Below are 254,049 nucleotides of genomic sequence, written 5' to 3'. Positions count from 1 at the left end.
GCAGGGTGAATTACTTTAGAGTAATGACGTCACCGTCATTTTTTTTCAAATGGAACACCCCCATTTTGTCTCAATTCTCTCTAGCTGAACTGATTCCAAAAATGTATCACATGTTGATTCCAATTGGTACAGGGTGGACAAAAATAATAAATTAAATCTAAGCAATAATTAAAACATTTACGAATACCAAACATATTGTAGTACTAAACTGTCGTTGAACACCAATAAATTACTAAACAAATATGTTTTTTTTTGTATAATTGTATTTTTGATAATATTGTTAATTTAACTAATAAAGAATGTTACGCGTTATTTTATGAGCACACACAAAACTATTGTATTTTTGTCCACCCTGTACCAATTGAAATCAACATGTGATACATTTTTGGAATCAGCTCAGCTAGAGTAATCGGAAAATTGAGACAAAATGGGGTGTTCCATTTAAAAAAAATGACGGTGACGTTATATTACTCTGAAGTAATTCACCCTGCATATAAGATTGTTATTTTAAAATACGGTAAATTAAAATAAAAATCGACGTGTTTCAGGATTATTTCTTAAAATGGTCTGTTTAGCTAAAAATTAATTTGTTCCATACTTTACGGACACAGTGTATAACTTATAGTTGTAGCCCATATATCCCGTCCGAGCTACTGTTTTGGCGTCACTGCCTCTTGGAGAATTGTGTCCCCCAACTCACATCATGTTGATTGCTTCACAAGAACCAGAAAAAATACAAACCGAATATAGTAAATGAATACCCTATATTTCCAAACAACAGATTCGATCAAGTTTAAAATATTTGTGTAGATGTAGAAAAAAAAGTTTAATTTTGCGTTAATCGATTCACTATAGATAGAATCATAGGAAATCCAAGTAGAATATCGTAAAAAATCTATACTTAGCAGATCCGATAAGATTGAAATTCAATTTGTATTTATGTGAAATTCAATTTGTATTTATGTGAAATCACTTGAACGTTCATGAAGAATTTCAGGATTGAATCTTCAGAACCCGTCTTGGTACACCCGAGAATGGAATAAAAAAAATGCATCTAATCGTTTATTACCGTTTATAATTTTCTGGATGATAAGAGTTATTTGCATAAACTTTGGTACAATTATAAAATGATAATTTATTGGAATATATCTGTAATTTTCAGTTTCTAAAACATATAAAAATTAGAAGCCCAGTGTCGGACTAGGTACCAAGGCCTACGCCAGGCAAATTTTTCTTGGGATAGGCCACATATTTTTTCTCCATAATTTCGGCTCATAATGGAGGATATGTTTTCTAATTGATATATTTGCTTAGAAATTGATTAAAAATAACAATTATGGCATAATAAGATTAAAGGAATAATAGATAACGAATAAAAAACATAGTCATTATAAAAAATGAATACACAAGAAAAAATGGAGTATAATAACTCATCATCGTTCGAATAAAAGATACTAATATTGTCAATCTAAATTGAAAGAATATATATTAAAAATTGAACTATTGTTTACTTATCGTTAGTTTTTATATTTCTATGTTTTCGCTTACAAAAATATGATGTTAACAATTTTGGAATTATATTGCGCAACCGCACAGTTTCGAAATGATTTCATCATCAGACACTGAAGATTTTTTTTGATAAAGCAGTAGAAAATGAATACCGAAAAATGTGGAACCTTCTCAATGTTTTATCGTTCGTTTCAATTTCAATATTTTTCTCAGCTTTCCAATATAAATTTTAATGAAAAAAAATGAGAACTTACCGAGAATGAATACTGAATGAAACTAATACTTAATTCGCGTTTTAAGCAAGGTATAAAATAGAACAAACATTATAATTCACATCATTGCCGCCGAAGTAAACAAAAATTACCCAAATTGTGCAAATGAATAACGGCAAAAATAACAATAGATTATTTCCGGAGAATTCTCATCTACACCTCTGCCCATCTTCAAGATAGATAAAAGAGGGTAAAATAAAATGAATGAAGCTCATAGAACAGTGTGTCAACTGAAATTACAGTACGGCTGTCGGCATGTTTGATGATTTTATTACACTTCTCTATTATTGGTTGACGAAGAAGCGCAAATTTTTTCAGAGATTCGAATCGGGTTTAGCTTACTTATTTTCTAGGGGAGACACTATAGAAATCATATATGTCTGTTTTTCTGTCTATACACGTTAGGTAATCGGAAATCGGATAGAAGTGAAAAAAGTTATGATGTCAAGATTGTTACAAACTGAATAGAATGTTTTGTTCAACCTGGAACCTGCAGAACGAAAACTGTTACAATTCTATGCAATAATACGCATCAAGAATTATACCTCGATTTTTTTGGTACAGCCCTGCATTCGAAATATCTACTTGAGTCATTTCAATAAATCCGGAAATAGAAAGAGATGATTCTAACGGTTCCGCTTCCCCAAAGTTCTGTATTATTGAGTATGTGGGTCACAACCCTTTTCAATACCCTTCCCTTATATCACATTGAACAGTAATTCCCCATTTTCTGACGGTCAATATAATTCATTGAAGCATCGCGAAGAGAAGACTTTCAGTTTCGAAGCAAAGCGTCACTATATGAAAATACCACTCTAAGCATCCGTAGAGAACTTAATTACTTGGAATTAGTAGTGAAATTCAAGTCAGTACATAACAATAATTCGAATATAAAGAATGACTAGACTAATTTAGCATTCAACATTTTTGAATAACATTTAACTCCCCTAAATCAGAACTGTGAATAGAGGAACTGTTCCATATTTTTCGATTCTATTTTCTTATTCGTGTTAAGTATAAAAAAATACAATCAATCAAAAAATTCGGGTGAAATTTTATTTTCGCTGTACAGGGTGAGCAAATTTCGATGTTTTGGCACTAAGTACACCTTTTAAACCAAAGGAGACAACCTTCAGGAATAATTCTGCATGAGAAAATAAAGAAATGACAATTTGCTATATTTGCAAACGATTCATGTTCGGGATGTTAGAGTTTTGAGTATTTATTTTTGCTCTGAACCCGATCGAGATATTGAAATAAAATTTATTGGGCATCAAGAGGTAGTTATTGAGTAATTATTAACATGCAATTAAGAATATTTATGTTCATCAATAGTGCGTGAATTAAAATTAAGATGTTTTTTGCAAAAAAAACAGCATGAAAAATTTTTTGGTCACAAATTGAACGATCAATTCAAAAATGATTTTTAATTTTAAATATCTCAATGACCTAGCATATTTTCTTTACAGAGTCACCCACTGAAGTTTGTCACCCTGCGCGATGTGTAAAGGAGTGAAAATAGTTGACAGTTTTGAAAATTGATGCTATCTTTTGCTGATTTAAGTACTTATTAATTTGCTATTTTCTATTCTCTTATATTTGTGCAAGTTTATATATTGGTTTATATTTCATGAGTCGTGAAGGTTTATCCTCGTCACTAATTGTATTTAAATGAAAAGATATGAATAGGAATCCTTCTTCATTCAAATAACAAAAATAACAATAACAAAACAATTTCCGAAGTAAAATTCGAGAAAATAGCAAAAAGTTGAATAACTGAATGTTCACGCACAAACCGAGTTCCTATATTAACTCAAATACCTATTAACAAACAACTGAGGTAGTCTAATTCTAAAAAAAACTAACGCTATAACCGAAAGCGACAGAAGGTAAATAAACCAAATATCGGACTGGTAAAAGTCTAGATCAATATCTTCCTCCATTGACAGCACTTTTTCCAGAGGTAATCTGGTAATCTATTGATCTAGACTTTTGCCATTCCGATATTTGGTTTAAACTTAACCAAGACTCAATATTGGGTACCTGGTTAACATTCATATTTGTATAGAACATAACAGGTAATTGCGTGACATTTGCGGTACATTTTTTTGCAGACTTTTCCTTCCCAAAGGCTTCCGCAGAAGCTCTTTTTGTCGTAAGTCACAACTATTGACAACTCAAATTGTTTTATTACATGTTATAAATGAACCTAAGAAGAATATCATCTGAAAGTATTGTTGACAAGTTCTTTGGTAGTAGGTACGGGGATTAGAAGTGGTAGGCTAAAGGATTATATCACAATGGTTTTAAAGTAGAAAGTGCAATAAACGAAGATAAACATAAATCAAATATATAGAGTGTTTTATTTTATGCCGGACAAACCTGTATAATCATGTAGATGATACCGGAAGAATCATTTTTGCCTTATGACATATACCTCATTTTCGAAGCATAAGCGAGATACAGGGTGAGCAATATTCTATTGAGAGTGGTCAGTTATGTATAACCTAAGAAGTTACGATTATTGGTCAAATCATAGTATTTTTGAGTGCTCAATTGAGATAAGGTAAAGAACCATGGAAAAAAAATTCAAAATGGCGGAAAAGCTGCAATGTTTGAAATTTTTTTCCTCGATTGAATTGAATTTCATTTTTTGAATCAACTCATCGAAGAATTTCTGTGAAAAACGTTTTTCAAAAATCGAACAGAAATTCCTTTTTTATGTCTACAGCGAAAAGAAATTTCACCCGAAATTGATTAAATTTCTCACGATTATACTTTTTTTTAACACGAATATGAAAACAGAATCGAAAAATATCAAACGGTTGGGCTCTGAGGGGCAAAATTTTGAAATTCTTTTTTTAATTTATTAATCAATTTATGTGATCATTTTACGTTATCTACTTTATTCTTTGGTTTTATTTCGAATAAGTTCACTTTCTTTTTTTTATTTTTGCTTCCATCTTGATTTTCTTACAATATATTATACAGGGTGTTTCCTAAACATGCGGCAAAAATTCAGGGGGTTGTTCCTTGGACTATTTTAAGCATGTTTTGTCCTTGGATGATTTTTGAAAAACCTCTTTGTTTCGAAGATACAGGGCGAACAACATTTTTCATATTTTTAAAATTAATAATAGTTTAAATAAAAATGCGTACCACACTGTGTTTACTAAGTAGGTACAATTTATTTTTAAATTTGTTCAACAACATTCCAATTACTAAAAACGGCCAGTTTTTTGACTAAAAATTGATAAGTGCAGATGGTAAAGGAATACAGATTAAACACGGTTTTCATTTGAATTCGTTTTGTGATGTATTCTTATTATTATTTGTTTTTGAAAGGGTTCGGCAGTCAATGAGGAGAAGATTGGATGCTTGTATGCTGGCTAGAGGTGGTCATTTTCAACAGTTTTAGTAGGTTGAGTTGAATTTTCATGTAATTTTTCATAATAAAATGTTATTATCTGAAATTTTGTTTCCCCTATATCCTCGAAACAAATAGGTTTTTCAAAAATCATCAAAGGACAAAATATTCTTAGAATAGTCCAAGGAACGACCCCCTGAATTTTTGCCGCATGTTTAGGAAACACCCTGTATATTTCAATCAATCAGGCTCAGACCTATTCTTGAAATTTGTTTGGAAATTATTTTCCAATTCAATTTAATGATTAGATGCTCTCCTATTTAAAGTTCACATTTGATATGATTATTATTTTAATGAAGTTCGTTCGATACAATGTTGGTGAAAAAATTATATTTACCGGAAAATACATATAGAAGGCCATTACCACTTCTTGGCTTGTATGACCTATTACGAGGCGTGTATTTAAAGTAAGGTCTCCATTTATTTTTTTCACATTAAATAACATTTATTTACCAAGTTTTGTACATTGCTGTAAAGCTTGAAATCTAAGCTATTTTTTTACGTAATCGCCATTCACTTCGATGAGCTTCCTCATTCGTACGACAAACTTTTGTATCCCCTCCTCGAACCACGATCCCGCCGCCTCGCGCAAGAACGAAATTATCGCTTCATGAACCTCTTCATCGTTCGCAAATTTCATTCCTCCTAGATGATTTTTAAGAGCAGGAAACATGTGACGATTGAATCAAGAAATTCTTCCCCTTCCTCTTCAAAACTGGCGAGAAAGTCTTGGGCACATTGGACACGTTTGACTTTGTGCTCCGGGGTAAGCATTTTCGGGACCCACCTGGCTGACAATTTTCGGTATTGCAGGTTATTCATCAAAATTGAATGAATAGAGTCTCTACTGCACACATCTTGGAGTTTTTCGGCCAACTCATTGAGAGTCAACCTGCGATCTTTCAGCATAAGGGCCTCAACTTTCCGCACTGTTTCGTCGAGTTTGACGGCCTGCCGCTGCGCTCCTCGTCGTGAACGTTTAGTCGGCCAGCAGAAAATACTCTACACCATTTTCGAACGTTTTTCATGTCCATACATTTCTCATCATACACTTCTTCCAATTGACGATGAATTTCTATACGTGGAGTTTTTTTGAGTGCAAAAACTTAATACTGAACTCGCACCTAGCGGGAGCGACAACCGGCACTTCCATCACAAATGACTGCTACGTCAAGACTGAGCGTCCTAATGAGCCCCACCAGGTGTCGATTGGTGGAGGGGGGCCTAACGTATACAACAGTGTTGCCGGATTTCATCTACCGCTACTTGCGGCGATACAATGGCCTTGGAGACCTTACTTTAAATACACGCCTCGTACTATGGGTATTCTGCATGCTGGCGTACGTCTTGAGCTTCTTCCAATTTTGGTTTTCGGTTCTGTTGTTCCATCATCTTGATTTGCATTTCATATCAGCAACAATAGTGTTTGGGAAATTTCCTTTCAGCATCTTTTTCAAATCTTCTTTACATCTTTTTTAGTGAGATCATTTTGAGGTGGTTGTATGCTGATGTAATTTTCCTGTTTCCTCGATTGGTGTTTATTACAATCGAGTCAGCTATGCATACATAAATTATATACGTGACAGAAACCGTGAAAACTGGACTCTATATACCCAAGTGCGAAATCGAGTGATTGCAAAAATAAGATAGGTACATCTAGGAAGATTATTGGGAAGGATTCACGAAGGGAATGGAAAGGTACTTATACCGGAGCCAGAGAAATATTTGGGGAATGTTGAAGAGAAACAAACTGGAGATAAAGGACACTGTTGGAACAAACAAAATATCGATGACAGAATGGGAAGAATACTTCAAAACATCCTATAGTGGAGAAGAGAATCTCTTTCAAGCAAAAGACAATGAGGAAACTCATGAGATCAACATCGAAACAGAGGCCATCGCAAATATTTTGAAGTCTTTAAAAAATCGAAAAAATCCCGGTCCCGACGGAATAACTAACGAAATTCTAAAATCCGGAGGAAGAAAGCTGCAAAATGAGATAACAAATCTTTTCGAACACATTCTAGAGCAGAGAAGAATCCCGAAATAGTAGAGCATCACAATTCCTATTTTCAAGAAAGGGAGAAAAACATCACCAGAAAACTATCGCGGTATCACCCTACTTAATAGCGTGCTCAAGGCGTTCATCAAATTAAAAATCAGAAGAACTCTGCAAAACCATACAACTGAGAGAGGAACAACAAGAATTTCGCAAAAACAGCTAGAGCATTGAGGCGATATTCATCATCAGGCAAATAGCCGGGAAATCTAGAGAATTCAACAAGCCAGCTTATATGTGTTTTGTGGATATGACCAGGAAGTTCGACCGGGTTCGACTCTGTGATGTCGTCGATATACTAAGGGAGAAAAGAGTTAATTCCTTACTAATCGAAATTACCTTGACATAAACCCAAACTGCACAACGAACATCAGAACAGGTGGACTTCTATCCAGTGATATAAAGATGAATAAAGGTGTAAGACAAGATGACTCACTAAGCCCTCTCATATTTAATTTGATTATGGACAAAATAACAGAAAAACTGCCAAGAACAGCGGGATACAAGATTGGGAATGTGTATTTTCATGTTGTCTCCTATGCCGATGACGCAGTATTGATTTCTGACTCAGAAAACGATTTACAGAGAATACTTCACGCTTTCACCAGGACGCCAAATCATTGAATATGCTCATAAACACAACCAAAACAAAATGTATGGTAAAATCTAAAGAACCCGTAAGATGTAAACTGGAGATTGATGGAAAGATGGTGGAACAGGTGAAAGAGTTCACATACTTAGGAGCAGACATCACTAGCTACGGAGATCTAAAGCGGGTAGTAAGAAATCAGACAATGAAAGCGTCGACGATATCAGGTTGTCTTCAGGATATTGTATGGTGCAATAAATATCTCAACATAGACAGCAAAATAAGAATATACAAGACAGCCATCCGACCCATCATGACTTATGCTGCGGAGACAAGACCAGATACGGCATGGACATGAGAACGACAGAAATGAGGATAATAAGAAGAATACATGGAAAGACTTTACTGGACAGGGTGAGAAACGAGGAACTAAGGGAACGAAACGTGATTCAAGACGTGGAAAAGTTTGTGAGGCAGAGGAGAAAATACTGGAATAAGCACATAGAGATGATGCCGGACAACAGACTGGTAAAAGGCGCAAGGCAGAACAAACCCACGGGGAAGAGAACCCAGGGAAAACCACCGAAACGTTGGAAAGAATGCTACGTCTACGTCGGAAGAGGCTGACTAATTATCAACAGGCAGACGCCTACCTATATAAATTACCAGCGCATATAAGAAAGAAGAAAAAGAAGAAGAAGAAAGAGTCAGCTCCTCTTTGCCGATTACTTAGTACATCGTAAAAGAAGTGGTCTATGTTCCTTTAGCTTATTAGGGCCATGCCACTTCCTGTTTGACCTGTCAATATTATCTACCTCAGAGATGGGGAATGAAATCATATATCTGGTTAATAATATCGTCTCTTCTATGGTTATGATGTCTGGTTGCTTTTCGAATAGTATCTCTTATAGTTCAGATCTGCGCGATAGTGAATTGTTCATATGTTCCATATCAACAGATTATTTCGTGTTCTTTTTGTACTAAATCCAGTAATTAGTCTCAGTCAATTGGCATACATTATTTTCCATCTCTATGGGAAGGTACATTAATTATGCGCATGGCCATAGTATTGACATATGTAACATTGGAGGCACAATGTTCTTGTTTTTCGGTTCCCGGTTCTGGGGGTAACTACCCCCCCAAGATTTTCAAATTATAAATTTTATAAATCTCGCAAAGACGAAGAACAAAAATTTCTCCATAAAATGAACTAATAATTAGCATTTTACTTTCTCTGAATTTGACATGTCAGTAAAAAACGGACCCCTTTACGGTTTATGAGTTTATTATCGCTCTCAAGATGATTACTTTTAATGCACTACGAGCTCGTCTTTGTCCGAGGTTTATTATTTTCCTTCATCTATCCGTTTTCTCGGCATCGCCCCTTATTGCCATCTATGAATTTTGCATTCGTCATCGGTATATACCGATGACGAATGCAAAATTCACAGATGGATAAGTGTATATACACTTATCCATTGTTTTCGGTTTTTTGTATCTTTCCCGTCACAAAATTTCAATACTATATTTATCAAAGAACTGAACTGAGTAATTCGCAACGAAAAATTGTCTGGGCTGTGTTGTACAATTTATTGTGTTTCATTCAAATTGCAATTTATTTGTAAGGACGTCAGTTTTGAATTGACTATATCTACAGGGTGTTACTAAATTGACAAATGAAAATGACAGATTTCTCGGATCATTTGACGAAAAAAAAGTCCTATAACATGAGTCTGCAAACTCTTTGTTTGTATCTGTAATCGATTTCTAGAAAAAAATTCAAACAGCTCTTTATACAGGGTGTCCCGTAAAGACCACGTCAAACCGTATAGTTATTCTAAGGAAAATCCAAATGATCATAAATATCCAGTTAGGTAGCTGTGATAAAGAAATTTATTATAAGTTTTGGTACTTATTTTCCAAATCTGTAGCGAAGATCAATTAATATTCGATAAACTGGTTAAGCATTACAAAAAAGTAGGACTACAAGAAACACCCTGTATCTCGAAAACAAATCATGTGCGAGCTCATATTTATGGACCATTTTATTTTTAAAATTATCCAAGGAATCTCTCATTTTCCTTCATATCTCCAATTCAGGAACACCCAGCATAAGATAAGAACAATCGAATTTGTAATCGAGTTAATACTCGAAATAATTTTTCAAACTGCGTTATCAAACCTCTTTTTCTAACATTATAAATATGATAAACAATGTCGTCAAAAAAAAATTTTTCGATTACCCCCCCCCCCAAGAACTCTCTTGAAAAAATGAGGAAAGCAATGGCAGGATCTCAAGAGCTTTTGAGAGCTCGGCATGCATGCACTAATTGTACCCTTGCAGATTATATAACGTTGTGTGGTCTTCAATGCTGCAATTGGCACATGAATGACGAACGCTCAAAAGCTCCTGACGTTATTTCTGCATTTTTTATATACATACTCTGTCAAAAGTTGGGAATAAGGAATAACCAATAATAATGAAATAAATAAGTAAAACTCTTATAGGAATGACCAAACAAGAATGACTACATTGGAACAATTTCCTAGCTATGAAACGAAAAAAGTAATTCTTTCTATCTGAATCCAATATTCTTTACATTGAAATAATTATTCAGACTTTAAACTCAATCACCATATTTCAAATATCTTAACATCGAAGTACTAAAAATATTTTCAACTTTTTTCGTTTGCACAATACGTGCGCCTCGAAAAAATGACAACCATAAATCATCTAAGCCTTATCTGTAGTTGCAAAATTCTAAGGATCTTTACGCACATCATCTATTCAATACATAACAAAGGATTGTACAGTTAGTTCTGCAAGTTTCACACAACCCTTCAATACTTCAACATTGAGGACAACGGACAGCTGGCCCGACAACTCAATATAGGTCAAAACGCTTTGAGCCTATTTGCAATAGGGATTAAATTTCGGGCAAATATATATACAGTTACTATTTTGCCGGACATCAATCATATTCCACAAATCCCACACAAAGGGCTGTAAGTGGGAGGCTGAAGCGGTAAAACGGGACACCAGGGTTGAGCAAGGTGAGGAAAGAGTAGGTACCGCTAGGATTAACCGTGATTTGATGTTTGTGACCTAAAAATTCAGGATGGATATATTATGGAATTTTTCACAAACAGGTATGAATGTGTGGGATCCAAAAACCGAATAACAATAATGCCTATTCTATTTTTTTATTTTATAATCGAGCATTGTGCCACGAATCATTATTGCGATTTGATTGAATTAAATTTAAAATGAGGATATTACCATGATACAAAAAATAGAGTACTCTAGAACGGAAAATCTATAAACTTAAAATTCTCACGGTAGCTAATTAATGATAATAATTTTGTCCAAAAATTAAATTTATAAACCAGAATAATACAGAATATTATAGCCGATTTGAGAATGTTTGTATGCAAAATCGATTTCAAAACGTCTTGAAGCGTGATCTGATGCAGATTTTTTATGTTCGATCATTTCGCTGTTCATCTTTGAGATTCTTGAATAATTATACGAATAAAAGGTAAATTCAAATACAGACAAATGATAATAAATTGAACCATTAACATAATGAATATGAAACCAAATTAATTATTTTCAACATTTTGCAATATTGTCAGAAGACAAGGACAAGAGCAAATTTTCTAATATCAACAAATATACAATACAACCATAAGGTATTATACTCAAATTACAACCTATATATTCTTCAGGAATAGAAATGTGTATTACTAATAAATAAATAACCTCATAAATAGTAGCAAGGTGAGGAAAGAGTAGGTACCGTTGGATTAACCGTGATTTGATGTTTGTGACCTAAAAATTTTGGATGGATATATTATGGAATTTTTCTCAAACAGGTATGAATGTGTGGGATCCAAAAACCGAATAACAATAATGCCTATTCTATTTTTTCATTTTATAATCGAGCATTGTGCCTCGAATCATTATTGCGATTTGATTGAATTAAATTTAAAATAAGAGTATTACCATGATACAAAAAATAAAGTACTCAAGAACGGAAAATCTATAAACTTAAAATTCTCACGGTAGGTTATTAATGATAATAATTTTGTCCAATAATTAAATTTATAAACCAGAATAATACGGAATATTATAGCCTATTTGAGAATGTTTGTATGCAAAATCGATTTCAAAACGTCTTGGAGCGTGATCTGATGCAGATCTTTTACGTTCGATCATTTCGCTGTTCATCTTTGAGATTCTTGAATAATTATACGAATAAAAGGTAAATTCAAATACAGACAAATGATAATAAATTGAACCATAAACATAATGAATATAAAACCAAATTAATTATTTTCAACATTTTGCAATATCGTCAGAAGACAACGTGTATAAGACAAGGACAAGAGCAAATTTTCTAATATCAACAAATATACAATACAACCATAAGGTATTATACTCAAATTACACCCTATATATTCTTCAGGAATAGAAATGTGTATTACTAATAAATAAATAACCTCATAAATAGTAACAAACACCATTAACTTTGATTTTTTTAAAAATCGGCAATGCAACTGAAAGGACTGCTTCATAATTAAACGCCAATCAGAGAAACTAAGAAGGCAAAAATTTTTACTGGTGTTCAAAATTCACACTTAATTGTATCAATAAACAAAATGAGTACCTAATTACAACTGGAATTTGTATAGCATTGTTATAGGTAACTATTAAGGCTTGTCAATAAAGTTCTTTCTCTGTACTTGTTTCTTAGTATTTCCAATGATGCGCTTGATTCCGTTCATGGACAAAATCCTACTAGAGTTTCTACTATAGCCTTCAGAAATTTAGAAACTATTAATTCAGTCGGACTAGCACTCAGATGTGAAATAACAATTACCAAAATATTTCGTTATTATATCTAAAAAGCAATTGAAATTCTATAAAAATGTAAAATTTTAATTAAGTTTATTCCAAATATATACTAGACCAGCGTTTGTAGATCTTTTTTTTTTCAGAAGTGGGTCACTATACAGGGTGTTCCGGGAGTAACTGTACATACTCTTACCAGAGGTAGAGTAGGACTAGCTGAGTTCGGATTGAGTGCAAAAAATTAATTTCTACCTTTCCTCAGAAACCTACAGGGTGAGTTTGCATATTCATGGAAATAATGAAACCATCATCAGAACCAAAATAATAGCCGGAATTTATTGAAACTTTGGATGTAATTGACACATGCCGAGGTCGAGTCAGAGAGATATTAATTATTTCAATATTCCAGGACCGGGCTCATTATTTCTCATTTAAAGTGTTCAGGTTAAAATATCACTTTATATTTCGCATTTGAAATCATTGTTTATGTTTATATTTCCAAACTATCACACATTCACAAACAATCCGGACAGTTGTTGAATATAACATCCCGATACATCTAGCCTTTGTCGATTACCATGAAGCCTTTGACAGTGTCGAGAAGTGGGCATTCTTAACAGCTTTAGACGATGCTAGAATTGACTCTAGATACTCCGCTCTCATAAGAAATATATACGATGAAGCGACTTTCCACGTAAAAATAGATGAATACCTAACGATCGAGAAAATAAATCTAGGTAGAGGTGTTAGACAAGGTGATACCATCTCACCTAAACTTTTCACTCTAGCCTTGGAAAATATGATAAAAAAAGCTAGCTTGGGATCGGAAAGGACTGAAAATCTATGGGGCGTATCTCAATCATTTGAAATTTGCGGACGACATAGTACTGATAAGCACAGACATCCACGAATTGAAATCGATGCTACACTACCTGAATGAAAAGTCAAAGGAAATAGGACTAAAAATGAATCTTGACAAAACGAAAATAATGAGCCATAGTCAGGAAGATATCACTATAGATAGCATAAGCATAGAGAAGGTGGAACAATATGGGTATTTGGGGCATATGATTAAAAATGAAAAATAAAATCGAATATTAGAAATTGGGAGAAGAATACGCTTAGCATGGGCAGCCTTCGGCAAACTGAGTTTCATCTTTAAGGGCAAAAATTTTCCTCTACACTTAAAACGCAAAACCTACGACAGCTATATATTACCAGTGGCAACTTATGATCTAGAAACTATGGGAATAACGAAAAAAGTGGCAGAATAACTGAGAGTAACTAAAAGGGCCATGGGAAGGATTATGCTGGGTATAAGCTTAAGGGACAGAATTCCGATTACCGAAATACGAAAAAAGACCAGGGTTACTGACATCATGAGCAGAATATCGAGACTTAGGTGGCATATATTACAAGGCAGAGTGTGGAGATGGTCACACAAAGTGACGTTTCGGAGACCTCGAGAAACAAAAAGAAGCTTAGGAAGACCGAGAAAAAGATGGATAGTGGACATAGTCGCTGTAGCCGGTAAGCAATGGATGAGAACAGCAAAGGACAGAGAAGCATGGAAAAAACTGGAAGAGGCCTATGTCCGACACTGGATGAAATAGGGCTGAGGAAAAAGAAGATATTCCCAAAAATAAAATAAATTCAGCTTCCATACGCGATATGTTTTAAAGTTGTCACAACTAACATTTTTTTTTATGTATTTTTGAAATTGAACAAAGTTCAAAAAATTTGATTTATTCACATAAACAGGACTGAGATATCTCGTGATTAAACATAAAAGGGATAATCCTTCCTGAAATAGTATATTGTGCAACAAGTGGGGAAAGTCTAACTTTTCTCGCAAGTGTGGAAACACACGAGCGAGAAAAGGACTTTCTCCACATATTCCACACTATATTTTTTCTATAAATGCACAAATTTCAATAATTCAAATAATGGACTTGATTCAAATCAAAATGGCCTTCGTTGACAGTATGTGCTAATTTATTGTGTTTCCATAGAAACAACTCAAAAGCCCAATTGCATTGGTCTACCAAGCGAGGTGTCGGCAAAGTGCCGTGAGAAATATTTCCCACAGTATGAGCAATACATAGTTTTAAAACTGAGTAAGCTATGAAGAATACGCTACTTTTCATAGCAGTTGTAGAAAAAATCATTTAGAAGGTCAGGAGCTTCAATAAACCCATTCAATTATGAAACAACAATAAAATGAAAAACATCAAGTTTCAGTTATCAGTCATAAAAATACAAAAAAAAAAACGAATGAATTCTTCATATTGAAATTCGGTAAAAGTTACTTGCAGAGTTGTTCGAATTGAAAACCATTTGCTTATTTCTCAATACCTATATCGCAACAGTTAGGTTATTATTTTATTCAACTAGTCTCTTGGCTGAATGTGTTCAGTATTAGCCATATCCTTCATTCTCCCCATAAGAAATAATCAAGTTGGCTTAGATCTGGAGATCGAGAAGACCGAGAAACGGGTCTTCCTCGACATATCCATCTATGTATTTGGGTAAATATTATCAAGGTAATTTCTCACTTCTAAACCAAATATTCATCAGGAGTCAATCCGTCAAACAAAATTTGGAATGGCTATAACGTATAGAAACCTCTAGTCGAATTTTTGACATCAACAAACTTAATCGGGGTATTTAATAAACGAACCTATCCATCTCTTTCCAGGTTTTTTGGTTTTTCCGTTCGAGATATATCAACCAGCTAGCTGGACAGACAGATATGAGTTTCATCACAGGTTTTTCTTAGTGAATCAAATTTTATCGTTAGAGAGCATTCCCGGCTCAAAATTCAGAAATTACAAAAATCTAGACGAAATGCTCAAGACAAGGGCGTAGAAATGGGGGGGGGAGTACTGGGGGTAATAACCACTCTCCCCCAAAGATTTTCAAAATATAAAATTTTAGAAACCTCTCAAAGACCAAGAAAGAAAATTTCTCAATAAAATGAACCGATAATAATCATTTTACTTCCTTTGAAATCGACACGTCAGTAAAAAATCAGACCCCTTTACGGTTTCTGAGTTTATTATCGCTTTCAAGATGAGTACCTACTTTTATTGCACTACGAGCTCGTCTTTGTCCGAGGTTTATCATTTTCATTTATATATCAGCTTTCTCAGCATCGCCCCTTAATTTCCATCTGTTCCCCGTTGTTTTCGGTTTTCTGTATGTCCAATAATATGAATCAGCAAACGCTTTGTTTTTGAGATACAGGTGATTAAGTTCAAGTTTTTCTCTCATAGCACCTCCCCTTCACAAGATATTCAACTTGAATTGGCATAGATATTCCAATTTAAAGCTTTCATCATGCGATATCCTAATTTTGAATGCAAATCTACAGGGTGAATTTTTCTGGAAGGGTGCTCGTTTCTTTCCTCCAGAATTATTTTTTTGTGAACACTGGTAGTATAGAAAAATTCGAAAGGAAACTGTGGTTCAGTACTACACTTTTTGTGCAGGTGGGTAACTGTAATAAACAAATTAATTATAAGTTTTGGTATTTATTTACCAACTATGTAGCGAAGATTAATAAAGATTCGATAAACTGGTTAAGCATCACAAAAAAGTAGGACTACAAGAAACACCCTGCATCTCCAAAACAAAGCGTTTGCGGGGTCATGTTTATGGGCTATTTTATTGTCCATGGAATCTCTCATTTTCCTTCGAAACTCCAATTCAGTATAAGAAGAGAACAATCGAATTGGTAATAAAAAAATATTTCGAGTATTTTGGTTCAAACTTCGTCATCAAACCTCAATTTCTCACATTATGGATATGAAACCCCCCCCCCAAGAAAAAAAAGATCTACGCCCTTGCCTATCCATCGATTTCCAGGTTTTTGGGTTTTTCCGAGGGTTTTTCCGTTCGAGAGATATCAACCAGCTAGCCGGACAAACAGATATGAGTTTCACTACAGGTTTTTCTTAGTGAATCAAATTTTATCGTTAGAGAGCATTCCCGGCTCAAAATTTTGAAAATTACAAAAATCTGGACGGAATGCTCTATTCGATAATTAAACGAGAGCCCAAAAGCAAAATTTGCAAAAACGCGTTTTTAATGTTGGATAATTAAAGTGAATTGGGCCTTGACCTCATTTATATTTCAAAACACAATTTCATAAAACTCAAAAATCATTTCATTTGTAAAATATAATAATGTATTAGAAAATAATCTGCTTAGATTGTTATTTTCTATACTGTTCCAGTATTGACAACAGTATAAGTCGAAATAAAATGTACAGATCTCTTCATCACAAATCTATAACGTAACGGTCATGACATAGGTATGAGGAACCGCAAAGTGAAGCAAGACAACAATGAGTTTGCCCCACATTGCGGTGACAAAGCGTGGGAGAACAACCCTTCACTCTTGTCACCTGGACCTGGGTGGCAAGGATTCTATTTCCGTTGTGTTTATGGACTGTTATCGACAGTTAAATTTGAGAAAGCCTATCTCAGGCTTCCGGATAAGCAGAAAATATTTTAGAAAATCCATTCCATCCAATGCAGGAAATGAAAAATAAAAGTCCTATACCCAACTGGAATTTAATAACCGAGATTATCGAGGTGATATCGTCACTTGTGCCCGTAAAAACTGTTTTCTATTAAACATTCTTCAAATTATAGAAGAATATACAGGGAGATTCAAAATTCAGTATTAAGATCACATGGACGTATTTTTCAGGTCAAAATAAGACTTTTTTCCATAAACACATGTCCGCAAACGCTTTTTTACCGAACTACAAAACGTTTGGGTATCAAGATTTTTTTTAGTGTTTTCTTCATAGTTCTTTCAATTTTTGAGATCAAATTTGAAACACAAGGGGACCAAGATTTTTCGTCGAGTTATGTATAGGTCGTCATAGGCGTAGTTCGAGTTATACAGGTCATTCTTGATTAAATTTGACTTACAGAGGTAATGAGATATAAAAGTAAACAAAATGAAAATTCGAGTTATAGAGGTAGAGGATAGCGATATTTAATATTTATTCCCTTTGGTAAGGAGTATATCGTGCATATTTGATGAATTTACTGAAAAATGAATTGACAATAAAAAAATTCATAATGAAATAGACCAACGTCTCTTTGTGTTGACAAATTGCTATTAAAAAGTCTGAATATTTTAAGAGTCTGATTTAGACTTCAAAAGAGTTAATCAGTTCAAAGTGTTATTGTTCGTTTCTTTTTAGGCATTTTTTTTCAACCTTACAACTCCTGACAAATTATTGCAATTATATGGGCAGGAACATTTTTCAAATTTTTTAAGCTTGTTTCAGCAATTGAGAGTGAAAACACTAAATAAGTTTTTCGTAAAAATTCCAATCTTCTGAGAGGTCTCTCAGAGGTTTAGGAGAGTCGGAATAAAAAACATTAAACAAAACTTGTATTTCCTTCAGCCTTTACAAAACAAAACAACGAACAAAACTCTATAAAACCTTACGATCATTAAATATGCTCGATTCACCGACACATATCGACTTGCTGGCGGCGGGGTTTGTAATCAACTCCTGACTTCGAATAATAGAGGAAATTTTTGTGTGTCTTCGACTTATAGAGATAAAAATGGTAAAATATATCCGTAAAATCATTTCCAGTTATGCTTGGTAATTTTTTCGGCTTAGACAGGTTTTTCCAAGGGGATTGAAAATAATACGAGTTATCAAGGATTTCGAGTTAACGAAAGTCCACTGTACATACATAGTTTTGTGTTTTCATCGTGATAATAGGTTCCTATATTCTGTTAAAAATATTATTTAAACCTAAGGAATTACAAAAAATGATTTTAAACGCATCTGCAATCGGTATCTAGAAAAAGTTCTAGATACAGATCGCAGATGCGAAAACTGAAGCATATATCTACTTTTATTAACAAGTTGATTAAGTAAATTAACATAAATAAAGAATTTAGTTACTCAATTTGTTAACAGTTTACTCAATTTGTACAGTTTTAGTTAAGTTAGTTAGTTTTAATTTAGTTTTAGTTATTGGCTATTAATTTTGTCAGTTTTAGAATTTGAATTATATTCCAAGACAAAAATGAACCAAATATATCGTAAAGATATATTATTGTGAAGGAATAGACACAAAGTTGTCAATTTCCTGATATTTAGGTATATTGGATACCCTTCATCAAGTATACTCATTAAACCTTTATAAAAATATCATTCAATCAGAAAACATTGAGGATTGCGCATCTAAACCAAAACTCATATCTTTATTTACCCTAGACGTGAGTTATATGAGTGATGTGTTACCTAGTACACTTCTAGCTGTCTTCCTCTGACACCAGTTGACACTTCACTTAATAATGACGCCAGTACCGTAGTGAATACTTTCCATCCCAAAAATGTGGACCAAGTGAAACGGAATATTCTATCAACACCGAAGCTAATATGTCTCTGAATCTGAATTTCCCATGTCGTTCCCTATACTGCAACTCGAAGAAAAAAGGAACATATTCATATAAATCCGATAAATGGATTCAATAGCATGTTGCCGAAAAAATACAATGAATGTCACATGAAGAATGAAAAATACAAAGCTTCAGGTGTATTAATACACAGATGACAGCTTTCTACAAGACTGAAAAGCCTTGTATAAAAGTATATTGTAAGTATATTGTGCAACAAGTGGGGAAAGTCCAACTTTTCTCGCGAGTGTGGAAGTTTGTGGCACGAGCCTGAAAGGCGAGTGCCGCAAACACACGAGCGAGAAAAGGACTTTATCCACAGGTTGCACACTATACTTTTCCTACAACTGCTATGAAAAGTAGCACATTCTTCATAACTTACTCAATTTCAAAACTATGTATTGCTCATACTGTGCGAAATATTATTTCCCACGGCAGTTTACCCACACCTCGCTTGGTGGACCAATGAAATTGGGCTTTTGAGTCGTTTTTATGGAAACGCAATAAATTAGCACATACTGTAAACGAGGTCCATTTTGATTCGAATCAAGCACATTACTGGAATCATTGAAATTTGTGCAGTTGTAGGAAAAATATAGTGTGCAACATGTGGAGAAAGTCCTTTTCTCGCTCGTGTGTTTGCGGCACCCGCTTTTCAGGCTCGTGCCACAAACTTCCACACTCGCGAGAAAAGTTGGACTTTTTCCACTTGTTGCACAATATATTATTTCCTACAACTGCACAAATTTTAATATTTCAAGTAATGGACTTGATTCAAATCAAAATGGCCTTCGTTGACAGTATGTGCTAATTTATTGCTTTTCCATAGAAACGACTCAAAAGCCCAATTTCATTGGTCTACCAAGCGAGGTGTGGGTAAACTGCCGTGGGAAATAATATTTCGCACAGTATGAGCAATACATAGTTTTGAAATTGAGTAACTTTGTATTGCTCATACTGTGGGAAATATTATTCCTCACACCTCGCTTGGTAGACCAACGAAATTGGGCGTTTGAGTTGTTTCTATGAAAACGCAATAAATTAGCACATACTGTCAACGAAGGCCCTTTTGATGTGAATCAAGTCCATTACTTGAATTATTGAAATTTGTGCAGTTGTAGGAAAATTATAGTGTGCATTCGCCTTTCAGGCTCGTGCCTCAAACTTCCACACTCGCGAGAAAAGTTGGACTTTCCCCACTTGTTGCACAATATACTAATTCCACTAAAATTGGAACTAATACATTAAGAAAACTCCCCCACCCCATAATAGAAAAACATGCATGAAAGATGAACATGGTTTTCCCTGGAAGAGTGGTGAATTTTGTAAATCGATATATTAAAATTCAAAAATTCAAATGAGCATTGGAAATAATTTTGTAACTTCAAAGATTCATTGCGAATGATCGACATGATTCGCTTTTTGTCGAACAACTTTTTTAAGATAAACTCAATGAAAAAGTACTCAAATAGATCTTAAGTGGATTCTCTATCCCTGATATATATAACGTATCATAGAAAAAATTACAAAAACACAGAGAGTGAGGCGCCACAATGAGGTGAAATTACGTGAACATGAAAATATTAAAAAGATTTGAAATTCTAAAAGTGTTATAACACATTCAATGAATCTATACTTATTATCAAATACACTTACTTACAAGCAAACAAATCTTATCGTACTGAAATGAAAACCGTGAACACTAAGAAATTTGTTTTATAGGTAAGTACTTTGAAGTTCATGATGATCCCTCGCTCTCTATATTTTTGTCATTCCTCTTATAATATGTCTTAAATGAACGTCTTTACTCCATGTTTCAGTGCACTGGGGATGGAAAAATATAAGTTTGATCCTTATACCACATAACCAACTGAAATCGTTCTACTACCAAATATATTGGATCATTATTTCAAACTCTCTTGATATTCATTATATTTCTATTTGAATATCCATAATAAATTTTTTATCAAACGCATTGAGATATTTTTCGAAAAAAGATGCAATAATGAACAACGTTGATCAGTGTATTCTTCTGTGTTAATTATCTGTACCTACTACAGACAAAATCTACTACTTCGTTGGTAAAATTTGTTTGAAATAAAAATTGAAATAAAATTCCTTCTTTATTGAATACAAGATGATATATCTTCTTTAATCAAAATTTATCTACAATATTTAAATCTATTTTCTATTTATTATTACATGTCCTAAATCAAACTTTCCTCTGACACACTTCAGTTTAACACCAGGACAATCTTGTACCCTTCCTACTCTCACCAAAACGATGTTGTGTTCTTGCAAATTATGACCTATACCAGGAATGTAAGCTACCATTTCTTTTCCGTTTGACAGTCTTACAAGTACGCACTTCCTATTAGCCGAATTTGGTTTTTTTGGTTTTTTTATTACCGTTCTTAATACAACACCCTTCATGAATGGATTACCATCAAGGGGCTTGTTAGATCTGTCTTTCTTGATATGGGGTCCTGTCCTATGCATCTGGTTCAGGGATGCCATAGTGCGTCCTGGAAAGAAAAATGCCATTTGAGAAGAATAATAATTGTTTTCGAGTCTACCGAAATGGAATCTTTGTGATAACTTTTGGGATTAATTTTTTTTTTCCAATTTCAAACCATCCTGAAAAACTTTAGTTTCTTGTCTGTTTGTCGGTCTGAGTTTGTATATCCTTGCAATAACCTCAACTTCTGAAATTCTTATCAGATTTTGATGAAATTTGGTACTGGTTCTCATATTGGACTGTAGATTGTCCCAAACACAATTCAGTTTCTCGATGTTTGCATAACTCGCGTTTCATTATTAGTCCCAATGTTGATGAAAATTGATATATAAGTTCGGATTGGGATTCATAAAAATTTCGGGATGTATACTCATGAGCAAACATAAGATATCTGGGATCTCAATATTTCGAGTTCTACTAGCCCATTTTATAGTAAATTTAATATGGACACATTACAAACTGGAACTCGTACATATTTTGTATATTTAACTAACACCATACTCATATTGAAACCATGATGGTCTATTCTTTTTTGATTTTTATAATACTCTAAATTTTTGTAGAATTCCCTAGTAAACAAGCGTCAAGAGTGCAGTTAACTAGGTTAACTGAAAATAATTTTTCGTTGATGTTGAATTTTGACAATATTTTTGTGCTAAACAAGAAAGTTTTTATTTTCAATTTCAAACTCAATGAGTTCATTGCTGATATTTTTAGTTTACCTAGTCTACTGAGAGTGAAAAAAACTTTTTTCGGCAACCTCTCTTTTTCTCTGAGAAAGTAGCATTTCCCGGCCTAGTCCGGAAAGTACGTAATGCCCGGACTAGGCCGGAAAAGAATCACGTCGTTTGTGTCATTGTGAATATGAAAATCTTGGTAGATATAATTTTAATAAATGCAGTTGATCATTACCATAGCAACCGAGAAAACGGCTAACAGTTCATATGTGGTATTTTCTGTTATGTTTAATTTAAATAAGAATTAAAATGTATATCGGGTGTCCCAAGGTGAGTGGCCTATTAGATTATTATGGAAACTATTGATGGTAAAGATTTCAAATTTTGTGGATAGATATTTGGCCATGTAAGGTACATTTTTGAAATAATTTCACATTTCCAGTGTTGCCGGATGTACGACAATTTGGCAACAACTTTGTTATTTTGAATGGGACATCCGGTATTTCAATTTTTTTTATGATACTCCATAAAATATTGAATCTATTCACTCTTACTTTTCCATCCCTATCTTTGACGGTTTTTGAGTTATTAATTATTTTTCGAAATTTTAGGTCAAATTGGCGTATTACGAAAATGACTCTAGCTCGCTCAATATTTGAGATTTAAGTCAGAAATTTTGCAAGTCGTTAGATATTGATCTGATCTGTGTCACTGCTTTTGAATTATGGTTGTCAATAATACAGGACGCACCAAAAAAAATCATCAATTGCCAAGTTACAAAATTGTAAAAAAGTCTATTTTTTCAAATTAGACCCCTAGTATATTTTTCAATTTTTGGAATCAGTTCAACACATTCTACAATTCTTCTATTCACTTACACAGACTTTTTTACAATTTTGTGACTTGGCAAATGATGATTTTTTTTGGTCCGTCCTGTATTATTGACAACCATAATTCAGAAGCAGTGACACAAATCAGATCAATATTTAACGACTTGCAAAATTTCTGACTCAAATCTCAAATATTGAGCGAACTAGAGTCATTTTCGTAATACGCCAATTTGATCTAAAATTTCGAAAAATAATTAATAACTCAAAAACCGTCGAAGATAGGGATGGAAAAGTAAGAGTGAATAGATTCAATATTTTATGGAGTATCATAAAAAAAATAGAAATACCGGATGTCCCATTCAAAATAACAAAGTTGTTGCCAAATTGTCGTACATCCGGCAACACTGAAAATGTGAAATTATTTTAAAAATGTACCTTACATGGCCAAATATCTATCCACAAAATTTGAAATCTTTACCATCAATAGTTTCCATAATAATCTAATAGGCCACTCACCTTGGGACACCCGATATAGAAGAAATGTGCCGTCTCATTGATTTGTTATTCTAAACGGTTGCCGAAAAAATATTGTGCGGAACACGCCCGAAAATGGTTTTTTTGGACTCACAGACTTCCAGGACTCGCTTACGTTCGTCCTTTGTCTATTCGTCCAAAAAAAACCCTATTTTCCGGACTTGTTACGTAAATTACTATTTTGTCTTCTATGTCAAAATTTCTGATCGCTTTGTCGGATTTGTTGTCGCAGAAATATTGTGGATTTTTTTAAAATTCTTCTTAAATTTTTTATGGTTCTGGTTATGCGATCAATAAGAAAACTTGAACGAGGTTTCGAATTGTCATTCTGCATCTAACAGCAATTTTGAAATTAACAAAACACATGCATAAATCGAAATGATTTTAGGGATATATTTTACCATATTTACCTCTATAAGTCGAAGACACACAAAAATTACCTCTATAACTCGAAGTCATCGGTCAATCGAGCGTATTTAATGATGCAATAATTGCATCGTGAGGTTTTATGAGTTAAATTTTGTTGGTTTGTTTTGTAAAAGCTGTAGGACATACATTTTTTGTTTAATGTTTTTTATCTCGAATCTATTTAGTCTCTGAAAGACCTCTCACAGAAGATAGGAATTTTTACGAAAAACTTATTTAGAATTATCACTCTCAATTGCTGAAACAAGCTCAAATAATTTGAATAAAATGCTCCTGCGCATATAATTGCAATAATGTATCAGAAGTTGTCAGGTTGAAAAAAAAGTTGCCTAAAAATAAACGAACAATTGAACACTTTGAAAATTAACTTTTTTTGCATTTTGTAATCTGAATCTTCACCATCAGAGAAACACTTAAAATATTCAGAATTTGTCAATTGGCATTTGTCAACACAGAGAGTCGTTGGTCTATTACATTATGAAATTTTCTAGTGTCAATTCATTTTTCAGTAAATTCATCAAATATGTATACGATCTACTCCTAATATAGGGAACATATTCACTATTCTTCACCCCTATAACTTGAATCCTTATTTGGTTTACCTCTATATCTCATTATCTCTGTAAGTCGAATTTAATGGCAATGTTTGCTTCGTTATTATTATAATATATGTTATATAAATTCTAGTCTAAAGAAAGGTTGATGTAACCTTACTTGTACATTATATGAATCAAGAATGACCTGAACAACTCGAACTACGCCTATTTTGAACTATACGTAACTCGACGAAAAATCTTGGTCCCCTGGTGTTTCTAGTTAACGAGAGTCCACTATATTATATTCATATATTTTTTTTGTTTTTTTTTTCAGTGAGCAGCACGCGAGTTAAGTGGAGGGCGAAAGCTAGTATACTTGTGACTCAACCATCAACGTTTTGGCTTTAGGCTGAAGCAAGGTGGTCTGTCCCTATCCTCCAGATTTAATCCCCAGGGTTTCCTAGATATTATTCCGTCAAATCCCAAGTCCGAGCAATATAGCGTGAATGCAGAATAGGGGTCGTATTGTTGTTCGTCGTAATGGTCAACGTCTGACGTCCGAGATGCGTCACCTGCTCTTGTCACGGTCTCAAAGGGGTAGATAAATCAGAGACGGATCAGTCGATTTGACGTTCTTGAAAGGAACATTACAGCTCTTTGCGTCATATGAATATTCGTAATATTTTGAAAATTTCCAATTTTAATTTCCACATAAATGTGCATTTATGCAACAAAATGAAGAATAACATGTAATAGAGTAACGACTAATACGTTCATGCAGACCAAGTACCAATGGACTAGTTTTCATTTTTTTGTTAAGGATTAATTCTGAAAATTTAAGTAAAATGAAACAAAAATGTGGAAGAATCATTGAAATATCTGTAGAAATGAAAAAGTTATGGGACTTTTGAAATCACCTGTACCGTTCGTGTCGTGTTTTGTTCGTTACACGATGGCTGAAATTTAAAAAAATCGTACAAACATTGTATTGTGCATATGTGTGCAAGCACGACAATTCAAAACCCCAATAAATTGTTTTTTCATGTACCAAATGACATGAATCAAAGGAAGAAGTGGTGCAAATTAATGAGGCGTGACTAAATTGGACCTAAAACTACTTCATATGTGTGTGAAGATCATTTTGATGTAAGTACCAGTCAGTACTAGCTGTCTATTTCTGATAATAAAAATACTAAGGTGTAAGTTGGTTTGAAATAAGTTATTGGGTAAAAATAACTTTGTCCTTTCACGAAGCTTTCTTCCATTATGGTGACATAAAAACAAACTCGAGTTAAAACTACACTGTACAACTACAAACGGCGCGAAAGCCTTGGCGCAGCTAAGTATTTAAACGTAACTTATGGTGTAGCGATCACAGGCAAGTGACGTGACGTCACAGAAACCAAAAGACGTTCCGCGCTAAAATACGTAAATTTAAATAATCTATTTCTCAGTCATTTCTCGATGGATTTTCAAATTTTTTTCACTGATTTATCAGTTTTGCTCTATATTTTAATTCTATCGTGTCAAATATAGTATTATCAACATCACTAAACTAGTCCATTAGAGAAAGTGTGCCTTTATTCAGTATCAAATAACGATAAATGTAAATATCGAAATTCAATTAAATAATAATAATAAAGGATTTTATTCTGCAAAAAAAAATACATTCTCTTGTATTGTGAGAAATAAAATTCTCACTTGTACCTTAGAATATAGATAGAAGGAACGGAAAGTAAACATTTGTGATCGATCCCGAATACAAGAGAGATGGAAGTTTAGTGTCGCCAATCACAATCAAGCTCGCCGATTATGTGTGCGAGCCATAGGCGTGGAGAATCCTGATCTTATTGTTGAATGCTTTATCAAGAATCCTTTTCTCATAACTTCACAATAGCTAAATCATTGAACTGAGAAAAACATTGACCCTTTTGAAACACGAAAGAATTTTTATGAATAAATCACATTGTAAACTATCTTATGAATGTTCTATGTAGGTCATAATATTATGGTATGACCAAAATGATCTCCATACTCATCAATATCAAGTTAAGGTTTCCAATCTTCTTCACAAGTGAAAAATAAAGTAAACTTTTTCGAATCCGTCCCTGTCGTGTCCATCTAAACGATTGATGTAGTGCACGCAAAGATAGGGATCTCGAAGTTTCAGTTATTGCATTTCTACTATTGTTCGGACATCCCTGTCACTTCTGGTTCTCTGAGATGGAAGAGGTGGTTATGTTCATTTTTCATAATTTTCAGATTTGAATGGAACCAACAACTTCCGTTCATTTGTCCGACATTGGGTGCACAATTGAACGGTCAGTTTTCACGAATAATGGCTAAAGGATTAAGGCGTAACAGTTCTAGCAGATTCATTAATAATGGGACGAAAAACATTCATGCCAAACTGTCAATCGCAAAGGACAATTCTGGTGTCCAACACGTCTCTACTGATATTTCAGGATTAAAAAACTATTCAGTACCATTCGATGAATATTTGAAACCCAAAATAACCTGCCAGATGAATGTTATAAAATCGCATTTTCCAATTTTTGAAATATTATTTCATGTATATACAGGGTGTTCTGATTTGTTTCCGACAAACTGAAATGGGTGATAGATCACATCATTTTAAGCAAAAAAGTTCCTATGAACATGGGTCCGGAAATGCTTCGTTTCCGAGATACAGGGTGTTAAAGTTGAAAAAATAATTCGCGTTTTCTTTAATATGTTTTGACTGCTTCGAAATCCTTTCATGAAATTATTCCTATTCAAATATTAAATTTAAATTCATTTTGAAAATTTCTAAGGCGAAATGCATGCGGATTTTCTATTGCCCACTAATAAGTAGAAGTGGTATGCTATGTAATTGTTGTTTTTAAGTGTTCTGAATATTCTGTTTCCTGAAATATTGCGTTGTTGGGATGCTTTACGAATACTGAGTTTTTATTTTCTTCGAAGGTCTGTAAAATCCTATTTCTCTGTAGATGATTTCTTCTTTGTATGCTTCGTTCGGGCCTTTGGTAACCAATACCATTTTCCTGTATTTGTTGATAAGCTATTAACTTAGTTAACTATAATTATAATTAATGGCATCTGAACCTAACACACTCTAAATCTGTCATTGTGTATAGCCATTTTAAATCTATTGCCGCAACAATTGTTGAATGTAAAACAATCAATCATTCGAAGATGTCATTTGTGCATTCAACAGAACGGTGGACATTTCGAACACCTTCTTTAAAAATTATTATGTTATTTTGTTTTGTTCTAAATTGTTACTTCTAAATAATATTTCATTTAAAATTATTACAAATTTGTTTCTACATGTTTTAGAGATTACAAAAATATGGATTTGGCTTTAAATGCGTTTTTCTCTGAAACGGTTGCCCCTAGCAACTTGAATGAGTTATACCTTTTTTAACTAGAAAAGTCAGGGGAATCGATTTTTTTAGTCCAGAATGACGTACAGGGTAGCACAGAAAAGTTGCTACGGTTAAAAGGGGACGAAATGATTGCCAGTGACGCCCTCTAGAAAGTACAACCAAATCGACCACAAATTTGAATTTCTCACCTCAAAAAACCCTATGTACCAACTTTCATGCAATTATTTGGAATCAGTCGAAAGATATTTAAGAAAACGCGAATTATTTTTTCAACTTCAACACCCTGTATCTCGGAAACGAAGCATTTCCGGACACATGTTCATAGGAACTTTTTTGCTTAAAATGATGTGATCTCTCACCCGTTTCAGTTTGTCGGAAACAAATCAGAACACCCTGTATGTTAACTTTTGGATCAATGCTCAAATCTCCGATAAATCATGAAATAAATCGAGTTCTCTGCGAGATCGGTACTTACAGGGGCAACGCCAGACATTTTGACGCCCCGGCAAAATAAAATTTTACTGCCCTACTTCCCTAATTGTCTAATCGTACTTTCATTGACTGCTATTAAATTGATATATTTTGTATTCGCCAGAAAAAAAATTGTTTTTGGCATATAGGCACTTGTAGAACATTTATTACTAAATATTTTTCGATTTAATGAATTGCATATACAGGGTGTTTCATCATTGACGAGAAGCCTTATTACGCGCTGAAATTTTCGATTTTTTTTTCGACACAGTAACATTAGGCTCCATTAGAGCTACATTCTCATTTACACACGCATGGACGTTTCACGTTTGGAAAGATAGTACTTTTCCAAATTCGTGCGGAAAAAAGCCTTGCTATTAACTTTCCGCACGCATAAGTGAATAGCGATTCGAATGTTGGCAATCAGAATTTTGTTGGTAGCATGATATTCTTTTTCTTCCGGGTACTCTATTACCTACTACTTTTCCTTGAATTATATTCCCAGATAAACTGTATAAATGATTCCTTCAAATACGTGGTTCGTTTTTGAAATTGAACTCATGGAAGAATATCTAAGCCTTCTGCACTTGTATTATAAATAACTATTCTCTAATTGTGTCGCAAATTAATTCATTCTGTCATATCTTCTAGAACAAAATTATGCGAGAATACCTATCTCAGATTCACACAGATGTCATGGTTATATTTTTCTCTAATTCTGCCGCATCTTGTAGAACAAAATCGTGCGAGAATATAGCAGATTTGCACAGGATTCATGGTTATATTTTATCATTATAATGATGATACCAGGAATTCTTCGTCACGGATTCATCTATTATGTATCAAATTTTGTGATTCTGTTCTGCAACTGTTCTGCCAACTCGCATTTTTCAATTCAAAAATCACTAAATGATATTTATGGAAATATTCTATTAATTTCAATAAAAATTCAGTGAATTAGAGAACATCATGTTAAATTTTCGTACAGGGGTTATTTGAACATTAATTCATTAAAAAACTCGCCACGGTAAAAAATAGGACGTCCAAAATGAGTGTGTTTAAAATTACACTTAGAAATCTACTACTATCGTTGCAAGACTATTCTTGAAAATGGTAAATATCAAAAAGGTTGACAGATATGACAGGAAAGATGTTATGTTATCATAATGTAGTATATAACATTACTAGCAAGGTAAGAGGGTTTTTACTGGCGAATGGAGGATATAATTGACGAGCCGCAGGCGAGTCAGTTACCTCCTTGAGCCAGTAAAACCCGTTACCTTGCGTGTATTGTTTTATATTTTATTTGTTTCTCATTTGTGAAAAGATTAGATAAATTCCAAAAAAATCTCAATAATTTGTCTCAAATGTCGTAAGCTATCATAGACATGTCTATGTAAGCTATGGAAGCGTTGCCATGAACATGTCTGTTTATTTTTCTTTACATTTTTTTTGGCGAAAGCGAGAATGAATGTACCAAAAGAAATTATTGAGGCAGCCAGTAGTGTAGCTTCAAGTTTATTACCTGCAAAATCAGCTTCAAGGTACGAGCGAGAATACGACGACTTCAAAGAGTGGCAAAACAAAAATAGTGTGATTGGGGTAACTGAAGATGTTTTGTTGGTCTACTTGAATCAACTATCAGCTAGATTCAGCCCTAATACTTTATGGGCAAAATGGTCTATGCTGAAAAGCTGCTTGGAAATGAAAGAAAATGCCCCTGTTCGCAGGTTTGTTTTCCTCAAAAAATTTATTGAAAAATATGACGTTTAGCTGTCATTTGCAGATTTCAAAAGGTAATAGCGTTTCTGAAACGAAAAAATGATCGTTATACGCCACAAAAGGCCAAGGTATTAAGTAAAGAAGAGGCTGAACAATTTCTTTTACATGCTCCTGATGACCAGTGGTTGCTGGCGAAAATTGTAACAATATTTGGGATTTTTGGATGTTGTCGATGTGACGGAATTCTCTCCTTGAACGTGAATGATGTAGAAGATATGGGAAAATACGTTATTGTGACATTGCGGCAAACAAAAAATTTAACAACAAGAAGATTCACCATAACCGATGATGGCTGCAGCTTCAAGCCTTGCATGTTATACAGAAAATATGTAAATCTTCGGCCTCCTGGAACAGAAAGTCTAAGATTTTTTTTGACATACTTACCGACATGGAAAGTGCAACATATATGACGATAAAATAAAATTTTCTAATGTAAATAATACTACTAACTTGTAAAAATTTTGCAAGTTAACTGTCAGTTTTACAAGTTAGTGACTTGATAAAATAAACTTTCTTGATTAATATTGTGTTTTTGGAAACTGACGTTTACAAATGAGAAACAAATAAAATAAGTTCTGCACAAAACAAATGTTAAATCACTTAGGTGCATATTTATAGCAATTTTTATAGTGGTAGGGAAGTGATATTGTATTAGATATAGTATGAAAAACATATAAATTTGTTGTTAATCTTAGCAAGAACCGACGCATGAAATATGTATTTGTTATTGTATGAAACTGTTTATAAACTTGAGCTTGATAAATAAATGAATAAGTTAAATCCCACAGAGTATTTCAAATAACAAACCACCAGAAATTTTCTGATGTGACTGCAAGGAGAAGAAGCAGGAAATTGAAGGTGTAAACAATAAAAACTGGAAAATTATTAGAATGAGCCATATCATTTTGCAGAAAATAATGAATGGTCAGCCTACACAAGAGTTTTCACACATACGAATAATAATAAACATAATAAGATATACTTTATTACTTATGGGTCATTCTCTTCTCCAAAAAAACCATTACCAAGTTGGAAATGGATCAGTTAGATTATGAACTACAAGAAACTTACCGTGTATAGAAAGAGATGTTAATTTTCCACAGAGAACATTTGTTAAGTCGGGAATTGCATACTGACACAAAACAGGAAAAAAAGTCTGCTTCAATTTTCCTGTAGTGTAATTTGTAGATGCTCTCTGGATAAGACTAGACAAAAAATTCATTCTGAAAAACAACCATTTCATCATAACAATACCACTGTTAATTATTGTATAAAAGCATACATCGTATTCAACTGGCTGCACTTGTGCGAATTAATTCAAAATTTTGTAGTGCTAAATGACATAATTAGATCGAATTAATTCGAACTGGTGCAGCCAGTCGAATACGCTATTAATGAACATATTCTCACTTTATTTTGTTCTTTTTCGATCTACACCTTCATTATAACCTATAAATTTGATGAACTTAACCTTAAAATCATAGATAAATACAAACCATAGACCTAATATCAATTAATTAATTATTTCAATTAATTAATTAATATGGATATTAGGTCTATGATACAAACGCATCTATGCTTAAAATATTCGTTGTCAGAAATCAACGACCAGTCAGAAGTTGGCTGCTTGCAACTCTTGCAAGTCAGGAATATCTACTTATCTATGGTCAGGAACAAGAGAGAGTTGTCATAAGTAAAAGAGAGACAACGCTTTGATCCTTGTTTATAATTCAGATTTGAGATTAATTGTTATATTAAATTAGTAATCTCATGTATAATATAAATTACATATTTTTGTTGGTTAATGTATAGCTGAAGAGGTAGACATGAACCGTGTCAAGTATGCTAGTCCAATATTAATTGAAAATGAATACACCCTAGTGTCTGAAAAAAATGTAAGACTATACGATGGAGATCAAAAGGTTAATGAAATCAAAATAATCATTGAAACACATAATAAACTTATGATTGTAGACTTCCTTTGAAGGAGGAGAACTTATAATTACATCTCATAGAATATTATGGGGAAGACCAGGAACTATAGCTACTGGTCAAACATGCTTAGCATTAAGTTTGAGTTTGGTTGTTTATGTAGAAGAAGAATCTTTGAGTACATTCAGTTTCAGCAGATCCAGAAAAATTATCTTGTTTCTTTCAGAAAATTCAAATGGTGAAAAATAATTTATAAGTTTGTAATAATAATGAATCATCAAACTCTTTTCAGATCAGTCCTCTGGTCCTCAGTCAACAAGTGCCTACAATTTCATTAAGTTGTCTTTCAGAGATGGTTACCAACACAATGTCATTGACACTCTCAAACATGCACTCCAACAAAGAGCATGGGAATTGAAAATTCTACAAAAACCCTTAGGTTCTTCATCGCCTAATAAAGCTGCACCTGTGATCAAATTACGAACAGGTATCGTAGGAATAGAAAGAACTCTGCAAGAAAAGCAAAAAGCAGCTGATGACAGTATTAATGTGGCATTCCAAGATTTGAATAAGCTGATGATAATGGCTAAAGATATGGTTAAACTGTCCCAAATGATTTCCACTAAAATTAAGGTAAACATACTCCTACTTCAATTTTAGAAATTCATAATGCTGTAATAGAGTTTGTATTGGAAACAGGAATATACATGTTTGTATGAATCACAGCAGATATTTGAGAAAGTGGAAAATATTAACCAGAAACATCTGGTAATGTTATCATTGTGTAATTCCCAATTTTTTATTCCTCTCTGCCTCTATAGCATTCCAACTCTAGATTTACAGAACAAACAAATTCAATAAATGAGGAGCCTGATGAACCCATCGTCAATCACATTTATTGATTGCTTTCCTGTGCCCCCACTATTTGTTTACAACAAAGACTTAATAATTTTTGAATCCCTCCTTAGATAAATTCATTTTGAAAGACTTGAATTAACATTGTATATTGGACTCAGTCAAATGCAAACACATCTTTATTATTCAGAAAAGCTGAATCGACTCCTGCCCACCATAGATGCCAGGTGCTTTTTGTCCCAGAAAGCTGAAACCTGTCAATAATCAAGTGATGATTTCACATACCAACTCTTCAAATTTGCATACATAGGCTCGATATTTTTGTAGAGTGTGATACATTGTTAAATTGGTAATTTTTTTTTATCACCTCATAAGGAAAACCAATATGGCATCCATAAGAAAAAAATTAGAATCTCTATATTGTGGATAATGACTACAAACCGAATTTTGTGAAGTTATCTCCAGAAACAAATGAGTTATACAGAAAAAAAGAAAATCTCGATTTTCAGTTTTTTCAAGATATCTCGGGAACCATTGAAGATATTTTAAATCTGTTCACACCAACACACTCATCCCTAAATAATGCAAAATAATTAAAGCCACTCTGTATCTTTAATGGCTTTCAATATCCCTGTAGTGCCCCTCTAAAAAGTTCTAACCCTGTATAATGTGGTCGAAGAATATAACAGTTTGCCAACACCTTTGCGGCAACTTTCTGTGCCTCGGTTTATATCAATATTGGTTTACATTTATATAGTTTTTATAATTTTTTTATTGTATGAAATTAAATGAATTTTTTTTTTACATTTTAGAATAGAATTTAGGATCGCTTGGATGATTAAGCTGAATAGATTGATATGATCTGTTTATTATTAATGGTTATTTTCAATGCAATACTAATTTATTTCTTGAATATTCATTATAATTCGCATATTATGGAGATTGGCATAGGTCATTTAGTCACCCTATATATTAATTAATGAGTCATTGAATCCCTTAATTAAGAAAGATTTAAATTCGCCTTTTCTTGTTTAATTCAAATATATCAACATACATATAGTGATGAGAAGAGACCTGCAAACATGATATACCAATAAACTAGATTGTCTTTGTATTTAGTAGTATGAATATCTTCTCATTTTTTCTTCAATGTAATGATCAATATTCATATTAATAAAAGTACAATTTTAACTATGTAATAATTTCAGTTTTTTTAATTTTATTAGAAACGTACTTGATACCTAAAGAATGCCTGAGGATTCAGTAAAAAATTAAGACTACTGATATATTCTATAAAAATATGAATTGAAGATGCTGTGCTGTAAAATTGCTCTAGTTGAATCTATTGAATAAACTTCTTTCAGGAAAAACAAGGAGATATCACTGATGATGATACTGTTAAATTCAAATCATACCTATTGAGTTTAGGTATCGACGATCCAGTAACCAGAGACTCCTACAAATCAAACACTCGTTTTTATCAAGACCTTGCAAGAGAAATTTGCAACTTCTTTATAGAGCCTATTGATAAAATGGGGGGCATGATGGGTGTGACGGATGTTTTTTGTCGTATCAATAGAGCTAGAGGTGGATGAATATTACTGTTGCACATAACTTATCAATTTTAAAATTGTAAATTTTCAGGTTTAGAGTTGGTATCTCCAGAAGATGTCTTGAATGCTTGCAAAGCTATGGAAAATTTGAATTTGCCATTGAAATTGTATCAATTTAGTTCAGGGGTGATGGTATTACAACTAAGCTTCTTGGACGATGAGACTGTAACGGATGCTACGGCACAACTAGTAAGACAAAATTTATTATGTTAACTCAACTGTGTTTTTATGTCACTAGGGTGAAATTATTAATTGATGAAAAAAAGTTTTTCTCTTTCTATATTTTTTTTCTCAGATAAAATTATGAACAAAATAATTGTGATGTTATTAAAATTTTAGTAGTATTTGAAAATTAACTTAACTTTTGTTTCAGATCGAAGAAAAGAATTCTCTAACATGTGAAGAATTGGCTACTCATTTGGGAATCTCTATCGTTTTAGCGAAAGAAAGATTGCTTTCAGCAGAAAAAGTAGCTAAATGTTGCAGAGATGACTCCATAGAAGGATTACGTTTTTACCCCAACCTGTTCTTAACTAATGAAGATTAAGTATTTGTATGATTAATATAATTACCTATTTATTAAAGAAGAAATTTATTTCAATGTTTCAATATACAATTTACCATTTACTGTAATAATGTATTGACCCCTTTGAATCTTCCATTAAGTTCCCATTTTCTGGAGGTAAAATGTCATAATTTGGTTTTTATAGGAAACAGCACTGTTAAGCTTCTTGTTCAACTTGATTCATTGAATTTATGAAGGCCGTCAAATATCCCCGCTTTGATTTTTTTATGCTCAACTGAAGCATTTTTACCCCTATGCAAAACATAACCCATTCTTATCAAGAGCCATTACAAATTGCTCCATTAAGCCCAACTTTATATTTAACGGAGGAGGTATGTTTTTTTCTCTTACGCGAGTTAGGGGATTAAAAAGGTCAGTTCAGGTACCTGATAGGCAATGGTTCCACTATTTATAGATTTACCTGAAATTTACTCTATTACAAACTGACAATAAATGAATATATAATAATTTTAAACTCTCATAAATGAATAAACTGAATGTAACCCACATTGCTAGATAACTTGATGTATCTAAAGAAATAGAGCTGATAGAGAAAAACGGATTACATTTACAAATTGAGCGTCCCAAATAAAGTTAAAATCAGCTTTAAAACCTCAGGCACCAAAAAAATTTTGTTGTGTTATTAGAAAGGCGTAAGAATCAAATTTTTTTTAAGATGAATCCAATCGCAATTCATTTTATTAAAAAAGGTCACAAATTGTGAAGTATAAAAGAAAAAACTGTCAGAAGCCCAAATTTTGATCTTTGTTGGGTGAGGGCTCTTCAGTGTCACTCCCCCTCGCACCACGTGGTCTACTGCTTTTCTGGTTCACATTTGTTAGTGAATTAAAATTGTGATTTTCAGAAATGATTATTTCATACTTATTAGGGTGCTTTCATCACTTATCCATCTTTAAGAGATAGAAAGTATCTAACTACACTGCTCAACAATTGATAGGGATCACTTACTTGTTCTAAATTTATTTCTGAAATATTCGCTCCGAGATTATAAATTTAGTCAGATATCAGAGTATTTTCAGTTGATAATATGGTTCACTTGAGAAAAGAATGAAAAAATGGAAAGTTGGAGAGAAAAAAAGACTTTATTAGGAACACACAAAATTCTGTGTTTGAATAACATACAAATTTTATGATGAAACCACAAGAAGGCTGAAGTTTCGGTTAAGCTAGTACCTAGTTGGTCCCCCACGAGCTCGTCTCAAGCATTCTACCCTACGAGGCATACTTTCGATCAAACGATTTATAAAATTTTGGGGCAAATTCGTCCAAATATCCCGTAAAGCGTTAGAAAGGTCCTCCAGGTTATTGATCGGTTGTTCTAAGGTTGGCAATTGTCTAGACATCTCAGACCAGACATGTTCGATGTCTGGAGAGCGAGCTGGCCAGTCCATCCTATCAATAGCATGAGTTTCTAGCGCTTCATTAACCAGACGACTACGGTGTGGACGGGCATTATCGTGAATTAAAATGAAATTCTCGCCCACGGCAGCCGCAAACGGAACAATTATGGGTTCAATAATCATATCGTGATATCTCTGGCTGGTCATGGTGGTGTTCTGCAGAACAACCAACTCTGTGCGTTGGTTCAAACAAATGCCTCCCCATACACATATAGAACCTCCGCCAAAAGCTGTTGTGGGTACCATAAACTGTTCTGCATACCTTCGACCTCTTTCCCTCCAAGCAAGAATACGTTCATCGGAGTTGACCAAACGAAATCTAGACTCATCCGTAAATAAACATCGGCTCCAATCTTCAAGTGTCCAATTGCGGTGCTCCTCAGCCCATTGCCGTCGATGAACCTGGAGTTCCCTATTCAAACGGGGATGTTGTACCCTCCTACGTGCTCTCAAACCACGAACATGTAGTCGTCGTCTTACAGTCTGGTTCGAAATTAGAACTCCTGTTGCAACTCTCAGTGATCTATTGAGCCGCGACGACGGGTAAGTGGGATTTCTCCTAGCATTGAGGATCAAAAGACGATCTTGGGCAGCTGTTGTACTGCGCTGCCGACCTCCCCCATGAACATAAGCTACTGAGTCGTTTTGGATGAACCTATTTCAAGCCCGACTCACGACACTTTGCGAAATATTCAACCGCCGGGACACTTCTCGCTGGGACAAACCTTCCTGTATCCACCGTATGATTTGGTCCAGTTGCACAGGAGCCAAACGTCTTCTCAGCATGGCTGATAAGCTGATATTGTTCTCATTTCTTCAATTATTGTCACCTTATGTGTTTGAACGAGAGAAAAAAAACAGATGTAATAACAAATACCACATTATTGCTTTTCACTCCACCTGTAACAGCCTACAGATAATAATCGATTTTGTGAACAAGAGCCGATGAAGTGAGGAAGACTTTGATATAATCAACTCAAAACATCTTACTTTTTCCTTAGAGAACATATAATGTACAGATATTCACGAGATAACTTGAAAAAAAATACAAATGAAGAGAAGTTCATAAGTGATCCCTAGCAATTGTTGATCAGTGTATCAAGAGAGAGCATTATCCAGGGTTAGGGATTCATCAAATCAAGTAGCTTAATTGATATTTTTAACCAACTCCTTGACTTGAGAATCAAGCTCGTGAAAAATTACATACTTGAACGACTTAATTTCAGATATTTATTGCTTGACTTGAGCTTGAATCGCACGGCATATATTTCTACAAGCTCGTGCGCGCTTAAACAAAATAAGGGGGTTCCCCGAGCTCCGAGATGACTGAAACGATTGCCAGCAGTGGCGTAACTTCGAAAAAGCAAAACATTTTTTTTTAATTGTTACTCCATAATTTTGAAGAAGTTTTTCTAATCAATTGATGTCATTGATGTCACCATCAATCCTGCTACAAGATGAGCACTTTTATTGCACTACGAGTACGAGGTTTATTATTTTTCTTTATCTATCCTCTTATTTGCCACCTCGTCACTCGTTCATTACTGTAGTTATCAAAGCACTGAACTGAGTAATTCGCATAGAAAAATTGTGATGTGTTGTACCATTTATTGTATTTCATTGAAATTACGATTTATTTGTGAAGACATCAATCTGCACACATCAATCAATATATCATATATCTACACGGTATATTCTTCAATTGGAGGTATAAATGAAAATGACAGATTTCTCGGATAATTTCAAGACAAAAACACTTTGTTTTTGAGGTACAGGTGTTAATTAGTTTAAGATTTTTTCTCATAGAACCTTCCATTCACAAGATATTTGAATTGGTCATAGATATTCCAATTTAAAGTTTTCATCATGTAATATGCTAATTTCAAATGCAAATCCACAGGGTGATATTTTTTCTGGAAGGGTGCTGAGCTGATGATTCTTTCCTCCAGAACTATTTTTTGGTGAACCGCCTCTGGTGGTTCAGAAAAATGTAGAAGAAACTCTGGTCCAGTACCTACTACACTTTTTGGTTTGTTATAGTTTTATCGTATCTGCTATCGATTTCGAGAAAAAATCTAATTAGCTCCCTATAGTAATCCTCGAGAAAATCCAAATTATTATAACGATCCAGATAGTAAACTGTAATGAATGAATTTATTTTAAGTTTTGGTACTTATTTACTCACTTCGTAGCGAAGATTAACAAAGATTTGAGAAACTGATATAACTACTATCACTAAAAAGTGCGACACACTAGAAACACTCTGTATCTCGAAAACAAAGCGTTTGCAAGCTTATATTCATGGAACTTTTCATTCTCAAAATCACCCAAGGAATCTATCATTTTCCTCCGTAACTCTAATTTTGGAACATCCAGTATAGGTAAGGTAAGAACAACGGAATTGGGTAATAAAAAAAATTTGTTCGAGTAATTTGGTTTAAACTTCGTCATCAAACTTCTTTTTCTCACATAACAGATATGAGTGTACGTTGTCGTCAAAAAAATTTTGTTCGATTACACCCCTCCCCCCCCAAAAAAAAAAAGATCTAGGGCCTAGGCCCTTGTGCGATATTGGATGAACTTGTTTTTATGATTTTGGTATAAACATTGAACTCCAAATTGCAGTTATTTGAAAAAATTAACTAATGTTAAGTGGTCCTGCTAGGTATACGAAGCAGGTCATTTGAAATATTGGAAAAGGATAAAACCCGATTTGAATTTATCTGCGATATACCCATTGAAATCAAAAATATTTACGAAGAAATCTTATCGGAATTGGCCGAAGCTCCTCGAACACGCAGATCACCAATTACAGAGCACCCGCATATAATTGACAGAAGAGGAAAGGGGAACAGCTGAGAGACCAGACAACCTAAACACAGACATCTTAGCATTTCTAAACGATAATTTGACAAAAACACAATAACTTTAGACAGAAGTTGAATAGGGCCCATGATTAGAAATTTTGAATTTCAATTGAAGATTAAATGTGAGGTGTTTTTTCAATTCGCGAACGAAACAGTTTTTAATTTGTATCTCAACAACACAGTGACGTCATGTGATATTCAATGCATTTTCATGAGTATTATGATTGAAGGTAAGTTTTCTCAGTAAAATATGAATTATTGTATATACTCTGAATGAAACAATCTAAGATTCACCCATTAACATATATTTTATTAGAAAATGAATATTGTCAATTGATTTTGACCGATATATAGCAATTGTGAATATTTCGAACGTCCTTGACAAGAATGTAAAAATAATGGTTACCCACTAAAACATATCGCTTCGTAACATTCTTTGATTGATCCTCGCAAACACCTTCATTGATGAGCATTTATGTGTTCAAGTTCTTTTGTGAAGAAATTTTTAAGTAGGCCATACACGATTTTGAACTTTTTTGAGTTTTTAAATGTAGGTAAGAACTTAATTTATTCAAAAGTTGCTCATTTTATGTCAACAATGTTCCATTGAATTTCATCTCATAGTAATGCCTATTGATACAATTCAATTGCTTTTTTTTTCTGATGAAGTGGCTCTTCCTAATATGATGCATAGGTACCTTTATTAAGTATTCCTATCTGCATTCTCTATCATTGCAATTTATTGATATGGGATTCTAAATATTTTTGGTCATTTTGTTCAATAGTTCATAATTTTTGTACACATATGTCTAATAATATTCCAATATTGAATTTAAGATTTTAATAATTAATTAGTCATAGGTACTTTTGATAACAATTGATGTGGGCGTTCATTGAACAATGAAGTAGGTACCTTAGCACCAAATTGATAACTACGTGATTAGTTTAAACGCTGAATAAACACATGCTTATTTGAAGAACTAAGAGATGTGGAAGTTACCAAGTAATTAAGCTACTTACCTCTGATAAGTCTACTTATTGATAGATAAATGCGAGGGTCTTATACCTATTTTAAGTTTTAAACACAACCTGCTACGGTGCCAATGGTATTGTAACATATTTGACCTTGATTAGTGAAACAATATTTCGCTGATATGAGTAGCATTAGGTATATCTTCTTTCTTCAATCTATGAAGTCTGAGCTTCTTCGTTTCAGAATTATGTTTTCTTATAGTCTCTATCTCTATCTCTATCATTACTTAGAACAGTTTTCTTATAAAATCGGATAAATTTTCCATCTTCATAAAAAATCCGATAAATTTTCCATCTTGGGAGAAACTGTTTCGAACAAATTGATTTGTTTTTATCAACTGAAATTCATTGTAGCTTTTATAACCTGAAGTTCATTTATCAATATTATAATCCTAATGCTGTGTTAGGTAGGTATCGTTTTCAATTCAATTTTCTTCACTTTAAACATTTTTGTATAATTCTCAATTAAACCATGAAGTATTTCCGAGTAAATTTCGGATATTTTTTCTGGACGTAAAAATGATAAGAAATTGATACAATTTGTACTTTAAATCTAATTTTGTTTTATTGAAAACTTAGCAAACAATTCACAAAGGTAATGTTATTTATATTGTTTTTTTGACTTTTCAGATTTGTCTTGACCCTTTTGATTTCAAATTTACATTTTCAAATGTAGATGATATTAAAATCGAAAAAAATAACTACTTAGTATCTATAATTCGTCAACCTGTTCTTGATATTTGATAAAATGAAAAACGTTTAATTGAATTCATCGATCATATTCAACGGAAACAATAAAATATTTTTGGTTTAAGCAATATAATCTGTTCGTATGCGATATGAACGAACTAAAATTATTTACTGATTAGGAATCGTGAGTCAATTCTTATCTGAATAAATAGGTACACAAAGTAGGTACTAATAGATCATTTACCAAGTACAAAATTCTTTCTATTCTCAATTTTGATTCAAGATTTTCAATAATAAAACTTCAACTCGTTTGGTTATAATCGTACAATATATATCAGGAGAGTTAAAAGTAACTATCTTCTAGTTAGATCGATGCTATAATTAATTCCAGAAAAGCCTCGACTACATGTTTGGAGCTTTTGGGCGCTCGCTCATTCATGTGTCTATTGCGCCTTTAGAGGTCCGATAAAAAAAGCTCTTATGATTTTATTCTTGTTCGGAAGAAAATTCCAGAGACTATGTGTCTGTTGATGAAAAACAAAGAATTTATAGGTTGGTACTTAAGAACCCGAACGATGTTCAGTTACTACATAAATACAAAGCATATAAGAATAAACTCAACAATCTGATTAGAACAGCGAAGAAAGACTACTACTCTGAACAGATAGGGAAGAATAAGGATAATTCAAGAGCTCTTTGGTCTAATATCAGAGATCTGACTGGAAGTGAGAAGACCCAATCTGGAATACATAAGATTAATAACGAAGGTACCGGCATTAAAGATACAGATGAAATTGCTCGGATGTTCAATTCATATTTTGTGAATTTGGGTGGAGAGATCTGACTGACCAGTCAGATCAGGAGATTAGTGACCCCTGTTGTGAGGAGAAACAGAAAGAGCAAAACAATGTTTCTTGAGGCCAACAGATGAAAGACAAGTGCTTGAAATAATAAATGTACTAAAAAATCATAAATACCCTGGCTTCGATGAAATAACCGGAAAACATCTGAAAATTATTGGTGAACACATAAAGGAACCTCTAGCGTGCCTGGTGAATGTTATTTTTGAAAAGGGAAAGTTTCCAGACAACCTCAAGAAGGCTATGATAAAACCTCTGTTCAAGAAAGGTGATCGAGAAAGTCTCCAACTATAGGCCAATCTCACTGATTAGTACTGTTGCAAAAGTTGTAGAAAAGGTGATCAGGGTACGACTGGTCGAGTTTCTGGAGAGAAACAATTTGCTTTCCACAAAACAATTTGGTTTCAGACCGGAGAGATCAACGGATGATGCTGTTGTTTGTTTAATGAATGGTATCTATCGAGCACTCGATGGGGGAAAATGTACGATGGGACTCTTCTTAGACTTGGCCAGAGCCTTTGAAACTGTCAACCATCGCAAACTATTGGACGTCATGGAGGAAGGCGGAAAATTATGGGAGGTTAATGGAGAGGTGGCAAAGGAGTTGGGATAATGGAAGTAAAGGAAGAGAACTGTACGAACACTGCAGACAAGTGGGCAACGAGATAATACAGCTCAACTTCAAGGCATCGCAGTTGATGACGGGTCATGGAAACATGGAGTCATACAAGAAAAGGTTCAAGTTGAAGGAGACAACGGGAAAATGTGGTTGAGACAGAAACGAGGAAGAGGACGCTACACATATAAGACAACATTGTACATTTGATTTCAGACAAACAGCAAGAGAAAATATAGAAAAGAAATATGGAGACCTAATGGTTCAATTGAGGAAGGATGGAAGAAAAAAAAATGACACAGACATACAGAAGGCTAATGAGTGGGCAAATGAAGTAATACTGGACTCGCAAATTTAGAAACTGGAAGTTGGCGCGAAAGGTTGATGAACTAGATAGTAGGTAGCTAAGAGCGAAAGACAAAAGAGCTAAAACCGAAAGGTGGGAAGCAACAAAACCGACAAAGGACCTTGGTATAAAAGGAGTAGCGGGTGATTTGTTCCAGTGGTATCTTGAGGATAGAAAACAATGCGTGGAGGTTAATGGGGTCGTGAGTGAAGGGCAGGAGGTTTTGACGGTCCTAGGACCTGTGCTATTTATGATCTATATAAATGGATTCCTGTCTCTTGAGGTGGATGCAGAGATATCGTCCTTTGCGGATGACACTGTGATCCTGTTTACTGACTCTACCTGGGAGGAAGTTGTGGATAACGCCGGGAATGGCATGGAAAAGCCCAAATGCATGGTATTCTCTAACAGAATATCTGGCTTACCCAGGATTCAGAATTTGGTATTGAGAAATGGCATTGTAATTGAGTGCATAAAATCGAAAACTTACTGTTGCGTCAAGTGAATTTCACGCAAACTTTACTGGCAGTTGAATATTCAGAAAGACGCATTTAGGTCGAGAAACCAACCCCAGCAGGTACAGCGAGGGCTAAAAATAGAACAGGAACATCCTTGGCGCCACATTGGCGCTACATATGGTCATCCTGAAGTCACATCGTAGGGCAAGGAATGAAGGCGTAGACCAATCAGGTACTTGGATTGCGCTTTGGTATGCAAAATCCAAAGCGACACTTACTCAAAAAAAAAACCTTCCTCAAAATGTAATAAACAAAATGTATAACAATGAACGGACTTATCCCACCCAATTGGAAAATTGGAAAAACTTTATTATTTTAGGGTTCTTTGCCAGCAGTACAAGAGGAAAACTGAATTGCCGTCTATAAGCCATACTCACGACACTAGACACAAAAAAAGATCACAATATGTCACCGAATGAGCAACAAGTCAGAGATCATTTTATTATATGACTCCAAGAGTCTTCTCCCTGGTTCCGCTTCATATCAGAAATGTGAATAGTCCAACTTTATACAAAAAGTGGTTGAAGATTTGGTTGAGAAGTGTGTCCGCGGATGAGATTGGCAGGATTACCGTGAATTCTGGTTGATGGCACTCTTAGGACATTGAGAGCGGTCTGTTTTTTGCATTTTTTTTTGTGAATTACCTAGGAATATGATTTTTCATGACTGATCGTATGTATATTGATTTCTGGGAAATAAATCTTATTATTATTATATTCATTAAAATTGTAAACTCATTGATTGTAGAATATTATGAATGAATAAACATTATTATTATTATTATATGTGGGATGATACAAGGCGTGACGGGCTATAATCCTGACTTAGATGTCTTGAATGACAGGTTCGTTGGTAGGGGGTCGCTATAGGGTATGCGCTCTCCTGGTTTGGAGCTGATAACCGTCCGTCCTTGCCTCATTGGTGGTAGCTTCTGCAGTAGCGACCTGACAACTTCGAGTTTTTCTGAGTCAGGTGGCTTTCTGCTGTGGTATAGTTCAGTAAGCGTCAAGGATGTCGAGCCTGGACCTGAAGACTCGGAGGTTGCTTAACGTTTTACTTTTGCGTCGTTATTGAATGTGCATTGTTGTTCTTCGTGATACGCTCTATTGGACATGAAAAGTGTTTGTGGTCTTGAAGAGAAATTTATAGGTAAATTTCTTGAAGTGAAGGAGGAATGGTTACGTTGTAAATGTGACTTAGATTCACTATTATGAGATGGATAGCAGTTCGTAGTTGTCGGTAGGGTATCTCAGTTAGGTGGGTTTTAGGACCTGACGATTTGAGTCATAGCGCCCTCTTTTGAAGTTATGTTGACAGATGAACGATGGTTGGTAGCCGTTATTTTTTATCAATCTATGCCTAGGTTATGGTTAAGATGTCTAAAAACCTGGTGTATGGACTGCTTAGCTTTTGTTTTGCCAATTTTGAGAATATTAGTTTGAGCTTCTGATTGGCTAGGATCGGGTTTTGATTGATGTATCCTGTCAAAATCAAAGGAAAAAAGATCGAAATGAAAGGTATGACATTGCGGCGCCGCCACGAAATAAAACTAATATTTTCAATTTGGTCGAATGTCATTACATTCAAAAATTGACGAGTGCATTCACCATGTTTTTAGACATCTTAGTTATGGTGACAGAAAATACCTTTAGTTGTCAACACCAAATCGCTATCTTATAAGGATCAATTGAGGTTATTGTCCCCACACCTCAAGGTTCAGAATAGCATAAAGACCCTTTGTCACTTGTACGATCTGACAGACAGCTGAAACACCTCATATCTTTGAAATTCTCTTGGCCAACAGGGTTTTCTTTTATTTTCCTTTTGGGTTGGGATGGTTAACTCGAACCCTGACATTGATGAACCACTGCTTGCCGAGATGTTCATCGTGGAGTTCCAAGCAGTTGTAGATGCCTATGGAAAGTTGTGATGTTATATTGATTGATCTCGTGGGCTGTTTAGTCATCGTGGAGTTCCAAGCCAGTTGTGAATGTCTTTAGATGGTTACTGGTATTTATTTAATTATTGATTGTACTGATTATTGACAATGTGGAATTCCAGATTCAGTCATAAGAGCATATAGAGAGTTATGATATTTCATCATTGATTTTCTTGAACTGGTTAGTTAATCCTAGTGGAATTTAGTTATTGATTACCTATTGATATTGTTTTATTTGTTTTGTCTGAACTGATTATTAAACATCGTTGAATTTAATTATTGATTGGTTATTGATAATGCTTTATTTAATTCTCAAGAATTGACTAGTTATTGATATTGCATTATTTTACTTTTTTGAACTGTTTAGTTGAACATCGTTTGATTCCCAGCCTGCTATGAATACCTTTAGTTAGTTATTGATTTTCCTACTTTGAATAGCTGGTATATGATTAATTTGTGAGACATTTTGGTGAAATGGTGGTGCCGATATTAATCGCGATTATTTTGTTGTTGTTTTAGTTCACATCTGCGCATGCCTGAGCTCACGCGATGCAACAAGACTACGCTATTTCTGCCTTTTGTTAAGGGCTTCGTGGTTCTGTTCACTTCATTGGACCACATACTGGTTATTGATTACATGCTGTCACTATTTCATGAGAATATAAGAGAGAAGAAAAACTTTATTGAAACAATGTTTCAAAGGGCTAGCGACCTAGGTCTTCCTGCCCCATGAGAATATATTTTTACTTGAGTTACCTATTTATTACCTTCAATTATTCAATTATTGACAACATTATTGAACTATTGATTTTAGTTGCAACGTAGTAGTTGTTGAGTATTGTTTTGCTCTCTCAATTTTCTAGCTAATTTATAGAGGTTTATAGACGTTGTATTATGTGGTACATCTGGGAGAATAAACAGTTCAAAGTCTCGATCCTTTTTTTTTATTGCAACATAACTTGGTGATGTTGAAAAGCAGTCTCCTAGGGTATCTGGCGAAAATTTGAATCTACCTGGTGCCCATTGAATATCTCTTATTAGCTAACAGTCATTCTTCCTCTTATAGACGAGTCGATATAAAGTATATTTGGGATATATATTTTCATCGTTTTATATATTAATACACCAAGAACTAATTTGCTTTTGCAGTCGCCACTGAGATTCGCCTATTCCGTTGTTAATTCTATAGCAGATAGATGTGACCTGCATTTTCAATCTCTGGATTATATCTGTGATTTGTATTTAAATTAAAACATTTGAAGTTAAGATAATCACGCATGACGATAAAGTGTATTTGCTTTATATTTCTTTCTTGTATTTTGTTTTTCTCTTCCGGGGCCTGAATACTGTCAGTGGGCTGGTTATCTCTCAATTTTTATTGTTTTATTGGATTTTTTTCTTCATAAATTATTATTGATTTTATATTGTTTGTTGTTTTTGATTACCTGCAATTGGGTACCATTACCTGTTGGTAATGAAGGCTTATTATTATTATATTATTATCGCTTTGAGATACACGGCGATTGAATATCTTATGAGGGTAGTTCTTTCGATTTAAGCATTAATGAGAAATTACTTTTTTCAGAAACCCGAATTCGGTGGGCATCAACCAACGTCCTTCGATCAATTAAATTCCATCAAAAGTGGTTTGCTCAATGATGAATTATTCAGTAGGGAACAGTCTTCTGGCCCCTACTCCGAACGCTTTCAGGGTGCTGCCAAGAGACAACAATATTTCTCATATACTCAATGAGAATAACAATGATCGCATGATGATGAACGAAAATAATAAAATTCAGGAAATATGGAATCAGCATATATTCAAGCCTGAAAAGGTGGAACAAGCTCTCAATCAAAACGATATAAGGGTAAGATTTTAAATTGCAATCCTTTAAAAAATAATTTTTTGATTTTTATAGATATATCGGTAGTAGGTATATTGAAGTATTTTAGTATCATTACATTAAATATAAATATAGCTTGCTGAATTATGTTTGATACTGTCACGAATAACTCCTATAGTAAAAATGTTTTTGAGAGTTTTTAATTTAGTTGAGTCAATTGATTGAAATAATATTATACTCGTCTGTGGTTCATTAAACGTTCATTTAAATTTGAAAACTCAAAATATCATAATATCAACATAAAATATTGGATTTTTTTCGATATTATTGAATATTTCATGGTTTTGGTTATGTGATAAACATTAAATTCTGCACGAAGCTTGAAATTGTTATTTTACATCCGAATTATTATTATTATCCCCGAATTAAGCCTATACGCTTATAAGAGAAAATTAATCTCGCAATGAGGTTTCTTACTCTCCGCTAAGGGAGTGATTCACTCAATCCCGGATATTTAACCCGTAACCACAGACGAGGAGTCAAATTGACCCCGTCCAGGTTTCAAATTTTGTGTTTTTTGCTAACTGTCATGAGTAGGCGTATGTCAGTGTAGGTACCTGTCAGTCGTTCAGTAAAAAGACAAATTCAAATTCAAAAAGTGTTTTACGGAGATCTGATATCAAAATATCACGTCCTAAAAATTTTAAGGGGTCAAAAAGACCACACGTCCGTGTTTACGTAATTATTTCGTATTTTGAATCAAATCGATTTTCGTATCACAAATTCAATTTGGAATGGCTGATAACGCGGAATGTGGCCCATCTAAAAGGGTGAAATTGAGTGATGAAAATTTTGAAGAAACCGTACTGAAATGGGCGGCAGAAATTGGTAGTGATGTAAGTGACTTGGACTCTGACGATGATTTCATTCCCAGTGAACATGATACAGAGTCTGAAATTGACGGAGATGAAAATGAGTCTATTGAAAAAGTGGAAATTCTTGCGAACGAGAATGATGAAGTTGAAAATGAAGAAAAACAGAATTTTCCACATAGTTCAAATTATTTCTATGGCAAAAATCGCTTGAAAAATGGGTGTAAATACCCCTTGCAGTTATCTATAATTTTAAGAATTTTGTTGATTTGTTTTTTGTTATTTGTTCATTCATACCTATATTTTGATATTTTGAAAGAAATAAAACAAAAATTCCATGAGTTTTTTTTATGTGCCCGATAAATGAGACCGTTGTCAAATATCGTGGATAAGGGACCTCTTTCTATGAATATTTGTTTATTGCAAAAATTCATTGATTTGAATCTATTAAAACAAGAGGATACTGATTATAATATAGTAAGGTAATGTGAAATGCTGATGGAGATGAAAAATTCGATGTTTTTGGGATAATTTGGACGTTTCTACTGAAGGGGTCAAAATGACCACACGTCTGTTGCTGCGTGACAATATTTTCACGTCTGTGGTTAAGGGTTAAAATATCATAATATAGCTCGGTCGTTTCCTATCCTTGTGGTCCCTCTGGTCTTCGTCGAGTTTCTGGTCCTCTTCCACGCTAACCGGAAGATCCTGCCGTTCCTGCTCTACCTGTGAAAGAACAGATTTTTGCATTCTTCTTCTTCTTCTTGGCGTGCCCTATCCGTTCCGGACGTTGGCAATCAGCATGGCAAGTTTTATCTTGTTCGCTGCATTTTGGATAAATAGTTATAAACGAAAAAACAATTGGTAATTCGTTTCCAATGTCCTTTGAAAATCCCCCTCCCCCTTGGGTACCTACGCCACTGCAGTTGTTGAGATCATAATTGGAATAGTTCTTGTTGATATGATTCCCCACTGACACTCTATCTGAAACTAAAGATCCCTATACTTTTTTTTGATCTCTTTTTGTCGCATGTTTTTGTTATTTGGTATCGTTACGTCGATGAGTATTGACTCATCATTGACCGAGTCTTCTGACGTTTATCAACTAGATATTTATCTGGTCTGTTGTGAGGAACTGTCAAAACCGTACGATTCCATTATAGTTTATAGTGTATGTTTTCCAGGATGGTCTCTGGCCGGTACTTGTATTATAGTACTTTTTTAAAATGAATCAGTCTCAATATAGTTTCTTATTCTTGGTGGAGTATCTTCTTTACTTCATCATGTCTTTCCTTATATTCATTTCTTGTAAACATTTTACATCTACGTTAAATGTTAAATGTTGAATGTTTTTTTTTTTTTTTGTTGAATACCCATATCTGTATCGATCGTCACTGATAGTTCGGTCATTCGTGATATGCTTACAGTACTTTCTCATTGAGATCACTTCACAAAATACGGTACAAGGTATAACTCCAGGTCGTTAGATCGTGCCTCAATATGGGACCAGGCTAGAAATGGGCGATATTTCACGAACTGTGATCACTGATATCAGAATTTCACAGGTAGTCACAGTTCCACAAAACGAATACAGAGCGTGACGTGATCACAGTTGGAACAGATCCCAGATCGTTTCAGGGCATATCACCGTTCGTATATACCAGCGTTGTATTCCTTGTTGCAATCGAAAATTTTGAAGCCTAATGTTTTTATTGTTTCGGAACCTTTTTTCAGTTGCCTTATTGCATATTTTTATGACAATCCCAGCATCCGTCGGCAACGTGTGTGTATTATTTTTTATTTGATGTCCAAAATCATTCATATAATATAAGGATTTCACAAATCTGTTAGCTCTGAAGAATTGGCTATTTGCCTAGCTTATTTACAGAATTAACAGAAAATGTTACCTAATCGATCTAAGATTTTGGTCATTCATACAAATATTGATAACAAACACATCAAGGAACGAATCCGATACCAAAGCAGTGATCACGTCACGCTTTAATTTCACTGATATCATAAAGTAACGATCACGTTTCACAACGTGATTTTGAAATCACGGTTTCGCTCATCTCTAGACCAGGCTAATAAACATAACCGAGGTATTAGAAATCAGAACCCATCCTGAAAATTCAAGTTCCTAGCTATTTTTGTTGGGTAATTATCGTATTTACGATCGACCGGACAAACTTATTCATGTAGAACCTTATCGTTTAAGATCATTCCTTGTTCAAAATTAAAAAATTGCATACATTGTGACGAAATGACTGAGGAATCTGTTCATTGAACAATCGTTCTAAAAACACAGAATCTTGAATCGTGAGTCAGGCAGAGTGACTGCGGTTATTTCGCAACTGCGTGAGATGTGAAAAGTAGGAAGATACAAGGGGTGTTGAGTTTGCATGATTTTTTTTTGAATGTCTAAAATCAAAAAAAAGATCGATTACATCCAGAAGGAAAGAATTTTAATGCGGAATGTTCTTACATTGCGTTTCCCCAAAAAAAATTGTATTACACAATTCCATGTTTTCATGGCATGTCACTTTTTAGATATGATAAAGCAGAAATCTACTACTTGGTTGTACTTGGTGTATAGTTAGAAGGTTCATACGTAATTTTGTGGAAATATTTGAGAATCGTATTTATATTATTATGAATTTGAACAAGCGCGCAAAAGCTCCTCACTTATATGATTTTCTCATTTTCAAATAATGAAATATATGAATTTATTGATTTTTCAGCGCTCCTTCCACGAACAGAGCGCAATATCATTTCGTCACGATGGCATTTCTATCAAGATGCCGATGCCGTAAACACGATAACTATCGAACGGAAAAACCTAGGAAATTGAAATTATCAAGGTAGGTTTGGATCTTGAATGTTTCGGTTATTTTGGACAATGGGTTCGCAATTTTGTTTTTCTTATAATTTCAAAACTACAGATTCGATAAAATGATGAAATTCTGTATTTATATTCAAAATATCAGTTTGCAGTTTTATACAAAGTTTCATGTTACTCGAGACAACCGAACCATAAAAAATTCAAATGAATATCGAAAAAATAATTTAGAAAATGTTCCATTAATTCCTTTAAAAATTCAGTGAATTAGAGAAAATAATGTATAATACTCGTAAAGAAGGCTCATTCTACCACTCTTCATTCAAAAACTCATCACCTCGTGGCTCGTTATTGAATTTTAAACTTGTAGAAAAATATTAATACCTTCTGCATTTATTTGTATTATAAATAACTAATCCTACATTTTCGTGACAGAAGATCGGACCTTGTTGACATTTTGCATGCAGAAATAATATAAAAGTTTCAATCTTAATGCAACTTTCCTTATTTACCGCGTTCCAGAGAATATTCGAGCAGAATATGGAAAAAATAATATTTCTGTATCAACATATTCGTTTTAAATGTGATATTGCGTTCTGATTTCATAATTCATGCAACTGACTATAAATGAAATATAACCTCCAGACTGAAAAACTGATGGACTCCCGAAGAACATATACTGGCAAAGATGACAACAAACACAGGGAAATACATGACTCTAAAAAAAGAAAAAAATAATCGAGGTAAAAGAGGATTGGAGATGTGCGGTGAGTTTGAGGTACTACAGGAGAAGTATGATGACAGGTTGATTCATAGAAATATTGAGATATATCGGGAATATTATTATTTGAACCGGGGTCGTTGTGGCTCGGTAAGCTTTCCGGAAACTGCGACCATATTGATCTTTTGCTCTCTACCCTACTCATTCATGGAAACCCAAGGATGTCGTCAATGACGTTAATAAAACTGACAACCTCCTTGGCCTTGGCCGTTACCTCTCTGGTATCCAGGACCAGCTTTCCCATATGAATGGTTCTTAGGCCAGCCAGCTCTGGACATTTGCATACCATCTGTTCGGCTGTTTCTGCTTCTGATCCACAGAGCCTGCAAATCTCATCTGCTGACTTTTCCATACGGTACAAATTATGTTTGTACCGACAATGCCCCGTCTGCAGTCCCACCATCATCCGAAGCTCGGATCGTGACAGCTTCAAGAGCTTTTTGGCGTAGGTAGGTGAAATCGTCACGAATTTCTTGGCCTGAGTAAGTCCAGGAATCAACTCCCATTGCTGGACCGAAGCTTTATATTGGTCTTTTCCTAGCCGACAGAAAGGCTCAGGTCCAGCAGGTGTTAATCTTGATGCACTTTTTGCAAGTTCATCTGCTTTTTCATTCCCTCCAACACCACAGTGGCCTGGTACCCATAGTAGAGTCACTTTATTGCCTCTGGCCAGTTGCATTATGGTGTTACGGCACTCCCAAGTCCACAGAGACCCCTGGCAGTACGATTCCAGATATCTCAGCGTGGTCTGGCTCTCCGATATCGGGAATAGAGAACGATAAAAGTATCAATGCATTAACGAGCACGGAAAACAAAATTTTAACAACGACCGAAGAAAAAAAGAAAGAATAAGAGAAATACATAATAGACCTTTTTATGGATGATAGAACGGAATCTCCCAAAATAAGCTACATGAAAATGTTTGTCCCATCTTGAAATTCGAGATGAAATATGCAATACGAAATATGAAAACTTGTAAAGCTCCTGGACCCGATGGAGTGAATGCATAAAGAAATTATAAAACTTATTGTAGAGGACAATCTGCATCTGATCACTACCATTTTCAACAACATATATAGAATGGGCAAAATTCCTTAAGAATGGTTGAAGTCTGCTTATGTTCCCCTGTCTAAAACTAAAAACGACAACAAATGCTCGGACTTGCGACTTGTATGTCTTATGAGGGATTCACGGCTTGGCTTGATATTCAAGCTACTTGGCTCAAGCTCAAGTAGCTTGAACTTGACTTGAAATCAACTCGAGTTCAAGTCAAGTCGTAGTTTTTCAATGCCAAGTCAAGTATTTATTTAGTACTTAACTTAACATTGAACAATTACTTCTTGACTTGAACTTCAGTTGATTTCAAGTCAAGTTCAAGCTACTTGAGCTTGAGCCAAGTAGCTTGACTATCAAGTCGAGCCGTGAATTCCTATTTATGTAATATGTACTGAAATTGAACCTAAAAGTAATACATAACCCAATATATAAAAAATGTGAGGAAGCCATTGGAACTGAACATTTTGGTTAAAGAAAAGGCCTTGGTACCCGTGAGGTATTATTTGGTTCAATCGTGCTATTGCAGAAGTGTCAAGATCAGCAAAAAGATGTCTACATGTGCTTCATCGATTATGAGAAAGCTTCCGACAGAGAAAATCCTGATACATTATTGGATTGCTTATAGGGGAAATGTATGGATCCAAATGACATTAGAACAATAAAGAATTTTACTGGAACCAAGATGCTTTTGCGCGAACACGTCGATATTGAAGTCATGAAAATCCAGAAAGGCGTAAGACATGGTTATGTTCTATCTCCATTGTTTAACCTGCTTATTCCGAAGAAATTTTTGCAAATGTTTCCTAGGACGCAAAGAAAGGCATCAAGGTCAATGGAGAGAGAATGAATAACATAAAATATGCCGATGGTACCGTAATAATTGCTTATAGTGAACAAGATCTACAAAACTTATTGAACACAATCGTAAGTGAAGGGGAGATATACGGTTTTGAATGCAAAGAAAAACTCGATAATGGTGGTCTCCAGAACGAATACATCCATTGAACGCAGCATATTGAACAAGTTGAAAAAAATTCAGGTACCTTGGATGCCATCAAGGTAACTAAAGGTGCTCAGATAAACTAGGAAATGAACAAAAGAAACAAATAAAAGTCAAACAAAAATTATGAAAAAAATAATGAAAGGTTTTAAAGAACTAAAAAGTATTAATAGGATGGTGAACAGGCATCGCAAGAAATACACAATTTAACTCCAAAGTGAAGTTAAGGGATATTTCCCAAATCGCGAGCTAAGACATGTAGCACAATCATGTATCCAAAATTTTCTTGGTGACATAGGCAATTCTTCAATTTTATTCAGTGAACAAGCGTTGTCAAAAATGATCATTCAAAATATTTGGTGAAATGGTTATGGTGTTTTATGACTCAAATTATGAAGATCTATTCTGAAGGTGATCTTATTGTAGATATAAGGTGGGGATTGATTCTGGAAAATCGCATGAAACAGACTGAATGTATGAACATGTCTTGTCAACTGCATGTCAACCAACCTGTGAGGTCACTTATGTAGAATGGGCTCGAATTTTCTAATGCCGTATATCATCCGCAAGCACCAGTTTTACACCCTCTGAACTCTGCCATTGTCCATAACATTCAGGCAGGGATCGTAAGCGCTGTCAGAAAAATTAAAATGGGAATTTACGAGAGCATCACAAAACCTAATTTTGAGTGACGTTCGCAGAATATGGCGATTCTGGTATAGTATTTTCAAATTTTGGAAACCTTTTTGTACACTGCGGCCCATATGGGAAGAGAACCGTAGATCTTGATCAATAATCGCTCCAAGATTCCTTACCTCATGCTTAAATTTATATCAGGAATAGTTTTAGGACCTAAACGGATCCCTGTGCGACACCATTCGCTATATCCAGAAATGGAAAGATTTCATCTTCCCAGCAAACTTCCTGTGATCTACCAGACAGGTAGTACTCGAGTTACTTCCCAGTCTCCACCGAAAACCCAATGTTCTCTAAAATAGAAAGCAACATTTGATGATTTGAAGGCTTTCGAAGGCTATAAAGAACAAAAATAACTGGTACCAGGAATTAAAGACCCATTTAATATGAGATCGATGTTGCATTATGCAAGGTACCGAAATGTGTTACAGAAGTTAAAAGAGGATCACATGAATAATTCTGTTACACAAAATATGTTGAAGGCGAGATCCTTTTGATCTTATGTTGTTGATCTCTGCGGAACATCTAGGCCGGAAACAGAAAAATTCTGATGGGCAAGTATTAATATCGAAAGAAAAAAAACATTCAAGTGGAAAAAAACTGGTGAATATGGAGTACCACAAGGGACAATATTAGGCCAGTTTTTTCACAATAGATGAACAGTCTATTACTAAAGAGAAAAAAGGGGATATTATCAGCTTGGCGATAATACTGTCATACTGTATTAAAGTAGTACTAAGGAAAAGCTAAAACAGGAAACAGAGGGAAATCTTATTATTATAAAACAATGGTTCAGACAGAATAAACTAGCAAATAATTTCGAAAAAAAAACTAAGTACTTACCATTTGCTACTAACGGATCAGGATTTCCACATATGGACTATCTAGAGGTTGACAACAGAACATCTATCCCTGAAGCTGAGCATATTGAAATGGGATGAACATATGGATATTTTAGTGGCCAAACTGGGGTTTTTACTTCTTCTTCTTCTGGTACCATGACCGTTCAACGATCATTGGTCATCATGTTGGCTATTATTGCTTATTGACAGCTCCTCGAAAAAGTTGTACTGTAGATTTTCCGTACCACTCCTTCAGATTCTTCAACCACGATGTTCTCCTTCTTCCTGGACCACTCCTGCCTGGTATTTACTTACCAAGTTTAAATGTAACTACCTAGATTTAACAAACTTAAGATGATATACTACTAATATAGAAAAACGCAAACTAAAATAAAGTGAATTGAAAAATTGAGTTATTGAAAAAGGAAAAAATATTTCAATTAGATAATAAATCTTCAATTACTTAAATCATACTCATTCATTCAATGAACAATGCCTAAAAAATGTTCTGCATCCAAACTAAATGGTTACTCTATTTATAAATATGATTTAACGCCTTTTTTGGGTAATGAGCGCTTACTGAATGATAAAAATAGCATTTTTTTTTCTTAAAGTAAAAAAATTCATTTGTGTTCACTATTTTTACCACCACCATAAAACACGTAAATTATTGACGTAGTGTACAACAGTAAACACTTCATTGCACCGAAATGAGCTTAACTTGGGAAATTTTATCAAAATATTATAATAATAATCATGGAGAAAATGGTTTTCTTAGGTATTTTCACGTCAGATAGTCTTCAATTATTACTCGTAGCCATTAAGATGTTCTTTGATGATTATTTCTGGGTTGCACACACCACACTATATTGAGTAAGCAGAACCACTCCCTGAAAACTAACTATGATAGAACCGCGAAATTTTGTTTTTCTTTTTCACTTCAAATACATACTCTGGAATTATTGGAATAGGCTTCTCTGATTTTTTGGAGAATCTACTAGCTAACTTTAAAATGGTCTCATAATTAGGAGTTTGCTACTAATATTCGATTCAGAATTCGGAATGAATAACCCTGGCCCCAGACCTTACGATATTATTTCAATCAGTTAGTACATTCTTTGACACACGAGGAAATAACCGACACTTGATTGAAATTTGCAGTTCCCATTTATCATTATTCATCATGTAAAAAGAAAACTATTACTTATTAGGTCAGCAGTTGGATAAACGAAAACATATCTGAACCCCAAGAGAATCAATTCGAAGAAAGGTTGATTGAAATGAGAGTCAATGAAGAACATTCAACAGAACCATTGGAATCTCCCAAGGAAGATCAGAACGGTTCGCCTTCGCATCATGCCCGCAGACCAATGAATGCCTTTTTAATATTTTGTAAGAAGCACAGACCAATAGTGAGGGGAAGGTTTCCGAATCTTGAAAACCGTGGTGTTACTAAAATTTTGGGGGAATGGTGGTCCCTGTTGGAGGAAGGAGACAAAACTCCTTTCACTAATTTAGCAAATGAGGTAAGTTCGGGAAAAATTTGGAAATAGGAAAAATCTGATAAAACTTGATACTTACAATTATTAGAATTGATAAAAAGGAATGTAGATCTAAATCATTGACAGTTATAAGGCTCCCAGAAACCAACGCGGCAAATGCGAGTATTCGCACCGCATTTAATTCTGGATCCTACTAATTTATTATTATCGATTGATAGTTTGATAATCACTAGGACCGATTATTGATTGATACATTTTACAAAATTGTTAATAAAAAATGTATGTTTAACATTTACCAGTCCATTTATGTCAGAGTGAAATTTAAGGACTTCGCTCAAACGTTTAGCAATATTTAATAACTGAAAATGAAAATTTCAACCTTGATTATGAGTTCTTGAAATTGTCGGTTCAAAGTGTCTCAAACCTCCCTATACATGGGAGGCTTGATACAAAAGGGAGTAATGATACAATAAGAAATAAAAGGAACAAGCCATACTGAGAAATTCATATTTTATTATCATAACACTATCTAATTCCTACATAATTCGCAAGTAAACATTTTTATTTTACTACTGACACTTGCACAGGCTGAATAGCACTCCATTTTCTGAAGATGACGATCCAGCTTGCATCTACTGCAATTAATTATTTTCAGTGTTCATCAGAAGATGGATTTTTTCATTTTCCCCCTCAGGATTCAAGTCATGAAATACGTTTTCTTTGTTTTTGCATTTGTGTTTGGAACTTTTCTTTTGAAATGAGATTTACTGTATCAGAATTTATACAGGGTGGCCATTTGAAAACGAAACAGACGAGATTGCAGACGAAATAAAGTTTTTCGATAGAAATGCTCGGACAGGTCGATTTCTGTTTCGAGGGGGACAACTTAAGATGTAGGTTACGGACGCATAGCGCTTCAACCCTTGCTGCTACAACCTCCACCCTCAATTTTTGAATAGGGAAGATGGGGTGAGTGATACCTCAATTTAAAGGTATTTTTATACTGATTTCAGCACAGTAATTGTTTTTTCATTTTATGCATTAGTTCTCGAAATATTCATGCGTTAGTTAGTTAGGAAGGAAGCCACAGTCATGGTTGTTTTGAAGCTCAAAATGTCGATTTTTCACAAAACACTACAAGTGCCATGAAAACACTACTTCATTTTCAAATACTTAGTTAAGAATATTTCGAGAACTAATGCATAAAATGAAAAAACAATTACTGTGCTGAAATCAGTATAAAAATACCTTTCAAATGAGGTATCACTCACCCCATCTTCCCTATTCAAAATTTGGGGGTGAGGGTTGTAGTAGCAAGGGTTGAAGCGCTATGCGTCCGTAACCTACATCTTAAGTTGTCCCCCTCGAAACAGAAATCGACCTGTCCGAGCATTTCTATCGAAAAACTTTATTTCGTCTGTAATCTCGTCTGTTTCGTTTTCAAATGGCCACCCTGTATATAGGACGCGAACATATTATGATATTCCATTGAAGATCTGTACTACTGGCGTATATGTTTTCAATGAGATGCGCATCAAGAATAAAGTAATGAATTTCCTTAGTTTTGGTTGATGAAGTGATAAAGCCTTACGTTTGTTATGTAAACTCTTATAAGGAATATGTAGGAAGCACATTTTAAGCTAAAAAAAATCTTGTTTGTGAAGCGATCGTTTTTTAGATTTTAACTGACACGATTTCCACACTCATAGAGGCACTGCACGGGATTACGCCTTCTTTGAAGAACCTAGGCGAGAAATTTGAACCTGTATCAAACCTCCCCATTCCCCCCTACTGATTATCGAAGGATAGTTTGATAATCGGTAGTTCCAATTATTAATATATCAATAGATAATAAATTCGTAGGATCCAGGCTCAGATGCGGTACGAATATTCGAATTTGCCTCCTATACTCTAAATTTGTGGTTATTTAGAGTTAAATAACCACACATTTACGATTATCAATTAAAAATTAAACTAATTCAGTTGCTTCTGCGATTCTGAGATATTTAAACTCGCATGTATACATCTGGATAAATTGAAGTTTTTTATTTTTCAGTATAAAGATGCCTTTTTGACTGCAAACCCCGACTTCAAATGGTATAAGTTACCTGCTCCGCCGCTCAGAACTCTATCAGTCAGACCACCAACTTCAATTACAAAGTTACCTTCGCCTCAGTCAAGTCCTAGTCACGCTAGTCTCCAAAATTTTAATGAATTCAACCCCGGTAAGTTGGCAGACGAGTCTCAGCTGGGAAGCCTGACCACACTTATGAACAATAATTTCTCGTCTGCTAGCACCACAGTTCATTGCTGCGAAAACAGAAAGAATACAAGGTAAATTATAAATTTAGCACAGTTTATTTCATGCCAACTTTGAGTTCAATGAATCAATGATCCACTGTAAAATAACCTTTTATTTATTTCTTCCAACATGCAATGTTAACCTTTTTATCACTCTTATGAACTGATGTTTTTTGAAGTGGAAGGCATTGAAGTAGTTTTCCTTAATGGAAAGCTCATAGGTTTTTGGAAATCAAACATTTTGCATTTTGTCCATATTTGTTCATGTTATAGCAAATATAATTTTTTCATAGTAAACAAGTCAGTTAAATATTGTCCTTAAGATAAGGCTACAATACCATAGCTAGTGGTTCTTCAAATCGCAACATATACTTGATGTAGCACCAAGGAAGCTAATGCAGTTAATTGATAATTTGCGATCCTTTGCTCAAAAAGCTAACACTAAGGCTGGTTTTAGAGTCACGCTGACCGTCGGCGCTGACAGGCCAATATGTATGATTACTTATGAAGTGTTTTAGAATAACGCCGACGGCTCAGCACTGATCACCGTCATCGCTGAGGCAACGAGCGATCCTTTGCTCAAAAAGCTAACACTAAGGCTGGTTTTAGAGTCACGCTGACCGTCGGCGCTGACAGGCCAATATGTATGATTACTTATGAAGTGTTTTAGAATAACGCCGACGGCTCAGCACTGATCACCGTCATCGCTGAGGCAACGAGCGCGTACGCGCAACGCGTCGGCGCCGCTGACCACGCCGCGCCGACGCGCTACCGAGCTCAGTTATCGTTACTGTGTTACGTAAAACGCACGCGCTGACGGGGACAGTCAACGCAACAATGAATCGCGATATTGATACTGGTCGTGTGATTGAAGTTGTGGTTGGGCATGACTGTACCTCACGACGTTCAGCGTGACTCTGAAACGAGTTGCTAGTTGCTACGCGCTGAGAGCTACGCGCGTAGGCTTCAGCGTGACTCTAAAACCAGCCTAACGCTGTTAACATGGCCTTATCGCCTCTCATTCAATCTAAAATCAAAATATTTATTATCAAATATATGATATGTTTCATTATTTGCTGAAACAAAAGGAGAGGACTCTGTAGAACATTTATTACTAAATGTTTTTCGATTTAATGAATTACATATACAGGGTCTTCAACCATTGACACGAAGCCTTATTACGATTAAGCGCTAAAATTTTCGCATTTTTTTTTCCACACTGTAACATGAAATCTAAATTTTCAAATTATTTGGATATACATAGATTGTACGAAACACCATGTTTTTATTGAATTTCAGATTGTATGAAATAAATAAACCCAATTTTGTTCGAAGTTTCGTTAACATATTTTAGCGCTTTCGAATTTCGGATTCCTGAAGGATCCTCTGTTATTCCCCTCAAGTATTTTTTCAGTTTCATATGAAAACGTATTTTTGAACTCAAATTTATCCAAGAACGTTTTGTCGATTTCATCAAAAACTGCAGTGATTGTTTGAAAATAGGACGCTCTATAGTAAAAAGACGACGAAGTTCTTGAAGGTGTATTTTAGTAACTTTGTATTTTCATAACTTGAGAGAGCCTATTCGATTTCTCCAATAAAGCCTTCACATAAGCCTTAAAAACAATAAATATTTTCCAATTTAAATATTAAATATAACCATTTTGCTTATTGTTCCTTTTTAGTGTTGATTCAACACTTGAGCTGGAAAAGAACAACAATGAAATAGAACGATGTGATACTTCTCTACAAAGTCCTGTCAATTTAATAAAAGCAGCCATTCTACCTCCAAAGCCGATTAAAAAGCGGATATTCCAACAAAATAGCAATACCAAAGAAATTTCTAGAAATGTTATACAAACTGAAGACAACGAAAACTATAATAATATCCAACCACAACTCCAAAATGAACAGGAGAATAGTATGACTAATCAGGATATAGTCAATAAAGTTGTAGATAAAATGCTTGTCTATGCCGAATCTAATATTTTTGATATGGAGAGAGAGAACACCAGAAAATCAGGAAGACAATGCAAAGGAAAAAGATACGAAAAATTTATGGTCGAAGGAAAATTATTAGGTGAGTTAGTTAATGCTTAATCCCAGTGATCCTGCCAATTCTTGTTGCGTTTGACACGAGCCTTGATCAAGTTTCCAATTCTGCATCTTTGAATACCTTCTCTCTTCCACCGCCATGCTGATTTTCGACGTCAAAATCGCCGTTCTTGACGCGTTGAAACTACTCTCGGCACGTTTTTTCACTAACAGCGGCCTGACCATAGGTATTTGAGAGCATTCGATGAGCCTAAGTCGCATTCCTACTAAAGCAGAAAATTAAAATCTCCCGCAAATGACAAGAATTTGGCTGGTAAGTTGACATGTTTAATCGAGATAACAATGATGGAGATACAAATCGACTAATATTTCGAAGGCGTTATGTTTACAGATACCTTATTGTATGACATCTACGATCTATTTATTTCGACTACCACTTACCGCTACAGCCATGCATTGCAAAACGACGGAAGCAAAGTTGCACACCAAATAGTTATAAAAATAAACTAAATTTGAACTTAACTCACGTACATTTGAATCAATTTGAAATAATAAATGCCACTATAATTCTTAAAGTAAAATTTCAGAAAAGTTATCAACATTTATTTCAGGTAACAAAAAGGGACCCAAATTGACTCAAAACAAATTGTTGGACATATCTCTCTCAGAAAAAACCGTGCCTGAATGTAAAACAGAAACACCAAATCTCGAGAACACCATTAGGCGTTTAGCAGAACGTACAAAACTATCCATTGTACAAAACGAAGAAGAAGATGTGCTACTTTTTGCACAAAAAGAGGACCGCTGTGGTTTCGGATCATCGGAACTGCCTTCGAGTTCAAATTTTAATCTCGACTCAAAAATCGAACATCTTCCATGTCTTAGTTACGATGCCTTTGTTCATAAGAAGCGCGAAAGCAAGAAAAGAAAATTACGTAAATTTTGTGGCGACACTCAGAGGAATGGAGAGAAAAAAGTTAAAAAGGAGGAACCTATAGTGGGTTCCAAGAAGAGGAAGAACAAACACAGCATTACCCATCTGGAGAAAAAACATAGTACAGATTTCGTTATTGACCTTGCAGGACTGGCCACGCTGGCCGAGGTTGCGTCCAATACTCAGAAAATTGACGAAACTTGAAAATCTCATTTAGTATTATGCCATTATGTTATTTCGTACTTTCAGTATTTTAGCAGATGTTCTGATTTTCAATTGAAATATCTGTTTTCAGCGTTTTCTTCTCTGAGAACTCCATTTATGCTTGTGAAAAATAACACAACATCACATTGATATATAAGGCTACAATTGTTGCAATTCATATTTACGGTAAAAAGACTTGAAAGATTGCGAGTAGTTAGCGGCGTGTAAAAATCGGTAATTTTTTTATTTTTCAATTCGTGAAATATTTTCCTGAAAATATTCATTACACACTTATCTTCGAGAGCATATTTTGAGAATATTTTTTTAAGTTTCACACTTGATTCGTGTATAATAAGAGCCCTCAATTAATTCTAGAATTCGTTGACGACTAATGAAAACCTAAAAAATCTATTTTTGAAAATCTTCCATAAAAATGGACAAAAGCATTCAAGCTGAGTCATAATTCGATGTGAATTTCAGTTAAGCTCAACCTAATTAGAAATAAAATAATTTCTTGCGCATTTTTCCAAATTGTCTCCAAAAATATACAAAAGTGAAAAGCTTGAATACCTATACCTTAAAAACTGGCTATAGAAACTATTGTTTATAAGAATAATTTTCAGTTCGGATGGGATGTTGCACGGAAGTTATTATATAAAATTATTCATTCTTGATTATTAGTAGAATGTTTTTATTTTTGAAGAAAATTTAATAGATCAATAAATATTTTCAGTACTCTTCATGTTTGCAATATTTAATACACAAAACTATGAATTTATCCAAGAAGTTTTTGACGAGCAAGCATTAATCATTATTGTATTGAATATTAGCGCAAACTTTTCTTCGATAACTAAAGCTGAGATAATTTAATTGTATTATTTTCATTTTCGAGTGTTCTAAAAAATGCTCAGAATTATTTTCATTTCCACACTCAGTAAAAGTAATGTGAATACTTCATTCAGAACAAGATTCGTGAAGTTTTCTTATATACATATTTAAAATGCATATCTGAAGAAATATCTCATCAGAAAAACCTAAAGTTTAATCATGTTTTGCGATATTGATAATTCAATTGAGGAACATCGGTAAGCCAAAATATTTCTTTGCAGAATACTAGGATAACTTGAAATATATAAAAGTAAAAAGATTTTGTTACAAAAAATCCCTTACACTTTGAGGGAGTAGGTATTCATTAAGTTTATGAAAAAAATGTAGAGTTGAAAATTCCTGCTTATAGTCTAACAAATGTTTTCCATCAGAGATATATGAAAATCAACAAAAAAATTGAATTTTGAAATTAGAATTAATTTTTTAATTCAGTTACGTCCTGAAATATATATGATAGTTTTAATATTGATTTTTTTAATTCTTTAGATATTAATTGTTGTGTCCATGGCAAGTTTAATATGATACAAAATGAAATTGAATTATTAGTTTCAAAAATTAACTTGCCAAGATACTTGAGCCTATATTGTTACATGTTAAAGTTTTAATATTTTAACTTATATTAAACCAAATGTTATTTTTATTAAGTGTTGTGTATAGTTTTAAGAAATGCAATATATTCCCAAAAAACATATATGATTGATTATTGACTAGTTTTAAGGAAGCATACTTCTTCCGTTAGTTTAACAGTTATGAAGAAACAATTGCTTTTTTCTTATCTTAGCATTAGAGGTGAACGAAATATTTTTGAAATTTTAAAATGTTCTAAGGAGCAAATTTTTCCATACTTACAAATGTAGGTACTAAAAATGACCAAAAAAATTATATTAAGCCTTATAGTTGTAGCAATTATCATGAATCATTATAAATATTGCATGAAACAAGAATCATATTGACCAATGGGTTGAGAATAGTCAAAAAAGTGGAATTGCTAGAGTCTTGTGGTGATTATAAGGATGTGATACTATTTTTCTATAGAATGCAAAGAGGAAGAGTTGAAGATTTATTTATGAAATGTTTGTATAGATTGTGCCTTTTATTTATTTATATGAAATTATACTGAAAATATATGCCTTGTAGAGGTTATCTGTATGAATTTTAATAAAAATTTATTATCTACTACATATTACCTAGTTTTCATTACGAGTTTTGATATTTGAATAGTCCTCATTTCCAGTAAAAAAAGCATTTTTCGATATATTCAATGCTCACTTTGGGGGAGATTAATATATGTGAATTTTTTGATTCAGTCTATAACTGCTACGAGCTTTAACGTCCAGGCTTACGCCGACGACATAGTGGTGACTGTTAGAGGCAAGCATGGGGGCTCATTAAGTAGCCAAATGCAACTTGCTCTCAGAATGATTGAAAATTGGTGCAAGGAAGAGGGGCTTACTGTCAACCCCTCGTATAAAACATCAATAATTCCGTTCACTAGAACAAGGAATCTCGACCTCAGAGCTCTGGTCTTAAATGGTCCGACTTTGAACTTCTCTAGTGAGTGCAAATATTTAGGTGGGGGAAACATATAGATAAGACTTTCCAGAGCCACGGCGGCTATGCGGGCCTGCAAAAGACTCTTTGGAAAGACATGGGGAGTGAAACCGAAAATGGTACTGTGGTTATACACAGCAGTGGTACGCCCTATTGTCACCTATGTTTCTCTAGCATGGTGGACAAAAACCGAGGCCACCACACGTAGCCGATTGCAGAAACTGCAAAGGCTGGCGTGCATTAGTGTCACAGGAGCTATGCGCACAGCAGCGCTGGAGGTCATACTAGACTTGCCTCTCTTACATCTACATGTGAGGAAATGTAGCCTGCTGGAAGCAATAAGAATTTCCCTTAATGGAAAGCTCCTTCCTGGAAACTGGGTTGGACATATGAGGATACTGAATCAATCAGATTGAAACCTCGCAAAACCATAGGATGTTATGCCAATCACCTACGAATTTGAAACGTCCTTTGAAACGGTTATAAATGACCGTCCTAGTGCAATAAGTCTCGTAAATCGTCTGGACAAAAAGTCATCCATATGGTTCACAGATGGATCAAAAACAGAAAAGGGCACCGGCATTAAGATATATGGACTTAAACTGAGGATCTCTAAAGCCCTGGGAAGTGAGCCCTCGATTCTACAGACCGATATAATGGCTGTTTATGTATGCGCTCAGGAGTGTAGTACAAACCCTAAACCTGCAAGAGCGCAGACTTGTATTTTAGCCGGGTGGCAGAAATGCTTTTGGCGAGTCTTTCTCGAGCCAAGTTACGAGGTGCGTCCTCTCCCAGGGGATTCTCGTGTTTGGTCCCAAGATAGCTGGTGTACTCCTTAGTAAGGCAATCCAGCGATCTTTGCCTAAAAAAGAACTGTACTGGGTGTTCGTAATGAGACAATTCATTGATAACTTGAGGAGCACATTTGCAAAACGCGGTTTGTCCAAAATTGTAAATTAATATAATAGTAATCGAGTTGCGATTTGTACCATAAAACAAGAAAAAATAGCATGAGTAATTACTCAATTTGTAGACTGGAAAAAAAAACTAAAAATAAAGCTGGTCAAAATGCATTTTGCATGTCTCCAGTGGACAAACAGCGTTTTGATAGTCGCTTAAACAGGTTTTTGGGTAAATAATTATAAAAAAAAACAAACAAAATATGTTCTTTAAACATTGCATTTTATTTTTTATACTTTTCAAATGAAATTTAACGACCGCTTCTCCATCTTCGCGTTTTGCAAGTCTGCTCCTCACTTATTCAACCGTTAATACTGGGCATACTTCAAATGGCACACCCTATATCTTTCATATGATGGAGACCTAGTTTAGATTGCCTATTCGATTTCTTCAATAAAATTGGCAATTTTTTAATTTTACTCAAAGTATGTCTTGTCTTTTTAACTGACTGCGCCCCGGCAAAATGGGTATGCCGCTCCTGACAACGTATTTCTTAGTTTTTCGATTCAATAAGTTATTTGTATATATTTGAGCCCAATTATTCGCTTTCGAACTAGGGTTCTTGAAATTTAGTGTGGAATGCTCCACACTTTTTTTATAAAAAGTATTTTAGTGAAGAAAAATTTTTTATGGATTCAAATCGAATAGATGATTTAGAAAAGGGGGGAATGTAATGAATAAACGTGCTCAACTGAATTCTAATGATGATAAAATATATGAATTAAATTCAGATTCTTCTGCTGAGTTTCGACTTCATAAAACGCTCGAACATTCCGTCTTTTTTTCTTCAGAATAATTGAATAAAAAAACCAGATGAATCATTATTTCAAATTTGAATGCGCCCACGCCCAACACTAGTTATTTTGATTCAAAAATTTTATTTGAAATTCGTTTAAATACAAAAAATTTTCACTACATTTTTCGAGGAATCCAGATTTCCCGGAAAAAGTAGACAATGCCGCCCCTGTAGAGCGGGACCTGATATTTCTGCTTCTTCTGCTCAGTTTCGACTGAAAAACTTACACATTTTGGTTTTCTTTAAGATCATTGGTAAAACAATCGGGTGATCCATTATTTCAAATTCGAATGCGCTCACGCCCAACATCTATTACTTTGATATAAAAAATGAAAGCTATTATAATATAATGGAATATGGTATGAAATAAGAAACTTCTAATATTTTTTGAGAAGGATAAGTTGGAAATGGAATCGTTATTCAGTGAATGACGGCTCTTAGTATAATGATCGCTTCATATATAGTGTTAATAGAAGGTTGATAAAATCCTGATTTTAAATACAATACTTTAATATTTTTATGTGATATTACAATGAGTAAAATAGAGGTTAACCCAATTAAAACATAGAATATATCAAAATTTTCAATAAAATTATGTACAAAAATAAGACTATAAACAATCTTAGACCTAAAAAAAATATATGGACTGGGAGAAAAAATTATTCGCCAGAAAATTGTGAAAGAATAGTTGAATAACATTTTAGCATATATATTCCCTTTATCCAATTTTTGCAACTTTAAAGACACATTGAGTAACACTTGTGAAGTCGTATACAAATATTTTACTAAACATTTGTTGTTCAAACTGAATAATAAATCTTGAGTTTGCACTTAAGAAGGTGAGTTAGTAATCTATACAAAGAGCTGAATAGTATTTATATATTAGTGTTGTTTGTGAAATACATATATGTTAAAAGTGAACAAGAGAGACAATTGTTCACTAGCAAAATGAAAATACAGAGGTCATATGCATACATTGAATAGAAAATCCCATCTGAGAGAGAATGAAGAAACACCAGAAAGGGGGTATACAGACCCAGAAGTACTGCAACAATCTGTAAACCTACTATCCAGATGAAAACAGAAAAGATTGTTTGAAAATTAAATCACTATTTAACATTGGAAAAAAATCATATGGAAGTGGCGAGACACCCAGTCCAGTTATTTCAGGTCTATGTATAACACTTATCAAAAATAATAATTCGAAATACATAACAAAATGCTTCATGGAATATAATTATATCACAATTTACTGGAAAAAACGCAAAGCAATTCTAGATGAAATCAAAACTTCTCATAAGCAATAATTTTTCAATAGGTGGTTTCCAAGTGCATGTAACTCTGTCTTGACGCACTGAAGCTTCAATCCATGCTATCAATGGACCATGCCAGAACAAAACTGTCAAATTAAACAACAAACTGGAAATATGACAGTTGGCGTTTCACAGCTGGAAAGGGGAGTGTCTGACGCTCCGAGTGATGAAACTGACATGCATCCTCTAGCCAGAGACAGGAAAGCACCTAATCTAATTTGGATTATCTTTTAGATTAGGTGCTTTCCCGTCTCAGATTTTTATTCAGAATTTCTTTAAAGATATCTTAAACCATTTTTATGAATTTTATTCAACAGTATTTGAATGAATAAATTGATATTCAACAATTGTATGATTATATGTACAGCTTTTTTGGTAACTACACAATCTTATTTTTCATTATTACCTTTTCTAGGCACTAATATTGATATGATAAAAATTGGTGTTAATGGTTTATAGGCTTTGACCGAAATCATTTCATAAATATCAACTTCTAAATTAAAAATCGATTATATTGCCAAAGAATAATTTCTTTCAAGCATACATTTTTTTTTCAAATATCTAGAAATGGTAACATTATCCTTGAAAAATCTGAAATGAAATATCTTGTTCAATAACGGTTATGTTATCTTCTTTATCAAAGATAACTCCTGCAAGATAAATCAACATAAACAAGTTTATATTACAAAATTATAAATGAATGAAATAAAATTCTTCAAAGTGATAATAATACAAAAAAACACTTTCTATTTAAACATTTCTAGCCTGTGGCTTCGGTTGATGAAATATATTATTTAATTGTGCCAGTCTGATTCTATCACAGAATATTATTATTTTAATACTAAATGCAAAGTATTCACAATATATACTATGTGCAAGTCATATACTTTCTATGAATACATGAGCCAATTGGAAAGAGGTTTATACAAACATTTATGGAGTTGCAAGAGGTTTTTGAAAGCCTTCCACTCTCAGTTAGAGTGCTAACCTGTGGTTGAAATTAGCTCCCAACACATTCAAGTTGATGTGAGGAAATAGTGATTAGTAATTTGAGAATAATCTTGATTGGGTCAACAAGATGAAATATTTTTTTTTTAATCAAATCAAACCAAAGGAATAAAGATCTATTCAAATATAAGCTTTGAAGCACCGTGTAGTGATTTTTTTTATAAAATCAATAATATATTTTGAAGCCATGCTGGAGTCAGAACAGACGGTCAGGATGTATAAGACTCAAGTCAGTTTGAGACTGAGATATGATGAAGTGACTAGAGCAGTATTTTGAACTAAAATATTTCTTTTGTGTTAGATTATCTTTATTTTTGATAACTGTGTTGCACTGTATTGAATAATCAGATACATCTTCTTTATAGTTATAGATAATGTATAGATATTTGCCATACTCTGGTGCGATATGTAAAATAAATTATTACATTATCAAAATTGTAAATGCTGCGATCATATATAAAAATTAGCTAATCTTTTTCATTGGAAGAAGTGAACATTTTGAAAATATTTTTCAGTGGTGATATTCAGAAAAATAATTACTTTACTGATTTATGGAAATTCCATCTTAATTGGTAGTTTTACTGTACCAGTTTTATGTTAATCTTCATAAATTTGAATTGAATAAACCTCTCCCCAAATATGATTTTATATACTTACTAACAATACTTCAAAATTATTTCAATTATACTGTTTTTGAAACAAATGAACATTTCACATAAATTCCTTTTCTGTTCTATTTAAAGCATTATAGAAATTATATTTTCCAGTAACGAATACATTCCTGAACTATTATATCAAAGCTAAAATTTCAACAAACAATATGTATAAGATACGAATGTTGGATGTCCAATAAAATTTAAAGATTATATGGGCAAGTTAATGGCTCGTAAGTTCATTACAATAACATAAGAAACTATATTAATAAAAAATATTTTTGAGGTTTTTTGAAACATTTTGTAATGGTAGATGAGAAATATTAATGAATTTTTTCTCAGTTCAAAATCAAAAAATAATGGTATTGATATTTCTTGACTTGTTTTCTGACATTCATAATTCAAATTGCAATCGAGTACACATTCAAATTTTATCTCATGAGATAAAATAAAATTGCTCTTGTAATGGATATTAAAATTATTAAGGAAATACATACAGGCTTATCATCTTTACTGTAATTTTTTAATCAATTTGTGATTGACTTAATTTTTCGTTGTTCTAAAATGGAACATTTTGGAGTTGAAACCCAAATGTAAATAATACTTCTGATATGAATATCTTAGAAATTTTACCAGAATAAACACTGCAAACACTGATCGAAATGTGTGCAATAAGAAAATGCTCAGATATTTTGAGCTGCCTCAAAGACAATCAATAATATTAGATCTATAATAGAACAAAAACAGATATGTCCCGTTTAAGTATATTATCAGCTCTTATAGAATTTCTTAAAATGTTTTCACGTGGAAAATTTTCTTTCCATGTTATGTTCTTCAAGTGCTGTTCTACCATTATCTAAACTCTGACGTTGTAGAAAAAACCTGGAAGTACTCTCAAGAGATGATTCAGATGGTTCAATGTGAAGAGCCCTTCTTATACCATGTCTTAACGTTGAAGATATTTTCGTTAGAGATCCAGGGCTACTACTTTGTCAGGGCAAAAATTCGACATAGTTCTCTGGTATCAAACCAGTTTTACCATTCAAAGTCCCCTCCAACCAGCCAGGTTCTTGAGAAGCTCTCACTGGAATATTAAATAGATAATGTATTCCTATATTTCGTTCTTTTTTGAGCGCTCCATCCTCAAACTTATCATTTCGTGGATTTATAAATCAAATAATCACGTGACCATGAAGGAGTGAATACAGAAGTTTAAATTTTGACCAATGATGTAATAATATTGATAAGTTTAATATGTATATAAAACCAGTCAAAACTATGTTGTACCTCCAGTAAGCTGATACGTCCATCTCTTCTATGATGCAGTGCCATTCTCTCTCTTTATTTACTAACGAGCGTTCATTTAAATTCGTGGTCAAGAGTGCTGTGGAGGAATAAGAGTTGATTGGCATTGATTACAAGTAGCGTTCAGCTTTTACCAAATTCAAAGTATGTCAACAAATGTTACTGATATGGTATAAGCTAAACGCTACTTGTAATCAATGCCAATCAACTCTTATTCCTCCACAGCACTCTTGACCACGAATTTAAATGAACGCATGTTATCTATAAATTATTAATCAAATAACATGCATAGAATACACAGTGTTGACTAAAGTACAAGTTACAGATTTCAATTAATCAGGAAAAAATATCTCGGAAATGTGCCATCTGTTTTCTTCTAGCTCCTTTATAGTCTCCAAGATACCCTTACTAGATAACGAATTTTGCCGACCGTCTATCGTGTTTCACAGGAATCCTACTAAGGTAAGTTTCCTCCTACTATGGTAGGATTTTGCGTGTGTTAAGACACACCCGTTATAGAAAAAGGGTCCATTCAATTCCAGTGTAGCAGTTATCGTTAGGTGCTCAAGGACACTCACTGGCTCCTAACGCTTCAGACCCACCTTTAATGAGGCACTGACATTTTTCTCAAAGCATAACCCCTAATTGGTTAGTTCAGTTATTTTTGTACGAAAAACTGCTTCATAGTTGATTTGCCTATTATTACTGAGAAATTTTTGATTGTATTTTGAATGTTGATTATATTGAAATATTACAAAACTTACCGTTTGTGATTATTTGATTTGGCTCAAATGAAAGCTCGCCATCATGTCCAGCTAGGCAAGTGTAAAGTGTTCGCACCCTCCTTAAATCATAATTATGTTATATTTCATTATATAATTGATTTATGATGATAGAACAAGTTGTTTGAAAAGTGAGCAATGAATATGTATATAATGATTAGAGCAGAAGGTTTCAAGTACAAGAAGTCCTTAGACTTCTTTATATTCATTCTTATTTAAAGGAATAGTCAAATGCAGAGTCTTTGAATTACTTCATTTATATGATTTAAATGGAAGAAAATGAATTATACTGTTTTTTGGTGTTATCAGGTCTGAAATTTTAAATTGCTATCTATGAAAACGTATCTGATATTAATATTGGTGTCTTTTACTTGGTGAACTGGTAGTGAATATGCTCACAACCTCTAGATCAAGATTATTCACCAAGACGAACAAAATTATATCTACTTGAAACCTATAGGGAAATATTTTTATAAAATAAGCAGACAAATTTCACCGTGAGGCTAGACTAAAGCTAGAAGTACAATAATATTGAGCAAACAGATTGCAACAAAATACTGAGGTGGCACATAGACGTACAATAATATTGTACAATATTGGGTGTTGTGCAATAATATTGAACGTGTGTAGATGATATAGGTTGAGCAAAATATTGTACAAGGTTGGGTCTGTACCCAACCAGAATGTCTGTACGTTCTACATTTTGCCCGTCCGTTTGTGAATCAGCACCAATTTTTTCAGCATATCGGATCCTTTTAAGTTCTTTGCAGGAGTTTGTCCGCAAAATAGTAATTTACGTAACAAGTCCGGAAAATAGGGTTTTTTTGGACGAATAGACAAAATTCCAGGACGAGCGTAAGCGAGTCCTGGAAGTCTGTGAGTCCAAAAAAAACCATTTTCGGGCGTGTTGCGTACAATAGTTTTTCGGCAACCATGTAAAATAACACTATCGCTGCTGCTTTCCATATTTTATTGCGATTGCGATCAAAAAACATGCAAATTTTTGACAACTAATTTCATATGAACTGTCAGCCGTTATCTCGGTTGCTATGGATTCTATTATTCTTTTCCGGCCTAGTCCGGGAAGAAGTACTTTCCGGACTAGGCCAGGAAATGCTACTTTCTCAGAGAAAAAGCGTCCGGGAAGTGAGCACTTCCTGGACGGTTGCCGAAGAAAATTATTACTCCTTGTTTATAGGCGTCAGGAAACTTTTCCCAAGATTTTTCGATCAGCAAGTCGTACTGTTCATTCTTTTTTCCTTGGTTTATATATTCTTTACACTTTATGTCCCACAAAGAAGGCAGTTATATCAAATCTAGCAAAAATTGCATATCGGCATTTTTAGAAGCCATCATGAGGAAACCCGTGTTAGACATCGACTGACACCACATTGCACAATATCACCCAGAGACATTGCACAATAAATATCTAACTATTTTAATTTTGTACAATATATTGCGCCTCTTTCAATATCATTGCACAATTTCCAATATTGTACAATATTATTGTACGTCTATGGATCGCATAAGTCTCAAATGTTTTTCCTCTTTTCAAAATAGACACGTATTATTATTAAATATCAGGTGTTCAGAAAAAAAAAAGAACTTGCGATAGGCTATGAACTCCCTAACGTTTGTCTTAGTTTATATTATAGGTTGAAAGTGGAATATTTTGACACACAGCGAAAGTTATTTTTCCTTTGTTGTGAATCAGAATAATGGCTTGAGATAATAACAGAATAAGGAAATCCATGGTCTATCGCAAGCCTGTTTTTCATATTACCTGATATTTAGGTCCCAAATAAAATAGTTTTTATATAATATATATATGTTACGAAAAAATTATAAATATCAAGCATAGAATGGTGAGAAAATGGATGGGTGCATGAAGAAAATAGCAGTGTCCTTACCTAACTCGTGTTAAAATGTTAGGTTTTCCTGAAGAATGAGAAGTGTTAGGATCCTTAATAGCAGACCTTTTCAAGAAAAGACGATTTATAATAGATTTTAGTATTTTTGCTACAGTATAAGAATTGAATATAAAATTAAATCATAGCATAAATGTTATATTGCAATAAACTTGTTTTATTACTTTGAATAAAAGAACAAATAGAAATTTAAGAGTAAATTGAGTTAGCAAAAGACTGATGAAATACTCACAAATTTCTAGGTGACCTTGAACTTTTTGGGTGTGCATTGAACGTATTTCTTTCACTATTTTTGTGCGTTGCATTATATGTGTTACCTTCCTTTGAAGTAGATGAAATGGATTCATTTGAACTACTCGAACTATTTGGACCTGGAAATTCAACAAAAATTTTCTGAATTCGGTAGTATCGTCTGGAGCTGAACTGGGTAAAAATATTTCATTTCTAACAAAAGTCTTGACACAAAAATATAGAGAAGTATAGAGACAAAGAAACTGCAACACCCAGAAGGAGCTGTTCAAATTTAAATTTCTTTTTGGTAAAACATAGATAGTATAGCAAGGAGTAAATGAATGGATTTAGAGAAAAAAATGGTGAAGGTTTTTTCATGTGAACAATTTTTGTTACTTAAATATTGAAGTAGTTTTTTGCAAGTTTTTTAAATTTTACAACAAACCTGCTGTTCCAGGCGATCCAAAGTCGATGTTTAGTTGTTGTTAAAATGCCTAGAGCACGTGTACGCGGAATTTATCGCCAGTTAAGTGAATTTGAAATTCAACTTCTGTTATAAGATTCTGTCAAGCATGGTTTGATAATGCCCAATATCGAAGAAGAGACACCGAACATCAATATCTGTGTGAATATCTGTTTTCATTACTTCCATTTCTAATTAGTTATAGCAATAGCGTATTTCCTTCAGCAAACTAAAACTAAATTCGAAATTCTTCAATTAATTTCATCTATTTCAAACTCTCCCTACCAATATTTTGAATATGTACCCTCCTATAATGATTGATATAATGCCATAGTTAATTTGAGACAACATCCACTGAATCGAATTCATAGACCATAATGTCACAAGTTAAAGAAATCGAGACCTAAACATGAAATATAGCCGCACGATATTGACGAGTGCAAACATTGTTTTTCAATTGTAAAGCATGAATAAAGATTACTATTACCGATATACAATTCAAAAATAGCGAAAGAAATTTAGGATAAAATGGCGGACTTTTAACAGTTTTATGACCACTTGTCGCCACTATGGGAATATAGCCACTGTAAGTTTATGAAATACTATTAATATTGTCTATTTTCTTTACTACACAATATATTTTGTTGAAAGAAAGCCATTCAATCTAAAATTGCCAAAAAAGATTTTTCTTCCTTACCAAGTCTGCTGTAGCTCCTCAAATTTGTGGGACTAAAACTTGGAAGATTTGGTATATTGCTTTCCGACTGTGAAGTGACAGATGACATAACCATATGCTTGTACCTATGTAATCTGTCGTTGGAAGTGGTGTGGTTGTTCATTGGGATCGTAGGATCGTTTCTCAATGCATTATTGGGAATACTATTAGACGGATCGTGAACATTGTACAAACTAGAAGTGGTCCCTGTAGAAGAAGGAGGTGGCTCATAATAGGTTTTAACAGTCTGGAAAAAATAAAAATGTTGATGATATGGACGCAAAAAAGTACAATAACATAGCTTAGACCATGAGGGAGTACTCTTTTAGACATTAAATTTTGGTCATAAGTTGACAAGAGCTTTTTTCAGGCCAATCAATATAATCCAAAGAAGTAATAAATACGAAATTAATAAGTGAGGAGCTTTCGAGCGCTCGTCATTCATGTACCAGATGCGCTTTTGTAGATCACATGATGTGATTACTAAGGTCTCAATTGGATCATGAATTCTTGACAAGACCTTAAAAGCTCAAAACTTCAAGACTTCCTTATAGAATGTTTATTTTTCAGCAGATTCACGCTGAATTAGTATTTTATTTATATCATATAAACGAAGTTCCATTTAGGGATCACTATAACATGTCTAGACTAGCCTTCGAATGTTTCTTCTCATTAACTTTGTGAAATCATTTTCTGAAAAAGAGATTTATTTTTCAATTTTGGTACAAGAAAATCTTTCGACTATTGTTTAGATTCAAGTACCGAAATTGGAAAAGAAATGCTCATTCTTTATACACGGCGTATATCGCCGATAATTTCATGTATAGCTGTTTCCAATATTTCAGGTAACCTTCTTCGTATATATGGACCGCTTGTCACTTTTCATTGGTCGATAAAAATTTGCCTTGACAGAAGTTTTAAGGTTATTAATAGTTAATTGTTCTAATTGTTCTTTAGAGTACGGTCCGTATTTCGCCGAGAATTTCAGATGGGTTACTAGTGGGTTTCAATATATGACCAAAACTTTATTTTGTAAAAATGGTAAAACAAGGTGTATTGGGTTGTGAATTTGTACTCACACAAGTATAGGAGGGTTTCCATTTGTACTGTTTTCTTGTATAAAGACTATTGTTCATATGGTCGCTGTTACTGAAATTTCTTGGATTACTAGTGTGGAGAATTTCGGTACCACCTGGACTTATATAGGTGCTAGGCATCAGTTCATTTGGAGAACTCTGATTTTGGATATTGTTGCTAGGTAACGAATTAGTGATATTTGGTGATTTTGTATCCTGCCTATCTTCCAAGACAATTCTTTCAGGCTCAGAATTAAATATCCTATTGTAGTTTTCGATGAGTACTTCTACAACTACATTGTAGAATTTCAGGTCGGTGATTGAAGCGACGGTTTCTTCTTCTGGACGGAGTAGGGTTGGACCAAAACATACACCCAGGTTACTGGTAGTCATTAGATTCTTATCATTTTTTGCCGCTACACTGTAAAAAAGCAGTTCATTTTTTATTGAAATACTAAATCAGTGCAGTAGATATTCTCATTGTCTAATAAACAGTCGGAAATATTTAGCTATTGTCTAGTACACTTACTTGTTTAAATGTTTTATGAGGATGCGTAATACTTCCATGTTAAGCTTTGGTAATCTATAAACCAGAGTATGTATATCATTGATCCTCATACCAACATCCTTATTCTCTGAAAAATGAAGGGATCAAATTATAAAATATTTTGTTCACCAAGCGAAATAAGCGTACTTGCTGCAGCAATAAACCCGTTATGGTACCTATAGGTCATTATGGGTTCAGGCAGGTTCCGTAGATAATTCTTCAGCGCGCTGGTTATGGTCTTGGACTCCCATTCTTGCGGATCTTCCAGTCCGGCCAACTTCTCAGATTTTCTCCTGTCTAGACCCATTGTCAACAGCTTGTTAACTTTCGACGTGACCCCCACTACCCGATACAGTCCTTGCTCTTCCAAACCTCTACTTTCCAACACCTCGATACATCTGTTCAAAAAATAGATGCCGACTTCGTCAAGCGTTCTCTCTTCCGAATTGACCTCGACGACCTTGTTCAAAGGAGGCGTTATGTATGTGGGCTCCTTGCCATCCATGATGTCCAACCAGCATGTGCGATCCTGTTCGTTGAGCGCTTGGAAGGTGAGAACGACGCCAGGCTTAGCATCGCACTGAATGTCGAAACAGAAACGTTTATCTATGGAATCCGACATCCTTCGAACGCACTGTGTCAGTACCATAGTTTCTGGTTGGGATATCTATAAAAGAGAAGGGGTGTCTTTTTTATTTTCATCAAAGGACCCCGCACGTTTTATATGGGAAATGGCTTTCCGTGAATTTGGCTGAATTTTTGATATGTTGTAGTTCTTGATAAACTGATCAGAAGTGTCCATAGCAACAAAGCTAAAAAATGGACAGTTTTCGAGATATGGAGCTTTGAAAATGGATTTTTTGCAATTTTCGGGCTTTTTGCTCATCAATCGGGGAGCTCTCATTTCTGGTTGGGATGGAATTTGGATGTTCGGCGGACAGAACCCGACTGAGAAATGATCTTCCTTGGTTATATTAGGCACCGCCATTGATAATTTTTTATACACTGCTCCACATAGGCTATGAAATGAGATACAAAATCCAAGATCTTCCATACATCTTTTCATGCCACAAGATGACGGCAGAATAATTCACATGACCGAGAAACGACATATTGTGAGATTTTTTCAAGAGAGACCATAATAACTGAATCCTCATATATCTGATGTCCAATAATATCAATATCAAATATGTTAGCCAAAATGTTCATAACCAGGCATCGCGAGCTGTAATGGGGGAAAATGGGAAAATCATAATCATATATCCTCAGGGATAACAATTGTGATCAGTATTGATGTCATTTACATATGATATGTGATTTGTTTCTCACAAATCTCGATAATCTGACAATGGGGTGCCAAGACATTTTCCTCAGAATGTCTCTAAATTGATGATAGCATCTCACAGACAAACAAATCCGTGAGAATGTCTGCAGTTTTGATACAATATAGTACTATCCGGGTAGAATATAGAAGTCCAAGTGTTGGAAGCTAACTATGAATGGAACTTCCGAAATTATCCCACGAATTCTTGAACATACAATTTTTTTATGAACTTTGAACTATCATTGATTCATTCTGTTGGCAGCATCGATCACATAGTTTAATAAATTGTAATTTGGATACTTGACTCATCGGTTATGGTGAGCAAAACTAAGAAACCATAAAACGTTAGCAACGTGAGCACAACCCGACGGTCCTGGCACCCGATTTGCTCGGATTCGTTTGTCTGTGAGATGCTATCATCAATTTCGAGACATTCTGAGGAAAATGTCTTGGCATCCCATTGTCAGATTATCGAGATTTGTGAGAAACAAATCACATATCATATGTAAATCACATCAATAGTGATCACAATTGTTATCCCTGAGGATATATGATTATGATTTTCCCATTTTCCCCCATTACAGCTCGTGGTGCCTGGTTATGAACATTTTGGCTAACATATTTGATATTATTGGACATCAGATATATGAGGATTCAGTTTTATGATCTCCCTTAAAAAAATCTCACAATATGTCGTTTTCTCGGTCATGTGAATTATTCTGGCGTCATCTTGTGGCATGAAAAGATGTATGGAAGATCTTGGATTTTGTATCTCATTTCATAGCCAATGTGGAGCAGTGTATAAAAAATTATCGATGGCGGTGCCTAATATAACCAAGGAAGATCATTTCTCAGTCGGGTCCTGGCCGCCGAACATCCATATTCCATCCCAACCAGAAATGAGAGCTCCCCAATTGATGAGCAAAAACCCCGAAAATTGCAAAAAATCCATTTTCAAAGCTCCATATCTCGAAAACTGTCCATTTTTGAGCTTTGTGGATATGGACACATCTGATCAGTTTATCAAGAACTACAATATCGGGTGTCCCAAGGTGAGTGGCCTATTAGATTATTATGGAAACTATTGATGGTAAAAATTTCAAATTTTGTGGATAGATATTTGGCCATGTTAGGTACATTTTTAAAATAATTTCACATTTCCAGTGTTGCCGGATGTACCACAATTTGGCAACAACTTTGTTATTTTGAATAGGACATCCGGTATTTCTATTTTTTTTATGATACTCCATAAAATATTGAATCTATTCACTCTTACTTTTCCATTCCTATCTTCAACGGTTTTTGAGTTATTAATTATTTTTCGAAATTTTTGATCGAATTGGCGTATTACGAAAATGACTCTAGTTCGTTCAATATTTGAGATTTAAGTCAGAAATTTTGCAAGTCGTTAGATATTGATCTGATCTGTGTCACTGCTCTTGAATTATGGTTGTCAGTAATACAGGACGGACCAAAAAAATTCATCATTTGCCAAGTTACAAAATTGTGAAAAAGTCTATTTTTTCAAATTAGACACCTAGTATATTTTTCAATTTTTGGAATCAGTACAACACACTCTACAATTTTTCTATTCACGTCCCTATACCTATCTCAACTGGATTCCGAGTTATATGCGTTTATTAGATTTCACATTGATTCAATAAGTGTTAATATCTTTTGTATTGTTATGTCCTCTATGTGGTTCATAGATCGATATATCAATGAATCAGTTCAATCCATAAATATCAAAATAAACAATAATTGCCTAACAGGTGTTTTGTTCCGAGGTTTTTCTATAAATAATGGCTCAAGAAAGATAAACACATATAACGCATATAACTCGGAATCCAGTTGAGATAGGTATAGGGACGTGAATAGAAAGATTGTAGAGTATGTTGTACTGATTCCAAAAATTGAAAAATATACTAGGTCTCTAATTTGAAAAAATAGACTTTTTTACAATTTTGTAACTTGGCAAATGATGATTTTTTTTGGTTCGTCCTGTATTATTGACAACCATAATTCAAGAGCAGTGACACAGATCAGATCAATATCTAACGACTTGCAAAATTTCTGACTTAAATCTCAAATATTGAACGAACTAGAGTCATTTTCGTAATACGCCAATTTGATCAAAAATTTCGAAAAATAATTAATAACTCAAAAACCGTTAAAGATAGGGATACAAAAGTAAGATTGAATAGATTTAATATTTTATGGAGTATCATAAAAAAAAAAATACCGGATGTCCCATTTAAAATAACAAAGTTGTTGCCAAATTGTCGTACATCCGGCAACACTGGAAATGTGAAATTATTTTAAAAATGTACCTTACATGGCCAAATATCTATCCACAAAATTTGAAATCTTTACCATCAATAGTTTCCATAATAATCTAATAGGCCACTCACCTTGGGACACCCGATATATCAAAAAGTCAGCCAAATTCACGGAAAGCCATTTCCCATTTAAAACATGCGGGGTCCTTTACTGATGAATTCCATCAAAGGATTTGGTTTTGTTTACGATTGACGTGAAATCATCAGATACATAGAAGAATTTCTTATTCAACATATTAACATAAAAACAGATTGATTAGAATTTTCGATGAATAGTTATTGAGTATATGCTTGTTTTTAGAATAGGATAATTTTTCCTCATTAAAAATGTATTCACTACTTTCTGTTATTCCTGTGATTAGAAAAATGAACTACTTGAATCGTGTGCCAATGAAAGTAATAAAATTTGTGAGAACTTGTTCCTTGCATCAGATATAAAATAACGGGGAGAATTTACAATGCAAAATACGTCTGTGATAACAGTGGCGCATCAAACTGAATGAGTTTTTATTCATCCATTTATTTGTTTGAATACAATAAGAGTTGAGGATAAACCTTTACAACTCATGAAATATACTAACTGACAAAGAAACTGCCCACCCAGAAGGAGCTGTTTAATTTTTTTTTTTTTTTGGTAAAACATAGTATAGCAAGGAGTATATGGTTGAATTTGGAGAAAAAAAATCGAAGGTTTTTCATGTAAACAATTTTTGTTACCTAAATATTGTAGTAGTTTTGCACGTTTTTTTAAATATTACAACAAACCAGCTGTTCGATGAGATCCAAAGTCGATGTTTAGTTGTTGTTAAAATGCATAGAGCACGTGTACGCGGAATTTATAGCCAGGTATGTGAATTTGAAGAGGTCGAATTATTTGTATACGGGAGTTGTCATTTCGAGAAATCGCTAACCGTGCAAACAGAAATCCAAGAACTGTTATGAGATGTTGTCAAGCGTGGTTTGATAATGCCAAAAATCGAAGAAGAGTGGGCACTGGACGTCGAAAGGGCACAAATGAAGTTCAAGATCGACGTCTAAGACTTATGGCAATTAGAGACCGATTTGCGACAGATCGATCTTTGGCTGATGAGTGGTTAGAAGAACAAGGTAATCCTGTAATTGTCCGAGTGGTTTACCGCCGGATAAGGTCTTTTGAACCGCAGCATTATCGACCCTATCTTGTGTTACCACTGATAGTTGAGCATCGCCGACAACGATTGCAGTGGTACAGAGAACGTCAACATTAAAATGTGGAATGGCATCAGGTCGTCTTTTCTGATGAATCTCGATTTTCCTTGGGTGCACATGATGGCCGAAGAAGGGTTAGACGACGTCGGGGAGAAAGACGTGGACCTCAGTTTGATATTGAGCGTAATGAGAGGTAACATAAATCATAAATACAAGTTCGGAAAGATAACATAAAAGGCGAATAGAAAGTACTGAGGGGGTTCTAGATATACCACATTTATTGGCTCCAACTGTCTTTGTTGCAGGGGTTTTATGAATTATACTCATTTCTTCCTGGGGTCATAACAAGCAAACCACCTTGTATATTTTCTTCATATTAGACACGCATGTTCTTATTCAATGCTCATTAATTACTCAATAACCACAAGGAAAATCCAGGTTATTTTAATCTTCACTTACCGATTTTGAAGTTAACTGATTATATTGCAACATCGCGAATTCTTTGGTCTCCTTATTGTAAGTACAATAGTATTTTATCCAAGTCGTTCCGAAAGCCTCTGAAACAAGAAAAAACTTTCATTTAATTACTCACGTTAAACAATAACGAGACTCGGTTATATTGCAATTGTAATCAAAGAACTGGCATTAGGTGAAAGCATTGTTATTGAGCTATAAAACATGTTGATGAACAAATTAATGAAGGTGGGAAACCGCAAAATATTCATAATTCGCTTTCAGTTACAAGGCAACTCATGAATTGTGATATTAAATTCGTATGGTGAAGTGATAATTATTCTACTTTTGACATTGCTCGAAACGCTTTGCATGCTAATGAAAATAATTGAAATTAGTATAAACATTTGTTGGTACTCGAAAGAATTCATAGAGTTAACAATCTCATTCCGGTTTCGGAACAGTGTTTTATTGACTAGTCTTTATTTGAATACTGCTGAATCTCGAGTTCATAACTATTGTTTTCATCTTCTTGCAAAGATAACCATTGTTGTTGGAAACATTTCGACGACCAGGTTCCAGTATTTTAATATCATAATTCCATTTTTCAGAATTCAGATCGGACCAGTTCTCCAGAAACGTCAAATAGTGTAATATTCTCTGAATATGATATTTTAATAAATGAAAAGGTTATCAGGAATGTGGACTTTATTTGCTGCCAATTACAGCAAAAATCGCCAACGTTTCGAGGACTTTTCTCCTCTTTTTTATATTTCAATCTGAATAAGAAATTCAATGAAACAATTATTGCATATTCATACTTATATTTCTTAACTCGTCATTAACTGGCATTGCCAGATGCATAACCACATATGTAGGAAATCCAATCCCTCTGAAATTCTACGGGATCAAAATTGCGGATTTTCCATGCGAGATCTGCGGGATTCAATATTAAAATTGCATATTAGGATTCAATATTAAAATTGCCTATTAGACAATAAAAGCGCAAACGTCTTTTGGAACGTCCCTGAAAGCAATAAACAACTCATAAGTTACCTACGAACGAAGATGCAACACTAGTTACTGCTGAAACTGCATCACGATTAGCAAGGCACACACGAAAAGTATTTCTAAGCGATCTGATCCGCAGTCCAGATATGTCATTCTGCTACTGCCGATCTGGTCGGTCACCGATCATATATCTCATTCCGCATTAACGTACATAGTCGTCTTTTATATCAACATATCTGATGTGCGTAGGAAGAGAACTGTGACAGTCCGGATCGTTCAACAACTAGGACTGTCATTGCGCATTAATTTTAGAGCGATCTCATCCGCGCCAGATCAAATCTTCCAAAATTCCCTTTCGTGTGTGCCTTGCTATTCATGATCAGCAAATTGGAAATTCATTATAATTCGACATTGAGTAAAGATATGGTTAAAGCTTTATTTTCTAGGATAAAAGAGCGCCGTTCATTAATGACAAGTATGGTGCCGTATTTAGAAAACCCAGGCAAATATCTGGAATTTCTGGGATAACACTCAATGTCTACAAATGGCCAAGAAGATACATTTGTACTTCATAGCAAATCAACATTACGAAATGAAATTAAGACTGAGCGAATAGAGACGACTTTAGAAGACAAAACATAATCCCAAACCGAAGACCATTTGACGAATGCTATTGAGGATAAAGTACCTTCATCTAATTTAGCAACGAGACATGAACCATCGCCTTTGAATTTAAAAAAGGAATCGAATCATAGTATTCGTACGGCTTGGATACCAGAATCAAAGGAAAGGCTTATTCTATGGCTGTACGAGCACGAGTAGGAACAACACTTGGTCAGTTATTAAAACATAAAATGACCCTTTTTGAATGCAGACGGAATAGGGGTACGGGTACATACTTGGAAGCTGTTAACAACTCCGACCCTCGACTTAATTTCCACCAATCACAAACGTTTAATTTTGAATAACAAATGGTTTCTAGTTGGAAAAACTGTGAGACAGCACTTGACGGCAGATTTTTCGAGTTTACCCGCGGAAAAACTTGAAAGCTGTTGCCATGAAATAAATACTTTTATACCATAGTATGCTTTCAATACGCTCTATTAGTGATGACGTCACACATCGCCATTTTAGTTATCCTGTCAGTGTTCGGAATCCAAACAAACAATTTGTCATTCAAATTAGTACGTTGTCATTGAAGGAATTGGCTTATTTTGATAAATAAGATTATTTAAGGAACGATTTTACTATTAATTGATAGACAGAAGGCACGAGATTGATGCCAGTAAGTTCGAACTTGAAGTTTAACTAATAAACACGGCTTTATACAAAATCTGGGGAATGATACAGGATTCAAACTTACTGGTATTAACCTCGTTCCTTCTGTCTATCAATTAATACTGAAATCGTTCCTCAAATACTCTTATTTATTAAAATAAGCCAATTCCTTCAACGACACTGTACTAATTTGAATGACAATTTATTTGTTTGGATTCCGAACACTGACAGGAGAACCAAAAATGGCGGTGTGTGACGTCACACTAATAGAGCGTATAGCATAAGACCTTTTTATGAGCATTTTTGCGCATCCGCGGGATCGATAATTTCTTTCCCTCGGATTTGCGGGATTGATATTTTGGCGCGGGATTGGAATTCCCTAGACATATGGTACCAGAACAAGAAAAGCGATGCATGTATTCTTATTAGGCATGAAATAATTATTAAATCAATATAAAATTAATATATTATTATTATATTATTAATATTTTTAACATCATTACACTCTAGAAAACAATTTCATGGTCAATACCTCGAATTAGGTATTGACAAAATGAACTGGCCAGCATGTTCACTTGTTCTCAACCTCATAGAGCATGGGTGGGATATACTTGGAGGACGAGTCACTGAGTCAGAAATCGCGAAGTAGCTTTGGCTGCAACAAATGAGCTTCCCCTTCATCGGTTCAGGAGGAGTGGCAAAATATTCCTCAGGTTGCCATTCGTAACATAATTGACAGTATAAACCGACGTATGTAGGCAGAAATGATATCTAAAAGTGGTAATACAAAATATAAAGCTGAATTTGTTGTAAAAGGTACCTTTCTTCAGGTTATTCAAGTTACAGTTAAATTAAATTGTTTTGAAGTTTGATTTGAATTGAATAAGTTCGCAAATGAATTTTCAAATAATTGTTTACCCTTATTACTCAACAATGTATTGCTGCCTTTCATTGATAAACTGAGCTGTCGAACTGACATTACGGCACAAAGAGCAAAGCCATCTCCTCAAAAAATAACATTTGTTGAAATGGGTAAACTGTTGATAGTCTCTTAAAAATGAACTAGTGCATTGAATCATGTACCAAAAAACAAATTGTTGGAGAATAATGGTTCTTCTTAACAAAAATTTGTATTTTGAATGAATTTGACCAAGACACAGGATGCACAGTACCGAATTCACATGAAAGTTATACAGAAGGAAGTTTTTTGCATCATACGTCAATGGAGGACGCCTTGGTCCCTCCCCCGTACCCGCCACTGTTTCCATATATTAGATTCATTATAATGTCAAAAACTCAATGAATCATAGGCATACATCAGTCATCAAGGTTCGATTCGAATATTGTCTTGAATTCTTAATGAACCGCTATCAGTTTGTTAGTGTACCTTTATTTCTTGTTTCTTACCGCTCTATTTTCTAAAATTATTGTATTTACGGCGGGATGGACAGCGTCACAAAATAATTTTGTGAAATTATGGGCGTGCAAGACGAGCACACTGGGCCCTTTCAAATGTTAGAGATTAATTGAAAACAAAAAAACTTACTTTTCTCCAATAAATACAAATATCCGGTTTTGCAGCCCTTCGCATTTCTCATGGGCTCTTCCAGACACTGTTTCTTCACTTCAGCCATACGGGTTTTCAGTTTATCCTTGTAATCGTTGAAGTTGGTCCTGGTCTTCTGAATCTTAGTCTGCAGATCTACCATGAAGGGACGGAAATCATTAGCCACTTCATGACCCTGATGATAGAACGTCAACCATCCGAACAAGAAACTCAATAGGGTCTCGACAAATTCGAACTTTTTCCGCTCATGAAATTCTTGTATCAGGTATATGTACTCCATGCTTGCTGCTCGAAAATAGCTTTCCGCCATGTTCACTGACGCATCGGCCTGAAATAAAAAAGTTAAGGAACGCTTCAAAATTAATACAAAGGATTATTATTTTCAGAAAAGCTGCATTCATGATAACTGGATTTTATACTAAAAAGAAATCCATTATTTTTCCAATAGATAGTTTCAGTTATCTGTTATATAAGTCCGATAGGGATCTACTAGATGGCGTTAGAAAGATGAGATTTCGTACTACAAAAACTTTTCTGACAGTTTTGTGATGAGTTGGCTCAAACCGTTTGGAACCATTTGCAAAAGACTGGTCTCAAAAATAAGCTCGATGTATGACTACCACACGCAAAAACCTCATGGCCTGAATTTCCATCTGCGAATAGCAACAAAATTGAGCCATTTTTGAAGCAATTGACAACCGAAAACGGTCGTGGTCCAAACGCGGCGAGTCGGCGCAAGCGGAGGCCAAGCTAAGATGACGGCCAGGAAGGTTTTGCCGTGTGTTTGGTAGGATTGGCAGGGAACTATCTACTATGAGCTGCTCCCCTACTGCACAACTGTTAACTCGGAACTGTACTTTTCCCATTATTGTTTTGAAAAGTTTTTCAACAAACAATACAAAATAAATATAACCCTCAACAGAATCAATTATAACAACACTTGAAACACTGAATGCAGATTGCAGAAACCACAGATTGCAAATATATCCTTTAGCTACACTAGCGCCTCCTACTTGCCCACATCCGCTGGACACTTTCCCAACACTTCTACCATAAGAGATTATTGTCCTTATCGTATTAGTAGTAAGATATTCTGAAAAAGTGCCATACTTCGAATAGAGACCGAAAACTATACTGGTGTCTGGGGTCGTATGGTTCTGACGAAACAGATCCTCATGACAGACCAGATATATTGTCATCAAACATAAGAAAATAGCAATAATCAACGACGTAGCAATATATCTACCATAACAACATGCGTCAAAAGGTGCCCGAAAAAAGTGGGGAATGATTTCAACAATAACTATCCAAATTATCATTTCGACAACTAGAATAGTACCCAAAAATCTTAAGTGAAATATCAAGGAACTAGTACTTTTTTATTATACCGGGCGTTCCACAATGAAGTCCCGTATTTGCGAGGCTTATAACTTTTGATAGAGTGCTGAAACCTTTTGCATGATATTGCTCATATCCTCAAGTTTTTTCTGAGTTAATAGATGCGTCTTATCTCATAAGAAATAGATAATAAAATTTTAATTTTCGACAGGAAAGTGGTTTTTCTCTATTTCCAAGATAAGATAACTACTAGATAACATTTTTTCGGATGCTAGAGAAGATATTTGTAGTTGATGATCTTAGATACATGATTTGATAGCTTTCAAGATGAGATAATGGAGTTTGAAATTGTCATAGGCGTTGAAACATGTTTTTGAGGTCTTAGAAGCAAGCTGCTATTCACAAAATTCTTATTTATTTACTGTTTTCAACTCTCCAGCTAGCATTGGCCATTTTTTTAAAATTTAATTGCAATTGTTTTGCCCTCTATGAAAAAGGGCCTACAAAGTCTCCAATCTCGGAGAGACCAGTCCATACCATGATACCTCGCTGGTCTATCCCAATGAACATTATTGTGAAGGTTTGAATGACCACTAGCTGGAATGAGTTCACAGTTTTTTATTAAAGAAGAGGGTCCTCATCTACTACCTGGAGTAATTTCTCGGCCATTGCCATCCTTCTCAGCTTATATGGTTCCTCATGGATCTCCCTTTTATGTTATGGGTAATAGCGAAGGTCCTCTTTGAGTAATTTTTTGACGCTGCTTTTGCTTATGTCTGCCATAGGCCCGCATATAGCGCTTGATTACCCCTTAGCCTTAGATGTGAAGGGTCCCTGCTGATATACCATGAACTAAATACCTATTGGCGATACCCCTCAATCTACTAACATTTGTAGGGATTCACGCTGTTACCTTCGGACCTTGCGGAAAGTCCTTATTTATAATTTATTTTTTTGAAATAGAAAAAAAAATTAGATGAATTTTCTATTGAAGAATAAATAAATACAGGCAACTCGATTGCCTCTGTGAGATGCACATCATTGTATTGTGTATTTTCGATCAATAAATAAATAAATATTTGAGCTGGAGTCGTTATGGCTCGGTAAGTCTTCCGGGAACTGCGACCACGTAGATCTTTTGTTATCTATGCATGATATAACTTTCCGCACAAACATTTATTTTTATATGGATTTTCACATGAAAATATTATACAAAAAATCTTGTCAAAAGCTGAAGAATCGGTTTTTCTAAAATTAAAATAAATACGTAAAAACGTAGTTTGAATTTCTTGCTTCACTCAATCTGAGAAGTGATGTAATCTCAAAAACGCTGAGGAGAGAGAAGTAGTTGAACTTTGGCAGATAACGAAAAGGCCACGTGGTATAAACTTCCCTTAAAAGCGAGTTGTGAAAAAGGCCCTTATTCTAAGTATAATTCGAAGCTTGAACAGTCTTTATTATATTATTTATTATATTGTATTTCAATTTTCATGCCCACACTTTTCCGGAACCATGACAAGCACTCCTGATTTATTGAATTTTTGCTATTTTTTCACTTTATAATTGTTACGTGATATTTGTTTGATTTGAAAATGGTACGTGCTTCATAATATGAATCATGCTTCAAAAGAACACACGTTATTCACAAAATGTTTTTTGGAATCTTCGAAACTTATATCTCCTAGAATCTAGATATTATGAATTATTATTCTATATTATGAAGACGTATCCAAACATGCTTTGTCTAAATTCGTAACGACATCTATATGTCTACATCTATATGAAATCAATAATACCATCAATGAAACCGGTTGATGAATGAAATCTTCAAATACAAACAAAACGGCATGGTTCAAGATAAAATTCGACAGCAATCTAATGAAACAAAATATGTAAATGAAATGAAACCAAATTAATTTTCACAAATAATCTCTCACTATATGTATTTGTGAAAATAGTATTGTTTCATTTCATTTGACATTGAATTTCCATCAAGTAAGGATCGAATCCATAATAGGATTGCAAACCTTCACTATTATTAGACCCTCACTTACTTGCCACCTTGATGCCGAAAACAAAGAAGCATTTCATTCTGGATAATCACTATTTTTCAAGATCATTCCACTCGAAATATGTGAAAATGAAATTAACAGCCGTTGACTTTATCCCAGAAGTATGAAACGATGATATTGAATAACCCATAAACCAATCTGTCAATTATAGGGCAATATGTAGACAAAACGACCTGTGACGCGCGTGCGGCTCACCTGTGATGTCACTAATCGATATGAGTTGAAGGGATGACGTAGAAGGTGACGTCACGAATTTTCGTTCTAAAGCCGTCGGAGGGTGCTTCATTGGAATTTTGCGCGTTAGTTTACTGAACAAATCGCTCTACCAAAACATAATTTTCGAATTTTAAGACGGAAATGGTCTCAAAAAATAAGGTCCAACTTAGTGATTACAAATTAGTGAAATAATTCATGATTAAAAATTTAAACATTGATTACTTTCTGATGTCTTAAGAGAAATCAAAAAGTAATCAATGTTTAAAGTTTAATCAATGTTTAGGCAAATGGTGCAACTGGCCATAAGAGTTTACCAGAGGCAAAAATTTAACAGCTGTTGTCACCAAAATTTATAATTCCTTGATAACAAATAATAATGTATGCCAACAACCTTTACATAACTAAGCAACAAATAAAACAAAATTCTATAAAACCTCACGATGCAATTATTGCAAAATCAAATACGCTCGATTCATCGACACGTTTCGACTTGTGCGGCGGAGTTTGGAATTAACTACTGACTTCGAGTTATAGAGGTAATTTTTGTGTGTCTTCGACTTAAAGAGGTAAAAATGGTAAAATATATCCGTGAATTCGTTTTGAGTTATGCATGGAAATTTTTTCGGCTTAGACAGGTTTCTTCAAGGGGATTGAAAATAATTCGAGTTTTCGAGGATTTCGAGTTAACGAGAGTCGACTGTATTATTTATCATGTTAAACATGTCTATTAGGCGGAATTTTGATGTTATATGCATTGGGGCATAATACAGAACGAGTTATAGAATTATCAGATTTTTCTTTTTTTTTTCTGTGTTTGGACTAGGAAGTCTAGAGAAAACTATCAAATTTGAACCAGCAGCGTAGCCAACCTAAATAATTCGGTCATATCCGATGTTTGTCCAACCAACCCAAAACATATCTTTATAATACCCGATCCGTTTCAACTGTTGCTTGAATCTCAACTGGCAGTTGGGCTACCGTCAGTTCAACCTTATTTGTATAATACCGGCTCTTAGTAAACTAACAGTACCTAAACAAGTTGAGTTCGACTAATCTAATATAAAGAATCGTAATAGATATAATAAACAATTCCAATGAAAAACAGAATACAGTCATGCCTTTTCTAGATTTAGAAAAGGCATTTGATAAAGTCTGGATCCAAGTATTAACATATAAAATTTTCTTGAAGGGATTTTTATGGAGTAGTTCAAGTAAGAACTATACTGTAAAGCTAAATACTCACCTCTTGCAGGGAGTGAGTGGTTTTCTTGGAGGTCAAATTCAAATACATCTCTTGGCCCTTACAAAACTTAGCAGTTTGTTTTTCGAATTTTTTCTTTTCATTTTTGACGTTGCCGATGTGAGTTTTTCTGAAGTCCTCTAGAGGTTTGACAACGTTGGAATATGCGTTGGCCAACTGAAACAAGATTAAATTTCAATTTAACAGATAAAAAATTCTTTGTTGGATACATGATATTCAAATAATAAGTTCAAAACACCTCGTGTTTCACTGTAATGATATCATAATAGACCATAATCGGGTACATACAGATAAACAGAAGTTGGCTTTAGATAGCAGTATCATTTTAGGACGCCAGATGTCGTATAGACACATGGTCTTGATGTTACCAACGTATTAGTATACATCGGTACATTGTCATTTATATCCGATTTGACTTATCCATCATCTAGGAAGGAGCAGCAATACTACTAAAATTTCATCTTTTGGAAGTGTTATAAACTACCTTAGAAAATACACAGTTGGATTGAAGAAGCTTTTGTTCGGTATTCACTAGTAGGCTTGAATTAATTGATTAATTTAAAAAAAAATGCCGATTTCACCAAACTAAACATTAATTTGTGGCGGCTTCTCATAAAGCTCCACATAGCAATAATAAACACAGCACTCAGTGGCCTAGAGGTTAAGAGTGTAGACTCACTCACCGAGATGCGACAAGGTGCCAAGTTCGAGTCCCGGCGGCTCCCGATAATAATAAATTTCCCAAGCGTCTGTGACACGGCACACCCAAATATACCAAATTACCAAAGTCACACTGATGAGTCCGGTGTGTGTGCCAGGGACGAAACGCATAAGTAGGCATATGTGAAATCCTACATTGGTGACCCCGACGTGACGGGAATGGCCGTCTTAACGATGTGTCCTGGAAAGCAGAAGGTTGATGCGTAGCTCCCATATACCTGCAATTTCCAACGAAACTCTAGGCGCCCATTCCCATGACGTGCAATACGTGCTCCTTGGTCTGCCGCGGTATAGCGGACCTGAATAGGCGGCATTCACCGTCCGTACGATGCCGCGAGGTGCAGCTCTGATTAGGCGGCAATCACCCGGCTGCACCGATGACCTCGTAACACGCATAAGTTTCGTTCCTCCGTCACTGGGGAGGGAGTCATGTGGCGGCTTCTCATAAAGCTCCACATAGCAACAATAAACACAGCACTCGGTGGCCTAGAGGTTAAGAGTGTAGACTCACTCACCGAGATACGACAAGGTGCCGGATTCGAGTCCCGGCGGCTCCCGATAATAATGAATTCCCCAAGCGTCTGTGACACGGCATACACAAATATACCAAAGTCACACTGATGAGTCCGGTGTGTGTGCCAGGGACGAAACGCATAAGTAGGCATATGTGAAATCCTACATTGGTGACCCCGACGTGACGGGAATGGCCGTCTTAACGATGTGTCCTGGAAAGCAGAAGGTTGATGCGTAGCTCCCATATACCTGCAATTTCCAACGAAACTCTAGGCGCCCATTCCCATGACGTGCAATACGTGCTCCTTGGTCTGCCGCGGTATAGCGGACCTGAATAGGCGGCATTCACCGTCCGCACGATGCCGCGAGGTGCAGCTCTGATTAGGCGGCAATCACCCGGCTGCACCGATGACCTCGTAACACGCATAAGTTTCGTTCCTCCGTCACTGGGGAGGGAGTCATGTGGCGGCTTCTCATAAAGCTCCACATAGCAACAATAAACACAGCACTCGGTGGCCTAGAGGTTAAGAGTGTAGACTCACTCACCGAGATACGACAAGGTGCCCGATTCGAGTCCCGGCGGCTCCCGATAATAATGAATTCCCCAAGCGTCTGTGACACGGCATACACAAATATACCAAAGTCACACTGATGAGTCCGGTGTGTGTGTCAGTTCTTAGTTCTTCGTTTATTTTGACTTATAGTGTGGCGTTATCATATATGTATATTTTTGAGGAGGTGAGACAACATTATATAAAATTGGTTGAAAGTTCAAAACAGTTGATAAAAAGAAAATTCTTATTGATAATCAGAAAAATATAATGAGTAGTCTACGACTTTATGGTAAATACAGAGAATATTTGCAACAAAATGAGAATAAAACTTGGTTATTTGAAAATGGCAATCTTATTCAACAGTGGACTCTAGAAAGAAAAAAACCAAAAGGTTTGCCAAATATATTCAAGAATAAAGGAAGAAAAGGTAAACTATTCTGAATGCTGAATTGATGGATTTTTACCTAGATGTTTTGACAGTGGTGATCATAAGGATTATATGAATCTATGAATGGAGAATTATTTCATAATTGAGTTGTTAAATTAATATCTTCTATGCGTATAATTGGAATAATTTGTTCACACATGTTCACTTAATTTGTTGTTGATGAATTTCAAAAATTCTTTGGAGAATGACCGAAGCTATATGATATCAAGTTGATTTAAAAAAGATATGTAAACAAAGTCTTGGCATTGTAACTATAGTTTATTAATATTCTATTTCGAAATTTAATATTGGTATATCTGTTTTTGTTTTTGAATGAGTAATCCAGAAATCTATTAAATAACCCTTCATTTGAAGTGTCTGATTCCTAATTCAATGATTAATCAGACCCTTCTAGATCTTACAAAATGTGCAAGAAACATGAGTTTCTCAATCTCAGTCAGCTCATCATAGCTATCGAAAATATTTTGAAATATTCAGTGTCAGAAGTACTTGACATTTCCACTCTAGTGCAAATACTATAGAAGCTAAATACAAATATAAAATTCGCAGTTATTGAAGAATCTATTCTTTAAAATGTTGAACTACTGGATGAACCATGAAGTCTTTGACGTGAGAACTACAGAAGACCTTTATAAACTGTTCTTTTTTTGTCACGTTTTTTCCTGGATAATAGTACTGTGGAAATTGAAATGATCTTGATTTTATTCCAAGAATTGTGAATATTATTAGTGTATAAAACAGTGTGAAATGTCCTGTTTTCATGCAAAATAGTGAGTTTGATTTATAATATCTGTATTTCATACTCTTCAGCGGGTTAACTCTCAACTTTCCCAAGATTGGCTACTCCGAGAACTAGTGATTTATTGCTTTCATTTGATAATATTTTATAGTAATTGAAATTTTGTTGACAAAACAGAGAAAAAAGTAGAAATAGAGGAAAGAAAAAAATCGTTTTAAGTGTTGAAGATGAGATCATATTGTTGGATTTCATTTTGAAGATAAGGACAATCGAAAATAAAACGGCGAATAAATTCACTAATGACGAAAAGGTAATAAGTGCATGCATTCTTTGTTGATTCAAGTTGTTTCTTATAAACAATATTTTATAAGGCAAAGACAGAATATAATGTTCCTCTGAATTCGATGATTTAAAGACAAAGGCCAGAACAGGTGATGACACCTGCACAACGCATTAGTCAATAAGCGCACATGGGCCCGCAAACGCTTTATTTTCAGTGTGCTTTTTGTAGTTCTACTTTTTTATTTATGATTATAGCAGTTTATCGAATCTTTATTAATATTTTCGCTACAGATTGTGTAAATAACTTCCAAAAATTATAATGAATTCATTCATCATAGCTTACTAACTGGATAGTTATAATAATTTGGATTTTCCTGAGGAAAGGTACTAGTGAATTAATTGAAAAAAATTCTCGAAATCGGTAGCAGATATAATGAAAGTACCTGAAACCAAAAAGTGTAGTACTGGACAAAAATTTCTTCTTACATTTTTCTAAACTACCAGTGTTCCTCAAAAAAAATTTCTGGAGGAAAGAAGCGGCCACTGTCCCAGAAAAAATATCACCCTGTAGATTTGCATTCGAAATTAACATATCTCATGATGAGAACTTTGAAATGGAATATCTATGACAAATTTGAGTTAAATATCTTATGAAGGGAAGGTGCTATGAGAGAAAAATTTGAAAAAAATCAAACTTCAACTCCGTATCTTCGAAACGAAGCATTTCCGCACACAAGTTTATATTGACCTTTCTTCTTAAAATTGTCTCTGGAATACGTTACACCCTGTATATTGTCAAAGCGTAACTTCATCTGTTTTGTAAATTATTAAGACAAATTCTTTTTATGATTTATTTAATTTCACTTCGCTATAGTGATTCAACGTGATATGGGCCTTAATATTTCCAATTATTTCTCATTTCATATGTTCAAGGAAGAAATGAACCTCATTTTGAAATATGTAATCATATTCTGGGTTCAATAGAAATGGAAAAACAGTTTATAAAATTATTCCTTATTTTATTTATTTACATTTCAATGGAAATAAATTTATTGTATTTTACAGCAATAAAATGAATATTACACTTCCTACATACTTTGAAAAAAATTTTTGGAAAGATCTATTTGAATCGAAAAATCTTTATTATTGAATGGTTCTTCGGATTCATTATTTTTTGAATCCACAACATAAATGGATCATCTTCGGCATAATTCGCAGAATATCGAACACCGCTTCCTAAAAGTTCTTATGTAACACATGTAATTATTGGACACATTATGCAAACTAAGCCGACGATATTACCCGGTATATTTGTTTTGATGGATATTACTCTTCAGCTGTCTTTGTTGTCACATCCCCTGTGTGGGGGATACCTATTCCAATTTAATTCTTTATCAATAACGGATATACTGAAATGTCCAAAAAGAGCCAGTGTTGTAATATGGTGACATTTTATTCTTCTTAGGCAAGTACAACTTGTCAAAAAAATCTCCCCCGATTTGTTCAGTGCGATCTAGAAATGAAGTTATATATTAAGTGAAATTGTATAAATTCATTCGAAATAGGACTTACTACGACATGAATTTTTCATTCATGCTCCATGCACATCTCCCTTAATCATCATTAAATCTGCATCAAATTGCATGTTTCACATGACCAGATTTCGTTTTAACGATGTCATTAACATTGTCCACCAAGTGCATTAGTCAAGAATTACTTATCATATGTTTTGGAGTCATTCTTAAAACAGAATCTGTAACTAAAATACAAAATAGAGACAAGAATCTTTCATGTATCTGACTCAATATAACTTCTATGCACTTGAAAAATCGCATTTTCCTTGAACAACTTACCTTAAGTGGGTGTTTTTATACTAAAAACAACTTTCAAGCACAGAATAGAGAGGTATTACAGAAGCTCAATCTTTGACATTTACATTGTTCTCGATGTAACCAAATTTGGTGCCCTTGAAAAAATACCAAAAGGCTGTGAAAGAGAGGAAGAACTTCAAATGAGAAAAAACCCCCAATTTATGACTTCCGGAAAACACAGAAAGAAACTAAAATTCGATGTTCCGCTAACTTAATTTGACATTCCATGATTTGTAATCAATCATTCGTAATAGAAAATTTTAATGGTTTATGGATTTCTCAACAATCCCAACGAACAATAAATTACAATTTATGAAATGTCAATTTTAGTTATGGTATCGAATTTTAGTTTCTTTCTGTGTTTTCCAAAATTTTTCCAAAAAGTGAGCTGCTCAAATGAATATACGAACAATGTCTGAAAATTTTGGATGGTTGTCTTATTTCAAAAAAAAGTTACGATATAATAATATTTCTTTACCGACGCCACTGGTGGATCGACTGCTAGGTCGGATAAGGTGACAGCTATCTTCACTCCGGTAAAAAATATCCTCTATTACGGAGAATAATTTAACAGGATAAACAGGAATAATTAAATTTGATTGTAACTTTATTTATCAATGGAAAATGAAAATTTGTACTTACCATATTGTCCCTCTCATCTTCTACCATATTTATGAGAGAACCAAATTCTTGCAAAGATTTAGAAATTATCCTTTCTTCATCAGTCTGGGTTTCTCCTATGGACTGAAACGTGAAACCATTGAGGCAGCTTGCGAAGGACCTTTGGGCCATTCCTAGTTCTGAAATAAAAATTTTACGACTTTAGTAAAAAAAAAGATTAGATATTTGAGAGTTATTATGAAAACAAATTGTTTACGTAATATTTCTCCTACGAATACTTCTTTAGATAAATGGGGACCTTTTTTTTATTTTTGAGCGCACGCTTCAAAAAAAAGAAAAATTGAGGAAGTTGAAGGCTAATGGGATAATTATGTAGTTGTATACAGGGTGTTTCAAGTCAAGCCTATTAGACGTTTCTGGAGAATGGGGCCTATTTGAAATCTGAAAATTCGGAATATGACATTGACGAATTTTCTAAATTTAAGGGTTGAAAAAACTACCCCTGGATCCCAAGAGAAGTCAATGATTTTTTCACAGTTTATTCACAACGCTAATAGTAATCTACATTCCAAATATGGTTATGCTCCAACGAATTTTAGAAATTTAAGGGGTTGAAAAAACTACCCTTGGATCCCCAGGGAAGTCAATGATTTTTTTCACAGTTTATTCACATCGCTAATAGTAATCTACATTCCAAATATGCTTATGCTCCGACGCGTAGTTCCGAAGATACGATTTTCGAAATTTAAGGGTTCAAGAACTACCCCTGAATCCCCAGGTAAGTCGATCATTTCATCACAGTTTATTCACATCGCTAATAGTAATCTATATTCCAAATATGGTTATGCTTCAACGCGTATTTCCGAAGAGACGAATTTTAGAAATTTAAGGGGTTGAAAAAACTACCCTTAGATCCCAAGGGAAGTCAATGATTTTTCACAGTTTATTCACATCGCTAATAGTAATCTGAATTCCAAATATAGTTATGCTCCGACGCATATTTCCGAAGATACGAATTTTCGAAATGTAAAGGTTGAAAAAAATAGCCCTGGATACCTAGGGAAGTCAATCATTTTTTCGCAGTTTATTTAAATCGCTAATAGTAATATACATGCCAAATATGGTTATGCTTCGACGCGTACTTCCGCAGATATGAATTTTTCAAATTAGACAGATGATAATTTGAATAAAAACGTTGCCAAACATCCCGAAGTCTATAGGAAACCAATATTTCCTCCAACGGTTACTCTAAATACTATACGGAAACTGCTTCCTAAATTAATATCCGATCTAGTGAATAATTTCCATGAGAAATCGTTATTTTGCTGCAAGCCACTGGTCACCGTCTTCGGGTGTTTCCGTCAGTCCGCTAAGTTCACACCGGTTACTGTAATAGCCAATCACGTGCAATTTTGGTTTGTCAAAGATGCCAATTGTCGAAAATATCGATAAAACCATGGACATTGTCGAGTCCTGTTTCGATTACTCAAGAACTAAAGAGTTCAAATAAACCGTTTGGAACAATATTTGCAGGTCTCAAGAAGCCGACAGGTGTTTTACATTTGTCGAGATTGGTTGGATGTCCATAAGGGGTGGATTTCCCTACATAAAAAAAGTCTCAAGAAGATGCTAGATGTATGGGTGTCACGCGAGTTAACGAAAACACCGCATGGACCGAATTTTCACTGCGAATTACAACATCGCCTCATTTTTGAAACGGTTGGTGACTGGTGATGAAAAGTGGGTCATTTACGACGACAACGTCAAGCAAAAACGGTCCTGGTCGAAACACAGTGAGCCGTCGGAAACGACTAGGGAGTAGGAAGGTGGGATTGGCAGGGAATTATCTACGCGTGGAGCTGCTTCCATAAAGCACAACTGTTAACTCGGGTACAGTCTCTACTGTCAACAAATGGACCGACTATTTTTTTTTTCTACTATTTTAAGGCAACAATCGCTCAGAAGCGGCTAGCTTTGGCCAGTATGAGAGGAATTGTGTTCCATCAGGACAACGCCAGACCACACACATCGATAGTGACTCGTCAGAAGCTATAGGAGCTTGTTTGGGATGTTCTTATGCATCCACCTTATAATCTGGACCAGACACCAAGTGATTACCATATGTTCCTGTCTCTGACAAATAATTCACCTGGTAAAAATTTGCTTCAAAAGAGGTTTGTGAAAATGGACTGCCTAAATTTTTTGCCAATAGGAACGATACAACATGGCAACAATTTATCGAATAAAACGGCGCATATTCGACCTATATTGAATCATTCTATCTATGGTAATTGAAGCCTTGTTCTTCATGCAAAAATAATGGATTTTTTCTTATGGAATATATCTACATATTTTTATGAACTACATAAGTATGTGGAATTTTTTTAACTTATTTTTCTCCTACAAAAATTTTGGAAATTGAATTTACTTAAATCCATCTTTCAATAAAAATACATTTGACCCAGTAGATACCAACAAAAAATTTCGGTATTTTCTTAATCTACACACATCGGAAAAGTCTAAGGATATTTCAGTATATCTCGCATGGTAAATCGCATATTGCTTTCATCTCAAGTTTTTTGCAGACTATCAATTGAAATCATCATGCGGAATGAATTTTGGTTGTATACATATGCTAGCCAAGAAAATATGGGAGATATGATAAAAATAAAAAAAATGAATGTCGCAGTTAAAATTTTTGTATTTGATTTTAATCATTTCATGCATTCGTTAGATCGATTTTGGGTTATAACATCGACAATATTTTTCTATCAACTTCTTTTTGTTATGGAACGACATCATTTAACTTTGGAAGAGATGAATCGAGTGGTTGGTTTACTTGAAGGGGGCATGAGACAAGTCGATGCAGCTGAGCGAATGGGTGTTTCACAAAGTGTTATAAGTCGTTTGTGGAGGCGTTTCAGAACAACTGGAAATCCTGCCGAAAATCATCCAGGACGTGGACGTTGTACAACTGCTATTCAAGACAGATTTTTGGTTTTGACCTCCCGAAGGCAACCCACTATAACGGCTCCTGAGTTGGTTATGGAATTTCAACGGGCTCATAATTTGACCATTGGGCGAGATACTGTGAGGAATCGTCTTCATGAAGCCGATCTTCATTCCCGACGGCCTATTAGGTGTCCACCACTTTCCAGAGGAAATCGCGCTGCAAGATTGAATTGGTGTCGTGAGTTTCAAAATTGGGGTGTCAATGAGTGGTCCACAGTTTTATTCACAGAAGAATCAAGATTCGAATATCATCCAGATTCTCGTCGAATAAGACTATGGAGACGATCTGGTAATTTAGAACGCTTGAGACACGTCCAGGAAGTACACCGTTATAGAGGTGGTACAATTATGGTGTGGGGAGGAATTTCCATTGGACGTAGAACAGAGCTCGTTTTTCCTGATGGTTTTCTAAGAGCTCAGCAATATTTGGAAAATATTCTGCAACCAATTGTACAACATTATGCAGAAGCTGTTGGTGAAAACTTCCATTTGATGCATGACAATGCTCGTCCCCATACCGCTCGTATTGTGACACAATGGTTGGATAATGAGGGAATTGATGTTTTGCCATGGCCAGCACAATCTCCGGACCTGAATCCGATAGAACATGTATGGGACATGCTTCAAAGAAGGATTACGCCAAATATGGGAAACGTCCAAAATGTTTTAGAATTCAGGGAGCTTCTGACAGCTGAATGGACAAATTTAAATCAGGAAGACCTAAACAATCTGATTTTGTCTATGAATCGTAGGTGTAGAGCCGTAATTAATCAACGAGGAGGCCACACATTGTATTAAATGCCAAACTTGAATTGATTTTCGATAAAAAATTACTAAGAATAATTACTATGTTTTTCGCAATTTAGAGACTTCGATTTTTTTCACTTTTTCACTTTTTCATTATAAAAATTTCGGTTTATTTGAAGTATATAAACAATTATTGAATACATCTATACATAATTTCCTCGAATTTTCTTTCATTTAACTCAAAACCAATCATTTCGAAGAATATCCTTAGACTTTTCCGATGTGTGTATTTGAGCCGTGACCGAGGCCATGACTTTCTATGGCCCCCCTCAGACATCGCCTGGATCCGCCCCTGAATTACTATGTAAGAGAAATTATTCAGAGGAATTTTGATTGTGTTCTGCTAGTTTAAAGGTTAAGTTAGGAGAACCAAGGATTAAAAAAAAAACGTTAATTCAGAAATTTGGCAGTTAGTTCAAACGTGAGCCTAGCCAGCTTAACGTTAAGTTAGCAGAAGCAGAACTCACGATTTCTCCCACAATTGAAGAGCAAAAAAATTTTCAATATGGTAATAAATAAGCCTAAAAATATGACCAAAAAAAATTGAAAATTTCCAAAGTGGTTCCACTTTTTCTGGGGTGAAGAAAGATGACAAGCCTGGGGATTGTGTCCCTTTCTACCCCTCGTTCTCTGTAGATGTAATTATTGAGAATAGTTACAAATAAGAAAATGTGAAACCTGAGAGTGATATCCCAAATTTGCACCACTGGGTCTCGTTTCAAGTTCATAAAATTAAGAGGAATTCTATATGATCTATTTTTACAAGTTTCATTTGGATAGGCTATTTTTTAAATACGAATGTGGAGATTTGCCTTGCTTTTAGGGCCCCAATTGTCTTAATCTGCCACTATTCAACCGTTCTGGTTTCACACCCGTGCCTTTGGTATAGAACAATTTCCTCAAATATTTTTTCTGGATACAAAGAGATGCCCGAAAAAAAGATTGGAGTGTACCTCCAGTCATCAAAAACTGTTTCTTGAAAGAATAATAAAGAGATATCAACGAGATCGAGATTATCAATGGAAGACTTTTACATTTTAAATTTAACAGATTTTGTGATGAAAAATGTATAATCAAAGGTGCAAAAAAAATCAATTGTATACCAGATCCATAAGTTGAATCTTATTATATTCTACTCAGTAATCAATTGATGTCATAACACTTATTTTGCAATGTATTTAAACTCGCAATTCCTCCGCATTTGAGTACTATTTTCTCTACTTGATTTCAAGAGTTCGTTCATTTGACAAATACATTTTTTTCTGTAACATCTGTTTCAAAAAAAAAAAAAACCTACGTTTTGCTGCCTGCAATAAATCCTTGACTTCCTTGATAATCCTTTTGATTTGTTGGTTTGTAATTTCCAATTCACATTCATGTTTTCTCAAATTTTCGCGAAAATACGGGCTATCACTGATACACTCAGTAAATTCTAAAGGGGGTAGAGTGATCCCCATTGTACTTGTTCCACTATTTACTTTGAACTAGATAGACATGAAATACAATAATATTACACTCGATTTGTCATTACACGATGTTTGTAAACACTTCACGTCGAAATTGCAGAATAATCAACATATCACTCGTTACCAAATACATAACGCAGGAACTTATTAATTATCCAAATGAAAGCAAAAATGCTAAAACATAACAACCTGTATGATTTTACAACGGGGCGGGGAGTGTATGCAGTACGCATATTCATGGAACGGAACACTGAATAAACAATCATGCCCAGAGACAAACGTCAAACGTCTGCACAATGCACATAGCCACATATGTCAAAAATAGATATAGAATATAGAATATTGACATACAACCCATAGAATTGATAATAATATCACAGATTACTAGTCTGTGATAATATAATAATAATAGTTCAATGATACAACCGCCATAGACCTAATATCACACAGACTACTAGCATAGTATAAGGAAAGGATAGTAAGCCAGTGTAGTGCTTTTTTCGATTTTGTTGATGTTGAGCACCATCTAGTTGTACTCACGTTTAACTCGAATTGTACTGTCAAAAATTGGTCCGTAAAGTGGAGCCCTCTGAAAAAATTGGTGTTATTTTGAAGAACTAAAATATTTGAAATAGAGTGGTCAGAAGATTTCTATATTTTTATATACTTTCTGCTCTGTAATAGGCATTTACGCCAGTGGCGTGTATTTGTGATAAACATGTACAATGCTACAAGTTATCATGAAATCACTAATCAGGTCCAGTCGTCATGAAATGATATCTCTAGGTTTTTTCATGATTCAGCGCCATCTATTATCGAGTTACTTCTCCACTTTGGGTAGTCACGAAATCCAACTACAGTAGCGACCCCTGGTGACTATTTCCTTGCCGTCAAACGGCGGTTGGCTTACTATCCTTTCCTTATACTATGCTACTAGTTAGTCTTTGATACAACCTTCGAGTATAGAGTACAGACATATGATAACATATTATTCTATCTCTATGTCTAAATATTCCATAGAATTAATATTAATAATTATTATTAGTTCAATGAAATATTCATTCTAATAACGAATCGCACTATTAAATTTAAAGTAACTAAAGAGTTACTTCAAATTTATTAATATTTAGTGTTGATATTATCACTATATCCATTCTCTATTCAAGGGTAGGCTGCCACCACTACAACATTCGTTTTCATGTATTCAGTGTTGGGAAGATCATTGTAAACAAAAGTGTTATTTGGGATATTAATTCAAGAAAAAATAAAATGAACAATGAAAATAGCTCTTTCTCAGTTTAACTGAATATTTTCGTTATTTAGAAGCAGCTCCAAATAATGGGAATTGGAAGGTGAGATCATTGTAATTTATGAATAATCATTCATTACAGTGGCGACGCCAACTTTCAAAAACAGGTGGGGCCAAGGGGGGACCAGATGTTAACGTTAGTCGCTCAATATATATATATATATATATATATATATATATATATATATATATATATATATATATATATATAATAGAATATATATATATATATATATAATAGAATATATATATATATATATATATATAATAGAATATATATATATATATATATATATATATATATATATATATAATTTAACCGTTAATAATTGCAGAAATGCTCGCCGTTAAAGTTTTCGGCCCTACGCATGAAATTGCTGTTTCCGCCGACAGGTGGCTTGAAGATGAACTTGAAATTTGAATCGCTACTTATGTGTGAACTACATCTTTATGCCAGTAAATTTCTATCCTTTATTCCTTTTCCTAGTAATTTTGTTATAGCCATTACCAGTATTACCACATAATAGAATCACAAATTTGGGATTACTAGTTTTTGATAGAATCACGATAAAAAAATCTGTGAAAGAAGATAGACTAGTACTAGTTACTAGTGTTACTACATTATTTTTACATCCCCCTCATTAATAATGATGTGATGAGTTTCATCAATTAAATCAATTTCAACAATGTTTATGGTAGATGATTTTTAAAGTTAACCTAAAAAAATAACTAATGAAATTACAAAAATGCTTATATCTCAAAATTAGGATAACCAAAGTAGATAAACAAAGAGAATATTGTCCTTCGCAGAATACGTGCAGGAACGTATTTAAAAATAGTTGCATTGTGCAGCTATTCAAAAGAACTCTGCATTTATTGTTGCTGCTGAATGACTTTGACGATGGAACTGCCAATTGAATTAATTGAGAAAATTCTTCTCAAATGCGACGGAAAAACTTTGAGAACTGCAAGAGATGTGAGTTATAATTGGAAAGATTTGGTAGAATATTTATCAAAAGTAAGTAGGTTGTTTGTATGTACAAGTGTTGAAGTGTAACAAGAAAATCAGTTTTTCCATCAATTTTTGTAGCGAACGTTTGTTATTAAAATATTGTACAAACCTTTTTTTACAGAAAACATCCATTTGGAAATGGTGCTGCAATGAAGAGATTCCAGAGAAAGAACTTGTTGATTATGTGGACAAATACGATAGATCTGATTCAGAAAAGTGGAAGAAAATATATAACAATTGGTCATCCTGGCAGAACTTACAAGAAGATATCAGATATGTAATTGTGAGCAGTCCAGCTGAAATTCCTCGTATTTCTTGTATAACAGTTTCAGGTTTGTGTTTGTTATATTTCTGATTGACCAATGGATTTTTTTTGTGAATTTTGGGATATTGTAAAATCTTAAGACAAGTGTGAATGAATAACTTGTCTGATAGAAGCTTTGTAATACACAGATTTCAAACCAATTAATAGAATATAAAATATAGAAGAAATCTTTTCTTCTGAACAGAAGCTTCTATTGTGAGTTTAAACAATTGAAATATTTGTACAGGTCGCTTTATTGCTGTTGGTTCTGAAGATGGAAGAGTCAAAATCTTCACAGAACATTGGAAACCATTTTATACTTCACGTCATAAAGCAACAAGAGTGAAAAAAATCAGCTTTATTGGTAAAACATTGCATCTATATATAAATCTATATCTGATTTTTGACCATTGTAGATTGGGAGAATAATGATACTTGTTGTGTTATTGCTTATCCTAGAGCTCTAGTTATTGACTGTTTCAATGATAATAATACATTTATAGAGGATGTCATTAATCACAGGTACTATCAATAGAACTAAATTAATAGTCCATTGCCAAAAAACTTTTTTTCAGTGTATATAAGAACTATATTTGTTTTGAAAAGGCAAGAGGTAGAATAAATATAGTTAAAATCCATCATGATGGCAACACCAATACATTAATTCAAATATGGTTCTCCAGAATCTATTCTTCCCTTTATCCAAATTGCTTAAATATATGGAATGGAATATGTACCATTGTCATCAACAATGAAGTGCAACAATTTCATTATAATACTGGTGAAGATAGTGTTCAAATGGGTGAGCTTATCAGAAAAGCAAAGCTGAAAACTAGTCTCAGTTTGACCTCCAGAATAACATATCAGATTTTAAGAGATGATATCATTATAGCATTAGGTAAGCTTGAAAAATTATCTGTTTCAAAAGTAGTGAAAAGGAATCTTGAAGAAATATCTTCATTATGAAAACTGTATTGAATTGTATCCATCTTAATTTAAGCAGAAAAATATGATCATTATATTATTTTCAGGATTTTTAATGAAAACAAAAAGAAGAAAAAAATCGATTTCAAATAAATAATTCGAATTATGTTAGGTTTCTCTAGGAGTTACTCAATTAGGTTTGTTTTGGATACCAAATTCTGAAAGATCCTAGGACTGTGCAGTTGAAGTTTATTTTGGAAGTGTCCAGTTCTGGTTCTAAAAATTGTGAAACTAATAGCATAGACTAATAGACTGGCTGCAATAGTTCGAATCAATTCAAGCTGTCATTAGCTCGATAAAAATTTGAATTAATTCGCAGTGGTGCATACGCTATCAAACACATCTGTTAGATCATAAAGGAATTTACAAACTAAGTATCAATGACGAAATATAATATTCTCCATCACTTTGAGCTCAGCTAGTATTTCTGTGCGGAATTTAAAAACTTCATATGTTTCTCTTATTGAAATTGAAAGCACTAACCAAAAATAACAAAAAATATGATACAGTGAAAGTAAGTACTATCAAAAACGTTCCATGTCGGTATTTATGAAGTTTATCATTATTATTTTTCAGATACACCAAAGGAGAGAGAAAGAACTCTTCATTCAGTAGCTATATCAAAAAAAAAATCCAAAGTAGGACCCTTTGAGGTCATATCCAATAAAATACTGTGGGAGATCATAGGGAAGAGTTATCTAAACTATCAGGAAAGGCCAGTTAATGCTTAAATAAGTGGAAGGTATTAGAAGGATAATATTAAAAGAGCATTGATAACAATAGAAAAACGGGTAGGGAAGTAGGAATTTTTAAGTTCGAAAAAAAATTTGATGAAATTACGTCAAAAAAAAACATTAGACCTATATACTCTTATCAAGCACCATTGTATATCCTCTTCAACACCAGATTTGGTTAATTCTTGTACTTCCACGGAAATCCATTTTGAATCTAAGAACATTCTGGTAAAAGAAGTTTTATGTTTGATGTTGGAAAGGAGAAACACTTCTTCTTACAAAAAAAAGTTTATTATTTATTGGAGACGAAAAACGAGTTTGAAAGCTACTATAAATCAAAAACAAATAAGAAGAGGAAAAGTTGGAACCCAATAGATGGAAGCTTGAAATATAAAGTTTCTTGAAGTATGTTTCAAGTCTAATTTTTTAGTGTAAAATTTCCTCAAAAAATATTCATTCGAATATTTTTTTGTACCTCATATATTTACTGTTTTTTTCTTCATTTTAAATTTTTCAGCAAGTATTTAAAGACTACTTTATATATTTGTTATAATGTCTGCTTTAGTTTTTTGTCATTCTGTACATATAACTTTTTAATTTTACTCTGTTGTTTCTACCATTTCCAGTGATGATTGTTATATGAAATATATATTTTTTATGAATATTCAAATTCTTTTTTATTTGTTTATATTTTTTATCAGAGTACCTATTCGTTTATTTACTTCATTTTTGCACTTCACCTATTATGTGAACATAAAATTCATTAGTCACTGTTAATAACTGAAAAAAGAAGTATTCATTTAATAAAATCTCAGTTTTCTGCCAATAGGCAGAAGCCACATTTTTTTTTCATTACCAATATGGCATGAAAAAAAATTTTTCAATTTTCAATTACAGTTTCATTTGAATTAAATGAGTATTGTTATTCGGATAATTATTTACATTATAGATTTTTAAGGAAAAGTGTAACTTTTTATTGAGGCATATCAAGTGGTTAAAGGAACACAATGGGAGGGATCGAGATGATGGTGGGTAGGAAAAAATGTAAAGGGGTTGGATTCAAATTAATTTTTTTTTATTGGAATTGGATATTTATTGAGATGAGAACAATCGATTGGAAGGTACGATCCAGTAAGATGGCCATTCAGGAGCCCCGATCGTACTCCTTTGTATTTTTATGTCTAGAACACAATAAAAGAAAAAATTCATTAAATATGCTTTCAAACTCGAAATGATCTGAAAAAGAATATCAAATTGTGTTGTGCAGAAATGGATCAGAAATGTTTTGAACTACGCAGGGTTGTGGATTTGCTATGAGTCAATTGTTTAATTATTCATAGCGACTTTTTTCAGCATTTTGTCCTCTCTCTTAACTTCTTCCATATAATATGTATTAATCAAATTTAGTTCATTCGTTTGACGTCGTTAGATGTACCAAAGACTCACAGGATACAAGTTTGTCACTAAGGGGCTCAAACTTGTGGAGACGTCTCAACACCATGTAAACCGAAGGATTAAAACCAAAAACAAATTTTCGGATATCAGATGAAGTGACACGACGTATTTTCCACAGGAGCAACTAAAAAACACACTACTCATTTAAAGCTGCACACACATTGTGTGAGTGAATCCAAAAACCGTTCATACTGTGTTAATATGAAGATTTTAAGATGGAATATACAAAACTAATATAATTAGAAACCGTGGTTTACAATCAATCTTACAAACTACAGCATCAATTCCTGGGAGCAGTCAGCACTTTCACCGACCAACTTCACGTCGAGATGCCAATAGTACTCCTCTACGAGTAGTACCGCCCACATTCTCCAGGGCTCTATCGCAGCTGAAGAAATCATATTCAGCAAAAAAAGTTCAGCATTGCCACCTTCTTTCATAACCAAGTTTCACAATCCCGAAATAGTCATTACTGCATTCTTAAATTTTTGAATTGAGTCCACGATTATTCTGCTCCTAACATAAACATTCCTTCACATTGCAATTATTGGGTGCTCTTGTTGAACTACTCGATAACTGAAACTCTCTTAACGAATTTTAATTGTCCATTTTATTGAAAAGATTTCTTTGTCTGGGCTTTCGATGAAGCGAAAACATTTATTGAAGTCTTTTTAGAAGTTTTTGGATAACTTCGGTACCCCTGGTACTTCCCCTACATTACGTGAAAAACAATTACAATCTAAATGATCATATTTTTCTGAAAAACTTTGAAAGCATTTGAACATATGATTAAATCAGCTTTTTGCAGGAAGGGATGATTCTTTCACAAAGGAAGAATATATCGAATTTTTCATATTAGGACCAAATGATGAATGCAGTAGAAAACTTTTCAACACATGGGATACACTCCGTTCTTTTGTTACTTGTATTTTTGTATATGCGAATACTCTATTGTTGGGGGTTGATACTGGAGATGTAAGTATCTATTAAACAAAATAATAATAACTTACATATTTCATTTAACTATTAGTGCTTAACAGCCTGGCAATTTTATGTTGTCAGAGAACGATTACATAATAATTATTGTATAGGGTTTTCCAATAAGAGGTTCCATTTTGAATAGCCCGCTATCTAAGCAGCTGTCATCTTTTACATTTGACAAGTAAAAAGTACGTCATTACTAAAGATGGATCGATACCCGCTACAAAAATTCTGAAAATTTTGCAGTGACAGTGACAGTAGCCATATGTTAATGGCATACCTTAATCTTTACAATTAAATAAACATCTATTGATTTCTCTTTAAATATACTCGTTTTTTTCAATATAAAAAATTCTCATTGGAAAACCCTTTATATATTTGTTGAATCAAGAACATTCGCAATATCTAAGTTTATAGATTTTCTCAAGTTTGATTTACCTTGAATGTTTTTTATATTGACCATAAAAATATTCTATTTAGGTTTATTTCTACAATGTTTCTTGCTGGAAACGATTAGACATCAGGAACTACCAGAAAAAAATAATTGTTGGCAGACATCCAATACTGAGCATAGATGTGAAAGAAACTCAAAAAGAGAGGAGATTTTATGTCACTTCGAATTTTTGTATTCATGAATTAAGATGTTATGATACAACTGGATATATTTAATACTTCTTTCTTTATTTTTCATGTTTTTGTGTTTGTTTTGGAAGAATTTTGGGAGAGGCATTTCAATTATTTCATGAATGAAATTTTAACACATCTGTGATAATTGCAACTTCATTGAAGTTATTTATTTCTGACAATGATGTGATTTCTAAAATATATTTTCTATGTGTTGATATTTTTGTAAATTTGTTTGATAAGAAAAAATGCATGTTCAACGAGCTGTAAGAATGCCATTTATAATAATAAAATTTTACTCAAGAAACACTTATAAATCAATTCATTTCCTTTGTGACAACATAATGTTAGTTCAGTTGGTGAATGTGCTAGGTAAAATGAGATTGATGGAAGTGTTCGTTCCTTGGAATTATTTCATTCAAAGTAAAATAATATAATTTTATTAACACGGAAAACTGACTGTTGATAGCCCTGAAGAAGATATCAAATATATCGGAACGTCGGCATTTCAATAAAGCAGTTTTCCTAAAAAGGACCTATACCTATCATCTGTATAGCATCATATAAAGGTCGTCATACTTCACAATTATAAGAGATGATATTTAATTTGTTAGAATTGACTGATATTGCATTCGATCTCGATGAAACAATAATTTCTAAACTACGCATTCGATTTCGGTAAAATTTTTCATTTAGATGTAGAATAATGATTTCAAGCCTTATTCACACACTCATGTTGATTGCGTCACCAGAGCCAAAGACATTCAAGAGAATATCGGATGACAATACTTCCAATATTCCAAAGACATTAGATCCGACAAAATATTGAATGGATTCAGTCCTTACTTGATGAAATTTCATTATTATTATTATTATTATTACATGAAATAAGAGCTGAGGTTAGGAACCTATAAAAGCTTAGAAATGAAAAAAAAATGAATTAAACAGGAGTACATTAGAAAAACTAAACTAAAGTAAACCAAAAAGCACAAAGGTAAATATACAAAGTCACCGCCGAGTATACCATCCATCGTATCTTGACTTGAACGAGTTCACAGAAGGGGCCCCAACAATATCCGCCGTCAGATTGTTCCAGACGTTGAACACTCGATTTGGCAAAAACTGCTGTCTAGCAGTATTCTGCAGAACATAGCTATGTCTCGGGTTATTTTTGCCGACATGCAAGACCACACACTTTTCAACATTCAGGGGTAGCAGCCACTCAGTACACTATCTCGAAATCGTCTCAAGATCTCTCTGTAGGATGTAATGATGTAGAAGAGGATTGGCATACAATTTAAGATCGTCAGCATATTGAGAGCAGATGGAAGTCAGAAGAGAAGGCAAATCAGAGACATATAACAGAAAAAGCAGAGGACCTAAGACAGATCCCTGCAGCACACCACTATTGGTAGATCTGGGAGAAGACAACTGATCATGAATACGGACCTGAAATTCTCTATCACCAAAAAAGGATATAATCCAATGCAACAAATCACCACCCACACCAAAGTGTTCAAGTTTGTGAGCGAGACGACGAAGTTGTACCCTGTCGGAGGCCCTAGAAAAATCAAGATAGATTATATCGATTGGTATACCAGAATCGACAGACTTACTCCAGTCATCGACAAACTTCATTAAACATGTCAACACTGATCTCCCCGGTAAAAACCCATACTGGCAAAATGTTGTGAGTAAGGGTAAAATTCTGCAGCTGATCAACCATTATTCTTTCACACACCTTGGAGGCAACTGATGTCAGGCTAATAGGGCGATAATTACTAGCAGAAAGCTTGTCACCCTTCTTGAAAATTGGTGTGATTATTGCCCTTTTCCATGCTGTAGGTACTCTCCTCGATTCGAGGGAATATGTATACTCAGTGGGGTGGAAAGGGAGAGAGAGCAAGCTTTCGAGGGCCCCGTAGTCAGTCCATCCAAGCCAGGGGCAGAATTGCTCCTGAGACCCCTGAGTTTGTCCTCAACAACATCAACAGACATAGAAATGCTGCTAAGTGAAGCAGATGGCCTTGTTGATGTAACTCTAGGTAGGGTTCCCGATTGTTCGATTGTGAAAGCGCCGAGAAACGAGTCTGCAAAAACCTCAGCACTCTCTAGATGACTCTGACAAATAATACCTGACGAGTTTTTTATGACAGGAACGGAGACTTTCGTATCAACAAAATTTAGAACATACTTATGAAATTTTTTTGGGTCCTTAGACGATGCAATATTAAGCTCGTGTTGTTTCTTAGCATCATTGATGGAATTAGAAAGCATATTGGAGTACTTACGGTGGACCACATAATCTTCCTGTCCACGACTAGCCAGATATCTCTTCCAGAGGCTCCTCTTCCGACGAATCATATTGAAAATATTTCGAGTGATCCATGGTTTAGACGGGTTACTGAGAAATTCCCTACGAACAGAATTGGATGAAACATTCTCATTGAGAACATCGATAAATCTATTCCACATCTCGTCAATATCCAAATCCCGCAAGAGACAATTCCAGTCCAGAGCAGCTAGATCTTCATTGAGAGCAACTTCATCAGTCACATATACATATTTTCTCTGAGTTGCTTTAGGAATTTGAGAATGAAACTGAATAGAAGATCGTCACGTGGTCAGATTTCCCAAACGGTGGAAGATATTCAATATCAGTTAAAAGATCGAGATCATTTACTATCACTAAATCGAGTAAAGATGGAGTTTGACCTGAGTGTTATCTTGTCGGCTTGTCAACTTGCTGGAAGAAATTGGACTTAAGAAACATCCCAGTAAAACTGAAGTTAGATGATCCAGCCTGTTGTCCAGATATGTGAGGCCAGGATAAGTGAGGTAAATTGAAATCACCAACTGTCAGAACATTACCTGATGAGAGCGATATATCAGATATATAGCGATAAAGAGCATCTCTTGGGCGGTAAACGCAGCCGAATACAAATTTACAATTACAAAAGGTGAATTTTGGAGAAAAATATTATCTATACCAGGTGCTACAATTTGATCAGACCCAACAGTAGATCTATCCAAAATGTCAAGTCGAACGTACACACAAACACCACCATGGCCCTTCGTAGTGACACTGTCCCCCCTAAATAATTGGTAATTCGGAATGAGGACCAAAGAATCAGAAATATCAGTATGCAACCAAGATTCACTAATGAAAATGTGCGAAGGACCATGCACTCTAACAAATGAGAGAAGTTCATCATATTTCGAATGTCTTCAAGAAAACTAAGTAACCTCAAAGGACTGAACTACAGCAAATGTTGAAAATGTCCTCCCCAACTCTTATACAAGCTTCTGTTCTTCGGCTCATAATAATAATTTGATGTGTCAAAACTGGCACTGAATTCATTCACCACAGATTACAAACTGGCCTTCCTATCATAGTTACGAGAATTTCGAGAGAATCGTTCAAATTTTTTTTTCTCGAAATCTTTGGTAGATACGACAAAACTACAGAAGACCGAAAAGTTTAGTATAAGAACAAAGCTTCTTTCTACATTTTTTCAAATTAACAGTTGCTCACAAAAAAAAAGTTCTGCTGAAGAACAGGTGGCAGTGTTCCAGAAAAAATATCACCCTGTAGATCTTCTATCGAAATTGCCATGTCACGTGGTGAGAACTCTCAAATGTAATATCTATGCCAAATTTCAGTTGAATATCTTGTGAAGTGTAGATACTATGAGAAAAAAACTTGAAAAAAATTCAAACTTCAACACTCTGTATCTAGAAAACGAAACGTTCGCGACCCCATGTTTATGGGACTTTTTTTTTAAACTCACTTAAGGAATCTCCCTATTTCGTTTGTACGTTCAATTTAGGAACACCCTGTTTAGCGTTATTGGATCGTTTAAAGAATGAAATTGTTGAAAAATAGCCCCATTCGAAGAAAAAGAAGGTGCTGTTTCATCAAGACAATGCGCAGTGTTACAAATCATTGAAAACAATGGCAAAATTGCATGAATTGGGCTTCGAATGGCTTCTGCATCCACCGTATCCGCCAGATCTGGCTGCCAGCGAATTTTTCCTGTTCTCAGACCTCAAAAGAATGCTTGCTGGAAAGGAATTTCGCGCTAATGAAGAAGTAATTGCTGAATCCGAGGCCTTTTTTGAAACGTACCTACTACAAAAAAGTTATCGAAAAGTAGGAAGGTCGCTATAATCGCTGTATCGCCCTCGAAGGCAACTATGTTGAATAATAAAATCGAATTTTGCCAAAAAAATGGTTGACTGGGAACTTTTCAATTGGCCTGTTATAAGTTTTGATAAAGTCTGCAGACATTGCTGAAAATCCAACCACTAGTTCAGCTGTAACCTGTAACCAATGATTTTTGGCATTTTCACATTTATTTGAAATAAATATCTACTTTTCGTGTCAAATGGAATATTCTCTATTTTTTCTCAAATAAACTTCAAAAAAATTATTTGCCACGAATCTGGAAACGGAAATTAAATCAGCAATCCCAACATTCATAAGACTGATACAGTATTTGGATATCTCGTGAGCTCTTTCGAAAATTTTTCCTCAAGAATGAGAGAAATTGAAGTTGAAATATTTCAAGATTTTATCAGTTTTATGAATGTTGGTTTCTTCTTCTAAAAGAAGAAGAAGAATGGCAACTCTTTATTTTCGAGCGATCGTTTCCTAAAAAGAGAGCTATAGCTTTTTCTCACGATATTTGTGGTTTTCGAATTTTGAGCCAAGCACGGTCTCGAATAATAGGACTGGACCATGTTGCCAAATTCAATTATGTCCATAAATGTCGTTGAGTGATAATGATAAACATTTATGTGAATGACAGCATGTTTATTACAAATCATAAACCGAAAACGTAAACAACACATATTTTATTTCAATTTTCACTAAAAATTCTAGTTATTAATCGAAAACTTTAACGCACTTCTTCAATATCCAATTAATTCTTAGCATCGACTCCACAAGTAGGCATCCATGGAATGTGAATTACATTTTGCTTTTCCGTGTCACATTTTTCAACAATTTCAGTCGCTATTACCTTCACTGGAACTGATGGATGATTTTGAACCAATGTCACCAACTCGTCTTCGTTTATCCTTTTTCTTTTCTTGTATAAAACCTTTTTCTTCTTGATAGGAACTGAACTGTTATCTTCTTCTACTGTTTCCGTTTTTATATCAGAGTTTGGACTAATTTCTAATTCTTGAAAGTAGTTTATTTTCTCCAGGACTTTTGGTTTTAATTGTTGGTTTTCAAGTCGAAGTTTTTGTCTATTCCTTTCTGTTGCCACTTTTCTTGCTTGTATCAAACATTTGAATTTATCTAAAAGAACCTTTTTGTGCTCTTGTTGTCTTTTTGTTTTCAACTGTTCACATCGATCTTCCGTTTTTCTGAAATCATGAAATCTATACTCGAATTTTTTAGAGGGTTCTCCTACTGTGGGCTGTTTAATCATCATTTTTTTATGCCTCAATTTTTTGAGAAGATCGGGGTCCTCCTCCAATACTTCGGATAGGGATTTGGTACTCACAACTCGAATTTTTCTTTCATCATTAAGACAATTACATGAAATGTCAGTGTTTTCTATGGTCGGAAGATTCTTTGTCACAATTGATGGATATGCATTTTCGTGATTCTCTACGTTTTTTTTCAGTGGCTCATTGAATTTTTTTTTATCCAATTTGGTGTTTTGAGATTCTGTGGGACATTCCTGCAGTGTTCTGCGAACACTCTGTGTGTATATTGGGGAATTGGAATGAAACACTTCTTCGCTACGAATCGATGACACTGGGCCGCTACAGTTTGATAGCCTGTCTGAAATATTTTCAATAACGGTTATTTCTGATTTATCTTCCATTAAACTAACGGGCTTTTCAAATATTTTATCAGACATCTTTATGGACTCTTTTCTGGGTAAATCGATAGAACTGTTAATACACTCATCTTTATTCCTTTTTTCATTTCTTACTTTTTCTATTTCTTTCCTACTTACATCTCCACTGGTAATCAGTTGATCGAATGATTCATACTTTTCTGTTTTCTCAACATGGGTCTCCTGAAGAGGAATATCTAGATATCTCATCAAGGAATATGGAAGAGGATCATTTTCCGAATAATTCCAAGAATATTCATTTTCAATATTTGAATTTCGACTACTGATACTTTCCTTCTGATTTCCTTCATAATGAAACCCCGAATTCATTTGAGATTCTATTGCTCTGAAGTTGTCTATATCCAAGTGAAAATTTTTTTTATCTTCTCCTAAGTTAGACTTCTTTGAAGCTGAGAACTGTGTTTTCGTTGGCGAGATTGCTCTTTCAGATAACATTTTATTTTTCCGATTTTTCATATAAATTTTTCCATCATTTTCTTTTCCAACATTGTCCAATTTCTTCATTGATTCTGTTGGCGAAATTGCTTTCTTGATTTTATCGATCCAGTGGGATTTTAAATCCTTAGTCGATTTTACGTCCAAAAGAAAACTTAAATATTGACTTTTGCTCATGATACTTGATGCTATTTCTATCAGTTTCTTTGGGTTCTGCAGAAGTAAATTTTTGAAATCGGTGTCACTATTTTTAGTATCTAACGGTGAACAAACCTCCTTCGAAGGAAGTGAATGTTTGCCAATGTTTATGATCTTTTCGTCTCTTTCTTGCTTTCTTTCTGATAAAATATTTTTTCTCAATCTTTGAGATACCTTCTTAGATTGAAAAATTTGTTTTTTCGTTCTATCGAATTGGACTGCGTCAGTGATTTCAAAGACTGATTCATCTTGTTGTTTTTTAATTCTTGCAAATTTTTCTAAGATTTTATGCTTTTTAGTTTTGTTCGATTCTTCGATATTATTTTTTTCATTTCTCAATTCCGACGTTTCAATTAAATTTCTTTTTTCGAGACTAAATTCTGGTTTCTCGCTCTGAGCTGTCATGGTTTCACTTTCTTCATTATTATTGGTTAGATTTCTTGATAACTTCGATCCTTCTTCGATTTCAAATGACAATAACTCATTTTCTACATCATTATGCTTTAGGTTCGATTTTGAATTATGTTCTGTAGAATTTTGCTCCGTATCAACTTCGAATACAATTTTTTCAGTATAATTATCTAGAGAGATTGTTCTGTCTTTATCTTCCAATATATTTTCGGAAGCCAAAATGAATGAATCTTTTCGAATTAGAATCTGAGAAGTAGCTCCTATGTCGTTGATTATTATTACAGACTTACGTCCTATTGAATTTTCATTATTATTGTATGAATCTCTTTTTCTATTAGATGGATTTTCCTCAGGATCTACTGAAAGACCTTCTTTTCTATCTTCATTGAATTCGCTACTTTTGATTATATCTTCGTAAATAAACGCTGTTCGATTTTTCCTAATTTCTTTATTATTGGCAGAATCATCATTGTATAAGACCTCATAATCATTGTTCTCGGCGTCGAAAAACTCTTCATTTTCTAGAGCTTTATTCCGAATATCCATTAATAATTCCATGTGCTTCTTTTCTCTGGAACTCGTGCAACTGTTACACGAATTTTCATTGATAAACTGTTTCCTAGAATCCTTCGGGATTCTGTGATCTATACATTTATTGCTGAGTATTTCGTTTTTGGGAAAAATAGATTTGAAGATACTCTTTCCCATATGTTCGAGATCCAAGAAAATTTCTGTTATGTTTTCAAACTTATAACTATTCTGGAGAACTTTTTGTGCTGTTTTATCTAAAGACACACACCTTCTCAAGACTGATCTCACTTCGTCCTGCTTCTTTTCTCGGCAAACAAGAGAGTTTGGATGATCGCTTAACTTGCAAGCGAGTTCGATTTCGTCTTTTCTCGTTTGATTTTCTTGTGTTTCGTACATCCCATTTGAGATTTCACATCCTATGTCCGGATTCTGGTCGGATATCTCCAAAGATTTAAATTTTCCGGAAGGTTTAAATTCTGAAAGGTTCAAGCTATTAGAATTGTTGGAGGAGCATATTTTTTTAATGTTGAAATTGTTTCCGGAACTATCATCGGAACATACCTCTTGAAACGATCTGGGAGCTTTTTGAACTTTTTCGCTGTTTTTCGAATCAATAGAAGTATTGTACAAAGAAAAAATAGTTTTTTCGGATTCTAAGATTGAGATATATTTCTGTTCTGTATGTTTATTTTGTTCGCAACTCCCTTCTGTTTGAAATTCGTTATTCGTTCTGATATTGCTTAGTTTTTCCGTCAAAGACGTCTTACCTTCAGATAAGGGATTACTTTTATCACTTACAAGATTTGAAATGAAACTTTCTGCTGTTTTCATCGCAATGTTAGAATCCACGTCATATTTATTTGGATCATCCAGATAAATATCCTTATAACTTTTGAGACATTCCATGCCATTATTTTTTAACACAGTGCTGAATTGATCGATATTTTGGAAAGTATCTCCTATCATTCTTTTCTGTGAATATATTTTTGATTTTTTTCGATCTTGTTTGATTGCAATATTTTCTGATATTTGAGATTCCTTCTCTTCAAGAAATTCTTGTTCATCAGGCGATTCGTAGGAAATAGGTGATGTTTTTTGAGTTTGCATAGATTTTTCGCACCGACTCTGTAAATTGCCATAACCCTCACAGTTTTCGTTGAAGATAGAGTTAGAGTCATTTCTCTCTAGAGAACTATCATATACTACTTGTTTAATTTCATTATCGCTCAAGAACTGAACATCTTTCTGAATACATATTTTTTGATCATTTCTTATGAATATCTCGGATTCTTCTAGATTTGTCATTGTATCTATGTTTCGATTCATAGTTTTTGAAGGTAACTTATCGATAGAGTCAGAATATTTACTTATAATTGAATCTCCACACTTGGTAAGAGCAGAAGCAACTAAATCAGCGAACAGAGAACCGATTGATCTAGTTTGAATGTTTGAAATCGAAAGGCAAGGTGATGTTTGTTCTTCTATTCTTTTTCCCTTAAAATTGCAGTTTCCTTTTTTTTTCATACTCTTCCGCTTGGTGTTGCTAGAATACATTTGTGGATTTAATTTGTCGATTGTTGATTCTTTGAATAATTTCATTTTAGAGTTCAGCTTTTGCACTATGTTCATTTTGAACTTTTGGTTAGGTTTGAAGGTTGGCCGTTTTTTTGAGCTTGTGTTGGTGAATTTATTGAGTAACTCTCTTGATTTCTTGGTAATGATTTCAAATTTAGAGTGTTTTTTCTTCAGTTTTTCGGCTTCTTGACATATTGCCTGCATGAGAGTAGATACGTTACGCTCGAATTCATCTTGGGATCTTTTCAGTTTCACACTGATTTCTTTATATTTCTTTGGATATTCCATAATGAAGTTTAAATTGCTTTGTACTTGTTTCAAAAAGGATTTTGTGATATCTTGGAAGCTGCCAAACTTTTCTTTCGAAGCACTTCTAGCTGCTTTTATAACAATGACATTGTCATCTTCTGATTTATCTAAAATTTTGTGGTTTCCAGTTGTCTCTGTTTCGCAAAGCTTACTTCCAGTTTTCAGGTCAATGTTTTCATTTTCACACTGAATTTTTGTATCTATATCTTTGTCGATTCTTTCTATGATAGATTGAATTCCATGATCTGGTATAGAGTTTTCCATGTTAGCTGTCTCATTAGGATTCATATTATCTTGAAAATTAAATAATTTGTTTTCTTCTGGAGGTTTCAGTAAGGATCTGTTTTTCATGAAGTCTTCGAAATATACAAGTCGTTTTCTTCTGATGATTTCAATGTCAGTTAATGTATTCTTTTGTGATTCAGAGTTTCCTTGTTCGTTTATTTTATTATGTTCATTTATTTCGCTGTGTGGTTCGTTTATTTTTCTTTGTTCTGTACAATTGTCCTGATAGACATCATTCAAAATATTAGCAAAGTATTTTCGTTCTTTCATATCTTTTCTCAAACTGATCTTGTCTTCGACTTGAAAAGTTTCGGTTTCATCATGATCAAATGTACCTCTAATGAAATGTTCTATGTTTTTCATTGAAATGACATTATTCTTTTGTTTCATTGTCACAATTTTTAATTTTTCATCAGATTCGTCTCTGCTTTGATCTCTTCCTTCATTATGTATAAACATAGGAATAGTTTTTTTATGTTCCTGTTGAGTTAGACCTTCCATCGCAATTTTTTCCAGTTCAAACCCAACAGTATATTTCAAATTACTTTTGTTCTTTTCAATTGTTCTACTTTGATTCAGTTCATCATTGGCATCATTTTCTTGCTTTCTTGTTTCTGATAAATCCATCTGCGAAGATATTTCATATTCATCTCCAGTATTTTTGTGAAAATTTTCATCGGATAACTTGTTTTTCTCTATTTCCATTTTCGCTCCGTCACTTCCACTGCAGAGATTTTGCGGTGGTGTCGAATTATTTTCTTCAGATATATTTTCATTTTGAAATAAATGTTCGTTTTCCACATTAGTAGTTTCAGCATCGTCAGAAATTTTTATCAATTGCGGATTTTGTTCTTTTGGTCCTATCTCCTCTGATGTTTTTTTCTTCTTCCTTAATTCGTTGTTGGTCGTTAAATTTTCATTCTCCTTATTCAGAATTGAGCTTGAATTCAATGCAAGAATTTCATCAATTTGTAATATTTCATTTCCTCTTTCATTGTTCCTCAATTCAATATGTCGTCGGCTTTTAGAATTTCCCTTTTTATTTTTTTCGAAATTTTCAAAATTTGATTTGATTTGTTCATCAATTTTCGAAGATTTCACGTTTGATTCAATTCTTTCCACCCTTTCTTTCTTTTTGTTCTTCGCGTTTTCCATTTCCAATTTTTTGGCTTCTGGAGATTTTTTCATTTTCAGTTTCTCCTGAATATCTTTTGATGCGAGAGCTATTGTGGCAACCTTCTCGATATAATTTTTGATCGTCGTTGGCGTTCCTAGTATGGGTATTTTAGACCGATTTTTAACCAAATGCTGTTTCGGAGTTTTCGGAGGACTTGATCTCGCAAGTAATTCTTCAACTACCAATTTAGTTTCTGTTTCATCCGCTAGATCCTTCGAGTTGGAATCTTTTCTTTTGTTCGAGTGCTTATCAACGGGATATGAAAGTTTCTTGATTTTTTTTTTGGTCTTTTCTATTGAATCTGCGATAAGTTCTTTGTACGAACTGGATGAAGAAGATTTTTTATTATTCTTAACCAAACATTTTGTTTGTGAATTTTTTTTTTCGCTGAACGATAAATTATCAAGTTTTTTCGAACTTCTAAATTCCTCTTTGGAATCAGCAAGAGAAAATTTTTTTTTCGAAGAAGTATTTTTCATTTGTGCACTGTGGATTCTTGAGATGATTTCGTCTTGTTTCTTCTTTTTTTTTTTTGGTATTTCCATTTCAATTATGCTCTTGTTCTTCAATTTTATATCATTTTTTGCTTTAATTTCAAATAGTTTTCCTTCTTTTTTACTTCCATTTGTCTTCGAGTTCGGTGTATCTTCTCGTATTTTCCGTTCGATTATATTTTCAGATTTTGGTCTTCCTATATTGCGTTTTGCATTGTGAATAACTTCTATACGCTCATAAATCCCATCACTTCGATCATTAAGCTCATTACTTCCACACTCCTGAATGGATTTCACTTTTTTTTTTCGCTTTGATTTTTCACATTTATGCAGATTATATGAAGTTGGTTTATGATCCAATACTGACTTTTCAACTTTCTGCTTTATGTCTTTATCGTAGTTTTGATCCGATTCATTTCGAGGAGATTTAAAGTCTAATATTTCTGCTTTCCTCAAGATTTCTTCCAATTTTTTAAATACTTGCCAACTCAATTTCGACCTCTGGACATATTCTGAACGTTTTGTTTCAGCTACTGCAGCAATCAGGTGATCAATTGGTATATCTCGATATGTTGAACAGTTCTTTTCAACTGAATTCTTCGGCGAATTTTCAATCGCTTGATTACTGAAACTTGAATATTTTCTATTCAATATTTGGTATATTACATCTTTTTTCAAATCCTTAAAAACTGCGTGATTTAAATATATTACTTTACATTTGTTTTCCTCCGTAAGATCAGATCTACTTTTATCCCACTCATCAGCAGTTTGGTTCTTGAAGATCTCATCGTTCACTATCAATATGTTATCCACCTTTTTAGTTATTCCAGAATTCCCATCAGAAATTCTCGAATTAAGATTTTTTATGTTCAATATCGGATTATTTCTCCTTTTATGTGTGTCGTCGTTTTCCTTATTGAGATCTAATTGTATGTTTTCGATGAGTTCCGAAGATAACATTATAATATTTTTTTTTATTATATCATCATCATTGTTTTTCATTCGTAAATTGTGGTTGACGAGAGCTCTTTCCAATTTCGTCATTATTTGATCAGGATTTTTCAAATTTTGAAGTAGAGGTTCGACGGTTTTTAACTTGTTCTTGGCTAAAAGTCTTGTAAAAGTCTTTTTAAATTTCACAAAATTTTGATGACTCAGGACTAACACCTTGGTTTCGTTCTTCTTTGGAGAGGGTTTATAAGAAAATTTCTTCTTCTCAATTACTGCTGTGCAACTCTTAAAATTTTTTGATATCCCGAAGATTACATCTTTTCTTGGTGTGGCATCCTGAAAGAAAATATAAGTGAAAATTCATGAAAGAAAGAAAACACGCAATATATTTCATAAAGTGATAGAGCAATATAAAACTTCAAATAATAAAGTATGTTTATAATCAATTCAGGAATGTCAGAAGACATTCTAGAATGGTGAAGAGGCACGAAAATGTTTTCCAAAGTCTGCCAAACTGGTCAAAGATTTTTTATCAACGCCAGATTGCCACCATCTTTAGCTCTAGTTGAAAGACAATTTACCAGAGCTGCTGTGCCAGTTACAAGAAACCGCCATAGATGACAAATCCATAAGATGCCTCATGTGTTTCAGATCCTGGATGGAAAATGATGTAATCAAACAGTGGTGCTTGGAGGTTTCTCAATACAAAGAAACCATTTTTTTTATTTTTCATTTTGTAATTACTTATAGTGATTCAATTTGTGTTTCAATCATCAAATAGTTGATATTTCGGTTCTTTTAACTGATAAGTTCAATAAATAAAAGTGCTCTGTAAGATTCCTTCTCATTTCATAATTTTTTATTGATCTGATACTCAGAGTCGTATCTAGGTACTATTGCGCCTGTGGCAATATATTAGACAGTGCCTCCCATTTCCGATGTTTTTTTTTCAACCATTATATTTTCTTATAGTATTTGTTTGTTCATAATTCAAGTCATATGCTTCCGTTTAAATTTTAAAATAATACATAATTTTATATGAATAGTTGCGAAAAATTCAGGTAGCGATTCTCTGTCAAAAAATAAGGTGGGTGTTCATATAAACTTTTTTTTTGAGCCTTCCCTTGCTCAGTTACAGCCCCCTTAAGATGCCGCCCGAGAAGTAGTTTTTGATTCGTGAAAAATTTTTAAATGTTTTTTTTTTTGTTACATTCATTTTATATTTGTACCAGTTCTCAATGAAAATATCGTTTTGACATCCACCTATTGGATGAATTTATGGTAGAAAATAATTCTAGCCTCCACAACTCAGGCGTATTAGTTGCTGATAATTTTATTTTTCTCAAAAACCGTGAATTTCAGCAAAAAATTAGAAGATACCTTATTTGTTGAGAATGGGTCAGTCTATCCGAAATTAATTTTCTTAGTGTTAAAAAATAAAGAAAAAATTAGAGAGAAACAAGTTTGGGGGTGGCTTCTGCTGCCCCTTGGACTCATAGAACACCAACAAACAATTTTTTTTAATGCCGTCTCACCCACATAACATGTCAGCTCAATTTAAATTTTGTGAATTTTTCGGTTTCAAGAAAAAAAAATAGATACTTAATCTGGTCGCAATTTCTTGGAACTCGATAAACAGCCACCTCCTCGTGGTGAATAAAACAATATTAAAAGAATCGCAAATAAACGAAATACTATAATATTTTCCCCTATTCATTTATCTATATTATAAAAATAGCATGTTTTTAGCATTTTATTTGTACATGATACAGAAATTATAAAAGTTCATGAACAAGTTATCACCATAAAAAAAACATGTCTTGTCAAATGAATGTGAAAACATCACAAAATATAATAATAAATAGTCATACACATATTCAAAATTGAATACACACAAAAATTGGGTACGATGTCACAGTTAATTTAAAAATTCGCTCAACTTGTATATAGTCTTTCCTGAAAGTAACTCCTTCACTGTCCTATTACATACCGATGTACCAAGCTGTTTGAAATGATTTGGAAGCCTATTATACAGTTTGAGGCATGTATGATTGGGACCTTGTTATGTTTTCTTTATCCTGGCATAAGGAATAGAGAAGTTGTCCTTTTCACGAGTGTTATACCGATGATAGTTAGAATTTCTGATAAATTTGTCCTGTTTGTTGTGAACATAGTTGACACAAGTAAATATAAACATTGATGTTATCGTCAGTATTCTTTCCCTCTTAAAAATATCCCTACAGCTGTCAGTGCTCGTCATCCCGAATATGGTTCGAACAGCTTTTTTTTCATATGATTATGCCATACACAGCTATTCCATGGAAGGATGCATAATAGACCATTTTAGCAACCTCCGAGTGGGAAATTTGTCTTATCTTCTGATCATAAATATTGATGTTGATAATTTATTACAGATATTGGTTATATGGTTTCTACAGCTCAAGTCCGACTGAAATTCCAAACCTAGGTAGGTACTTAATAGATGAGGTGTTACTCAGTTAATTGCTAAACATGATCTTCTGTGTTTTTGACGGATTTATTTGCAGACCATTAGAAGCGAACCAGTTTAGCGCTTCCGTTTCTGTGGTTTTTGTTTTCTCATATAAGTTTTTCCTAGAATTCGACTTGTTCAAACATGAGGTATCGTCGGCGAAACTACAGGTTTTATCTGACGTTATATGGTCAAAAATATCATTCAGAAACAAAATGAATACAATCGGACCCAGAATTGATCCTTGGGGAACACCTACCTCCACTCTCAGCAAAGACGACACCTTCCCATTCCATCTCACGGCCTGATACCTGTCTGATAAATACGACGCACAAATTTCCAGTGCCTTTCCTTTTACGCCATAGTGCTGTAGTTTTTCCAAAAAAAGTCGATGGCAGATAATACTTCAAAATATCAGTGGCATTGTGAAATATTGGGTGAAATGACTAAAGCATCGACATACCCTTCATTCTGGCTGAGCTACGTGACCCCCCCGATAAAACAACGCCAACTTCTAACATTCCGGCCTGTTAGATTTAGAAGGCTATCATTGTACAATTATTGGTTGCAAACTTCGCAATATTTTTCTAGTGCTCAAATCAACAGACCAACCAAACCCACCTCTGTTATTCTGGAATATTATAGGGTCTTAGGATTCGTGTTTCTTATATTCATCCTATAAATTAACCTACCCTACTAATGACAGTAGTAAAGGAGAAATAGAAATAGAGAAATAGATTTACCTTGTCTTCATTTTCATCCGAAATTTCTTTCAAACATAACGAAAATTTTGATGTATTTGTTCGTAAATTATCCGAATGATGTCCAATTCCATTTAAACTTTCTATGTTGAAAGATATACAGTCTAAAGGTAATTTCGAAATGTCCTTGTTTATGATATCTTCCGAGCTGACCTGTCCATTTTGGTATGTGATCAGAGAGGGATGGTCTACCAACAAATCTCGTGAATTATCCGACCAAAGTTTAAGTGAGTTACCTGAAAAAACACAAGTTTCTATGTAAAATATGAATTACATTCTCAATCTACTGAGTTGAACTCTGATGAATAGGAAAGAACATATAGAAACTCTGAATAACAACCTTAATTCAGCATGCTATCCCATCAGGGTATTATCCAAATACCTAAGAAAGACGTAATTGAAAACAGTATATTTTGCCAACTTTGAGTCGAGAATGAGATATGGAATGATTTTTTATGGATCTTATAGGAACATATCAATAACATTTTCACAACTCAGAAAAGGTCCTGAGGATTATATTCGGTCTCAAATATAGAGAATCTTGAAGAGATTTATTCCGAGATAATACAATCCTCACAATCTATGCGGTGTACATCCAGGAATGCTTGAATTTTTCTTCCAAAATAAACAACTTTTCATTAATAATGTAAATTCAAGCAGAAACCAAAGTAGAAATCCACATTATGTATATCCTAAACACCACCTCACAATAACTGAGAAAAACTGCCATTATTCTTGTCTTAGTATTATATATTCAATAGATTGCTTATGCACATACGTGAAGAAATAAACTAAAAAAAAATTCAAAAAAGCAATATATGGAATGTTAATTAACTTATAACCCTATGATATGAATGAATTCAATAACATGTAGCTCATACATTGTATATCTGTATGAATTTCTTCTTGCTATTGCTCAATTATTTTTTCTACCTTTGGTGACTGACAAACACAGAATTTTTTTTAGAGGAGATATATAATATCAGAATAAACAAACATTTGAATAACATCAACAGGAGAGAAAATACACCAATCTTTCGAAACGTCAGGTTTCCAGCAATAGATCGAATCCAAACAAATTATTCTGATGGATGAAGTATAGGTAAATACCGTATCCGGACGAAAACAAATTGACTACTGCAGTTGTAGGTGAAATGTTACTGCCCTTTGAAACGGACATAAATGACCGTCCTAGTGCAATAAGTTTCGTAAATCGTTTGGACAAAAAGTCATCCATATGGTTCACCGATGGATCAAAATCAGAGAGAGGTATTGGCTTTGGGATAAACATGGACCTAAACTGGGGATCTCTAAAGCCCTGAGAAGTGAGCCCTCTATTTTACAGACCGAGATACTGGTTTACGTATGCGCTCAGGAGTGTCTTAAAATGAACTTCAAGGGGGAGCATGTCTATATCACCACGGACAGCCAGACTACGCTGAGATCCCTGGAATCGTACTGCCAGGGATCTCTGTTGACATAAGAGTGTCGTAACACCATAAGGCAACTGGCCAGAGGCAATAAAGTTACTCTACTATGGTTACCAGGGCACTGTGGTGTTGAAGGATATGGAAAAGCTGATGAACTTGCAAAAAGTGCATCAAGATTAACACCTGCTGGACCTGAGCCTTTCTGTGGGCTAGAAAAAGACCAATATAAGGCTGGGGTCCAGCAATGGGAGTTGAATAACAGGATAGCTCACTGGACTAAAACTCCTGGATTTACTCAGGCCAAGGAATTCGTGACGATTTCACATACCTACGCCAAAAAGCTCTTAAAGCTGTCACGAGCCGAGCTTCGGCTGTTGGTGGGACTGCTGATGGCGCACTGTCGGAACAAACATCATTTGTACCGTATGAGAAAGTCAGCAGATGAGATTTGCAGGCTCTGTGGATCAGAAGCAGAAACAACCGAACAGATGGTATGCAAGTGTCCAGAGCTGTCTGGCCTAAGAACCATTCGGATGCCCGAGAGGTAACGGCCAAGGCCCCTAATAGTCCAAGAAAATGGCCAATGAAATACGAATTTTGAGGTTAAAACTTGAATTTTGGATATAAGTTACTTTGAAGCATCTAAAAACGAACTGTGAAAGGTTTTTTTAAATTCACCCCCGGGAAGGGGTGAAAAAAAATAAAAAAAGGGTTTTTTTTGAAATTTTGGGGAAATGGTAAGTGTTAGAAAAAAAAGTTTCGAATAAAAGTTGTAGAGCGTAAAATTTTACATAAAAATGTTCTCACAACTTTTTTTCCTAAAATTGAAATTAACAGAGATATGGTAGCTAGAAGCTAGGGGATGATAACAGGAACTTTAAAAAATCATAAGTTGTTGAAAAATTGAAAAAACTCATAATTTTTTTTTTAAATTACTTATATGATTATAAACTTCAATTCTAGAGAAAAATTTTTTTTTTTTAATTGTTTATAAAAAAGTTATAACAATTTAAAATTTTTATTTTCAAATTAAATCAACTTTAACTGATGAAAATATATATATATTTTTTTTAATAGATTAATATTTTAAGAAATTGACCATACGCGTTGAAATTTAATTTTTACCTGTTCTTTTCAAGCAGATATAAAATAATTTACCTGGTTAAAGATATTGTGTGGCGGCCATTTGCTTTCACTACCGACTTCGGTACCTCATGCGCATGCGTCAGTTGTTCTCAATGCGCCAGTTGTTCTCTGTGTGTTTACAATATTCTCCATTTGTTTTGAGTGAATTGATTAGTGCTGTTAATTTGGAAAAGGTAATTATTTAAGTGATGTTCAATTTTATATTGAGAAACCGCATGGTCAAAACATAAACACATACTTTTTATTTACTTTGTTATAAAAATCACCATCAATCATTTTATATTATTTAATTTTTTAAATACTATTGTTGAAGTATCTACCTAGATTAGTTGATAATGAATTAATTTTGTACTTTTCTTGTTTATATAGGTTGAAATTTCAACATGGATCAACAAGCATTATGCAGTATTTGTGACACAGTTTTGATCAATGACACCGACACTGTTGTTTCAGTGAAAGAGAGAGGATTAAAAAAGTTGATTGAGAAAAGCATCGAGAAGGAAGACAGAAAAAGAAGACAGAAAAAAAATTACTTATATGATTATAAACTTCAATTCTAGAGAAAAATTTTTTTTTTTAATTGTTTATAAAAAAGTTATAACAATTTAAAATTTTTATTTTCAAATTAAATCAACTTTAACTGATGAAAATATTTTTTTTTTTTAATAGATTACAAAATTGTATTACAATTAAAAAAATTTGAAGAAACTTCCTAAGAGTAATTGATTCTCTAATTATATAATAAATAAAAAAATATAGATTTTGCAATTCCAAAAATTATATTAAAATTTTTCAAAGTTAATATAAATTTCATCAAGTGGACTGCTGTCTCTAACAGTTGAGCTTCCTTCGTTTTCTTCTTCAGTAGGTGTTTCTTCGTCTTTATCGTTAGCTTTTGTATGTGTCTCATATTCACTATCTTCATTAGTATCAACGCCTGCATTTATACTGTTATTGCATGTATCACCATGACAAAACTTGCATAATTCATTACATTTGAGAGAACTTTTTCTACAACTACATCTTGCTGATGCACAATTGGTTCTACAACCACAAAAAATCTGTGAAGAATACAAGAAAAAAATTATCGTCCATAGCGTAAAAATTAACTAAAGAAGAATTTTATTTGATTGATATTATACCTTTTGTGTGGATACTTTTGAACGAGTGTTTTTAACAGTTTTACGTCCTGTACATATAGCTTCATTTTCTTGTTCTCCGTCTTCGACAGTAGTTTCTTCTTCACCATCATTTTCATCCTCATAAACATTTCCATCATCATCATTTTCATCATCACTATCATCTCTTTCTTCATCTTCTTTATCTTCATTTTCATCATCCTCAAGATTAAACGATCTTGCAGAAGCGTTATCACAGCTTTGGCCTTGGCAACTTTTACAAAATTTATTGCATTTTAAACCACTTTTTTTGCAACCACATCGAGCTGATAAACAATTCGTTTTACAGCTACAAGCAACCTGTTAAAATAAAATGCAAAATGAATAATTTATTATTACTATTGGATAACACTAAAATAAGATAAGTTGGTGTGAATTGTAACTTACTTTATCTATTAACTCCTTTGGTGCTGGTTCCGCGTTTGACATGATAGGTATCATCATAAATAAGGTTCTTCTCCAACCCCAATCGTCCGGATTTAGATTGTTGCCTAACCACTGTTGAATTTGATAATACACTCGTTTTGTATGTTCTCGTAGGGCTGATTCAGTCGGTGGTAAAGAAGCTAAGATAACTTCTTTTTTAAAAGCAGCAGCCGATAATGAAAATATCCTATATCTTAATTCACCAAGTGTCAGTTCATCTGTAATACTTTGACCATAGAGATGGAATATAATTTTTTCAGATACTGCGTATAATTCCTCAATTGAACGATTAGACTCATAGAAAACAGAAATTAGAGCTTGCAAATCAGGTTTCTTTTTCAATAAAGATATTATATTTTTTTTTCCTTTTTTAAAAATTGCACTTGTAGTGTCGCAACCTGCAAATGCATGCGCAAAAAGCAAAAAAGGCTTCAAATTTTTATCGTATTCCGTAGAATAAATAACATTAGCTTGTTTTCCTGGTGTCATTTTATAAAAGTATACTCGCTCTGCTCGCCGAAGGGGCTCCGCCCCTTGGACCCCGTCACTATGCCGGTAGATCCTTCACTGGGTATCTCTCTAGAAAATGAAAGATTTTTTTCGGAAACCTTGTATCGTTAGCTGATTTTAGACGATTCACTCGGTATCCTATGCTGATTCTAGGGTAGAATTCTATATGACTTCTTTCCTAGAACATACCATTTCGCCCTTGCTCACATGAAAATATTTGATGCAAATAACTTTCCATGACGACAAATCAAGGGCGGTCCTAGCCTTAAGTTTGAGGGGGTTCGCCGTTAAGGGTTTCGAGTTTTTCTATGGTACCAAATCCCAGATTACACCGATATCGAGCTTAACCTCTCAAAAATATTTATATTTAGATATTTATATGAATATTTATACAGGGTGTTTCAAGTTCGAAGGCCTATTAGACGTTTCTGGAGAACGGGGCCGATTTGAAATCTGAAAATTCAGAATATGACATTGTTCATGATGCCCTATTCAGCTAAAATATTTTAGAAGTTCTGGCACTTCTGGTTATACAAGAATTAAAAAAAAATTCTTCGAAAAAAATATTTTTTTTCATTTTATGTTTCAGATATTATCAAGATTTCCATTCTCAAATACTCTCTGCTAAAATTATTGCGTTAGTTCTCATAGTTTTCAAAATATTAAGAAAAAAACGTGAAAAAGAGAGAATTTCCATAGTCACTATCACGTGAATTATTTTCACTGTGAATATCCTATGCGTATACTCAATTCATTTTCACAAACTAGAATGATGTTGGAATATCGTGCATATCTTGAATTTGAAAAATATCATCACAGGGTGTTTCAAATATTGTGCCAAAAATTGTGAACAAAATTTGATCATAACTTTCGATTTTCAAATCAGAACCCTATGTTTTTGTGATTTCGTTGAATTCTACGGTAAAAATAAGGGTAGTGTTCAAACATGATTATGCTCTCAAATTCAATAATTCAAGAGATATTCCAGATTTTATGAATTTATGTTATACGTAGGGTCAATTTCATTCAATCTGTTTCTAGAGTGCGTTTCAAATATTCAATTATTTCAAAGTGACAGGTGTACTCATTATTGAATAAAGTAGATTATAATTTGACGATATGAATCCCCGTTATTCAAATAATGAATTTCTGGATCTATTCCATATCCACGGTGAATGCAACAGAATTGTTTCAAACTTTCTGTTACTCCCTTTTCATCACCACGCTGATTTTTTCCTGAATTCATAAAATGTATTCTACCGCTTTTTCATATGAATAGAATTGGCACACAGGAGTCCTGCATGATTTTATTTCATTTGGTAGGTAGAGGTTTTTTTCTTCTAGGTAGGTACTCCATCCAGTATAATGGATATTCATGAAGTATGCAACATCCTTTCAAGAAGATAAGGAAATTTCTGATTTAAAATTTGATGAGTTCTACCAATAATTCTAATGCATTCATCGTGAATATGGAATTAGATATTTATAATACAAGTGCAGAACTTATTGATATTCTTCCAAGAGTTCAAAATGACCGAGTGGTAGAATGAGCCTTCTGTACGAGTTTTAAACATTATGTTCCCGAATTCACTGCCTTTTTATTGAAATTGACGGAAATATCCATAAATATCTATTAGTGATTTTTGCATTGAAAAATGTTGGTTGGTAGAACAGTTTTCTGTATCACAAATTTGACAAATAATAGATAAATCCGTTCCAGTCTATTTTGTTCCACAAAATGTGCCGGAAAGAACTGATTTGCCACATAATTAGAGAAAATAAGTATATCCAGAATTTTGTCATTTGAATATCGGAAATTCAATTCGTGAAATCAAATTAGTGAAGCTTTGATAATGAAAATACCTGTTACATGTAAAGTACCTAATTAGATATTTAAATTTCTATGGTCATAGAGTATTATTGCTAGTCTGTCTGGAAACAGATCGAATAAAATTGACCCTACGTAGGTATAACATAAACTCATAAAATCTCAAATAACTCTTGAATTATTGAATTTGAGAGCATAATCACGTTTGGACACTACCCTTATTTTTTACCGTAGAATCCAGCGAAATTTTGTTCACAATTTTTGGCACCCTGTGATGATATTTCTCAAATTCAAGATATGCACGATGTTCCAACATCATTTTAGTTTGAGAAAGTGAATTGAAATAGGCATAGGATATTCACAGTAAAAATAATTCAGGTAATTGTGACTAAGGAAATTCTCTTTTTTACGGTTTTTCCTTGATATTTTGAAAACTATGAGGACTAACACAATAATTTTAGCAAAGAGTAATTGAGAATGGAAATCTCGATAATATCTGAGACATAAAATGAAAAAAAAGTTTGTTTTGAAAAAAATTTTTTTAATTCTTATAAAACCGGAAGCGCCTGAACTTCGAAAATATTTTAGCTGAACAATGTCATATTCCGAAATTTTAGATTTAGGCTTACAACTTTGCTCCTGCCGTTTTGCAATAGCTGGTTGTAACGGTAAGTGATAGTCGAAATAAATATATCGTAGATGTCATACAATAAGTTTAGTTATTTGTGAACATAACGCCATCGACATGTTAGTCGATTTGTGTCTGCATCATAAAGTTATTCACGATTAACCATGTCAGCTTACGAGTCAAATTCTCGTCATTTGAGGGAGGTTTTAATTTTCTACTGAAATATGAATAAATCTGCGGCTGAGGCTCATCGAATGCTCTCAAATACCTATGGTGAGGCCGCTATTAGTGAAAGAACGTGCCGAGAGTGGTTTCAACACTTCAAGAATGGTGATTTTGATGTCGAAGACCAGCATCGCGGTGGAAGAGAGAAGGTTTTTGAAGATGCAGAATTGGAGGCAATACTTGATCAAGACTCATTTCAAACGCAACAATAATTGACAGGATCATTAGGACTACAAGCCATTTCAAAACGCCTGAAAGTCATAGGAATGATTCAGAAACAAGAAAAGTGGGTGCCGTACGAGTTGAAGCCGGGAGGTGTTTGAACGGAGTTTGTTTGTTTGTGAACAGCTGCTTTCGAGGCAAAGACGGAAGGAATTTCTGCATCGGATTGGGACTGGAGACGAAAAACGGGTTCATTACGATAATCCCAAGCACATAAAATCATGTGGATATCCCGGCCATGCTTCCACGTCGACGACTAAACCGAATATTCTCGGTTCTAAGGTCATGCTCAGTATTTGGTGGTACCAGCTCGGCGTAGTGTATTATGAGTTGTTAAAACCGACTGAAACGATCACAGGCGATCGTTATCGAACGCAATCATTGAGCATTGAGAGACAAACCGCCGCAATACGACGAGAGAGTAGATGAATGGATTTTACTGCATGACAATGCTCGACTCCATGTTGCGAAAGTCAAGATATACTTGAAAAAGTTGAAATGGGATTTCCTACCCCACCCGACGTATTCTCCAGACGTTGCTTCCTCGGACTATCACCTGTTTCGATCAATAGCACACAGCCTGGCTGACCAGCACTTCCTATCTTATGAAGAATTAAAAACTTGGATCGATTCGTGGATCGCTTCAAAAGATGACCAGTTTTTTCAATTCGTACGCTGCCCGAAAGATGTGAGAAAGTATAGTGACCAGCGATGGGCAATATTTCGAATCATAAATGTATAACCAGTGTTTTACAATAAAGCCTCAAATTTCGGTAAAAAAATTTGTACGCTTATGTATTTGTTATATTATAATATATTTATTTACTTATCACGGTTTTAGCCATTCAGGTAGAAATTAAAAAAAAAAAAATAGTAAATCTATTGTTTCATATGAAAAAAAAAAGACAATTGGCAAGTATAACACAAAATCTAATTTGGTCTGTGAACCCTTTGAAAACCTTGTAATCACAGCGTCCTCGTCAACATCAATGTCCCTGTATATGTTCAGGAGGACTAAACTGAATCCGATGCCAATATCGAAAAAACCAGAATAACACCATATGAACTACCATTTATTCATTTCGAAAATAAACTTGCCGAATTTTCTGTTCGAATAGGTGTGCGAAAATTATGAGTTTCCATACAGTTTTATAATACGTCATAATCTCAAACAATCTATTAACATGAATTTCCACCAAGTAAAAAACCGATCCCATCAAGAAGATCTGGCATACAGGCAACGTTGCAGATTATTTAGCATCTGAGTCTGACAGACGTTACGTATTAAACATGATGGCCGCCGCCATATATAAACAATCGATAAAACCATCGATTTTGACGAAAAAAAGGCATTTTTATTTCAGGGAAAGCTTGAAATGTGATTAATTAATCATTTCTAACGAGAATCAGTTAATAAAATACAAGAAAACTAGCTATTAATGTGGATAACCTCACCTTCATTAGGCCAATTTCACAATTAAAAAAAAAACTAGCTGGATTAAGGAATTTATGATAGCGGATTCGTGATCTAAGACCCAAAATAAGTAAGTCTGCAAAATTTCATCACTTTTGAATCATTATTTAAATTAATTCTATATAGTAAACATTGTTTTTCTTTTCAGAAGATGGATTATTTTCGTGTGGATGGATAATTATACAGGATATTTATTTGTCGAATATCAATTAGAAGTATCTAGAGATGTTGGACCAATTCAAGTCTGAAAATTGAGATTAAAGCTTCAAATTATTAACTAATTTGTAAATAAATACACAATATTTGATCAACAATTATATAGGGTGTATATATATTTGAAGTAGTAATTAGACATTTTGAAATCTGAAATTCTCATTTCTCTAGAAATGGCAATTTCTTTCTTCTTTAAAAAATTTGGGAAAAATGCATAATCAAAATGTGAGAGTTATTATCAGTCAATAGAAACACTACCTGAAAAAGAAACTGCATTCAATGTTTATTTTCAGTTTTGACAAATATTGAATTTACATAATCATTCGATAAGATCTATGAAAAGACCTACAGTGAAATTTTGTTTTAGGAATATTCAGTATAGCTATAATAAACTGAAAAGGGGCAGAATGAATAGATCTACCTTTCAAAAACCCATGGCTAATGTTGCCTTACAAGCAATCATAATAATATCAGTAACATCTTTGAGAAATCAGGTTATAAGAAGTCCCTCATTTCCGAGGTTCATCAATACTTTTTTCAGTTGAGCAGCAAATTATTCTTCTATTTCATAATTTATTAAGAAATACAATATTCGATCAACAATTATATAGGGTGTATATATTTAGAATACAAGGAAGGACACCTTTTGAAATCTAAAAATTTGGTTAATAGTAGGTTATTTTCCATAATTTATAATATTGAAAGACCAACTGGACATTCCTGAAGAACTAAGGCGTTTTTAGAATCTGAAAATTGTATCGATGAATTTTGCATCTCTCTGTTGCATATTTCTTGAAGGTATATGGACAAAAATGATTTTTGTGGGTTCTGGTGAATGATCAAAGGGATACAGGTAACAATTTCATTAATACCAGTCAAGATATAGTTATCATAGATAAGGGATGATATAGAAATTTCACTAGATAATTCCGATTCAGTGGAGGACAGCTGAATTAAAGCTTAATCGTGATGGTTCGTTACGTTATAGAGCAAGCTTGTAGCTCTGGGTTTTACTCAGAAGTAAATTGAACAGGGAAATATATATAGTAAATGAAATTTTGACAGATATTAGTTAAAAAATATCAATAATTGAGCATTGTATTTACATAAAATCAAAAAATAACTTGCTAACTGTTGTTGCATTATACGTAGATGACTTTTTTGTTTTAACAAATGTTAATTCTGAATGAATATATCTGATAGAAAATTTAAGTGATAATTTTATCATAAAGAATTTAGGGAAAGCTAAAATTGTTTAGGGATGAATATCACTAGAAATTATGAAAAAGGTAGTATAGTAATCATTTATATTCTTCAAATATGTATTGCAATAATTCAACATGTCTAATTGTAAACATATGAAAACTCCTTTGAAAACTTAATTGAAATTTGATTCAACAAAAGAGAGTTGTAATGATGAACCATATAAGAAATTAATAGGTTTATTAACGTCTTCAGCAGTATTAACTAATCCTGATAAAGCATACTGTTAATCTCTTGAGTCAATTTAATAATTATCTCATTATTGAACACTGAAAAAGTGCAAAATTCATTTCAAGATGCAAGTAAAAAAAGATCATTGTTCAAGTTTTACTTCAGTCAGAAGATGTGTTCAGTATTTGAAATGACTGCCTCGGTACTAAAATTGTATCAGCCAATACTATTGACCCATGTTAGTGGGTTCGATAATTACATTGACTTGATTTTTTTCAAATGTTAACTTTGGATCTGAATCAATTAATAATTTAATTTTTACCAAAATCAAAAGCAATGAATATATCAGTTGGATAGCATTTTCGAAGTGGCCATAGAGCAACTATTCCTATAACGATTGAAAACTTTAGTGAAATAGGTATCTACATGTTTATACAAGTTTAATCATTCATTCATGAAATGGAAAGTTTTGATGAATAGTTACTTTTTAAAGTATTTTATACCTACATTGAATTGCTGGAAAATTGATACCAATTTCAAAAGTAACTGCCATGTTGAAATTCTTCATATACTGAATGATCCTTTAAATTTTATTTCTGTCGTAACATTTTGACTAGTATTTCAACTGATTTTTTATATGTATATCCTAGTATAGCTTTAATAAACAAACTAAAAAGAGACAGAATGAATAGACTTGCCTTTCAAATACCCATGGCTTATGTTACCTCATAAGAAATTTTAATATCTTGGTGGAACCTTTTTGAGAAATCAGGTAAAAAGTTTGAGTCTCTAATTTCCAAGGTTTATTAATACATGTTTCAGTTGAGCGGCAAATAATATAATAGATAATATATAGTTGAAATTATTCGTATGGAAGATTTCACAACGATTTGACTTATTCATTATAAATTCAACAGCACTGCACTCAAATTCTTCAAAAACGGATTGATCATTTATATTTTTGCACTCTTCTGTCGTAAAAGTGTATATTTTAGATATTCCAAAAACACATGGAAATTTTAGAATGTCATCTGACTAACTTGGCTCTTTTTCCAGTAATAAAGCCAATTGTGAATTATCTATAAGGAGTTTTTCTATCTGTTTAATACATGATCAGATGAAGCTTCTGTTCTGTTTTGTAGTTCCATCTTCTGTCGCAATAGATTCAAATTCTCACGAAAGAGAATGTAGTTTTATAGTTTGTGGAAAATAAACGAAAAATTCCTGAAATGAAGTAACATTCATATCCAATTGAATGATACAAACACTTAAAACAAACCTGAATTGAGGAAAATGCATTCGATGATATAGGTAAATGTTCATTTCCAAATTTTGACAAATATCTATCGAATTTTCGATTCGCCGAAGACTTTGCATTTTATCTGTCGGCATTTATTTAAATATTGAATAACAATTTTGGAAACTGCAAACTTTTTCAAGATCTTTCATATATCGAAATGGAATATTTATTATTAACATGACACTGACAGCCAAATTGTCCACAGATACCACAGAAATATGGGACTTGAAATGTCAAAATGATCCGAAACACCCCGTATACTCGAAAACCGCGGGGAGAATCGAAGGTTTGGGATTTTTCCCGGGATCTCCAGACGATTTTGAGGGGGGTCTTATTCTTGTCATTTTTGCTCTAGATGGTCCCGTTTGGGCTGTGATTTTACGTTTAAAGTTTGACGTATATGTGCAAGCGGTTTTATATATACTTAGATTACCTCTTCGTCAGAGACAAGTGAAATCAAAATGATAAGTAAGTCAATATCATTACCAACTATCGTCACGGATTGATTTCTTCTTCTTTTTAAATCGATTGCAGTTTTGACAATTAAAAGATCCGCGTCTTCTGAAGCTATATTCGTGCTAATACCACGGTTTTGAAGATTATTACTCAGTAAGTTTACAAATTGTTTCTTATTTGCAATATTGGACAGGAACTTCTTTTGGGTCAAGGTCACGAGATTATCTTCAGAAATCTCAACATCTGCAGCAACACATTTTTCTTTTCTGCGATATCTTTCGTAGGACTTAATTCCTATTGTTTCCTTCGAGTAGCCATCGAATATGACTGTCACGTTAGATCCAAAATGTTTAATAAGATAAGAGTAGTAAAGGTTACAAATGTCTGAGTATTTCTTTCCATGCGGCCAAACATAGCTATGCAGAAGCCAGCCACCATCAATTACAAAAATTGATCCAGATCCAGATATTAAGGCAGGCGATTGAATGTATGGCTGGAAAACGTTATACAATTCTGATTTTGGTGTTTTTCTCATTAATCCATGTTCGTCGAATAAGCTCAGAGGAAACGGTGACAACTCGTACTTCAATGCATTGCGTGTTTCTTCAACATTGCCATGAAAAAATACTGATATTCTCTGAATTAACAAGAATGAGTCGACAGCAACAAAATCATCGCCAATATGCATACCACTTTTCGCATTTGCAAGTGTTTTCACTTTGAACGCGTTAGACAAAGAAACGTTATCAATATTTTTACCAACCATGGTAGCTATACCTTGCAATCCAACTTCTACTGCATTATGACAATTAATTGTTGGTCCACCTATGATTCCAGTAGAGAGTGATACTAATGAAGTTCTAACCTCAAATGGATTTCTTTCATCAAGCCAAAACAAAAATTTTTTAATTCCTACTTCATCTTTTGTGATTCTACTTCTTGAAATATCAACATGTTGTTCACTGTTGCTTGATTCAATCTTGCAATATGTCTCTAAACATTCCATGATATTGAATGCTGATGGCATTGCTACTAAATATCTTGTTGCAACACTGGAAGTAACACCTCTTCCATGCTTCAAGTCAGTACCGAAGAAACGATTGAGGGTCTGTTCAATAACCATGTCTGACCAAATTCCAGCCCATGCTTTTTCGGATCTACGAATTGTAAAAAAACCTTCCTTCGTGAATTCGTCATATTCTCCTGGATCCATAATTAACTCGAGGTCAGCCATTTGTTGCAAATAAATTTGAGCGTATTTCGCATATGGATAATGTCCACTTGCATGGAAGAATGGTAACATCTCTTTGACGCTTTGTAAGTGTAGTTCCCAATTGCCTAATCGTTCCGCTTCTAAAAATTGCAATGCAATAATAATGCTTTTGAAATACTGGATCCATAATTTAGATGTTGGACCATTTTTTTCCATCACTGCCAGTTGCTGTACAAATCTTTCGCACATATCAGTTATTACTGGTTCGTCATCACAATCTGTTAGAAGTGGAGGTTCTGAATCCCACGTACCGAAAAACTTTTTAATAGAATCTTGGAATTCATCCGAAGGTTTCAAGCTTCTACAAATTATAATACCAAGTGCGGTGAACGACATGATATGAGCTCGCAACGCTCTAGCATAAGCATGACCAGTTAACATTTTCTTTACAGAATCACCTGCATAGACTGTTGTCCATAAATCTTCAATTCCACTCTCAGACATAATGTAACCGATTGCTCCCAGGTATGACATTAACAGGTGGAAGCCACCAAGACGAACGACAACATTTTTTAATTCTTCACTATTCGATTCTTGTACTATCGAAAGAGCTTTAGCATATAATGGCTGGTCATATGTGACAAAACATGTCTGTCTATTTAATTTACGAGTTTCAGCTGCTGCATAGTGTAAAGAACTATTTAATGTCGTCAAATTTGACGGTGGTCCATTTATAAATGGTAAGCAAACAATTTGCGACATTGTATAAGGAATCCCGGAAGACAAAACTTCCATATATCCTTTCCAAGATGGTACGTTTTTAACCTCGAAGAACTTGGCCCAAAGATACGCAGAATAATAAGTTGATATCACAGGTGATTTTCTCACTGGAATGTTTTTTATCGCAATGAATTCTAGTGATTGTAGAGCCTTAGTGTTAAAAGACCCGTAAGGTAATTGGGGAATAACGTGTTTTGATACTAATTCCTGAGGTTTTGGCATTTTCTTAAATTTAACAATATTTTCTTCGAAGCTTATAGACGATTCAGGCGTATACGCTACTATTCCACCAAGGCAATGAAAAGTCTCTTTACCATCTAATGTTTTAGCATTGTGATCAGTATTATCAAACACAAATTGTGCAAATGGCTTATCACTATTAATTTTAAGAGCTGGAGGATTAATAACTGTACAAGCTTCATGCAACTGAATGTGATAATATGAGGCACAAACACCTAATTTGCTCAATAGATCAACAATTAGTCTGGAACCAGTTTTTCTGTGGACATATGAACCAACTGCCAATTGGAGAGATGATATAAATTGTTTGGGACGTAAATAACTGACGATGGAATGTGCTATTGAATCTCTAACAATAAAATTATCACTGTATTGGTCACTGTTATCCTTGCATAGTAAATTTCCAAGGAACGAAGTTAATAATGGCGGAATTGATGACACAACATCGTCAAGAAAACTGGACGCAGGAGGGTACGATGTATTACGATAATCGTGTTTAATAATTTCATTACGGAGTATTTTGACAGCGACATTCAAAATTGTTTGCTTTTGTAAATCATCCATTTCATCGCCATCACCAGTGAACCAATCGCTACAAATTTTAGAAATATCGAATGTTTTATAATAGATCATTGGTTCCTTACCTCGATGATGAGATATGAAGATATCATCTTTATATTTTTCTTTCAACATTCGAAATAAAACAAAGTTACTCAAGGGATCATCTCCCATGATATCTTTTAGTTCCCGCAAACTAAATGTATACTGACAGCTTTCTTCAATGTGTTTGCAAATTTGATTAAAAATCCTAGCTGTTTGTTCTTTAAGGGTAGAGATTTTTGGTTCCTTCACGAGCTTATTAAAATTCACGTAGCATTTATGATGATAACTAGCTTTACAGTCAACTAGGTTGATGTCTTTAATGCGTTTAATCAATTCAGTACTAAACTCATCATTTTGCCTCCTGGCAATATCCAGTATCTGGTCTTGTGTGTACTTATTAGCTATCAAATGGACCCGTTTATGTTTGCGATCCAATGACATTTTACAAAAAAAACATAGATTTACAAAATCAAAATTCAAATTTGTTGAAGTTGACGCCAAGTTGACTTGGCCCAACTACAGATGATGTAAAATGTGATGAAGATGGATCAGTAGATAATTTTGATTTTCTCTTAATTGAAGAGGTAGACACAGGATACGACTTCCTACATTTTTCATGAAAACTTACTTCAATCTTTCCGAGCCATAACTCGCTTTTTCTGTCTCCCTTCTCAATGCTTTTCTCAATCAACTTTTTTAATCCTCTCTCTTTCACTGAAACAACAGTGTCGGTGTCATTGATCAAAACTGTGTCACAAATACTGCATAATGCTTGTTGATCCATGTTGAAATTTCAACCTATATAAACAAGAAAAGTACAAAAATAATTCATTATCAACTAATCTAGGTAGATACTTCAACAATAGTATTTAAAAAATTAAATAATATAAAATGATTGATGGTGATTTTTATAACAAAGTAAATAAAAAGCATGTGTTTATGTTTTGACCATGCTGTTTCTCAATATAAAATTGAACATCACTTAAATAATTACCTTTTCCAAATTAACAGCACTAATCAATTCACTCAAAACAAATGGAGAATATTGTAAACACACAGAGATCAATTCACTCAAAACAAATGGAGAATATTGTAAACACACAGAGATCAATTCACTCAAAACAAATGGAGAATATTGTAAACACACAGAGAACAACTGGCGCATTGAGAACAACTGACGCATGCGCATGAGGTACCGAAGTCGGTAGTGAAAGCAAATGGCCGCCACACAATATCTTTAACCAGGTAAATTATTTTATATCTGCTTGAAAAGAACAGGTAAAAATTAAATTTCAACGCGTATGGTCAATTTCTTAAAATATTAATCTATTAAAAAAAATATATATATATTTTCATCAGTTAAAGTTGATTTAATTTGAAAATAAAAATTTTAAATTGTTATAACTTTTTTATAAACAATTAAAAAAAAAAAATTTTTCTCTAGAATTGAAGTTTATAATCATATAAGTAATTTAAAAAAAAAAATTATGAGTTTTTTCAATTTTTCAACAACTTATGATTTTTTAAAGTTCCTGTTATCATCCCCTAGCTTCTAGCTACCATATCTCTGTTAATTTCAATTTTAGGAAAAAAAGTTGTGAGAACATTTTTATGTAAAATTTTACGCTCTACAACTTTTATTCGAAACTTTTTTTTCTAACACTTACCATTTCCCCAAAATTTCAAAAAAAACCCTTTTTTTATTTTTTTTCACCCCTTCCCGGGGGTGAATTTAAAAAAACCTTTCACAGTTCGTTTTTAGATGCTTCAAAGTAACTTATATCCAAAATTCAAGTTTTAACCTCAAAATTCGTATTTCATTGGCCATTTTCTTGGACTATAAGGAGGTTGCCAGTTTCATTAACGTCATTGACGACCACCTTGGGTAGGATAGAGAACAAAAGATCTACATGGTCGCAGTTCCCGGAAGGCTTACCGAGCCACAACGACCTCGGTTCAAATAATAATAAATACTGCCATGTCACTAATTTGTCCGTCGAGCATCTTCGCATAGAAAAAGATAGCTGAGCAAATGCGTAGAACATCGTGTCTTCTCAAAAGTGCTTTAACATTAGTTAAAAAAAAAACACTAATACAGAAATATGCTTGATATATTCAATTTATGTTCATGCAACTTACCTGCCGTTCTTTTCGTCATAAATTGCCCCCAATCTGTTCGCAACATATGGTCCATACTATTGATGGCGAAACTGTGATGAATTCTAGTCAAATAAGTAAAAGTATCGAACGTATTCGGATGTTTGTACAAAATGAGTTTATCTTGTGATTTCTTCCGTAAAGTTTTCATACATCTCGTGCCATCATGTTTACAAATTTCAATTTCAAATTTATTTTTCATTGAACTAGTCCTTTCGATATCGATTTTTGCGGCAGGAATATGTTTCCGAGTAAGCAGCATAATTGTTTTTTCCTTGTCGATATCGATTTTTGGGAGAATTTGTGGGTCTTTAGTTTCACTGCATAATTTAGATTCATTTGAGATGAACATGAATTTTTGGAATTTCCTCATTTTTTCTGAATTGGAAATGATGTATTTCAAATTTTGGCAGATACACAGAAAATTGAATGATAATAACTGAACTTTCAAATGACCAAAATTCGGAATGCGAATGCAGTTTCCACTTCTTTTCGCTTACTCATCCTGTATAACATTTCAGTTTATAGAATAATAAAAATCCGAAGGGCTGCAACTCGATTCGACCTTAAATTGATCCTCTTCGAAAAACATGGAGTTGATTGAAAGCAAATAATTTATAAGAAAAATGTTGCAGAATGCAGTCTTTTCGTTGCTCATTGTTTGACCATTGACGATACTCGAAATTTCGGTACAAGACCATTTCGTTCCTCTTGTAGGGAATCTATCGATTCCTTCGAAAATATTTTGAGTCCGAAAACAGAAGAACTCGGAAAAACCTTGAAATGATCAAAGCCTCACCCCTAAGGGATCCGTAGAAAGGCTTTGCTAGAAGCCCGGAACTTCACGATCTTCACGGATCACAAGCCCCTGATATTCGCGTTCAAGCAGAAGCCAGAGAAGTGCTCGCCTAGACAGTTCAGACATCTGGACTACATCTCCCAATTCTCCACCGACATACGCTACGTCCCAGAAGATCCGAACGTCGTCGCCGATGCCCTTTCAAGAGTGGACGAAATTACTCCCACCTTGGACTATGCAGCATTAGCCAGATCACAAGAGGACGACAACGAGCTACGGTGATATCTGCAAGGCGATACAGGTTTGCTGATCCGGAAGATGAAGCCGCATGGATCAACCACCTTGGTGTACTGCGATACGTCGACCCCCAAGCAAGTCCATTCCTGACGAAGCCATTCCGGTGAGTAGCATTCGACACGATCCACAGATTGGAACACCCTGGTACCAACGCGACTAAAAAGATGGTGAAGCAACGTTTCGTTTGGCCTCCAGTTAACGCAGATTGCAGGAAATGGTCCCGCACCTGCTTAGAATGTCCGCGATCCAAAGTTACTCGTCACGTCATCACTCCACCAGGGACATTCACGCCACCAGTACGTCGATTCGATCATGTACACATAGATATTATCACCATGCCGTACGCCGAGGGCTACCGATACTGACTCATCTGTGTCGAACGATTTACCAGATAGACAGAAGCAATTCCCTGCAGAACCAGGAAGCATCCACCATCGCCAAGGAGTTCTACACGAATTGGATAGCGAGGTTCGGCACTCCACTCCGGATCATCACAGATCAAGGGAGACAGTTCAAGTCAAGCCTGTTCAACGAGCTATGTAAGTTGACTAGCACGAACCACATCCGAAACACCACCTACCACCCAGCAGCCAATGGTATGGTGGAAAGAATCCATCGACAACTTAAGGCTGCAATCAAATGCCACACCAACGACCGTTGGACTGAAAGGCTTCCCAGTATCCTTCTGGGAATGAGAGCAGCCTGGCGCGAAGACATGAAAGCAACCGCAGCAGAAATGGTATATGGAGAGCTATTAAGATTGCCCGGAGAATTTCTATCTACAAGTACGAATGACAGCCGACTTCGTAGTGAATCTGAGGCAACAAATAAGAAGAATAAGACCCATCAACGCTAACCACCACGGAGAACGACCCAGCTTCGTGTTCAAGGAATTGGAAACGTCAACATTCGTTTTCGTCCGACATGAGAGCCCAAAATTACCCTACGACGGACCATATGAAGTTTTGAGGAGAGATCCAAAACATTTCGTATTCAAGATCAACGACAAGGAAACTAAGGTGACGATCGAACGGTTTAAACCAGCCTACATATTCAATAATTTTGAAAATGAAGAGCATGAGGAAGATCACAAAAAAGATCCATTAGAAAACGAAGACAATGATCAAGCAGTATCCCCGGAAACAAGAAAAACCAGATCCGGTAGGAAGGTACCTTACAATGATTTCGTATCTTCGTTACTGGTGGGTGACTGTGTAGGGAATCGATCGATTCCTTCGTAAATATTTTGAGTCCGAAATCAGAAGAACTCGGTGTAAACTTGGAATGATCAAAGCCACACCCCTAAGGGATCCGTAGAAAGGCTTTGCTAACGGTCGAATGGAAAACGGCCTGAATGTCCATAAAACTCGGCATTTCAGGGCGAGTAATTCAATTGAGTTCAGACCAGTCTACAACTACAACATATATTCAACACTTGCACCGACAACGAGAAGATTAAAGATTTTCACATATGTTCTTGAAACCGAAGAAAAAGTACCTGCAACGACCCAAGTGACCAGCGACCCTAAGAATCGATTAGACAAATTATCATCTTCTTCACACATTTTAAGTGGGTTGGACATAAATTGAAATTTTGTTTTTATCCCGTTCTTTATTTCCCTAAATTGTATTGGCCGTGAACTACTTAAGTCACAGTATGGGGACCACAACCCACACTCTTATTGTTCTAAGTCTATTCTATTTGAATATATAAAAAAATTCACTTGATATATAGATACTTTTTATGAAAAAAATGTGAAGTTTTCCACACTAAATCGCTGAATATAAATTCACCAACCAACAAACCCCTCCTTGTATTGTATTGTAGGAATGCTAGAGCGGGTCCTTTTTTTTAATAGAGGGAAATCCACCTTATGGACACCCAACAAATCTCAGAAAGTGTAAAGCACCTGTCGGTACCTGTTGGGTAGTATGAGGCTCTCCTGAAGGGCATACTCACTAAAAACCTTCATTACACCTCCGCTGAACCCGTAGAGAAAGGTTTCAAGGACTCCAACCTTCCTCTTACGCGTTCAGCTTCAGTGCGGCCGGGCCACCAAGTGTTTGGTATTCTACGGCGGAATGTCCAGATTTGTGGTTCACTGTCCTGCCCTAATGGAGTTTGGGATAGGGCAGAAGCAACTCGATTCTGGTGGTAAAGCTATTCAACATGTAGCCTAAAAAAGCGTGAGGCCACTACCCGTCAATGAGCTCCCTCGTTCCGTGGTTTCCGCCATAGCTCTGATTACGAAACTCAAGCCTGGGGTAGTTCCCCGCAGGGACTTGGTCGGCAAGCCTCCTTCCCTAGAACTCAATCACAGTGAAAGGAGACCTGGTCTCGACCCAAGGGCCTTGCGACCTTTGCGTTCTTTCAAAACTAACGAAAATCCCAAGTCCTCACAGCATAGGATTCACCTTAGTTCATGCCTGGAAGTTATGAGGGTTGTTTGAAGGAAATTAATGATTGAGTCTGATTTTTTTTTCATTTATTTTCTTATTATTATTTTTCTTCATTTTATGTTGGCATCTTCATGCTTCCTCCTTGGATTCTTGTATCTCGTTCTTCTAGACCTGTCAATAGTTTCCACCCACCTTTTTAGCCTCTGTCTGGTCGACTCTGCACCTCTACCTTCTCCTCCTTGGTGGATGAAACCACCCTTGGCTGGCTGTTCTGCATCTCTCCACTTGTTGTTTCTTTTGCTAGAAACTGTCAATTGCTCCCACTTACCTTTTGAGCCTGCTAGATCGGGTCCTGCTCTGAAATTTTCTAACGCTATGAATGAACTCCAAACAAAAGCGGTGTACGCTCAGGATCCTTGTTTCATCTGCCACACGCAAACACGGATTAGTGAATTCATTAATTTTTTGGGGTAGACAACGTTTATTGGTACGAGTTCCTAGTCTTAGCGAAAATCCGCCAACTGAGAAGATGGCTGTATTACAAAATTAAACTTATGAACGAATAAATAGTCAGTCTAAGTAAACCAAATATTCAGATGCTCAAATTTTCGTTCTACGAGTTTTTCATTTCGTTTCTTATATTTTATATTTTGGCGCCCGAGATAAAGTGGGACCTGGTTTATGCAAATGAAATCAGGAATCCAATATAAGAAATATATTAAATATTTACACGAACCATAGGTTCTTGTTTTAAGATACACTAAATGAAATGGTATATTCATTTAACACAATATTTCATTGCGCTGCTGATGATGAGTCAATACCAAATTAAGTAGCTTACACTCATCATGTATAATATTTCCAACAAACACTTTCGTCAGTTAGTTGAAACTGCATTCACAGAGTCTTCTCTCTACAAGATCTTCACAGGAGCTTCCGTCGTTTGATTCAACCAGCACATATTTATACCTCATTTGAAAAAATTCTGGCTGGCACAATTTTGGACAGTGTGTCCACGGACTCCATTCTGTCATGAGACATGTCTTATTGTCGTACTTTATTATGTTCTTCTTAGAGTATTCATCGTAATCTGTTCTGATGCAGGAGATGTAACAGTCTCTTCTTCTGATCAACCTTGATGGACAAGAGTTGCCACCGTTGTTTGGGAGAATCTGAAATTTAAAAGATAACAATCCGAAAACTTCATTTTCAATTTGAAAAGGATAAAATACACAAGATGTCCTTATCCGTTTATCAACCCAAAATGTTTTTATTCACTTAGAAATAAAAATAGAAGTATAAAATGATTAAAACTGTGTTGCAATTAATATGGTACGGAAAAAAATTGTGATTTGATACCTCTATATGTCTGAGCTTATATTTGAATCCATGTCCACATGAGGATTCGGAGATATAACAAGGACTCCACTTCGTCCAATCAGAAACAGAACAGTGAACCATTGTTCGATTGTTGTTTTCTACTATCGATACTCCTGGAGGTAGAGATGACAAAAAGAAAATAATGATTATTCTGTAATTAAATGGTTTTGTATTCACCTCTCATTCCATCACTTTGTATGTTAACAGGATATGTATTAGTCGTAGTTTCCGAAACAAGCATTGGCCTGTTCTGGATCGAATGAAGCTCTTCTGTAAAAACACGTTGAATTACCCCTTTTATGTGGGTATTTATACTCACTCACTCTGAAATCCAGTGAGACATAAACTTTGGCATCTTTCCAATGTTTTGAAGTTATTCATGTTTCCTTCACAGCCACTATAGCTAAATATTTCACAATTTCCTTTCGTGGTGTCGAAATACCATCGGTCGATTTTACTCTTACAAAGACCAACATCTTTAGGAAGACTGCATATTGCGGCTGAAACATAAATTGAATATTATTACATACTAAACAAATTTTGAGAATTCTATTGAGTAATGTTCACAATTCATATAATTTCAACATTAGGTGAGAAAAAATGGGAATTAGATTTTGAAAAAAAGATATATTGCGATGGAAAAAGTCGAAGTAGGGGGTGGGGCAACTGAGATACCTTAAGGTTTAATGAGGTATAACTTCCTAGAAAATGCGAATAAAACAATGTTTGTTGATTGAGACACAACTTTAGATACTTATTCAATTCACAAAATCAACAAAATAATAATTCTTAGGTGAGAATTTCTGACTTAAAAAAAAACTTCAAATGCCTCACTTGCCCTATATCTTGGAGCAAGTGAGTCCTTTTACTCTTCGTTCATCAAGGCGCTGTAATACACATTATTCATTCTTCATGAAAATTGTCTCTATTTCGTTATATTGTGTTTTTTTCTTCATCTGATATTGTTGGTGGTTTTCCGGTAAATTTTTTTTGTCCCCAGAGTTTATTCTCTTTTCTTCTTTTTTATTCTTTTTTGGAAGAATTTGGTCCAGCATTCTCATGTCTTATGACTGATTTGGTTCTCGCTCTTTTTGCTTTTTCTTTGAGTTGGTTATTATAGGATGAATTTTTGATTATTTTAATACTCGAGACTCACTTGCCCTAATGTGTCATGAGAAGTGAAATTAATGTTTTGCAAAGTACGCTTAAGTTTGGCAACTTTCTAAATATCAAGCCTAATAACATGAGTTTGATGTTATATGATGTATTCTATGAAATATTTAGAACAATAACTTGCTTGTTGTACGATCATACAATTTTATGCAGGCAGTAGCTAATAGAATTTCATTATTATAGAAGATGAGTTGAAAGACTAGACACGTTTTAACCTGGACTAATATTTTCATTATGATTTGTAATGATTGGATGAGCACTAGTGGACAAATGAGAAGATTCTTGAGATTCATTCTGAATTTGTGACTGATTATTTGATCTGGATATTTCATCGTTAGATCTTTGACTAGGAACTGCTTTAGAATGATGGCGAGTAGAAGTCTTATTAAGAAGGAGCAAACTATGATGCTTTCTGTGGCAATTGAAACATGTGTGTTGACAAAAACACGATTGTACATTATGACTCAAAGTAAGACAATTTGAACAAGCATTTTTTTCTTCCACTACAATGTGATGATCGTAAGAAGGTACATTCAAGAATTTTCTACACGAATATATCTTGTGTTCATCTTACTCCTACATTCATCCAAAAGCGACTTCAGATACAAATTTTCTAATTTGAGCAGTTCCTGTGTTAAATAAATAAGTTTCATTTCGAAATAATGTTGATGAAAATGGTAAATGAACGATTTAAAAGATGAAATGGCTTATTAATAGGTACTCACGATTTTCGATGAGATCTGAACCTTCCGGACAAAGGTTTTCGTTACATTCAACTGTTTCTTTATTGGGTAGATTATTGCAAGGATCATCGTCATACATTTCTTCTCTCTGACTCCAAATATTCACTGAACTTAATTGAAGTGGCCATCTCAATGGATCATTTCGGTTACCATCGATGGATAGCCTGTATCTGACTTTAATACCCCTGCCGCATGTCACTGAACAGGGAGACCAATCACTCCAAATATCATTTGGGCATTTTAGGTCTGCCTGAAATATTCATTGAATATTTATATTTTTTTCATTAGATACCTTATCACATAATAGATTTGAAATTCGGTATGAATATTTTCTCATGTGTTTCTACTCATATGTACCTATCGGGTGAGCAAAATTCATTGTCTAGTGGGGGAAATTGAAAATATGGAATGTTTAAATTTATTCTTTACATACACATACACCAACACAATGATTTGGAGTTCAAAATTCCCAAATAGGTACTAGGGATGTATTTCAAAAACTGTAATAGGTTTCATTCGGAAAAGTAACAACGAAAAAGCTATTTTCGGAAAAGTATTGGGGGATCTCAAAACTAAAAACAAAATAATTAAATACAAGGAAACATCGAATCAAACTCAGCCTATCGAGAGAAAAGCGCCACGACAATCCTACTCAGTGGTAATTCCATCTGTAGAAACAAATATTGAAGAAGAAGACATAAACCAATACCTAACCCATAGCGATATAAAACATAGATATTGTAGAAGGATAATATCAAAAACTTTCAACAAACCCAAAATTTATGATTTATCGTATCAAAAACGAATAAGTTCCCGAAAGAATCAAATCAAAAGGCAGCTTTCCTCATTGGTTATCCGCTGACTTGAAGAAGCTGATTTCAAGTAAAAAAGCAGCCCATAAAAAATACAAGCAAACTCGTAACAGTGACGATTATGATGATTTCGTCGTAATAAGAGAAAGGTGTAAAGCTCTTGAAATAGCAAATTTCTTTAAAAATCATTTCTCGGCTGTGTTCAAATCAAGCAATCCCAGGGATGTGAACATCCAATATGATAATAATATCGACTTATATGATTGCACTTTTAATGTTCAAGAAGTATTGATAGGTTTGCGATCGTTGAATGAAAAAAACGACGAAACACCAGATGGCTTACCAGCTATATTTTTGAAGCGATGTAGTGGTTCCTTAGAAGGCCCTTTATGTGAATTATTCAATATTTCAATAAAATCGGGCATTTTCCCTGTTCAGTGGAAGCTCAATTTCATATTTCCAATTTTCAGATCTGGTAACAGAAATGAGGTAAATAATTACAGACCTATTTGCAAATCTTCTTACATCGCGAAATTATTTGATTCATTAATTGTCGCATAAAACTTCCCCCTTTTCAGCAATGTAGATATTAATAGAAGAACAACATGGTTTTATTCGGAAAATATCGGGTAAAACGAATTTACTGACTTATACGGATTTTATAATCGATTCTATGAGGAAAGGGAAGCAAGTGGATTCAATATACACAGGCTTCAAAAAAGCTTATGATTCTGTAGCGCACTGGTTGCTTATCGCTAAATTAAAAGCATAAGGAGTTAAACCCGCTCTTTCAGATTTGTTAGCTGAACATATTATTCTGACAGTTTCATATTGTGGCGTGCTCTTCGACGAGTTTGTTATGGAATCCGGAATTTTGCAGGGATCACCACAATCAGCACTATTCTTCCTAGGATTCATCAACGATATTGGAAGGGTGATTAGATTTGGTTTGTTCTTGCTGTTTGCTGGCGATTTAAAGTTATTCAGGAAAATTTCTTCTTGATTGTGAGTTTCTACAACGGGATCTCGATGAATTTATGAACTGGTGCCTGAAAAACCACATGGAGTTCAATATTAACCAGGTGCCAGGTGATGAGGTTTGGAAGACTAAAATCTCTCTGCAAGTTTGAATATCATTTGAGTCAGGAATCTCTTATAAGCACAAATGTAATCAAAGACTTGGGAGTCTATTTCGATTAAAAAATGAGTTTTTCCCCCACATTTAATTCATCACCAATAGGGCTTTCAAAATGCTGGGTTTCGTTAAGAGATCAATGCAGGAATTCAATGATGTGAATGTATTGAAAACAGTTTACAGTTCAAATGTCAGAAGTATTTTAGAGTATTCAGCAGTGGTATAGACGCCATACTATATTGTCCATAGACAAAGTATTGAACGGGTACAGAGGAAATTTCTGAAGTGGGTATCGTATAAAACTGTCAATCCGAAATGTCATCCGAAAATTATAATTAAGAAATAATCGGACTACGATCTTTAGATTTGAGAAGAAATAACTTCAGTATTATGCTCATTTTGAAACATGTCAATAATCTCATCGATCGTAATTATTTAATGAGCAGAATAAATCCCAATCGTAGCCCAGCGCTCCTCAGAGAGGTTTTTCGCATTAGCTTTGCGCTAACAAATTACAGTGTCCATAGTCCATTATCTAGAGCTCTTCGCCTATTATTTTTAGTTTCTATATTCACCCTGGAGAAGCACTTCGAATCCCAAGCTCTTACTAGTCCGCTGACATCTCGGATCTAATTTAGCCTAATGCCGAAAATCAATAAAAACATTTTTGATAATGAGTACTTACTTGAAAATTAAACTTAATGAATAAGTGCTTGTGATACCTATGTGCTTGTTTATTTATGTTCTTATATATTTGAATGAAGATATGTATATAATTGTTATAATTTTTCATCAATATAAAATGGCTTTGCTGTCTGATTAAATAAATAAATAAATAGATCAGGATTATTACAAGTGGAATAGATGTACTCGAAAGCCTGCTAAATTGTGGAATATCGATATCCGATGTAAGTGTTCTTGAATTATAGTGAAATATGCAATATGGGTTCTTCCACGTCCAAAACCTCTACAACAAGATCTGAAGATCGATGGAAAGGAACATTTTCACGGAAATTCAACGGAGTCTGGACTTGATGAAGCTTGGTAGAGCTTTCTCAACGGCAAAAATATTAACTAGTTGAAATTCTCTCATGTTATAGTCTTACCAAATCCATGTCATCTTCATCGCATTTTCCTTCTTCATAACACTCCATATTTTGTTCCATCTTTGGTAGCTTGGTCTTTCCAGACATGCACATTTTGGTAGCATATCTACTCTTATACCTTCTTGACCTCGTCTTTACCCCTTTGCCGCACGTAACGCTACAGCTTGACCATTCTCCCCAAGGACCCAGCTCGCACAAAGGATTTTCTTCTTTGTAAATAGGTTTGTGAGGACAGTATTTACGAACCGCCTCACAAACTGCTCTCTCAGTTAGCTTCTTGTGACAAGTGTACTTACTTTCTTCATGCTTGTAACGCCTCTGCTTATATTTAACACCTCTTCCGCATGTGACTGAACAAGGAGACCAGTTAGTCCAAGGCTAGTAAAGTAGAAAGTAGATGAAGAATTGAAGTTCAAAGTATCAGTGTTCTCATTACCTCTGTTTCGCAGTTATTGACCTCGTCTTCTGATTCATCTATAATGGTAGTATCACAGGCTTTTTCATACAGTCTTTGCCTGCTTAAATAAAGTCTAGCAAAAGGTTTCATTCGATTACCCATGGTGTCATAAAAAGGCGATCGTGGATCATTCTGACCATTCTGCCGTATCCGTTTGATTCGTTGTCTTGGAACGGAAGGCTGGTTGGGAGACTGAAAAAAAGAAAAAAAAAAAGGAAAAATTTGTCATGATGATGATGTTACGACAAATTTTTATCCCATAAATAATAATTATAAAATTTATTGATCCTTTTCGACATTTAAGAAATGTATAGGATAAGTTATATAAAATAGTATACACATTCATAGAATAAAAAACAAAAACAGATTTAATGAATGGAGTTCTTAAGAAACCCATCAACACTATAGTAGCATCCTTCAATTAACAGTAACCTTACTTCTCGCTCGAAAGACCTTACATTCATTGATTTCAACCTACTAGGCAAACGGTTGTACAATTTAATGCCCATAAAGCTTGGTGAGGACTTAATGAGGCAAACTGACCGAAAATCGGACGACATGAATCGCATTGCCGAAGTCTGAAAATAAGTTGTACGATACGCTTCTGAGAAATGAACACTCGACTTGACACTGCCGGTGAGCCCCAAAGAACCACGTTGTAATTTAAATGACTGTAAACCATGGTCAGTAGCTCTCCGACAGGAAGACAACTCCTGAGACGTAATTAGGCATAGTAAGCATTTTTCAGCCTCCCACAAACATGATCATACACATACAAGCCCAAAATTTGACGTCGTCGGCCGCCCTCAATTTTCCTTGTTTGTGTTGTATAAAGAGAGGTTCCACACTCGGATTATCTTGATTCCGAAACCTAACTATTACCGGCAACGAAACACTGTAACTATCGTTTCGCACAGCGTCTTCAATTCCTGTCAACTTTCTGCTCTAATAGCGATAGAAGTATCATCAGCGAACATTACCAGAATATAGGCTGCAACGTATGCAGGCAGAGCATTAATAAATAATAAATAAGAATAGAAGCGGGCCCAGCACAGATCCCTGAGCGACACCCATGTTGTTGGTGTACTCGTTAGATGTCATTCAATCTCACATAAACTTTTCGATCAGATAGAAAACTCTTGACCCAATCAAGAAATACGCCCCCTAATCCCATCTGATACATCTTATCCAAAATAAAGTCATGTTGTAGCGTGTCGAATGCCCTTAATAGATCAAAAAAAAATACCTGCCACGTAGTCACCGCCATCCAGGCAGCTGTAAACAAACTCGAACAATTCACAACTGGCCGATTGTGTCGACCTGCCATGCCTGAAGCCGTGTTGTTGGTCAATAGAGTGTTTTGTTGAAATGATGAACGTTTTTTCAACCAACGTATATGAATATACATATAGTAGTAGTAGTAACTGTTGTTTATTGCCTCTAAATGAATAAAAATTGTGATAAGAGCAAAAACATTAAATGAGTGAGAATAAGTAATCCACTGCAATAAGAATATGAATATACAAAACAAAATAATTACAGTTGAGAATTATGTTAATGTGTCGCACCTTTTTCTGTAACGAATTTCTTCGTTTGATAAACTTCCGAGAAACAACTTGTATGTATGCATCTCGAGATGAACAGAATTGACAAGCCCTCTCTTGGCGAATTACATATTTAATCGTCCTCGTGATATTGAATTATTGTTTGGTTCGGGTATCTTTCCCGAGTTGATACTATCCAAAATTCGGCTTCTAACATCTGAGCTCCCTAGAGCTATATCCACCACTTTAGTTTGGGTCCTATTCGGACCATTCGATCGTCATCGTCGACCCTCCAAACACGTCTTCTTCTCGCCTGACATTGTCGAGTACCACTACTCGCCGTCCTTAGCTTAGATCCTTGATAGCCATAACCAGTATCCGCAGAAGTTCTTCGTCTCCAACTTCATCTGCCTCTATATCGCCGCCGCCATCTGATCTTTCCTTTTCCAATGACTTATGTCAGATGTCATCTGAATCCACAATTTGCACCCAACTACCAGTGGTGACATCTTCATTGACATCTCTTATGTTCTTAAGTCCAATCTAGAAATATCGCCTTTGATCTTGTTTACCTTTCATCTGAAACCAGCCTATCTGGGGAACGTCCAGCTGACATTGTTCATCGAATTTTTTTTTTTGGGAAACTGGAAAAAGGCCCTGACGTGGTTCCATTCACTCCTTACAAAGTTATGCGAAACGATTTACGTTTAAGGAGTATCTCGCAATCCTAATGGACGATATATAGTAGAACTACCTTTGACGTTCCAAATTCTTGTAGTATCACTCAATGTAGCATCTCATCAGTTTATTCGTCTTGATCATCGTCATCACCAGCTATTTTTATGTGATGCTTATCATGCCTTCATGCGAGAAAACCTTGAAAGTGGTCATATGGAGCTCGTCGATAGATTAGATTTTTCGACTTGATTTTCTTGATGTAAAATTCAAGTTCTTTGCCTTTCAAAATATATCCATCAGCACGTCCATATTGTCCAGGTCTAGAAGCTAAACATGCTAATAATCTACCAGTTAAGAATTGTTCCTCAATGCCTGGTTCTACTTTAGCAGTCTTCTTTCTTATTTCATATTTCTTTTCTATCTTCTTACTGAAAACGGCTTCTTCTTCAGGAGTCAATTTAGCTCCCTTCTTGCGTCCCAAAGGTAGCATATAATGACTTTCATAATATTGCCTGAACGGAGTCGCATCAATGACAACAATAAAATTCTTAACTAAGGTCTTGGTACGGACCAATTCATTGTTACTGGCGTTGTAAACAACATCAATGATCCTGGTTTTACGAGCACATCCTTCACTACCCCATGCGAAATTTTCTGTGTCCAACCTTAGAGATTGTCTGATAGTTGTCACTATGGACCATATTACATTCCTCATCATAATCATCCTGACAATCCTCCGAAAATAAGGGTAGTTTTTTTGACAGACCTAAAGCTATGATACAAAGTGATATTTCCACGATAATTTTACCCTTTCGTCTCTATCGTTTCGTCTTCACTACCGATATTAGGCAGATGTATCGACAAACTCTCATACGTCCTGAACAACAGGACTTTCAACGGATAGTCTAGCGCTGCTCTGAGAAAGATCTTCTTCAATACTATCGTCTTAACACTGTATCATCAGCTTTCTATTTAACCCTTCGTACCCTACGTCAACTAGCTCTTGACGAAGGTACAGATTATCCATTAGCTGAAAACGTCCTATTGGAAGAGGTCTATGTAGATGATATCAAAACCGGTAGTTCTTCTGAAACAAAAGTTAATTTGCGTCTGCAAATATTAATCATTAATCAATCACCTATGTTGAAAGGAATTTTTCCCGACCATTGTCGTGAACTCTTTTCTATTGATCCTCTATTGTTGGACAGGAATCCTGGTCTGAAAATCTCGGATATTTAATTTTAATTAAAAGTCATATTATGTATGTTTTCTGACAGCTTCACGATTTCTGCTTCACATACTAATATCAGCATCTTCATCATCATCATCCTCATCTTCACATTCCATCTCAAATAATTTTACTTTATGTCGGTTTGCTGACAATACAATTCCAACCTTCCTGCTTCCTGATACTGCTAGCTGTGATCCCATCATTTGAACATCTTTATATATCTTTGGATTCAAATAAGTACCATTAACTAATAATGGGCTGGGGTTATTGCACAAACTTTGAGTTAAAACGTTAATTTCACGAGTAAAGTATAAAGCTGCATCAATGGGAAATTGGTACATTAATGATGTTCGGTTGGCTACATCTCTCAGTAAAAGAGAAATATGAGTTGGAACACCACGTCGGTTCATTTCATCTATGCCGTTCGCATGACTGAAACTGCTGAAACCAAGCGAACTGTTTCGAATCAGATGGCTAAGATCTTCGATCCGTTGGGATGGTTAGCTCCTGTCACCTTTTCAGGTAAGTTATTTTTTCGACAACTTTGCCAACTGAATTTGGACTGGGATCAAGGGCTTCCTAATGACCTCAGTAAATCTTAACTTGAATTTCAGTGTCAGCTTCCTGATCTGGCTAACGTTCAGAATTCGCGCTTAATTCCGAAAACTTCTTTCCATTCTTCTAATACAAATCAAAGTCTGGGTATGCAGGTGTTGTTTATCTGCATACTTCAATATTATGTGTCTCTTTTGACCGCTAAATCCAAAATTGCCCCTTGCCAAGCTCTAACTTCAGCACGTTTGGAGCTATGTGACACCATCTTCTCTCAAAGCTTCTTCAACATCTTACTACTAAGGTTGTCATTCAAGGTTTAGTTCCATTCTCTTGCTGAAGACAATCTGAAGACAATCCATTCTTTTGAGACAGAGCAATACAAAAATCATCAACTTCAAACGACAAAGCATAAATCTCACAGTCTAATTCATGGGCAATAAACATATATATTAGAATAGGTCTACTTACAATATAAGTTGTCCCATCATCAGTTCCAACATCCCAAGGGTACAGATTCACAACTCTCGATTCTATCCAAGAGCAATTGCGCAGGCAAAGCTCCATGCTGGAAATTCCCACAATCCAATCAGGCGATGGATCTATCATCGAAACGATGGACATAAGATGATGACGATTGTCGACTCTAAACACCGCGAATGTTTTTCCTGTTATGTTGGGATAGCTTATACCTCTGGCCTTAATAATGGTCCGGATATGATCACTCTAAAACAAGAAGGATATTGGGAAGTAATTGAAAATCCATTGCCTTCAGAAGATAATCGATAGAAATTGTATATGGAGTTTTTTAGAATTTGAATCTATCGTTAAGGAAAACTATTTGTTAATAAACAGTGAAAGTAGAATTGCATTTCTTCACGTTGTATTTTCTCTTCCTCTAAAATATTATTATTTGAATCAGAAAATAAAGATTATTCATTATTAAAACCTTATAATGCACGCCGAAATTTGGCAGCTGTTTCAATACTTGTTCTTGCTAGTAATTAGGAATAAATCCCACGTAAATATTTCATCACATTGAATTTTCAGCAATTAGGAAACTCTTACCCATATTCATCTGCAGTTCTTGGACTAAATGAGGAATATAATCATTTCTAACCAATGAACATTGTCTAGAATTTCTAAAGAGCCTTGATTCGTTCAATCACTGAAATTCATATAGATCATGTTAGTGTTTATTAAAATCACCTTCGCCTTCAGCTCGCTCTCCAGCATCCTGGTATTTCCATTTTCAGCCAGTTGCCTAAGTCCCTCGCTGGCAACGTCGCCATATCTCCAAAACGTATAATTAACAGTATGGGACGCTCCTATTATATCACTGAATCGTGTTAGTCATCCGTTCGGTGGAAAATCCTTGGGGTGAGTATTTCTTGACCACAGTCCTTCGAAAGTGACCTGAAGATTTAAAACTCTGCGTTAGCATATCAAATGACTGACGAGATGCTATATCAAGCGATGCTCCAAGATTTTGGGACGTTAAAGGTAGATCTATTACATATCGCCCTTTAGGAATGCGCATAACTTTTGAGTTGGGGTAAAGGGAACGACGTCAGGGACCTTTTCCAGTTCCCAAAATGGACGAACAATGTCGGCTAGATCTTTGCCAGATATATTAGTGTCGGATGGAAGGTATTTCATGATTGGTCCATGAGAAGTAGTATTCAATGAAGGTGTCACCACTGGTGGTTGGGTACATACTGTGCATTCAGATGACATGTGACATAAGTAGTGACTTATGTCAGATGTATGTTCCCAACCACTATCTGATCTTTCCTTGTCCAATGGGACAACGAGTACTGGTAACGACAAGCGAATGGTCCGAACTGTACCCAACCTAATGTGGTGGATATAGCTCCAGGGAGCTCAGATGTTGGACGTTGTATTTCGGGTAGTATCGGGCACCGGTTGACCTGAAGTGATGGTGTGACCGCGCGTTCTCCGCCCTCTATCTCGAAAACCGTTTATCATATAAAATATTTTTTCAGACAAAATTTGTAGAGAATTTTGTATTCTACAAAATCAATAATAAATACTAATAGCAAAAAACCCGTAGGAAATGAGATATTTCCTAAAAAGCGCAAAAAACCGATTTTTGTGACCTTTGACCTTGAAATTTAATAGTTGCTTACACCCTACCATATGTAGGTTTTGAGACAACTTTTAGGGTGTCAATATTCAAGTATTTACAGACTTACAGCTGGGTATCTCGAATTCCGAGGTGAACTTACTATAATGACTGGACTATGTTAGTCGGGTCTGAAGTCTCTCGGTCTAGACCTGCGTGCGCGATGGAATCTACGCCTGCCAGCAGCCGTTCGCGTTATTTGATATGGCAACGCACTCATGTTTCGATTCTTCCACTGTTCCAAGGGAGCCAGAGCGACTTGAAGATTTGCACGCTAAATCCCATGGTTCCGAGTGAATTTTCCAAAAAAAAAGTGTATATTATTAATAAGTAGGTGAATTATAAATTCCCCAATGCTTCATATTTATGTTCTTAATTGTCACTTTCAACTCTGCCGAATGTTGCTCCATTAACGATCAGAGCAACAAGTAGGTATATTCAGACTGAAAAATATCTAAGAATATATCGTGTCCTCAACCATAAAATGTGCGGAAGATCGATACATATCCAGGGAACTTAAATCTCTGAATTATTCTCTAAGTTGATGATCACATATTGATTACCTCATATTTTGCCTCGTCGCATGCGCAACAATGTCGTAATATATTGGGTTGGGTATCTCCTTCATCCTCCACTTCACCACAAAGCATCTTTGTCAAGGGGCCCTGATCATTGTACCATAATTGAGGTGTTTCCACTACTATAGCCTTGAAGAAAATGCATCCTGTCTTTGTCGTGGGTGCCACCCAAAGAACCTTAAATAATAAAATATTTTATTCAATTGGAATACTAGATGTTTTTCATAGATATATAAATAGTACCGCCTAGACAGAAATCCCGTTATATAAACTCACTGCAAAATATATTTAAAAATGTCACACTCCAGGTCAAAATTAAAGATGACTTATAGACAGATAAGATCAGAAATGGTAGGGGAGTACGTCAGGGCGACAATATATCATCGGAACTGTTTTCGTTGACTCTGGAAAATATCTGTGAATTGTTGTAGTAGGAAACGAAAGGTCTCCGATTTTGAAGCAATTCTCAAGAACCGTTGACTTTACGCCGGGTCTCAATCTGCGTACTCCCCAGGTATCATCAACGACAGTATTCTCGCAGGTGTGGATATCTTCCGTCCTTCGAGGCGACTGAAAGTCAACCGCGACCTCAGAGGAAAGAAAAGATAGAGGTGCCTTATAGCATTTGTTGACATCGCTATAACATTTTTGTTTACAAACACTTATAATGTACTGCGTTGCCATTCTGAGGAAGAAGTAAACTTTTCTCCGTTCTATGGCGTAGTATTTGTGAGATATCGAAAACTTAATTCAATGCTAATATTTGTAGGTTTCCTTCACATAGAGAATTTAGCAAAATATGGTGCCACGCGTTAAGATTGCAAATGAACAATTTGCCGAAATATGCAAATGTTTGTTCCAAACATTTCAGCACCGAAAACTCAATAAGAGGCAACGCTATTTACTTCTAAGGGCACCTCTATCTTTTCTTCCTCTGAGACCGCGACAGATAGTGTAATAGTAGAAGATGTGGTGGTGGGGGGTGACCTACGCGGTGAAGGATGCGCAGGAACCGGTTGCATCGTTGTCACATGACTTCGAGTCATCGATCGGGTAGCAACTGGGAGCCTGGTACGGGTGGTAAGAGGCTGCGCAGAAACCAGTTGTGTTGTTGTCACGTGACTTTGAGTCATCGATCGGGTTGTCATCGATCGATAACTCTGCCCCCGATAGCGGGCCGGTCGACGGTTCAGCCTCGTACCAGGCTCCCAGCTGCTAAATGATCGATAACAAACCGATCGATGACTCGAAGTCATGTGACAACAACACAACCGGTTTCTGCGTTTGATGTCTGTTTAATGCACACAAGAGAACTTCTGTTCACAAAGGCATCCTGCAACGGGACCTCTAAAGCTGTATTAGTAATATAATTAATCTTTCCACGATTATTCATCTGTTACTATCAAGTGCATCCCAAGTGGAACTCTTAAAACACTTAGCCGTCGCCATCACTTACGTGCTGACCTAGTGCGTTAGGTCCGAGTATTGAGTTCTTCTTCGACAACCAGGACTTTTTCCGGAAGTCTTTCTCGCACGGTTCTCCCCAACCTCTAAGAGACTCTCATGGACATACCACATATCTAGTTCATTTATATTTTCTTTTGTAAAACCGCAATACCCCACATTTTAATGTGAAACTTTGGAGAATACATTTATTTCAAACCTCGTGTTAGTTATTAATGTTAAATCCCCTTACAGCAGTCGTTTTTTCACTATTTGTTAGTTCAAAAAAGCAGATGAAAATTTATTTCTGAACTGCAAAGGATGACCTCTGTGATGTTATAGTTAGTTGCAGATTTAGTATTGTTTTTTTTATGTGACTTATCTCACACATGTAAATGTCTGAAAGGATTAATTTCATTATTATTGATACCATCCTCTTTTATTCGCTATATATGAATAACTTGAAACTAATAACAGGCAAGAAGAAACTTCCAAAAAGTTACAGTTGCAAATTTATTGAAGGATGTATGGATGGTATTAGAATCACGGAAGTGTTTTATCCTCAGTGTAGTGCGATGAAGATTTCATCAATAAAAACGATGAATATTTACAAATACATGGGAATGAAACGAAACGAATCAAACATCAGCTAATGAAGGAGACTGAAAAACGAAGTTCATTAGAAGAGTATCAGCAGCAAATTCATGAGAAAAGCTAGCAATACAAATTGCAAATACAAATGCATGTTCAACCCTAACGTTCACTTTGAGTTTCCTGTAGAAAAACAGATAGATGGTTTTATTACCTGCACTTCTGATTTAGGCTGAATATCTGTTTGCACAACCATATTGGGACAATCATCAGACATCGTTGTCAAAGAATCACCATACAACTGTAAAAATCCAACTTTGGAGTTTGCATCACCATTTGCACTAGTGGAGTTTTCGATGTATAAAACAAACTTAATGAATTTATATCCATCCTCTTGGTTGGAGGTTTTGCTTCGTATATACACTGAAGAAAAAAATGACTATGAAGAAAAAATTGAAAGCCATAGAAAATTTCATTAATTCACAAACTTCAACGAAACTTTTTATATTTTCCATTCTTCTGGAATGGAAGAGGTGAATTGGTAGTTGGAATCCGATTTGCAGGTTGCTTCCTCATTCAAAATATTTCAGAAGTATCTATTAGGTATAACCAAACAAATATTTTATAATCTATCAAAAATATTGACGATTGTAGTTTTGATAATTTTGCTGATTAATCAAGAAGTCTTTCTAAAGATACATAAGAACTCAAAATTTAGTTACAATTCAGATCAAGTATTATATTATATATATTATATATCTTAAAACTGGTGATTCCATATAGAATGATTTCAGAAAAGATAACCGTTCTTGTAAGTTGTAAGAGTTTTTGTTTTCACTGCAATCTTTTGGGTCTTCGGGCTTTGTTTTCTAACACATCATTAAAAAGTGACTTCAAACTCCTTAATAAAATTCGTTTTCTCGCTTATTCGATCTGTGACCTCTCTGATTTGAAACGTAAAAAAAAATTATTCTTGATAGTAAATGAATGCTCCATCATTAGGCGTAGGCAATTAATAAATAAATAAATTTTGTAGACCTGATGAAGAATCAATTAAGAAACGAAACGTTGGCAAATTTAATAAAGAGATTTGAATACCAACCTCATTAATTTTAGAAAAACAGAACACAATACTCCCACACAATGAATTCTTGCAACGACGGATTTTCCATCAGGAGAAACTTACCAGTATATTGCTCCCCAGCAACGTATGTATCGGGATTTCCAGATATTTCTAATTCGAAACGGACGGGATCCTGAACAGAACTAGAAGTGTTTATCCCTTCTGGAATTTTGGGGCAATCTGCCTTTCCTCCTTTTACGACTGACAACAACAGAATAATTAATATCCAGGTATGCATAATTTCCATTCTTGTTCACTATTCAAGCTGAAAAAAAAAATGTGCATCTAAATACCTTCTAACATTTCACTTTATCAGAGATTTCAATATATCGAGATACAACTACTTCAAGTGTTTCAAATTGAATATTAAGCTCAGAATTCTATTGTACAGGGTGTCGCGTAAACCGACGTCAACTCGACACATGCTGATAGCTTAGGCATGCACGAACAGAATATCCAAATTTGATTTTAGTAATAGTGTCTAAGTTTTTGAGAAATCGACAGTTTTATGAAGATCGTCAAAATCTACACCTTAGTTATTGTTCTGCGTGCCACAACTACAAATGTTGGTGTTCCGAATCCAATGATACTTCTAGAGGTTGTTTGAAGGTGTTGTGGGATGACTCTGTCAAGTTATCCAACACGAAGACCCTGTGCTAACTTGAGGAGGGCCGAAGAATCTCAATATTTTCGGACTTTTCGGTTTTTTTCTCGTAACTTCTAACCAAATGAGTTTTCTTCCAAAACGTTCATAGTTAAAGTTGTAGAATATTAAATTCTCTACAATTTAGTATTCACGAACATTTTCGTAAACCCAATGTCAATTGAGATACAGTCGATCAAAATTATAGTCCAGTAGACAAAGCAAAAAAAAAGTGGGGCTGCTGGAAAAAAATTCCGAACTTGATGGAACTTCTATAGGTTGTTCGGGGGTGTTGTGGGATGACTCTGTCAAGTTATCCAACACAAGGATCCTGTGCTCACTTGACGAGGGTCGAAGAATCCCAACTTTTTTCGGTTTTTTGCTTATAACTCTTAACTCAATTAGTTTTTGACCAAAATTTTCACTTTCAAAGTTGTAGATAATTGAATTCCCTATAATTTTGTCTCCAGAAACTTTTTTCTAAACCTTATATCAACCGAGATGCAGGCAATCAAAATTAGAGCAATTTTCTCAAAATGTCAAAAACAAAGGTTTTGACCCTCTATCAATTACCAGCCGTTTTATGGTAATTATAGTAATTACTCATCAATATCTACATATTGAAACATAGGGAAGTGGAGGGGGCGGTAGCTTTGTCTAAAAGCCTATGTTTATGTGAAGAGCAGATATTTCAATGTTATCGTGGCATGTTATCATCTCACTGTAAATTCCATCAACTCATAATTATTTTGAACCTTAATAATCAGATCAACTAGGTGAAATCAATAAATAATAATCAAGAATTAATTGAAAATAATGATTGTAAATAACCAAAAAAAGTCCGAAAATGTTAGGGTTCTTCGGCCATCCTAAAGTTAGCACAGGCTTTTCGTGTTGGATAACCTACCAACTCGACAGATTCATATCACAATACCCCCGAACAATCTGTAGAAGTTTCAATAAGTTCGGAATTTTTTCCAGCAGACCCCACTTTTTTTGCTTTGTCTACTGGGCTATAATTTTCATCGATTTTGATCGATAATTTTATAAAAAATTTATATCACAGTATGTTATGCCAAAAGTTAGCCTCTCAATTGGAATTCAAGAGGTAGAAGAAATGATGATGTTATTGGAATTCTAGGACAAATTGCGGCAGATCCGAATTTGAGCACAAGGAAACTGGCTGATATTACAAATAAAAGTGGAAGGGCCCAAGAATGGTATTAAAAACTTTGTTCGTGCGCCTTTCGCCGATGACTCTTTATACCTATATTGTACTGATATTTTCAGCGTTGGTTTTTATTACAAGTTGTTTTGATATCAGTTCAAATTTTATTTGATAAAAGAAATAACGATAATAATAATTTTTCACAGTGTTTAAAAATGACTATCAATATGATCAAGAAATATTTGAATTTTTTTTTTGTATTGATCACGATCTTGCCAGTTAAACAAAATCTGAGATATTATTTTCTGATAATTGAATAAGAAATCAATAAAATCAGTAGAAGCCATTCGGAAGGATATAAAAAATTGAACATGCTATAAATACCTTAAATAGGATTGGGTCCGATGACCGAAAGATTGTATGACTTCAGACGAATACGACACGCATAACCTTTTAGACTTACAACATTGGAAGGGTTCGATCCATAGTGGATATTCCATCAAACTAACAGTCGAATTCGAGCGTCGAGCTATTCAGGCCATCACGAGCGTCGATTTTGCGCGTTGCACTTCTTCCTAGTTCACAATATCCGGATGTTTTTCATCAGAAAGCTTTCAATTTTCAACATCAATCAAAAATCTGAGCACCACGTCGTTTCGACAGTTTATGAGACATGTCTCCAGAAAACGTTCATATTGTCGCCCTAAAGCAAGAAAAGAATATCTAACAGATTACACGGAAAAATCAATGGCTATATTGCCTCAGAATTTGTTGTCACGTGTTCGTGCCGTGAAAGAGCATTATAATTTTGACCGTTCGCTTTTGATATTGCTCTGTCAGAAGCGGCACTGGGCAACAGTAATAATGCCTACACAGTATTATTGTTGACAAATTATATAGTCTTGGATTCAGGGGTGTTTTTCTGGAGTGAGTCCAGAGTTTCCTAACTAGTCTATGCCTTCATGTGAGCGTGGATCAGCATGATTCCGGTAGATTTCCTGTGAAGGTGGGTGTCCTGCGGGGATCTGTTCTAGGGCCCTTATTATTCAATATATTTGTGAATCATCTACCCAATCATATAAATAAATACTACATAAGTATACATATACATAAGTATCGACAAATTATATAGTCTTGGATTCAGAGGTCTTTTTCTGGAGTGAGCCCAGAGTTTCCTAACTAGTCGATGCATCCTGAGAAGATGGGCGTCCCGCGGGGATCTGTTCTAGGGCCCTTATTATTCAATATATTTGTGAATGATCTACCCAATCATATAAATAAGTATTACGCGTCACTTTATATTTCCGTCTTTGCGGATGATACCTCATTTCTAATCACAAAGTGGAATCTGACGGAACTCAAGATGAGATGCGAGTTGTTGGTGCAAATCTTTTCTGATTGGTGCTACAGGAACTCTCTTATATTAAATGTTAATAAAAGTGATCTTATTTATTTTCAGACTCGTGATTCAGGTCGACGATTTATTTTAAATGTCCCTTCTGGAGACTTGCAATCATCCGGCTCTTTGAGGATTCTTGATCTACAGTCGAAACCTGTGGTTAATTCTTTTTTTTTTTGATAATATGAGGCAAGAAAATACCTTTCAAATGAGGAAACACTTGTCACTCTCACTTCATAGAAAATCAAAAGTCATTCGGAAAATTTATCGTAAATATACAGGGTGTCTCGTAAAGACCACGTCAAACCGATGGAGAATGTAGATCAAAGGATAACCCACCTACTATGACAAAATTCCCTTTATAAAATACTTTTATAATGGGAATTTTGTCATAGCAGGTGGGTTATCCTTTGATCTACATTCTCCCTCGGTTTGACGTGGTCTTTACGGGACACCCTGTAGAAAAAGTTGGTATCTCGAATGCCGCGAGTCAAGTTCGATAATTGTATAAATCGAATAAGGCTTTGCAAAATATTGTTTTTCTATTAATTTCAAAATTTCGAATTCGATCGATATAGAATTTTGCACATTGCTTCATTGAATTATTACTAATCCATGAAAATAAGGATTGATCAGGGAAATGCATTGAATATTTCCAGGGCTGGCGCGAGCAATTTTGGCGCCTGAAGCAAAGAATTTCTTGGCGCCCCTGCTGAAAAAGAATCAATATGCGTATGATCGATGAAAGATTACCTATCACTCCACAAGATACAAAGGGTGGTAAGGCATGCAAAGCTTCGAAAATTAAATGGGATTAAAAACATTTGTTCCGCTGAAAAGATTTAGCATTTATCAGTAACTAGTTTCGAATACAGAATCGTAGGAATTTTCCATATGTTGAATGCGTAAACAACTTCCTCGTAATTCGGAGTGTTGTTTTTCGTCTTTGTGAAATACATTCCATCCCTCATTCAATTCGGGTAATAGGCAATGATGCTTATATTGGTTGAGTTGCCATGTGTTATTTATTGAACAGGTGGCTTAGTAAAGACGGTTTAGAGTTTTCTATTGCAGGGAATGTTGATAAACGCAGCAAAGAGGACCAACCTTATGTTGTTTATAAGAATCAAGACTATATTTTTTCAGAAATATTAAAGGGCGGCCACAAACTGGGCTAAATTGGCGCCCCTCGAAAAGAGGCACCTGAAACAGTCGCTTCACTGTTTCACCCCTAACGCCGGCACTGAATATTGCATCTGAATATTATTGTGGCGATATTTATGAGGACTGACAAAATTTGATGCTAATAGGAGTATTTCCACATATTATATTGCCCACCTATCCTGTGTCAACAGATCAAATCGCTACTAATGATTATATTTTCGTCATGAATAAGAAGAAATATTTTATCGTCGAAAAGACAACAATATTTTCAGAATCCCTCGATTATCCTTTGCATTTAAGTAGGTTCATCTCAAACGAAATTATTTCTGAAAATATAAAATTGAGGAAATTGAATTTTATTGTCAATCAAGTGTCATATAAAAATCTGTGTTGGAATTCATAGACAAAAAAAGCAAATTGAACAATTTGCACTTTGAATTATCCAAGCAGCTTGACTTCATCTGTCTATAAAAACACCGAATCAAATCATCGGTAGATGGAAGTTTATCGCAAAATCATTTGTTTATAAAGTTTGAGCCAATATTTGTTTATAATTAGAAATTTGTGTTCACAAATAGTAAATTCGTCCGGAATATGTGAAGTGCTATCAAATTCATTCAGTTATGTCGACATCTGATTACGATTTGAATGTAAACAAATGTAAGTAGAAAAATATTCACGATAAATTTTGCGAATTTGATGATGTGTTATATGAACCTGATTTTGTTGGTAAATGACAGAGTTTCCTATCCCAAGAGGCGTAACTGCCAATATAGTGCAGTAGACAGGGGCTCTCATGCTAAGAAGGCTACCGGACACTTGCCTGCAAATCTCGATATGTACAGATTCTGTTTGATCAATTAGTTATTTATCGTCAAAAAAAGATGACACAAATATCAAATTCAAAAACTATACTTTGTAATTAGAAATTTTCCGTAAAGAATAATAATGTTTATTTCAGAGAATGTCACAAATAAATAATAATATATAATTATGCTGAACATACTTTCAACGAATCAATGTCAAAAGCAAAAAATTTTTTGACACATGATACCCTATCTCCTGTCGTGGAAAAAAATCTATCCAAATAATCGTTGACATAATAGGGCTTCAGAGTTATTAGCATCTCTTTCAAATTCTTTTTGAGAATGTCAACACTTGTACGCTTCTTGTGAGCATACATTCAATGAAATAATGTTAAGAGCAAAACATTTTTTGACACATGATATCCATCTATCCAAATAATCGTTAATATAATAGGGCTTCAGAGTTATAAGCATCTCTTTCAAATTATTTTTGAAAATTTCAACACTTGTACGATTCTAAAAATCCCCAGGGAGTCTATTATTGAACATTCTAATACATGCAGCAAGATGGATGTTTCTCGATGACAGTGAGTCTATGTATACGGTAAATATGTTGTTTTTTTAAGTCCTCTACAAGATTCCCTGTAAGCAAGACCAAAGATAATTCTGATAACTCTCTTCTGAATGTGGAATATTTCTTGTGTGGTGGAACATGCATCATAGAATATCAAACCCAATGGTTATTGGTGTATCTATTAGCTGTTGCAGCGTTCTGAAAGGAATAACTTTTGCCTTGTCAGTATTCAAAAGCTATCCATTCCTCTGGAACCAGACCCTAATCCTATAAAACAGCAACGAACTGGTTCTGAGTAGTTGGGATCATCTGAGCCTAGTACTAGCATGTTCGTGTCATCTGCATAATTTTTAAGTAGCTAATCAGCCAGATTGCTTCCTGTGGGTGTTTCATCTTTGTCTCTATTCATGTTTTCATTTTCTGGTGTGTCGTTCTTGCTCAGGTCCCTAGAGTTCTCCTGTAGTAATTTTTCAGCATCTTTTGTGTATAACAGAGAACCTCTTCCATTGTTGAATGGTCTTCCCAAGCTCACTCAAGGATACCAGTTACATCGTTCATAAAAAACAAGCAGGATGGGACCCATAATGGTTCCCATGAGGGGTTCTCTTGGATGTCAGATTTTTGACTTAGTACCGTCTTGTTTTAGGACTGTTCTTTGTCTCCTGCTATCTAAATAGGACTTGGACCAATCAAATTCAATGCCTCTCACTCCATAGTTCTCAAGCTTAATCAATATGTATTCGTGTCTAAGACAATCGAATGCCTTAGACAGATCCAAGAATACACCCACTAGAATTTCGTTCTTTTCAAATGACTTAATTATTTTTTCGGTGAACTGAAGTAGGTATGACATTTGTCACTGATTTTCCTTCTATGTAACCATGTTGGTTTTTACTCAGTATGTTACACTCGTTCAAAAAGTTGACCAACCTATCACACATGACCATTTCAAATATTTTAGAGAAAGATGATAAGATGCTAATGGGTCTGTAATTTCCAAATGAACTGCAATCCCCTTGTTTATATAAGGGCATTATTGCGGATAATTCTAATATTATTATTATGTAACTTTTTTGGTCGACAGAACTTCTAGAAGACTTCACGATATTACGTAGGAATCATAATCGAAAGTAACCCAAGGAGATGCATGTTATCGAAGGTGCCTACTATCTCGTTTGTTTGTCATCTTGGGTTGAGTTATGCGGTTATGGTACTGATGATCCCTAACAAGGGTTAAACCGGTATATCGCTACTCTTCCTTGATGACATGCATTCTCCTTGGGTTACTTCCGATTATGATTCCTACGTAATATCGTGAAGTGTTCTGTTTGGCAATGGTTATGTTGATGGCATTTTGCGGATACATTAACTAGATAGATAATTAATATCGTATGATATTATTACATACTTGAAATTGTACTTCTTTCTCTTTTCTTCTTGTATTTTCTGTAATAATTATATTTCCAAATGCTCTTACAGCAAGGCAAATGAAGATAACACCCCAACGTTTTTCCTTTTTTCGGCCAATTTTGACGTGGGTGGGTCCGAAATAGACCCAACATTGGTGAAAGGTTTCACGTGTTTATGCAACCTTACTTCTGAAATCTTTTTACAAGATCTTTTTCCTATCAGGTTATCAAGATAAATTGTAACACATATTAAAACAACTTTAGTAATGACCCATTGAATTTATAGTAAAGTAATTTAATTATTCTTACTGACTTTTATGCTTCTTTGAAGTCATCATCTTGTTGATTTATTATTATTATTTTGTTATGCTATGGCTCTACCAAATAGATATTCTTCCAAATATTTGGATGTTTTGCGGGTGAGCTGATTTGATTTAAGTTAATGGCTCATGTTCGAGAATATTTTTCTGTTCTTTGTCCCTTAGTTCAATTATAATAACAATAATAATATGTATTGAGATTCGATGGCGTTACTATAAAAAAAATTTGGATGCTGGCAATGCCCTTTCGTGTTTCCTCGATTTCAGTTAGGGGGAGGTGCGATATGGCGGATTCCACCTGAGTTATGATAGATTCGGTCGGCAGTCTGTGTGGGGTGATACAGAAATTGAATCCTTTAGATAGAAGCTCTGGAGTGGTTTGATCGATGGGGGTACCGGAGAGATTGTTTATTAGGACAGGGGGATTGAATGTTTGTTTGGGTGAGGCTTTGTTTTGGAGAAGGGAAAACAGTTTTTTTCTTCTGGGTGTTGGTCTTTTTTGCACTTATATGGTCTGCCTGAAATTCTAGGATAAGTGTCCCAGATAATAGGATGTATGTTAGCAAGCGATAAAATTCCAAAATGATGATAAAGTGACGAGTTGGTTGTATCGAGATTTCGTCTGATGTTATTATTATTATTATTATTACATATAAATGAAGGCTGAGGTCTAAGTGTAAGCCTAAAAACTAAAGAAATCAATAAGCTGACTGAATGCATGCTGAGAAAAAAAAAACAATTAATATATGCATAGAAACAAATTAACCAAATAAGAAACTGTCTATTTTGTTTTTAAAACTATTCACTGAGTCAGAATTCACTACATCACTAGGTAAGCCATTCCATGTCTCGAACATACGGTTGAACAAAAAATATTGTCTCTGTCTTGTGGATGGTTTTTCGGATTAAGGCATGACTGGACTCAGTGAGGATGTTCAGGGTTGAAGGTGAACCGTCTTGGTTTTAATTAAAAATTTATGAGAATGATCTAGGGAATGTTATGTCACAGAGACGTTTGGATCTGCAAATTAGGAGGGGAAAATAAATTCTGGAAGATTTCAAAATATCTTCTCCGCACAGGCGTGAAATGTGTTCGGATAGGTTTCCGCGGTAGGAAATATTTGTGGGTTCCGGATTGGACCGCGTCTGATATTTTGTCGTGTTCGACAATATTCTCGCAGGTGTGGATATCGTCCGTCTTGCGAGGTGACAGCCTGTATCTCGAAAATGGTGCATTTTAGTGGGTAAGTTAATAGAATTTTTTTTCATATTTTTGGTCGTCCTGAAGTTATGCGCATATATTATGAAACACCCCATATTGGTTACGAAAAAAATTATAATGTTGATGTACAGCGTGATCTACAATATTCATGAAAAAAGAAAAGTCCAAAATTTTCCTACTCCGGATCTGATTAATTCGATTGCTGTCATATTGATGGAAGGAGATAGTTGAGGGTGACTAGACTAGACAAAATTTGAAAATATTCGTTCGATCAAAAAGAGTTATTGAACTGTAAAATTCCACTCATAAGATGAACATCACGCTGTATATCCCAAACGAAGGCACTCAGGCGATTGAAACCCCTTGATACGAATCCTCCAGGATGATCTTCCTGCAAACGGTATCCGTTTGACACATTCTTCCTGGGACACATTGTATTACAGGTTCTTCGAATAAATTCTATAATATCAACTTTTCAGTCGCCTCATTGAAATCTATAAAGTGATTGGAAAAACCAGTTGTTGACTCATTTTGAAGAATTGCTTTTTTGAATTGAAGAACATGGAAAATCAATTCTTTAGAATGGGTCAACAACTGGTTTTTCCAATTACTGTATCACTTCCAATCACTTCATAGATTTCATTAAGACAAAAATTTTACACAAAGGTGTTAAAGAGACCTCTTGGAGTTTTTGGAAATATCCTCAGTTCGCAAACAAAATCTCCCAATTGAAAACGATCAATTAAATTTCCGCTTCTCCACTTTTAACAGCTGTCACCCAGTAATCCTCAGGGTCCTACAATAGTGCGTTAGGCTTCCATAGCTGCCAAACCAGACGTTTTAGGAATTTAGTTGAAAAGCATCCCCTTTGTACATTCAATTCTGCATCTATGGAAATTATTTTCTGATATACAGGGTGTTCCCAAATAAAATTACAACAAAAAATTAACAAATGAGTGATTTTTTGAATGGAACACTGTGTTCAGCATCATGAAAAAAATACAGGGAGTTACATTTGAAAAACTCGAGAAAAAACATTTTGAAATTCTTCATATTTGGACATCCTGTTGATCATTTTCGAACGATGACTAGGCAAATTCTGATCAAATTTATATTTCTATCGCTTCTGGAAATCGGTGAAGGGCTTTTACCGAACTACTGTTTCGTCGAAATTTTGCAGTTTTTTCTGAATCCGTACCGTTGGAGAAATATCCGTAATATTTTGCATCATGATAGAGGTATTGAAGAGCATTGAAAATATGCAAGAATATAAGCGGTGTTCCATTTAAGAAATCACTCATTTGTTGAATAATTTTGTTTGGGAACACCTGTATTTCAGAAAATAATTTCCAGAGATGCAGAATCGAAAATACAAAGGGAATGCCTTTCAACTAAATTTCTAAAACGTCTGGTTTGGCAGATGTGGAAGCCTAACACACTATATTGCAGGACCCTGTGTATGTACTTGTGTATATTATTTTATATTCAGTTTTGAGAATGGTATGGAACCCAATGCATGTCGACAAGATTTTATATATCTTATTGAAAATTGTGAAACGTGTCTTATTTATTTTCTTTCATTAATATTAAAATTATGTTTTACCAAGTTATATGCGAGGAATCAATTTCGATTATCGCCAAAAAATTCAAATTCGAATTTTAAAATAGAAAAGTGATTCGGAATGGACAGAAATGTAATAATAAGGACACTCTCAGCTTTCCCCACTAAAATTTAATTTCAACGTATCCTTGTACCGTGGAGACATAAAGCTCATCACGTAACAAAGAGGCTCCCGGAAATTGAAAGCTATAAATCTGCGTGATAGAAACTGAAGTACCAGATTATATCTGCCATCTTGAGAGAGAAATACTGGTGATGTGCATTCTGCCGAGAAGACGTTAATTCGGGTTTATTGAGTCCCTGTCACGATTCAATTTTCGTCGGTTGGGCTCAATTCGAGTCCTAAACTCCTTAACCAATAAGCAAAATGGAAATCTTTCTGAAGGATTTATTCATAAATAGATCATCGATCACTTTATATAAGAGTCCTGACACGTCATAAAATTACAATATGATAAAATAGAATGCAATAATCAATATGATCAAAACAACAACATCTATACATACAACAATACACAGTTTTTAATACAATTATTTTTACCTAAACACCAAACATATTCTTAATTAGATGATATACGGACAGGGGATACCTCAAATATGAGAAAAATAATTACGACCTTCGTTAATGGAATAAAAAGCATTTTTAATAATAATAATAAGTTTATTGGTTCAAAAACTACAAATAACTTAAGCTAGGAGACACTTTATTTTGGATATCAAAAGTAAAGGTATCTTTAATATAGATGATGGTTGCAGATTATACAGGTTGTCTCCTTAAAAAAGTCCAAAATTTCAAAGCGACATTCTATATGTGATTTTCAACAGAAAAATGTCATAATGCATGGTATAAATATAGACGGTAATTCTTCAATTCAATATTTTGTGCTTTTACGAAATATCTCAATTTTTTTTATAAAATCAATCACACTCCAGTCATCCTTGTAGCCACATCAAATTTCTACAAATCACATATCTAAAAAGAGCATGAAATTGGCTATGACATGAAAATTTTTTTTGCTAAAAAATTCCTTACTGCGGGCGTGGTAAGCAGATAAACATAACTATTCTTGGGCGAAATAGTGGGGGTTACTTTAAGCAAACCCTACACCTAAAACTGCAATTCCTAACTGTGTACAGCGGTCTGTGACTTCCGGGAAACAAAGATAAAACTAAAATTCGTTGTTTGGATGATTAAATTTTACATTTCACGAATTATAACTGATTTTTCTTTTGAGGAATCCATTAACCAATATAAATTTCAATTACAATTAATTCATTACAATTCTTGAAATGTCGAATTTAGTTATCGAAATATCGAATTTTAGTTGCTTTCTGTTTCTGTTTTCTGTCATAGACTACTCCTCACATTTCGAAATGGCGATTTTTCCTGAGTTCTTCCTCGATAACTCTTAAAGGATTCATTTTGGGTAACTCCCTCACTTTTTATACGTAAAATTGACTCAAATAATGAAAAATATATGTTCTAATTTGAAAATTTTGAGTTTAGTTGAATTTTATTTGTCAAAGTTCATAATTTTTTGATAAACACCCTGTACATTTTTCGTCCGAACTGCTAACAGTCTTATAACTACGGATTTGCAGAATTGGAAATGAAAAAGGTGTTTTGAAAAAAAAAATTCTGCAGAAATATTCAAAAAAGTGCGAGTCCCTCTCGCCATATTTTTTTTCATAAGAATCCCATTAACTCATGAACCGTTGAGTTCTCACCCATGGTATGGCGTATTACTGAAATTTTCATCAAAAAAGCTATCTAATGATGCAATAATATGATATACTAGGTGTTCCATTTGAAATAGGGAAGTAGTAGTCGGTTTCCGGCGATGTTTCCTATAAAACCGGAAGTTGTAGAGATCTGAAAATATTCTAGGAAAACAGATTATTGTCTAAAACCCCAACATGCAAATTTTCAGCAAAAAATTGTGATCAGTTTTCCATAAACTCCTAATAGGCCACCGCGGTGAATCACCCTGTATATCTAGCATTTCAAATTTCCTCTGATATAATTCTTTTTTTCATTTTATGAATAATTGAATCTTGATTTCAAATTTAATTTTCAGCTCCGATCGATTCAGAATCCGTGGATGCTAATTCCAAGCCCATGGAGCAGTCCGCTCTCATATATAGTGAAGAATATGTAGAGACTCAGGTGAGCATAATTATCATTCATGTTATTATCTATTAAAGATATTCAGAACATTTAAAATTTTTCGTCGGTAGCAAATTATTCATGATCATCCAATGAGCCCTCCAGTGGTTTCGGCCCCGAGGCCAGAATCTGCAAAAGGTTCCAGACCCAGCACGCCTAGACCAAAATCTCCCATTTCGAAAAAAGAATCAGAAATGACTTATGGAGAAACATGTCCGTTTTTACCTAACTACAATACCGAGTGTGATCTGGCAGCAACAACTGCGCCATCTGAATTACTACCTCAAATAGATTCCTCTACAACATGTTCGAAAACCGAAGAGAAACTTGCTGAAGAACCTGATGTGAAAAAAGAAACAGCGAAGGTGAAGAAAGGAATACCAGTGAAGGGAAGATTTTTGTCTGGAATTCCAAAGAAGAGCGAAACTATCCAAAGCAACTCCATTATTCCAGTGAAAATAACCAAACAATCGTCGAAACTCTCAATAAAACCTTCGAGGACGAGTTCATTCTGCAAATCTCAGCTTAGAACACCAAAAACGGTGACAAACAAACATACATTGGAAATGCAGTTCTTGAACAAACACAAAAAACTGATTCAATACAAGAAAGAATTATCGGAAAAGCAGAGACCGGTCATGGATTTATACCAGAATCTACTGGAGATCAAAAAACAATTAGCAGAATTCGGTAAGAGTGTTGAACTCGAAGAAATAAAGTTCGTTTCAATGGAGGAACCGAAAAAACATAGTGACCACCCTTGCGGAGATGTTCTCAATCAGGAGATTGTACAAAACATGAAAACTTCCATCGAAGATATTCCCAAACAATTGATGGGTGTTTGCCAGAACCTAGTTGGTCGACGGGCAGCTATCGTTGAGCTTCTAGAGAGTGTTTCTCAAGCAGACATCGAACCAACTGAGCTTACCGATAAGATTGAAACATTGAAGGATGAAGGTAAGGATCTGAAAAATTCCCTGGATCTTCTCATTGCGCAATCTGAAGAACGCATAACGGAATTAGTGAAAAACTGGTATACTCTCCTTGATAGCAAAAACCAAGAAACAAGTAATATGAAATTGGAAGAATACGAATCTCAAATTAGGCAGAAGGATGCCATGGTACAAGAGTCCAAACAAGTTATATTGGACTTACAGAAGAAATTAGAAGAGAAGAGAAATCTTCATGAAAAGACGATATGCGAATGCGAAATCACCATCAAGGAATACACAGAGAATATAAAGGTGAGTTTGATAATGCCCTATATTTGAAGCAATATGAAGTTTATTTTGCTTCTTTCAGAAATTGAACCATGAGCTAGAATGTGAGAGGAGAAGTATGACAGAAGTCAAGACAAGAAATGCAGGAAATGGGCAGACAATAAAAAATTTGCGTCAGAAATTGAACGAAACTGAATCGAAACTCAAAGATGTCGAAAGTAAAAATACTGATTTGTCTAAAAAACTTAAGTAAATAATAATGAAATATCAATTCACCAAAAATAATAACTATTTTTGTAGAACTAGCCAAGATCAACAACGACAAAAGGAAAATATATGGTTTAAAGAAAAAGAGGAGATGCAGAAGAATATAAAGGAACAGGACAAGCTTTTGAGCAAATTAACCGATGACAGGAACAGTTTTCAAACGAGGTGTTTATGTATTTTAACACTGAAGGCTCTGAATGAGGTTTTCACGCCTGCCTTGTTGTTGAACTTTTGTAGCCCCTTTTAAGTTAAACAATTATACTTGTATATTTTTAATGTTACTACGTCTTGGTAATAAATTTTGTGGATACATCTATTTTTGTTATATTAACCTAACTTTCCCCTAACATCTAGAGATGAGAGGTGAGCCGACGTCAACTCTAGATGTTAGGCGTGAACTGCTATGATAAAATCGTTTTTTACAGATTGGAGGTAACACAGAACAAAAAGAAAATCGATGAGGATACATTGAGGACCGAAATGGAGGAACTGAAATCAAAGTTGGAAAAAACTGAGAAAGATCTCGATAAAATTCGTAAAGAAAAAACTGAAGCTATTGAGAAGTACGAATCCTTGGAGGGGGAACTTCAAAGACTTGGACATGAACATGAAAAAAATATGGATACTATTTCAAAACAAATGGACTGGGGAAAATGTATGTTTTAATGTTGAATACAATCGAATTAAACTTACAAGTTACGATATTTTAGCGATACCTTGCCCTGATGCCCAAGCAGAACTTTACAGTGAACTCTTAGCTACCAAAGTCACCCTTCGGGAACAGGAAGAGAAAATTAAAGCGTACGAAAAGGAAAACGCGAGGTGGGCTGCTGAACGTTCAGACTTGGTGAGATGAGAATATGCCTAAGTCTTGTCGAGTAAATTTGGCCAAACATTATAGATGAATGCTCATTTACTATGGTTAATGTTAAAACAGCCTTAATTTCAGCTTGACAGATTAGAAAATATTCACAATACCCCAGATATTAGAAGGCAGGAGGAGATTATAGTTAAATACAAGAATATGCTACAGGAAAATGAAATGAAACTGAATGACAAGTAAGTATTCAATCAAGTTCAATTTCGATTTAATCCGATTCGTGAGAGATAATTGATGAAATAATATTTATTACTTGGTATATAGGAATAATAGAGGGTTCACCCACCGGAAAAAGATAGATTTTGGAGGTAGTTTGTCGTCGAGTGTTTTCGGCTCGGAGAGAGAAACAAAAAATACCGAAAGAAAGCAAAAAGTTCGAACCAACTAAGAGAATATTCCTGTTGCGCGATTTTTGGGATTGCCTCGCTATAAACGTAAATTTCTGTACGAATTTTTTCATAAATAATCTACGTTTCCTTAAAAAATTACGCAAAAATGTTTGACGTTTCTCTTAAATCTGCGTTCCGCGATATCATATCATACATGGTAATTTTAGGCTGAATTCAGGCAAATTTATTCCCTATCACAAAATTTTTTGCACCTCAGGTTAACGAGATATTCTGGGTACTACTGCATTCATCCCATACCGGCAGAAGGTACTTGAAAAGTGCAAATCGAATATGAATGCGTTAGAGCGCCAATATGATCGGTGGAGAGAGGGTGCAACTGTGCAATTTGTTCAATTCTTCTTCAAAAACAATTTTTTCCTACAACTGCTATGAAAAGTAGCGTTTTCTGCATAGTTTACTCAATTGCAAAACTATGTATTGCGCATACGGTGGGAAATATTATTCGCCACGGCACTTTGCCCACACCTCCCTTGGTAGACCAATGAAATTGGGCTTTTGAGTCGTTTCTATGGAAACGCAATAAATTAGCACATACTGTCAACGAAGGTCATTTTGATTTGAATCAAGGCCATTACTTGAATTATTGAAATTTGTGCAGTTGTAGGAAAAGTATAGTGTGCAACATGTGAAGAAAGTCCTTTTCTCGCTCGTGTGTTTGCGGCACTCGCCTTTCAGGCTCGTGCCACAAACTTCCACACTCGCGAGAAAAGTTGGACTTTCCCCACTTGTTGCACAATATACTATTTTATTCATTTTCTCATATGTATTAGATGGTTGGGATGTTAGCAGAACTTATTTATGTTATTGTGTTGAGTGTATTGGCATTAACCTCCACTTTTATTGTATTTTATTAATAATAATGAATATTTGACTTAATTTCAATTCAAGCCAAGTTCCTTGAATATCAAATAAATCATGTATACTTTATGATACTTCACAAAAACAGCCGATCTTTCATTGAATCAGAGAATAATATTATTGGTGAAAAGGTATATATTTTCAATTATCTAATATTACAGATCTATTGAGGTAGCCAAACTCAGCGCTGAATTGAAACATCTTAAAATTCGCCAAGACGCATTGGAGGAGCAAAATCTCAATTGTCCCACAGACGAACTGAGGAAAATGGTAGCTGATGGCAGACAAAAACTCAGTGAGATAATGAAGAAGTCAATGGAAAATGAGCAGAAATTGGCATGCTATGAAAGTACTATTGAGAAGCAGCATAAACAAATGAATGAAATGGAGAACTTACTAAGAGTCAGAGATGGACTAATAGGGATGATCAAGGCTAAAAAAGATGAACTGCTTATGGAGAAGGAAAGCCTCACCAGATATTGCAAGGACGTTAGGAACATGTTGGCAGAGGTAATACGAAAAAATTCAAATTTTCTTGATATTTCAATAGAAATTTACATATTTTGCACATTATAACTCTCGTGTTGTTTTGGAAAATGACTGGTGTGAAAGTTAGTTGGGTAAGTTTTGTTGTTTGTATGAGTTATAGTTCTGGATTGGTTTTCCATTGGTGTTATGAAGGCTATAGGTAGATCCTGACTTAGTTGCTTGAATGACAGGTTCGTCATTGTCTTCAAGTCGAGAAATAATCAAAAATGAACATATTAGGAATCCGCAAACATAAAATTCATTGTTCTCCATCATTCATAATAAAAGAAGCATAATCTTAAAGTTAACTCTACTTTAGATCAAGCGACCTCAAATTATATTTTTTACTGTGAATTTCGACTGTTCGCTCGCACCGAAAAAACGAATTGACCTAGGCAGGGGGATCTTAAAGGCTACGTAATGGCATAGAATTCAACTAGATGGCATTGCTCATGAGCTCTTAATCGAAAGGGATCATCTTACCTGAAGAGATCAACTCGTACATCTTGCCCCTAACAAATGAAAAATATAAAAAAAAATTCAGTTTCTCAATATTGAGAAACTTTCAAGCAATGGTTGATTACATGATTAGTATTTTTGGTTCTGCTAGCTGAACGTTGAGATAGCAGAAGTCGCGATTTCTCAGACAATAGAGAGGAAGAAAATTTTTAATAGGATAATAAATCAGCCTAAAATTATGGCCCAGAATAAATTGAAGTTCCAAAATGGTCCTGGAGCTAAGTTCTCTTCCCTAATATCTTTGAATATTCCCAAAAGCAAGGTATCTCTAGAAAAGATGTACGATGTACAATATGAAATAATCAGATACAGAATTCTTTGAACATGAGTTTTTGAGGTACTAGATACAGGGAAGTTTTCGAAATTGGATTTGAAATACAAAATGAAAATACTTATCGTTTTTTCAATTTTCAGATTCAGAATTAATCGATTCGATTCATGATTATCAATATTTTGAAGTTTTTTTTTACTTTTGTGATTATTTCTTCCCTGTAAATTCAATAATTGAACATATGCGACCATGGTCTCATATAACAATATTACCTATATGAATCAAACTAATAATGATTGAATTGATCGGGAATGCAAAGATTCGTAAAATTCTCTTTTAAATAGAGGTCATAAAAAAACTATTGTTTTATGTGTAAATATTTCAGATTTATAGATAAATTTGAAACTTTCTGTCGCTTTAATTGGTCAAAGAAATTCCAGTTACATTTTTTCACGTAATGGAATACCCGTTGATGAAATATTTCCAACTGAAATTTACACCATCTGTTTTAATGAGATACCCTTCGTAGATTCACCGTTTGTCGTTGTTATCAGCCGACAGCCAACAAAGGAATTTTGTGATTTTATTATGTTTGAGTAGATTCTCTAAAATCACGCAGAACCTCAATGAAAATGAATTGATTCATGGGGACAGTCTAGGCATCCCAATTCCCAACCGTCTCGTTAATTTCGTTTCACCGTCTCTGAAACTGATACTCAAAATATTTCTTAAGCTACCAAAATCTACCAACAGATTTGTGCGTAAAAATTTTTTTATAGAAATGCGGGAAAACTACTAAATTCACACTGGTGATCATGAGCGTAACGAGGGGGTTATTGGGAACATAAATCCCCATCGATTAGAAGAAATAAAAAAAATTCTGGGTAACAAAAAAAAAACTTCAATTTGCTATTGAAAGCCGCCTTTTAGCGGACAGTCAACACGGTTTCCTACTAGGTCGTTCAGTCATCTCACCAACCTTCTCGTGTGAGTTAATTTCTGGTCAAAGTCCTTGGATATATCCCATCCAGCTGACGTAATCTATTTCGATTTTTCACGACCATTTGGGATTCATGGCCGTCTACTTTGTTGGATCGAAGCATTTCTTACTGATATAGGCATCCAAGTTCGAGTTGGCAAAGCTTTGCCTTCACCGAGGCCAGTTTTAAACGGCGTTCCACAAGGTTCCGTATTGGGACCTCTTCTTTTTTTCCTGAATATATCCAATTGAACTAAGATCCTCAAATTGTTCTCAATTTGCCGATGACACGAAATTGTTCGAAAACCCTATTACCGCCGCTGTAGAACTTCAGGAGGACCTGGAAGCGCTGAGCCGTTGGTGCCGGGAGTGGCAGTTGCTCCTCAACAAGGAGAAATGTCGTTTTTTACACCTAGGTTACCTCAATCCCCGTCATAATTTATCTGAACAATATCTCCATCAAAACCTGTAGCAGTCATTGTGCTGATGAGAGCCTTCAACATGTGCTGCCCTGTTTAAGACGTATATCCGGCCTATCCTGGAGTTTGCTGGCCCTGTATGGTGTCTCGTGCTGAATAGGGATTTGGACTTGTAAGAGGGTGTCCAGCGCAGAGCGACGCGCCTGCCATATGGGTTTTTGCGACCAAGCTATGAAGAAAGACTATCTCTCATGAATTTACGACAGTTTACACAGGAGTATTCGAGGTGATCTAATCACAACCTACCGTGCTTTTCACAATCTCTTTGGTGCTGACATAAGCGGCCTTTTCACACTGAACTCCGACGGTCGTCTTCGAGGTTATGGATATAAACTGTGGAAGGAGAATTTTAGATAATCGCAGAGGCAGAATTTCATCTCCAAACGTGTTTTTGGTGCGTGAAACAGTTTGCCGTCGGCAGTTGTGAACTCGGTGTCGGTTAATGCCTTCAAAAACAATTATGACAATTTGGGTCATCACGTACAGCAGGGTCATTCGTGATGGTGGAATTTTTTTCTCACTTTGATTCAGTCTGTATTTTTCTTCTCATTTTCATAATTTTTGCCTAGAATGTATATGTTAATTTTTTTTGAGTTTTATAGGCTTTGCTTCAACTCTTCATCCTTTGAAAATAAATAATAATAATAAAAACAGTACTTTATTGCATATGCAATTGGCCATCCACCAAAAATAAATAAGTAAATATCTTGTTTTGTAGAATGCGACTGATTTTGTCAGTGGCACCTTTGATAAGCGATAAGCTTTCAAGTCTTTCGGTATTATCACCCTCGAGCCCTTTTAATCTTACCAACTATAATTATATGAATCATTTCCAAGAATTGACAACAACGAATTAAGAAAGTGATAGAATTTATAAACTGTTTCATAGTTCCTCGAACATTCAGAATTATTTCAATTTTTTCAGACACGTGAGGATTTAAAAGTAAAATCCGAGGTCATTAGAGATCTTCAAGATAAGCTAGAGAAAAAGGAGAAAACCGTAGTAGTCCTAGAAAAAAAAATCAGAGAACTGGAAGAGAACCTGGCATACACTAACGAAAAACGATTCAAGCTTCAAGACACAATAGGTACTATGGAAAAAGAGCTCCAATCTACCAAGGCGCATGTCAACCAAATGGCCGAGTTACAATCACGGTATGATCTCGGTATGACAAATTCAAAAAACAATATTTTGAAAGAAATGTCTTCGCAAAACCCTACTTTTGAGAGTTTAACCTTTCATCAGCCGAATGGCGAGTTCAATCTCGATCTTCCAATCCGGGAAATGGATTGCATCAGACGACGACTTTACAAACTTAGCAATTTTCAATTACCAGTCGCATTGAGTGACGAGAAATCGCGAGACAAAACTAATTCCTGCAATGTATTGCATTCAACTCAAAGTCTGTATACCTTCTCCAACAAGAATACGTACCAGAAAATGATCGAGCTTGAATCAAAAAGGTATGAGATTCTTCAAAAACAAACAGACGAGTCCTATGAAAACTTGAGCTGCCTTTTAAGGCTTTCCATACCATCTGAAAGTCCTGTTAAGGACAAATATAACGTTGTAACAGAATCTGATGCAACCTCTTTGGTTACAGGAAACAACTTGTTGGGCGAATTTGACAATCCCGTAAAAGTCAGTAATTTTAAGAAATTTGGCCTGAATCCGAAACTACATTTCAACAAAATTTATTTGTCACATTTGTCGGAAACTTACAAAGACCTCAATGACTCTTTAACAATAATCAAGAATACTTTGACAGAAGTTGATGAAATGAAAAACTCTCGAGAAAAATGATCAACTCATTGTATAGCTGTTTAATGATAATTGTTAAATTTCAATAAAGTGATCGACTGAACCAAATGTTTGATTGATGAGTAGAGTTTTGTCGAATTTAAATTTGTGTATGATAGCCCATATTCATTACTTTTTCTTTTGTATTCCAGTACCAGATTTAAATTCGTCAAACCCTTCTGATGGTCCTGTGAAAATTAAAATTATGTTGGGTTAGTGATTTTTGTGAAATATATTATGTAGGTTGAATTACAGTAATAAATAAATTACAATTTTTGTATAGCCATTATTGTTAGCCAAATATTTCAAATTTAAAAACAGCAATGTTCATAAAATCATTTATTATTCATATTCCTTTATAAAATTTATCGAATCACTGAAGAAGCGATTAAGGAAAGAAATATTTCGAGAAATGCAATAAACTGGTGTGTTAGGAGCAATTGATTGTTAGTTTATCTATGCACTTTTTACGCCCCTTGAGACCACATAACCATTTGCATGTGGCGATCCAACCTCCTGTTTATCTGAAAACTTTTCTCCGGTGCCAACTACAATGGGGTTCATCAACCATTTCATCCACGTTTCACAGTTTTTTTTAGTGGCGTTTATTCATAAAACATAAAAATTTTAAAAGATAGGTACGATGTACGATTTCTATGAAAGTCACTTCATAGAATTAAATACAATTTTGAAATTAACTCAAATGTTTCATCAGTCTCGTCAAGGACAGCTCTCGCTTTATGATCACTTCGTTCACTTGCCTAAGTCACTGTCACTGGTAAAAAAATTTAATTTTGTGAACCTTGAACTTCTTTCTCTTTTGAAGTCAGGCTATTAGCCTTTTACTGCTCCATCTCAATATAATTCACCTATGGTGAGCTATTTTGATCTGCTCTAGCAGGTGGCAATATGCTACTCGGAAGGTTTGTGTAATAAATACACAATCTCTGTACCAGTAAGGGTTTGGCTTTAACACAAACTTCCTAGGGAAGTGCCATCTTCGGTCGTTTGTGTTTTCATCATAGTCGCAAGCCTTCCTTTTACGAGGGTTTGCGTGATTTTTCATTTTAATGAAGGTCTTCACACTCAGATCTTTTAGATGGTCGTCTCGGAATGGTAGAAAACCATGGTGCATTTACGGCTCGTCTAAAGGTCGTATTCTGCCCGAGTTGAAGTCTCTGCAGATGCGTCTTTGCGGAGTATCCCAAGCTGGGCGTGCGTAAGACATGACCAGCCGAATGGTGAACCTATACATAGAGAAGAAGCTTGTTGGAAAGAGACATTTTGCTGCTTTTGCAAAGTAGGGGTTGCAACACTGACGCTGTTGCCGTTCCCTTGGTCACAGATGATGTGACGTGTTGATTCCAAGTGAGCTTCTTGTCAAGTATCACTCCCAGATACTCGTTTTTCCATTCGATCCTCCTACCGAACATTACGACGTGTCCTTGGGGTTCTTTTTTGTTTCTAGTGAAAAAAACGTCTTCGCTCTTCTCAGGGTTTACTTCAATTATCCATCGAACAGACCACGATTGAAGTCTGTAGATGGCTTCTTGTTGGTATTTCGTTGCCATTTTGGGACACCAAGAACTGGCAAGAATGATGGTGTCGTCAGCGTACAGTGCCATGGAGGTTTTCTCCGTTTTGGCATGTCGGATACATATATTGTGAATAATATTGGAGACAGCAGAGATCCTTGCGGAACTCCGGCTGAAAGAGACCTTTCTTCATTTCCCTGGACTACCAGGATTTATGAGCATTCAGCCCGTTTTAGTCCACACTATTACCATCGTCTTTCCAAAGAACACATAGGGGTGTGTTCTTGCTATTTCATCAGTTTTGTTCCGAATTCGGAATGTTTATTGAATTTTCGTTCAAATTCCGGAGTTTGAATTTCTTGAGGACATTGTTAGATTCCCTACAGACGGAATGATAAAATAAGAAGAAAATTGAATGGGATAAGAGAAACATTCATTATCTACTGTTTCATAAATTTATGAATCTATTCATTTATTGATCATTTATAATTACATTTGTACAAATAGAGAATATCGCCTTATATGTTCATATAAAAAATGTTATTTTCGTTTGAAGGTATTCGACAATGCTTTTTTGCCGAGTGGAGTCTAGTGTGTTCTTAAGATCTGGTTATTACAAAAAATATGGCAGTGATTGTGGTTAAAATAGTACAGAATACCTATAACAAAAATATTCAGGTAATATTGATACACGGAGGCCATAAATTAGTCCAGCCAAATAGTTTCCTAATTTTGAATTTTTCGACACAGATTTAAATTTCGATCTTGTGATATAAATTCGAAAGTGTACTTCGTTCACCAACGTGCCTACACTGTGCGATAATCTCCTTGAGGGTGTAGCAGACCGATAATTTTTGAGGAAATACAATTTTATTTATGAATATGTCAAAAATTTCTCTTCGGTATTCGTTTCGGTGTGAAAGGAATAATAATAATAGTCGGAAGAGATGAGTGAGGAGCGTAAGTAATCGAATTTTTGTACGAATTTCGCAATTTATCTTAACAATTGCTTGACAAGATTAAGTATCGTTAATTTTTAAATAGTGAATGTGCTTTTATTCATTTTTTTTTCTTACATTTCAGGTGTTATTTCTTTCTATTTAATAACTTCTCTCTACGTAAATATTCTGGAGGAATAAAAAAAATTGCATAAAAAATCACTTACTACTTTAAAGCAAATGAAAAACAATTTTCTCAAATCACGACAACCATACATTTTTCAGCATATTCATTAAAATAATTTAGAAACTTTTGAAGGCAACGATCGTGAACCAACACATTTGCAATTATAAGATGTTCCCCATTAAATAAAATTAACCTGTCTCGGTGTTTTCCAGAAGAACTAATAGTTAAATATCCGAATGGCTGGACTGTTTTATGTGGGTCAGCCTGTATATTACAACAAGTTTTAGAAGTGGAAAACGATAGAATTATTTCAAATGACTATGATTACAAATCTATTTACAAATATAGGAAATATTTTAGGTACAAACATGGCTTTTCGAAATGTACATATTTTACAAGTATTCACATTATTATAAGATAATTCTAAAATAAAATTTTTAGTAAACGCTTATATAAAAATCACAATTTTTCTTGATAGCAAGAAAATAAACATCACAAATTTACATAACAATCATTTGTCAATCATGAAAAAATGTATTGTGGCGATAAAAAATTATTGTTAAGTTTCGAAAATATATACTACAATTTTTTTTCAGCAAGGGTTTTGTATCATACAGTATCCCAAATACTCCTGAATATTCGATAGAATATTCAAAACACAGCCAGTGAAAACTTTAATTGACTACATATATGTCAAAAAAAAAATAAAAGAAACATTTTGTTATAATCAAGATCGTTTCAATTTTCCGAATTTCCGAAATGATTTCGGCTATATTAAGGAAACGAAATATTCATATAATCACTTAGAATAGTGCAGTTCAAAATATCGTAAAATAATGACTTTCAGTTAACGCGAATAAAAATGCATAAGGAATAACCAAATTGTTCAGATAATAATCATTCTATAATTATATCATTATCAATCTGATAAATTTCCTAATAGGAACAATATTTCTGACTATTGTGTGTATCGGTTATGGATTTTCAACTAGAATATAAAACTGAGGACATAAAGCCTCATTTGGACTTTTTATTGTTATTATAGCAACAAAATTGGTAGAAATATTAAAATGTTAGTAAGCTACACCCATTATATTGAACTGGATATTTCGATTAAACTCATTTGCAGAATCCGTTGAAATGGATCAAAACTTCCAAATTCCAAATTATTTACAAATAATATAATTCCACTAGAATGAACATTTATCCAAATGAAAAAAATCGTTAGAAGTTCAAATGTTTTTTGTTTTCGAATCTTGATATGCCTTTGATCAATTTTATGTTCTAGTAATTCTTAGGTTTATCGACTTAGAAGTTTGTATACTATTTTTATTCGTAATAAATGATAACATTACATATAAAAGTATCTGAAATCCGCGAAATAATTACATATTTACAAATTTTTACAACTCCAATTATATTAATTTGCACCAAGCTCTTCACGAGCTACACCGACTACGATTCGAATGAAATTCTTGAAGTTATTTTATGTAATATTTACAAAATGATACGTAAAAGCGTATAATATAGCCTTCCCCGAAGCATTGGTTTCCTTATCTTTTCAACTAAATTAAAAATAATTCGATAGGACTCTTGAAACTGTTAACCGCAACAAACTATAGTTTTTCATCTTCGTCGTGAAATTTCAAGAGTTTTTTTTTGGATATTGAAATAGGCTAGAAAGTTGAAGAGCTAGAATCGTACATCATAAACATCTGTAGGTGTAAGAGCAGTCTTGTGTTGAATTTTTTCGAGAGGAGGGGTGAATTCACTTGGCCTTTTGGGTTCGCAGTAAGTTGATTCTGCTGATACATCGACCGAAATGGAAGACCTTCTCACCATTTCTTCTACTTGGCTGAGGCACTCTTCCAAATAATCCTAAAAAAAAAATATATTATTTATTCAAGGGACCTGAACTAATATGGATTAGGTAGGTTGAAGAATTAAAAAACTTGCATAACTCTTGTCTAATAAGTCATTTCCTAAGGAACGCTTCTGACATTCTCATTTGCTACTTTGAATTTCTACATTATTTGATCAAGCTTAAAATGCCGCCCCTTTGTAGACCTAGGAGCGGGGCCCGCGTTAGGGGTGAAACAGTGAAGCGACTGTTTCAGTCTCCTCTTTTCGATGGGGATTGGGATTTAGCCCAATTTGTGGGCGTCCTTTCATATTCCTGAAAAAATATAGTCTTCATTCTTAAAAACAACATGAGGTTGGTCCGTTTTGCTACGTTTATCGACATTCCCTGCAATAAAAATCTCCAAACCGTCTTTACTGAGCCGCCTGTTCAATAAATAACACATGACAACCCAACCAATATAAGCACCATTGCCTATTACCCTAATTGAATGAGGGATGGAATGTATTTCACAAAGACGAAAAACAACACTTCGAATTACGTGGAAGTTGTTTACACATTCAACATATGGAAAATTCCTACAATTCTGAATTCGAAACTAGTTGATAAATGCTTAATGTTTTCAGTGGAACATATGTTTTTAATCCTATTTCGTTTTCGAAGCTTTGCATGCCTTACCGCGCTTTGTATCTTGTGGTGTGATAGGTAATCTTTCATCGATCGTATATGATCGATTGTGAATGTGAGAATCAGATATTGTTCATCGGCGTCGAAGAAATCCAGGAGTTTATTGTAGGTAAAAATGAAACCCAGTGGAAACGACTTTAGAAAGAAAAGATTAGCAAAATCGAAGGAGAAATAAAAAATGGCGAATTATAATCGAGGCAGGTGATGTTTTTTGTTGGGGGTGGGGAGTGTTTATTGATACTTTTTCAGCGGGGCGCCAAAAAATTCTTTCCTGAAGGCCCCAAAATTGTTCGGACGGCCCTGCCTAGGAGACCGCCTACACTGCCTAGCGACGGCTCTGTCTCCGATAAAAGCGCTTTGGTCGAGAATCGACATGCCATAAGCCTTATGAGCCGTGAAGGCTCATGGCTCCTCGTGTTAAAGCGCTGTCGTACCAAAGACCAACAAGACAAATCAATCTGCCGTTTTTAGGCACGTCGTTTCGTTGACCTTGAGTTCCATTTGAACTACTGTAATAAAAAATGACAAAGATAACAGAACTTCTGTCTCTTTCTACCAATGGCGACATCAACTTTAAAAAACTGGGGTGGCCAAGAGGGGCTCGGATTTTTTGGGGAGGGGGCAAAGTAAAGCGAAATTATAGTTCTGCTAATATTTGAGACTTAGTATGTCAAATTTTAGGGGGGGACCGAACAGAAATGAGAAGTTATGTGTCCCAAAATCAGCTCTTCTGAAGCAGTTTTGAACAGTCTTGTGTTAAATCTACTCTCCCCAGTACTTCCAAAGTAAGAATACAAATGAATGAATGAAAAATGAAAGATAAGTTTATTCGTGAATCTACACATTTGTCTAACTACATATACTGTGTAGTTGGACAAGATTCGATTCATATCACTGAAATATCTCACCTTTATTAAGACCTAAATAAAATCTAATAACTTAATAAAACATATAGTTTATATATAAATACTTCGAAAATATGAATGTGGAGTACACAACAGATTGGGAACAGATCAACTCCGGCTGCTTATGGTAAAATATAAGTAACTTTTCCGCCAAGAGTTGGTTTAGAGTGAAAAGTTTGGTACTTTTTGAAAGTTTCATTGTTGGAAAACGGCAAGGTTTTCTGAACATAATTGTTTTCTGCAGCAAAAAACCTTTCTTGGACAAGCTCATAAAATATTCGGGTAAACCTCCTAAGTCGGCTACATATCACGTTGATATCCTGCTCCCAGATCAAAAAATCGTCGATTGTGATTCTGAAGTCCTTTTATTCAGTCACTCACTGAGGAGAACTACATGAGCAGGGACCTTCACAGCATAAGTTCGGGAAGCAAGTGGTCGCATTAGATGGTCACGTAAGTAAATGCATACCAATAAATTATGGTGTCATCCAGGGCTCCGCATGCGGACCGCTCACTTTCTGGTTAACATACAAAATGCTTCACCAACGTTTGTCAGCTAAAGTATATCTCTTCGCGAACGATGCTCTTGTAGTTAAGTTAAGGTAAGATTTGGCATAATCTGTTCATCGAGGCTAAGTTTGCTTTGAATGTAACATGGTGACACTCAATATCGTAAAATCTCAATACATATATAATTGTATCGAGCTCAATCGCTCATCTGAACTACAAGCCCATGAGCGATTGAAGATACCGAGTGTATCTTCAATTGCTCATCAGCTAGTAGATCAGAATCTTTCGCATCCATTCTTACTGGATTGGATCATCGAAGAATTCGCATCCATTATTTCGTAATTTAACAAACAGAAAAGTAAATATGCCGCTAGACACAGTCGACGCTTGTACCTCCCTTTGACAGATTTTCAATGCATGTCATGTGGTTATTCTTCTTACAAGAATTAGATATCGTCCAAGTTTCATAAACGATATTTGAGATAAGTGAGATTTTTCAATTTTTATTACTGAGATAGTGTTTGAATTAACCTAATGAACATTTTAAAATTTTGATTATCGAGAAGGAAGAAAACCACCTTATAAGTGCGTTTGTTATTTGTTATGAACTTGCTCTCTATAATTTTCATGTTAGATATTTTATAGGTAGGTACTTGAGAATGGTAACAAGAAAAACTGAAAGCTTGGATGATAAGGAAGTGCATCACTAAATTTCCTTGATCTAACATCCTAATATTCGTATTCAGTATATCAATTGCCATCAATAATATACAGGGTGTCCGGGACAATGTGAGAAATCTCTCGGATTCAGATAAAACATAAAAATAAGATGACAAGTTCACATAATTTTTTTCATTTTGTTTTTTCTACTCCTTATCATTTAGGGTGTTGAAAATGTAAGCATTAAAATGTACAACCTATTTAAGAGGTCCTTACTACTGTTCATCATATCAAATATTCTTTATATTATATTAAGTAATTTGAGATGTTTTCCAGTAAAATGGATTTCCAATGACGTCTTTTAAGAGGCCTTATCTCCGTAGGGAGGGCCAATAGGAAAAAAAATTATGTCATCTTATTTTTTATGTTTTATCCTCATCTGAGAGATATCCCACATTTTCCCGAACACCCTGTATATTCCATATTAGTGGTAAAAACATGTAAGTTGTAAACTCACCACTTCTGTTTTAGTGATTCTATGGAGTAAATGAAGTAGATCATCCAATGACTGTCCACTTCTCCTTTCCCAGTTAATTCCAACAAGAGCTGATGCGATGCAAGCTGAAGCAATCATACTGGGATGATATGCCATAAACCTATGTTCTGTAACAAAAGGAAATCTAATGAATAATGGAAATATTGATAATTGAAAGTTTCATGAAAATATGTTGTTCTACTTTTCTGTCCATTAAAAAACAGAAATGGATTCACTATTCAATTATTCCTTATTGTTTCAGGGTAACTAATGATCCTTCGGAATTTGGGGTAAAATATATTCGATTGGTCACATCAACACTCAATTGAAGTTGTAGAGGAGGCGGATGTGAAACATAATGGGTATTTAAATAATAATAATATTTATCTATGTTCCAAATTATCAACGTACAAGGCAATAAAGAGAAAACACGTCAAAAATCAACGCATAGGTTTAATAAAAATTACAATATGTCTGGAGCATCAACAATTCCCACAAGCACAATTGGATTCAGAAATGTCATAATTTATTGCCGAATACATACAGGTCTGTTCAGATAACGTATGATGGAGTATTCAACTTCTTGGTTGGTTAGGTTTTTGGATTTTTGTACCTAATGTTTATTTTTGTGAAAAAAAATGTTCTGTATACATAAATACCAAGAAAGGTAACGATATTATATACATATTCAGTATAGGGGATTTCTGTAATTCATTCGAAACATTGACTGAAGTGCCATATTTTATATTTTCTCATTTTGATCTGTAACATATTTTTTTTCAAAATACATAATTGAGTTCGACTATGAATATCTTATCACCTGAAAATTTCATTATAAATTTGGTCAAATGATAGCATTTGACAGTTTATCATTTTATAGATCTTGGAGAAAGATTACTCATTTATTAATATGAGAGTTGCAGATATTTCAAGCATGTTGATAGAAAATGCTTTTATCAGAATTTACAATTTGGCTACATGTTTAAAAAACTGTTGCAAGTAGGTACATTCCCGAGTATGAAAATATACTAGCATTCACATAGAATTTTTAGTCTTATCAAGAAATAAAATGAAAAGACATGTCTACGCTCCAGTTGATTAAGAGTGTTGAACGTTAACAATCCGAAAATATCGTTCAATAGAACAAATATGTCTCTTTCACTTGATTTACTAATTCACTTAGAAATTAATAAATTGTTAACTGCATAAACCTTTTGGTACTAAATACTATGGTTAATAATTCACAAGTATTAAAAGCTGAAAATTGAATTGAACTACAAATATAAAAGATATGAGAAATTATTTTGACTAACAAAATCCGTTTTGTCCGTATACTAAGGACAAAATGACACACTAGTCATGGACATAATGACTTACATAATATTTAAATGCAAAGTTATTATTTTCGAGACAGTAGCAAACGATGTATGAACCAGTGAAAACACTGAATGTAACGTAGCCACTGTTCACCAGGTTTGAAACGAAAAAAACGTTATTGCAATTATTGCAGGGGCAGTTATCGTCATCTTCATTTTTTTTTCTTAATTTTAAACGGTTTAGTGTCGGATTATTCGACTTTTTATTTTTCAAGAGTCTTGTTTCCTGTACCACTGGGTTTTTTCATCATTGAATAATATTTTAGTAACTCCTTGTTTCTTCTTCTTGGGTGGATTATTCGCAGCAGATTTAGCTTTGATTTTGTAGAAATTATGCCTTGTCTCTGAGGTAGTGGTGAAAGAATTTCATTATGAAAGGATAATGATCCTTTGGAAATAATCATTAGGAATCGATAGGTAATTTACCTATTTTTTACAAGATATAACAGAAATTCCACGTTCTATCACTCATAGTGCATGCAAACTATGTTCAAAATAACATGAAAATGAGTTCTTTAGGTCCACGTGAAAATCAATCCATAAAATTCTATATTATTTCCAAAAATATATTTTCTTCACATTTTTCGGACAAAATGACATACTACGTCATTTTATCCATCAGGATAGTACATACTTTATATAATATTGAAGCACAATTTCTAAACAAAACCAATATTCATCTTGAAACTTATACATATTAAGTCATAACCGTAATAACAAGAAAATATTCAATATACAACGAATATTGTCATGACACCAGAAGCAATTTAGAAACCAAGTGAACAAAAAAATTCAACCGACCAAAACACATTTGTGGCTATTACACCAGGGAAACAGACAGTAGGATGTCAATTTCTTCGCAGGATTGTCATCATCACATGCGGGTCCTGAATAATAATAATAATAATAATAATTTATTCAGATGTTAACTATTAACATAATGAATAATAAAGTCCATCAAATATTACATGGTGTGTCAGTAAATATATATACACATACATAAAAGGTATAAAGATATATGGACAATTTAACTTAAACAATTCAGACGAACATTATAAGTTAACAAATTTGCATTTCCAGAATTCTTCCATGCTATAATAAGCTTTTTTTATCAGAAAGCTTTTCAGTATCTTCTTAAGTTCCTCCTTCTTTATTATTTTCAATCGTTCTGGTATGCAGTTATAAATCAATAAAGCCTCGTGGTTGACACTTATCTGGGATGCCAATACTCTGTGATATGGCGTCATCAGATGACCTGCGTTTCTAGTACGGTATGTGTGGTACTTCCCATTCTTCGCCATCTCATCAACACGCTCATGGACATACATTACGCAGGAGAGCAAGTAAAGGGAGGTAAATGTCATGACATTCTCCGCTGGAAAGTGATCTCTACAGCTTTCCGTCCCTTTTAAGTTACATATAATTCGTATAGCATTCTTCTGTTTAATGAAAACTCTATGGCTCTCAGATCTTCCTCCCCAGAATAGAATTCCATAACTAATGAGGCTGTGAAAAAAAGCAAAGTATGCTGTTTTGGCTGCGATTTTTCCTGCTAGCTGTTTGGTCCTCCTGATCGTATATGTTGCAACCGATAATCTCTTGATTAGTACTTCAATATGGGCATGAAATTTTAGATTCGGCTGCAATATGACGCCCAGAAACTTCAATGTGGTATCGACTGTTGGACGAGTCTCAAATGTGATGTGTTTGGTTTTGTCTTTGTTCACCTTGAAGTTATTCGCCCAAAACCATTTTTCGGCTTCTTGCTTTGTTATCAGGGATTTCATATTTAATTCCTCCTGATTTTTACCTTTGTTCAAGAAAGATGAGTCGTCAACATACAGTGATTGGGCATCGGAATGGACATTTGAGGGTAGATCATTTATGTAAAGTATGAAGAGTATCGGTCCCAAGATGGATCCTTGAGGCACTCCGAATTCTATCTCCTTCCACTCAGAGAACCGATCCTCGAGCTGCACCCTCTGGAATCTTGATTTCAAATAGCTCTCGATAAGTTTCAGTGTTATACCTCTAATTCCATAATATTTCAGTTTCTGCAATAGTATATCATGACCTATTGAGTCGAAGGCTTTGCTTAAGTCAAACGCTATCATCTCGCATTTTTTACCCATGTCGAAACCATCGGCTATTTCCAGCAGTAGAGATGTTATGGCACTGCTCGTCGACTTATTCTCCTGATACCCGTGCTGCTCCTTGCAAATTATTTCGTATTTTTTCAGAAAACTGGAAATTCTGTCCTTTATAGTGGTCTCGAAGATCTTAGAAAGCGCCGGAAGAATTGATATAGGCCTGTAGTTGTTAGGTTGATTTTTGGTCCCTCCTTTGTGGATAGGTACTATTTTCGCCATTTTAAGCTGTTGAGGAAAGTAGCCGTCATTGAAACATCTGTTTATTATTATACTGAGTGGTTCAGCAATGCATGGAAGAATCTTCTTCAGAACAGTTGGTGATATATCATATATATCCTTAGAATTCTTTGCTTTGATTTTTCTACCAATCTTAAGCACCTCCTCTGCATTAACCTCCCTTAAAAATATTGAATTTCCTGTATATTTGTCCGTTTTTTCTTGAAGAATGAATGGGTTGGCCAAATTTTTGGGATCTTCAAGCACCTCTGGAGCTCCAACACTCACTAGAAATTCATTCATCAGGTTCGGATCAATGTCCGCATAGTTGTTTTTGTTCTTTGTTGTTACTCCTTCGTTTATTATTTCCCAAACTGCCTTATTTTTGTTTGTTGCCTTCTGAATTCTTTTATTATTTTCAATTCTCTTTATCTCTGCTATTTTTGCTCTGTATTCGTGCTTGATGATATTATAGGCATTCTTGCTAGCTAGATCTCTCTTTACCGAATATATGACTGAAAAAGCATCAAGACGATTTTTCAGATTCTTGATTTCTTTATTCATTTTGAGTTTTGATTTTGAATTCGGTTTTATTTTCAGCAGTTTTTCAGGGCAGCTATTCTCAAAATGTTCTAGGAATATACTCCAGAACTTATCGAATGCTTCCTTTGCTGATAAATTAGTATCCAACCAATTCCATGATTCTCCACTCAGCGCATCCGCCAAAAGTTTAATATTCTCATTTGCAACCTTTCTAACCATTTTTGTTTTTTCTCTGACTGGTTCTTCATGTTTACTGTATCCTATGACTTGCGCCATATGGTCCGAAATATGAGGCTCTGTACTGTAAGATACATAATTTTCTTTGATATTCGAAAATATGTTGTCAATAAGCGTTGATGTTCTATCTGTTATCCTTGACGACCCCTTAAACATTGCTTGAAGATCGAAATCCTCCATCACTTCTCCAAGATCTCGACTGTCCTTGGTATTCTCCGCCACGTTGATATTGAAATCTCCTACTACACATATATTCCTGTAGTTGCCGTCAGAATTGAAACAAGCATCCAAACAAGCCCTCAATTTATCCAAAAAAACTCTCATCGATCCTTTTGGTGGTCTATAAACGCCAATGATCATCATTCGTTGTTTTTTTTCTATAATCGCAGTCATTTCGATGTGATTCTCCTCAGAATAATCTTCTACCCATCGGAGTGGTTCTATTGATAAGTTTTCATCATTAAGAATCAGAACACCACCATATCCTCCCTTTCTCGAGAAATGAGCCCCCAATTGATAACCTCGCACAGCCAGCCGCTCCGCCATGTTCTCCGGCATCCAGTGTTCTGTTAGTACTGCGATATTTATTTTTTCTTCTTCCAAAAATGCCTCCATGTGGTCTGTTTTGTCTTTTATTGATCTTACATTCAAGTTCAGGATTTTGATTATTTTATCTTTGTTTTTTTTTCTTTTATTGATATTATTCTGGTCTTCGAAAAAACTTGAATCTCCTAATTTCGACTCCTTGAGGCCAGAACTCCGGTTTATTGATTTCCTCCAACTTATCAAAATCGACACCTATCTTGAAAGATAAACTATTTGCATCTGCCTTAGATATTTGTTCAACTATAATTTCACCGCTAGTAATTTTCTTTGAAATGTATTCAGTAAGATCTTCTTTCTTACAATATTTGTTTATTTTTCCTACGTAAAACCATGCCTTTTTAGTAGCTCCTTTTAGTGCGCCGTCTATGTTTACGTTTGAACCCAAGATTGTCTGATTATTATAACGTGTTCGTCGATAGTATTTTTCCGTATGTTTATCTTTGTTCACTGGAGAATCGCCGTTAATATTTTTATGAATAATATCTGTCTCTTTATTTTTCTCCCTAGTTATTACATTGAAATCTTTGATTTCTTCTCTTCTATCTTTAAAGACAGGGGTGGATTTATGTTTCAGATATTTTTTTGCGGTGTTTTCGATGTTAGTAATTTCGATTTCTGTATTAATGGATTCTTCTCTGATGGTTGGTGAGTTGGGAAATTGGCATACAGAGGGCGATGCTGTTGTTGGTAAAACCCCGATACATACGCCGTCAATTTTGAAAAAATCTAAAAGTTCATTTTGTCCGCATATGTCATTTTGTCAGAATTTCCCCTACATACCTCAATTCTTTAGATTATTGATATGTTTTGTGTCCATGTAAATTCTCAACTCAAGGTTAAAGTTAGTAACCACACCCTTGTCCAAGGAATCTCTATTTGTGTTGAACGCCGACAACAATGTTCACACTTCGGTTACCTTTAGTGTTTTTAAAGAAGAACATATTTTTTTTGTAACGACATTAAAAACAAATCAATATTCTGTGAAGAAGGAGGTTGAAACTCAATCTCAAATCTACGAAACATTGACATATAGATAAATGAACTACATATCTTGGATCAATTCTCTCTCAATTTTGTTTACTCATTTGTTATTATATACCTAACCCATACCCACAAATGAATTGAAAATTTTTGAAGTAAAAATTTTTCCTTGGAATTAAATATTTATAAAAACGATGTAGACTGTTCCTCGTCACTTCCTCTCAGTTGTTTCCCACCGTTTGGTCTCGTCGCAAAAGGCAGAGGCCAAGAAGTTACCGGCATATATCCATTGAAAGCACGTTCATCGAACCCTGACATCACCATTCTTTAGCCTTGTATATGTGACGATGACGAAACTAACACAAGACTCATAAGTGATTTTTGCCGATGAATTAGATTGTTTATGAACGAAAGAAAAATAAATAGTTAGGTTGCGTTGTACGTTAAAGAATAGAATTCAATTCGCAATCTATGTTATATTAATAATCTCATAATTATGTTATATTCAGCCTTAGTCTATATTCTTGATTGTTTCGGTCTCTACTTGACGGAAATTCATCCTAATATGATTAAAAAGTAAAACACTTTATTCTCGCTACATAAGCGGAAATAAAGTGTTTTCCTTTTCAATTATATTAGTCAAGGGCGTAGAAATGGGGGGTACTGGGGGTAATTACCACCCCAAGATTTCCAAAATATAAAACGAACCAATAATCATCATACTTTCCTCTGAAATCCACACGGTAGTGAATAATATAACTCTTTTACAGTTTATGAGTTTATTATCGCATTCAAGATTTGCACTACGATCACGTCTATGTCCTAGATTTATTACTTTCCTTTATCTATCCGCTTTCTCGGCATCGCCCCTTATTTGCCATCAATGATTTTTGCATTCGTCATCGGTATACACTTACCCGTAGTTTTCGGTTTTTTGTATCATTCTCGTCCCAAAATTTCAATAATGTAGTTATCAAAGAACTGAACTGAGTTTTTCGCATAGAAAAATTATCTAGGATGTGTTGTATACAACTTATTGTGTTCCATTCAAATTGAAATTTATTTGTGAAGACATCAGTTTTGAATTGAATATATCTGCACGGTGTTCCTAAATTGGAGGTACAAATGATAATGACAGATTTCTCAGATAATTTTAAGAAAAAAGATCCTATAACACTTTGTTTTTGAAATGTGTTAAAGTTCAATTTTTTCTCTAATAGCACTTTTCCTTGACAAGATATTTAACTCGAATTGGCATAGATATATTTCAATTTCAAGTTTTCATCATGTGATATCCTTATTTTGAATGCAAATCTACAAGGCGATATTTTTTCTAGAGGAGTGCCTGCTTCTTTCCTCCAGAACTATTTTTTGGTGAACCGCTGCTTGTTTAGAAAAATGTAAAAAGAATTTCTGGTCCAGAACCACATATGGTGTCTATAGTTTTGTCGTATCTGCTATCGATTTCGATAAAAAAATTGCAAACAGCTCTCTAGTAATCCTCAGGAAAATCCAAATTATTAAAAACATCCAGTTAGTAAACTGTACTGAATTAATTAATCATAAGTTTTGGTACTTATTCACCCACTCTGTAGTGATGATATGAGCATCACAAGTACGGCACACTAGAAGCACCCTGTATCTCGAAAACAAAGCGTTTGAGGGTCAAACAATTACTCATTTTCCTCCATAACTCATAGGAACACCCAGTATAAGATAAGAATAACCGAATTGGTAAAAAAAAAATATTTCGAGTGATTTGGTTTAAACTTCGTTATCAAACTTCTTTTTCTCACATTACAGATATGAGTAAACTTATTCGTCAAAAAAATTTTTTTATTACCCCCCCCCAGAAAAAAAGAAGATCTACGCCCTTGATTTCTATATTGTTTCAAATTTCTAATGATACAAAAAATAACTACTATTGATTACATTTTATAGTGTATATTTTTTCATCTTGCGAAGCTACGGAGGAGCTTCATCAACATAAAATAAACTATACAGCTATAAAATGAAAAAGTGACAGTCGTTGACTCATTCTCAGAAAGCGAAAAGGCCATAGCGTCAACAAAAAATTGAGAGAGGGAGAAGCAATGTGCTATTGTACATACCGTAGATAATGAAGTCATTTATTGACTTTCGGTTATGGATATCCTGGCCAGCTGTTTCAGTGCAATGATATTTGATAGAGAACTTCCTTTGTTGTGGATTTTTTTTAGTTCATGACCGACAGACGTACACATCCACATTCAGAATGAGCTGTAGACAGGCTGCGAATATCGGATATGTCGTTGAGGGTCACATACTAACGCGGTGAAGAGAGATGGCTATTCTTTGATGACAATGCGGCGTTATACGGAATATTCAACTCAATCAATATCTTAAAGATATGCATAGTTAGCATAATTATTCGAAATAATTATTTTTATATTCACTTTTCTATGAATTTGTTCACAAGTTATACTTATATCTGTTTTTTTGGTTACTATTTTCAATGATAATTGAATAACTGAAGCAGAAAAAAATAAACCAATTTGAAAGTACAAAAATTCACTTTTTGGAACGTGTAAAATTGAAAATAAATCCGTCCATCCAAGGTCAAACGTATTTCTGGAAAAGCATTGTAGCTACTTCCTTGGATTATTGGAATGTTTGGTGTTCATGTAGATTCAGTACATCTCAAGGTTGAAGTTAGTAACCACACCCTTGTCCAAGGAATCTCTATTTGTGTTGAACGCTGACAACAATGTTGTCACTTCGTTTCTGAAGATAACCATATTTTTGTTGAAACGACGCCGGCGTTAAAAAACAAATAAGGATTTGACGACAAGGAAGTAGGTACTCAAGCTTAAATCTATGAAACATTGACATATACAGTATGGTGCAAATGTATGGAATAAATTCATTGTCTCCCAAAAATAACAAATTTTGTGAAAAATGCTGAAACATGTCAATTTATATTTCTGATTCAATTTTTGACATTCATACGGGAGAGATGACGTCGTTGATATGGTCTTGATGACGTCATCGGCTGTTTTTTAAATGGGAAAGTATGTCATGTGACACCTCAATTTGAAGGTCCTTCAATTACCTACTCAATGGTACAAATCATTGTAAGATCCATCGATACAGGATGGATAGAAACATGTTTATTTGTTGTACTCTCATAGTTTCTTATTGCAGTAGATACTTTCATTTATTATCATTATTATTAAAATTGAAATGAGTACTTGAACGCAAGATTTTCAACGACAAAAACATTAAAAATAAATTATTTGCAACATGCAGCGGTCCGTATAACAAACAGTCAAGATTCAAATCGTGAGTATATCAATTCAATTTGAAAATGAGATTGACAGAACAAGAACGAATCGACGTTTTAATTATGACTGGCTATGGGGATGAAACGAAAACCCAAAAAGAAGTTTGCAATTTATTCAACTCGAATTATCCATACTTAGAACAACCCATTTCCCAATCAACTGTTAGTAACGGGTAGTGTCAAAGATCGTCCTAAAATTGGTAGAATGATGATTATATACTCAACCCATACCTACAAATTAATGAAAAATTTTCTCCCTCAAATAAAATATTTATAAAAAACAATAGGGACTGTTCTTCATCACTTCCTTTGAGTTTTTTTCACCCTTTGGTCTTATCGCAAACTACAACTAACAAATTTTCATCAAATTATGAGGTCATAATAGCTAAAGAGGCGTATTTAGCAACCCTTTCAGATTCTCAGTTCAGGAATGGAATTCATAAATTTAAAGTTCGTTAGAACAAGTGTATTCCAAACCATAAAATTGTTTTCCTTATCGAAACGCAATCATCCTCATAGCTTAAGAATTTATAAGCTGAAAGATATAAAAAAACATCATTTTTTGGAAACTTGACAACAAGTGATCATGAAATTGGGGAAACCATTGATATTGAATATAGTATTCTACACCATGAAGTCCCAGATCCTATAGTTCACGAATTTAGGATTATTGTAATTTTGGTTCAGCTTTCGGAATGAATTACCCAGATTCGACACCTGCCTTAAGATATCAATTGAAATTTTTATGAATTAATATTTATTATATCTTCTTTTACACGTCTTTAGATATTTTGCAATGGAAAAAATGTGTATTTCCACTAGTCCAGTAGATAAATACAAAAAAAGGGGTCTGCTGGAAAAAATTCCGAACTTAATGAAACTTCTACAGGTTGTTCGGGGGTGTTGTGGGATGACTCTGTCAAGTTATGCAACACGAGGACAATGTGCTTACTTGAGGGCGGCCGAAGAACCTCAACATTTCCCGATTTTTTTCAGTTTTTTTGTCATAACCTCTAAATTAAGTAGTTTTCGACCAAACGTTAGCTTTGAAATTGTAGATCATTAAATTCTCTACAATTTTGTATTCACAAACTTTCTCGTAAACCTAATATCAATTGAGATACAATCAAATTTATAGTCCACTAGTCAAAGCAAAAAAAGTGGGGTCTGCTGGAAAAAATTCAGAACTTGATGAAACTTCTACAGATTATTCGGGGGAGTTGTGGGATGATTCTGTCGAGTTATTCAACACGAGGACCCTGTGCTAACTTGAGGAGGGCCGAAGAACCCCAACATTTTTGGACTTTTTTCGGGTTATATTATTATTATTTATTGATTTTACCCAGTTGATCTAATTATTTCGTTCAAAATAATTATTGGTTGATAGGAATTTGCAGTAAGTTGATAACATACCACGATAACATTGAGATATCTACTCTTCACATAACCATAGGCTTTTAGTCAAAACTACCTCACCCCTCCACCTCCCTGTGTTCAATATGTCGATATTGATGAGTAATTACTATAATTACCATAGAACGGCTGGTAATTGTTAGTTAGAGGGTCAAAACCTTTATTTTTTTGCCAATTTTGACATGTTGAGAAAATTCCTGTAATTTTGATTGGCTGTATCTCGGTTGATATAAGATTTAGAAAAAAGTTTCGGGAAACAAAATTATGAAGAATTCAATTATCTACAACTTTGAACATGAACGTTCTGGTCGAAAACTAATTAAGTTGAAAGTTATAAGCAAAAAACCGAAAAAAGTCCGAAAATGTTGAGGTTCTTCAGTCCCTCCTCTAGATAACACAGGGTGTTGAATAACTTAACAGAATCATCCCACAGCTCTCCCAAACAACCTGAAGAAGTTTCACTAAGTTCGGAATTTTTTCCAGCAGACCCACTCTTTTTGCTTTGTCACTGGACTATTATTTTGATCGACTGTATCTCAATTGATATTAGATTTACGAAAAAAATATTGATACAAAATTGTAGAGAATTTAATGGCCTACAACTTTGAAGATGGAAATTCTGGTCGAAAACTACTTAGTTTAGAAGTTATGAGCAAAAAACTGAAAAAAATCCGAAAATGTTGAGGTTCTTCGGCCCTCCTCAAATTAGCACAGGGTCCTCGTGTTGGATAACTTGACAAAGTCATGCCACAGCAGCCCCGAACCACCTATAGATGTTTCATTAAGTTCGTATTTTTTTCCAGGTAAAATGTATTTATCTACTGGACTAATTTCCCTATTGCCAACAATATGACTTGATTTTCCCGCATCGTTAGGCCTTCATTGATCCATTCCTTGCTGAAAACTTGAGAGAAAAGAACTTAAGCGCCTCGGGACTATCAACATTTTTACAAATTAAGCTATTCGTGTTGTAATATTTAAAGAGCGGTGTTTTATCAGTTAAAACTCCGAACAGCTTTTGAATAGTCTGATTGAGTTCGTAAAGGGCAATCGCATAATCTAGTGATCTGAGGCCAAGCGAACAACAGCTATAAAAATATGATAACCGTCAACTGGCGCCACAATTATGATTGTATATTACGATATTTTCCAGGGAAATACTTCACTACATCCTACAATACTATAACGGTTAATGAGATGCATGCGATGTTATCGTGGGGTCAGATTTCGTGCACGAAATAGTAATTTACGTAACAAGTCCGAAAAATAGGGTTTTTTTGGACGAATAGACAAAATTTCAGGACGAACGTAAGCGAGTCCTGGAAGTCTGTGAGTCCAAAAAACCATTTTCGGGCGTATTGCGTACAATATTTTTTCGGCAACCAAGTAAAAAAACACTATCGCTGCTGCTTTCCAAATTTTATTGCGATTGCGATCAAAAAACATGCAAATTTTTGACAACTAATTTCATATGAACTGTCAGCCATTATCTCGGTTGCTATGGATTCTATGATTCTTTTCCGGCCTAATCCGGGAAGTATACGTACTTTCCGGACTAGGCCGGGAAATGCTGCTTTCTCAGAGAAAAAGCGTCCGGGAAGTGCTAACTTCCCGGACGGTTGCCGAAAAATTAGAATTTCAGTAATTACATTAAATTTATCAAATTATATATAGGGGAGACTGGGGAGGGTTGATTGATATATTTTTCACAAAATTGTTAATAAAAAATTTGTGTTTAACATTTAACAATCCATTTGTGTCATAGTGAAATTTAAGGACTTCGCCTAGACGTTTAGCAATATTCAATAACTGAAAATGAAAATTTTAATCTTGATTACGACTTCTTGAAATTGTCCGTTCAAAGTGTCTCAAACCTCCCTATTCATAGGAGGCTTTATACACTAAAAGGGAGGTTTGATACAATAAGAAATAAGGTACAAGCAATAATAAGAAATCAATCTTTTATTATCATAACACTACCTCATTCCTACATAATTCGCAAGTATTAGTATATTGTGCAACAAGTGGGGAAAGTCCAACTTTTCTCGCGAGTGTGGAAGTTTGTGGCACGAGCCTGAAAGACGAGTGCCGCAAACACACGAGCGAGAAAAGGACTTTCTCCACATTTTACACACTATACTTCTCCTACAACTGCACAAATTTTAATAATTCAAGTAATGGACTTGATTCAAACCAAAATGACCTTCGTTGACAGTATGTGCTAATTTATTGCGTTTCCATAGAAACGACTCAAAAGCTCAATTTCATTGGTCGACCAAGCGAAGTGTGGGCATAGTGCCGTGGGGAATAATATTTCCCACATGAGCAATACATAGTTTTGGAATTGAGTAAGCTATGAAGAATACGCTACTTTCCATAGCAGTTGTAGGAAATAGTATATTGTGCAACAAGTGGGGAAAATCCAACTTTTCTTGCGAGTGTGGAAGTTTGTGGCACGAGCCTGAAAGGCGAATGCCGCAAACATACGAGCGAGAAAAGGACTTTCTCCACATGTTCCACACTATACTTTTCCTACAACTGCACAAATTTCAATAATTCAAGTAATGGACTTGATTCAAATCAAAATTACCTTCGTTGACAGTATGTGCTAATTTATTGCGTTTCCATAGAAACGACTCAAAAGCTCAATTTCATTGGTCGACCAAGCGAAGTGTGGGCATAGTGCCGTGGGGAATAATAGTTCCCACAGTATGTGCAATACATAGTTTTGAAATTGAGTAAGCTATGAAGAATACGCTACTTTCCATAGCAGTTGTAGGAAATAGTAAATTGTGCAACAAGTGGGGAAAGTCCAACTTTTCTCGCGAGTGTGGAAGTTTGTGGCACGAGCCTGAAAGACGAGTGCCGCAAACACACGAGAAAAGGACTTTCTCCACATGTTCCACACTATACTTTTCCTACAACTGCACAAATTTCAATAATTCATATAATGGACTTGATTCAAATCAAAATGACCTTCGTTGACAGTATGTGCTAATTTATTGCGTTTCCATAGAAACGACTCAAAAGCTCAATTTCATTGGTCGACCAAGCGAGGTGTGGGCAAAGTGCCGTGGGGAATAATATTTCCCACAGTATGTGCAATACATAGTTTTGAAATTGAGTAAGCTATGAAGAATACGCTACTTTCCATAGCAGTTGTAGGAAAAGTATAGTGTGCAACATGTGGAGAAAGTCCTTTTCTTGCTCGTGTGTTTGCGGCACTCGCCTTTCAGGCTCGTGCCACAAACTTCCACACTCGCGAGAAAAGTTGGACTTTCCCCACTTGTTGCACAATATACTATTATTTTACTACCGACACTTTCACAGGCTGAATGGAACTCCATTTTCTGATGAAAAGATGACGATCCAGCTACTGCAATTTATTATTTTCGGCGTTTCCTCCTCGAGCTTCTTTTTTACGATTTTGCTCAACTTGCACTACGAAATATACCTATAGGGATGTTTGATACGTGTATCATCTCTCCCGACACAAACTGTATCAAACCTACCTAGAAGACAACTTTAGATAATATATAACCTGAACATATTATGATATTCGATTGAAGATCTGTACTACTGGTGTCTATGTTCTAAATGAAATGCGCATCAATAATAAAGTAATTAATTTCGTCGGTTTTTGTTGAAAAAGAGATAAAGCCTCACGTTTGTTATGCAAATTCTTACATCAAATATCAAGAAAACACACTTTAAGCTTAAAAACTCTTGTTCGTGACGCGACCGTTGCTAGATTTCAACTGACACTATTTTCCCATTCATAGAGGCACTGCACGTGATTACGCCTTCTCTGAAGAACCGAGGCGGGAAATTTGAACGTGTATCAAACCTCCCCTTGTATCAACCCTCCCTAGTCTCCTCTACCAAATTCATGTCATTCTTGAGTTGTGTTTAATTCACCGCATAATTAATTAATTCAATAACTGCATAATCATTATATCAACTTTGGGACACCTTTTATTAATACGATTAATTCAACTTTGGATCTCGTCTTTCACTACATCACCTTCTCACCCTTGCACTCATGCCAAACAGAAGAAGATATGTGCACTACACTGTTGGAATCAAGGTATGAGACCCTATAGCATATGGAAGCTGGTTAGCTTAGGTGTTCCTCAAAGACAACAATACTGTTCGTCTTGGCATTTGCCTTTACTATATCTGTGGGTGTAGAATTCCAAATCTTATTTGGCAATCTAAAGTTTGATATTTGTTCTCATATTTCATTATCAGGAGAACCTATTCATTTCTAATCCACCTACTTGTATAACTATAATGAGTATTTCTACAGCATTAAATTTGTCTCGGATGTTAAGGTTAGGTTCATTAGGTCAAAATCATTGGTCCTCTGACATGTCGATTATTGGTTCTTCATATTATTCGGGTGTCGATCATTGCGACATCTACGTTGTGTTCTTATTTATTTAATTTAAATCACTTTTATTATTTTATGATTTTTTTCCTGCATATTGAAACTGAAGGTTCAAAGAATGGGAAAATGTATATTGCAACTACATAAAAATTGTCTTTGTATTGAAAAACTCTTTGTCGTTCTCACTAGCACGCTATTGTGTCGACAATTGGGACATTTACCTCAATTCATTCTAGCAGAATATGGAAAAAAAGATTAAATTATAGATGAGCTTTTGAGAGATTCTTCATACATGTACCAAGTGCACACTTGGGAACTACAGACCTGTATAAAGGTAAAAGAAATTTAATTCGATATTGAAAATCATCGGTGTTCGGTGTCTGCTATTAATGATCTGGTACAAGAAAGCTGAAAACCAAGGACGTAGAAATGGAGGGATACTGGGGGTAATTACCCCCTCCCCAAGATTTTCAAAATATAAAAGTTTCGCAAAGGCGAAGAACGAAGAACTCCATAAAATGTACCAATAATAATGATTTTACTTTCCTTTGATATCGACATTTCAGTAAAAAATCGGACCACTTAAGGGTTTATAAGTTTATCATCGCTTTCAAGATGAGTCTTTTTTTGCACTACGAGCTCGTCTTTGTCCGAGGTTTATTATTTTCCTTTATCTATCCGCTTTATCGGCATCGCCCCTTTTTTGCCATATGTAGTTTTTACATTCGTCATCGGTATACACTTACCCGTTGTTTTCGGTTTTTTGTATCATTCTCGTCACAAAATTTCAATATGTAGTCATCAAAGAACTGAACTGAGTAATTCGCATCGAAAAATTGTCGGGTCTGTGTTGTACAACTTATTGTGTTTCATTCAAATTGCAATTTGTTTGTGAAGACATCAGTTTTAAATTGACTATATCTACAGGGTGTTCCTAAATTGGGGGTACAAATGAAAATGACAGATCATTTCGAGAAAAAAGTCCTATAACATGAGTCGGCAAATGTTTTTGTCTAATAGCACCTTCCCTTCGCAGGATATTTCACTTGAAATGGCATAGATATTTCAATTTAAAGTTTTCATCATGTGATATCCTAATTTTGAATGCTAATCTACAGGGTGCATTTATCTGCAATCGATTCCGAGAAAAAAATTCAAACAGTTCTCCATAGTAGGTAATTCTCAGGAAAATCCAAATTATTATGAAGATTCAGTTAGGTAGCTGTGATACATAAATTAATTATAAGTTTTGGTACTTATTAACCAACTCCATAGCGAAGATTAATAAAGATTCGATAAACTGGTACAAAAAAGTAAGACTACAAGAAACACCCATTATCTCGAAAACAAAGCGTTTGCGGGCTCATGTTTATGGGTAATTAATTTTTGAAATTATCCAAGGAATCTATGATTTTCCTTCGTAACACTGAACAATTCAAGAACACCCAGTATAAGATAAGAACAATCGAATTTGTAATGAAAAAATTATTTCGAGTAATTTGGTTCAAACTTCGCTAACAAATCTCTTTTTCTCACATTATAGATATGAGTAAACAATGTCGTTAAAAACTTTTTTTCGATTACCCACCACCCCAAAAAAAAAAGAAAAAAAAAGATCTACGCCCTTGCTGAAAACGATATGAAATTCAAGGCGAAAAGCCTGATCGGAGATAAAAACCGTCGAGCGATAGACTTTAGGCACTTTATGAGAAAGTGGCTCGACGAAATCGAGATCAGATTCGACTGGGGGGCCACGGTTAGGTTGCTTTGCTGTGTCGGCGGCGGAGTCTTACTGCACACAGATCAACAGTTAAACGGACCTTGAGAGTGGAATTACAGTCTTTGTCCCGGCTGGGACATACCGCGATACTATGCGAAAGCCACGAAGGACGAGTAGCATTCGCTTCTTGGGGCCAGACAACCCAAATAGAATCTCGGCAGAACAAAACGAACCATAAGTAGATATTAACTATGCCGCTCAGGTAGAGGTCCTTCTCAAAATCCACGCAACATTTCATGGTAAATTGATATCACCTTGGAAGTTAACTTCTCAAATGTCTCACCGTTTTGTCTTTGCAAGCTTTCTTATGATTACAAGCATATCTTCACTTAATAATTTGCCAAGTCTTATTTCTTAGGACAGAACAATTGAATTTCAGTCGGCGTAATCGAAGTCTGAAAGAACATTCCCTAACAGCTAATATTTCCAAGATTGGATTCATTCTTGTATCGTTTCATTAGGGCGCTAAATATAGTTTCATTACTTTGTGATCATAACTTATAATCAGTTATAATATCTCAGGAGCACAGACAATATTCGATTATACACCGATTCACGAGACGTAGTTCGCGAAACATAACGAGAGCGCATCTCGAGTGGTTTCAAAAAGCGAATCTACTTTTACGACGTGAGAAATCTACTATCAACTTTGCGCATACGCAGAAGCTCTGAGATCATCGCATATTTGTAGGCTATGAAGTGAAGTTGTACTTGTTACTTAAAAAAAAAATAACATATTTTGCTCTTATTCTGATCTAAAGCTTTGGGGAACATGAACAAATATCTTTTTTCATTTTTCGAACTATTCAAATATCTAACCCAAATCACAAATAAATCTGAATATAGACTGAAACCAGGCTTAGATACAGTGACTTGATGAAAAAATCAAGTTTTATCAAGTCATTGAAGGCTTAGACTGCAAATAGTACCAACTTGGACCTTACAGTCGAACAAGTTTGAAATCTGCCAAAATCTACTATAAAAAATGTATCTACCATAGATGGCCTGAAATCTACTGAAAAAGTAGATTTCTACTATGGATGGTCACACTAGTCGAGTGAAGAGGTTCGTATAATCGAAATATATTGTCTATGCTCGAGTGATATTCGTTACGATTTTACAGCTCATGTCCTGATGAACCAATAGAATCCGTAAATTTCCCATAGTTACGGCGTATCAATAAGTGAATATACTACTTGACGACGTGGTATAATCGTTTTGGTGTTTCGCTTCCTGTCATATTGTGATCATTTCCATAGTAACATTCTTGGACGTTCGCCAAAAACTAAAAGTCAAGCTCAGTGAAATGTCATTGAATTATCAAAATGCAGAGCTTTGGTTATATTTATTGAAATTATTCGTTATATAATCGTAACGAATACCACTAGAGCATAGACAATATATTTCGATTATGCCAACCTCTTTACTCGACGTAGGTAGTTCGCCACTCGAGCTGCGCTCTCGTGATGTTTCGCGAACTACCTATAGTAATAGTAAATTTTATTCGCCATCAAGAAAGAATTACATGGCACGTCATATAAACACATTCAGCAATATTACATAATGAGAAAAAACATACTAATATAAATATAAACATCAGTTAACACAGTTTAACAAGTTAAAATTTCAATCCATCAACACGCTGAAGACAACACAAGTCAGAACTCGAATCTCAAAAACTCGTCAACAGAATAAAATACGTTCTCCAACAACAAATTCTTGACATTTCCTTGAAGAGCTGACCTTGGCAAACTCTTAATAGATTGGGAAAGCTTGTTGTACAGTTTAATGCACCAGTAATTTACTGCAATTTGAGTGGATTTAGCTCTATGAAAATTGCTCCTGAACTCATCTCTGTGTCTGGTGTTGTACGAATGGCAATCGCTGACTTGAGTGAACCCATTTTTGTTTGAGTGAACAAATTTCAAGCACTCCAGAATGAAAACGGAGACAATGGTAAGTATCCTATGCTTCTTAAATAGTTCTCGACAGCTATGTGTTTTTGGTACACCACTCAAAATTCTTACTGCCTCCTTTTGCTTCAGGAAAATCCGATCAAGACCTGGACTATGCCCCCATATCAGTATCCCATATGTCGCCACAGAGTGAAAGTTGGAAAAATAAGTCAGCTTACAGACATTATCGGTAGAGATGGCCTTCATACGCCTCATAGTAAAAAGGGCTGTCGACAGTTTCCTGGTAAGTAATGAGATATGCCCCTTCCAACAAAGATCATTCTCCAAGGTTATTCCAAGTAGGTTCAAACTACGTTTTTCTTTGTTGTGTAAATTGAAATTCAGTCTTTGAATTTTCTCTCTATTCAATTTTAGACCATTAAAGGTAAACCAGTCCTCCGCAACTCGCAGGGTCTCATTACACACACGCTCCAGTTCCTCCCGTGAAGAAGTAATATTGAGAAAGGATGTATCATCTGCATATAAACTCGTTGCCTCGCACGGAACATTTCCTGGTAAGTCATTAATGTACACAACGAACAACAAAGGACCCAGTATCGATCCCTGTGGGACTCCCACATTTATCTCTCTAATTCCAGAGTTCATACCCTTCCATGTGACCACCTGCTTTCTATCAGTTAAGTATGATCTGATGAATTTCAAAGCTATACCTCTTACTCCATAGTACTCCATCTTCTCAAGCAGTATTTCCCTGTCAACACAGTCAAAAGCCTTACTGAGATCTAACGCAAGTATTTCAGGGTGTAGATGATGGTCTAAAGCCTCTGTGACTCCCGCAATGAGTTCAACTATTGCTGAAGTAGTGGATCGCTTCGATCTAAAACCATGTTGAGAGTCAGAAATATACCTCTCGTGAATCGGTGCATAATCGAATATTGTCTATATTATATCTGATTATATAACTATAACCAAAGCACTGCATTTTGATAATTCAATGACATCTCACTGCGCTTTACTTCAATTTTTTGGCGAACGTTCAAGAATGTTACTATAGAAATGATCACAATATGGCAGGAGGCGAAACACCAAAACGATTACACCACGTCGTCAAGTAGTATATTCACTTATTAATACACCGTAACTATGGAAAATTTACGGATTCTATTGGTTCATCAGAACATGAGTTGTATAATCGAAATATAGCGCCTATTCTTTAGTTCCATCGTACTGTTTAATGGATTGAATTATTTATGCAAGACAGAATATATATTTCAAAAAATCGATAAAATAGCGTTTTTGGATGGGAATAACATATTGGCCAATACCTAGTGTCGAAATACAATGTACGAACAAGTAACTCCTGAAGATGCTTACCACAGTTGTAGGCGAAACGCGAGTTGAAAAAACTATTAGACAACGAATAAAAAGCTTCAAAGAATGGCATTTTTTTTCTCGAAAAGTCTTGAAAGTTTGTGAGAGATATATTCAGGTGACAAGGTAAGTACTCACCGCTGGCGCACAGTCCTATGAGTGTCTTGGCATGGTTCATCACCATGTCTGGGTCGATGTCTGTCCTTTGAATTGGCAACCGCATCAATAAATGTTTCACGAAGTCTAGTGGGGTGACAGCAGAAAGATTCCACTTTAACTTACTTAGAACTAATAATTCCCACCTCTGAAAAAAAAAACCATCATCATTTCCACAAACTTCAACATACAGCTTCAAAAAAGAGGATTAATTCAAAAAATAAATTCAATTCGTTATAGTCTCAAATAGTTTCTTTTAAATAATCTAATTTCATTAAAGATGTGTCATCTCTAATTATATAGTAATATAATCTAGGAGGTCCCTCATAGACAACCTTATCGTTATATCCATTTACGCTTTCAATCTCTAGAAAGAAACAACAAGCATATATTACATCGGGTGAATATCGAGGTACAATGACATCAGCTAGTTAATATTGAGAAAGACACAACTATTTGTTCACTTCTGAAAGTACAAAAATCAACATTGACTAGTACCTCAACTCTGGAATAAATTTCAACAAAGTAAGGCTAGCTATATGCCTGAGGAGAACAACCACAGGCTCAAAGCACTGATTACACTGCCTCGGAACCAGGACTGACTTCAAGGATCACGATCCAAGCGCCAATAAAAAAAACTCTATAATCTCCAATGTTTTCTATCTCGACTCATCAAGGCTTCTGTCAGATCTCTCAGAAGCTTATAGAATTCTTCTCTGTGCAAGCATTGACAGCAGTACTTTAGACACGGCACTAATAATTTCTTTTTTGGGGACTCGTCCAAACATTCCTAATAACGAATGTTTGGACGAAACCACGAAAAAAATCATCCTGAGAATACGGGGTCTAACTACAGAACAAATCGACCCTTCAGAAAAAAATAACAGATAAGAATTGCTTGTTGGAACATAAAAATTCTTTTCTAGGACTTTTGTATTAGTTGGTTTGGGATTTAATGCTAGTTGGGATTTCTGAAATTTCTTCAGTGTATTAATTACTTGTTCTTTAATTGTGTTTTCTTCCATCCAGGGGTAATATTATGTGATCTCTTCCTACACTTCCACTAGATTTTTATGTTTGAGTATAGATAAATAGAATATTTCTTCCAAGTTCCCCCGCAATTGTTTTCAGTTGCTTCCTTGCCCCTTCACAGTATTCACTCTTTCTATGAAATCAATTATATTTCAGTTATACTTGTAGCCACATCAAATTTTAACGGATACACTACATTATTCTTTAACTTTGTTGCTATTAAGTCTTTGAAAGGGGAGGGGGCCCCCTAAAATTTGACATATTAAGGCTAAAATATTAGCAGAACTATAGTTTCGCTTTACTTTGGCCCCCCCCCAAAAAAAATCCTACCCCCTCTTGGCTACCCCTGTTTTTGAAAGCTGGCGTCGCCACTGTTACGCAGCCACCCGGGGTGTCAGTAATTCCTGAACGGATTACCTCAATTTCGGTAATAACAAAACAATTTAATGTTGAGCAATCACAACTCCCGGAGGAGTTGTTTTGTGCCTGATTTGTACAATTTTGTTGGCTCAGATAATTCATGTGAAAGAATTAGGGTATAATTACTTATTTGTCTTTTAGTTAATCTGGAATAGTTCTTTATAATACAAGTGCAGAAGGCATTGATATTCTTCCACGAGTTCAAAATTCAAAAACGAGCCACGAAGTGGCGAGTTTTTGAATGAACGAGTGGTAGAATGATCCTTCTGTACGAGTATTATACATTATTTTCTCTAATTGATTGCATTTTTATTGAAATTTATGAAATATTTCCATGAATATCTTTTAGTGATATTTGCATTGAAAAATGTTGGTTGGCAGAACTGATATCTTTAAGGCAAATTGATGAATTGACAGATAAAGCCGTGGCGGAAAGTTCGGAGTATCAACATATAATAATAAAATATAACCATGAAAACTGTGCGTTTCTCATATATTCTCGCACGATTTTGTTCTACAAGATGTGGAAGAATGATCGGAATAACCACAGAATTAGAGAAAAGGTCTTTATTTGATATTATCAATTTGTTTCAGTTTCCTGGAAAAACATTTCCATCTCCTCAGGGATTCAGTTATTTATTTTATGACCAGTAATGCATATAAACTTTTGAAATAGTGTTGTATTTACCTGTGATATCTGCAAATTTTGTTTGTGTAGCAAATATATGAATTTTTTATTGTTGTCATCTTATTTTGGTACATGAACTTCGAGACTTTGAAAATATACAACTGTCGCTTGTCCATCATTCGACTGTGTGAGAACAGTTTTCTTGTAAATCTCTTTCGTTTTGAGGTTATCACTTTCAAAATCCATTTTTGCGTCAAAATCAAGGTTTTTATTTGACTTTCGTAAGTATCGACCTAAACAAGTAGCCGTATGAAAGGATAGATTCGAAGCTTGGTATGCTATTTCAAGTATTTCTATTGGTAAGAATTTTCTCACTTCGTAAAAGGTGTACACAAACTTTCTCAAACAGTTGGTTAAGTATTGTGAATGATTGTCCCATTTTAATGTGTTATTAATTGATGATTAAGCCTAGATATTTTATATTATCAGTCTTTCCTATCTCTTTTTTGCAACAACATTCATTCATCCTGCATTTTGTGTATGGTATGTAATGGTAGAAAAAGTGGGCTGAGATACTGTGGAGTTGGAAAACATGACGAATTCAGTTTTTTGGAAAATTAAGCTCAACAGGTTTCATATCCAGCCAGCATTTGATTCTATATAGGCCTATCTCTGATGTAGATTTTACATGTTACCAGGTGTCTTCGGCGAAAAGTAGAACCGTCTCATAGGCGTACGAGATTATATCTCCATTTACGTTGATTTTCAACAGGTCATTCATATAAATGAGAAATAGTTGTAGGCCTAGGATTGTTCCCTGTGGTATACCAAATTTGAGTTGTTGGGGTTTACTGAGACAAGCGTTGATTCTCACGAACGATATGCGATTGCTAAAGTAATTCTTGAAGAGTTCATATGCTACATCTCTTATACCACATGCATCTAGCTTTTTCAAGAGTAATGCCCTAGCTAGGTCTATGAAAATGCCTATTATCTTTTCACTTGCGTTCAGGTGGTCATGAATTCTATATGTGAATTGTTAACCATTGTTGTCGATGGAGCAGTATTTTTCCCCAAAAAACAGTATTCTATCAAAACACGAAACTCGTTTTTATCGAACCACAACAAATGTAGTGTCACTTCAATATCTCGATTCAGTGATCCAGTCTTGACTCTATGTTGCGAATTTTTGAGACGTATCTTTTGAAATTTGGTACTAGCGACAAGAAAGTGGTAGGAGTTATTTATTGAATGAGAGGGGAAAATATATAGTTTTGTTAAAATGGAGGCCGATGGAAAAATTAATCACATGCCACGTGCTATTCTGATGTATCAAAATAAGGTAATGTCTACAAACAATAGTATATTATTTCATAAGAAGAAGAGGTACCCAACACTTTTCGCCGATAATATATTTTTTTTTCGAGGGTTTTGAATTTCATAGAAATCTAAAATCCAATTTTTAGATGAGATTTTTATCAACAATGTTATAATTGATTGATCAATGAAAAACCGGGTTGTCATGCCTAATTAATTTTGACAGACATGCAGTATAAAAGTTGATAGTTATAAGGTGTGTGAATAAGTCTTTCCCCTTTTTTTTTTCAAATTTTGAGCCTTTATTGTGAAAAAATGGTTACAAATGAATTATTGAAAGTATTGACCATCGCTAGCTACAACTTTTCCCCATCTTTCTGGCAACATACGAATCCCGTTGCGAAAAAATTCGACCGGTTTGGCCTCTATCCAGTCATCCACCCATTTTTTGGCTTCCTCGTAGGAATGGAAGTGCTGGTCAGCCAGGCCATGCGTCATCGATCTGAAGAGATGGTAATCAGACGGAGCAATGTCTGGACTATACGGCGGGTGGGGTAGGACTTCCCATTTGAGCGTTTCTAAGTATGTTTTCACCGGCTGTGCAACATGTGGGCGAGCATTGTCATGTTGCAAAATAACTTTGTCGTGCCTGTCGGAGTATTGTGGCCGTTTTTCTCGCAGTGCGCGGCTCAAACGCATCAATTGTCGTCGATAGACCTCGCCTGTGATCCTTTCATTCGGTTTCAGAAGCTCATAGTAAACCACACCTAGCTGGTCCCACCATATACAGAGCATGAGCTTGGCGCCATGAATATTTGGCTTGGCCGTCGATGATGATGCATGGCCGGGTAGTCCCCATGATTTTCTTCGCTTCGGATTATCGTAACGGATCCACTTTTCATCGCCAGTCACGATACGATGCAGAAAACCCTTTCTTTTATGTCGCTGAAGCAGCTGTTCGCAAGTGAAAAAACGCCGTTCGACGTCTCTCAGCTTCAGTTCGTACGGCACCCAATTTCCTTGCTTTTGGATCATTCCCATGGCTTTCAAACGCTTGGAAATGGTTGTTCGGTCAACTCCCAATGCTTCAGCAAGTTCTTCTTGCGTTTGACACGAATCTTCATCAAGCAAAGTCGCCAATTCTTGATCTTCAAAGATTTGCGGCCGCCCGGAACGCTCCTTGTCTTCCACGTCGAAATCGCCACTTTTGAAGCGTCGAAACCATCCGCGAACACTTGAATCATCGACACAACCTTCTCCATAAGCTTCCTGAAGCAACCGATGCGCCTCGGCAGCAGATTTCTTCAAATTGAACCAATAAAGTGAAACTTCCCGCAAATGACGTCGACTCGGCTCAAATTTCGACATTTTCACGATTTCAAAAATTTATGATGCGAAAAAATTTCAACTAATGTGTTAGTGTGGAATTGTTGACAGATGAATAAGCTTTGATTATGACATATGTAACCATTAAATACTCGCACAGTATTGGTGGCGCCATCTCTTACAAAAAACGGGAAAGACTTATTCACACACCTTATATCATTGCCAGACTACACTTTTCCCTCTGGCAAACGGAAAGTAATTCATCATTGACATGGCAACACTTTTCCGTCCGGCAGAAGAAATGTGAAACTTTTCGATGATCTTGGCAGTCAAAATATAATGATATTATTGAACGTTTGAAAAAAATATTTGCACCCAACTGTAACTAAAGTGAAAAGAGATTCAGGAAAAAGGCTATATTAATATGACGACATCCATAATACATGGTATTGCTACCATGTACTGTTGATGTGATCTTTTTGGAGGAAATACTAATAATATTCTGCTCATGCGAGAAATCACCTAACGTACCTGTGGAAGGTACGTGCAATGAAAAACATTACATTTCATACAAGAGTTCATTTTCCTACTGGATTATAAAATAATCCCAAATCACTTGAAAAATGTTGAAAATTTCAACCAATAGTTTTGTAACGATTTTATCTTTCTTTATTTTTTAATTTAAAATTTATCAATTACATTTGTTGCACCGCCACTGCATTTGTACGTGCATCGATGAAATATTAGATTTTCAGATTTGGCGCATGTTTTCAATCAGATAAGATATTAAACGGTTACGCAAAGATTTCATTTTTTCTGCTTTGTCTGGTGAATGAGATATATCATCAGAGTTTAGTTCTTGATCTAGATATTTTTTGGTGATGAATTTTGAAATTTAGTTTATTTTCAATAGTTTATATTAGTTTAATGAAACTCAATTGAAAATTGAGTTTTTGGGTAAAGCCCAGAATATCCATTTGCATACATATTTCCAAGATTGAGCTTCTTTGACCAACATCTTTGAAGAATCTATCACCCCTGAAAACGTGATCGGTTTCATCTGTGGTCATCAGAACCTAGAAGTCATTATATGAAGCTGTGGACAGTATTGTACCAAATCAGATGGTTCCTTCTGCATAGGAGCACTTCACCTGGATTTTTATTGTTAATGGAAGTATTCTGTTATTCTGTAATTTCATTGAAGAATAGATGCACATTCATAAGTATAAATATACAGGTTGAGTCTTTGACTTGTACATACTCTGTGTCCGTAAAGTATGGAACAAATTCATTTTTGGCTAAACAGACCATTTTAATAAATAATCCTGAAACACGTCGATTTTTTATTTTAATTTACCGTATTTTAAAATGATAATCTGATATACAGGGTGAATTACTTTCGAGTAATGACGTCACCGTCTTTTTTTTTTTTAATGAAACACCCCCATTTCGTCTCAATTTTCCGATTACTCTAGCTGAGCTGATTCCAAGAATGTATCACATGCTGATTCCAATTAGTACAGGGTGGAATAGTTATCGCGGAATCGTTTTTTTTACATAGGTGTATACGCTTCTCTTCAACAGAAACAAGTATTGAATATGTGAAAATATTTTGTAGATGACGAATAACCCATAACGAAGTAGTGTTTTATATTATCCCAATCTCTGTACAATTTTGGACCATTTCTTTCTGTTTCTTGCGACTCTCCTACCATCCATTGAGTATTCTCTTCATTAAATTGTCTCTTATGTCATCATCATAAGTTTGTTTTGGTATTCCATGTTTTTCATACCTTGTATCAATCTTCCTCAGATATTCAATAACTTCTTCACTTAAGAATATGCGACCAATAGAATTCTTGATGTTACCTACATAATTTTGGGTTCATCATTGCCAATAAATCCATCCATAGATGGATTATGAGGAATATAACATGCCAAATGAAATGAAAAGTGCTTTTAACTTTTCAAGTTGATCCTAAATACTCTGCACTGGTCCGGGATCCGATAATAATATCTCTAATCACCATGATATAGTCACAAACAGCTTGAATCTGAAAAATTAGACAATTAAGGATGTTGAAATTTTCATGAAATTATAATTTTAGCTTTTATTTTGGTTTATATTGTTTATATGATTCACTTATGAATCTCTTTTATGAAAAAACAATATTGTCACTATTCAGATATGAATCCAGATAATTTTCGTTCATATTCATTTTTGTGTGAATAACTTCATAGTTTATAGTGTCCTAATGTATTTGATTAGACTACCAATTATTACTCTCAAAAAGTGATTCAGACTTCCAACAACATAGAACGAAATACTTATTTTCACATAAAAATAATACATTGAATTTATTTATTGATCTCAAGAAAATGGAAAAATGACATATAACAAGTCAAATACCAACGAACTAAAACTGAAACATTCGCCTAAAATACCAAAATCAGCAATAATTTAGTGTACATATCATAGTAAATTCACGTGAAATATTACAAAAAAAAACTAAAAACACACAAGTACCTACGTCCAAAATCAAGATCAAATGAAGCATATGTTTCAGTTGGATAATATTCAACGAGTGAGAACATCTCCCTTTAAATTTCTGCACTTGGTCATACCCTCGAAACGGAGACTATTATAAAGTTCAATTCCCATTACTACAGCTGAATTCTTATAGATTTTACTGGGAATAGAGAAATCTGATTTGTATTTTGTGTCAGCATGAATAAACTATCCCGCAAATAATAGTTTTAGAACCTTAGAAACAATATAAATTCTTCAGATTAAGGCTATGTGCAGTTGAAATCCTCAAGTCAACAAAAACTGGTCGACAGCTAGTGTGAAGTTTGAAATACAGCATAGAATTATTTACGTAAGTAATATCATAAGTCTCTAAAGGGAGAGTTGCCTTAAAATTCTAAACTAGTCAACTCCAACTGCGTTCTCGGTGAAGTAGACCATTCAATTCAAATTTGTTTTAATTGAATTGCCTACTTTGCAGAGAACCCAATCCAAGTTTACTAGTTGAATATCATCATAAGGTCTTCTAATTTTCACGAAAAAAATCGACAAAATACGTTGCTAAGTAATTTTTCAACAAAAAGCATGAGTGCTGGTAACGATAAAAATCGGAGTAGATAAAAAAATATCACTTTGCGGTGTGTTTTATCGATTTTCTATAAGAGAAAAATGAGATGCCCGAATGGTATTTGACAGATTATGAGTAACAGATTATTCTCTATACACTTGGCTTACAAAACATAGGTACCTACTACCTATTATATATGCATACATAATGAATATATATATATATATATATATATATATACAGAATGATTTCTAAGGGAATCGACCAAGTTTTACACCAAAAAAATACTCTGTTTTCTTTGCCTTCTTCTTTGCAAAGAAAACAGAGTATTTTTTTGGTGTAAAACTTGGTCGATTCCCTTAGAAATCATTCTGTATAAATCACGACCATTACTGCATCTAAGTTATATATATATATATATATATAGGTATTGATCAAAGTTATCGTTAATTTTGGTGACATCAAAAAGTTAAGCCGCGGGTAAATTCGAAAAAACTGCTTTCAAGTACTGTTTATAATTTTTTCATCTAGAAACCATTTGTAATTCAAAACTGCGCGTTTTTTGATTAATTAAAACGAGAAAAATAGGCTGTTCAAAAAACATTATCAGCATGAGAAAAACTCTTCTAAATACAAATTTCATAACTAATTCTAAACTGTATTTTCTTCTTCTTCTTTGAAATAAGGTAGAAAAAACGTTTTTTTCATTTAGTATTTTCCTTTCTAACAGACATTTCAGGGCTTACCCTACATTTCAGATATTTGATAACTAAAGTCAAAAACTATTCCCAAAAATTTCACATTTTCTGTTTTTTTCAAGTTTGATTCGACAACCAATATATAGAAGGAAGGGATAAAATTATTTTGGCATGGATAAAATGAAATGGCATTCGTTTTAGTTATATTCATTGATGTAACATAACCATCAGACTACAGGAAATTCAGTATTTGATTGTGAGCAGACCATTTTTTATGGCCTCTAGTTTGTGCTTGGGAAATATTACTTTCTATGATACAATATCTGGGCTCCAAAATTTTCATTGAATACAGACACACTATAGTGTGAGCTTTCATAGTAAGAAAACATCTAGAGGAATTTATCTTCATCATTATCATCATTTGATAATTAATTTCATTTCCTATCTGAATTAAAGATTAAATAATCGGACCCAATATTATAGGATATATCTCATAATAATCAATCTATTGAAAATAAATACTCATTACACGATACAAAATTTTAAAATATTAACATGGTTCCTACTTACCGCAAATATTGAATACAGAATAAACTGTTATGAGATTTAAATATATACAAACCACAAACACCTGAATTTTAGAACTCAAAACAAACCCCAAATATCGCAGTCATATAATGTGATTCAACTAGGAATAGGGAGCCCACAAGAATTCCTGAAATCAGTATTTGGACTTTTGATGTCCGAGAGGGTAAAATGGTGCTTGTCAAATTGTCTTCGTAGCTGCATGTCCATCAATAACTTACACTTCGAGGTATTGGACTTTTTACACCCACCGAAGTTCATAAAGATCCAAATAATTCAAAATAAATTCACAACCGCCTAGAACGCGCCCTGATTTCCTAGCAATGCACAGTTTCATCGTGTGGCAAACAAAATTCTTGGGAATACACCCAAACCGATTAATCAGAGAATTCCTCAAATATCAAGAGTCTTCTATGGAATACAAGCGTCCAAAACCAATTCCCTCCCTAAAGGCCCGTTTAGCTAATGTTCTGTTTCTAGACCATGAAAGGTATAGTCCATTCAGGAATTACTGACATCAAAGCAGGCCTTGCAAGTTCAGTCACAGCTTTATGAATACAAACTATCACTTAAAATTGCTGATGTTTTTACAAATCACAAAATATATACTTAAATATAAGTTAGAAATGTATTCAATCATTTTTCGAAATATGGATCTTCTGTCAATGAAATTTCCAATTTGAATTGTGCAAATTAAAATATTAATAAATGAGCCATTACCAACTTAATTTCTATTTTCCATAGCCGCCTGTGATGCCAAAAATTCCTGAATGAACTGTAACTGGCACTTCCATTCCTCGCTATTCAACCCTTGTCAGATTGGGATAAAAGAGTCAATGACTCTTACATTTCACACAGCATCAGGTTAGGTTTAGTGGGTAGGTCGAGTTCATCAAACACGGAGTCACACACTGTTCAACCTTTCATAAGCTAGTTCCATGAGGATACTCCCTGGTTAACAAAAAAGTGAGCATACGTGAACTATCATGCTAGTAATATCAACTATCTAATATAGCACGACGTTATAGTGCGTCGTAACAGTGCGATAGTAACTATCGAGTAGTTTACGTGACAATTACTGTGATAATGACTATGGCATGGCATGGGGCATGAGGGCCATGCCCCCCCTCGTCCTCGTGGACCTTATAAATATAAAAGTGTACCCTGAATTACCGAAAAATATGCACTCATTCAGTTTTTAATATTTTTTTTCCAATAGATAGTTAGTTATCTGTATTTCGCGTTCAATAATTCCGATCGGGTTCTACTAAATGGCGTTTGAAAGATGAGATTTCGTACTACATAATCTTTTGCGAGAGTTTTGTGATTAGTTTACTCAGTTTAGTTTGAGCGAGCGTTAAGGATGTACACTATAACAAATAAAATACGTTATATTTCAGTTTTCTTACAGGCGAAATTGCAAGCCAAGCGTCTGAAAATTCAAATAGTGTTCATGGTCTTGATAATGTAATAGCCAATCATAATTGCATAAGGCTGGTCTCAAGAAGAGGCTAGATGTATGGGTACCACTCGAGTTACCGCAAAAAACCTCTTGGACCGAATTTCCATCTGCGAATCGCTGCTGAATCGCCACAAAATAATCTCATTTTTGAAACGGTTGGTGGCTGGTGATGAAAAGTGGATGACTTACGACAACATCAAGCGAAAACGGACGTAGTAAAAAAGCAGTGAGCCTCTGGAAACGGTCAGGATGGTTTTGGTGTGTGTTTGGTGGGATTGGCAGGGAATTATCTAGATAAGCTGCTCCCCTAAGGCACAAATGTTGACTCGGAACTGTACTGTAAACATTTTGACCTTCTGAAGAAAGCAATCGCCCAGAAGCGACCAATAGGAGAGGAATTGTGTTCCATGGGGATAACGTAAGGCCACACACATCGATAGTGACTCGCCAGAGGATCTTATGCATCCACCTTATAGTCCGGACCTGGCCCCAAGTGATTACCATCTCTTGCTGTCCATGGCAAACAATTTTGCTGGTAAAAATTTTGTTTCAACACAGGCTTGTGAAAATCGACTGTCTCAATTTTTTGCTAATCGCTATTAGCAAAAAATTGAGACACTTTGAAGGTTTGACAGGTTGAGACAATTTGAAGGTTTCTGTATGCCTCTCTCATAAAAACTCTATTCGCTAATAGGGTTTCTATGAGAGAGGCATACAGAAACCTTCAAAATAGCAACAAGTTATAGAACAAAACGGCGCATATTAGACCTAAATCGGGTCATTCTAACTGTGGTAATTGAAGTCTTGATTTTTATGCAAAAATAATGATTTTTTTTCCATACCTCATACTTTCTTGTGCCCAAGTTTTTTCATTAAATGAATCTACATTAATTTATGAAATCGTTTGAACTTGTTTTTATACTACAACAATGTTGGAAACTGAATATGATATTATTTACTAAAATACATCTTTCTATAGAAAAACACTTGTCTCAGTAGGCACCAACAAAAAATTCCGCTATTTTGCTAATCGATGTGAGCCGTGACTTTCTATGCCCCCCCCCCCAAACATCGCCTGGATCCGCCCCTGTATGACGATAGCACTATCGTGATATCAGCGTGAGAATGAGCCATTACAATAGTACGAATAAATATTCCAATATAAACTTCATACGTTGTTTCATTTTTTCGAATTATCAATTATTGAATTGAAGAAATAGTTGGTCAAAGAGTAGGGAAAAGAAAAATTGATTTTCACCAAGTACTTTTCGTCACGAATAACTAAACAAATATTTCACTTGACGTTGCACATGCCTATTTTGTGTGAGGAGATCTCCCAATGAATGAAGACATTTCCAGCCACCCACCTGATCTAGTGAGATCACACGTGAATTACGATGGAATTAAAATATTCCTTCACCAGCCGGTTTCGCGTACCATCATCCTCTCTTTGAAACCGCTGTTCAAGTGAAACCAGCCGAGGAATTCTACTTTTTGTTCGCACTAGCGAAGCAGTGCGAGAAGGCCAGGTAAGCAAGAGGGATGAAGGTCATAGCCTCTGGAATGTCCATTAGTTCAAGCAAGAGACTTGTCGGGTCTGTTGGGAGGTTTCATTAACCAGACAGTTCGAACAAATCAAATTAGCGAAATAAAATACAATAATGTCTATAATAACGTGTATAATGGCAACTTGCACCGTTAAATCTAGACCTGTTGGGGGAATATTTTCTTGGCTTTAGGACTGTGGGGTGAATTAGACACAATTTTTCTAATCGCTGAGTTTTCGACCCTTTTTTGGATCTTCTTTAGGGCTGCAAGAATATTTATTTCTTAGTCTTGGAGAAGTGTACAGTTATGTATATTACAATTTTAAACTTCACGATGTACAAACTTAATCGAATGAAACACAACAACGAACAAGTTACATGTACACGGATTAGAGAAAAACTGACATTCAGGTGGAATTTGCTTTTATATTAATTATTCTTATTTATATCGAATTTCTATTATCATAAAAATTTTTTTTATTTTAATTTTTTTTATAAATATATTTCCTATTATTATTTAAACAATTGGAGGTGCTAGTTCAATTTTTACAAATTTGGACAGGTGTAATAAGATACAGCGGATGTTTAGTTTCATGAGAGCACAAATAGTTCGACTTTGTTTACGTGTCTTGTTGATTAATTCGGGTGGTATGTCTCTAATGAAACTACACATCCACCGTATCTTATTACACATGACCAAATTGGTGAGAATTAAACTAGCACCTACAAATGTTAAATTAGTTAAAGTTATAGAAATTATATTCATAAAAAATAGAATAATTGAAAAAAATAATAATAATAGAAATTCGATATGAATAAATTAAGAAAAAATTAATATAATAGCAAATTCCACCTGAATGCAGCCTCTCTCTAATCCGTGTACATGTAACTTGTTCATTGTTGTATTTCATTCGATAAAGTTTGTACTTCGTAAAGTTTAAATTTGTAAAATACATAAATCTGTACACTTCTCCAAGACTAAGAAATAAATATTCTTGCAGCCCTGAATAAGAACCAAAAAAAAAGTCAAAATGTCGGTGATTCAAAAAAGTGTGTATAATTCACCCCACATTCCCTCAATAGAAAGCTCCTACCTGGTTATGCCAATCAATTTTTAAACTCCATTTGAAACGGTCATAACTGACTGTCCTAGTGCAATAAGCTCTGCAAATCGTTTGGACAAAAAGTCATCCATATGGTTCACCGATGGATCAAAATCAGAGAGAGGTACTGCCATTGGGGTATATGGACCTAAACTGAGGATCTCTAAAGCCTTGGGAAGTGAGCCCTCTATTTTACAGACCGAAATACTGGCTGATTACGTATGCGCTAAATCACCACGCTGAGATCCCTGGAAGCGTACTGCCAGGGGTCTTTGTTGACCTGAGACTGCCGTAACACCATGGGGCAACTGGCCAGAGGCAATAAAGTGACTCTACTATAGGTACCAGGGCACTGTGGTTTGAAGGAAATGATAGAGCCGATGAACTTGCAAAAGTGCATCAACGTTTACACCTGCTGGACCTAAGCCTTTCGTGGGCTAGGAAAAGACCAATATAAGCCAGCAGTCCAGCAATGGGAGTTGAATAACAGGATAACCTACTGGATAAACACTCCTGGACTTATTCAAGCCAAAAAATTCTTGATGATTTCACCTACCTACGCCAGAAAGCTCTTGAAACAGTCAAGAGCCGAGCTTCGGGTGATATTGGGACTGATGACGGGGCACTGTCGGTACAAACATCATTTGTACCATATGGGAAAGACAGAAGATGAGATTTGCAGGATCTGTGGATCAGAAGCAGAAACAGCTGAACATATGGTATGCAAGTGTCCAGGGCTGGCTGACCTAAGAACCATTCATATGGGGAAGCCGGTACTGGATACCTGAGAGGTAACGGCCAAGACCCCAAAGAAGGTTGTCAGTTTTATTAACGCCATTGACGACCTCCTTAGGTTTCCATGAATGAGTAGGGTAGATAACAAAAGATCTACATGGTCGCAGTTCCGGAAGGCTTACCGAGCCTCAACTACCCCAGTTCAAATAATAATAATAATAGTGAATGGCGAACTGCAAAATTCGAAATAATTTTTCCGAAAAGTTTAAGATTTATTGAACTATGAAATTCCACTCATGAGGGAATGTTTATTGTATGACAGTTCTTAGCAGGAGATTTAAAATTTTATAATGAATCAATTTTTTGTGGTTAGGAAAATGAGAAAAATCCTTTTGTTCACATACCTACATGGTGATCCAATATTCATTAAAATAGAAAAAGTCTAAAATTTTCCTAGTCCGGATCTGATTCATTTGATTTCAGAAATCTTGAAGGAAGACATTCGTAAAAGATGAAAAATTGAAATTTTCGAAATAATTCTACCGATAAATTCATGATTTCTTGGACTTCAAAATTTGAAATTATTCGGTCTATTAGTTCAAGAGTTATTGAACTGTGAAATTCCACTCTTAAGATAAACATCACTCTGTATATCCCAAACTAAGGCACTCTTGATACGAGTCGTCCATGATGACCTTCATTCATGGTATCCGTTTGTGGCTTTCTTCTAATCATAATTTTGTGCTGAAAATTTGCATGTGGGGATATGCATGTAGAGTCTTTCTCTCTTAAATATTATCAGACCTCTACAAGTAGATAGCCTTTTTGATGACAATTTCAGCAATCTGCCATACCTTGGGTGAAAAATCCTTTTTCATATTCGATTCTGAAAATACGCAGTATCATAAGACTGTTTGTTGTTTAGACCAAAAATGTACAGGGTGTTTATCAGAAGATCATGAACGTGGACAACTCAAATTCATACCTTCAAAGATTGAAAATGGCAGTAATTAATTAATATCTGAAAAACACTGACACTTCTATTAATATATAGAATGATATCAATATAAAAATTAATTATCATGAGAGTGATTGTTGTGTAAATTGTCTATATCTGTATAAAGTTCCTTATCCATATCCATCGATATCCTTCTGATTTATTTCATATTTTCGATTTTGGAATGATCCTCGGAATCAAATTTCAATCCCCCCTGAAATTTTTATAGTTTGAAGGTTTATAATCCAAAAATCGAATTAAAAAATCCGTCCGTTTACCGTCAAGAGTTTTTCTCGGAAACTACTAGAAGAAAAATAAAACCAATTTTTGCGACTCAGGATCCACAACCAGCACTCGCTCAAGCAGGTCTACCAAGAAGACGCATGAGATGGACCAACTGATTGAAGAAATAATGTGCATTTACTAAAAAATTATAAAAATGGAACACGAAAAAATCGACTACTCCAAAGAATTATTAATTCTTACATTGTGGATCTGTGGATTGTGTAGATCTGTGGGCCATATATATGACAAGGCGGATTTGTGGGTAAGATAGATCTGTGGGCGAAATACATTTTGAGGGTTTGAAAGGTCTGGGATAGGGCTGGGAATCATGAATGAATAAAATAAATAATGATTTGGATATTCATTGAATATTTATTCGAATAATTGCGGATTCATGTATAATCACTGAATAGTTGAATATTCAATGAATAGTTCGGTATTCAGTGAATATTTGAATATTCAATAAATAGTTAAATAAAATCAATATAATATATCTGATGTATTGTGTATTTGATCTGTAGGGATTGTCTTCTACTTAAATTTTTTCCTTTTGATTTTTATTAACGTCAAAAATATAAGAATCAAAATGAAAAAATTTTAGTGAAAGACAATCCCTAAAGATCAAATACACAATACATCAGATTATATAAATTAATGGGATAAATAAGTTTCAACAAATATTAATATATATCGATATAATAATATTCAATGAATAGTTTTCTATTCATGAATATTCAGTGAATAGTTGAATATTCAGTAAATAGTTTTCTATTCATGAATATTCAGTGAGTAGTTGAGCATGGCATTTAGTGAATATTTAATTATGCAGAGAATAGTGGTCAAATATTGTTCGATTCTGAATTGCAAACAGACGAATCCTTCTATTATTTTAAATCTGAGGTCAAACTGTACACTCATCACCTAGATTAACATCTTCCCCTAACAAAATTGAATCAGAAAAACCAAGTTTATTGAATCTTTCGTAGAATTGTGTATTTTTGAAGGATTTAATGTTCTCAAATTCCGTTTGATCATCCTTTTTTGTCAATAATATTTTGTGATAATGATTGAATTATCGGCATGATCATTGAAAGTGTTGGTTGAGATAGATAATACAACCTCAAAAGTTTTCAGAGGTTGAAAAAAGCAAGGAAAACGTAAAATCAATCTCAATATCTCGTAAACGTAAAAAGCTATGAAGAAAAACTTAAAAAAACCCTAAAGCTTTATTGCTCTGTAGCTCGGTTATGAAGCGTTTGCGGATACATGCTAATGGCAAAAAAAGTCTCATTTTGACCTGAGAAATACGCCCCTGAAATCCTGATACTAAACTTTGAATCACCCTGTATAATGGGTTCCTAAACCTGTACACCAGTAATGGGTCTTAGCAGTGACCCAGCGAAGGTTTTAGTACTTCTACTCACTCAAGGGATAATTTGAAGGATAAATAATTTCCTCTTGTCGTGTGTTGAAAATAATTGTTCAATTTTTCAAAACACAATTTGATTATAAGAATTATGACCATTTTTTTGGTTTAAGCAGAGTATTCCCAACTTTTCGAGAATATCGAACGTTTTTATATTTATGCATCGGATAATAGTAAACTGTGTTCGGTATTATCTGTTAGTTAAATAGATCTGCCAAATATTTATACGTATTTATTGAAAGAGATCAACGAAGATCCAGTTCTGTCATCGGTGGCCAGGTTTTTTGTGTGGAATATTCGAAAAATTATTGACTGAACAATCATTGAATATTTTATGAATATTCACTGAATATTCAATGATTATTCAGTGATTATTATTCAGTGGAATATTCATGAATTATCAAGCATGAATATTTGTTTGAAGGAATTATTGGACTAATCGAATAAATTTAAGAATGAATATTTGAATACAAAACTGGGAAAGTCCCAGCCCTAGTCTGTGGGCCAGGTAGTTAAGTAGGCTAGGTTGATGTGCGTCGCAAATTAGATGTGCATCTAAAAGCAAAGTTTCAACTTGGTTGCATATATTTTCATCGATATACATTTTTTTTTCAATATTCTGCTTGCTTTTTTATGATTCTGATTACAGGATCGACAAAAATTTTGCATAAAGTAATTCTGCATCCAAATACAGAATTTCATCTCCATCGGTAATGTTTTTTTTTGGAATTATCAGGAATTTTATTTTGAATTACCATATTCAAATTGATGAAAATTCCAAGATTTCAGGTTTTTCTGTTCGAGAGTTATCATGTTTATGGCGCGAATCGGTCGGACTGCCGGACAGAATTGAGTTTGACATGAATTCATCATCAGGGAGTCGAAACTTAACTCAACCTAAAATTCAAGATATCGTGACGTGACGATAGCATTCTGGGTCTGTACAGGGCTGGAGCGCTCAAAAAACCTAGCAAAAAACTGCATTGGATTTTTTTATTGTCTTTGTAATGTTAAATATGAATCTACTATACACTTCAACAAGTGAACATGTAGATTTATCAGAATATTAGCAAAATTAATCTTCACCACATAATGTGATTAATTCCTTCTCAACGATTATACAAAATACTTCAATTGCCGTTTAGCTGAATCATAACAAATAGAATTGGCGCTTAGAAATTAACAATGAGATTTCACCATCATAAGCTAGGCGCCATCACTTCCAGTCAAACTAATTGTTTGCCTTTTATTCTCTACGATTCTCTGTATATCTTCATATGGTCTATTGTTGAATTAACGAAATGTCAAAGAATGAGAAATGTTGCGGTAAGAGTCAAAGGTACCTATTTAGCGTTTCCAAGAAGGATGTTACATAAAGAAAGAAACAGACCGTAGGGACTTGTTACCTGTTAACTTGTTCAGGAATTTCAACCTAACAGGTACACTATTCTGACTGCGCGTATAACGATTGTACGGAGGTGTAAATAAGTGCAATGTACTCGGAATAGGCCTATGCGACTGGATTGTTCGGGTTGTGGGGGTGGTACCTTGATTTGGTACTTGGGAAAAAGAATAAAAGGATATGCGATTCACTATAATGATTTTTTTTATTCATCTCCAGTTCTATTTTGCGAACGATTCACTCGGCTGACGTTTATGATAACGGATAACTTTGGGGTCATACAATCAGCTGTCTTTGGTTTCTAATCAACGAATAAGGTTTTCATTCATAAATTTATAATTCAACTTAACTTCGATTCGATAAAAGGCCGTGATAGACACCTCTGTTCGTTGCTGTTGTCAGGATCCGACCCAAATGTGAAACGCCTTGAACGGAAGTCGAGTATCCTTATCAATCAGAGAGATTGATAACACTTGTTTGCCTTTGACAACCATATGTTCGATAAAAAATAATATTAGCTAATGTTTGAATGTAACATCAACAGTTGAGGTTATTGTCATTTAGCCGATATCTATTCGGGACGAAAAATTCGCAAGCTTGATACTATTTCCTGGAGATTTTATAGTGAAACTTATAAAAAAATGTTAAGCAATCGAAGCAGGCTATCATTTCGATCAAATCTGTGAATTTAAATATTTTTTTTAGTTAGTCATTGACCAGCAGATGTATCTTATTATCTATAAACTCTATCAAATTAACCATCACCAGAAATACAGAACATCCATGATCTAACTGGGTTTCGAACCCGGTACCTTCGGCACCACAGTCGACTGTCAATCCACTGCGCTACCGAGGTAGTCCTATTTTAGAATTTTGTGCAGAGAGTGGTCTCAAAATATTGGGTTCAACTCACTGATGAAGAATTCGAGAATTAAATCGATTCTGCACCTGTCTGTACATGAAGCAAAATTCGTCGTGAGAGGATTTCGAGAACTATCGGAATTCCTGTAAAACAAATAAAGAATGGGCCTATGACCTTTAGATTTTAAGTTATGATGGAAAGGCTGAGTTCCGATTTATAAGACATATTTTAGGGAGAAACCTAAGATACGTCGCAAGCGATTATGAGCTATCAGCAGACTACAATGGTCCCATTTTCGATTTGCGGAAATTAGGTGTTATCAAGTTGGTCACTTATGTTTATTTCTTTGGACTATACGTTGTTTATGTAGGTATAGTGGCCAAGTTCTATTTGTGAGATATAGGTAACTTATCAAATTATGAGGGTTGCCTTTAGGCCTGAGGCCATAAAATGCGTAAATTCTATTCACATTTTCGAAGTCGAATAATGTAGCAATATCTTGCATCTCTTGAACTTGAAAACTATCATCAGTGTTTCAAATGTCCAAACATAATTATGCTCCCAAATTCGATAATTCAAGACTTATTCGAGATTTTATGAATTAATGTTATACCTAGAGTGAATTTCTCAGCCGATTTCTATGAAATTTGTTATCTTATTTGGATTGTATATAGTGCCATACGAATTTCAGATTTTCGAAATATAAAATTAAATAACTATAATTTAAAATTGAAAATTCTCAACCTCTCTCGGAATTTATTGAATTATTGTACACCTGTACCCTCTGAGTGAAATCATACTCAAAATATTCAGATTTAGTTTCCAGTTCGGCAATTGAATCAGATTCAGTACAGAAAACGAGGTATTCCAACATTTTAAACTAATTGAATCAAAACAACTTCCCTTTCATTTAGGTGCAGACAAAATCCCACCCAGATGTGGGACCTACTTCAGGCCATAAACAGGAATGAGTGTTTTACAACAACCCCCGAGCTTCAATACCAAGAATACCGAAACCGATCCCACCGATGTCCCAACATGCGAATATGAATCCGAGGTATTTATCACCCAAATGGAGTATATGTCTCAATATGCGTCGGGCTTAATATTTACGGCTACCAAATGTTTTGTTGGCTCTAGTTATAGAGCCACAAGGAATTCATTCTTTATAACGGGTGTTTTTTTTCGAGGTATATAACTTTAAGTTGGCATTACTGTTCAAGATGGCGACCGATTTAACAGCTGTCAAGTGATTTATTTTCAGTTTGGTTTGGCAATTTATCATGAATAGATTCACGCTTGAACAACGCTTGCAAATAGTGCAATTTTATTTCGAAAATAATGGTTCTGTGCGAAATACGTATCGCGCACTACGACCATTTCATTTTGTTTAGCGATGAAGCGCACTTCTGGTTGAATGGCTACGTCAACAAACAAAACTGCCGCATTTGGAGTGAAGCTAATCCTCAAGTGTATGTCGAAACACCGTTACATCCAGAAAAACTGACTGTTTGATGCGCTTTATGGGCTGGTGGAATCATTGGTCCATACTTCTTCAAAAACGATGATGGCCAGAACGTTACAGTCAATGGTGATCGGTATAGAGCCATGATTACAAACTTTTTCATTCCTGAATTGAACAATCATGATGTCCAGGAGCTGTGGTTCCAACAAGACGGCGCAACATGTCACAAAGCTCGTGCCACAATCGATTTATTGAAAGACACGTTTGGTGACCACCTAATTTCACGTTTTGGACCTGTGAATTGGCCTCCAAGATCTTATGATTTAACACCGCTAGACTACTTTCTGTGGGGCTATGTAAAGTCATTGGTCTATGCCTCTATGCGGATAAGCCACAAACCCTTGACCATTTGGAAGACAACATTCGACGTGTTATTGCCGATATACGGCCACAAATGTTGGAAACAGTCATCGAAAATTGGACTTCGAGAATGGACTACATCCGAGCTAGCCATTGCGGTCATATGCCAGAAATCATATTAAAAATGTAATGCCACAAGATTATCTTGCGGATAAATAAAATTCATGTCAATCGAATAATCCATCGTTGTTTTATTGCAATTTAAAGTTCTATAGCCCTAAAAAAACACCCTTTACTATGCTAGAGCCTAGAAACTTTACATCTTCAAGTTAGGTTCGGAACACGATTGTTGCGGATAAGTTCGTGAATGGCAAAATCCGTCTAGGGGTTCCGTAAATATGGCGGTTTAAAATTTTGTTCAATTCGAAAATAGCATAATCGATCCATATGAAAATTTGTACTTGGAGGATATTGAAACCTTCGGAGATCACATATACCTATACAAAGTTATGTGATCTCCCAGGGCGCAACTAACGCATGAATAAACGAGCGCTTATCTTTTTTTCAAGTGATATTTTGCATTTACAGAGGATCTACTAAATTACGGTATAAACTTTGCAATATTTTCATAAGATTCCGAGTAAAGGCAACTCGTCAGTTTTCCGTTGCATTGATCATTAGACCCATATCTTCAATTTTCATTGAGATTTTCATCTTTAGATCAATTGCTTACGGGATAAGGTGCATTATTAATAAAGTCACGCAATCCTTTATGGATTAATACCTTCCTTCAATCTAATGAAAGCGGCAAGGAAATTTGGCGTTCGCAATGGAGTTCTTGTAATGTCTTCAACAAAAGTCTTATCGTTGATCCTTCAGAAAAAGTTCAAGGTTTCAATCTTCCTAGGAAAATTTGGTGTATTTTAAATAGACTCAGGACTGGTCATGATCGTTGTAATAGTACGCTCTTCAAATGGCATTTTATTGATAGCCCACTATGTGAGTGTGGTGTAGAAGAAATCATTGACCACTTGGTGAATAATTGTCCAATTTATATTATATTTCATGGTGATTTCCAAGCTATCCATTCAGTTTCAGATTCTTTTTTAGAATGGGTCGCTAACTTCAAATCAATATAAAGGAAATTAATTATTAGTACTCCTTTCTGGACCTTTTTTTTTGTTTTAGGATTCAATTATAAAGTCCTCAACCTTTGGTGAAGAGAGGAAGGAGAAAATTTTGTTTTGGTTGAAGAGAAAGCCCTTCAATATAAATATGTCAGCTTATTCTGTAAACGTTCACACAAACCAGTCACTACACCGATACGGGGAGACAGAGTTTTTGCTGAGGTTTTTATCTGTTCTCTTGTATCATACGTTGAATTGTATGATGCCCCGTTTACATTTCATCTGCTAATACTGAAATTACATCTACACATACTCTGTTGTTTGAAGTTGATAATTTTTGTATTGTTCTATCTCAAAAGAATAATTAATATTAATAACTCAGGGGAGAGTGGGGCAAGTGAGCCATACGGGGCAAGTGAGTCTTTAGCAATATCTTCCTTGACCGGCAATATATCAGGCAAAAATGAATGCTGTCCGCGAGTAAATCAATTACCTCGTGGTGTCAATGAAAAACTTTATGACAAATGGTGAAACTTAAGTAGATATGGAGATTTATTGAGTTACAACTTTTGTCTTGTTATAGGAGGACAAAAAGAAAAATTTACCGGAAAACCACCAACAATATCAGATGAAGAAAAAACACAATATAACGGAACAAATTGAGACAATTTCAATGAAGAATGAATAATGTGTATTAATTTAGCGCCTCGATGAACGAAGAGTAGAAGGACTCAATTGCCCCGCGATAAGGGGCAAGTGAGGCATTTGAAGTTTTTTTTAAGTCAGAATAAATTTTCACCTAAGAATTAGATATTATTCTGTTAATTTTGTGTATTGAATAAGTATCTAAAGTTATGTCTCAATCAACAAAAATTATTTTATTTGCATTTTTGAGGAAGCTATACCTCGTTAAACCTTAAGGTGTCTCAGTTGCCCCACCCTCCCCTAATATTTTTTCTACATTCAATGTACATAATTATAATCTAGGATGCAACACACTTCCTTCATATCTTGTCCTATAGCATCCCTGACAACTGATACTACTATTAATACTAATACTATATCTTCACCTTATTTGTTTCGGGACAAATTATATTCGTTTGAATTGTTGAGTCGCGTTTTACTCGGTTACTATGAACCAAATCAGGACCAGAGTAGGATCCTAATAATATGTTATCGATTATTTAATTATCGATAATTAATCAGTAAAATCCCACTACAGATTTGATACAGCCACTAAGTCGAAACAAATAGTCTCGAGAAAATAAGAAAATGCTAAGGTTCACTTAAATTTTTTTAATGGATTCGGTCCTTACTTGGCGGAAATTCATTATAAATAAAATAAAACGAAGTAATTTCCACTATGTTATTTAATTGTTAGCAACAATTCCCCCAGCAGAAACTATTAAAATAATAAAAGAATTACTTGTTACCAATAACACAAATCCGATTATAATGAATGACATTTTAAATTGCTCAGAAATATGCCTCAGTCAAAATTACTTTCAATTTAATGAAACCATTTATAAGTCTGATGAAGGTTTGATTATGGGTAACCCTTTAAGTCCAATCCTAGCAGAAATATTCATGAATAACTTAGAAAACAAAATTCACTCTAACAATAACACAAAATATTTCCTTTATTGGTTTAGATATGTAGACGATATTATATGTTGCTTCAAAGGTACAAATAGACAACTTTCTTTGTTCACAGAATTTATCAATAACATTCACCCAAGTATCAAATTCACTTCTGAAATTGAACATAACAATTCACTCAACTTTCTTGATTTAACAATTACCAGAAATAATAACTTTCATAGTTTCAGTATTTTTAGAAAACCTACACATACTGATACTACCATCCATGCTACTTCTAACCACCCGTTAAACCAAAAAATGGCTGCATACAATTGTATGATCCATAGATTAATCAATATACCTATGAATCATGCTAATTTTTGTAAAGAATTAAATTTAATTAAACAAATAGCTGTGAATAACTGTTACAGTCCACATGTTATTGACCAAATTTTGAGGAATAAACAAAGAAAGCAAGCTTTGAGTCTAACATACCCTAAGGTAAATTATGGTATTGATACTAAATTTTTTTCGTTAACTTATGTTAATAATATTTCTGAAAAGATTGCTAAATACCTGAAAACAAAATTCAATTACACAATATCCTTCAAAACAAGTAACAACTTAGAGATGTTCATTAAAAACAATAAAGACAAAACAGATAAAGAAACTAAATCCGGTGTTTACAAGTTAACCTGTAATGATTGCCCTATGGTTTATATTGGACAAACAGGAAGATCTTTCAATAAAAGGATAAAGGAACACCAAAAGAGTTATACATCTGATAGTTTGTTTTCAACCTACGCGAATCACTTAAAAGAATGGGACCATACCTTCAATAATAACTTTGAAATTCTTCATTTAGAAAACAAGAGCTTAAGACTAACACTCTTAGAATCCCTAGAAATAAACAGGTATAATACCCAAAATATTCTGTTGAACGAACAAACGGATGTAAACTCATCATTATTGAATTTCTTCCGATTGTTTGGAAATCCCAGGCGGTAAATTGTCCAATATAACTTTGTAATTTATACCCTTTCGAATATTTTTGTGTCAATTTTGTTCCTATATAAGATTCCGAAAACCTTTGTACTCTTATCAGTGCAGAAATGTAGCCTGATGAAGCCACAGTGTGGCGAAACAATTGTTGCTAACAATTAAATAACATAGTGGAAATTACTTCGTTTTATTTTATTCACTTAAATTGTTTCAAAGTTGAATTTGGAGAGAAATTTGTATAACTGTCTTGATACCAAACCGACAATCGCTAAAAAAATGAGAAAAAGTTCGACTCACCATCAGGTCATGTTTTGTGATACTGTTATCTGTATAATACACTAATATCTCTGCTGCTATTGGTGACGGTTCACGTAATTTCGATGCCAACAACATGCACGTCGTACCTAACAACTGTAACTGATTCTTTCGTATATTGCACAAAGTTAAAAATCTATACATATAGTTCACTGCTAATAAGTAAACATCCTCTTGACACTTTTGTTCTTCACAAACCTGAAACAAAATGAAGAAATATTAAAAAAAAACGGACAAGATAAAATTAAAAGGAAAAGAAACCTTAACTCTATTGATCTCTATATTCACCTTCTTTTGTATTTTGTTTTATATTTCTATCGTAGTTATTTAACTCAAATGAAGTAAGCACTAACGGAACATTTGAGTTATTGGATATACCTATACAGGGTGGCCATTTGAAAACGAAACAGACGAGATTACAGACGAAATAAAGTTTTTCGATAGAAATGCTCGGACAGGTCGATTTCTGTTTCGAGGGGGACAACTTAAGATGTAGGTTACAGACGCATAGCGCTTTAACCCTTGCTACTACAACCCTCACCCCCAAATTTTGAATAGGGAAGATGGGGTGAGTGATACCTCATTTGAAAGGTATTTTTATACTGATTTCAGCACAGTTATTGTTTTTTCATTTTATGCATTAGTTCTCGAAATATTCTTAACTAAGTATTTGAAAATGAAGTGGTGTTTTCATGGCACTTGTAGTGTTTTGTGAAAAATCGACATTTTGAGCTTCAAAACAACCATGACTGTGGCTTCCTTCCTAACTAACTAACGCATGAATATTTCGAGAACTAATGCATAAAATGAAAAAACAATTACTGTGCTGAAATCAGTATAAAAATACCTTTAAATTGAGGTATCACTCACCCCATCTTCCCTATTCAAAAATTGGGGGTGGGGGTTGTAGCAGCAAGGGTTGAAGCGCTATGCGTCCGTAACCTACATCTTAAGTTGTCCCCCTTGAAACAGAAATCGACCTGTCCGAGCATTTCTATCGAAAAACTTTATTTCGTCTGTAATCTCGTCTGTTTCGTTTTCAAATGGCCACCCTGTATAAACTGTTCTGTAGTCTCCAATGGCGCTATTGGCGCAGGCATGATCGAGCGCTTCAAAGCGAATCAACTCGAAATTTTGGGATTAGCTTGAGATTGCTATTTTATATCAACTTTCAAAATCTCAACTTAGTGGGACTTTTTTGTGATTGAATGTATTTAATCCAAGCATAATTCGGAAAACATTTATATTAGGATTCTTTTCGATATTATGTTGAAATTGTGCATGGTTTGAATACTGCCAACAGGAAATTCGGCACAAAGCTTGAAATTGTGAATCAAAATAGAAGAAAAATCTCATCCAGATCGTCACGGGTACATTGTTTTTTTTTTCAATATTCATCTCAATTTTTCTACGGTGCGAGTTTTCTAAAATAACAGGAAAACATTTGGAATAGCCATATTAACAAAACCTCTAAACAAATTATAACCATTAATTACTTCAAGCGGCATTCGAGATCAGAACCTACCCGGAAACATTAAACAAAATATATACAGGGTGTATATGAGCAGTTGCGAAAAAATTTAGGGTGGATCTTTGATATAAACTTTTTTTTTTGAGCCTCCATACTTAGTTATAGCCCACTAAAGATGATACCCGAAAAGTAGTTTTTAATGTAGTTGTTGTATCCTCAACTTTGAAGTTCTCCGTGTTGACGATGTTTTACATATTTGGGAAATAATTCGATTTATTCTTAAGTACACTGTTACTGAGTCCTTATCATAATCAAGCACCAACAGATGGTCCCTGGTTTTGAGGAAATATTTTGTTGTATTGTATTATATCTTTATATAATGGTTCTCGTTTTTATTACACGTAGTAGAAACCTAACCTAAATACACAATATAAACATATTCATCTCAATCTAAAACATGCTGAACAAAATTCTTCAATGCTATATGGTTCTATTTCCAAAATGAAGGACAATATAGTTTTTTAAAGACTACAAAATGTCTCTCTTTCCTGGTATTCATTGGAAGGTAGTTAAAAAACCTTATATAGCAATAAAATGCAGTTTTCTGGGTCATAGCTAAACTTTGACTTGGATAGAATACATAGTTTATTCTCTTAGGGTTGTTATCGTTTCTATAATAAAATGCAGGAAGCGCGGTGCATGTATAGCAAGGACGGTGAGAAAATTCTTAGGTGGCGACGGACAGCCCCAAGGAACAGGCAAAGAGAACCGAACACACCCTTCTGATACTTTAAATATTTGGGATGAGTGAATGGCGGAAGTCGGATAATTATTGTCTTGATTCATATATCAACGTTTACATAAAATTTACAGATACATAAATATTTGTGAAAAAAGGCTTTTTCTAGATTCATGTGAAAATATTCTCTGCTTTACTCAATGTATGAGATAAAAAAAGGAAGAAAGCACTGATGTGAAGTGAAGAATTTTTGAACGCTCGTTTATTCATTTAGCCCTAGGGGCCTACAAAGTGGTGCCCAAGGGCGCAATTGAACGAGAACAAAAGAGAGCTTTCCTCGTTTTTATTTATATGTAGTTATTCACTTTAATACTTTTTGAGCTGTTACAAATTTCATCCAGGTGGGAAGTAAGTGTGCTACGAGGTGTGCTCTTTAAGGATAAATTATAGAATTGAGTCCAATATAGTACAAAGGTAGGTCCCTGAAATACATATATTTAATTCCGCACATATTAGTTAGCATGTTTTGGGAACACAAAAATATTCGATTTCTCAAAATGACGTATGCTCCCACAATTATGTTCATTGACAGATTTGGAGTCTAACTGTGTTTTTTGCAACATCAAATACTTTCAGTCTATAATGTATTTAAATAATTAAAAGTTTTGTTCTGAGGGTGATAGGATTTACTTGACGCAAGGCTGTAATTGCCCCCTGTAAGCCATTTTGTTTCCCCCTGTGTACATAATTGCAGCAGTTTATTTTCAATGATTTTATTTCCGACGTACAAATTTTGGAAGAATACAATTTATGAATACCTCGAAAGTATTACAATTAGAAATGTCCTTGTTGGATATGGATCCTAAAACTAGGCACCTTTTAATAGTAACTATTCATACTTTCTATACAATGAATCGATTCTGAATGTCCGAGGTCTATACCATTTAAGTAACCTAATTTTTTGTTCTAAATCCAAAAACATTCATTTTGTGAACAACTGTTATAGAACAAGACAGTACACGCGCGGGTACATGATGGTGCCCTTTAGGAGGTGTGATGGAAACCAAAGATTTGTCCCAGTTCTTTCACCAAAGATTTGTAACATCCAAATGAAATAAAGATAATAAATAATTACAAACGTTTTGTCAATGAAAGCAGACGTTTCATACATGTAAATAATGTTCAAATTTATAAATTGTAATAGGGGTTGATTGATGGGGGTTGTTTTCCACTGCGATGGATTCTGTCTTCAATTTTGTTATGTAACACCAAGTCAACGGTGCTTATTATTCCTTATTTTTTGTATACAGAGTAAATTTCTGTCGAAATTGCACACACAGGTGTCCTCACCTAGGTGCATGAGTAAAGTATATGTGAACTGATGTATTGTAATGAAATATAAACTTCTCTTGGTATTTTTCAAGTAATTGATAATAATAATTAATTAAAATTAATATTTAAGTAATATCATAAGGGCATCTAATTTCTTCGAGAAAGATCGAGAAAACACATTGCTAAGTAATATTTCAACAAGGAGCATAAGTGCGAGTGGCTTTTTTTCTAATATTACTTTACATTGTGTACAGGAAAAATTAAATGCCCGAATGGTAATTGACTAAACTATTTCATGAAACTATAATTACTTGTTTTCAAAGGTTATGTAATGTTTTGTGACTACAGCTTTCATGTTTAGCAAAGGGTAAACTCTGAAAAGAGCTGTCATACAGTTTTTTCCATTTAGAAACCATTTGTTATTCAAAGCTGAGCGTTTGTGATTGGTATTAATTAAGACGAGGGAAATAGTCGGATATATAAAGTTTGAATTCTTGTCGAAAACATTTCTTTCAATGAAGACGGATTAAAAAATTAACTTCATCGGATTTGATCCTAAATGTATATTGAAAATTTCTATTCTCTAACCCTCTCATTTTGAAAGTTACTAAAATTGAATATGACCATGTCAATTCACAGTCAAAATTTGAAAACTACAAAGCAAAATGATAAATGACTGTACCCTTATAACAAGCAAGCGTGAGCGAGGAAAACCCGCAAAATAGTTGTGCATATCGGTAGATTTGATAATACAATAATCTACGCTATTTTTTATGTATAGGGGAAATGCGGACAAAATGACATACTGTTTAATTTTCCAATCATATATATTTTTTGTTATTGCAATAATACTCCCATTTTGATACTAAATATTAACTTTGATTAATTGTTTTCAGGTATTATAAGCTGAAATTGAATTGAATAACAAAAATAAAAGAAATTATTTTCACTTCTAACAAAATTCGTTTTGTCCGTATACAAAGGACAAAATGACACACTAGTAATGGACATAATGACATACATAATATTTAAATGCAAAATTTCGCAAATAAACGTTTTGGTTCTTTTTGAAACAGTAACAAACGATGTATGAGCCCAGTGAAAACACTGAATTCAACGTAGCCACTGTTCACCAGGTTTGAAACGAAAACAACGGTACTGCAATTAATGCAGGGGCAGTCATCATCATCCACATTTTTTTTCTTAATTTTGAACGGTTTAGTGTCGGATTATTCGACGTCATTAACTTTTTTATTCATCAACGGTCTTGTTTTCTTTATCACCGGGTTCGCAGCTAATTCAGCCTTAATTTTGTCAAAATAAGGCCTTGTCCCCGAGGAAGCGGTGGAAGAATTTCATTACGAAAGAATAAAGATCTTTTAGAAGGAATCGATAGGTAATTTTACTATTTTTTACAAGATACATGCGTATTAGTGCATGCAAACTATGTATAAATAACATGAAAATGAGCTCATTAGTTCCACGTGAAAATCAATCTGTAAAAAACTATATCATTTCCAAAAATATATTTTCTCTAATTCTGTGGTTATTCCGTTCATTCTTCCACATCTTGTAGAACAAAATCGTGCGAGAATATATCAGAAACGCACAGTTTTCATGGTTATATTTTATTATTCTATGTTGGCACTCCGAACTTTCCGCTACGGCTTTATCTGTCAATTCATCAAATTGCCTTAAAGAAATCAGTTCTGCCAACCAATATTTTTCAATGCAAAAATCACTAAATTATATTTATGGAAATATTTCATTAATTTCAATGAAAATGCAATGAATTAGAGAAAATAATGTATAATACTCGTACAGAAGGCTCATTCTACCACTCGTTCATTCCAAAACTCGCCACTTCGTGGCTCGTTTTTGAATTTTGAACTCGTGGAAGAATATCAATGCCTTCTGCACTTGTTTTATAAATAACTATTCTTGACATGTATCGGACAAAATGACATACTATGTCGTTTTGTCCATCAGGATAGATGTCATTTTGTCCGATACATACTTTTTATGATATTGAAGCACAATTTCAAAACAAAACCAATATTCGTCTTAAAACTTATACATATTATTACGTCATAACCGCGTAAAAACAAGAAAACATTCAATATACAACGAATCTTGTCATGACACTCTCCAGAAGCAATTTAGAAACCAAGTGAACAAAAAAAATTCAACCGACCAAAACACACTTGTGGTTAAAGCACCAGTGAAACAGACAGTAGGATGTCAATTTCTTCGCAGGATTGTCATCATCACAAGCGGGTCCTGAATCACTGTAAAACCCCGAATTATACGACGCCAATTTTGAAAAAATCTAAAAGTTCATTTTGTCGCATATGTCGTTTTGTCCGCATTTCCCCTGCATATACAATAAAATTCATAGAAAGGTACTTCTATTCACTATTATCTACAATCCGTGTTGACCTTAATCATCAGAATCTATCACGGCAATTCAGTCAGTGTGTATCCTCAGAAAACCTGCCGTTTCCTGTGTTGTCATTCCACATTCACTACGAACGTAATAGAGCATCATCAGTGAACTCATTACATCGACCAAAAATATACCAGCACACGTCGAGTCAACGAATATAACAGTCAGCTGTTTGGATGAGGTGTTTGACCTAGACTTTTAAACGTTTAAAGGGCCCACTCTATTGTTCTATCTATCCCCATGATTTTACCGATTTGTAAATTGTCATTTGAAAACGAATTGTGATGTCGCTATCGTAATTTGAATTTTAAAAATAGATATTATGCTTGAAGCTTTCTCTTTATGTATGAAATAACGATCTCGACATAAACTGATTGTATAGAGTTTCAGGCGTGAAACCTTGACGGAGTTCCAGCTTTAATCTGGAAAGACTTTTATCATTTGAATTGGAAAAACAAATATTGAATTACAGGAACTCTTTTCTTTGTAAATTTGTTTTAGTTCGCGATACGTCAGTATTAAGTACTCTTACATGATAAGCCGGCTGAACTGTTATTTTAAATTTTAAAGCTCTTTAAAAACCGTGTGCATTCAACGGAACGGAATGGCTGTTTATCTCAGCCTTTTACACCTGGAAATGACGTATCGCGATCGTCTACCACTCATTGAATCCTGATTGCGTTAGTTCCAGCGATTTTCTTAAACTTTCAACCTTGACTAACCGCATCACAACCACAATTCTTTTTGTTCACTTCCTTTGAGGTCGATTTGTTCTTCAGCAGATATATTCAAACCTTTTGAGATTATTGCTGAGCATAAATGTACTTCTGAAAATTGCTTAGTGACTGAGCAGATTTATGACTTTCAAAGACTAGCTATATAATACAATATTGATTTGAGATTGATAAATTGAAAATTAAATTGGAATTTATTGAAAAATATTTGAAGCAATCCGAAATCAAAATAATATATGACAGATTCGCCTATAACGCACCTCATTTCTAATTATGACAGAAAACAGCTGAGTAGAGAGTAATGTGTACCTGTCTACAGGATTTGCACAAAATGGGGAACTATTTTGTGCATTTAAATTATCCATTGGTCCACGTATTATTTACGATTTGCGCAGAATAGTTCATCACCTTATAATTATAATTGTTGCTAATGGGGCATACCATTCAAAAAGTTCGTATTGGGTAAACAGCTGAAAGTCATTACAGAAGTCTTGTGTTCCCGGAGATTCGGAAAGTACTGAGTTGGATTGAGAAGTCTAAGAAGATTCTTACCTCCATCATCCACTCTGAGACAACTTTCATCATCTGCTGGGTGACCTCAGATTGTATAGTGATGAATGTAGAGGTGCAAACCAGCGCATATCTATCCTCAGTTTTGAGGAGGTTGAGCAGTACCCTGTCTTCAAGCAATGCGGGATCATCATAAGCTTTGTTTTCATTATTCTCGGCAATTTCGCAACAAACAAGGTCCATAATTTCTGCCATAAAGTTCCGGCGAAAAAATGTCGAGATTTCAGCAGATTATCACATACACTAATCACTTATTCAATGTTGAATCATCACAGTCAAGAACTTTTGTGTTTGTTTGAGGTCGTCTAAAGAGTTTCCGATGTGTGTAGTTGCTCATCCAGTTGATGCTGGAAATTCATTGATCATTCACATTTAGATTTTTAACTGAATTATGCTGAGACGTCCCCTCTACTCGAACGTTTTAATTGTGCGCAACTCAGTCAAAGGCTGAGCCTGAATGCCCCACCACGCACATCGTCGCCCCACTATTTTCATTCTTACTGAAATTACTATATTCATTCCGAGAAATTCCTTCTTTATTTTCGTGTTTGTTATAGCGTTGAAGCCGGTCTGCCGGTCGAGCAGACCATTTTTGATCTGTTCGTTTAGTTGGTAGAGCTGTTCGCGTCGCCGACGTGGAAAGTTGTACACTAAGAACATCTGGATGTTCTGCGGTACGCATTGTTATGGTTACATGTGTTCGGAATCTTTCCAACTATGTGATTTTTGAAAATTCTGTAGAATGGTTGTTAGTGTGAAAGGAATCTCAAAGGGAATGTCTGTTACCGAATCAAAAAACAATTTCATCCTGAACGTGGTGCCATTAGGTTTCATAACGATTTTTTTGTTTACTTAGTGAATTATCGAAATTGTAATCTGTTTTTTTCTGCCATTTATCTATGGAGTCTTAATATTTGATATGTCGGTAACTATTCTATTTTTAATAGAATAATTAAAGTAACATTTCTTGAAATTCGAATATTTTCCTTTTAAGAAGAGAATTCTACCCTTTCTTAATACAACCTGAAACAAATAATTAAATTTATGTACCATGCGATATTCCACTATTACCTGACAATTTGTAGGTGTTATAGGTACTCTAATTGAGATCATTAGAATGAAAGATTAGAAGGAAAGTAGATTTATCATTCTTAAAATTGCTTGTCATCTTCAAATGAGTGAATGACTTGGTGATCCTCACATTTGTATTAGGAAGGAAGAACTTTTTAATGAATATAAAATTTATAATAAACGTCTGAAACGTCAAAAAATAAATTAAGAGTCTGGTTTGGAGAATTTGTAGAATTCAATTTTCAAATAGAAAACTCCTTATCGTTATCTGAAAGTGTTGTGTTCTTTATATGAGTTGAATTAATTTATTTGAACTGGAAAATTCGTCGCATGCATTCATTCTGAATATTAAAAAATGAAGATTGCACTTATGAGAAGTCAGGATCTTCGAGTGCTCCATCGACAATCGTTTATGTGCAAATTGCCCCCTTGGAGAGCATAGAACTGTATATCAAAGGATGCAGTTGGCATATCAATCTCTTCTTCAGTGAGTTGGACCTTATGGTTTTAGTCCATTTCTGGCTCCGAATCCGAAAATTACGAACATTGTAACCAATGATAGAGCTACCTATTTAGGGGAGGAGACAAACCAAAAACGTCTATCATGTTGATCGTTGATGAAATCATTTTCAATATTAATTTTTTGAAACTTAATATTGAATAAACAACATCCAATATTCACTGAAATAGAAAAATTCTAAAATTTCCGAATCTGATTTAGTCGATTTCAGAAATATTGAAGGAAGGTGATAGTAAAGGGTGACAAAACTTCAAAATTTGAAATTATTCGGTCGATTCGTTAAAGAGTTATTGAACTGTGGAATTCCACTCTTAAGATGAACATCACCCTGTATATCCCAAACGAAGGCACTCAGGCAATTGAAACCTCTTGATACGAGTCGTCCATGATGACCTTCATTCATGGTATCCGTTTGTCGCTTTCTTCCCGGGACTCCCTGTATATTATACTAATCATAATTTTGTGCTGAAAATTTGCATGTAGGGATGTAGGCATGTAGAGTCAATGATCTTTCTCCCTAAAATATTTTCAGACCTCTACAAGTAGATAACTTTTTTGATGATAATTTCAGCAATCTGCCATACCTTAAGTGAAAAAACCTTTTTCATATTCGATTCTGCAAATACGTAGTATTTTTAATACTGTTTGTGGTTTAGACCAAAAATTTACAGAGTGTTTATGAATTTGGAAGACTCAAATTCAGAAGGTTCCTAAGAAATAAGATTCACATACCTTCAGAGATTGAAAATGACTGTAACTAAATTAATATCTAAAAAATATTGAGTAATATTGAAGGAAGGCGATAGTGAAGGGTGAAAAAACTTCAAAATTTGAAATTATTCCGTCGATTCGTTTAAGAGTTATTGAACTGTGAAATTTCACTCATAAGATGAACATCACCCTGTATATTCCAAACGAAGGCACTCAGGCGATTGGAACCTCTTGCTACGGGTCCTCCATGATGACCTTAATTCATGGTTTTTCGTTTTTCGCATTCTTCCCATGACACCCTGTATAATTCCATAAATAAGAATGCATGGGATTGAACGATGTCATTGAACTGATGCTTATAATGAATGAAAATTGTTTATCTAACAAGGAAATTAATCACCAATTGATGATGTTTATAATGATTTCGATAGCATTATCGAACTATACAAGGTGTCTGATGACCAGTGATATAAGACTGGTCAAAGTAAGTGAAAAAGGACATCTTTGCGAGTTGGAAAATTACATTTGATTGAGTAGGGTCAGGACTAATAATGGGACTTCTTTCCATTTTTGTATTCGAATATTCATTCTTAAATTTATTCGATTATTAGAATAATTCCTTCAAACATATATTCATGCTTGATTATTCATGAATATTCCACTGAATATTCAGTGAATACTCACAGAATATTCGATGATTATTCAGTGATTATTCAATTAATATTCACTAAATATTCAATGATTGTTCAGTTAATAATTTTTCGAATAACACACAAAAAACCTGGCCACCGATGACAGGACTGGATCTTCGTTGATTTCTTTCAATAAATACGTATAAATATTTGGCAGATCTATTTAACTAACAGATTTTTGATATTCGAAATAGATTCCTCGCATATCTCTTGGTGAAACATACTTTCAGAACATTACTTCTAATTCTAACTAACAGATAATACCGAACACAGTTTACTATTATCCGATGCATAAATATAAAAACGTTCGATATTCTTGAAAAGTTGGGAATACTCTGCTTATACCGAAAAAATGGTGATAATTCTTATAATGAAATTGTCGTTTAAAAAATTCAACAATTATTTTCATCACACGACAAGAGGGGATTAATTCATCCTTTAAATTATCCCTTGAGTGAATAATAGAAGTAGTAAAACCTTCGCTGGGACACTGCAAAGACCCATTACAGGTGTACAGGTTTAGAAACCCATTATACAGAGTGATTCAAAGTTCAGTATCAGGATTTCTGGAGTGTGTTTTTCTGGTCAAAATGAAACTCTTTTGCCATGAGCATGTATCCGCAAATGCTTCATAACCCAGCTACAGATCATTGAAGTTTCAAGGTTTTTCTTCATAGCTCTTTACGTTTACGAGAAATTAAGATCAATTTTGAATTTCTTTATGTTTATGTTAAGTTAATATTCAAGGAAGCTTGCAATTTAGATCACAAAACAAATATGTGGAATTTTTGTTTTCATTGTGATTATAGGTTCCCATCTTTAGTTAGGAATTTCAACTAAATGTAGCGAATTACTAAAAAAATATGATTTCACTTTTCCTCGCTTTTTTCAATCTCTGAAACATTTTGAGGTCGTATTATCTATCGAATCTCAACCAACACTTTCAAAGATCCTGCCGAAAACTCAATCATTATCATAAAATATTATTGACAAAAAGGATGATCAAACGGTATTTGAGAAATTTAAATTCTTCAAAAATACACAATTCTACGAAAAATTCAATAAACTTGGTTTTTCTGATTCAGTTTTGTTAGGGGAGGATGTTAATCTAGGTGATGGGTGTACAGTTTGGGACCTCAGATTTAAAATAATAGAAAGATTTGTCTATTTGCAATTAAGAATCAAACAATATTTTACCACTATTCACTTCATATTTAACTATTCACTAAATACCATGCTCAACTACTCACTGAATAATCAACTATTCATTGAATATTCAACTTTTTACTGAATATTCAACTAGGTATTCACTGAATATTCAAATATTCACTGAATACTGAATTCATTGAATATTCAACTATTCAGTGATTATTCATGAATATTCGAATAATGTAATCCGCAATTATTCGAATAAATATTCAATGAATATTCGAATATTCAAATCATTCTTTCATGATTTCCAGCCCTAATTATGACTGATTCGTCCCAAGTATATATAGGAGGTTTTCAGAAATTTGAAGAAATTTAACGCATATTCAGAAATACCATTAATTATAAGGTCGATTGTACGAGTATGCGCTCAAAATTATTAGCAGTGTTGGATTTTCAACCAAATCTTATAATATTGCTCGGGAAAATCTGTGTACCAGATTTGACAATTCGCGAATGTTGAAAGATAATCACATAAAGGCGTTATTCAATATTGAATCTATAAATAGGGAATCTGCTGATGCATTGCGTGATTTATTAGATGATGTTAATTAACATATGAGAGCATTATCAGCTTTGTCTTTTCCGACTGAACATTGGGATGCTCTGATTATCTATGTCGTTGTTACGAAATCAGATATAAGGTTACAAATCGTGAATGGGAAAGGCATAAACTTTCAAACAAATCGGAACCCAAGTTAGAAGAATTAAAGTCTTTTCTGAAAGATAGAGCGGATTTTTTGGCTTTGCTCGATTCCAAGCAATACTCAGGCGCGAAAATCAGGCAGGCTTTCATTTTTGTCTCAAGACAAAAGGTATGATATTTATGTATGAAATCTATCCTTTTTATTAAAACACACTTTTTAAAACTGAAACTTTATTTGCCCGTCTGGCTCACAAAATAATACTATCAAATCTCAATAACAACCAACAATAAAATCAACAACTCGAATGGGTGGAGGCACTATCTATATCCTCGCTACAGCGTCGCAGAGTTTGGCGGGCTTTCTTATGGAACGTAGAGTTGCGTCTCATTTTCTTATATTTATGTAATCAAGAACATACAATAGTGAATTGCGATCAGGAACACCAAGGAGAACAATCGTCAAACACAGAATCTACAGATAGGTACCTGACATTAACATTACACAGGTGGCAGAAAACGGAAGAACAATTAAAGTATAATGCAATTAAAAACTTCTCATTGAAATCTTTTTTTGTAGGACCAACAAAGAACATGGTGGAGTTGCCATCTATGTAAGAAAGAATGTACAAGTCAAAGAAAGAGATGTAAAAAAATTTCGAAAAACAAAATTTTCGAATGCGTTGGCGTAGAGTATAACCTTGAGGGTAATAAATACGTTTGCATAGCAATATACAACAATGGTAATATGGGAGTTTTAACAGAAGCATTAGAACCACTATTACAAAGACTTTTCACTGAAATTATCAATATCACTCTGATCGGAGACTTGTGACGGAGACTTTCTTCAGATTCCTAACGTGATTCCTTACGTCGCTAACTATTATCGACCCTAGGTAGCTTTTAAACTATATTCAACACTATTCGTTCCCCTATCTACAATACCAACTTATATACAATGCTATTCTATATATACATTACAGCAAAAGGCTACTAACCAAAAGCAAATATTTAAAATGTAACAAGGTATGGAACGAGAACTAAGCAAGGTGAGCAGGATGCGTGTATCCAGCAGTGAGCAGTGAGCAGGCAAAATGAGCAGTGATAAAAACGGGTTAGTGCGGACAAGCATGGAAAGCATGCAAAATAGCGTGTGACATGCAGTCTAATAAGTCAGCACGGTGACAACCTATCCTGTATTCTGTACGGTCTGGTTTGATACCTCTTTACTCGAGAAAGCAAGCCTGAACAATATCTTCGAACCAGGTCTTATATCGGCGCATCCACCAAAATGAATCTCAAGAGAATTAGGGCAGAATTCTCTGTCACTAATGAGACTGTGATCCGGAGATCGAAAATGATCGACCCCTCTGCCCAAGATGAGGAGTTTTGCCTGGTGGTTCCAAAAAAGAGTTGCTCACAATAAAGAACCCGAAAGACAGACTCCACTTGAGAAAGACGGACCTAAAAAATAAATCCCAATCAGGGTATTCGTCGGCGCATCCACCAAAACTAATCTCAAGTCAGACTGGACAGGATGACTCGCCGAAATGGCCACGGTGATCCGTAAATCAGAAATAAGCGACCCCTCTCCCTAAGATTTTGTCTGGTGGTACCAATTAAGAGTTGCTCGCAATGAGGAACCTGACAGACATACTCCACTTGAGAAAGACAGATCTAAGAAATAAATTCAGGGTATTCGGCGGCGCATCCACCAATTCACGACTCGAGTCAGACCGGACAGTGTGATTCGCCGAAAGGACAGCGGTTATCCGGAAATAAACGACCCCTCTCCCCAAGATACTCATGAACTCATACTTAAGTTTGCCAGGTGCTCCTCAAACGTTTCTCTCAAGACCACTATGTCATCCGAAATACGAAGGCAATTGGGTCCAACTCAGGGCCTATGACACGGTCCAAGAGTCTGGAACGACGCACCTGCGGAATGAAGACCATACGGCATCACTTTGAATTTTAACAAACCTCTTCCAGACACAGGAAAAACAGTGATGGGCTTACTCTCTTCTGTGAGAGGAATCTGCCAATATCCCTGTTTCAAATCCAATGTAGAGATGCACTTTGCTCGCCTCAGTTTGTCCAATATCCCAGAAATGTATGGCAAAGGATACGCGTCCTTGACCGAGTCCTCGTTAACTGCCCGGAAATCGATGCAGTATCTGGGGTTCCCATTAGCCTTCTTTCGAAGGTTCTAATATGCTCTCTTCCAGCATTCAATCCACTTCCTGGTCTATTATCTCCTGCATCTTGGGGTTAAATGGGCCGTATCCCTGCTTGATAGGCTCGGTCCTGGGCTTCACCTTGATCTCGTGTTGGGCCATTTTCGTTGGTCCTCGCATTTGTTCGAAAACCGTTAATTCTTTCTCCAGGAACTTCTGAAGGACTCATTCTTCCTGACGATCCAAGGAATCTAAGGAGTTGTGTGGCGTAGAGATCGGCGAAACGGCTCTCTTTTGCAACTTGCCTTTGAGGAAGCACTGCGAGGTACAGTAATCAATCTTGAAATTGTGTGAAGCAAGTAGTTCCATTCCCAGAACTAGATCCATCGGCAAATGGGGCACCAAATAGAGTCGAGATTTGATCTCCTCCTCCCCAAACCGTATTATGGGCTCGTATACTTTTTTACGGGATTGAACCTCCGTCGGCCACTGTGGCCGCCATATCTGCGATCTCTGATGGAAAGATTCCCATTCTTCGGCAAGCCTCTGCTGCCTTTTTGCTCAAAAAGGACTTGGACGCACCGGTATCTAGCAGGGCTCCCACGGACTATTCTGGGATGTGGACAGCGACTTTTGGCCGGTTATCCTGCCTGTGCGTTGACTGCTTGATTATGGATGCCATGGAACGGAACTGTCGACTCCCCGCGAGGCAGCTCCGCTGTAGTTTTCCGAGCTTGCTCTCCACATCGGGAACAAAACAGCCTCGGCGTTGACCGACACTCCCTCATAAAGTGTCCGACTTTACCACAACTCCAGCATTGAAGTTCTCGGAGCCTGGTGACTTCGAACCGAACGACCTTCGCATCGCGAGGTGGTGGGTCTCCAGGTTTGACTCCAACTGACCTAGACTCCCTGTATAGTGTCTCCTTCTGGGCGTCGGCTTTGGTACATTTTCCGGCGGCTTCATTTCTTCCGGTCTCTTGGACGGTGGAGACCGTCGGTTAGGTCTGTGGAAGCTTTCGGCGAGGTCTTTTATACACCAGGTGTGGGTCATCGATCAGACCCTTGTGTGCTGGAGGCGGAGTACATTGATCGGCGTGCTACTGGACCAACTCAAACACCTCTCCTTTAGACGACAGCTGGGCATAATTGTTGATCTCTTGAAAAGCCAGAGCCTTCTGCAGGACCTGCAACAGATGCTTCCTGATCATATTCACCTGCTCTTCTTCAGGAGGTCGTTTAGTGGTCAACTTAAGGAACAGGTTGTGCATTCTCGTGACAAACATAAACAGCTTTTCGTCCTCCCCCTAGGTTCGTTTCCTTATTTCCTCTAGAAGCGTCCTCTCGTAGTCGAGGGGGAGGAAAACTTCACGCAATTGCTCCTTGAAGTCTTTCCAATCTCTGAAAGACCCCCCTCCTGGGAATATACCAATCCTTAGCATCCTTCCTCAGTAACTCGAAAATATAATCCAAGAGGTGCTGTCGGGTAACCTTGCGAGTTTCGGCTAGATGTTCGATCTCCTGCAGAAAGGTGTTAACGCTGGTTGATCCATCGAATTGTATTTTACACTTATAAACAGGTACGGATAGTTGATTGAAGGAAATATCACATTCAGTTCTGTTGCTCTGTCCTGTTTTGCCTCGCTCCAACCTCTTTGATCCGCCTAGATCAGCTTGACCTCCTGTAGTTATCGTGTGGGCTACATCCTCTTCAGTAACCCCCGAATGCTTGTGCTCCAAAAATGGGAACGAAATCCGCCAAGCGGATTCAGCCACCGCCGGCCTATTCCCCCGCATAAGCGTTCCAGACGTTTCATTATCATTTGTCCTCCAGGGACTAGTGAAGTTTAATCGTCGACGGTCTCACAAGCCCTGTTGTGAAACCGCCGGAAAATATTTGATGAGAAACCCCCCTCGCTAATTTCCGGCTACAAAATCTGCGTTTGGTCTAACTTGAAGGCGTTTTTGCTATCAGCACCGGCGTCCTCTTGATCATCCTGTGGAGGATCCTCGAAGGAGCTAAGGCGCACGTCTCTCTCCGGTTGAGACGCCTCATCCAGCTCAAGGTGCCCAGGGCTTTTCGAAACATCTCCCAACACGTTCCAATTAACTTTATTTTATCTTCGGTCAAGACCATGGCGTCCCCCAGCATATCGTCTGTTTGTTTCCATAACTCAGCCAGCTCGTCGGCCTTGACCTGTTCATCCATCGTGGTTGGTTTCACCAGGCTGAAACGGTTCAGTAGGTGTATGAGTCTACTCCTGATACGAGGCTCTTCAGTCGCGGTGTTTCCCTTGTCAAAAGCTCGAAGATGTTCCATCAAGCTTCTCAGGATTCGAATGGCATCGTTCAGTTCTTTCTCGGTGTCTCTTTCCATAGACAGAACTGCACATCCAGTGCCAACACCTTCCTTAGTTCCTTCCGATTTTCCTGTACGATTCTGCCGGCTCTATTGCCACGAGCCTCCAACTCCCATTTAACTCCTCCGCTCCCAATCTGTTCACCTCCATTTTTTTAACTACACGAATATTCTACAAGAAAAAAACACTCTGAAGAGTCTGAAGGGCTCCTCTGTCAGTCCTATAGCAAAAAATCAGGTAGGTCCCTGCTTGGGAGCCAATTTGTGACGGCGACTTTCTTCAAATCATTTATTTTATACTCTTTCACTAGGTTTTATAAGGTCGCATTTCCTTACGTCGCTCACTATTATCGACCGTGGGTAGCTTTTAAACCGTTTGGAGAAGGGTTCGATTCAATCTAAGGTAAGAGCGATTGACCAGTGGTGATTTCTTTCACTAAATGGTAGAATGGTAGTAAATGTCTATGAGACAAATAAAAGATACTCTGACGAAACACACTATATTTAACACTATTCGTTCCCCTATCACAACACCAACTCATATACAATGCTATTCTATATACATATTGGGAGATGATGTAGAGAAATTATATTTCTTCAATTCTAATCTCAACCCATAGATTGTGCTATTTTTTTACCACCTTAGACAGAGTCTATAGTGCCAAGACCAGGGTTATATTGGATAGAATATCCTATGACAAATAGATTTACTAGGCAACATTATTGAAAAAGTTTGAAAAAAAAAACTTTAATTGTCGTTTCTTTAATATCAGGTATGTAGTCTAGTTAGGTGAACAATGTAATTGTCTTATTTTAAACTTAGATTTCAGAGGAACATAATTGTTTGATTTAATTCCCTTCCAACCTCTTAGAATTTGTTTTATATATACAGCAAAAGGCTACTTAACACCAAAAGCAATTATTTACAATGCAACAAGGTACGGAACGAAAACTAAGCGAGATGAGCAGTGAAAAAAACGGGTAAGTGCGGACGAACGACCCCTCTCCCCAAGATAACGACTTTTGCCTGGTGGTTCCAAATATGTGTTGCTCGCAATAAGGAACCCGTCAGACAAACTTCACTTGAGAAAGACAGATCTAAGAAATAAATCCCAATAATGGTATTTGTCGGCGCATCCACCAATTTGAGACTCGAGTGAGACCGGACAAGGTGACTCGCCGGAAAATCAGAAATAAGCGACCCCTCTCCCCAAGATAAGGGGTTTTGTCTGGTGGTTCCAAACAAGAGTTGCTCGTAATAAGGAACCCGACAGACACACTCC

General features: G+C 34.7%; 12 protein-coding genes and 1 long non-coding RNA gene across 28 annotated transcripts; 6 read left to right on the top strand and 7 right to left on the bottom strand.

The window, feature by feature from the left end:
• The first annotated feature begins 7,893 nt into the window (after nucleotides 1-7,893).
• Nucleotides 7,894-8,214, top strand: LOC123685335. The gene has a single exon (XM_045624994.1). The coding sequence runs from the start codon at nucleotides 7,894-7,896 to the stop codon at nucleotides 8,212-8,214; it is 321 nt and encodes a 106-aa protein (XP_045480950.1).
• Nucleotides 8,215-21,262: 13,048 nt separating this feature from the next.
• LOC123683760 (40S ribosomal protein S12, mitochondrial-like) lies at nucleotides 21,263-31,880 on the bottom strand. Of its 2 annotated transcripts, none has more exons than XM_045622641.1 (3): nucleotides 31,726-31,880; nucleotides 31,387-31,538; nucleotides 21,263-21,677 (listed from the first exon to the last, which is right to left on the bottom strand). In XM_045622641.1, the coding sequence occupies exons 2-3, from the start codon at nucleotides 31,535-31,537 to the stop codon at nucleotides 21,334-21,336; spliced, it is 495 nt and encodes a 164-aa protein (XP_045478597.1). In that variant the 5' UTR covers nucleotide 31,538; nucleotides 31,726-31,880; the 3' UTR covers nucleotides 21,263-21,333. The 2 variants fall into 2 exon arrangements, with proteins under 2 accessions (XP_045478597.1, XP_045478598.1); XM_045622642.1 differs by lacking the exon at nucleotides 31,726-31,880 and adding an exon at nucleotides 31,598-31,716.
• A 117-nt stretch (nucleotides 31,881-31,997) lies between these two features.
• LOC123683759 (vacuolar protein-sorting-associated protein 36) lies at nucleotides 31,998-35,340 on the top strand. The gene is made up of 6 exons (XM_045622640.1): nucleotides 31,998-32,237; nucleotides 32,290-32,485; nucleotides 32,540-32,880; nucleotides 34,467-34,689; nucleotides 34,747-34,904; nucleotides 35,089-35,340. Exons 1-6 carry the CDS (start codon nucleotides 32,142-32,144, stop codon nucleotides 35,260-35,262), a joined length of 1,188 nt encoding a protein of 395 aa, XP_045478596.1. The 5' UTR covers nucleotides 31,998-32,141; the 3' UTR covers nucleotides 35,263-35,340.
• A 4,193-nt stretch (nucleotides 35,341-39,533) lies between these two features.
• On the top strand, nucleotides 39,534-64,580 carry LOC123683758. Of its 4 annotated transcripts, none has more exons than XM_045622636.1 (6): nucleotides 39,534-39,798; nucleotides 47,155-47,437; nucleotides 56,711-57,025; nucleotides 59,058-59,335; nucleotides 60,988-61,382; nucleotides 61,969-64,580. In XM_045622636.1, the coding sequence occupies exons 2-6, from the start codon at nucleotides 47,225-47,227 to the stop codon at nucleotides 62,493-62,495; spliced, it is 1,728 nt and encodes a 575-aa protein (XP_045478592.1). In that variant the 5' UTR covers nucleotides 39,534-39,798; nucleotides 47,155-47,224; the 3' UTR covers nucleotides 62,496-64,580. The 4 variants fall into 4 exon arrangements, with proteins under 4 accessions (XP_045478592.1, XP_045478594.1, XP_045478593.1 ...); XM_045622638.1 differs by lacking the exon at nucleotides 39,534-39,798 and adding an exon at nucleotides 39,988-40,118; XM_045622637.1 differs by lacking the exon at nucleotides 39,534-39,798 and adding an exon at nucleotides 39,998-40,122.
• Nucleotides 64,581-67,182: 2,602 nt separating this feature from the next.
• LOC123683780 (rho GTPase-activating protein 26) lies at nucleotides 67,183-102,064 on the bottom strand. Of its 3 annotated transcripts, XM_045622669.1 has the most exons (13): nucleotides 101,623-102,064; nucleotides 96,528-96,685; nucleotides 90,741-90,914; nucleotides 85,851-86,199; nucleotides 82,022-82,119; nucleotides 76,859-77,378; nucleotides 76,694-76,799; nucleotides 76,168-76,585; nucleotides 75,071-75,335; nucleotides 73,912-74,050; nucleotides 73,662-73,727; nucleotides 71,734-71,813; nucleotides 67,183-70,748 (listed from the first exon to the last, which is right to left on the bottom strand). In XM_045622669.1, exons 1-13 carry the CDS (start codon nucleotides 101,780-101,782, stop codon nucleotides 70,657-70,659), a joined length of 2,625 nt encoding a protein of 874 aa, XP_045478625.1. In that variant the 5' UTR covers nucleotides 101,783-102,064; the 3' UTR covers nucleotides 67,183-70,656. The 3 variants fall into 3 exon arrangements, with proteins under 3 accessions (XP_045478625.1, XP_045478626.1, XP_045478627.1); XM_045622670.1 differs by lacking the exon at nucleotides 73,662-73,727 and having other exon boundaries at nucleotides 101,623-102,063; XM_045622671.1 differs by lacking the exons at nucleotides 90,741-90,914; nucleotides 96,528-96,685; nucleotides 101,623-102,064 and adding an exon at nucleotides 89,264-89,405.
• A 1,478-nt stretch (nucleotides 102,065-103,542) lies between these two features.
• Nucleotides 103,543-109,503, top strand: LOC123684375. Of its 2 annotated transcripts, XM_045623607.1 has the most exons (7): nucleotides 103,543-104,118; nucleotides 104,234-104,444; nucleotides 104,664-104,780; nucleotides 104,833-104,938; nucleotides 104,992-105,314; nucleotides 108,398-108,564; nucleotides 109,051-109,503. In XM_045623607.1, exons 1-7 carry the CDS (start codon nucleotides 103,990-103,992, stop codon nucleotides 109,237-109,239), a joined length of 1,242 nt encoding a protein of 413 aa, XP_045479563.1. In that variant the 5' UTR covers nucleotides 103,543-103,989; the 3' UTR covers nucleotides 109,240-109,503. The 2 variants fall into 2 exon arrangements, with proteins under 2 accessions (XP_045479563.1, XP_045479564.1); XM_045623608.1 differs by lacking the exons at nucleotides 108,398-108,564; nucleotides 109,051-109,503 and adding an exon at nucleotides 105,977-106,768.
• Nucleotides 109,504-113,993: 4,490 nt separating this feature from the next.
• LOC123684164 (MATH and LRR domain-containing protein PFE0570w-like) lies at nucleotides 113,994-142,566 on the bottom strand. The gene is made up of 3 exons (XM_045623321.1): nucleotides 142,137-142,566; nucleotides 124,674-124,927; nucleotides 113,994-121,775 (listed from the first exon to the last, which is right to left on the bottom strand). The coding sequence occupies exons 1-3, from the start codon at nucleotides 142,525-142,527 to the stop codon at nucleotides 114,120-114,122; spliced, it is 8,301 nt and encodes a 2,766-aa protein (XP_045479277.1). The 5' UTR covers nucleotides 142,528-142,566; the 3' UTR covers nucleotides 113,994-114,119.
• On the bottom strand, nucleotides 127,919-129,326 carry LOC123684165. Of its 2 annotated transcripts, none has more exons than XR_006748113.1 (2): nucleotides 128,410-129,326; nucleotides 127,919-128,328 (listed from the first exon to the last, which is right to left on the bottom strand). XR_006748113.1 is itself a non-coding variant. In XM_045623322.1 (2 exons), the coding sequence occupies exons 1-2, from the start codon at nucleotides 128,604-128,606 to the stop codon at nucleotides 128,050-128,052; spliced, it is 459 nt and encodes a 152-aa protein (XP_045479278.1). In that variant the 5' UTR covers nucleotides 128,607-129,218; the 3' UTR covers nucleotides 127,919-128,049. The 2 variants fall into 2 exon arrangements, 1 of the variants encoding a protein (XP_045479278.1); XM_045623322.1 differs by having other exon boundaries at nucleotides 127,919-128,311; nucleotides 128,410-129,218.
• A 3,784-nt stretch (nucleotides 142,567-146,350) lies between the features above and the next one.
• Nucleotides 146,351-164,946, bottom strand: LOC123684436 (spondin-1). Its single transcript, XM_045623700.1, is given in 13 exon segments — nucleotides 146,351-146,822; nucleotides 147,010-147,143; nucleotides 147,208-147,300; nucleotides 147,354-147,530; nucleotides 148,929-149,196; nucleotides 152,000-152,377; nucleotides 152,436-152,648; nucleotides 156,933-157,187; nucleotides 157,671-157,877; nucleotides 159,171-159,362; nucleotides 161,434-161,642; nucleotides 162,406-162,607; nucleotides 164,538-164,946. Coding segments are annotated over 12 exon segments (2,601 nt in total). The 5' UTR covers nucleotides 162,590-162,607; nucleotides 164,538-164,946; the 3' UTR covers nucleotides 146,351-146,531.
• On the bottom strand, nucleotides 154,848-155,417 carry LOC123684437 (40S ribosomal protein S8-like). The gene has a single exon (XM_045623701.1). The coding sequence runs from the start codon at nucleotides 155,400-155,402 to the stop codon at nucleotides 154,863-154,865; it is 540 nt and encodes a 179-aa protein (XP_045479657.1). The 5' UTR covers nucleotides 155,403-155,417; the 3' UTR covers nucleotides 154,848-154,862.
• A 2,229-nt stretch (nucleotides 164,947-167,175) lies between the features above and the next one.
• On the top strand, nucleotides 167,176-183,323 carry LOC123684417 (myosin-10-like). 7 transcript variants are annotated; one of them, XM_045623674.1, is made up of 11 exons: nucleotides 167,177-167,376; nucleotides 174,747-174,835; nucleotides 174,907-176,079; nucleotides 176,138-176,304; nucleotides 176,356-176,487; nucleotides 176,748-176,977; nucleotides 177,033-177,169; nucleotides 177,272-177,381; nucleotides 178,632-178,980; nucleotides 182,172-182,412; nucleotides 182,851-183,111. In XM_045623674.1, the coding sequence occupies exons 1-11, from the start codon at nucleotides 167,340-167,342 to the stop codon at nucleotides 183,048-183,050; spliced, it is 2,865 nt and encodes a 954-aa protein (XP_045479630.1). In that variant the 5' UTR covers nucleotides 167,177-167,339; the 3' UTR covers nucleotides 183,051-183,111. The 7 variants fall into 7 exon arrangements, with proteins under 7 accessions (XP_045479627.1, XP_045479630.1, XP_045479629.1 ...); XM_045623673.1 differs by having other exon boundaries at nucleotides 182,172-182,710; XM_045623676.1 differs by lacking the exon at nucleotides 182,851-183,111 and adding an exon at nucleotides 183,200-183,323 and having other exon boundaries at nucleotides 167,178-167,376; nucleotides 182,172-182,401.
• A 1,700-nt stretch (nucleotides 183,324-185,023) lies between these two features.
• LOC123684124 (G1/S-specific cyclin-D2-like) lies at nucleotides 185,024-243,804 on the bottom strand. The gene is made up of 5 exons (XM_045623263.1): nucleotides 243,367-243,804; nucleotides 236,075-236,290; nucleotides 211,305-211,470; nucleotides 190,848-190,993; nucleotides 185,024-187,585 (listed from the first exon to the last, which is right to left on the bottom strand). The coding sequence occupies exons 1-5, from the start codon at nucleotides 243,577-243,579 to the stop codon at nucleotides 187,400-187,402; spliced, it is 927 nt and encodes a 308-aa protein (XP_045479219.1). The 5' UTR covers nucleotides 243,580-243,804; the 3' UTR covers nucleotides 185,024-187,399.
• On the top strand, nucleotides 209,206-210,752 carry LOC123684125. 2 transcript variants are annotated; one of them, XR_006748110.1, is made up of 4 exons: nucleotides 209,206-209,835; nucleotides 209,925-210,078; nucleotides 210,210-210,349; nucleotides 210,434-210,752. It is a non-coding gene; the product is annotated as an uncharacterized LOC123684125 (long non-coding RNA). The 2 variants fall into 2 exon arrangements; XR_006748109.1 differs by having other exon boundaries at nucleotides 209,210-209,835; nucleotides 210,210-210,752.
• Nucleotides 243,805-254,049: the final 10,245 nt, after the last annotated feature.

The sequence above is a fragment of the Harmonia axyridis genome, chromosome 7, assembly GCF_914767665.1.
Source record: "Harmonia axyridis chromosome 7, icHarAxyr1.1, whole genome shotgun sequence".
Taxonomy (NCBI): domain Eukaryota; kingdom Metazoa; phylum Arthropoda; class Insecta; order Coleoptera; family Coccinellidae; genus Harmonia; species Harmonia axyridis.
The sequence above is the reverse complement of the archived record's forward strand: the minus strand, read 5'-3'. Positions and strand labels throughout refer to the sequence as shown.

Bases quoted from the DNA above. Each gene is read 5' to 3' on its own strand.
- LOC123685335 (XM_045624994.1), top strand. From the start codon at position 7,894: ATGCTCATAAACACAACCAAAACAAAATGTATGGTAAAATCTAAAGAA.
- LOC123683760 (XM_045622641.1), bottom strand. From the start codon at position 31,537: ATGAATTTTTTGTCTAGTCTTATCCAGAGAGCATCTACAAATTACACT. The intron at 21,678-31,386 runs GTAAGTTTCTTG...TTTTCTTTCCAG, and splicing joins AACATCTCTTTCTATACACG to GACGCACTATGGCATCCCTG.
- LOC123683759 (XM_045622640.1), top strand. From the start codon at position 32,142: ATGAACCGTGTCAAGTATGCTAGTCCAATATTAATTGAAAATGAATAC. The intron at 32,238-32,289 runs GTTAATGAAATC...TTATGATTGTAG, and splicing joins TATACGATGGAGATCAAAAG to ACTTCCTTTGAAGGAGGAGA. The intron at 34,905-35,088 runs GTAAGACAAAAT...CTTTTGTTTCAG, and splicing joins CGGATGCTACGGCACAACTA to ATCGAAGAAAAGAATTCTCT.
- LOC123683758 (XM_045622636.1), top strand. From the start codon at position 47,225: ATGATGAATTATTCAGTAGGGAACAGTCTTCTGGCCCCTACTCCGAAC. The intron at 57,026-59,057 runs GTAAGTTCGGGA...TTTATTTTTCAG, and splicing joins TCACTAATTTAGCAAATGAG to TATAAAGATGCCTTTTTGAC. The intron at 61,383-61,968 runs GTGAGTTAGTTA...CATTTATTTCAG, and splicing joins GGTCGAAGGAAAATTATTAG to GTAACAAAAAGGGACCCAAA.
- LOC123683780 (XM_045622669.1), bottom strand. From the start codon at position 101,782: ATGGGGATCACTCTACCCCCTTTAGAATTTACTGAGTGTATCAGTGAT. The intron at 96,686-101,622 runs GTAGGTTTTTTT...TTTTTATTTCAG, and splicing joins TTTATTGCAGGCAGCAAAAC to AACTAGGAATGGCCCAAAGG. The intron at 76,800-76,858 runs GTACGCTTATTT...TTCATTTTTCAG, and splicing joins CGGGTTTATTGCTGCAGCAA to AGAATAAGGATGTTGGTATG.
- LOC123684375 (XM_045623607.1), top strand. From the start codon at position 103,990: ATGACTTTGACGATGGAACTGCCAATTGAATTAATTGAGAAAATTCTT. The intron at 104,445-104,663 runs GTTTGTGTTTGT...ATATTTGTACAG, and splicing joins TTCTTGTATAACAGTTTCAG to GTCGCTTTATTGCTGTTGGT. The intron at 105,315-108,397 runs GTAAGCTTGAAA...AGCTTTTTGCAG, and splicing joins TGATATCATTATAGCATTAG to GAAGGGATGATTCTTTCACA.
- LOC123684165 (XM_045623322.1), bottom strand. From the start codon at position 128,606: ATGATGAAAATGAAGATAAAGAAGATGAAGAAAGAGATGATAGTGATG. The intron at 128,312-128,409 runs GTATAATATCAA...TTGTGGTTGTAG, and splicing joins CAAAAGTATCCACACAAAAG to AACCAATTGTGCATCAGCAA.
- LOC123684164 (XM_045623321.1), bottom strand. From the start codon at position 142,527: ATGAGGAAATTCCAAAAATTCATGTTCATCTCAAATGAATCTAAATTA. The intron at 124,928-142,136 runs GTAAGTTGCATG...GTGTTTTTTCAG, and splicing joins TATGACGAAAAGAACGGCAG to GTAACTCACTTAAACTTTGG. The intron at 121,776-124,673 runs GTAAATCTATTT...ATTTTCTTTCAG, and splicing joins CGGATGAAAATGAAGACAAG to GATGCCACACCAAGAAAAGA.
- LOC123684437 (XM_045623701.1), bottom strand. From the start codon at position 155,402: ATGATTATGATGAGGAATGTAATATGGTCCATAGTGACAACTATCAGA.
- LOC123684417 (XM_045623671.1), top strand. From the start codon at position 167,340: ATGTCGACATCTGATTACGATTTGAATGTAAACAAAT. The intron at 176,488-176,747 runs GTGTTTATGTAT...CGTTTTTTACAG, and splicing joins AGGAACAGTTTTCAAACGAG to ATTGGAGGTAACACAGAACA. The intron at 177,382-178,631 runs GTAAGTATTCAA...CTAATATTACAG, and splicing joins GAAATGAAACTGAATGACAA to ATCTATTGAGGTAGCCAAAC.
- LOC123684124 (XM_045623263.1), bottom strand. From the start codon at position 243,579: ATGGCAGAAATTATGGACCTTGTTTGTTGCGAAATTGCCGAGAATAAT. The intron at 236,291-243,366 runs GTAAGAATCTTC...ATTTTGTTTCAG, and splicing joins TCTCAGAGTGGATGATGGAG to GTTTGTGAAGAACAAAAGTG. The intron at 190,994-211,304 runs GTGAGTACTTAC...CTTTTGTTACAG, and splicing joins CATAGGACTGTGCGCCAGCG to AACATAGGTTTATGGCATAT.